The sequence below is a fragment of the Columba livia genome, chromosome 1 (genome assembly GCF_036013475.1).
Source record: "Columba livia isolate bColLiv1 breed racing homer chromosome 1, bColLiv1.pat.W.v2, whole genome shotgun sequence".
Lineage (NCBI taxonomy): Eukaryota > Metazoa > Chordata > Aves > Columbiformes > Columbidae > Columba > Columba livia.
Window position 1 is genome coordinate 88,908,377 of NC_088602.1, and position 288,358 is coordinate 89,196,734.

A 288,358-nucleotide genomic window follows, 5' to 3' on the forward strand; every position below is an offset into this window, starting at 1 on the left:
ACCCACTCCTGCTCCAAATTGCCATAATTTGAATTTTCATATTAATTTTCTAATGCACATAGAGCAGGAGAAGAGAGCAGCAAAATGACCCTGCCAGTGATCTCTGCTGTCCATCCATCTGAAATATTGTCCCCAGTGCTCCCCCAGTGCTAACTGGCTGCCGAGAGCCCTGGGGGAGGAATGGGCTTAATGGTGTAATCAGGCAGCTCCTGAGGTGGCCAGAACTGCTGCATCTCCCAGGAGTGTGAATTCTCTGCCTCCCTCACTTTCTGCAGTCACATGGAAAGGCTTTTTTTTTTTTTTTTTTCCTTTTCCCTTTTCCCTTGAAGGTTATTTCAACATGACAAATGCCCTCCTGAATCAGATTAATGGTCCATCTTGTCTGCCCAGCATCTGAAATCTGACAGTGCCAGCAGGAGATGCCATCTCAGGTGAGCCCGGCTACCAGCGGCAGTCCTTCCTCCTCACTCTCCCCATGTTCCCAGTCACTGTATTTGGGCTGTTAGAGGGTACCCAGTCCCTTTGATATTTATTTATGGACCTGTTGTTGATGAATTCTTCTAGCCCTGTTTTGGACCTGATGATCCTGTCTGCCCCTCTGTGCTCCTGAGGCAGCAAGTGCAAGCTGGCCGCCTGCAGTGTAATGATGCACTCGCTGTTCCCTGCCTGGGGCTGGTGGCCCGTGAGGTTCAGCAGGTGCCCTCAAACTCTGGCTGTGGACGAGGTGGTGGGTGATAGCTCTGCATCCAACATCATCACTTGGTAAACCTCGGGTCACACCTCCTTCCCCATCCTCTTCCAGGCCTCTCCAAGTGCTGCTTTCTTTGCTTTTTCCAAACAGTTGATGAGCTCTTTATATTCTATATGATGGGGAAGGTTGTTGGCTTGTTCGTGCTAGGAACAGATTATGTAGCTAATGTGTGGGATGTGTAAATGCATTTTTAGGAGGTTAAAAACAGGATCTTGAAATGCTGGTATCTTAAGTTTTGCAAATTATCACATGTATTTTTTTTTGTCTGTCTCCTTACTGAGTTATCCGCAAGTTGCCACATGTGACTATTTCTGGTTTAGTTCTGTATTAATGTTAAGCAAAGGTGCTTTAGTCTGAAACTCTTCCTCTAATGATCTGGGCAGCAGAATGTGGATGTTTTAGACAGATTCTAGATAGCTGTGTTTCGATCTGCTTGAGTGAAACAAGAACCTCTCCCCATCTCTCTTTCTCTCCCTGCCTACACAGCACACTGTTGGGTGTATGGTTTGCTCCCGGCTCATTTGAGGACAGGTACCAGCAGACAAAATCATTTTGTAGTACAAAACAAAATTGTTGTGGATCATCAGCTGTCTGGGATGTCTTGGGAACTGCAAGTCAGTCTCAGTGGTTTCTTCTCCACTTCTGTTTCTCTCTACAAAGCTACAATCGGGGTTCCTGGGAAAGGAGGAAAACCTCTTCTGCCACTTTCAGCAGCATGCTGATAGTCAGCTTGAGCCCTCAGTTTTTGTTTTGGTTGCCTATTCCTCCTGCCTTAACATTTTCTATCTTTACATCACCTCTGCAAGCACTGGTACTTCTCTTTCTGCGTTTCTGAAATGCAGCTTCTATTTAGTTACGACTGAGCTATTTCTGATGGAGCCAGGGCCTGTGATGCCCCGTGCCTGCAGACAGCTAGCGCAGAGACTCTGCCTGCCTGGCAAAGTTTCGGATCTGATCTCCTCTGCAGCAGCCAGCCCTGAACAGGGGTTGCCACTGGTGTCCGTCTTCCCTGGCTGACCCCAGGAGCATTGTCTCCTTGCCCACGGAGCGAGCATGGGACGGCTGGCCCCACAGCTCACACCCTGAACCTTGTGTGCTGCCGTGTCTCCTGCAGTGTGACAAGCAGCATCCATACACCAGCTGTCTAATGAACACTTTTTGTAGGCACAGAGGTGAAGGTGGTGCCTTACGGTCAGAATGGGAAAGAGGAAAATGCTGCAGCTTTGCACCAATAAATGTTTATTGTCAAATGAAGCTCTCTGAGGCAGTTGTCAAGAGCTTTACAAAATGTCCTCTCTGTCCAGGTATTTCGAGCAAGAGGCTTAAGCTGCTGCCTGTAGGAATTCCTGTTTTTTCTACCCTGGAAAAGGACTCCTGTCAGTAAGCTTACCTACTGGTGTTCCTTTTTGGCCAATTGGTGAATACATAATACATTTATCATTGTTTTACACAGTGTCTGTTTTTGCTAGCTACTTCACACTAATTTGGTACTCTTGCTCCCAGTTTTGAAACGGAGTCCTCGTTGTAGACCTAGTGACCCCTTCAGTTAGCATCCTTAACCACTCCACTTCATCCTGCCTCATTTTAAATCTCTGTCACATAGCTGCGGTTAACACAGACTGGGTCCCGAAGACCCATGATGGTCAACGGAGAGGCCACTTAGAAGCAGACGCCTACACTGCAAAAAGATAGAAGGAAGCAAGAGGAACCTGGAGTCCAGACAAAGACAATTTTCTCCAATTCAGGCCAAGGTTATAGCTCCTTGACTAGGATTTTTAGCATTTGTACTGCCACAAGAGGTGTTTGCAACAACTACAGCCCCCCCATCCTACCATGCTAGTTGTCTTCTGTCTCATTTCAGTCAACAGTGATCTAGTTTAGCATGTAATTCATTTACCAAATGTGTAAATTTTGGGTTGAGATGAGTCATTTGCTTGACTCCACTGACAATCTCCCCACTGCCTGTAATACACAGTGTAAAGCACTAAAGCATTGGCAGACTGCATAGCCTGGACTCACATGGCAGGGAGAGCAGTAAGGAGACCTGAAGAAGCTTCTGCTTTTTGGTGGTGTGTCTGGTGAGTTCAAAGGTTGGCCCTCTACACTTGTTAGATGGGGAAAGTAGTTATTACAAGCAAACTCAGGTAAAAGGGTAAAAAAATCTGTAAATGTTTGTCAGACAAAAGCAGATGTATATTCCTGCTGAGCTGACTTAGGTTCAACTACTTTTAGCATGTCCCAGATTCAAGATGGGAATAGCTGAAAAATCACTTGGCATTTTGAGTGTGGTGCTGACACTTCTTAACAAGTGGGAAGGAGGAGTGGAAAGGGAGAGGAGAGGAAGATGGGAAAGACTGACAGTGTCTCACACCCGAGAAATAATCACTGTGTTGACTCCAGAGGTTTGGTTAGGAGCTGTCATGTGGCGGTTTGAAACAACACCCCCTGAGAACCTCCATTTCATTTCCCCTGTTGGTGTGTTAGTTTCTTGGAGGGGTTTTAGTGTATATAGGACAGATCCCTTTCAGAGGACACAAGTCTGGTAGGTCTGTTTCAAATAGGCACCTGTGCCTGATGGGGATGTAAAAGCCCAAATCACAGAGAGCCAGGGAAGGTGTAATCCAAGTAACCATAGTTGCTGCATGCTTGCAAACTGAGTGTTACTCGGGAGTGACACAGTGGAGTAGGCAAGTCTTAGAGGAGGATGTAGGAAGGCAAGAACAAACCATCTCTGAGGAAAGGGAGTGGAGAAACAAAACAGAGAAAAACATGGGGAGTCTTTTCGTATTGAAGTTACATTTACTGCAATGGCAAAAGCATCAGCAATGAGGCACATTTCCCAACCCCCTCATTCCCTCACCTGGTGTGTTTGTGGTTCCCAGGAGGACTGAGGGCCTGGAGAGCTGCATTATTTCAGCAGCTTCTCCTACTTGCACCGCTCAAAGGACTCAAGCCTGGAAGACTGTCTCACAGACCCTAAGCACCACCTTACCCTGGCAGTCTTGCCCACCCAAAATGGGTAGTGACTGACTGGCAGGACTTGCGTGGTGAGATGTCCCTGGGCAGTAGCTCCACTTCTGATCCCAGGGATAATTTCCCAGAAGCTCCACATGTTCCCAGGGCCATGGTCACACTGGGGGAGAGGAGTCCAAGCATGGTGGCCAGCCAGGAGGAAATCCTGTCATCCTCATCCTTTAGGAGAAAACCAGATGAGGACAACAGACGTCAGGTGTCTTCCCAGTATGGACTCAGGACTACGTTCTCACCCTCAGCCCACAGCCCATGGTCACACTGTCCAAACATAAACAGGGAGGTGGATGGAGAAGCCGTCTTCATGGTGCCACTCAAACAGTACCAGCAAAGACAGAAATAGAGGCACTAAACCTTAAAAGGGAGATCATGTGTGTACAAGCTGATGTGGGCAGTGACACATTAACAGAAGATAGATAGAAGGACAGGACAGTACATTCTAGAAGTGGTGGCAAGTGAGGGAGGCAGGGCTTGCTAGGGTCGTTCAGCTTCTGAAAGTGCCAGACTGTACGTGCAGTCGAATTGTTTAGCCCTGGAGGCTGGATTATAGATACTTTGAAATAAACACCTTGAACTTGGGTCGTAACAGGGATGTGAGACGCCTCAGGACCAAGTGCTTTGATCAGCAGATCCACACTTATTGCACGGCATTAATTGTTAAGGTAGGCTGAGCCAGATGTCACACCAGCTTTTTCCCCATCAAAGGCAGCAGCAGCGTGATGTTTCCTACACATCTCAGCACTCATTTCCTGCAGAACAGCTTTTATATTTCATGGTTCCCCTGCTCTCTTTTTCCAGTTGCTTGAGCAGCTCTGTCTAATTCAGTCCCGCAAGAACTTGCATTTCTTTTGCAATAACAAGACCTGTGCCCTTCTCACTTTCATGAAGTCCTGAGCCAAACGCCCCCAAGCTGGAAGCGACACAAAATGGAAAGCGTGACATGTTTACATAGGCAATAACTTGCCTGCTCTTAAACTAATTAAGACCATTTCTCACAGGTAAGAAAAGGCTAACAGTGCTTATTGAGGTCTAATAATTTATTGTTGAAGAAGCACCGATTTTGGACAGGAGTTTCATTCAGCTAAATGCCATCAAAACAGATTAAAAAAAGAAACTTCCAAGGAGTTTACAGCTTACGCAGGCTGCAGCCAGGTGGGAGGAAAATAATCAGAGCTGACTTACAAACAAATCCACGGTTTTGTGTTAATGGAGCCAGAGTTTGTTCTTGAGTTGCGTAACATTCTGCAGTGCTATAAAACTGAAGGAAACATTATGCAGTAGCAAAATGTTGAGGACTTTAGTGTGTACATTAGCAAAGTAGTTTAGTCAAAAGCATATGGAGCCATTTAAGATGCCATTCAGCTAACACTGTCTTGCCTACACTGTGCATATATTTAGTGTTTATTGTAATTATAGGTTCACAGAGCTGCATCTACAAGTGTGTGTTCTTAATGTAGTTAGTTGACTGTGTGACAGAGGCCTATTTTTATCATTGCCTTCGACTTACAACATTTCCTGAGTTGTGTATTTAAATTTGAACTTTTAAATATAAAAGTCTGTTTTAAGGAGAATCTTGTGTATTTTATAAAGCTACAGAGCTGTGGACCTCGAAGAGCTCCTTATTGTTTCAAAATAGAAATAATAGTAACATTTTCCGTCTTCCTTCCCAGCCAGCAAGATACATTGTTTGATTAGATGTTAGCTGTGTTTATGTTTTTGCATACTGTCAAGCTAAGAGATTTTACTGGGGAAAAAGAGAATCTTCATGCTCACTTCTGAGTCTCAACCTCCGACTCTTGATGTCTTGCCTACATACAGGCATTGCATTTGGAAAACGTATGTGTTTTAGGCATGCTAACTTGGTAAGAATTCTGATACAAAATTGCTTGCTTTCGCAAGCTTGCTATGGAAGTGTTTGGGTTATTTTTGTTGTGTTTTTTTTTTTAGGGGCAATTTTATAATCACAAAAGGGCACGATGTTTTGCTCTGTGTCAGTCTCAGGAGCATTAGGGATTTCATCCGGGCTGATGATGGACTGGACTAATCTCACAAGGATCTCGCCTTGTGCTTTGACCACAGCATCACAAGCAGGCTGTGGTCCACGTGACTGCAGCCACAGGCTTGGAAGCGAGATGTGAGTGTATCTTCAAGGTCCTGAAATCGGGAGGCAGATAAGAATGCATTATGTATTCAAGGCTGAGGATCTTGCACTGCTAAGCACATGTTTTGAATGCATAGTACTGCTAATGCTGCAGAACATCCCTTCTTTCAGCTACACTTGTTAGAGTTCTCACATATGGCTACCAAAGCCACATGCCAGGGCTCATGATTTTAGGCAAATCAACAGAAACCTGATGTACATAAAAGCTGTGCTGTTTGGTTGTTGTTGTTATTGTTGTTGTTTTTAACCTGTTTGGTTCCCAAGCCTCAGATGAAGTCTTACAGTCAGGGTAATGATTGGAAAGCCCCCGAGAGCAAACTAGTAAGAAAAACTGAGGATATGGGTGTTTATTCCATGTTGTCAGGGCTTCACGGCTCTGTCTCTGCTTCCTCTTAAAGTAGGACAATCAGTCTTCCCCAGAAAGTAGGTTTGTATGTCTTCTCCTTCCAGAAACTGTGCAAGGTTAAATCTTCTGCTCATAAAATACACATGAGGCTTTTGACCCTTCTTTGTTTTAAATTAGGCTGGCTTTTAACAAGGAGCTCCACAACTTCCAGCCCATAGCTGCGTTCCTCCATTCCACTTGGTTTATTGCCAAAATGGGCGATACTCAGTCATCGTGCACTCAGAAGCCAGGTGCCCGGCTACCATCCTCTGTCAGCTTTTCTTCTTTATGAACCTGTCAAACTGTTTTTATTCATACCTAATATAATCTTTCCACAATAAGGAGCTTGCATGGCTGGAGACAGGCAGGAGGCTGCTGCTGATACCCGGGAACTGTGATAAACTGCTGGGCAGCTTTTGGGGTTGCAGCAGCCGTGGGAGCGTCGCTCTTGAAGTTTCAGGAACTTTGTTCATCCTCTGTGCTTTACGTGCATGTCACGGTGTGCATTTATTGCCTTTCTTTCAGGAATGCGCCTGTGTGGAGGGAGTCGTAAAAACTGATCACTTTGTTGGTGTGTAAAACCGGGTGACTGATTAACAGTTCATCCACAAGTAGCAAGAGCAGCATCGGTGTCTCACTGGACAAATAACCCCGCACCAGGAATCTTGACTGTCTGGGAATTGCTGTTCAAAGCAATTGCATTTTTCTATAATGGGGATTGCATAGGATTATGGTATTATAAATGGGATTTGCTCTAAAGGCCAGTGGTCCCCTGTATCTTATGGATTACTGCAGCTTCTCCTAAAAGGAATTTCGATAATGCTCCTTTAATGAGACTGCGCTAAATTGAATTACATCCTGCCTTCCCTCAAAGTGGGATCTTTTTCTGCGATATTGCAACTGTGCACAGACAAGAGTCTTATGTATTCCTTTCTGGGGGTCTGTGTGACCTGTATAACAAGACCTACTCAGACATACATGACCCTAAGCCTAAATATCCATCACCCAATATTCTGGCCCGAACAGTCAATTTTTAAAACCAGAGCTGGTTAATCCTCTGGGGACATTCTGCAAGTGCTTTATAAAATGCTGGTACTCCAGGGCCTTCAAATAACACCAAATGTTTCCAGGGCTCTGAGCCCTGGAGTCCCTTGCTATTGCAGGGTTGGGAGAACAAAGGGAAAGAACACCTGGATAGTGACAGGTAATGGGAAGCTCAGCAGTTTTTCCTGCTCCTGGTTCAGAATAGCAAGTGACTCTTCATCGCCCTGCACCCTTACATGTGGCTTGTGAAACTACCTGCCCTGTCTGTACCCTCACTGGATGAAGGTACCTCCCGTGGCCCAGGCCAGCAGGTGAACTGGCCGAACAGGTGAGGTTTTGTAGGTCATGGATGGGGAAGGATGAGTCAGTGCAGCAGGGTTAGAAACTGCAGTCTTGTCTTAGTTGAGGTCTGGAGCGACTCCTCCCCTCACCAGAGCTGTGCAGCCCCACAGCAGCCACGCTTGGTCTCGCTGTGGAGACAAAAGCTGCAGGTGACGCTGGAGAGCAGGCTGCCGTGGCTTGCAGACAAACCGGGTTAAGAAGAGGCTTTCCCCGGATAGATCTTGCTGTCTTTCTTCCACTCCTAGCTCTCTTTCCTCAGTCCTGCTTTATCTAACCTGTTTGCTGTATAGAAACAGTAATTAGATTGCTTTTTTATGCAACACGCACCTCCAGTTTTACTCCATAACCCAATTTACAGCTCCATCAGCTGACCTCCAAGCTCCATCTGAGGGGTCCTTGCTGTGAGCTGGGCAGAGAGGCCACCTTGAAGATCACCGGGTCTACTCACCCACTGTGGTCTCGCCTCTCTGAGCAAGTGACCCCCGTGTGTGGGTTACTGTGCTCTCCCTGTGCTGCAGCCATGACCCCAGAGGGCCAGATCTGAATCACAGAACACCAGGATGAACGGGACCCACAAGGATCATCTGGTCCAAGCTTTCTTGGCAAAAGCACAGTCTAGACAAGATGGCCCAGCACCCTGTCCAGCTGAATCTTAAAAGTGTCCAACGTTGGGGAATCCACCACTTCCCTGGGGAGACTGTTCTCATTGAGAAAAAATTGCTCTCTCGTGTCCAATCAGAAACTCCTCAGGAGTAACTTATACCCATTACCCCTCATCTTTCCCTGCAATTCCTTGTAAAAAGGGAGTCTCCATCTTCTTTACAGCCACCTTTAAGTACTGGGCCATGGTGATATGGCCTCCCCTAAGCCTTTTTTCCCCATGGCTAGGAAGCTCTCAGCTGGCAATGACCAGACAGTGCTGGGCTGGGGTTTATGTACCACAGCTCACCAAAGGCGTCACCCGCTTCCTGCAGATTTGGGGGAAAAAATTGCTGGCGGTGCTGTTTCACCCTTCCTGGGCTCCTGCTGTTGTGCCGCAGCACCGGGCTGGATGGTTTTGCAGCGTGGGAGGCCAGTCATGCACAGCGCTCTCCTCTGCACGGGGGCAGCCGGTGGGCGCAAAAGCACACCACTGGAACAGGGCTCCTCCAGGAATGTGTTTATTTACACTGAAACACTGTCATACAAACTGAAAGAAGAAAAAAAATAGGAGACGACGTCTCAGAGGGGCAGATGTGCCAAAGTCGGTGCCCCGCGCTCCCGCCCTGTCTCGCTGCTTCTGACTGCACGTGCCATGATCCTCGCAGGAAAACCCCTTCCCGACCCTCTCTCAGTGTGAACATCCTTGTTTTCCACGTAAGTGGCTTTCAGAAATCTCTGTTCTCTGCTTCCAAAGAAAACTCTTGCCCAAGTGGTTTTTTCTTAATTTATTTATGTAACACAGTGTAGAAAGCTATCAATTCATAAGCAATGGTTCTGTACAATCATCCTGCAGAGGATCCCTGTTAATTTTCGACCAGCAGGCACTTTTCCCCCCAAGAAGTGCTCACAATTAACAGGGATTCTTTTAATATTTTTTTTAAGATCAAAAAGATACATGGAAAAGAAAATAAAGTTTACCTTTCAATGCCTAAAGTGTGCACATAAAACAGGCACAAAGAAACGAATGTGTATTCCCATGATTTCTACGTCACTAATACAGCAGGAGCAACAATCTGTACAATAAAATGCAGCTGCAGAGGAAAAGAATTTCAGTAACTCATCTGGAATACTTTTTAAAAAATGTTGTTTTACTTTAAAATGCATAGTGATCAGAAAAAAATGCTCAGCAAAGAGAAGCAGCTAAACCCCACAGACACGGAAAGCATCCCCCATCAATTCTTAAAGCATATTTCAATTAGGACTTAATTTCTGTCACAAATCACAAGAATAATATACAACTGGCTAAGGAGCTACATGATAAATAATTGGGAAAGAGAATCTACCCATGCACTAGTTAAATACAGCTAACCTCTTTACAATACACAAAAAACATTCATTAATAATGTAGTGTAAAGACTGAAATGTAAAGAGAAAGAGAGAGAAAATACATTACTGATTTTATTAATTCAAGTTCAGGCATCTACTTGTGTTACAGCACAGCTGTCAAAAGGCGAGAATGAGTAAATAATAAAACAGAGTGTTTTTCTTTCTTTCCGCATTGCTCTATAGCTGAACACCGATGGGCAGTGAAGCAATCATTCTGCTGTCCAACTCATGAGGCTGCTGTGGTGTCCTAGTTCTGCATCTGTTCGAAGAACTTGTAGGTGGGGTTTTCATAGCCATTCTGCTGCATCTTGGAAAGGTGGCGCTCCTCTGGTGTCACTGCAGCGTCCACCTGTCAGGAGAAGAATCAACCAGGGTCAGAGTCCGGCTTAATTCACAGCACGCCCCACATTTCCCCACTTTAGGGCCACCCAACATACCGTGTACCCTCTCCTGTGCATTCAGGCAGAAAGCGTCCTCTGAAACACACACAAGACCGAGTTTGTTTGAAAGCTTCTTCCCTGGCTCCCCCCCCCCTTTTTTAATGAAGAGGAAGAAGTAAGTTAGGTCCCAATCTCAGTCCAAATCTCATAAGAAAGTCTAAAAGAAAGGTGGCTGGGAAGTGGTAGGGACACTTCTCCACTAAACAGTGTTAAACCTCGTACCTGGAGGCCCTAATACTGCCTGAAGAGGCAACTGTCTCTGAAAACTCTTCTCTCCATTTACACAGGACTGCGGTGGCATCATAAACAAAATAAACAGGCAGAACTGCACCCAGCAATGAATGAGAAGCCAGCAAACAGCTTTAAAGAGCACCTTCCAAGAGACGGCCCTCACAGCTCCAACAGTCATGGTTCACTTTTTGGACAGAGTAATACGCAGAAGAAGATAAAGCAACAGGAACAATTCTCCAAGTCTTATAAAAGAAACCCTGGGGTATATTTTGCACCCCATTATTAGGTTTTTCCTCCTAGGATGTATATTGGTATCTGTACTTGGAATCAACTGAGTCTGAAAAGAAAAGAAAAAGCTCACTAAAAAGCTGACGGAAGTGGCTCGAGGCTGCCTCCTGCCTATACTGTGCTCTCAGGTCTGTTGCAGATACTGTGGTCCCAAGACCAAGAAAAATTAATTGGAAAAAATAAAATGAGGGTAGCAAGGAAATGTCAGAGTAGCCAGCTCCAAGGTGAGAAAAAAAATCCTGTTGCATTCACAGAAATGGAATTGGCTCCAAGGTCGAGTTTCATTCAATGTAGTGACAAAAAACCTGACGTGTCTGCAGTGGTTTAAGTATTTCTACTTAACAAAAATTGACCTTTCTTGATTACCTGGAAGACAGGCATAAAGACAGCTCAGTCAAGACTTCTCTACTGAATACCTGCAGCTCCACAAATTATTTTCTTCCTTCACTGAACAATTACAGAAATAAAAGACCCCATCAAATTAAGAGCGGGTGAGAGCAGTCTCTTAATGTTAATGAGGTATTTTACCTCTGCTGTACGAGCTCAATAGCTGTTGTGTATTCAAAACGTACTGTATCTTGGCTATCTTACTAGCTACCTATGAAAACAGAACTAACAAAGCCTGCTTGTCAGCTATTTCATTTGCTGTCTGTTCTCTCTAGAGTCTGATAGCTCTTAAGAAAGGAGGTAAAAAGTTAATTTCACATCATCAAAAATTTAAAATCAGGAAGGTGCCTAAAATTCTACATTAAAGTACTAGTTATGAACATTTTCCTATGGATTCTGATAAGTAGTGACCTTTAGGAAAAACATCCATTTATTTTTAGCATAAAAATAACCAATAATGGAAAAGTGTATTCTCTCAAGAAGCCTTCTACAGCAAGCTAACTTACTCTAACACTTTAATAAAAAAAAACAAACGAGAAGTAGTTATGTCATATACTCATTTCAAATCTACTCTACAATACTGGTAATAACTCAGCCTAGCAATGCCAGACTAGGACCGTTGGTAAGTTGTTACCTGCTACCCTGTAGAAAGACTAAAGGTATGTTCTTCCACACGAGGGACAAACGCAGGCCGCTCAGCTGATTTTGGCAGCTGTTCGTTTATTTTGGTAGGTTTTACCATAGGACCACCAAAAAATGGGTCCTCTCTGTCCATCTTCTGTCTTGATGTTCTTTTACTTGTTACTTAAGAGAAGAAAGAGTTCTGTGTGTGGGACATGCACTGGACTGCTCAGATGAACTGCTAACCCCAAATGGGACCCATTTTCGTATTTGCGCGTTCTACAACTCCCTGTCCATGTTCCTGTTCTCAAACTGCATTTTCAATCAATCCTGTATCTTACATCAAATGTCTTTTTCTTATGCAATAATTGCACATTTTTGTGAAACACCCAAGGGGCACATACTGCTTTTGCTCACAAGCTGTTGTGAGACTCTCCATAGCTGGGAGCCCTGAGCACTCCAGCGAGCCCTTGACTCCTGCCAGCAGTGTACAGGATGCCATGCAGAAGGGGTCACTGGGCTCAGCTGACACCGTGCTCCCCGCATTTCTGATTCTGCAACATAACTTGTCCTTTTTTTGCTGTCAAAATACTGACATTCAAAGGCTGGTTTTCTTTTCTTTTTTTTTGTGTGTGTGTGTGTGTGTTTGGTTTTGTTTAAGTTGGGTTTGTATGGAGTAATTCTCTTACGCAACAAACCCAAAATACATCTATTTCTTCACCTCCTGTGACATGCTTTCAGGCAGTGAGACCCTGTTTAGAGATGGCGCTCTTGCTTTAAGCTGCTCTTTCTCGATTTCGCTTATTTTAGAAACTAGGAGGGGAAAAAAAACCCCAGTGTTTTGCTTCCCCTGCCCTCCTTGCTCTCCGGAACTGACAAAAGAAACGTTTCCTTTTCTGCTGCAGGATGCCAGCTTCCCCTGGCCAGCCCACGTGAGCAGAGAGCGCTCAGCTTGGCTGTCAACAATCATTTTCATCCCTCAAGATCAGGACAACTCCTGGGAATTTCATAACCTGTCCCCCCTCTTCAACCTCTGCCCCCAAATCCTCACAACGTTTCTGTACAACAATGTACTGAGCAGTCAGCATACAACTGTGCACTCACATTTTAAAGACTCATCCATGCCTGCTGCTCCAGTCCCACGTGGGCGCTGCAGTGAGGGCAGTGGTGGGGCTGGGTGAGAGGCAGTGGGAGCTGACACAAGTCCCAGCACCCATCTCTGCCAGCATCTCCAGGAGCTGGGCTGGTGCTTGCTGCTGTGCCTGTCCTGTCCTTTCTCCAGGGGCTGCCGACTTCTCTCTCCACAAGGACACACCTTCTATACCCATATGCAGTGAATCATAGAATGTCCTGACTTGGAAGGGACCCACAAGCATCATCGAGTCCAGCTCCTGTCCCTGCACAGGACAACCCCACAGTTCACACCATGTGTCTGAGGGCTTGTCCAGTCTCTTCTTGAACACTGTCGGGCTTGGGGCCGTGACACCTCCCTGGGGAGCCTGTTCCAGTGCTCCACCACCCTCTGGGGGAAGAACCTTTTCCTAATGTCCAACCTAAACCTCCTCTGGCACATCTTCCTGCCATTCCCTCAGGTTCTGTCACTGGAGAGAAGAGATCAACACCTGGCCCTCCTCCCCTTGTGAGGAAGCTGTAGCTGCCATGAAGTCTCCCCTCAGTCTCTTCTTCTCCAGGCTGAACAAACCAAGTGACTTTAGCTGCTCCTCATACAGCTTCCCCTCCAAACCCTGGACCAGCTTTGTAGCCCTCTTCTGGATACTCTCCAGTAACTTTATATCCTTTTTACCCTGTGTTGCCCAGAACTGCACACAGTGCTCCAGGTGAGGCCGCACCAGTGCAGAGCAGAGCGGGACAATCACCTCCCTGGCCCGGCTGGCAATGCTGTGCTGGATGCACCCAGGACACGGGTGGCCCTCAGCTTCTGTCAGTTCCTTGTCAATTCTGTCAATTCCTCACTTGCTGTCAATGTATGTCATCAGTATAACAACAGTAGGGCCTAATAAACGCATTCCATATAGATTTTGTACAAACATGTAAAAGGCCTAATCCCTGCCCTTAGGGACATGCAAATTTAACAGCATTAACTATCTGCGTTGTGACAATGCCACCACCTGCCAGCTGCTGCTGCTAAAGTTGTTGCAAACATGGCTGCGAATGGAAGAGAAGAACAAAGTAGGGAAATGGCAGGTGTTCCCGTAACATTTTCAGCAGTTACAGAAAAATAGGAATACAAAGCAAGCGCAGAGGACAAGCCACCCTTCCTTTCGTCCTTGAAGGGGCTGCTGTGGCATCAAGTCAGCCCTGGTTCTTGTGCACAGTAACAACACACTACAGGTGCTTCTACAAATGAAGAAGTGAAATCCTCGAAGTTTACAACTAAACCACTCACAGCTCTAAAAAAACTTCTTTGAGCATGAAATTAAAGCACAGTATAAAGCTCTGGGGATGAGGGTTCAGGGGTCTCTGTGTACCATACACGCCTGAGAGCATCTTCCTTTCTAGGAGGCTCCCCCCACTAGGCTGGGATGCAAAGGAGGCGTATGGCAGAACCTGTGCTGTACGCCTTCATATTTAAGCTCCAAACAACATGGTATTGAACTCTGTCACCCGTTTTAGCTTAAGCCTCCCACTCAGCACTTCTTATTGAGGATTAGAAGATGTGATAAGCACACAGCATAACCTGCTTCCAGGAAAGAAATAGGGTAAGACAACAACATTAAAAGAAAATTAAAGAAAAGTGCAAGGCAGAAGGGCCTAGAGAATTTACAAGAAACTAGAGAAACTTGGAAAAAAATCAGGCAGGAGAAAGATTATGAAAAAATATGACGAAGGACAGTAAAATCAGACTGAATTTTTTATGCCCCTGGACAATATTCCATATGAAAAAGCCCCACTTTGATAAAATTAGTTTATAGTGGAAGTCCAATAGCCCCTGAAATATGGCGTTTATAGATGAAAGGGATTTATTGAGGCTTCTACTTGCAGTCTGAGTAGTTTTTCTGTTTTTTTTTTTTTTTTTTTAAATTTCCCCTTCAGCTTTTAAAATGACTAGTGCTGGTACACTAGCACCTCTCTTTCCTGTAGCTCTCTGCTGTGGGGTAATCCATCTCACTGCCACCTTATGTGCACTATCACTCATCCAAAAGGTCTTCTACTCATTTTTACCCATTTCAGCTCTGCCAAACTGTTCCTCTCATTCCTTACAACCCCTTCCCTGGGCATTGCTCTGTCAAATGACATGCCTTGAACCTGATTATCTCCTTGTCAGTAAATCCCTAAAGCCCTTTACCATTTTAAGAAGCTTTTTGCACCCGTTATGGAGGTGGCCGAGGTTGAACACAGCATGTAAGGCGTGGGTACTCTGGCGCTACTGGGAAGCAGCCTAGACACTTTTCTACGGTGTGATGTCTCTTGAGAGAACAGCTCGGTCAGGCAGATAACCTCTTTTGAGGCTGTTTGTCCATCTGCCCCCTGCTGCTCCAGCCTATGGACCTTTCACACAGAAAATCCTAATACGGAGTCAGGAAGATGGTAATGCTGCAGAAAAATTCATGTGCTGCCTCTACATCTATGGGGCAGATCAAAAGCAGCCCTCAAAGATGGGCTGAACACAACGTTGTTGTTTACACGATGGTAAATGGATGCTGCCTAATATACATCTGCAGACTGGACTTTGACAGATGGACTTTGGAGCATAGTACAGCAATTTTAATGGTTTCTCTGCTACTGCTGTGAACCCCCTGTTGTCACCTCTCCCCACATGTTCCTGCTGAAACAAATGAGCTTCAAGGAGCGGATCCTGAAAGAGGAGGGGTTAAGACAGTCAGTTGCAGTCTGGAGCACAGGAGAGGTGAGAACTCCTGTTTTACCACCTGTTTTCATGGAGGAAGCAACCTCCTGCAGGCAGCTGGGGTGGCTGCATTAGCCAAAAACACCTTCAAAATACATAATTTTCATCCGTGCTGTCACTTACTTAACTGTGGCAGTCCTTCTCCTGGAAAGGCTGAACCACTTTGAAATGTTTATATTCTCAGACTTGGAAGAAAATTATTATGACACTTCTTCTAAACAGGACAAGTATAGCTCCTCAGAGCTTCAAAAAAAGGCTAATAGGATTTTTAATAATGTCTTCTGTTAAAGAAATACTGAAATGAGAAAGAGTACTAGAGTCAGAGTTGACTTTTTGGAAGATAATAATACAGGTGGAACAGGACCTATTTTGTAATCTTGCACTCATTACCACAGAGTTAAATTTTCACAGTAACTTCAGACATGCAATAAAAAGGTTGCAAAATCTGTTAAAATACACTTGCCCAACCTAGAGCTGATGGATGGTTATTTTCACATCAAGCGATTTTGCTCTTCTCTGCTTTTTGTGCACAGCACATTAAAGGTACGCTGTTGCTAAATAAATTAATCCTCTTTAGACTGGAACAGCTTAACTTTGAAGACATTTTAATATTAAACATCAATTGCATATGGATCTCTGGGTGGATTTTTTTTCCCCCCAAAATAAGTGCTACAAAATTTTCACCCATCTAGGACAAAAATAGATGTGATGCCTTTCTTGCAGGCGAGAAGCTCAGACAGCAAGGCTATGCAGCCTGCCAAGACCACAGAGCAAGTCTCACAGAATAAGGAATCCTGCCTGCCAATGCCAGACACAATGCAGCACCGTCTACACTGTGGTACTATAAATCGACTAATATTCTTGGTAGAGCCACATTTATGCTTCTATCTGTAAAAATGTTTATTCCCTAAGTGATGCTGTCATTTTGACATGAATTACTTGTTGAGCTTGTGGATGTTACTCCTAGTCCAATGTTTCCAAGTTCACTGTCACTGAAGGCAGCTCAGAGGAATCCAAGATTACCTTTGCCACACCATTCTATCAGACGAAGCCCACCTGAAATTTGAAGGTCAGACCACATCGAATGTCTGACTCAGGGCTCTGCCCTGGCAAGGCTTCTGGCCTATTCTGCTGTCGCTAAATTCAGCCAAAGGAGGCTCTCAGGTTGCATAACTGTTGGCAGCGGCTATTGACTAGGTGATTTAATAAAACTAAAGCCTATTTTAATTTTCTAAGAGATGGACTGGAAGCTTCCATATGGAACGTTAAAGTTGAGATTCTTGCTTGCTATTTTCTGCCTCTCAGTCAAAATTCTGCAGGACTTGCTCTCTGCTCAAATCTCACCCCAAATGTCTGGTGCTCTTCTGACCGTGTCTCTTTCGAGCGTTTCAAACCACGCAGACAATCACAGCACAGACAGAGGGACGGACAAGCTCAGGTCTAAGGACAAGGCTTATTAAATATTTTTAAGACCCTTCATTGTCCCAGACAGTGGAATACATGCATCAGGAAGCATGTATGTCTCCAGCAAGACCAAAGCAAGGCTCATTTGACTCAAGGTGAAAACAGCCTAATGTGGACTTGAACAAAACAGAGTTTCAATCAAAAATCTAAAATGCCAGTTTTGGAAGGCAAAATCATATACATGTTTCCAGTGCTGGCTAATCTAAGTACTGTCTGCAAACGAGACGCTCACATAGGAGACTAGATATCAATACACAAGTTGTCACGATCACGTTTTTCTACTTACAGAGATCCTTTCTTAAATCCAAGCAATACATGAAGTATTTTACGTTACTGTAAACTGACCACAAATTTATTTGGTAGATTGGGAAGAGACACAGGTTTTCATCTTGAAAATCCCATATGAGAGTATTATATATTATATTTGTTTCTCCAATCTATAAGTTTCAGATTAGCCATAAATCAAAAGCAAATGGCAAAAAAAAAACTTGTTTAGAGAACAAAAAGTAATGAAGTATCTGTGTAGAGAAAATCCTTGTGACCAGCACAATACACAGAAGACCTGCCTCAAATGTTTATTTCAAGCTAAAGAAAGAAATCCGTGTGTGTGCATTCCCAACAAAAGCAAACCCAGATTTTTCCTCTTGTGCAGTGTCTGCTCATTGGCTCCTGTTAAATTTCCTAGAAAATGAACTTTCACATTGTGAGGCGATTGATCTGGTATAGTTCCAGGAGATATTTTTGTGGTTGTACAACCAACTTAACATGGTTTATATTGTGTCTGGATTTACAAAATAAGGCAATTTGATTCCACTCTACCAGGTGCCACCACTCCAACTCTAAACATAGGGCTAGGCAAAAGCACGGTTTCTTCATTTGTAAATATGTTTACTGAGCAGCATGTTGACTGTGTTGCATGTGTGACACCAGTTGTGCTTGGCAGTCTCTTCTTACCTCCACAACCCCATGATGGATAGATGTGTACTGCTTCTTCTTCAGCATCACCAAAGTAATGACAATCACTGTTGCAATGACAACACCTCCCACCATTAGTCCAATGATGGCACCTTTATTTGAACCCACATCTTCAGCAAAGAACACCTGCAAAAGAAAAATAAAGGAAGGTGGCTAAAAAAGCTCACTATTTGGTTAATGTGTCCAGCTGCCACAGCAATATAAAGTCTATTGATGTATCAGTAATTAAACAGCATTGTATGCCATCCTAATTATTCAGAACTGGATTGCTGTAGCACAAAGCTCTCATAGTTGGAGAAGAGCAATTTGGGAAATCTGTATTGCCTGTGGTGTAGCAGTGCTGTGACTAAGGGGAAGACTCATCTCCACTTTTCTGCTTCACATGGGTCTTAGATAGTATCTGTTTTTTTTTTTCTTCCTTCAGTAAGTGAGTCAAGCTAATTGCAAAATGACTGATGAGCCTATAGAAGAGTAACCAGGGAGCATGCACGTTTCTTTATTTTTAGAATGCTAATCATGAAAATGTTCATAAATCTGTATGTGTGGCTTGTTTGGACTAAGATGCATTTATTCGATAAGGGAGTAGTGAAGACCTGTGGGACAAAAGTGAAACTTGCACGCAACCAGCTGGGAGAAACTTCTCCCACCAAAGAGACAAGAGTCCAACAAAAACAAGCATGATGATTTAAGTGACCACCAAGGGATGCTTCAAGATTTTGCAGGGAAAAGGGAGAATGAGCTATACCTGGATGATGACAATACTCATGTGAGACCTAGTGGAGGAAACACTTGTGTGAAAAACAGAGAAGATCCACTTAAATTATTTGTACTGATAAGGCAAAACAGTGGACAGCAAGATGCTTTACTATGCATTTAACAAGATGGGCTTTTACAACAGGAGCAGGTATGAAAAGTGGGTGATTGTTTTCACTGTCTTGTTTTGTATTCAAAGAGTATGCTGGATTATTTTACATCTATGCAAATTTCACAAACCTTTTGTCTGCTTGTCAATAGTGGGCCTTTATTATTATTATTTTTAACCAAAATGGGCAAAAAGGATTAGAGAATAAATTACATTCACCGAATTGTAAGTCTACCTCACTCTGAAAGACTAAATAGTTTGACAAGTATTTAACAAAAATGCAGAGGGAAGCAGGAAACCAGCTGAGAATTATAACGAGCTGTATAACATTTGCACTCTTCAGAAACACAGTCTTCCTCAGAGAGGTATTAAAGCATGCAGTATAAATATTTATGTTGTTCCTAGTCATAAGCAAGAAATGTATTTAAACAAAGTTAAGAATTCACTAGAAAGTACACACAATGGGCAGAGTTGGCATAAGCTGATGTGAAGTAATAATTTCTTCTGTCAATTTTACCTGCCCAGGAATGAAATTGTGTTACCATGCTATTTTGGAGCACTGTGAAATGACCCAGCTAATATACATATGCAACAGAGGAAAGCCTTAAGCACTCCGAGCCATGAAAATCAACTTAATGTACAGTAAAAATGTGAACACCCATAAAGGAGAAAATAACTGCAATTTCAGCTCTATTTCGAAGTTTGCATGTAAAATACAATGAGCAGCTGAATTCAAAGCAATATCCTAAGGAGACTGTTTCAGTAAATCCCTCCAGAGCACAGCAGAAGGAAAACACAGATGAAAGTACTTTCTGCTGACTGCTTTTGAGTTAAAGCGAAGGGAGAAGGGCATCAGCCCGGGACCTTCTCAGCAGCACCAGACCGCTTGCTCTGTCTCAACTGAAAGGATAACCTAGAGGACAGCTTCCTAATTTTTAAATAATGGTTGTACCTATCAGTAAGAAGTATGGCATAAAATGTTTTAAAAAGCTGGAAAAGTCCTATTTTAAGCCTCACACAGATTACGCAAGCGCAGGAATCGCAATGCGTTCCCTACCAGCCACCATGGTAAGGGCAGTTTCCAGCGGCAAACTTCTTGGGATGGCAGTAAAGCACTTAAACACGAAAGGCTGCTGCTGGCAAGTGCATGTGACACAGGATTAATAACTACTGTGTCTAAAACACATTCCTCCAAGTTCCTTCCCTTTGGTAAACTCCCATGATTTCACTCCATCAGGATGTTTAACCCACCTGAGCTAAGCGTGTCAGAATTTCCCAAATTAGTGCTAATGCATTTTGGATTAGCTCGTCAGACCGGGAATTCTCAGTTCTTGGCATCAAAGAGATGGCAGAATTATCTTTTCACACAGTGATTGCCTAGTTCAAATGCAAATTTGAGTCCTATGTTAATTTTAATTTTCAGCACTACTTAGCTTTAAGAATATATTAAGAGAAAAAGCTTTCAAGTTTAATATCAGGATATTGAAAGTCACAGAACTGCAATCTCATCATGTAATATATCTTTACAAAAGAGGAAGCAGAAAAGGTTTATAGCCAACACTGCTCTATAGGTTCTTCATTACTTATTAAGGGACTGAAAAAAGCTTCTGGAAGATGCTTGTTCTTACTTACATTGCTTTTGGTTGTTATTTTTGTGTTCATAAGCTGCGTAGTTCAAATGGGGAACAATATTTTGCTCCTACCTGCACTTCACCTGTTAATAATTTACTAGATCTAAAGGAACAAAACACACGAATACAGCCAAGTACAAATTAAAATTAAGGCCAGTGCACAATCTCCTCTTATCCCAAGCAGGCAATCTTATGAAAGGTTATGCTCCATGGGGTTCAGCCTCCTTCACGCACCACCACCATCTGTTTTGACAGAAAAGGAATCTATTCCTGAAACAGTGTCATTCTCTTTCTTGCTGCACCACGCTGCGTGTCTCCAGCACACTTTTTAAATTTATTTTAAGAAAACTTACTTAGCATTTTCCATCCTCTCTATCCCTTCTCTTTAGTTATGTGAACATAACAGATGGACTGTGGGACAAGTATTGTCCATATGACCACATCCAGTCCCATGGCAGTGCAAGGGCAGGAACTGTGAGAATTTCCTCTCACGTGAGACTTTCCACCCTGTCTGCTGAAATTAGCCCAGGTTTGAAAAATCATCACCTGTTCACACGAATACTTTTTGTTCACACTTTCAGCATTCACATCATCCAGGGAAAACATGGCCACGATTGACCTACTAGCTCAAGAATGTATCAGTAACTCGAAATACACGTGCGGAAAGCACAGTTTGTTCACTCACCAGCTTTTGATGATGAACTTCATATCCTGAGTCATGCCGGAACTCTGCATCCATCTTCACTTCAGATATCTCTTCTGTTTTAACATTGGTCAACCCAGAACCTGCAGCGCACCGCAATGAAAATTCATTAAAGTCATTGACTCAATAATGCTCCGTCTACCTCCACCAAAACAAGAGCAGAAGGCAACAGCGTCATTCACGCAGAGGAGGTGTGATGCAACGTGAAAAGGAACTGGGAGGACAGTGAGGTAGGTCTGATATTTCAGTCCCACTGAGGTGACACAGAATGAGCTGGTAAAATTTCTCCTCTGTTACACATTTCTTAATCCACTGCAGCTATGCTGGTACAAGCATCAAAGGCTTTCAGCATGAACCACCACAAGAACTAAGCTGCGAGGGACCAACAGCTGTCTCCTGCATTGGCTCACAAGATGCAGACAGATCTTCTCTGAGAGCCTCTTTAGCAACGTCAAGAAAATTTGGTGTTTAGGCCAAAATCTTCCTGCTCCCTAAGATTAGGCTTCTGTGAGGAAAAAACACACATCCATGGTGTGAGGTGGGGAACCCCAGATGTATTTTCTTGCTTCCTTTGAGTCTCTACCTTTTGCACAAACATTTACAAGTAAGAATTATTAAAATGTTTGTGAAGCTTACATGGCTTTTATTTGTTTTCATATTTCAGACTGCTCAGAATTAATTTGAGTTTTGACTTCTGTCTGAGAAACGATAACTGTCCCTCTTGATAAGAAACATAGAGTAAAGCAAGTAGGCAAAGCTTGCAGTGATTTTAATTGTAGATAGTTTGCTGTCCTTTTGTCCCCTTATGTGTGCAAAAGGGAGATGCTGCACTTGTCTGATGGCAAAGGCAGACAGGATTTCATCCTGGAAAACACCCTCAGGAGAACGAGCCAGGCTTAGAACAGCTGAGCAGTGCATCCTATATATAAATGTTTTTGTCCTGAAAAGCTGGCTCTGGCTTATAGAGTACATATGGGTATTCATGTAGCTGGTTATTTTCCTTTTCTGTATCAACTGACTGACACTCATATTTGTTGGAGGTACAAACACTGTAGCAGCATGATGTTTATGAAAAGTTATTTCCTCACCCTGTCTAACGTGATCAGAACAAATTGGTTCATATTCCTTATCTATTATTTACTTTAGCATTTTATCATTTCAACCCCTCTCTCCAAACCTTCATTCTGATTTTTAGTATTTTGGGCTGACCTTAAGCTCTGATGCAGAGGAAGAAACTCTTGAAAATTCTCAACACTACTGACTGTTCTTGTGCTCCACTGTCTCTGGACTCTCAATAAATTCTCGAAGACTTCCGTGTGCCAATGAGCTCCACAGTCTAAAGCAGCACTCAATGCAAGAATTATTGCCCTTTTATTGCCTTTGAATGTGAAATTTCTTTTTTCATTAAATGTGGATTTATTTTTGTACTATGAGTCAGCAAGAACAGACCTTCCCAAGAACTTCTCTGGACTGTACAGACAATCCCATTCTAAGGTTCTGATCTTTCTTTTCACAGTAAAACACGCAAAGGAGAGAACAAGAATCTTTGTGCAGTGAAGTATTTATGTTTATTTTCTTGAACAGTTTGATTGCTCCATGAATTCTACCTTAGTGTCTTTTTTTAAAGGAATAAGGCACCTAAAGATCTCAAATTTATTAAGCATCTGATTTTTGATGCTATGTTACACTAATTACACAAGTATATTATGACATTTATACATGAGAGACCATTTCCAAAATCAAGAACTGTAACACACTTAAGGAACTGCAGTTTAAAAAAATCCCCATGATGTTCTGTCAACGAAATGCAAGAGGAAATGGAGATGAAGGAAATAAAACCCACATGGTACCTGCAAAGAGGTTTGCCTTCCTATCTTTGAAGCAGTTATGGTTAGTTTTCCACGCTAAAATAATAATCTGATTTACTTTCCTCTGTGTATCATCTCAAAACACCCCCTAGACCCGCAACAACGGGAAGCAAAGAAAACGAGAAGGTGCATCAGGCGGCACAGAGCCTTGCCTCTTCAGCCCCTTGCCTTCTTGTTTTTAGGATTAAAAAGGAGGGGGAAAAACCAACAGTGAAATAGCCAGGGAAAATTAATTAACTAGCCAGGGGAAAGGACTTGGTTTTCCCAGGACTTGGTTCATGCCCACAGCTGTAGTGGCTGAAGAGGTGGCCGGCTCCCAGCTGCTCACCACAGCCACGCTTGCTGCCCCTCAGACACGCTGGCAAAAGCATCACGTGGAAAGTCCCCCAGGACAAGGGCCTGGGGAATCGCACGGCTCTGCTGTTACAGCTGAAAAATTCACTGGAACTATAAATATTGAGTATCCATATCAATACATGTATGAGATACATCTGTGAAGAATCAGCTTGTCTTTTATTGAGGGAAGCCCTGCCTCCCAAACCTCCTAGAGGTCACTGGTAGAGTTAGGAAGCGCATAGGAAACTAATTCGTCTTGGAGTGTATTTGCATTTCCAAAAAGCCTTTGAGAAGGTCCCTGACCAAAGCTCTGGCAGAAGCTAAGATGGTAAGGATTAAGTGGGAAAGTCCTACATGACTTTCCATAACTGATTAAAAAGACAGGAAATAAAGTGTAAATACACAGCCATTTTTCACAACGGAGGAAGGTTACCAGCAGGGTCCCAACAGGATCTGTGCCGTGCTGCTTGTAAAGTGAGCTGGGTCAGGGAGTGAATAGTGACATGACAAAGATTATTGACAAAAAATAAAAGAAAAAAAGAGGATAGTCAAAGTAAAACCGGCTGCAAAGAACTGCAGAGGGATATTACAGATTCTGAGTGCATAATAAAAGGGAAATGGTATTAAATGTTGATATAATGTAAACTGGTGCTTGCAGGGATATGCAGCCCTAACTATACATACACAACAGGGTCTAAATTAGGTCTGTTCCACCCAGGACAGACAGAGACCTTGCAGTCACTGCAGATAACTCTCTGTGGGCAGGTGGCTCAGTAGCAGTCAAAAAGGCAAAGAGAAAGCTGGAAGTAATTACGAAGGAACAGAGAAAACAGAAAACATTGTTACACCACTGTACAAATGTTGTATCCTCATTTTAAATCTGGCTATGCACTCTGGTCACCCCACCTCAAACGAAGGCAGAAAAACTAGAAAAGACACAAAGCAGGGTGAGATAGATGATCACTGGTACGGAATGGCTTCTGTATGAGAAGGACTAGACAATTCGGCAGTCTTCAGACTGGAAGAGACAACCAAGGGGAATGCTACAGAGGTCTATATAAGTGACAAGGAGAAAGTCTACATGAAACAGTTATTCATTATTTGTCCTAAGAAAGTATAGGACATCAACATGGCTATGACACAGCAGATTAAAAGCTAACGAAAGTGTATATATAATTTGGTACAATGCAAAACTGGGCTGTGGAACTCATTGGAACAAATCATGAGGATGTTCAAAATACGAATGAACAAACGCGAAGAAGCAAGGTTCATCCAGGGTTACTAAACACAACGGTGAAAATACAGTTTCTCGTCCTGGAAGTCTATCGAATGCTGGCTGCCAAACGCTCAGTGGATGTGCCGGAGCACAAGGCAGAGGTGCAGTCTGTAGGCATCCTCTATGCATCACTGCTAGGGGCAGGATAATAATGGGCTTGGGTACTTGTGCTCTGGGGCTCTGATCACTTTCAGAGCGAAAGCAAGCTAGACAGTTTAGACCGTGGGTCTTCGTTAGCTTCTGTTAAGCAGAGCCAAATGCCCCAGCCTGGAGTTACAGCAGAATTTCAGGGGGAGAACAGGTCAGGAGCCTTAACATCAGCAAGCAACAGAGGGTGATGAATTCACAGTAGTCACAGCTGCTGGAAAAACGCAGGCTCAGGCTTCCCTAAAGCCACATTTCCTTGAGGGTTGTCTTCCCCACTCTTACTCCCAAACAGGAAAGCTGGAGCCATATTTCCAGCACTCAGCAGGTTAAACAATCTTCAGTCTTGCGATCAGGGAGAATTTTTTTTTTGTAGGCCATGCAACCAAGGTCTGGTGGACTACGTGGCCTTATCAATCCCCAAAAATGCCACGGGATCTGAATACCAAGTGGGACCCGATATTAGGAAGCTAATGGTGTTAGACTTAGTAACACTTGTCTTTGGCAGCTAGCACGGGAAAAAGGTTAGAAACAGAAAAATCTTCCTTTGCACTAAAAAACCTGATAGAAATTTTTTTCTTCCCCGTATTTCCCTTGGAAGTGAGGAAAAAAGACTCCTAAAGTACAACTAGGGTAAACGTGGTCTTCTGCAAATAATTAATCATATAGTAAGAGAAGCACGACTCTGCACTGGAATCCATTAAATACCTGGTATGAGACAAAAACAGACACGGGGTTATATATGCCCTTCCACCACGTTACATTATAGAACTTAGACTTTCTATTTAACAGATTTCTTTTCATTTCCAGTTCATTCGCTTTTCTATCCTGGTGACTACATACATAGTCCTACATGCTATAATCAAAGATTTATTTTTCAAAGGTAAGAACTGTAGAAGGAAAAACTAACTGAAGAAGAAAAAAGGGTCTTTTAAAACATTTTCAAAACTTTCTTCAGAGGTGTGTGAATCAGGTAAGATGCAAACAGCAAAGGATGCCTAATATCACTCTGCTCTTGCATTTAAGGCAAACATTCAAAGAAAAGTTATCTGTATGATGTGATCTTTAACTCTGACACAAAATGATGTTTTATTCACTACCAAGTCTAAAATACACATATGTAAAAGAAGAAAAAATGAGAGAAACAGCCTCACTGCAAATTCACAAATAATGATAATTATAAGTGCTTTTTCTTCCGAATTACATATTCTCTTTAGGGAGCTGCATTCCTAGTTACTTCAATTTAAAAACGCTACAATTCAACTGGTAAAGATCTTAATTTGCAACTCCTTAGAAAAACTGAAAAAACTATTCAGGCATTAAAAACATGGGCTTAAAAGCATTTAGTAAAATCCAACAAAATGAGCTATCTACGATGGGCTTTTAATTGTATTGTTACTAAAAAGTAATGTTAACTTTTATAAATACACATGCACACGTGTGCACACACACAGCAAAAAGAGCAGCTTATGCAAACCTTATTCTTCCTTGGCCTTTTAAAGGGAGGGGGGAATCATATGGAGTTAAAAGCTACTCAAATGAAATACAAACCAAGTAGCTGTTTTGGGAACACTTGATCTTCACACAGATGAGCTTTTGTGTTTGTATAAATATATATTTAGGCTTCAAGAAGGATAAGAAAAAGGATACAATGAATTCCACCAAGGATGCTGTTTGGTGAACATCATCTACTACCCTGCCTGTAATTGCTTCTTCTACTGGTTAAATATCAATCTAGCAAGATTTTGTGACTTTGTTCTGCAAGGGTTTGAAAGAGCATCAGATGTGCCTGTGGCCTTCCAGTTAGAGTTAAAAATGAAACCTCCAGGTGAAGTGCAGTTGAAACTGCCAGATATGGGTGGTCTCTACATAGAAAACCCCCAAACAGCATATTTAAGCAACAGATATACTCACTGCAATTCCAGAAAACATGTAACTGCATGTCCATGAACTGTATTTGAGTAACAGCAAGAACAAGAGAAAATTTGTTGAATCAAGGCCTGCTACAAGTGTAGTAAACAGCTTTACCTGGGTAAAGCTTCATCTAAAATGAAAAGGGTGGATTGAAAGAAAATGCAGTGTTTGAATAATTACTCAGGTAGGTGGCTGCATGTCCTCACTAGAAGTTCAACTATTACTTGCATATGACTCTATGATTTTGTGCAGGTCATTTAATTTTGAAATTAAAGAATACCGAAGCTTGCATTCTAATTTATAAAGACAAAATTAACATTATATACTCAGGTTTGTAAGGACAACTCAAATATCTTTGAGGAGTAAGTACTTTTAAGACTGTATGGATCTAAAAGTTTCTGGTCTCTCTTACTGAAATGGTGGTTCACTTTTACTTCATGGATGACTATAGGGCTCCCAAATTGGAGAAAGCAGAAGATAAGTGCAAAAAATAAAGTTATATTTTTTTTAAAAAAATAATCCAATTGGAACTTAGTACGAAATAATTATTTCTCAGAATATCAGAGATTATTTTATGTGTGTAAAAATGAAAAACCAAGTAAAATTCAGTAATCTTTCTGGCATGTCAATGCAGATGCCGTGCATATGCACATATAATTGCATACACAGTCAGTAACTATCTGATTTATAAAACAATCTAAAGGAAAAAATTCTATTAGCGACTTTTATTTGGTAGCTGCAGACAGTTGGTTTAAGACAACTGTACTGAACCAACATCACTAAGACAGGAAAGAAAAACCTGGCAATTTCTGGCAAGAAAATCATCAATAATTCACTAAGTTGCTCTCTGCCCTCACCTCATACAGACTGCAGCATATGTGCTAATGATTCTGCAGAAGAGCCATTAAGCTTACAGAGCCTCTGCAACTGTGCATGAAAAAAATCCCTCAGCCTTCTATATAATATAATAAAGATGGACAAGTCATGATTTATCAGCAGAAGGGCCAGAGACACTGAAGCAGCTTTATGTGCAATGTCTCCTCAAAATTATTGACTGTCTTTGCAAAAACAATCAACTGATAAAAAGCTGGGAGAATGCAAAAACCCAAACCAAACCACAGACTATACTACATGGAAAAAAACAACTCAGTTGATACAATAAAATCCTTGCATTGTGAATTATGGGCATGCCAAGTGATACAATTACAGCTGTTAGTGGTGTAATTACAGCTGCAACTGTGCAACAGATGAGAATACAGTCTACCCTGAACAGAGAGGTTGTTATTTCCTTTATCACCTTGAATTTCAGAAAATCTGCTGATATTATACTAAGCAACACCCATTCTGATGGCAGGTTTTCTCATCTTCAATCAATTACCATAGATCAGACCTGATGAATTAACATGAATAAAAAGGAGGTCGCTTTTGCCTATCTAAAGATGTTTTTATATGTATCTTTGTGTGCGTGTATATGTCTATCTCTATATACGCAAGCACACACACACAAAAGAGAAAAAAGTTATTCATGAACACATACCCAAAATTCAGCTGCAAGAAATTAAACGTTCATAACGAAAAGGTGACCTCTAGGGCATAGGGGAGAAGGAAACATTACTGAAAAAGCTGTTACAGGGAGGCTATCAAGGAAAGAGTTGTTCTATTTGAAGTTCTTCCTGTGGAAGTTCTCAGGCTGGACTGAAACCTTCTAATGTTTCCCTCTCCAAAGCAATTTATAAATACCAAGAAACATGCCATAAATCTCTTATCATTTCATGCTGTATTAAAAATAGCTTAGTACATCCAGATATTTTTATTCCCCTTGATCTTTTACCATCTCTGTTTACTTCCTTTTCAGGAAAGAGATGTCAAGAAAGCAACTTAGGCACAATTCTTATTCTTGTTCCCCCATTTGTGAATTACAAAGAGGAAGGACGTTGTGTTGAAGCACTTGGCTCCTTTTCAAACACCAGTGTGGATCACACAGATGTTCCATCTATACTAGAAAATGAGGATCCCGCTGACACCACTCTCCTCCTGGGGACACATGTAAATCAGATTCAAATTCAAGCTTCAACCACTGCTAGTCAAGGTGGAGTGCTACGGAGGCAGGGGTTTGGAAAACTGACTTAAATTTTAGTAAATGGTTTAAACTTGGACTTTCCTCAAAAGCCTTCCTGCCCTATGGATTGGACAACTCTTCAAATTTCCTGACTCGACTCATAGACTTTATTTATTAATAAGAGAGAACAATGTGGTGAAGTAATGAGATTCTAGTTATGATAAATACTACAAACAACTAAGTACTTGCTCTTCTTTTCTGTACTGTGACCAAATGACCTCTCTTGCCGGAGAGGGACAAAGATCATCTGCATGATCTGCTTTTATGAAAAACGTAGTGATCGTTGCAAGAATATTGTGGGGGTGAAAAGTTTTAAAAGAAAATGGAAAAGAGGAAAAAGGACATGTGTTTCTATGCTTGTCTTAGTCCTTTCAGAACTGATTTTCTTCAGGGATTTTCAACACTGACACAATGTCCACTTGTTCTTATCCCTCAGCTTGGACAGCCAGACTGGACACCTGTGTTTTCACCCTGCAGCAGCGACCACCTTGTTTGCTCGAGCAAAACAAGCAGAGGCACTAACTGAAAAGTCAGGGCTGTGAGAATGGCAAACCTTTCTTGAAACCAGCAGGACTCTAGGCAACTAAAACAAAACAAAAAGTTACAAGCAGCTGCATGTGCTAACCTGCCTGCAGGTCCCTTGTTAATACTTTTTCATTCTAGAATAATATCCTTGTTTTTCAGATTGTTTTTTGACGTAAAAAATAGCTTCAAACTGTAAAATCTGACTATCCCAAAAGGACAGGGACTACCAAAAAAGTGTCTCTTTTCCTCTTTTAACCTCTAACATATAAATTTTGTTTACAATTAACAAGTCAAAGAGTTTTAGAGCACATATTTTTTAACTGACAGAATCTCTATTATTTCACAGGTTAACTAAGAATCCATTTGCTCTACTCTACTCCTAGTTTATGAAGCTACTCAGACTGGTATCAGTTTTCTGTTAAATTAAAATTTTACCACAGACAAATTGTATTCAAAGGATGATGAAAAATCAGGTGGTCATTTATTGCCAGATTTTTTTATCAGTAATGGTAAATCTGCAGAAGTCTGGACATGCTAACTGAAGACTTAAGAACCTTACGGTCTACCAGGAATGCTGAAGAGAACACGTTGTTCTTTGTGTTATGATACATTTAGTGCTACTGTAAAGGGGCAAAATCTCTATTTCATGTGCACATGTAAGACACTTTATGCTGTGAAATTCAGAATGAAGGGATGGCAGTGAGAGATCTCAGTCTCTCTGGTGAAACGACCATCCCTCTACCTGGAGGAACATGACGTGTGTCCCTGCTGGGCTGCAGGGGTTCCCTCTCTGTGCCAAAAGCAGAGCAGGGGCCTTCTCAGCACATGAACTCTGCACTAAAGGTGGCAAAGGCTACACAGGCCCCTTCTTACTAGTCTTCTTACCTCTTCTTAGTAGTCTGTTGTACATTCACAAACATCCCTCATGACCTGTGCTAGCCATACTTTCAGTACTATTTATATCATCCCAACCACCAAAGTGCTCTGATACCCTGAACTGAAATAATTTCACTCTGAAACTGGAGCGCAGCAGTGTGAGAAAATCCTATTTTGGGAAGGGACACCAGCAATTTCTGCCACTGTGTGTGCGCCTATGTGTGCGTGTGTGAACTGAAGGAAGGAATAATCTTTAGTAATAAACATGAACCTCATACCAGATTTTTCACAATGAGATTAAAAGAGTTAACAATCACTAACTTAATATTACAAGAAAATTCCTAGATTGAACTGACATTACAAAATTTGGATTCAACACATTTATGTTTCATTTGTGATGCTATTTCTATTCTAGTGCTCTTGGGCAAGAAATCTAATCCAGAAGGCAGAGACAATCCAGTACTGGAGGAATGTTACTTGATCCCATGATTTTTGGCATGGTTATAGAGATAGCTCTGCACCTGTTTCAAGGCTCTCTTCACAGAGTGAATTAAGATTCTAAACACAAGTCAAGATCTCAGACTCCCCAAACAGTGCTGGGAGTAAATCACCTGGCCAGCCTTGACCTGTATCCCAATTGCTCTAGCATAGGAGTTCATTTTACTTCCCAGTGTACAATTTTCTGTAGTCAGTAAACACCGCTGAGTTACCTCAAAGATATAAACGCAAACTAGGAGAGTGCTGACCATAACACTTTCTAATGGAAGTTTGGAGGAAAAGATGAAAGGAAAAAGAGGACAAACTTATCAGTTTGATCCGATCTGAAGGAAAAAAACGAAATGACGATGTGACACTGCAATAATTCTAACCCTAAAATATACCCATCTAATCTCACTATGTGTGGAAGAGTAATCTCTTCTGAAATAAAAGGCTGTCTGCTCTCAATGGAGTCAGCCGTATCTAGATAATCCTAAATAAAAATGAGGGGGAAAAAGAAACAACCTAAAAAGCAAAAAAAGTTAGTATGAAACCCAATCTTCTACTTTTGAATATTGGATTTGCCACATTTCAATTTTCTGAACATTTCTAGCATAACTCAAACTAGTCATCTGATATTCCTTTGAAATGAACAGGAAGACACAAGTACCTAGAGGGCAAATAATCACCTCTGTTTATCCTAGAATGGAATGAATAGCCGTATAGAGGCGTCCTCAGTGAATCCAAGAGGGAGAATATACGTATCAATTTTTAGATGTCTGGAGTTAGCCAAGATAAATATCACAGCAAAAAATCCTAATGTTCCTTGCAATTCTAAAATCACATGCATGAATTCTTTATTAGCCTCAACTTACAAGAAACTGTACACTCTACATAAAAGTATCAACATTTTTATCACATATTCTCAAATGAAGAGTACCCTCTGCCCTGAAGGGTACTGCCCCTGCACCTGCCGAAGCATCATTGCCTGAAGACAACCTGGGTCTGTGGGTCCCACTCCCTCCCCCAGTGCCCATCCCCAGCGCCCGTGACAGACAGCACTCACACAGGCTGACGGGGCTGGTGTGGGAACGCTTCCCTGGTTCGTGGCAGAGCGTTACATTTTAAGAGAGAATTAGACCAAAGCAAAGGTGACCATTTCAGCTCAAGGAGACCACATGCACACTGGGAAAACACAGGTTAGGTAAAAGCCATGCACGTTATATACCTGGTCGTGTGGTGAGTCCTCTGTCTGCAGCTGGGCGGGCGTCAACGGGCTCAACTGGGCATATGCAGAAAAGAAACAAAAAAAAAGCACACAAAAAATAAACAAAAGCCCCCAAAACGATAAAGTCAACTGCTCTTCCATTGGGACAGTGCAGGAGAGACATACTGCATAAACAAAGTTAACAAAGCAACAGCTAGAAAAGATCTGCCTTCAGGTAATCCTGGAAATAAAGGGAAGGGACAGGCACAACTTCAAAAGGAAAGCTTCACTGCTGGTGTGTCAATTTAAATCATATTCTGGTTACTGCTTAAAGTGAGAAGCCATCAAGATCACAGAACTTCTGTCTATAGGGTGAAATGATACTCATTACATGCAACCAGTTGCCTCATCAGAATTGGCAGCAAGAACAGATATGATGAGTAAGTTCTTGCAGCCAGTCTTGATCAATGCTGACTGACAAACCCACTGAATCCTGATGCCTTTTTCCTTTCAATAGGGATTCTTTACAGCATCAGCTATAAGGTTTGAAAAAAGTAAAGCACATTTTGAAAATACAATCAATATTTCATTCCGATATGCTGTGATTTGTAGACAGCAAATTTGTCTTCCAATATTTGAAAGGGAAGCAAAGGAGATACACCACTTTCTACCCAATTGTGTGTCATACACAATTTTATAGCTCTTGTATTACTGTACTAAGGCTTTATCAGCTGAAACCTAAGGTTGATGGAGCTCACTGCCATTAGCAGAAGACAGGATGTGCAAAACTTTTAATGCTGTTTGAGTCACTACCTACTGCCTCAGTTAAGTCCAAACTGAACATATTGAAGAAGTTCACTAAAACATTCAGATTTTTTTTTTCCCCTCCCTTTTTTTTTTTTCTGTTTCTCTCTTGCTGCAATACTGTTACCTTCCTTATCTACCCAAGCGCCACTGTCAGACATTAAAATCAGAAATAAAGTTTTACATCGTAGCTTGGAATTCAGAATTTTTTAAATAAGGTATTCTCATACATTTGGATTTCACCATTCAAGTATGAACCTTCTAATCCGCAGTACGGGAGCAACGATAACATAGGAAACCTCACAAGAGTACAGTTTACAATCATGAACTGCTCGCTGTATTTGGCATCAGGAAATCACACCAGCCTGATGATATCGCTGACTTAAGCTAGGGGCTGCCCATCTGCTTGAGAAGTCTGTCACTTGCTGAGTGGCTACGGGTTTGACAAGCAACCTGTGGTGCTTGTAAGTGAGAGCCTGTGTGACAGCCATGCCCTCTGATCACGGGAAATGACTGCAATAGCCCCTGCCTCTGTAAAAAAGCAGTAAGTCAGCTTTGGAGTAGCTGCAGACTAAAAATGCATCTGCACGTCTGAGTTGCTTGTGTTTCCAGAATGACAAAATTTTCACAGAGCTCGCTGGTCTGGTGCTGCAGAGACAGGCCATCAAACCCCCTGCCTTCACAGCAGTGCAGCTTGGCACCACCAGACCATGTAATTGCTTTCCTTACATAGTGCTATACAAAAACCAATTTCCATCCTTAACTAAAAACTACAGTTTTGAGTATTTTCCTATTTAAGCCTTCTGTAAGGTTTTGAAATACTGTCTGCACCAACCCACAGGTAGGTCAGCAGTAACTCTCAGTGGAAAGGACTGAAGGAAGAAACAACCAAGGACACATACTACCCAAACTGCCCCTGCAGAACCCTCCTCCATTGCCCTGTCCCCCACTTCCTCCCTAGAAAGCTGAGGGGTTTTATTTCCCTCCCACTCAGCACTCTGGAACCCTACATGCCCATAGCTATGGTGAACTGAGAGAGAACAGATTGTTGGTAGCAATAAAAATGAGAGTAGGTGAAGGGAAAAAAGGATGGAGGAAGTTTCTGTTGTACAGCTGCATGGAATAGACCTCTGGTAACGCAGTATCTGTGGCACTAGGTGAAGGTACTAGTGATGAATAATTCTTCTTGTCATCTATAGTTTTGGAAGCACTTTACAGGGGAAAAGGCAAACATTACTGGCACATTTCATAGCAGACACAAACATGAAACAACCTGCTCAAGGTCACACACCAGCTGCAGGCAGCAAAAACGGGAGGCCAAAGCTCGAAGCCAAGGGTCTTCCAAAGCAGATCGTGATTCCAGGCAACTGAGGGCAGCGTGCCTCGGGCAGCACAACATGAAGAAAGGCTGTTTTCTGACAGCCCTTAACTGCCAGCTTTTGAATTTCAGCTGCATTTTAAAACCTGCTTGCTCTTGCCCTGGTATTGACGTACACACAAACAGCAGTTACCTCTGGAAAATCTTGTCCATGTGCTTCCTCATTGCCTGCCCCACTGGACCACACCGCCTCACAATTGATATAGAGGGAGAAGTTTAAATCTATTATAGTATTTATCAATACTCAAAATTCTAATAGCTACTGTGTATCATTATAAAAAAATGCATTCCGTTTGATGCTCCAGAATAATATTTCTCTTGGACATGCTTCCACGTGCACAGAAGTCCACAGAATTAAGACTGAAAATTTATTTTCCAAATAGCCTAAAAATAAACTAATAAACTAAATTGGTAGGTAACCGCTTACGCTGACTACCCAGGCTGCATACAGGGTACACCTTCTGTCTAACCCACCTTCTATCTAATGCTAATACATCTCAGAAGAGCAAGAGAGAACGTGGTTGCTTCTCTTTTCAAAAATAAAAGGTGGATCAAGAAACCCAAAAGCTGGTACAAACCAGCAGGCGAGGAGAGCTACGTTTCACCTAAGAAGAACAGTGTTGAAAAGAGTAACTGGCCAAGTCATAAAGGTAACATGGTACTTTCACAAAAAATCTCACTTTTAATTAAATACTTTGTCACTAAGCCTAACTGTAACTGCATGGCAAAATACAAAGGGTAAAACGCTAAACCCAGTCAGTCATTGGCAAAATGCCCAGGGACCTTGGCAGTGTCAGAGCTTCAAGCTGTTGGGGTTCTACCCCCACCTCTGAAGGTGTGTTTTTTCATTGTTAAAATCCAATTTCCTGACAGTTTGGTGGTGCCTTTTGCAGTGTCCTCAGGAGAGCATTTTTCATTAACCTAATTTGTATCGCAATATGCTAGACACATGTTCAGCCATTCAAGTCGTGTAGTGTATTACCTGCTGCTTTAGATTCATTTCTTTGGACCTTTACTGGGAAACTACCTCAGGGAAACAACAAGGAAGGAAATAATTTCAGAAAATACTGAGCTTTCAAGGTCTTTTTATTTGTAGACTATTTTTCACTCGCTCATCAGAAAAAGCAATTTTAGTAAAATAAACTGTTTGCATAAAACCAATCGTTTTACCTAAACATGCAGTTTAGATGGGGAAAAATTCAAATGGAGTTATGAAACCTTGAGATTATATGGCAATGTACCAATCCAATACATGATGAATATTTCTGGGAGAAACCTGGGATTAGATCATGGCTATGGAAGAAAACAGGCATGGGAACTAATGACAAATTTGAGGTGTTTTTTGTAGTATTTTAACTTCATCACTTATATGCAAAACACTGGATACTTTGAAACTAAGATTTAATGGCTGCATTTCCTTCCAATTTTTCCACAGTCACATATTGGTTCATTAAACAGCTCATTAAAAACAAGTCCTGTCGCTGTGACTGTGCTGGAGGGAATGGGATCCCAGGTCCTAACCAGCCAGCTCCGGGACCTGTTTATAGTTGCCTCTCAGACGCCAATGGTCCCATTAGAAATTTGTTTTGACAGAAATGCAAATTTGCAATGAGGTAAATGATTTACCTGGTGTGCCTGCTCAGGACTGAAGAAAACTATTGCTCATGTAGTGCAACAGCTCTTTGCAGTGAAGAAGCCAAGACTCTCCTTCTACCTGGAAACCCACCTGCATATGTCAAGCTGTTATTAATAGCACTCCAGTTTTGTGTCCAGCAGTTTTAGAAAAGTTGACTTCAGCTTTCAAGCTAGATTAGTATCAACAACTGAGCTCATAACTCGCTTGCTATCTGAAAGTTCTCTAGTGGCCTGTGTTAAATCTGCTGGACTAGCCACTCAGCAGACTTCCCACATACCAGGCTATTCACATGGAACATGCTGTGATTTTCTTGATGGCGCTGAGTACCCGCAGCCCTCACCCAAGTAAATGGAAGCTGAGATGCTCAGTTCTCTGATTTTTCCTGGCATGATCAGCATCTCCCAACAGCAAGAGATGCTGACTGTCACTAATGCTGCAATGGCTAGTCACTCTACAGTATCTGAGGTTTCTCTAGCATATGATTTTTGAACTTAGACCTTTTTTGATCAATGGTTATCTGTTAAGAAATAGCAATGACTTGCTCAGTAATGCATAAAATACAAAACCCTTTCTGCAAAATTTATTGTGTGAAAAACAGACTATGCAAAAAGACCTTCAATAGAGAGGTAGAGGAAAAAAAACAAAAGGAGAAGATTGTGTCAATTGTTATTTCCTTCTTGATACTTCCAAAGCATATTATAACAAGACAGACACATGCTTTTGGAAGCAATTTAGACAAAGTCTGAGATTAGACCATGGCCATGGAAGAACACAGGCATGGGAAGTGAGGACAAACGGCACAGTTAGTCCCGGGTTTCTGGAAAAAAAGATGTGGGAGACAAACACAAAGGAAAAAGACGAGGCTTTGAAATCCCCCTTTGATACTACAGGCAAAGGTACAGAGAGTATCTAAAGAGAGAAAGAAGGTGTTGTAGGCATGATCACCTTAACAATATTATGGTTTGAATAGCTGACAGAGAAATATGAAACAAGAAGGATTTGAAGAGGTTTAAATCATTAAATAATTTCTGTTTCTAACTGTGCCAACTTAACACTAACAATGGTTGGCTTAGGAGAATTGTTTGCCACAGTAACTTCAGACAAATACAAGCCTGATATTAAAAAAAAAAAACCCTAACCAATTTAAGGCATGAAAGTTAAAAGATGGTCCCACAGTAAACATTAAAAAGTGCTGCAACAAACTATGTAGTGCATTAAAATACACAGTATTCATAATTAAACAGTATGTTATTCAAGCAGGAGAGTTTTTGTTTCTTATTTGCTGTCATGTATTTTAAAAGGAGAACCACCCTCAATATACTTGCCTATGGGAATTCAGTGTCACATTGAAGGATATACTCTTCATTATTAAATTCTGGACTTAGCCAAGTTTCTGAAGGAAAAAAAGGCTTGTGTGATTAAACTGTGTGTCTGGGTGCACCTGTCTACCTAATAACTTTGTGACTGAGATCAGTACGTTTTGAAAACTGGGAAGTCAGACTTCAAAAGTAATTAATTCCCCCTGCCAAGTTTAATGAAAGCAGGCAGTGGGTATAGAAACTGATGCCCTGTGTGTCTCAGCTATGGGGAAAACTGCAGTGAGAACTGTATTGGAAAATTCCTGCAGGACAGACACCACCATCCAGACAGTGGCGCACTTGTGGCAGACACCTTGACGCAGATGCTACAGCGAGCTCAGCCTGGCCCTGCTCAGCCACCCGCACCACCGGCCAGCACCTGACGCAATCCAACCAGCTGCTCTCGGCTGCTCAGCACGTCACTTGGCTGTGAGTGCCCTCCAGACACACCTGGAGTCCTTGTCACCACCTCCTGTCTTCTGATTCTTGATGCTGGACAGTCAACTGAGTTTGCTCCAGCTCTCTCTGCTCTTTTTCTTGGTCCCTACCTCTACTGCTGACACTAGTCTGATTTTAGCCCTGCTCCTGACCAGCCTTCTCTGCTTCCCCTCAAACCTGGTATTCTTCTGCCTTACAGGTTTGTTGACCTTTGCTCAGATCCTAGCCACGTCCTTTTTTCACTTGATCTTAGGCTTCTGTCTCCTGGGGATGACCCACTTTGATCACAAAACTGGTTCTGACTCCCCTGATTTCACCTGGCACCAACGGCAGACCTGGCAAATTGATGTTCACACCTGATGTTCACACCCAAGCACCCAGCTGCCCACAGTCATTCACACATCACGCTGTAGTGAGTAAGACTGTGTCAGGTGGGTCCCCAAAACCCATTCTGAGAGCAGGTATAGCCTAAGACAGCGGTTTCAAAAGACTTCTGGAGAACGTTAAAGTCTGTGCAGTTCAGCTACACGTCACAAATCCGCCTGAAAAAATGAACTTCAGTAGCTCCAGCCCCTATGAATCTACGTCTGCTTTGCGGTAACAAACTTCCACTGTTGTGATTAACTTAGCACTGAGTTGAACTGATAAAGGAAAACAAACACAACACGAGAAACTGGAATGACATGATCTAAGTCCCTCGGGTTTCCGATTAATTGGCTCCAGCACCTAAGTAAACTACCAATGCCAGATTATACATAAATTATTAAAGTATTATACAGTCACTTCAATAAATTAGTCCATGAGCAACATAAAATACTCCTCAGGAAAAAGGTTTTCACTAGACAGCTGCATTGTTGAGTATCCAGGAACACATCTGCAGTATATTCCAGAAAAAAACAGTGCGGGGGGGAAATATAATCAACTCTCATGCTAGGACTGTGCTGGATATATAATTATGTTCATGTCAGCAACGAAAAAGCTCTTCCTTCACTAAAACGCTAATTTCATCATGGCACAAAATCTAACAACTTCTCTATCTCCCTTAGCTTGTCATCGTGTATTTTATATGACTGTCACTCATAATTTCCTGAAATTTATTTTAGTTTGCTTTTAAAGGAAAGTAAGCTCAACACTGAAATTCATTGTGTGTCTAAATTCTGAATTTTAGTCAGGACATTCTGTTCCATCAAAGACACACAGCTGATACGGTATATCAGTTCTAAACTTAGATCTGAAAACCTCTATCCTGCTTACGTCAGAAAGACGTCAATTTTCAGGGAACAACATGAAGAGAGATCCAAAGCTCAACTCAGAATATTCTGTGGCTTCTCCCACTATTGTACATACCTTCATTTTCAGTATTGGCTGGAACAGAATCAACACCGAAGGGATGCCACGGCTGAAGGTCATCTAGACTGAACTCTCCATCCACTGGAAGAAGTTCAACTGTGGTCTTAGTTTCCGTCAGTGAAGGCATGAGAGCATCATTTCCGTAGCTGATTCTGGGTTCGCTGATCATGTTGGCCAAGACATCATCAGAATAGTTTTGCTCTTTCTGAAGTAATTCATCTGCAAGGAAATTTCAACATAGAAATTATCTGAAGGAGCCCGCATTTCTGAGGAGCTAATTCTAATGCTATGAAACTAATAATTTACTGTTATGAGATTCTCTTTTCTTATGATAAAGAAAACATAAAGGCTTGGAATAGTCAAAACTGATACGCACTGCTGCTAAGTAAGGCGTTTTTTTGAAACATCAACCAGAATTTTTCAATAGCATTTCCTACCCACATTTCCACCACTTAAGAGATCACAGGTCTGTGCTTTACAAGTTCCTGGACTCTTCCCCACCAGTTTTCTAAGAAGTACAAATCAATTCCCTTCATCTCAGGATATTTCCGTGAGTCAAGAGGCCCACGGGAAGGAATGTCTTTTTTATTTCCCCTTCCTCTTAAACGCTCACTATCAAAGCTCATCATGGCTCTTAAATCCTACATCACCACAACAGTTACTGTATTAAATTGGGCTTACTGTAACACACTGAATCTGAACAAACATTAATTCTTTTAACACACATAACTTTTGCAAAATACTGCAGTAGTTCTTTGCCAAAAATCTTAAGTAGTAATAGGTGTCTACAGGCAAATTATTTTAAAAGCCACCACAACGGAAAGCTGTGCAGTATTATCTAGGTTGGGCTTTTTTTTGGACTTAAGCCCATCAAAGCACTTCCAGCTCCATCAGGTGTATAGGACAGACTGTCCAACTCAGTGTTAAAAGTAAGCTCAGAGGTAGTGTGTGCTTCATTATTAAAATTTAAATTCCCTTTTCAGTAGTTCATCTACTCTTCATCTTCCCCTCCACTGCCTTTTCTTTTGTAGGAGCAACACAATACTTCCAAGTACTCTGAGAGAACTCAGTGCACAAAGCACATTAAAGCAAGCAATTGCAATGAAGAAGATAACTGCTAATAATATATGGATGTAATTAGTAGGCAGATATTGCAGAGCTAAATAGTCCAGAATCAAAGATCATAAAGGTTACGCAAGTCCTCGCATTCACATGACTGCTGATGATACAAAAGCTTTTACTAAGACTGGTTTCTCCTTTAACTTTGTTAAGGAACCCTGATGGTCACCGCTTCACAGCCACATCTGAAGCCTGCAGCAATTCAGGGACAGAAATCACCACTCTACTTGACAGGCCCTTTATGTCACTCCATAGGGACTCACTTATTTCCCAGTATCACCAGTGCAAAAATGCATCTATGTATCTATACACACCAGAGCTTTATAGCCTTCAGTAAAATCTTTCAAATGTTTTTCCCTCCCAGTCTTGCAGTGTGCTCTACTATCACATCAGTGCACTGCACCCATGCAGCAGCTCTTCAGAAAGGATCCCCAGTGAGTCAGGAGCATTAGAGCTGGCACCCCTTCAGTGCCTTTGTCAGCGATGACGTTGTAGGGCTCTGCTCCACAATACGTCTCTTTAAAGAGCACCTCTTAGTGATGCAGTTCTCTCCCAGCCCATTACTACACTAAATTCGGTACACTGAAACTAAACAAAAAGTCGTAATTCCAGTCCTGGGGCAAATATGGGTCCTGAATCTTGTAAAATGATGTTTTAAAACAAATCTTTCTGTTTAAACAGCAATTGCTTTAGTAGACAGTAAGCCTACTGTGTATACAAAATTTAATTCTGTGATTTGTTCATTAGAATGACATACTAGACAGCACAGAAAGCCTATATAACACTGAATTGTTTTTCCCTTCATGTTCATTTTATTGAAAACAATATTATTTTATAAGATACATAATAAATCTTCAGCATAGAAGGCAATACATTTTTTATCTCCTCACTGCACTTACACAAATCCTTTATCAAATTAAAACGTCTTCTTGTATTAGTGGAGGGACAGGTGAGGCACCTCAATATTCTGAGCAGACATCATATCATGTGACAATGTTAACTTTCATTAGCTAGGGACAGAAACTTGACAAAAAAGGAGCTGGATGTTAGTGGCCTCAGTGAGAAGTCTGGTGTTCAAGAGCCTTGCAGGAAGCCACAGGGAGTACCAGCTGAGCATGTTATAATACCAAGTCATCATGGATCACAGGAAAGTGAGCATTACAGTACTGCTAAGCATCTTTTACAATGAGGGTGGTGAAACACGGGCCCAGGTTGCCCAGTGAGGTGGTAGATGCCCCATCCCTGGAGACATTCCAGGCCAGGCTGGACGGGGCTCTGAGCAACCTGATCTAGTTGAAGGTGTCCCTGCTCAGTGCAGGGGGTTGGACTGGATGAGCTTTGAACGTCCCTTCCAACCCAAACAATTCTATGATCTTACTGCCTGCAAGCCTTTTGTACCCAGGAATCAGAAGAGTTTTGGGGTGCAGCTCCCCTTGTTTCCACTGTCCTCCCCATCCCTGTGGGGCAGCTGCAGAGAGCTGCAGCCCGTGCAGCAGTGACAGGGAGTGGTGTTGGGGCGCTGTGTCTCAGTCACCCCTTGTCTCTCAGCAGTGCCAACTCTCCACAACTCCTGTCTGTTCCCCACTCCTGATGTGGTCTGTGCTACCTGCAGACAGCTCCTGCCCTTGAAAAGGGACAAACACTGCACAGAGAGGAAGGAGCAGAGGGAGAAGGACGTGGCTCCAGCAGCAGGGGAAAGGCACTGGGGCTGGCACCGCGCTCGTGGGGAGGCCATGGTGCAGGCATCGCTGGGCCCACCAGGCTGACAGCAAGGGGCACCCGACTGCCGTCACGATACCGCGCTGGTATCCCAGTCCCCAGCGGCTGGGAGGGATGTGCACACAAAGCCTCTCTCTCAGCACTACCCAACCAGGAGCACGTTGTCACCAGTGCTCGCAGGCTCCATTGTTTCCCATTCAGCTGCAGCGCACAGTACGGACATTAACTGACACCCACAATAGCTCAAGTGAGGCGGAGAGATATTACAACCAGCAGATTATGATCACATCCATTTTACAAATGGGAAAACAATGGCCAAAATGAATCAAGCCCATCTGACATGATGAATCAGACACTGAATGACAGGGAGAAATTGGAAGTGCCTGGCTTACAAACTGTGCTGGAGTCCATCAGAGTGAGGCAGCTGTGTCTGCAATGAGTAAATGATTTGCAAACAATTGTTTCAATCTCTGAACTGTCAAAAAAGTTTGCCCTAGGATTCCCAGTTACTGACGCTAGCTGGCAAAGTTCAAGATCAATTTTTCAGTGCTGATTTTGTTCAAAGTATCGATGGCTAGTTGAATCATCAGTTACGCTAATGGAAAGCCATACAGCCTCTCTGTTACACATCAATACAGTAGTCTGTCTTTTCTCCACAGTTGCCAACTCAATTCCCCCACTCTGCAAAAGACAATTCCCTAAATAAACAGGGAGTACAGACACAGCTGGAGGCTAGGATGTGCATTCAAAACTGTTTCAGAGGTTTTCTTTGTGTGGTGAATATCTTCATTTTTAGGTGCTGAAAATAGAGAGATTCTAGGCTGCTCTTCAAAATTTCATCTCCAGTCAAACTAGCAGGCCAAAAACTCCATGACAGTGTTCCTATAATAAACTTTTTGTTGCTCGGCTCATTATCTCCTTGTAGCATTCTGCTAAGTCCTGCCATAGAGAAGAATAAGGACGATGTTGAAACTTTTTTCCCTCTGAGACTACGTGCTCAAAGGCAACAATGACCTTGAAAAAACCCACACTCAGCTGGGACTGCAGACCTCCCAGCAGCTCTGGATTTGGTGTGAGGGCACAGAACCCACTGTTTCTCCTTCAAGCAGCCAAACCCCTTCTCTTTCTCAAGATGAGTGACAGGCTCACTTCTGGTACTTCAGTAAAATGATTCTCAGACTTATCATCATCTCTAAGGAAGTTACACTCATTCTTGTGCTCACTGTAGGCATTTCCCCATGGGTCATTACTAGTCAACAACAGCATCTAGAAAAATCGAAGTGAAATAAGCTTGGGAAACTAAACAGAAGGGTAATACCACAACAATCTCCTTTCAAGACTATTCTCCTATCCTGCAAAGAGACACACGGAGTCAAAAGCAAAGAAGGAGCAGAGGAAAAGAAATAAAATCTATTACAAAATCTTCTGGTGGACACTGGATTGTTAGAAGCCATTTGTCCACAATGCCCCAGACCACACTTCAACTTGAAAGGCTCTGTGAAGAGCACTGTACTAGCATAGACACGCTGACAAATCCCAGCAGAGGTGATGGTGTCTTGAGTGGCAAAAACTATGCTATTTTGTAACTTCATCTCCTTTTTACTAGCATACAACATTGTTTCCAGTGGTGGACTCTAGGGCATACTTACCCTAGCCCTTAACCGCAATAGCTATAAAGACAAGAGTTTCACATGGAACAGCTACACTTGCTGTCCTGGAATGAAGGCAATCCATTAGTGACCTTTGAAAACATCGATTTTAGTTAGTTCATGGTCCACTATTTCAAATTTCCCGAAGTAATTATAAATTTGATTGTTGTCTTTTCAAGGAGTCTGTCTACCTGATGAAAAGCTCTGCAGTCACTATGTGCGAGAGTTTTGGATTTACTTGGAAAGAAGCTTTAAAACTGGCGATTGTAATTTTGGAAGTTCTATAAAGCAATTTAAGGTCTTAAACTAGATCAAAAACAAAGTGCACCAAAACCACCTCTTTTAAATACTAATTAAGACACCATCAAATTAAATGTCATAGCTCTGACCCAACACAACACTTTCTTTGTAAAATGACATCTATGTGGTAGAATATATATTGACTCAACAAATGCAGGTTTGGGAGGCAGCTCAAAAAAATGCAGTCTTATTGCCTCATACTCATCATCTTATCAGTCACTATTCAGTCTGAACTGAATGTTTTTTTTTTCCCCCAAAAGTTATGGTTTCTTTTGAGCACGTGCTTTCACAACGACAAAATTAAAAAGCGTCAGCAATCTCCCTATTCTTCTTAATGGTAGAAATTACAGAGTGCTTGAGTCATAGCGGTTGCTTCATCTGCACGTGCCCGCTAATTATCTCATAGCAGTTTTAAGGCAGTTTAGATCATACAAATGCTGTACGTCATAATTAGGATTCAATAAGAACATCTACACAATCATTTATTACAGGCCACTTGGTAAGAGGTAACGTTCAGCTGCAGCTTTCAGTTGTACGCCTACTTTATGGGCTAATTCTGTGTGTCACAGTTCATAATCTTCAACACAAGCATGTGCCCAAAGGAGTTGCGCTGGTGTAATGCAGTCAGGTTTTAACTAAATTAGCATGTCTGCATCTTGTCAGCTGTATGAATCAAAACTCCCTCAAACCGGTAAACATGAAAACAAGACCTCCTTTAAGACTTTGCCTTGGTGCATACTTCAGAAACGAACAAAAACCTCCCAAAACCAAAACATTATTTACCTGTGTATCTGCACTCACATTAGATCTCTTACACAAACTGACAGCATACTTGTAATCCACAGTTTCATCAGTAGCACTTCCACAAACTTCATGCAAATGAACAGATGTATTTCACATTGAAAACGCACATACATTTCCCCTTACAAGTTATTTCTACTGAGACAGGCTGTAAATAAGGGTTGATGTAAGGAACTCCTAAATACAAAGTATTAGCAGCACAAGTTTAGAGAGGCAATACTTATTGTTCGAAGGATTTCCTGCGATGAATGCAAATTGTACTGTCAGAAAGGCAGTTAAGTCACTGGTATATTCTGTGGCTTTCATATACGTAACTTATTGCATCAAGCAGGAGTTCCTCACCTGAGGTGAAAGGAGCAAATATACCAGAAAACATCATGGGTATGTCCACCAGCCTCTGCCCAAACCAGTGGAAATTTAAAGCACGTGCTTAAATGTAATCACACTGAAGTCTGTGCCTAAAGAGTTAAAGAGTCTGTGCATAAAGAGTCAAGCCCCACTGATTTTCAAGCATATTGTTATTCTAAGATGTATTATAAGATTATAATGTTACATGGTGGTGCCCAATGATAGGATGAGGGGCAACATGCACAGACTGAAGCACAGGAGGTACCATCTGAATATGAGGAGAAACTTCTTTACTTTGAGGGTGCCAGAGCCTGGCCCAGGCTGCCCAGAGAGGCTGTGGAGTCTCCTTCTCTGGAGACATTCAAAACCCTCCTGGACACATTCCTGTGTGGTCTGCTCTGGGTGAACCTGCTTTAGCAGGTGGGTTGGACTGGATGATCTTGTCCTGGTTTTGTTAAAAACAAATTTCTCTTTTAGTGAATTTGCCTGTCAGCTAAAGCCTTCTTATTAGCTGCATTTTCCTGGAAAACCAGATACACGTTTTGGTAAACATAGCAATGGAATGCAAGGTTATTGATAAGAATGGATGTACATCTCGTGAGAGGGGCAACGAGAAACAGGTGACCAAGGAACTGATCAACTGAGTATAACATCCCATTCACATCATACTTCATATGAAAGTGGGAGATCACGAGGATCTCGTCCCTTTTCGTTATGGCCAACATTAGGAGAGGACCTTGTTAGTCGTCCCTGCAAACTGAGGCCTAGTGACAGACTGAATCCAGCTCCAGCTGGCTAGAGAGTCCAGTCCAGGACTTTGGGTGCCAGCCCTACATCTGCTGGAGCAGTTGCTAGAACTTTCAAGATTGGTTTTGTATATTTTGTATTATTTTCTCTATTCTTAATGGTAGCATTAGTAAAACATTTTTAATTTTTCCAACTCTTCTCTCTGTCCTTCTTTCCCTCCTGATCACCTGTCCTGAGTGGGAAGAGGGGAGAGAGAGAGGGGCTGAAGGGGGAAGGAAGGGGAGAGAGGGTTTACAATACATCTGCCACGGTTTTATTGCCACCCCGCAATCAAACTCTCGACAAATCTCCAGAGGTCCCTTCTGACCCTAACCATTCTGTGATTCTGTGATATTACTAGGTGTCATAATTAGAACGTTATCAAACTGCAAAACACAATTATGTGGTATTCAGTGTTGAACTAATCCATTTGTACAGTACAAGTCAAATTTAATGCAGAGAACAGCTCTGATAAGAACTTTTTTGGCAGTGACCTGCCCACTGGCAGGTGTGAGAGTGGCTTTGTTGCCTGCATGCTTTGAAGATGATGATGAAAGAGCAATATGCTGGGTCATTACACTGAAATTCTGGAAATGAGCCCAACCTGCAATGCTCAGATCCATACTGACAGACAAATGTGACCATGGCATCAGATTTAAGTTACTTCTCTTCTGGTTAGCATGTGAAATTACACCACAGGTCTTCTTATATGGAAACCTTCACAGTGCAATATGTCTCTCTCTCAGGGTTAAACTGAGGCCGAAAGAGCAAGAACCATAGAAAACAGTATTTTATAGTTCTTATTTTCTGTCTTTTAGAGACATCAGAATTAGAGCAAGAGTAAAGAGCAGCAGTAGTTTTCCAGATTTCAGAAATTTCTTAGGTGTATAAAAATCTTTTTCATTAAGGTAAAAGGACATTTCCATTTACACATTCTCAGAAAATGAATATTTAAAGTATCATGGAACAGCTGACCTAAGACATTTTTCCTAGAAGTCAGTAATATACTAACCGTTCCATAGTCTTAGACAACACCCTGTTGCCTAAGAACCAAACTTTAGAAGAAGTACACATTTGAACTTAAGAACAACTGCAATATTTAGAACTATACTAAAAAGAACGTGCTTCTAATATATTTTTTTAAAGTAACAACTTTATCACTTTCATTTCTTTCCCATTTCTTGCTGCTTCTTCTCTTTCAGCACATATGGATTTCGATGTTTCCCAAATCACACCTTAGAAACAACCCAAGCGAGTCTCCTCCTGTAAGCAGGTACATGTAATAATGTTGCAGTTAGATTTCCCTTGCAGACTAATTGACTTAAATGATAAAAAAAAACCCCAAATATGTGTAACTTAGAATGCAATTGTTCTTCTTTTGGATGTAGACCAAATTATACCAAGCTTTCTGGTAGTGAACAGTGTTCAAAAGCATGAGAAAGCTTGGAAGATCCAATTCAGGGAAACATTGATTTCCATGTAAGGAAATTTCAACATGACCAAGGCGGCTTTTTTGTAAAGGATGAATTTCAATGCAAATTCAGTTTTGTACACGGCTGCGAAATTGCAGAGAGCTTTGAGCAAAGGTCTGTGAGAATTTCCATACCACTTCATCAAGAAAGAACCAGAACAATTCTCTCCCATTTTTACAGTCTGTTGTGAAACTCGCGGTCTTGAAATTTTGTCTAATTTTGTAAGAAGGCTACTATGACACTCCACCTTCAGTGAAACAATATGATAATTACTACAGACCCTTAGCTACCTGACAGCTACATGAAGTAGTTATTAACTCCAATTAAATATCAATATAAGGCTACAGATGTGTGCACATTTATAACTTTTTAATATTTAACAGCCAGTCAACTGAATAATGGCTGAATTTCCCCTTCAGTTCAAAGCAGAGAATATTTAAGGAAGTTTGTGGGATAAAGTAAGTCCAAAACAGAAGCTTGTGTTTATCTTTGAAAAAGAGTTATTAAATAGAAATCAGAGACACTGCTCTTCCCTTTCACAACTTCAAGCCTTTTTATCCATTTCTGTGGTCTCCTGCCCTTCTCTCACCCTCTCCTCATTCAATTTGGTTAAATTAAGAATATTGTCTCAGCAAAATAGTTCACCATTCCCAGCCTCAAAAGCTCTGGAAAATGCAGAAAAAGCCCACATACATATAATGGTATCCTTTCAGGTAAAAATTCTGAATGAAACAGTTTTTCCTTACTAACATGGAGAGTTCCTCTCCATGTAAGATGATGGCAACCTAACATCAAGGTAGACAAGGAAACATTAAAAAATGCTTGGTGAAAAAATGAATTGAAACTCTATACCATAATCAAGAATATACACTCTATGTCATTATCCTGATCCACATAAGGCATGGTGACAAATTCCCGAGGTTTAAATTTAACTCCACATTTAATTCCAAATTAACATATCATTAAGTACTTCAGATAGACTGGAGAGTCTAAATTACAACAAATAAACAGCCCTCCCCCCCCAACGTCACTGACATTTCTGCCAGATGAATCAGCATTCATTATGCTCCTCCAGTCTTGGGTGAAGCAGAAAAAGCCAAGTACATTTCCATCCTAAATAAGTAGGTTATAGGACTCAGAAGTGAAACTGCCCTGCAAAAATAACATTTACATGAAAAATGGCTACGGAATTTTACTGTCTTATTTCCCCCAAATAATTATTTATTTGTTTATAAATTATTTCTTGCTCTTATTTACTAGTAAAAACAATTTCCTGACCTTATAATACACAGTGAAACCCAAAACTGCACTAGAACCTAAAACTCTATCAGTTTGTAACACCTGAAAAGTCAGTAATTTTATATAAACACTTCTAAAAGTCAAAGTTATGAATCTCACAACAATTTTTGATGTGTACTGAACTCTGAGGCAGCCTGTAAATCATTAAATAATCCATAAAAACATAAAAATCTGAAAATGAATTTATTGCACCTGATTGCCTTGGGCAAAAGAGAACATTTTTGATTTGACTTAAAATAGTTTAAATCAGAATTTACCCACACTGAACTGTGCAGCACTCTTCCAGATAAAATATATTTTGCCTGTTCATTAACTGCATTTTTAGCACTTGATAGGTCAAATGTATCCTGGGTTGTCTGAGCATTCTAAAGAGACCCATTTATTGAATTTGAAAATATATCTATTAAATGGTATATGACCTATTCTGATGTCTCTTATGCCATTTTTCATACGCATGATGTAATAGCAGGAAGCAGAGCAGTGAAAGGACTGGAACCCCACCCAGGCAGCACTACTCAGGAAAATGAATTTTTCAATTAAATTGGGCATACGAGAGCCAGGCAGCAGGAGAAAGCTGCACTGATGAAAGATTGCTTCATTTGTAAGGCCACGTGTGTGCGAACTCGCTGTTGGGAGATTGCTGCAACACTTCCATCAATACAGCTGTCCTGTAACATCACATACCCTCACTATTTCTCTTCCCTTTTCATTCCAATAGCAAGAGCTTGTCTAGCAAGAATATATCAGGTATTCTTGGCCATAATAAGCACCTACGAATTTTCACTCTGCACACCTGAAGAGAAAGTTATGTCTGAATAAAGCAAAACTGAGTACATCATTGACATTAGTGGCATATTCAGCCCTCCTCCTCAGGATATCTGCCCATAGCGATGCATTTCACACTTGGTGTTATAATTTTTCTGGACAACAAATACCAGAGACCATTCTGAGATTAGCAACTGACACACTAGCTCTCTAATTTATAACATATGAAGCTATAATAAATAGCTTGTGCAAACAGTCTGTAACTGATTCTCACTGGACACCTGTAAGTTGCTGGCATGAAAAAATTAAGATGATTAATTACCTTCTTTCACAATCTACCAGTTCCTATTAGGAATATGAACTTAGAGTGAATTACACAGAATGACACAACTGTATTTCCAAAGCAAGTGATGGGGAAAAGAAAAACCATCATTCAACAGCAACTACTGAGTGAAAGCTGTTGTTGGGAGTACTTGTAGTCCCACAACTTTGGGCTGCTTCAGTAGTCACAGACACCGACATCATTAACTTGATTTAAGAGGACAGGAATAAGACATTTATGAATTAAATTACACATATATTCGGTGCATCAAGAAATTTTTCAATAACTAAGCATAATGACATTTCTGTGAGCGGCCAATGTTTTGCCAAGCTGGCGCCTCCCCATCTGAATGGAAGCACTCAGAGTCCATCTCATCTGAGCCAACCTGCTCTCAGATTGTATTTGTGAACCGGACAACTGCAAGATTTTTTCAGAATTTAGTTATCCATCCAATAAAAGAATGACATCTTAAATGTGACACATGATGAACTTATTATTTCCTTAAAGTAAAATGGTAGAAGCAATTATCAGGAAATACAAAAGAGAAAAGCCAAAAGAAACCATTCTGCTTCATTACACAGTAGAATCAGACTTTAAAAAAATTTTAGTACCACCACGGGCTTTATCTGTATAATCTCAAAAACTAGTGCTCCAGCTTTTATTTTTTTCACTTATGGCGAAGACACAACAGAGCAAGAAATCAAATAGATCATCAAATAGATGTTTATGAACCAAACTGTAACTGAGGTAATTCTGAGCTATGATGCTTTCTGAAATCAAGCATATCCAATATACTGATTTAAAATAATACATGTACTCCTATATGTCCAACATTTTCAAACAACTGTAGCCCCTCTACCAGCACAAACAATGCTCTCCAAGAAAGAATTTCTCAGCCTGTTGTCTCCTCAACACCAGAAAATGACACGTGAAATGGCTGGAGAGTTAGAAGAAAATGCTCATCAGATCCGCACATCTCCATGTACCAAATCAAACGAGAAAAAATAGGAGTGCATACAACCAACCATTGGACAGTTATTTAAAACTTAGTGCATTTTTTCTCAATTCTAGGATGAAAAAAGGTCACCTGTAGACTGCTCTGGAGAGGTATTTAAAAAAACAAACATGTGAAATAGACACGGTACCAGCCTCAACCTGCTGCCACTGTGAGTCCAGAGCGGTCTCTTGGTAATAAATTTCCTGTGGGACTCGTGGTGAGGATGATAACTTGTTATTTAAAGAGAAGTGTCCATGAAAAAATACTTCAGAATAGAGGAACACAAAAGACAAGAGAATAGAGACTTCAAGAAGAATGTACCAATGCAGGGCAGAGGGCTCCAGCCATCAGCTCCTTAGAAAAAATGAAGGCAACAACTTTAAACCTCTGCTGCTAAAGGATTAATTGTTTTGAATGAAAGATTGAAATACCCACTGAAATAGCAGATAACCAGAAAAATTTAAAATTACTTTGTTTAAAATCTACAAGTCCATAATTATTATGAGAAGTTCCTGGTTTTCATTCTAACACTTGGATCACGAGACCAGATTTCCTTAGAGGTGCAAGTGAAACAGAACAGCGTTTTTCAAACCACTGGAAAAATATGCTCTTAATGAACATCATAAGAGCTTTTTATTCTGATGAAGTGTCTGAAAAGCAAATGGAAAACAAGATGTCCCATGTTTTCCCTGATGAAGAACCCATCCCAATCAGAAGTCAGGTGAAGCCATTTATCCTTTTGACATTATCTGTAAGATCTGGAAGAAGTTGATTCTTTTACTGACTAAAGTCATGTTCACAATATTTATGAGATTAAAAGAGGGCCTGTGCACACAAAAATCGGGATTCATGTATTTTCTGAAGAATATTAGTGCCCAAGACAAGATACAATAGAACATTTAGCTACAAAAGATGGGGAGGATACAGTATGCTACTAATGAAAGCATTTGAGAACATCAATGTCAGTGAAGTACATTTATATCTATTTTAATCATCTGCTATTCTCTGCCCAATTTTCTATGACAGTTAAATAATCTGGACAGAAGATAAGAGATGCTTAGAAGAGGAAAATGTTCGATCTATTTCCAGGATGTTTTTCCTTCTATCCTAAGCTGCAGTAAAGGACATATTTTACTAGCAGACAGAGCTGAGCCTCCAACCTGGAGAAGTACCTGAGGCCCTTCAGCTCTTCCAAGCTCCTGAATGGCGTGCAGAATTTACAAAGCATCAGCAACACAGAACTGTCATTTCAGCTGGCAATCACCTTTGCCTACTAAAATGGAACACACAAAGGGAGGACAGTTAGTTCAACAAGGAATGAAAATTCCTGCTCTTAGAGAAGAACCACCCTATGCACCAGTTCATCCTGGGGACTGACCAGCTGGAATGCAGCTTAGCAGAAAAGAACCTGGGGGTCCTGATGGACACCAAGTTGAACATGAGTGATGTGCTCATGCTGCAAAGAAAGCAAATGGTGACCTGGGCTGCAAGAGACAAAGCATTGCCAGCAGGTTAAGGGAGATGATCCTTGTTCTCCACTCAGCACTGCTGAGGCCACACTACAAGAAAGACATGGACACACTGGAGAGTCCAATAAAAGGCCACAGAGATGAAGAAGGGGCTGGAGCATCTCTCTCACAAAGAAAGGCTGGGAAAGCTGGGACTGTTCAGCCTGGAGAAGGCTTGGGGAGGATCTCATCAATGTGTATAAAAATACCTGAAGGGAGGATGCAAACAGGATGGAGCCAGGCTCTTGTCAGTGGTGACCACTGGCAGGACCAGAGGAAAGGGGCACAAACTGAAACACAGCAGGTTCCGTCTGAACCTCAGGAAACACTTTTTTACCGTGAGGGTGACCAACCACTGGCACAGGTTGCCCAGGGAGGCTGTGGAGTCTCCATCCTTGGAGATATTCAAAAGCCATCTGGAGATCATCGTGGACAACCTGCTCTGGGTGGCCATGCTTGAGCTGGGGGTCCTGCACCAGATGACCTCCAGATGCCTCTTCTAACCTCAGTCACTCTGTGATTCTGTGACACTGCTTGATTCCCCACATAAAAAAACTACATCACCTTGCTACAACAAATAGCTCAATGGTATCTTATTGAGCTATTTATGGCATTTAAATAACTATAAAAATATTTTATAGAGGTAATGAAGTGACAAAACTGATGGCTTAATAAAGACCATAAGCTTGTGATGATTAAAAATAAATCATCTAAAAAAAAAAAAAAACAGAAGGGTGTGTGTATTTATATACGTAAAAAAAAAAAAAAAGCTAAGTGTGCTTTAAAAAATTATGTCCTTAGGTGGAAGAGGTCTTAATTGCTCACAGGCAGTTCAGCTCGGTCATATGTCAGTTTTTAAGCATAAAAAGACCCTCTCTAAACGCTGCCGTGCAAAGCTTAACACAGAATTCATTTGCTTTTGTGGAAGAACTCTGCTATTTTTAACCACTGACCCAGCAATACAGTTTTTGCTAGAGTTCTAACAAATCATTTATTCAACTGAATGCTATAGGGCTTCAAGGGAGAAGATTAAATGTAAATAACCACTTCAAGAAAATTCAAATTTTTCTTTGGAAAACTAAGGTTGCTGGATACGCACAAATTGCCAAGTCTATTATGGGGAGAAAGCACATCGTGCTGGAAGTCACTCCCGGGTACCTGTGCAGATACATATTCTCTGAAGGCAGCTTTCGACTGCATGTTCCAGTTGCATTATCCTTACAGGCAAAAAGGGCAGAGCAGCCAGGGAAGACCAGGAAGCCTGCACGGTACAGCACAGAAACACCAGTCTCTTGGAAACTAGAAGGAAGGTTTTACAGTACCTTAGGGTAAGACCTGCACATAATTGCACTACTTTCAGAAAATCTGTTTAAATCTGTTACAGAGAAATTTCTATATGGTGTAGATATACCAGTTGAATCTGAATGAAAGAATTGCTGCCATGGAAAAATGTGCTGGATTTAAAGGGATTCAACACTCACAGTTTGGCAAAGATGACTCTCCTCTGTGGCCAAAACGGAAGATGCTCCCTCTCAAGTACAAGCCAAGTGCCTTGGGCTATTTAGAAACAACAATTCCATTGATCTCCAGAATGGCAGAAAGTACAAAATTTAACAGGAATTGTCCAACCTTCCTCAACTACATATTTTTATAACTACTGGAACTGCCACCTCCCTGACCAATAAGCACTTTCAAGAATTTTCTAGTGCGATGTACTGAAATTGAGCTATAAGGTAATTACTGTTCTTACTTGGTATGAATGATACCTTACAACATCCTTTTAACAAGCTATTGACACATTCAATGTATGTCAACCTCCCTCCGTTATTCTGATACCTCAATATGGCAACTCAGCTTCAAATAAAGGCGCAGAGATCCTACACATTGCTTCATGATTTTATATATTTTTTGAAAGCAGAGTTCCTCCCATCAGCTAAATCTTAAGACAGAAAGTACAAGGTCCCGCTACAGTCTGAAAGACATTACTAATTACATATTCAAAACATAACAGTTTAAGGGAGAGGACAAAGAAAATCACAAACGGCACCACACAGGACAGACACAGAATTTGCTTTTGCAAAGCCCCCAGGGGTGTGTTTTGGTTTTGCAATATAAATGCCCAAACCACAATGGCTGTCATTTTGGACTGTCAGTCAGTGCCAAGCAGCTGATGCCCCCACAACTTCTTAAGAAGGATAGCACAGAATGAATGGAGAACAGCATATCCTAATTCAACTCATGTCAAGAAATGCAGCAAGGCTGTGGACTGACTGCAGGTCAAATTACCAGCTAGAAACAATAAATCAACAATTAGTTTTATAAATGCTGAAAGACCAGAGCCAGCTGAAGTACCACTAACTTTGCCCTCCACAGATACAGACTGACAGGTATAGGGTTAAATGGTTAAATGGTTAAAACTAATGGTTAAAACTCTGTAGCTCATCCTATATTTACAGCTTTTTCTAAAAATACTTAAAAAAAAAAATCAGAGGAAGTTATGAACCAAATGTCAAGAAGCAAAACTCGCTCAAATTTTGTCATGCTAAGCTGAAGCACACAAACATTTGACATAGCACATGACCCACAGCACAGAGTATGCATCTGAACACAAGCAGCGACCTGGGGTCTGCTTGTGTTTGTCCTGTCTTCCAGCTATATAATGTGAATGTGGCATCCAGAACATGCTGCAGAAGAATGGGGCAGGCACAGTGAACAGAATAACAAAATAATAGCAGCTTGATTTTTATTTGTCAAGGGACAGATGAAATCATATGCTTTTACTTATTGCTCATCACGGAATGTTTCAGAGCTTAGTTACCATACTACCGCAGTAGGCAGTGCTGAATATTTCATCAGTGGTGGGCTAGAAAACATGGAGTTGAGGACATCAGTTCGGAAATACAGCAGCAAAGACAGAATTAAAAATTCAGCTCACCGCCTGCCATTTAACTGATGCACAAAGCTCTGACGTAGCTTCTGATCCAGAAGCTGTGCCTGCTGTGTCACTCCCAGCAATAAATTGCCTCTTACATACATGGATAAGCAGTCTAATCAAATAAGGCTTTAATGCAGGACGTGCTCAAAGGAACTGCTGATTTCTCTTACAGTCTGCCATTGCTCTCTCTGAGCTTTTTGTACATGAACAGTATATGAGATTTATCAGAGGAAAAAGGTGAGTACAAACACCAAGGGTAACCAAATAATCTGCTCACCTACAGTGCGCAAATAAATATATCTTTTCAGGTTTCTGTGCCACTCTCCTATTCATGGGGCATACTCCTTTCCACAAGAAACAGCACTTAACACCAACAACTACATCAGATGCTGAGAGTGACCTGGTTTGTAGCACATTTGCATCACTGCCCCCTGAGAAATCATTTGCAGCTGGAATGCCAAATGGTCTCCTACACAAGTGACCTGCTTATGCTTTCCAAGCTTTGACCTTAACAATCATGGTCAGACAGACCTTCTGCAACTCTTACACTGATCCTTTTTGCCTGGCCACACTGTGAACAACAGCCAGCCAGCAGTATTCTTCCTTACACATCTGGAATCTGCTGCTGCAATATGTGCCTGTTGCCTTAATGGGGTGTTTGCACATTACACCGTGGTCAAATGCTCAGCAAAAAAACCCTCCCTTTGTGTAAGTGCTGCGTTCTACCCTTTGGAGTGCTGTGGGTCTTCCCCTTTATCTATATACTCAAGTCAAGGCATCTTCTCTAAGTCAACAAACATCAACCAGTGATGAACACCTGCAGATAAGGACTATAACTCTCTTAAATTTTACCCTAACCTCTTGTCACTGTCTCTGCCAGAGGTCTGAATACAACCAGGAGTTTCAAAAGGCTGCTTTTAGTGTAGAAGCTGGATTTCATATTTTGGATTCCGTACCTTAAAACTATGGCTGTAAACTTGCCTCTTGAGATAGGAACTTCAAACATATCCTGTATTTTAAAGGAACTTCATATGTCCAAACTGCTGGATTGTGATTCATCTGACCACCAAGCATTAATTGAAAAAAAATCTTCAGATTGTTGAAGAAAGCATTCTCTATGCAGCTGCTATGCCCCTTGATTCCGTTTCATAAAATTCCAGTTAATTGCTCAGCAAAAAGACTTCAAAATTAACAGACAGAAATTAGAAGTGGGCACTTTATCTTCAGGCACATATCATTTTCAATGACAGAATACTACCTATTTCTCATGGATGAACCTTTGGTAGTGGACTGTCAGGAAGGCATAAGGGAAATTTATATGTATTTATTGTTTAGTTTCTAAAAATATAATTAAAACCCAAGACCTGAGATTCAAATCTGTCAACAGCTATAACAGTAATGGAGAAACTGTACAAAAGAGGGCCTAATATTTCTAGCAACAAGAAAATCTACTTAAAAACCAACACATTATTAGATATTAGATTAATTAAATCCACAGTAGAAATTCACAGGAAACTAGATCTCATTCATGTTGCTGCTCGCAGAACTACTTGCTCAATTCAGAGGAAAACTACCTTTGGCAGAGCTGTGTCTTCTAAAGCAAAGATTATTCATCCCTCAAGGTGAAAACTGTTCAAGAAGAACTCTGCAGTAAAGCGTGGAACTAGAAAATGAAGGCATAATGAACAAAAAATCTGACCTAAAACATTAGCCATCTAACTTGCATCCCAGCCTAAGAGAAGAACTATTTTCAACTATGCTTCCTTACATGTCATTTATTATTCAGGCACTGTGCGTGTGAGATGTTCTTATCTAGGTTATTTTTCAACTTTTCCACTGACTCAGACTTTCTAAGTCAATGGTTCTAACAAAAGGCATTTAATGAAACATTTATCTTTTTAATGAGAGTTGTAATGTTTCTTGGGGATGTTACAAAGTGCAACTTTGTTAGTATGTTACTTCTCCACTAATTCGGCAGCTGTAATAGATTTCCTTTTCCATGAGTTTAGGAAGAGTACAGAGACTAAGAAACTGAATAATTTCAGAACAGAATCTGAAACAGACTGATCAGTGCTCCAAGTTAGAAGGATATTGTCTCCTTTAACAGATGGGAATGACCTCAACAAACTTTCATTAAAACTGATATGCAAGCCCAAGTATACAGCCAAGGTTATGAACAAGGAGAATGTTGATACTGAAAGAGAACAGACTTTCTTGTCATTACTGAAAACTATTTTATCTAGTACAGCCCAGGTCTGATAGTGCTTTCTTCAATTTTTGCTGCCTGGTAACTCCCAGTATGAGAATTATTTTTCATCGCTTTAAACTTTGCAATGCTTTGAAGAATTTTTAGTATAACCAAACCCACAAAAAAATCAAGGTATGGAAATGTACTTGAGAGACTGATATACTTCTTTTGAGATATTTTAGCTTCTCTCATCTTATTATGAAATAATATCCTACTAATTTTAGGCTCTTTTTCCCCCTAAAAATTAGTATTACATTTGAGATTAGGAGTCAGATTTTTGTAAACCACTTAGCAGTTAATAGACTTCTGGTCCCATGCCACTTCAAAGCCTCTGAAATTCCCATTCCACTTCCATATTTAGGAGGGAGAAGAAAATTTAGAAGAATGTCCTCACCAACAAGCACTACCATTACCAATAACAGAAGAAATAGAAACTTCAAGCAAAAAACCCAAGGGAATGATAGTGCTGCAGAAAGAAAACAAGCTGAGCATCTTGAAGACCTAACAATATTGGCATCTCTTTTGCTACAGAAATGATATGCTTTCAAATGATCAATAAGGTGTTGATTTTTCTTCCCTGAACAGCTCTCTACAACTACATACTGAGATTGCTGATTATGCCTTGTAACTGTGGAGCACAGAAGCACAAGGTGAAGGATAATGACTAATTCAGCTATCTCTTTGTTTCCTCCCAAACTCTTCCCCAACTTCCTGATCTCACCCCCATCCCCTTCAAGCTACCTCACAAGCAGAAGCACTTCTTCTCCCTAATGTGTGCTTTGGACAAATGAATCCCCCACTCCTCTCTGTCCACTCCCTCCCTGTGTCCTAATGCATCCTAATTCTCACCGCAACAGCATGCCTCCCTCTCCTGTGTTTTGAAGACATCAATAATTTACGTAGTCAGCCGAAGCTGGTTATTTGTGAAACTAACCCATTAACTGCCATTTGGCAGAGTATTACATCTTGAGAAAAAAAAAGTTGTTCCAAAGACAATGACCATCCCATCTCCAGCATTTGCATTCATCCATGCATTACTTTTCTTAAAGAAGCACATTAGCATCATGATGTCCAGAGCTGTGGCTATATCTGAAATTAATACAGGCTAAGAGAACTTTCCTAACTGCAGTTGCATCACACAGCAGAGTTCTAATGCTGTGATGGAGATGTCTCTGTTGCAGCAGTGCCACAGCCAAAAGCAAAACGCAAATGAGAGGAAAGACCATTCTCTCTCACAGCTCTCCGCTGGGACAGCACTTGAGGAAGATGCAGACATGGGACTGTTGCTACCTGACTGGTCCACAGCCCAGCCTGCGCACTGGAATAATGGGAGCAGAGGAAACACACATTCGACCAACTAATCAAGAACTCAATGACCAGTAAGATACTGCCAAGGTGCACTTAGCAACTTCCAGTTGATGCTTTTCTCAGATGTTTGCATCTGCAACTAACTTTTTAGCCGGGGGATTTCCAAAATGTCTACATTAGATGACATAAACACTTAGCATATAAATTAAATATCCAAACTTGGGAAGGATTTGCTAAACACCATTGTCAATAGCTGCTTCCATATAGCTTGGAGGCTTCAAATGCAAATTAACATATTTCAGGGAAAACATTAAGAATAATATGATGCTGCTGCATGAATTATATAAGATTTGTCTTCCAAATAATCATTATAATTTAATTTATAATGTAAGAACATCAGTAAGTTTACTCTCCTATTTTTCAGCTGGGATAGTATATCAATAGGACAAGTAAGATGCTGTATTTTTGCTTTTGGTGGTAACTCTTCACAGAAATATCTCCCTTTTTTCTACACTAATAGTTTACATACCGACTTCATCCTGGATCTCCTCTGCCACAGCAGGTACATTGTAGAGGAAGGAGAGAGACTGGTTCATGCGTTCATATATCACACGTAGATGTGTCATAACCTACGGAAATAAAAGTATTTTAAGGTGGGAAAGACTACTGCTAATTATTACAAATTTTCTACATTATAGAGAGCAAGACCGTTTTCGCTTGTGCTAGGGATAAAATTTCAGTATGCTCTAGGGACTGAAACTGTAAAATCCATTGCAAAATTCACCTCTCTCCTACAGCTGCCACAAAAATGGTGTTCTAGTTGCTCTTTCGTAGTAACTACCTGAAATCCCATGGGAATGCAGTAATTTAAAGCAGAGTTTACATGTGCTGTGAGGCAGAGCATGTACACAAGCAGCCATTGTGGCAGAAATCCACAGCCTCATTTATCCTTCAATAACACTTACATTTGCCCACACCCGTAAGTTTCCACATAACACACAAGCCAAGTGAGGCACAATGACTGTTGCATCAAAACGTGTCAGCTTTTTTTTTTCCTGTTAACCTAATATTACAAAACAAAGCAGCTCTTTCTGAAATTAAAAAAAAAGCTCCAATTTCCTAGGTAAAAACATTTAAAAACATTTGCAAACATTTTCAGCTGAAAACAGAAATATTTCCACCTAGAAGCATTAGTGTACTATCTCATGTGATTACAAGTCTGTTGCCTCAGGTTCCCGCACACTGCTATGGGTTCAGTCACGACATCCCATGATATAGACTCCCCCAGGGTGCCCTCCACAGGTGTCACCTCTCTTCAGTAGAAACAGAAACTGAGGTGCCATCTTAGAAGACTGACAGGGCAATTAGGCCTAAAGAGGAAAACGGCTTGTGGAGAGCAATTTCGTGGAAGAAGAGTAAAATTTCTTCAAACTGAAATACAGTATTTATGCTTTGGAATAAAATATTTCATTTTCCATTTTCCACTGAAAAAAATTCCCCATCAGATCCTCCAACCTACATTCCCCCAAGCTCCTGGCAATTCAAGAAGCAAAGATACTGTAGAAATACCCATTCCTATGATGATACCATAAGCAATTCACTGCACTTCTCCTACCTAAACGTCAGTGTTCATTTTTCATCTGTGCTGCCACACAAGCTGTAGCCTGCAAAACTTCACTGCTTTTTGTTACTAAATAATCCAGTGTTTTAAAAACTAAACCTCATGTTTTTCAAGACAGCATGACCTCAATGTACAAGTATGGCTGGAATAGATGTTTGAGAAGTCTAATATGCAAATTGTGCCATTCAGAGAGATATATGGTTTTGATTTGGCTTTTCGTTATGCCAGTCAGTTCAAAAACTGTGGATGGAACACAGTGCTTCCCATTGCATCCTGCAGGTGGATCAGTGGCTGATTCTGCAGATTATGGCATGTTTTTTTACAGCTTATCCATTATGCCTGCAATTTTAATTGCCTTTTTGTAAGCCTTTTTTCAGTCTTTTTTTTTTCTTTTATTTTTCACCCTCCATGATTCACAAAGACAACATAAAAGCTCTTCCAAAACATACGCGTTGAGGACTGCAGTAACATTCAGCAGTTAAAATGCCACGAACTACAGTGCCTATTTTGAAAGAACATGTTAAACTCAAGTGCCTCGCAGTAATCACATTTATAGGCACTACAAGTACCTTTGCAAGGATGACAGGAAGGTTGGTTGCAGTCAGGTGGCTAAACCATTCTGGTTCTGCCATTTCAGCTGAGGGAAGCATCATCACGTGTGGTCTCTAAATCTATTACTGACATTTTCCCAAACATATTATTTACCAAAGCACTAATAAAGGCTCTGGGCATTAATGCACTGGAGGGCTCCTCAGGAAATGCTCATGACTGACTCACTGTCTGGACAGACAGAAAACCTGCTTTTCAGTTTTTCTCAGAATACAAATTATACCCACCCTACTCCTGCATAACTTTGCCCTAATCTTCTGCCAAAAAGCAGATCATTTTTTATTGCATGTAGCTGCCCACAGAAGGGAGTCAGGTATTTTTGAAAAAACAGGTGCACAGAAGTTTCACAATGGTTATGAACAAACATGACCCCATTAATCCTCAGTGGAGATTACCTGAGATCTGATTTGGGCAGCTTTCTTTGGGTCTACCATGCGGACATGTTCAAAGTGTTTGAGAGTATGCTGTCTGTCCTTCTGCTCAGCACGCACATACTTCTTCAGCATGTTGAATACGTGACGAGGCTACAGGGAAAAAATAGAGGAAAAAATCAGTTTAGTTTACAATAACATGGTTTAGTTCCTTGCACTGGAGATGTAACCCAAACCAAAAGCACTTGGCCAGTTGGTGTCTGCAGCTACCTTTTGAAGGCAGGTCTGACTACTATAAAGAACATCCACCCACTCAAGCCATTCAGCACGATGCACCACTGAATAGTAGTTGTAGGGAGTAGGAATGGTCCCTGGAGAGGGTGTTCAGATTTCCCCCCTGACCACAAGGGTAAGTTGAGCTACTGCATTTCCTTGTCTAAGTGCTGTACTATTGCCCCAACAAGATGGCAAGTGCCACCTCAGCATGCCAGTTAATAGACACCTAACTTAAATTTGCCTTGGCCTTTGCTTCCATTCTCCCCATCGCTTCACTCCGCCTCTCACCTAACTCAGGAAGTCCCCATGCTCCCAGCTTTGCAGTCTTCACCACCAGGCAAATCCCTCCCAGAAGATCTCCTGGAACCCGGACTCCATAAGAAGCATTTCAAAGATTCCCCATATATGCTCTATTATGCTGAATACTCAACCAGTATCAACATCCATCAACTTCAGTTAAACTTTAGCAACAGGAAAGATTACAACCGGGAAGTTTTATCCCCAGTAAACTGAATGCACACATTCAGATTCAAATCAGAAGGTAACTTGCCCAACAGCTGCACAGAAGATCATGCAAAAGCACTACTTAATCTAAGCCAAGGAATAATCAGCAGACTTGAATGCAAAACTTAATAAAAGGGCAACCCACTTGGTTCTTCTGAAGGTACTCAGCTTTGGTGACAGATCTTGTAAAAATCTTAGTGTATATATATACTGCAAGTGATTTTAACTAGTAAAAACTACTAAATAGATGCCTTAAGGCATAAAACTGAATACGAACAAAGGAAAGGTCCATAGCTGAAGCAAACAAGAAAACATACACAGACAAATGGTAGAGAGTGAAGGCCAAGAAATTGGTATTTTTATGTACTTTTCAACTCCATATAATAATACAGTGCCAAAACAGGGAAGTGTTCTCTAGCCTTCAGCTAAGACATTAACTTTTAACTCTGTGTCTACAATGGATTCTGGAAATCCACTCCAACTCTTCATGTGCTGTTGTGCTTGTGCATCCCACCTGAAGCTGCTGAGCAGTGATAACCATGAAGTTACGGTAGGTGAGAAGAAAGGGCAAGGTGACCTTACTGTGCAGTAAAGAATGAGCAGAAGTGGTAAACAGCTGGTCTGCGCCCTGGCCAAGATACAGAGGACAGGGTGGGCAAGTGACAAAATAAGCATCAGAGGCTTCATGCACAGATTTCTGAAGCAGGAAGAATCGTGGGTGAAACTGAAGCTTTAAGACGACTTAGATCCATGGACAAATATAGAGCCTAAACTAATTTAACATTTATGCAAGAGATTAATAACTAAGCTACATAGCTCAAAGATTTAAGAATCTCTTCATATCAAGAGAAGTAACAGATTTAAAAATGTCCAAAGACAGTAAAACAAAGGTTATTTGAAGAAGATTTGTCAGATAGAAATAGATGTGAAGCCATTCCCTACCAAAGGATTAAACTTAGTGGCAAGTCCTGGATCAAACTGCAAGGAACTGTGGCCAAGTGTTGCAAAGTAAGTAATCCTCACAACATTATGGTAATGGCAAAACAAACTGAAATGTCAACTGTAAAGCTTTGTAGGAACAAATGCTAGAAGACCAGAAAGCTTAACAACAAGAAAATTTTGGAGACAGAAAATGTTGTTATCTTTCCTTGCCCCCAAGACACATCAAGATAGCAACTTTGGGCAGACTGGAGAGAGAAAATCTCTCTTCAAGAGATTTTCCAATTTAAGTGTCATGTCTAACACCAGAAGGACATATATTTTGTTTTCCTCCAGTATGTTTGTAGTCACTGCAGTATGTCAATGAAACTTTTACATCAAGAGTCACAAGCAGATTTGTTAATAGGATAACAACCTTAAAAATACCTGTCAAATACCACTAACAGCAGCAGTCACTTTGTTCAGCCTGGAGGAGACTGAGGGGAGACCTCATGGCGGCTACAGCTTCCTCACAAGTGGAGGAGGAGGGGCAGGCGCTGATCTCTTCTCTCTGGTGACCAGTGACAAAACGCGAGGGGATGGTGGGAAGATGTGCCAGGGGAGGTTTAGGTTGGACATGAGGAAAAGGTTCTTCCCCCAGAGGGTGGTGGAGCACTGGAACAGGCTCCCCAGGGAGGTGTCACAGCCCCAAGCCTGACAGTGTTCAAGAAGAGACTGGACAACGCCCTCAGACACACGGTGTGAACTGTGGGGTTGTCCTGTGCAGGGACAGGAGTTGTACTCGATGATCCTTGAGGGTCCCTTCCAACTCAGGACATTCTACATTTGAGCATTTATTCATTTGAGCACTTGGGTAAACTGGTTCACCTTTTGTGCCTTTTACAACACCGTGAAATGCCCCAAACTTATCACTATAAAGCAAAAATGGATACACATGCCTCTGCCTTGTCTGGCCAAGAAATCTTCCTGTGACAGCAGCAGAAAAGCATAATTCAAATACAGGGCAATGCAGAAAAAACATTAAGCGCAAGGTGTTTCCTTACAGGGGCTGTGACATTGCTTTTTCTCAAGAAAAACAAACAAACAAACAAACAAACCCACTAGAAACTCGCTGTTTGTCCCAAAGTCCCAGTCTCAATGGGTCAGGTCAGACCTCCAACCTTCTCAACAGCTTTGCAGCGCTACTGCCTCACAGCTTCAGGGCCGTGGCTGAAGGCCTAAACTACTGGAGCTGTTGACATGCAATGACAGCAGCTCTCCACTGTGCTTTGTGTACCCGACTGGGGTGGTTACCATAAATAAGGACCAAGTTTTATAGCTAAATGCAACTTTAACAGTAAAAACAACGAAAGAAAACAAAGAATGAACATTTTTTCCTCAATGCCTAGAGCTGTAGACCTGCTGCTTGCAAAGTTTAATAAATTTCTGTATCAGCAAAATTAACTCTCACCCTCAAGTCCCACCTCTCTAATGCATTACACACACATTATCCTTTAAATGCCATTATGCAGTGAAATGGTTCTGCTTAAAAATCCCACCCATACAAGCACTTTTTGCAGAGGTACTTCCAGCAGGATTCCCCTCAAATCTAGCACAATGAGCAGTGATATGAACTCTTGTGATGGTGGAGCAGAGGGATCAAAACAAATGGTCAAGCAGTAAGGAGAAGGAAAACTTCACAGGCTGAGGAGATACAACCAGACCCTGTGTCTGAATCTAGTATATCTACAGCCATCTATTACCTGGACCCTAGGCAGGAACCCTCATATTACATTATAAATGAAAGTGGTGCTATTGTCAGATAAATTAAGGTTCTGAGGCCTGAGCTCTGGCACTGTCTACAGCAGAAAAACAAAGGGCTGACACATCCCACAGCCAGCTTGGTGAGTCTCTCTCTTTACAAGTAATGTACCAAACACCAAACTTCATTAAAAATTTGGGGTTTGGTGCTTGAAATTCTGCTGCGTGTCTTGCCAGGGAAAACTCAATGTATTCATATGTATAGTCAACTAATAAAAAAAAAAAATCTTGCGGAATAACTAACTTTTATCAGCCACCAGGGGCTACCTAAGCTTCATGAAATAATTCCACTATTTGCAGTGTCTGTACTTGTTTTGTTGGCTTGTTTTTTTTGACCTTCCCCTGAAAGCCACCAGGATACTCTCAACATGGCTTTTGTTATTTCCATGTTTTTAGTCACCCTGGCCGATGCTGCTGTCAATTATCATTTATCCCATGACGAGAATGGCCAGTGGCTTCCTAAGGAACAGGATCCAGCACCAAACTCAGAACGCGTATTATTTCACGAGTCCTCAGTCTCACAGCGCACGTTCACTGTTTAGTCAAATGCAGGAAAAAAGACAGAATGCATCTACTAACGTTCACGGTGGGCAAAGCGGGGTGAAGCACTGTTGGTTATTGGTAATTTAAAATCCTGTTTATGCTGAAAAATGTTGTCAGAATATTGTTTTACAGATAGATTTTGTGAGCATATTGGGATTTGCCTGCATTCATGCAGACAGATTCACAGACTATGTATGTGGTCTATGTAGACTATCTAGGCCAGGGGTGTGAAACTCATTTTCACCAGGGGCCATATTAGCCTTGCGGTTGCCTTCAAAGGTCCCAATGTAATTTCAGGACTGTATAAACGCAGGAGTTTATACACCCCTAAAATTACATTTGGTCCTCTGAAGGCAACTGTGAGGCTGATGTGGCCCCCAGTGAAAATGAGTTTGACACCCCTAATCTAGGCCTTCTACCCAAACTGTAGGGAATACGCTTACTCTCTTATTTGGAAGATAGTTCTGTGAATATAAATATGCAACAGGGCAGAGTTAAGAACCTGTACTGCAATGCCCTGGTTTGAAAGCTTAACTTGGTAGTCCTGACAGCTGGTTAATAGTTTTCCAGCTGTACAAGACATAAGCCCCAATGAAGCAGAAACTGCTGATGGCTCCTTGGCTACCTGGTGGTGAGTTCCAGCTCCACTGACTCTGGAATCAAGTGCCTTTATTTCAGGTGGCATCAGTGTCAAGATAAAGTTACTCCCATACAGGAATCATATATGTGATTGAAAATGCCCCAAAGATTTCTAATAAATGAAGTACACAAACATAAATACATATATATGTATATATATGCAGGCAGATGCACCCCCTATGAACTCTACATTGATCCTAACCTACTATTTCAGATTTTAAGGGAGTGATGAAACAGTGCAATTTCATTGCGCTTGGAAAATGGAAACATCAAATGTAGTTTGGACTGCTACAAATATAACTTAGACTCTCCCCATGGAAATCCAAAATACTTAGTACAGAGAAACAACCCAAAAATCATATCAAAGCACTTCTGTGTATTTAAAATACAACTTCCTGGCTCTGTGCCATGGAACTTCCAGGGGAAATTCTGAGCTGGCCTGTCATTTTGATCAAAATTCTCTCTAAATCAGAGAGGAAAGTTTCACAATGCTGTATTGTGCTATTTAATCTTGCCTTTAGAGAAAAATCAATCACCAGTCCTTTCTGGTTACTGCTCTTGAAATGTACAACAATCGCTTCTTTTCACTCACTTATTAGGAATGCCTAGTATACCACATTGGGTATGTATTTTACCTGCTACTAACTTGCAGGTCATGTTTGACACAGGCATAGTAGTTTGTTTCATGAGCATTCAAGACAGGCTGGCTAGGATGAATGCATGACTCTTCACTCATGAGTGATACAGAACTAACTCCCTGTCTAGATACCTGTCCTGGTTTTGTTAAAAACAAGTTTCTCTTTTAGTGAATTTGCCTGTCAGCTAAAGCCTTCTTATTAGCTGCATTTTCCTGAAAAGCTAGATACATGTTTTGGTAGACACAGCAATGGAGTGTGAGGTCACTGATAAGGATGGATGTACATCTCGTGAGAGGGGTGACAAGAAACAGGTGACCAAAAACTGACCAACTGAGTATTCCATCCCATTCATGTGATACTTCATATAAAAGTGAGAGACCATGAGGATCTCGTCCCTTTTTTTTCCCTTTTCCTTACGGTCGACATTAGGAGAGGACCTTGCGAATCGTCCCTGTGAACTGAGGCCTAGTGACAGACTGAATCCAGTTCCAGTTGGCTGCAGAGTCCAGTCCAGGACTTCAGGTGCTGGCCCTCCATCTGCCGGAGCAGTTGCCAGGACTTTCAAGACTGGTTTTGTGTATTTTGTATTATTTTCTCTATTTTTATTAGTAGCATTAGTAAAACATTTTTAATTTTTCCAACCCTCTTATCTCTGCCCTTCTTTCCCTCTCAATCACGTGTCCTTAGTGGGAAGGGTGGAGAGGGAGGGGCTGATAGGGGAAGCGGGGGGAGAAGGGGTTAACAATATATCTGCCACGGTTTTATTGCCACCCCACAATCAAACCTCAATAATACCTTTCATATGGAGTTAAAGATGCCTTCTCATAATTTCTGCTACTTTATAAGAAAACCCCACACATCACTATAATGGTACTCAAAAATACCCTTTGCTTACCCTCTCAAGGACCTTTCTTGGGGTAGAATAAAATGAAAATGAAAACAGTATTTGATTCCGTCTCATCATTTTCTTTTCAGGATCTGAACTTACTCAACTTTGACAAATTAAAACAAGTTTTGTTTCTGCTTATTTTTTTAAAACTTTACATTTTAGATATAATGAAACTGCCATGGTTTTGCAGAACTTAATACCCATCTGGAATTGCCTCTTCTGTTTTTAGTTTGCTTTTACAAAAAATCTACAGCAAGCCTAGGTGTACGACTATACCATATGCTTAAGCCTCCAGACTGGAGAAGAAAACAAGACAGTCTGGTTTTATTCACATTAAAGACTCAGAAGCTGCAGAACAACAGAGTTAGGTGACCACACTTCTCGAGGTCTGACCTGGTTTGAAAGCAGAGCTGAAATCCATGCCGCCTATTTCACAAAATCCTACCAAATCAAGTGTATGTGTGAAATTCCACGGCTGTAAATTTATGCGGTTAGAGGAGTAGAGCTAGAGGGTGGAGTACCAGAGCTGGACGGCTCTTTCCTCCTGCGCAGGGGGATTTTTATCACCAGATCAGCAGTGACGCTTTGGCCTGCCACCAACTGCATTTTTCCACAGAAACCTCCTTGGACTCAGGAAAGGCTTCGAGCTTCCTGAATGCAGAGGCACTGAGTAAGGGCCCCTCCGGAGATAACCCTCCTTCATGCCCAAATAGCCAAACTCGACCAGTTTCAACCCGCAGTGTGCTCCCTCCATTTGAACAGATACTGTTTCCGTAGCACAAAAAGTACCAGAGCAAGTGCTGAGGACAACAAGAAAAAAAACATGGCAAAAATGTCAGAGGGATGCTAGAGTTGATGCTCTATTTAGAAATAATTTACATTTCAGTAACATTGTGCTAAATTAGAAGCATTGAAAACTGATGTTAATCATTATATGCCTACTTTGTACAAAACGAAAGGCAGTTAATTACCTTTCAAAGTTTTCCTGTACATTTGCTTGCTCTGAAACCCTTTATTTCACCACTAGGACTTGGATTTCTTTCCTGTTTTTCATTGCACCCCCGCCATTGGCTTCCCACAGAGAATGTGCATCTCTTACCAATGAAGATTAAACAGGGAGACATAAATCCAGCAAAATTTGATATGCACGTGAAAGATAGAATATAAACAAATTATGGAATCAACCTGCTCAGGGAGAATGATGGATTTGAACTCCTCTATTTAGCTTGCAAAATGAAGGGGAAAATTTCCAACTGTTTTAAAAACTAGAGGCATATTGGTTCCAGCTGCCGCTAATCCTTCTTTCTGTAGTAAGGCCATCAAGCAGGATGAAACAATACAGTACATTTTGACATTGGATACTGAACAGCTGCACCCCATTTTCCAAGGCAACAAAGTATAGCAGCACAGCTAAGCGGTATCAGGAATCTGGGATGAGGATCAAATTTTAAGTTTCTGGGCAGCCTGCATGACATCGCTTCTGAGAACAGAACAGCAGTATTAATGTTTAGTTTTGCTCAGATTTGTTTTCTAGCAGACCTTGAAGCTATGCAATTTCATCTCTGTACACTCCCTGGCCCCCTTGCTGCCCAGAGCGGCACAATGAAACACTCCTCTGACACGGGCATTTGGCAATCATCTGATAACACCTGAAAAAAATCTGCTGTTAAAGTTTTTTGTCTTGTACAGAAGCTATTCATAAAAGATTCCCAGAATTTTGTAGTTTTAGGTAGGTGGCACTGAAAACCATCAATTTTCTAGCCATGTATATAAGAATGTAATGACTATGCTACTGGCCCAGACCAAAGGTTCCCCATATCCCATATCTTGCTATCCTACAAGGAAAGCCTCCTCCAAAAGAGCAAGTAAATGATGGTGGTACTTCTCACATAACCTTCCAGCTTCCCCCTGTTCAAGGACTTTCCAAGCTAGAGGAAGTTTCTCTCCAGCTTCCATGAGGAGGCTACCCCTTGAACACAGCACCACAAAATCTGTACACATACAGGAAACAGGACTTCCAAGTGGATTAGGATTTTGTCACCCACAGAGAACCTTGTACCACATCCACGATCAGTTTGACGTGTGCCAGACTCACTGTGTTCCTCTGATAAATGACCTGCAGGCACAGACTGGTCATGGACTTCCAGACATCCAAAAGCAAAACGAAATCCTGCTGCTTCAAGTGCTTTGCCAAAAGACTAAATAATCTTGGGAAATGTTCAAGTACAAGGCAATATGTCCAAGTGATTAAACCGCACATGGAAAATAATTTTATGCAAACACACACACATATCCATATACATTATATATACAAACCAGATTTACAGTAACCTGTCTGGGTGCAGAAGACATGAGAAGACATGCACTTCAAGAAAAATCCTAAATATTTTTTTCAATTTAAACCTGAATTCTGTCCTCATAACTTAAGAGAAAGCTGAGGAATTCAACAACTCCTTTCCTCAGTCTTCACTTGCAAGTTCTCTTCCCACACTTCTCAAGTGGAAAATTAACTGTAAGACAGGGACTGGGGAGCAAAGTCCCACTGTAAGTGAGGATCTGGTTCATGACAATCTAAGGAATCCAAACATACATAAGTCTATGGGACCTGATGTGATGCATCCCAGAGCCCTGAGGGAATTGGCTGATGTAGTTGCCAAGACACTCTTCATGATATTTGAGAAGTCATGGCAGTCAGGTGAAGACCCTGGTGACTGGAAAAAAGGGAAACAATGTACCCAATTTAAAAAGGGCAGAAAGGAAGCCTTTGGGAACTACCAGCCTGTCAGCCTCACCTCTGTGCCTGGGAAGATCATGGAACAGATCCTTCTAGAAGCTGTGCTAAAGCACATGGAAGACAGGGAGGTGATTCGAGACAGTCAGAACAGCTTCACCAAGGGCAAGTCCTGCCTGACCAACCTATTTGCCTTATGGGATGGAGTTAACTACATCAGTGGACAAGGGAAGGGCTATGGATGTCATTTATCTGGCCTTATGTAATGCCTTTGACAGGGTCCCCCACAAAATCCTTCTCTCTCAATTGGAGAGACTTGGATTTGATGGGTGGACTGTTTGGTGGGTGAGGAACTGGATTGTGTCACATCCAGAGGGTAGTGGTCAATGGCTCAATGTCTGGATGTACACTGGTGAAAAATGGTGTCCTCCAGGGGTCCGTACTGGAACCAGTACCATTGAATATCTTCATCAATAACACAGACAGTATGGTTGAGTGCACCCTCAGCAAGTTCATCGATGATACCAAGCTGAATGGTGCAGTTGACACACCTAAGGGACAGGATGCCATCCAGAGAGACCTGGACAACCTTGAGAAGTGGGCCCATGCAAACCTCATGAGGTGGAAGGTCCTACAGCTGCGTCAGGGCAACCTCCAGCATCAATAGAGGCTGGGGGATGAAGGGATTGAGAGCAGCCTTGCCAAGAAGAACTTGGGGGTACTGGTAGATGAAAGATTGGACATGAGCTGGCAATGTGCACTTGCAGCCCAGAAGGCCAATTGTATCTTGGGGTGCATCAAAAGGAACATGGCCAGCAGATTGAGGGAGGTGATTCTGCCCCTCTGCTGTGCTCCGGTGAGACTCCACCTGGAGTCCTGCATCCAGCTCTGGAGCCCTCAGCACAGGAGAGACATGGACCTCTTGGAAAAGGTCCAAAGGAGGCCACCACAACAATCGGAGGGCTGGAACACCTCTGCTGTGAGGACAGGCTGAAAGAGTTGGGGTTGTTCTGCTCCAGAGAGATCTTATTGCAGTCTTTCAGTACTTAAAAGGGGCCTATAAGAAAAACGGGGACAGACTTTTTAGCGGGGTCTGTTACAACAGAATAAATGGTAACGGTTTTAAACTAAAGAGGGGAGATTCAGGCTAGACATGAGGAAGAAATTTTTTACAATGAGGGTGTTAAAACACGGGCACAGGTTGCTCACAGAGCTGGTAGACGCCCCATCCCTGGAGACATCCCAGGCCAGGCTGGACAGGACTCTGAGCAACCTGATCTAGTTCAAGATGTTCCTGCTCATTGCAGGGGGGTTGGACTAGGTGACCTTTGAAGGTCCCTTCCAACTCAAACTATCTCTGATTCTAATCTGAAACAGGTGGTGGAAGGGGGTTCTTAAAAATATTTTTGGAGAAGTCCAGAAAAACCTCTCTTTTGTAAGATTACTTAACAAATCACCAGTAAGCTTATGACTTACTCTCACAAAGACAACCTGATTGCATCAAGTGTACTTTTACTTTATGAGGGAACCACCAGAGAAGAACGTATCTAGGGTATCAGAGTTGAATTCTCCATTAATCCCATTTTCTCTTTGGCTAGGCAGCCAAAGTTTGGGTTCACAGTGTATCCAGATTTCTGGCTCCATATCCTGCAAAGCAGTTAGCGGACTGGATTAATTTATTAGGCCGTGCAGCTACCATCAATCACTCCCTCAGGTTTCACCCTCTGCCCCGCAATAAAACCAGATAAATCCTCTTGCTGAATTCAAGGTCAGTTTTTCTTTTCACGTGCTTTGGCAAACATCTGGCCCGTAGTTCAGAGACATATGCCTGAACTGCCAGTAACTACAGAGCACACAAACAAAAGATGCTGAAGCAAGGGCAGTACCATCAACAAGAATGGCAAAGGAATTGTTTAAAGATCTTATCCTTCAAACAATTCACCCTCATTAGTTTTGAGATGAGTCGCTGTTTGGTAGCACCTTCAGCTGATGTCACCTCCATGCCTGCTGCCTGCTCCTTTCAGAATGCTTAGCTTTTGTTGGGATACAATAAAGGATGCACCTCGGACTTTTAACAGTACCTTTAACATCTATTTCTACTGGAGTCCTGCATCAAACGGTGTTCTTTGACACAGTCTTTCAGGCCTGATATTCTCCCAGTAAGACAGCAGACGTATTATTAGTTTAGATGTTCTGGGAGCTGACTACAAGCAACCCAAACATATAATGCAGGTTTTTTTTGTCCCACAGTTGTGTTAACATTTTTACTCCTTAAGTGTTCTGCAGCTGAACTTTTAAAAAATTTTTTTAGTGAAGAAGTCATCTGCGGTCCACAAACATGAAAGGTCAAGTTCTCTTGTGCTAAGAATAAAGTTGCACATTTTGACAGCTCTTAAGACCATTCTGCTCTCATGTGTGGTCCCCATCCTCACGTTCCACACCATCAGATACCTGCAGAACCAAGCTGTCAGCCTGATCCACACACAACTTGAAAACAAACCATTTTTCTGGAGTACTTTTCAGACAGGATTACATTTCCATGAGGCTCAACTTCACAGCAACAGCTGATTGGCTGAAGTCAAACATGAAACACCTGCAGTCAGCGTGTGCACTCACCTCATCTCACCCCCAGTTCTGAGCTGCAGACTCCATTTTCCCAAAGAAAGCTGCATCCCAGCCTGTAATTCACTCATCTGCCTCCTAAGGAGACACTCGAGTCCAAGCCCTTCACTACCCTCAGGACAGTCAGAGGTTACAATATGCATCCTCACACTTAGACCAAACAACATGTTCTACCAATTTAATACAGATTAACTTCATTTTCCACCAATTACTATGTTGCAAAACACAGATTAACTCTTAATACAACTACCCTGAAGTTTCCCCAGGACACTTGTACCTAAGTAAAAGACTTCTCTTTTACTTGCCACACAGTAAAAACAAGAGTTTTCCACCGTGGGGTGGAGAAAAAAGTTTGATAATGATAAAGAACTAAGATGATGATCACTTTTCCATGCTCAATAAATATGCAGGCTGCTCTGCAGAAGGAAATTCACTTAAAAGATGTAATTTTGCCAGGTTGCCTGTACTGATTTAACTCCCTGTGAGGCCAATTCAGGATCTAATGGCTACATCTTACACTGCTGACCCCAAAGTGTTTTAGTAACACACAGTTTTTTCCATCTAGTAAGTGTGCAAGGGACAGAGGTATATACAACATTGGACTGTTTTCCCACAGTGTTTGTGCAGATTCTCTTTTTCTGGAAGTCACAGACCAGTTATTTTGGTACTGAATACAGACATCACAGATACGCAGTCATTAAAAAGTCTATTCAATCCACATTCTGAACTTAGTTTTTACACCCACCGATAGCCACCACATCCAACACAGACAACTTCAAATTGCTAGCGTGCTATCTTCAAGCCATCCAACAACCATCACAAGATCCTTCACCAAACATTTTGACAGAAAATCACAACCACCATCATCCTTAAGCTCCATCTTGACATGATGAAGTATCCTACTGTCTATCACTTGGAGGGATGCTTCATCATCCTTCTGCAGGATCTGTGAAAGGCTACAATTTCTGACAACCAAATCACTTTCACGTTTTTCGCTTAAGTATCATTACGTATGTATCTATCCATAGGTATGTAGAGGGCATCTGTGCTTGTGCCTACATTTATGTACATACAAAGTCTAAACTTTTAACTTTCAAACTATTTGAGAGCTTTTGCCCCAGGACAACTTCAGTGATTTTGACACAGCTGGTAGAGCTTGTGGTATTGTGCTTACCCTGGGCGGGACAGTCTGCAGGGCCGTGATATAGTTCTCCAGAGCGATGCGGCGACGGTCATTCAGCATGGCTTCCACCCGTGCCATATGAGTCTCCACCAGCTGCTGCCTTTCATTTGCGGCTTCTTGTTCCAGTGATTCCACTTTCTCCTGGAAATGCTGAAAAAAACATCCATCACAACAGGAACACAAAGACATCAGCAGAGACCAGTGGGACATGAACATCTCTGTCTGCAAATCACCAAAATCTTTCCTCAAGTCAGTCTAACTTGGCTGCCAGGAAATCTGCACTGAATGCTCCTTTTACTGATTTCAGTGGGAACTCCTGATGCCCTGAATTCCTGAACACCTGGTCATATTTTATTAATCTAATCAAATATTCCTGACACATTCAGCACAACCACCAGCGAATCCTTCATTTGCCCCAAAACAGTGGTTCAGCACTAGAGAATCGTGCCTAGAGTGGGGTGGAATTTGGAAAGCGTATGTCCCCTGCCACCACGAGTCATTGACATGACTTCGCAAGTAAGTCTACATGCGTGAAAAAAATTCCAACCTGAACAGAGTCAGCATAATTTCTTATACACGGGCCACCAGGAAGAAAAATTGAGCCTAAACTTATTCCAATAAAGGAAAAGATTGACTGGGTAAAGTGCACAGAGAGCGGAGCTGTGGGATCTCATGTGCAAAGCAATCTGGTTCTGAATGTTACCTTTTTATAGTTTTGCATTGAAATCATTCTAGCAGTATTAAATAATACCTGACATAGCCACAGTGGGATTCAAGGAGTGTCTGGCTTGTCAGAATTTTTGAATTATAGTATAATTCTGGATAAAATAATTTTTGGCTGAGGGTTTCTTTCAGATAAAACTGATGGTGATTCCTTCCTTAAATCATGTTTTCCATCTCTGCTTTGAGCTTAGGTCCTGCAGCTTGTATTGGTTTATCACAGCCTAGATTTTACAAGGGACCCATGGGAACAGAGTTTTCAATTCTCGCTGAAGGAAAATCTACATTCAAGAAAAATTCTACTCCTCCAAGTAGTCAAGAGCAACATCCTGCACTGTTGTTCCAAGGACCAGCCGCAAAGTACAGAGACACCCAGCAGCCACTAGCAGCTGGGAACAAAAACAGAAACAGCAGAGACTAACATTAAATCCTCATGGAAGTACGTTTTAAAATTATATCACACCCAGCACCCCTTGTATTTTAACTGTGGCCTCAGATTTCAGATGGCAAGGTTATGGTTGTGTTTTCCTCTACCTGGATAACAGCTTTCTTGTCGGCCTTTGGCAAGTTCTTTGCTTGACGCTCTGCCTCTTCCCACTCTCTCATGACCTAAGGAAATAAAAGGAGCGTGACTTTCTTATTTTCCTCTCTTGTCTAGAGCTTAGCAACAGCCAAGCACTGCAGCTCTGACAGTCACCTTTTCATATTCCTCTCCTTCTTTTATCTCAATTTAAAAAGCAGTTACAACATTTAACAAAGGTGGGATCCTGTTATTAAATTAAACAAAGATGGTACTTCAGTGTCTGAACATCATGCCAAGCTCTCACAACTCCGCTGTGAAGCAATACAGCCGTGAACCAGCCCAAGCAAGGGACGTGGAGGTCTCTAGGGGTGAGCATACCAACCCCTTTTCATCTCAGACACAAAGGAAACCACTTCCATCTACTGTATGTCCTTGGTCAAAATGAGTGAATTTCAACACATTCTAACTGATGCTTTTTTTGGCACCACAAAGATTTTCAGATTTATTCAGACTATGTTGCTGGCCTTTGAGCTCGAGGGATCAAGAATTACAATGCAATTTTTGCGAGTCTCTCCAGAAACAGGTGTCCAACACTTCAAGAATTGAATATATTTATAACTCAAGTAAAAGACTGACAGAAAAATGATGTAGAAGAACTTTTGGTACCATTCATTTCAGCAATGTGAGAGGCCACCTCCTCCTGTAACACAAGGCAGTATTTCAATACTCAAGGAATGAGTTATTCTTAACTTGCTGTCTATGACATCTGAAACCTTCTTGTGGTCTTACTCAGAGACTTACTTCACGCCTAGACAGCAATCTCCTCAAGTAACACATTTTATGCAGGAACAATTGCTCTCACTGAATGCGATGCACACAAATAAGTGAGTTATTTGTAGGATTAGCACAATGTCAGAAGTTGACAGAAGAAACACCTAGAAGCAATTACTCAAAATGTGCAATTCTGTTCCTTTCTTTCTGACCACAAACCACACTGTCATACCATTTAAGAGAAATAGTAAAAGATAAGGTTTCCAAAAGGGATTTCAGAAAAGCTCCCAGTCCACATACATGACCGAAATTTTACCAAGACCAATGCCAAAGGCAGGACAAATTAAACCTGCTGTGTCTCATGTCTGGAAGTGAAGCTTCTACCACTCAGCTCCTGTCTCAGGCTCCTGAGCTTTCCCATGTGCTGGATGTTGCTTATCAGGGTCCTGATGGACAGACTGGAGAGCATCGCTGGTGCCTCAGGCTATCTGGTTGAGCCTGTGACTTTGAAAAAAACACTGAGCAACAAAACCTGGGCTCAAAGGCCACATGCACAAGTCCTGGTCCTTGAAATAGAATCCCTTCTCAGTCCTATGTAGGGCTGTAGACCTAACGATTAACCAGCATGGAGACACCTGCACTCAAGACTGACCCAATGTATGGGGTTTTCTTTTCAAATTTTCATCTTCCTTTTAACCCAAAGCCTGGGACTGTATTTCAAGACAGCAATAAATCAGTCACAGTAATAACAGACCAACTCAGTGAAATTATTTTACTGTAAGAGTTTCTGGTCTCAATAACAGCCCAGGAGAGTGGAGACATATATTTTGGGAAACTAAGGCAATGCTAAAAACTTTAGAGTGGAAAATTGTTGTGGTTTTGTTTGTTTGTTTGTTTGTTTGTTTTGGTCAGCTTCATGTCTTCAGCAGGGTCACGGTTAGACAGCAGTTGTAAGCACAAAGACCTGAAGTTAAGTACTTAGAAATCACAGCCTTAATTTCACTCCACTTTTTTACTGGGAACTGTGAGCTGAAACTTCAGTCTCAAGAACTGCACTACAACCTACACAAACTGGCAGCCTAAAAGTACCTCTTCAATTTACATTATCTTCTCATCAGACAAATATGCATTGATGTGCAAATTGCAGCCAAGCTCTAGGGAGGCAGGAAACCAAAGTTCACAAGGAGACAAGACAATTCATTTGCAAGGGGCTGCAATAAGCAGCTGACAACAGAGAACACGATGCACAGTGCACTGAAGTCACAGGTCACCCCACCACCAGTTACTTTCCCAGTACTTGGGCACAGAAGACGTTATTGCTTCTCTGGCAAAGCAGGACTAGAGGACATGAACCGACACCACAACTCAAGAGTACTGTGATGTGTTCTGGAAAAAACTTATTAATGCTCAGAGTGCTGCTGTGTATTGAGTGCACATTAGGTATTCACCTCTTAATTGTACGCTTAGGCCATATGATTGTGGTGGCTGAGAAAACTTAATTCGTGTATACAGGCAGCACCTTTCTAGAGACCTGAAATGTCACTGGTGCTGGGATGTGAACATTCCAGAAGACCCAGAAATTACTGCATTAATTCAGGTCATAAACTACAATGATGTGCTCAAGCTTGAGCACTGGCCTAGGTTAGCAACTTTATTATTTTCTTCTCCCTCCTCTCCTTTTATGTTTCCAAATCACATCTCTGACATCTGCTTAATACTCTTTCATTCTGAATGAGCAGTTGATGGGCTTTCAGAACAACAGTTTTCTTGCCATCTTTATCCCCCAAACTAACCCTCTGCTAATCCATATGATGAAAACAAGTATTGTGGATAATGTGATAAGGAGACCTTTGGCTAGACCAGGTCTCTGCCTGCTTTATTTCTCTAAACCTTTTAAGGCGTGGAAGGCAGGACGATAAACTGACAGCCTACAGAGCTAGTTGGGAGGGATGTAAATTATGGGCTTCAGAGTTCAGTTCTGGTGCAACAAGAATGAATGGTTTGTGAAAAACACAGAATGACACGGCTGTTCGCAGAAACAATATTCAATGTAAAGACCGCAGTAGTTGGGCTTTGAATGCCAATTTTTGCAACTGAGAAGAGTTCAGTGGTTGAAAGCATCTCTGTGTGCATGCTAACTAACTGAAGGTACAGCTGCCATACAGCTATGGGCAGCCACGCTGCCAGAGAAAACTCCTGCTCTCACCGAAGGTTATCGCTTTAGGGAATTACGAGTGACTAAGAAATATGCCGTAGCACACTGCAGGAAACCAAAGACAGGAAGGGAAAAAATCTGTACCCCAGGTACAGATCTGTAGAAAAAGGCTGAACTTAGCCTTATAAACCTACTCTCCTTCACCTTCACTTATAAACCAAACCTTCACTTAAAAACCTACCCGCCAAAAGCATAGACCTGTCGAAGCCAGACAGATTTATGACTCTTCAAGGCTGGGTGGCTTTGTGCAGGGAAAAGGACAACTCCTAGCTGAGATTTAAGAAGCAAGCCATTTCCAAGTCAAACTTCTGAAGAACTCAGGACTTAGTGCCTGGCAGTCTCCTTTTGAAACTGGGCTGTAGGGGACAGCAAGTGGGAAAAAGGAAGTACAAAAAGCATCATTCATTAGTAAGAGAGATGCTAAACGCAAAAATCTCATTATATGGACAATGGCAGAATGTACTCCAATTTTTTTACACTGGGGCACAGAAGTGTATCTGCAAGAGCAGAATTTATGACAGACATTTTAGTAACAGCATTCAGACCAGCCGAGGTGCTTGCCTGAAGGTTTTCTTAGCTAGAAGGTCAACCTGGGCCAGTGGAAGGTGTCCTTGCCCATGGCAGGGGGGTTGGACTAGATGATCTATAAGGTCCCTTCTGTGATTCTGTGGTGCCACTGGCACTAAGAACCAGCTGAAGATCTCTTCAGGATGTTTGAACTAGTGGCATGCAATGACCTGAAAGAATCTTCAACATAACACCAGTCCTGTTCAGGATGGTTGAGGACTGCAGTATTTTCAGATGCTTGTTTTGGAAATGAACTTTCAAGAAGCAAGACTATTCCTGGAGACAAGGTATCATTAAGTTTCTATCATAAGCACTGTACACACTGTGATTCCTAAAATGTTGTAAACAGCCAGAGGGGTTAGAGTAAATTATAGACACAAGGATGTCACAAGGTGTTTGCGGAAAGAAATGTATAAATATACTGCTCCCTTGAGTAAGGTTCAATATCTGGTTCTACCTGGCTACTTAGCAACTGTTTAAGCAACGGAGCTGTACAAATTGGGAAGAGAGAGAGAGGAAAAGACAAATTGTCCCAAAGCAGAAACAAGAACTACAACATCCTGCAATCAGTTGGCACAATCTGCCCCTGTTATACGTCAGAGAACAGGAAGCATTTAAAGGTTACATACCCATGCATTGCTGAATGGCTGTCCTGTTCGCGTGGGAATATAGCTTTGTTGTTATTTGGAGCAGCATTAATAATTCTTGAGAAAAGCTAATGTAATTCTCTTTACAGTACTGCCTAGGAATGCTTATAAGCCTCATTGCTCCAGGTGCTGCGCAAGATGTAATGGCAGAAAAATGTTCATGGTCTATAGTCTAAAGGGATCGACACTTAAGAGCAGAGGGATTAAAACAGTCTGAACCAGAGGTGCATCAGGCCATCGTACGAAAGGAGCAAAGAGAGAGAATCTTTTTGGAGCTGTGAATAATGAACTGACACATCCACCGACAGAAGCTGGGTCTCTGCCTTTGTGAATATCTTTATGCAAGAGAAAAAGAAACACGAGTTGTCAGAATTTCACGGTGAACAAAGGGAAATCTCAGTAAGAGGATATAGAGAAAATCTGCATGAGCCCTTATGATGTTTTTATTAAAATATTTCATTTCAATTTAATTTTTTCATTATAAACTTCCCTGCTCCTTAGATGATTATGTTTTATGTGAACTAGAATGCATGAGTATTTTTATTAGTTGATTGGCTGCTGCAACGTGTGCATCAAATCCAGTACCGCTTTACAACTACCTGCTTTATTAAAGAAATATCTGTTTTTAGTGAACAAGCTGATATATTTCTGATCATGACATTTATCAAGATTAAAGAATGATTTGATCACTTGATCATTTCCTCTCTATTTTAATAGAAGAAAAATGGGCATTTCTGTTCCTATATAAGCCCCAATTTCTGAGCTCTGAAAGAACTGGACTTTGAGCTATTGTTTGGGTAAATAAAAATGAATATGTTTGGTGCTGCTGGAGGACCTAGCTAGTGACTCTTATTCGCTAATTTTTTAATAATAAAATATTGTCAGCAAAATTTTACTAAATTAATTTTTATAGCATAGATTTTTTTAGCATAGTTTAGCACAGTTTTAAGCAATGAATAGCTTCAAATTAATTTTAGTTAAATATATATTAAGAATCTACCTGATTTTAAAGAAAATGTAAAAATAAATTTGTAAAAATAGATTTATTAAAAAAATGCCAGGAAAGCAGACCAGTGGTACGGGACACAGACACATCACAGTTTACATGAGGAACAAAACACAGAATGGTACACAGCTTTTCTACATCTCCGTAAGATCTTATACTTTTTAAACATTCGAAATATTAATTGGGAGGGGCTAGCTCAATGCTGTACAAGACATTATTTACAGAAAGGAAAATGATTTTTTAAAAACTTCAGTAAGTTATCTCTCTTCTTGAAAGCTCTGCAGGGCTTTTGTGTGCTTCAAGACATACATACTTTAAGCTGTGATTTCATAAGCAGCTTAAGCAAACTAAAGAACAAAGATCCTTTCTTGTTGATGTACTATTGTGTTGCTGTTTCCCAGGTCTGACTTAGCTTGAACTGGCCAGGGTCGGTCATCTTACCTTTTATTTTTGTTTTTGAAGAGTGACCTGGCAGGGAGATGAGGGAGCTGACCTGCCTGACCCCGCAGCCGCAGGCTCATTAGCGCTGACAGAAAGGATGGCTGGGAACATGCTAACGAGGGCAGAGCACACGCAGCACCAGCGTGATGTTCAGTCAAACCCTTGAACTGTGTTTGTGAGGCTGCCCCAAATGCGCACAGTAAAATGTGCTGTGCATTTGCCCAGAAGTTTTCTGATGCCATGGTTCAGTGCTTTTCCCAGTTAATTTTGCTGGCACTTTCTGAGTGCCTGTTCATTCAATTACCTCTTTTCCACAAACCATCAGCTTTGTAGAAAATGGAAAATACACAGTCCACCCAAATACCGCCCTTAATTACTCGGCTTAACCTTGGCACGGCACATGGGATTCCGGAGACAAACCCGAAACCACGGTGAGGATCTGGGGACTGTTCCAGGAAAACCTGCCTTTCACACCAATGCCATTCGCTTTCAGGACACCCACCCTGGCGGTGTTTGTTAACTGGGGCTGTTTCACACAAGGGGAGGCAATAAGGAGGTGAGGTCTGTGTTACCCATTGACCTGACCCTCCGCCTGCCCGGCTGGAGCAGGGCCTCTCCCTTTTTTTATTCCCAACCCGTCATCTCCAGCCTGAGTGCTGCAGCCACACACAAGTTTCACCAGGTAGAGGAGCGGGAGCGGGACAAGTGGCTCCCTGGGTGGGAGCAGAGCACATGGGTGTACGGCCAGCCCCTGCCCACTTCCCCAAGCTCCCCCAGGGCTCCATGCTGGTCTCTGCTGGGTGCTGTTCGTACCCACACTCACACCTTGGCCACAGGTCACTTTAATGCAGTTTTTAATCATCCAGAGGAAAGGAAATGATAACACTTTAAAAAGCATTAAAATGGGACTATTTTCTCTCTTTAAGGAGACGGCTTGTTTGTGCTACAACACTCCCCAAGCAGAGGCAGACCGACACATCTTCCTATTCCCACTGGACACAAGAGGGGAATTTTTCATTATGAGAACACTCAGCCATTGGAACAGCCTCCCCAGGGAAGTGGTGGATTCCCCAACACTGGGCATTTTTAAGATTCAGCTGGACAGGGTGCTGGGCCATCTTGTCTAGACTGTGCTTTTGCCAAGAAAGCTTGGACCAGATGATCCTTCTCGGCCCTTCCAACCTGGTATTCTATGCTTCTATGACTCTATCTATTGTCATATTCACAGCACATGGTTTGCACCCATCGGTGACTGCTCCAGGTAAGATGCCCTGCCCTGTTTATGAGAAAAGTGTGAGGCATAGCTACAGTGCCAGTTGACGGAGACTTATTCCAAGAACTGAATTTCAGGCTTACTCAAACATTTTAGCACAGAGTTAAAGGTTATTGTGTCAGTAATACACAGAAACGCTGAAAATACAACAGGGGAACAAAGTTATGAAGAAAAATTATAGTGAAATAGTTACACAGATTTATGCAGTGCATGTGAATTATACTACATTCATTTTCGAGGTTGTTCCATCCTAAAAAAACATGCACCACAGGCTTTCCTTTAAACCTCTTACATTTTTTCATTGTTATTAGTGCAGAACTGTGCCAATTTTTTATTGGCATCACTATTATAAACTATTTCTGAGAGACTAGATAGCTCATCTCTTAGTGTTCAACAGAATTAAAAACAGTGTACAGTTTCAGGCTACAGAAATCTTTCCAGCTAAAGGAAAGAAAAGGATTGATTCAGTTGGATTTTGGTTCAGTTCAAAGGCACTGATTTTTCCTCTTTTCTTTGGCTACAGACACATTTCACGTTACCTTGAGGCTCAAGACAATGCAAGCTCATGTTACCCAAGGGCATGGCCATGTATGCTTACACACAGATAACAAAGCTCATCACAAGCAACTTCCCTCAGCTGCTACAATGAAAGGATGACTAATACAGTGGTCAAGTTCTACACTTAGAAATAAGAATAATCTCACAAACTAAACATTCTTCCACAAAGATGAGAGCAATTTTTAACACACTTTTTTTTTTCCTGTTTAACAGCATAAGTAACTGTAGCAATTTATGTCTGCAGCTGCAACCTCACCATAAATGTATATCCCAGCCAGCTGAACTATTAGGCAGAGTCAGAAAGGCGGTAAATGATATATTTACAACACGGCAAATAAGCAGGGCAGCTGGCTAAAGCCTTGGGAAATAAGATGAGGGCGGGGATCCTGAGCATTTTATGACTTGACAGACAAAACTCCTGCATTTAGGAATAAAGAAATCTGCCCTTACCTGAGACATCCTTTCACGATGTTTAGCTTCAAGTCTCTCCTTGGCTTTCTGGAAACGGGCATGTTCATTCTCATCTCCAGGCGTCTCCAAGTACTTGTCAACAGCGTCAGGAGTGCTAGCGGCAGTGGTAGGGACTGAGATGAAATTTTGAGGGAGTGGAGAGAGAAGGAAGGGAGAAGAAAAGCAGAATGTCTACTTTAGTACAGGTAAAATTTAGTTGGATCAAGCAAGAAACATCTGGTCTAATTTCCATCAGAACAAACCCATTCATTTAACCTCAGATGAGGATATAAAAATGTTGGTTAGATACACATATTACGTACAGCAAATATATATAAATATACAGGAATTTCTCCCCCTTGCCTCATTTTATAAACCAGGAGAAACTCTTCAGAGTGAACAAAGCAATGTTATTCAAAAAGGTTTGAAACTGCCACCAAAGGAAAAATTCCAAGGAGAAAAAATAGCAAGCTTGGCAATGAATAAAGTACATAAACCAGCAGAAAGCCCTTTGCCAAGTCACATGCTTTGTGTATTAGTTTATTTTTAAAAGGTAAACCATAACACACACAAGTGCCAACGCAAGTATCTTCTAAAGCACCTACGGACCCCACAGAAGCCTAGCGAAATACCTCAAATCCTTCCCTCAGCAACAGTTTGGTCTCACAGATATTTACTTTATTTGAAATTACTTTGATTAAGAGAACCCCTCATGGATGCAGGAAACAATCAGCAAGCATGCACTAAATGCCAGTCACTCCTTTTGGATAAGCACACCAGTAGCACAAAGATCTGCGTGTGGGTTAATTCAAGCAAACTGAGAAAGAGTTCCTTGGCTGTGCAGTAACATCCAACAACCCCTGCAATAAGTACAGTAACATTTCTGTGCTAGACACATAACATCACTTCAAAAAGCTCTCCAGTGGTGACCAACTACTTCATTTCAACTATATTGTCCCTAAATATTTTAGTATAGAACTGTTTTAATTTCCCTGGTCCCATTTAGTCCAACAATTGCAAAGCTGGTTTAAGAATTCTAACAAACAAACAAAGACCATATAGGTAGTTTGTGCAGGATTTCTTTTAAAATTTGTTTGACTATATGCACCATAGTTCACTTACAGGGGTACTACATTTTAGTCAATAGACTAATACAGGTAGTGAGAAAGCCAGAACCCCCCAGACCCCAAGCATTTCTCAATGTCTTCAACAGAAGCAAACTTTAATCTTACGATCAGGCTGAGTAATAGGAACCATTATTTATTTATCACTACTTTCTCCTAAAAAAGTTGAAATATAAACATATCTATATTAAATTATTAAATAAATTCCAAACAGAAGTAAAACATGTTAGTCCCAATGAAATGCATCCTCAAATTTTAATAAAATATTAAAGCAAAATCCAAAATTTCCTTGTATTTCACCTTACATATACAACCCCAAAAGCAAAACAAACCAAAAAACCCAAAATTAACATAAAGCCTTTGGCTTTGGCTGCATTTGAGATACCTCTACATTTCCTCTGCAATAGGAATGAATTATTTTGGCTGCTGTTTGTATAAATTGCACAAGAGATTTTCTAAGTTACTCCCTGGACCAAAGGAAAGGCATTGCTTGGCTCAAAACAACAACAACAACAACAAAATCTACAAGCCATCAAAAAAAAAATCCAACTGAGAAGTAATATGCAGTGCAAATTATCTCTCCTCCCAACATGTCACCATTCTTCTCTTTGTGTCATAAATATTTAATTACAAGTTTACAAAATCTAACGTTTTAAACTTTGTTACTAAATTATTGTATATATATATATAAAAGACACGAACAAATAAGCTTCCCAACTAGCCACAAAAATTACAAAAATAGAATGCAACTCCAAATATTTTCAGTGGGTACTCCTACAGCTTCAGACAATTTAGTCTCTCATACTGTTACAGAAGCATAAAGATTTTCTTTCATTTTAAACTCTTGAAGATAACAACCCGTCTTCAACGATACTGTGGTCTGTGCTGGGGGTGTAGTGCTGCCTGCCCGAAAGGCTACAGCCAGTGTAAACAAATTCCAGAAACAAATCACCCAAAGCTCAGACTGAGTGAAAACATTTCTGTAATGCTTAGAATTATTTGTGAATATCCTTGCTTTTTAATCTCTCAAGCACCAAATTAATTTAATCTTTACCTTTCTAGAAGCTGCAGTTAAGTACAGTACATTTTAGTTCCATTATAAAATAATATTTTATTTCAAAGCAGGAAGAAATTTCAGACTGTCAGACTGGGCAAAGTCCATTCTTTCCAGGCTCCTGTTTCCTGACAAGGGGCTCAAACACCCCCAGGCAAGAGCAGTAAATACTCCTTTCCAATGTTTAACCAACCTTGCTGGATTTTCCTTCCAGGACTCAAATTGCCTTCTCCCCCTCCCCCCAAAAAAAACTTGCGTGAGATTTAACATTCACAACATGGTGTGGCAATGAGTTCCATGGTTTCTCCTCTCTCTACACCCTCCATCACTGCCTCTGGAGGACACAGCAGGATTTAGCACGGGAAGATCAAATGGGGGAGAGCTCCAAGGTATTTGCCATCCTTCTCCATTTTTTAATAGCTTTGTTTTTTTTTTTAAACTGAACTTAAGTCTGTACAAATGTGAGTGGAAAGAAGTGATGATTAAAGTAACTGTCCAATAAATTATGCAAATTTAACCTTTAACTTATTTAACAGGAAAAAAGGTCACCAGCATTCGCACTGAGATCAGTTAAGCCACCTGTACATTCAAGGTCTGACTTGCAAAAGCTCCCGTCTCACACACGTGGCCTTTATGGTCCAGGTTTTTGGACAATGAACTTTACAGTGGGATGCCCGAGACAGCCAGGCTGTCCCAGAGGCAGCGGAAAGGATGCGGACAGTGTATGGATACCCGACTGCAAGCCGCACTCTCAAGCTGGTGCTATGGAGCAGGGGTGTCAAGCTCATTTTCACTGGGGGACATATCAGCCTCGCAGTTGCCTTCAAAGGGCTGAATGTAATTTTAGGACTGTATAAATGTAGGAGTAGTTACTGCTATAGAGGGTAATGCTAACAAAGAGCAATAATGCACGGGAGGAGAAAGTTGCTACCCCAACCTTGCACAAAAGGCAAAGGGCTGGTGTAACACCACGCGGGGCTCTCTGCTGTGCACTCTCAAAAAGAAAGAGGGCTTGGGAATGGGCATATGGGCTGAAAGGAGCTTGGGGGACCCGTCTTGTAGTAAAAAGCTCAATCAGTTACACTTACCTACCAGGGAGTGGACTGCTAATTAGATTTAGAAAATCTCTACAGATAAAAGATTTCTGGTGACAGCCCAATCAGAAAGAAGCAACTGAGGTCTGATGGTTGGAAGTCAAAGCTAGGCAGAAATAAGGCTGGAAATCCAGACCAGAAACAAGTCACACTTTCAGGAGTAAGTGCAATTAACTATTTGAACAACTTATGCAAAGATACACAGATTTGCCCAAAAACCCGCAACCTTGATTCAGGTGCTGGTGGCCAAAGAGGCCAACCAACGTAACAGCACCAGCTACGTCCCACTCTGCAAACACTTTTTGAACTCTTAAAAAAAACGGGATAGGTTTCATTAAAGAGAAGTTCGGTGTGTATGTTTAGGAAAATACTCAAAGGTGCGTTGAAATGGTCATATATGTTTTTGTTTGCTGTTACAACTGAGATTCAGCAGCGTCTTTTTTTTTGAGTGGTTAGCTATGCGCATAATTTGAGATCACAAGTGTTTCTCTGACATAAAATAACCAGTCTGCTTAAAATTAAGTAGCTCTACAAGATTTCACTCCCTGTATGTATAAAGCCTGCAAATGATTTTGTGACAACTTCTCCATTGAGTATTAAAAAAAATTAATAAATTTATCAACAGTATGTTAAAAAAACCCTTGTGATTCCAACATAGCAGTAACCAGCAGCTGCCCCCCACAAGAAAAAGAGATGGTTACAAAAATACTAAGCCTCCCCCTTCTTCTGCATAAAGCAGAAACATTTTAAAATCTCTTCACGGCCACTGGCACAAAGCCTATCCTTTGCACACCAATACCTTCGGGAACTTTGTTTCTAGGATGTATCGTATGTTTTCTCATAGTAAATTCAGAACAGCTGGTCAGACATTAGTTACATGTAAGGATTCCTTAAAAATCTTCAGTCTGATCTCATTTTTTGACCACATCTGCTCTTACAAGGTAACTCATTCTACTACTGCAGGAATACTGATCAAAAAGTGTGTGTTGACAGGTGTGGAAGAAATGTAGCATCAGATGACATTTTCTTCACACTTGCACACTCATTTTATCTGTCAATTCCCACATATATTTTTTAAATTTTTATTAGACTTTAAAATGCCCAAAATCCTTTAAAATTCTAAAATCCTTTAAAATCCTAACCTTCCTGGAGACACATTTTGCGGGCCATATGCCCCCAGATCCTGCTTTATTATTTCACATAAAAATAAATAATCCATATCAGCCTCTTTAGTGGAAGAAAGATCAGTCACTCACCAGCGTCATATAAAGTGAAAGGATTAGTAGATGCCCCTTTTCTGAATGACATCGGCTGTTGCATACAAGATGGGAAAAGATTTGAAATGAGAGCATTACCCAGCTACAATGTAGCGTCCAGTGGATGTATTCATTGCCTATGAATTCCACACATGCAACTGTCTCATTAACGAAGGATTAAGATCAAAGCTTTCAGTTGCTGACTAAAATCACAACTAATTCTAGCACTTCTGACAATCACAAGTGCATGTGGAGTATCTTTAGTGAGAAGGGTTTCTATTATTGCTACTGCTACCTTGTGAAACGAGCTGTTTTTACAAGGTGGTATCCCCATTCTTTTGTGAATAAGCTACTCTGCTTACAGCAGGGTGGCCAAACCAATGAACAGAATCTAAACGACAGGGAAGGAAAATAACAATTACCTTTTTATTACAAAACAGATACATTACGGACTGAATGAGACAAGACAAATGAGGGATGGGAAATGCTGTAGCAAATTACCGTTATTTTAAACATAGGGAAAAAGGTGTACAAGGATGAGCTTTTACATAAGAAATTGTTAAATTTAACATGATTGAATTATTTGGAGGAAAGCATGTGCCAAATTGGTATACTTTCTAGTAGAGAGCAATACTGGGGCACAGAGCAGTGAAGTGTATTTACATATTATATATAAATTACAATCTACTGCATTATAGAGACAACTATTCTCATTCTTAGCACTGTAAGCTGAAGGATCAGCAAAGTGTCATTCCTTTTACCTTTTAATTACGTTATCTTCACACATGCTTTCACCAAGAGCACTTTCTGAACCCTGTCTAAAACCAAAAGACAAAGGGGAGGGCAGAGTTCCTCCCACAGTCAATAACACAAGGGAGACCTGGTGAGAATGAAAACCAGACTTATGCCCAGTTTTACCATTTTACCTGTAAGCGGTGGGTTGCTGCTGCTGGTTTCTCTTTAGGGTTTTGGGGGCAAACAGACAGCACTGCTGTGCTTCCAGGGCTGGCAGGAGCTCTGGGAGGCAGATCTTTCACCCAGTGGCTCATCAGCACATCTCCCAGCCTGGAAGCCAAGTGCAGAGCACTGACCTGCTCTGACCACCTGCAGAGCCTGAGGCTCCCATCCTTCTGGCCACTCAACTCCAGCTGCTCAGTCTTCTAGTTTTTGCAAAGATGCTCAATACTGCAAACTCCCATTAAGTTATTCACTGATAATAAGGCTCATCCATTCCAAATACATATTTATGACTCAGCTGGGTTTTATTTATCCTGCACGCTTGCTTGATCTTCATGTTTTGACAATTATCTTTAAGACACCCAAAAGTGTTTGAAAGTAAAGCTTTCTTCATAAAAACTGAGGGATTCTGACTGCAACAGTTGGGACTCAGAAAGCAAAAAACATGGACTAACAGACTATAGAAAAAGAAATATATTCTTCTGCCAGAAAAAAAATACATGCACATTGGTACTGAATTAAGAAAAAAAGCCCCCTCTAACAGTGGTGGTTGCACGCTCAGGGATCATATCTGAAGTAGTAAAAAGAACGATCATGTCTGAGACTTGACTTGTCAACCTTCAATTTCAAGCTGCTTCTTAGCTTCCAAAATTTTGTTAAATCAGTGTTCCTAAAGTGGATTAGAAAGGACATTGCTTAAAAATGTCCACTAGTTTAACTGAAAGAGATTCCATGCACAGGTGACATGAAGAGAGTTAACATATGAAAGAGAATCCAGTGTTCTAGAGCAATGCTCTTCCCTTTCTTAGTAGCTGGGTTATCTCAGTGTTTTGTTACCCCTCAAGGCTAAACTACTTTGTCATAAAAAATTGCCTATAGTTCCTTGAGTATTTCGTAACTTGCATTAGTACTCAAAGAACAACTACAGGTCAATGTAGCAACCTTGGCCTGAAAAGACGATTGTCTGGAGATAGAGAAATCACATATTTAAAAGTTACACTCCTTCTTGAACTTTACTTTGCAAAGACTGATCCGATCTTCATTTGATGTGTTATAGTTTAAATAGTTGGTATGGCATCAAAACAACAGGCAGCTTGAAAGACAGTTTAGTGAAATCCCTCACTGAGACTGCTTGGCAAGAAAAAACATACCATACTCGTATTATTCCTCATCTATTGCTGTAATTAAAGTTGATACTTGACAGTTAAACTAGGTTTAAGTTAAATTTTCTCATATAAGAATCCCTTGAACTTCCAAGATACATTTCCTACCTATGCAAAGGTAGAACTTGGCAATCATGCTTTCACTGCAACTCCATGAATGCTTCTTCCTTTTCACCAGCCCTGACAAATGCAATTTTGCCTTGCGCATACCCATCCAACACTCATCTCAGCCATTAATTGCTTGGATCACCCCCTCTGAGTTCTTAGTTTCATTTAATGCTTGAGAGGAGGTCTCCAAAGCAAACTTACTTTAAGCATCTTTGCAATACTCTGCTTCAAGGTCATTATCTTTTGATTCATCACCATGAATTTAAATATTTATGAGGGAAAAAACCCCTACTAAATTCTTCACCTGCTACATCAAATGAGACTGCTGTGAACAAATACAAGCCAGAAGTATTCTCCTGAATATGACTGCTGCCAAGGTTGTAAACAAGTCATCAGGTTCCACAGAGTAAAAAGACCTGTGGTTAGACTCATGAAAACAAATTACAGCAAAACCAGTGTCTACAATAACAGATTACATTAAAAAAATTCCTAGTGCTTGAAATTAGCAGTAGTTTAACTCTTGTACATGAAAACATTTGCATAATTTCCCTTTTGAATCCTAAACTTTACCCAATTGGTTTTTAAAAAAGGCCCACTCCAACATTGGCTCCATGTGTTGTTCAAGAGTGCAATATAGTGCAAAGTTACGTAGATAAAGAAACCAGGAAAAATAGATTAGTCACTTGCATCTAACTAAAGTGACAGTCAAAATCAACAATTCAAATAGGTTATATTAGAACGCACCCCATTACAGCTTCTAGGCACTGAATGGTAAGTGTCAAACATTCACAATGACTGACAAATTGCAAAAATAGGTTTTTCTTAAGATTTCACCTACACTATTTGAAATTTGCCTCATCTCCACCAAGACACATGACTCATGCCAGAGAAAATAAAACCAGCAGATACAGGCAATTCACGCCAGAGAGGGTGGGAGAGGGACACATTTAAGTGAAGCCTTGAGAGGTAATGTCCCCTTTACTGCTAATTTGGGAAGCAGTTTGACAATTGATTATAAAGAGCCCTAGTCACGAAGCAACAGGTTGTCCTAGAGTGATTTGCTTAGTGAATTTGTAATAACTTCGGGGTTCTATTCATTCAAATAGAAGACTTCATACTTACGTGAAATGCTTCCTTGCAGTATCATTACTTATAAAGACAGACTTTTAGGATTTGCAATGTTATCACTAGACATCTGTATTTTAAATTCTATCTCTCTCCTGTAGTGCCATGACTAATTAGGGCTGTAGCTAGTTGCTGCAATAAAGAGTTTCCAGTGCTCCAGATGTGGCCCTGATTTCTGTCTTTGAGCCTTCTAACTGACCTCAAGCTCAAGCAGTCTCTGTAGTTGTACACATAAAATGAGCAACCACCCACTAAATAAGACAGAGGATTAAAATGTGGGTATACTTTACCATTCTGCTTCCAGGAATCCACAGCAGTTCTTTAATGCCTTAGACACGCTCTGGAAGTTGGCATGCCGAGTGTAGCTGCCAAAACACTTTACTTACTGCTACCTGGGGAGATGTCAAGACCCCAAACAAGTAACAAATGGATAAAGGAAATTCCGACAATAGGAGTTATCACCTTGTAAGTCTTTGCTGTTAGAAGGTACAGATTGTTATTTGCAGTACCTCTGAAGAGAAATTAAACTGGACACAGCAAAACACTAGAGGTCTTGAATTTTCCCTTCACTTAAAAGCATGAAATGGAAACACACTAAGATTGATTTAGTCAATTATCAGGGACAGACTGATACTAATCTGTAGGCAAGCTGAAGCTAGTTTACATTGAAAGCAGGAAGAGTGGATCTCCCATATTAGTCTTGGTCTTGTGCAAATGTTTTGATCTATATTTAGGAGGGTTTGACATTCCAGGTACATTATGAAATTGTAGCTTTTAGTGTATTTATTTTCATATCTTCCATTTGAAATGGAAATAAAGTATCTGCCACTTAAAAATCACCAACAGATTTATCAAGTTTGTAAGTTTACAACATTTAGCCTAGAGAATAAATACTACGCTACCTAAATTCACCTAAAATTTGTGATCAGGACTTAAAAAGATCGAAAATGAAGCAATGCATGTTGACATTTAAACTTATTACGAGGTCTCAGGGTTTACAGTAAGAAGGAGGCAACTGACAACACTGAACCCTGTTGGTTCCCTCTGTTGTTAGCCATAGGAATTCAGTACAATGATAAAATCCCCATTTTACAAAAGGTCATTTTAATGGTATGCCAAAGTGTTGAAAATCTGACTGTGCCACCAGAGACCAGCTGACTCCAGCTTCAGGCAGCACAAATTCCACTCCCCTCTGAATGCACCACGCTGCGGCTGCAGGAGCTGCTGGGAGAGCCCTCTCCTGTACAACAGCTGACAAATCAAAGACATTTAAGAGAACTGATTTTCTCAGCTTTGAAGCTCCTTCTGTCCCCAAGTTAAGACTTGAACATTAACTTAATTTCAAAATAATTCTTATTAAAAATATGTATTTCCTGTAGCTTAAAGGATGTTTAACAACTAACAATTAAGAGGCAAGTGAAAATAAATTGTGTAATAGATTACTTTTTAGTATGACAATAAGACAGAAATCATTCCTTTAATAACAGCAATTTATCGTCTTCAGCTTATTCTCATCAATACACATCCATCCTGAGGTCATTAAACCTGAATTAACCGCCTGATAGATCCTAATGACATCAAAGGAGCCATTATGGCCAGTCACACAGTAGGAGTCTGAGCCTTTATATTGAATAGAAATCGTAGACAGTATTGAACATCCTTATTAAAAATCAATAGAGAGCAGGCTAAAGGAACTGGTAACAAGATCCTTAAAGCCACCTACTTCTAGGGCAATTATACATCAATTCCCATGTAGCTGGGTGATGAATGAAAAAATTTGACAGCAGTAGCTCCTACTCAACAGACAAATCATTTCTGTCAGACGTCGGAGCACTGGTCGAATTCATTGATAATGGAGAGATTCTAACTCTTTGCATGACAGGACAGACTCACCTTTTCACATCAAGATGAAGAGACTTCAGCAAGGAAGCAGAACAAAACATGATATATTTTTTTCTCTGTAGACAATGTGTTCAGGATATTAGTACTCCGTATTTGTACTTTCAGTATTCACAGTATATAAGTATTTTTGACAACAGAACATCCTCAGTATTTGTTTCAGTTGAATTTTGATGCATTATGAGAAAAAATAAACTCATATCCCACTATCTCATCTTTTGCCCACTATTCAAGAGAAACCCAACCACTATCCAATATTTAGTATTACTCTCTTTAAATTCTAACTTAGTTTTTCTTGCAAACTGCAGTTAGACCAAGAAAAGTCTTGCTTTCAATGTCCATCTTGTCCCCTCTCTAAGAGAGACTCACAAGGGAGCAACAATAATACAAATATTGGAGAGAAAAGGAATAAGAACAAAGTAAATAAATAAGCGGGGCGGGGAAGTGTGGGGAGTGGGGCACAAAAGTCAAATAGAACTAAGAACTATTAAGGGTGATGGGGGAGGGGGGAAAAGACAGGACAGAACAAAGGTGGCCCAGATACAGCAGATGAGCCCAGAGGAACATAAAGGAATCTATACAGGTCTATACACCAGAGTATAGAACACACTGAAATAACATGAAAATACAGGAACAAAAAGATAACTAAAGTAGCTTGGAAAGAGTACCCTATCGGCTCAATTGCTGTTTGAGAAAGTACTGAAGAAACCCAGAAAAAAAGCCCTCTGGGAGATCTATTCTAACAGAAAAGACCAGCTCTATTTTTCATTACTGCCAGTCGTGCAAACGCATCTCAAGTACTCAACCTAACTCCATTTTCCTTAAAAAGAAAATGACTTGGATCAAAAACTGTGAATCCCAAAGTAAACCAAGATATCTATGGGAAGAACACAAATGGTAATGCTCTTGGCATTGTTTTATTGAACTGAACCTAAAAGAAACCCCCAAACAACTTCCATGAGACAGAGAGGAATCTCCGGGGCTTATCTGAATATCCTAATGAATATATTATATAGCAATTTTAGAAGTTGTTTCTCTCTCCATTTTTGATTTTACATGCTGCATAAGAAATCCCAGTCTTTGAAGATGGTTTATCCTCCTAAACAGCATGAGCACAAATGGTACAACTTCTGCTGCCAAGAGACAAGTTTGAAGAAGGAAGACAATCTAATTGGACTAGATGATCTTTCGAGGTCCCTTCCAATCCCTAACACTCTGTGATTCTGTAATTTCTAAGTTTCGCTAAACCCATAATATTCTTTTTAAGATCATAACTGAGGCCATCTCTTGTAGCAGAAGATTTCCTGCAAAAAGATCACTAGCTGTTGGGAAATGGATCTGAGCAGTCTCACCTCACTTTTGTCACAGAGTAAACCCTGCTGCTTACTCTTACAAGCAGTTGGTGCTATGATTTCACCGACAAACTGTATATGGAAGGCAACAGCACTGCATTATCAGTTTGAGTCTCATCCCTCCAAGTTTTACTGTGTAAGAATAAGTCTCATGAAGTCTGTTTTGTGATGTGACAGCTCTTCAGCAACACCCTTCCCTCTGTGTAATAATTCTGCAGCACTATGAAAGGCAGAAATGAAACTCTCAGACTGCAGTGCTGGGTAACTGCAGCTCTGCATGCAAGATACACAGTGTGAGGAGATCTCTGAGTCTGCACAGAGTGCCACTGGAGAATTTGGACAAAAAAATGCATCCAAATGGATAAGCTTGAAGGGCGGGAACCAAAACAAACCTGAAAAAAACGTACATTCAACAAAACAAATCTTGCAAGAATCAGAATCTCCTACAAGTCCTTATTCATGCTGTTGCCCAGCCTTCACAAAATATTCTAGATTTCTTAATAATGCTGACAAAGGCAGTAATAATTCTTAATTCTTACCAGGTATGTGAAAAGGCTGACTTTTTCCAACAAGAACCAGCACATGCAGCTTTTAGAAACTCTTCTACTGACCATAAAGGTAAAATGCTCAGCACAAAGGGCCAACAGCTATTTTTCATTTAATCCTGCCTTGTTGGATGTGAAATGTAAGGATGAAGACACACTCCCCCATTTTAAAAAATATTTGTAATTTCTGGGGAAAGGAATGGGTACTGTCAGAAGAGGGGTAAGATCAGTGGTAGGTGACTTTCATTCGCCTCTTACAGATCAAGCGAATGCCTGAAGTATCCAGAGCCGTGTGCAAGCAAATCATGTTCAGACCTGTCATTTTTCCCTTGCTAACTGGGACTACTTCCAGATGCAAAGTAGCAAAAGATTCAGTTTCTCAGCTATTTCCATTATTAGTTTTGACAGCCGTCATCTTGTCTGGGATCAAGTCACCACTTCAGCATTATACTTACCCATATGCAACTGAAAATGGTAACTGCCCTTCACAAATTCCCTATTAGTCAAGGCAGTAAAGAATAAACACAGCCTCATCTCAGCTATCTGAAACTAAATGTACAACAGCTCGAGTGGTTTTTTAAGAATTATTGTTCAACATCTCTCCCACTGCCGCTTTCCTCTTCGCTTCTGATCTGCATGAGCCAGCTACCGTCAGCATCAATATCAGCTTCAATATCTACTGCTCCTCAATATCACACCCCCTCCATTTTTCACTGTATAATTATTTCTTCTTTAAAATACTCTTTTTTTTCCTCCACTACTGTCCTAATTTAACTCGTTACTGGCCTGCTCCTCCGTGCCCGGTAAGCAGGCAGTGCAATGGGATACCTACTCACTCTTTACTGTGCCAGATACAAACAGGAGGCAATACTCTCCCCCAAGAGTATGTGCTGGCGAAGCAGTTGGGAGGGGAGCATACCAGAGGCTCCCAAAACAAAACCCAGCTGATAAATCCAGGGTCTGATTCATCAGCTTTAGTATTCTGTGATGGAGAAACCCATCCTTCTCAAACCAAAAAAATCACAGTGAAAACACTCTTTCTTCAGGCAAAGTGATAATTAAAATATGAGGTGTGTTAAACAAAGTAAGTGGGAGGTGATTCACATCCATTCATATCGCAGCCCTCAGGGAAACCTAAAAAAATCAAATGTCATTTCTCCCCTTTCCGTCGCAAAAACAAACTAAAAGAAACTAAAAACAAACAAGCAAAATGAAAAATGAAAAACATGGAAATAAACATTCTGTTATAATTACTTTGATTAAGAAAGGTCACACAAGAAATAACACATGAAATTACGCAGAAATAATACATGAAAAAGTAAATGAAAATAAAACAGTGAGCTATTCTCAAACTTACCTGAAGCTCTCCTAGAGTTTGTGCTTTGTTCCTACACATGCACTGTACACACACACACCCCCCCAGAGCCACGCGGAATGTCAGTATGCGTTAGACAGGAGATTAGGAAGAGAAAGTGAGTGCGAAGGCCTTGTCTAAGGCAGCGTTAGGCTGTGAGCCACCTCCCTGCAGAGCCCCGTCTACAGCACCCAGAAGATGCCCACTGCTACACCAGGTTAGCGAGGAGAGAGACTAGAGAGGGCCTAGCAGTGAGCGGACAGCCCGCGGCCGGGGGGTTAGTGTGAGCCCCGTCCCATCGGGGTGCAGAGGGGACTTACTGAGGCTGCCACAGACCGCCATGCAGTACTCCTCCGAGTCAAAGTTGTTCCGGTTCCCGCCGCAGCCGCCGTAAAAGAAGGGCGCGCACTTTCCTTCGGCCACGTCAAAGTACCAGCGGGAGATCATGGCGCGGCAGGGACCCGTCTCGGCTTGCTCAGAGCACACCTCTAGTCACGGGAGACCCAGAGGAACCACATTTAGCATGGAAATTGTCTTGTCTCGGTTTCTTAATTAGGTGCCTCTCGACGTCCACGTGCGCCAGTGAGGAGGGAGTTGCACCAAGAGGGTGTTTCGGGGAACGGGAAACCCTTACTTGGAAAACCACCCCGGAGACAACCAAGGTACATTTTGAACTGACTTGAATCTTTGATTTGTGCCACTAAATCTCCTTAGCCTGCCTATTGGTTTATGTTTTTAGCTATTCTACCCACACGCACTGAGAGGTGCTGCCCTGAAACAAGCTCCAGCATGGTGGTAATGGTGCAAGTGTGAAGTTTCATCTGTTTCCAGGCTGGGGGGGTACAACCACCCCCCAGTTCCTGCCCATGGGGCTTTGCTGAAGGTCCCTGGCAGGTTCCCACTCGGCACCTCTCTGGAATGGGAACATCTGAAAGCAGAAGGTTCCACTTTCTTTTTTTTTTAGCTGTACATCCTCCCCAAATCCTCCTCACCCCCACCTAACCCCCCACACCAACTGAGAAGCTTCCCTACGTTATAAAAAAGGAAAAAAGAAAAACAAAACAAAACAAAACAAAAATATTTATGAGTTATAGAGGAAAACAAATTATCTTCAGACACCTCTTTATGTACATTCACTGCTGAAGAAACTCCCTCTTGCAATCCACCCAGCACAGGGTTTATAATTCATAGTTCGAGGGTTCACATATATCAAATTACTGCCATAGCTTTATCCCATCCATGGGAGGAAATCTCATCCCCAGTGAACATATATAGGAAAAAATTAAAACGGTTTGTGTTCATTGTGAGCTGCCACAGTCTCTACCTACATCCTGCAACACATCAAAACCTGAGGGAAGAACCAAACCACACAAATTAAAGGAAGACAAAGCAACTTATGCCCACAGTTTGGAATTCAGCCAATTACACATGTAAATATATAGCCCTTTACCAATAATGTTCCAAACAGACAAAACCAGTTTTATCTTTCAATGTGCTGCATAAGTAATTTCAAATCTACATCACGTTTAAACACCAATACACTCCTCATTTGCTTTCATCCCACACACTGCATTGGCAGATAAACCTGTAAGTTCAACTAGAGGCTTCTAAATTCTCTGCATATATTTGAATTTTGTGGAAGGCACATCCCTAAGGGTTGCCAGGTATGAAGAACTATCAGTGCATTAGCACTGAAAATCCCCCTCACGCTCATTACCTCTTGGATGCCGGCTACAAAGAACCTTGCCTTTCAGAATCTGTCCTAATCCATCACTTCATTCTCCCTGGGAGCACTGATACTTATAAACAGATTTTATATTTAATTGTAATTGATAGTCAGTGTCTATCTACATTTCCTTATATATTTAACAGAGGTATAATTTCATACGTATTTAACATAATCATACACAGTACCTGTAAATAATGTCAAGAGTCAATTTTAGGGAACATTCATTTGGTCTAAGAGAAACAGATCCACCTATGCAATCATCAAAGATGTGCTACAACTGTCACAGTTCTGTCCCAAGCAATTAGGAGAAAGGAATAGCAGGGGGTAAAGGAATATTAGGGGCTTTTTCTTTAAGGAAAAAAAAAAAGTGTATTTAATTGTAAAACACATTAATTACAATTAATTGTTTACTACACATGATTAATTATAGACCAGATTTAGTATACAGGTGCTTCTCCTGACTTATTTTAAAAACAAATCCAGCCCTGCCATCCAATTATACAGTCAAATCTTCACACAAAGCTAACTTTGCACAGCCTTGGAAGAGCTGCCACATGTCAATTAAAAATGAATAGTGACTCTTGACATTAAAGAGACAGGTATAATCAAGAGAATTTTTGCTGACATGAAATGTCATTTAAAAAAACCACAAAGGTCTCAACTCAGTCTTTCTTAGTTAATGTTGATGAGGTGCTGACATCTACCCCATAAAATAAGCACCTTCTACGTTTCCCTCAAAATATCAGTTTTGCTATGAAGTCTGATTTATTTCATTTTGCACTGTTAAGGGCTATCAGGATGGGAACAATTCACAGATTTAATCAGAATTTTCCTACAGCTACCTCTCTCTGGCAGAAACAGCAGCAGAGTTTTTTGGCAGGTACAAATAATGTGCAAAAATGATGGCAATTTTCCATCAAATATCTGATGCCAGTGATAACAAGGAATTGGCTCTTTGGAAACTAAAGTCATTTATGCACATGAACATGCACTTGAACAATCATTCAAGAAATCACAGGGCAGCACATCAGAAAGAGCGAGCCTGAAGCACCACAGCCCAGCATTGTGGCCAGCAGTCTGACGCCCACCCGACCTGTCATTGCCCACCAGGCTGGTGGTGACACTACAGGGCAGTGGGAGGACATCCTGCACACCAGCCTACACAGCTGTACTGCTTTGGTGAGACCTAAATGGTAATTATTTCATCGCAGAGAGAAATAGCTTACTGTGCAAACAGTTTATGACCTAAATGTAGATGAACAAGGAGGGGAGCAAATGCTCTGGGTTACTGTTTTACAGCTGCATTGTTTGGAGGAGGCATGTTGCTCCTCCAGTCTTGGAAACTTCTTGCTGTTGTCACCCCTTTCCCAGTGATGCCTCCCCACCATCGCCTGTTCTCTGTGGAGGACTCAGAGTAGCATTCCTTCACCCCTGGTTCGGTGCAAAGATACATTTTTAAACCAGCTTTGATGCCCAGGAAATGGTCCTGTTGCTCCTACTGCTGCACCAGTTGCTCCTCTCATGCCTCTCCATAGCCCCCTCACCACAACTAAGAAGATGGGGAAATGAAGTACAAAGACAGGAAATTCAACACATCATCTTGCTCTATTAATCCAAACATTCTTTCCCCTTCCACCACTACTAATGCCTATGATGGATGAGCTACGGTATTTTCACAGATATTAGCAGCAGGCAGGCAACATATACTGCTAAATGATTCGTCAAAAAATTAAAAGCTGTCTTTCCTTCATATATCAATCTTATTGCTAAAACCGATTAGGAGTTACTTTTTGACACTGTATAATTCAATTTCACTTGACACAAATAATTTGTATGAAGTACAGTATTATCAGTGAGCTTTGCTTTGTTTAAGGACCACGCTCACTCTTCCTCCTTCAAAGATGCATTTTTGCCTTGCGCTCCATAGCACTGCATAAAATTGAAGAGGACAAGCCTTTGCCACAATCCAGGTCTGTAAGCGGTCTAAATTCTAACTCTCTTTTCAGACACTTCCACTTTTCATACCATCCTTCTTTAACAGAAAAATTTATCTCAACTTCTTTGTGCCTTAAACCAAAGATGACAGTTGCCAGTACTTCCCCTTGCCAAAACCTTAGAGCTGGCAAATTATTTTTGAGATAATCAGGACAGTATAATTCAACTTTCCTTATTCTAAACTTCTTATAGTTATTCCAAGCCTCTTAATGCAAGAAAAGTTGTTTCTAACCAAGCAGGTAGATCATGCCCTGAAAAACACTACTGTGGCAAAGCTTTTTGATTTGCTTTGAAATCAATAGTTAAAGTGCTATAGTGAAAACAAATTAGTTACACTAAACATCAGCATTGACTGTGTTATTTTTCCTTTGAAAAGCACAGGCTTCAGCATTCTAGGAAATACACAGTTTTCAAGTATGTGGACATTGATTCATAGTGGCTTTACACAAAGTACTTCCATAAACACTCATTTACCAACATGCTGTTAGTAGAACTAATTAGAATTTATGTGCAAACATTTTAGACACTCTTGAAGATCACTTTTTACTGAAGGAAATATAAAATACGTACTGAATGCCATTCTAAAATTTTTCATCACCATAGTAATTGTTTTCTTCTGTTCCTTGGAAGAAAACTGATTTTAAATCAAAGTGAAATTATAATTGCTTTATGTCAAACTCTCAACTCCATGCTTTTTTTTCCCCCACATGGGACTACCACTCTGTGAACATCAACTTTTTCGACTGAGAAATTGGAAATAAAATTTTAACTTCTAATAAGGGAAAAAAAAATTAAAGCTATATTTACATACTTCTACCACTGAAGGTTACTCAGTATTTTCTTCAGGATTTAATTTATTTATGTGATCCTCAGAACTAAGCTCATTTAAATGCTGGCTCAGTCAGTTCCAAATTTCAAACCGGAAATGAAATTTGAGTAGAATTTCAGAAAAAAATACAAACAGCAGGAGTTAGACAATCATCTCCAAGCTACCTTGGTCCTATCTAGGACCTCTGAAAAACTTCTTTACCTTAACAGTACATCAGAGAGACACAACCATGTTGTCTTACAAATATAACAAGTTCTTTAATTTAGCCATGTTAATGGAAAAAATAATGTATTTCTGACTCTGTGCTACCAGCCATTCAAGTCTGAAGTGGATATTGTCAAGTATATATAAACAAGTACTGGCGTTACAAGCCAAGTCACTAGCACGGGTACGTATTTGCTTTGTCTGTGCTGCCATCAGTTCAAACTGCATTGTAACCACATCAGACCCAAACAAGAAATGCATTTAGCTGCTTAAGTATATGGAATCACAATCTTACATTTTACCACTTCCATTTCACTGAATAACAGAGCAATCCATTTAATACAAGAGAGGCCAGAGGAGTGAACCTCTCAAATACGTATCATGGGGCATATGCTCCTCTTTATTATGCGCTAGTATTATAGTATTACAGCTGAAGTAATTTTGGTTTCTGTGTCTTCAGGAACTGAGAAATATAGTTTGAGGATATTAATACACCTGTATTTGTACTAGTCTACATATTTTATCTAGCCGAGAAAAATCAGGCAAGTTAAAGAATAACTGTACTCTTAGTCATGCTGTTCCTGTTACAGAAAGGCACAAAACTGTTCTACTCAGTGAATTAATCAAAAGGGAATATTTAAAGATAATTTTGTTTAAGCAAAACTTCCTCATTCTGAATATATGGTTACAAGAGGTGGCCAAATTTTACTTTGAGTATTCAAAGACAAAAGCTAATTTCAAAAGACATTTTTGGAATTAGGAGGAGACAGCTGTGAAGCTGGCACATACTCTACTCTAGGAATAAAGTTGCTGCACAAGCTACACAATCACTAAAGTACTTTCTACAGAGGAAGTTAAAAGAAAAAAGCAAAATTAGGAGTTCTATATGCAATACTGAATAACAGCTCTTCTAAAATTGTTAAACCCCTTAAAATTGTAATTTCCATTCTGCACAATTAAGCTTGAATTTCTCTCAATGTTTCTTCTGGAGGGAGATATTTGGCATATTAAAAAAAGGTAATTGTATACTTGGCTGGAATACAAAGCTTTACAATTCTGAAGTGGGACAAATACGCAAAAATACATTTTCTACTTACTTGTGCCTAACACATTTTGAACAAAGATGCCATATAGTTACTACCAATGACTAGAACACATAAAAAAATCCAGCTTGATTTTAAATGTAGGTCAATAAAATGTCATGAATTCATGTGTAGTTTTAAAAAGGTATAGTTGCCACATAATATCATGATTATGCTAATGTGGGAAGACAGCAAATTTGAGAATTAGCCCCAAAGTGCATTCCAGTCTTTTTACACAGAAAAACAAAATATTCAATTAATTATTGCTTAAATATAGTAAAATCACATTTTCTCCAGCAAAACACATTCTTGGGGGATTGCCTGTGGCAGGATATACTCCAAATAAAACCTCTCTTCATTCTCCAACCTTACGTGAAACCACACTGTGTGAAGTATTTCAGTACATTTGCCCTTAACTCCAAATGGTAATAATACACTGCTTTTCTTTTAACAAGATTACAATATCATAAAAAAAGATTTCTTCTAATTGCAATGTATCTTGAAATATTATATTATGGTGGAATAGCTGTGCTTAAATCATGTCTAATTAAAAGCTGTCAGTTATTTTAACGCAAATCCATTAGGTTAATTTTACCAGCTTTTGTTCACATATTAGAGTAGATTATCATTCTTAATGAATATCTAACAAAAAATAAGAGTTATCATAATGTGTACTATTCATATAGCTACCTATCCCTGTTTTCTTAATGGGGAATACAACTACTCATTACCACTTTCCAGCTAAAGCATACTGTGTAGTCTTGAAGCAAAAGAAGAACAAGGAACTACTACTTCAAAAGAAAGATAATAAACTTGCAAGGAGGAAAGTGGGGCAAAGGTACCAAGGGTGAAAAAAGCCCAATCAATCTAGCATACACTACTAATATTATCCCCAAATTTATAGCTGACAGGTCTAGCAATCAGGGTAAACCTCCCTTGCCTTAGAATAGATAGTAGCTGTCACTGAATGGACTTAAAGTCTTTTAGACATAAAAATCTTCAGCAGGAAAACCTAACATGCAGGATCAATAAAAAGAGCTACCATACAAACATCAGGCTACCTTTTTCTTGTTAGGAAACCAGCATATGGTCTCTCGTTTGCAATTCCAGATTGTAAACATAGTTAAAATGTCACCTCAAGCAGCACCGTGTAAATTCTTTCCTAACTGTTTAAGGAAACCCGGCTGAATTAGAGAATGCAAAACCAATTGCTAAAGGGCAACATTATATGCTAGATAAGGCAGGTCAGGCTTATGCTGCAAAGCCCCCTGCATCTGCTGATAGGTATGTGAGGAAGCTGCCAAGTGTTTTCTTCCAGGCTGCTGCACTGACCCCGCTGCTCTCCTTTAAATGAGATGTGATTGACTGCTATGTTGATGGGAAGCACTAAGCTGAAGTTCCTTTTTCTTTATTGTACGCCAAGAAAGGCTGATTTTCCTTGTCACCTACTGTGCTGAAGGACAGCAGAAATGAAACCACAAAGAATTGCACGTGATGGGGGAGCAGCGCTCCTGCTGCTTTCACTCGGGCACTGAAGAACCACCTGGAGCCCGGAGGCCTCGGCAGCAGCTGTGATGCTGTGGGGACAGCAGCAGAAATCTAAACCGCTCCCTTGCTCAAATCCCAGCCAGCTGAGAGTCACCTCCCATGCTCCATACAGATACAGAAGTCAAGAGGCACAGTTTTCTTGCAGGGCTTCATAAACAAGTCATACTTTCTTCAGTACAAATTCATAGAATCATTTCAGTTGGAAGAGACCCTCAGGATCAGCAAGACCAACAATAACCCAACTCTAGCAATAAACCAAATCCCTAAGAACCTCATCTAAATACCTTTTAAACACCTCCAGGGATGGTGACTCCACCACTTCCCTGGGCAGCCTGTTTCAATGCTTCGCAACCCTTTCCGTGAAGAATTTTTTCCTAATATCCAATCTGAACCTTCCCTGGTGCAACTTGAGGCCATCTCCTCTTGTCCTGTCACTTGCTACTTGGGAGAGGAGATCAACACCCTCCATGCTACAACCTCCTTTCAGGTAGCTGTAGACAGGGATAACGTCTCCCCTCAGCCTCCTTTTCTCCAGGATGAAAAGCCCCAGCTCCCTCAGCCGCTCCTCATTAGACTTGTGCTCCAGACCCCTCACCAGCTTCATCACCCTCCTCTGCATTCTCTCTAGAACTTCAACGCCTTCCGTAAGATGAGGAGCCCCAATAATAACATCTCCTAGCGATTAAAAGTGAAAAACATGGACCTGACATTAATTTTACTCTTTGGATCCCTGCAACCTCAGACCTGCAATTGGCTGGATTTAACATCTGAAGCCCAGCAAGACTATGTTGGCAAGTTTGAACTGGGTCTGCTGCCCTACTCCATATGAACTGAGAGTCAACATCGTCTCTCACAAAAGCTAGGAAAGGGAATACTTTCCATAGCACAAATACTGTGCTATGGAAAGTTTATTCACATTTTTTAACAAACACTAAAGCTCATAAAAATAAGGTTGCTGCAGAAAACGAAGAGACTGTCCTCCTGCCACTGACCTCTCCCATTCTCTAGGCAAGACTAAGTTCCTTTTTCACTGAAAATAAGTTTGAAGTGTTTCTACTATTGCTCTTTTAATCACGATTCATTAAAATATGCATACAAATAAAATTGATACACTGACTCTACAGTAGCGCGAGTATCTTTAAAGTATAACATTACATTTATGCTTTTAAATTATTTATGGTTGATGGCAATCATTCTATTGATTTGGGGAAGAAAGGGCTCAGTACCAGCCCACGACTGGCTCCTAATGTATGGTTTAAGAACATTTAGTCTTCGTTGATTTCACATACAAAAAGGAACTCCTCTCAAATTGGACAAACCCACTCTCTGTGCTCTTTAATGCTAATGACATATTATTAGTTACAGCTTCATAAAGCATACATAAAACTGGCAGTAAATTATCTGTGAAGATACATTTTATGAACTGCACCGACTAATGCTTGGGAAAAGTAGCCTGAACAGAGCTCACATCCACATGAATGAAGCTCGAACACTTAAACCCATCTGGAGAGGCTGTCAAGGTGCCACCATAGTATGGACCACTTCTTAGTATGTACATTGCCTACAAGGCACCTCTAACTTTTTTATTTGCACCGACAGCAACAAACTTTTCCGTTTGTAACAGCAAGACAACAGCAGATGCTCAGCACAGAAGCTCATATGCCAGATCTTCCATCTGTACCAGGACGATGCAGATCCTGAAGCAAGCTTTCGCTTAAGTGAAGAAAGCGAAGTAGAATCATAGAATCATTTTGGTTGGAAAAGACCCTTTAAGGTCCTCAAGTCCAACCGCTAACCTAACTCTATCAAGTCCACTTTAAAACTATGTCCCTAAGAACCTCATCTATGCATCTTTTAAACAACTTCAGGGACAGTGACTCCACCACTTCCCTGGGCAGCCTGTTCCAATGCCTGACAACCCTTTCTGTGAAAATTTGTTTCCTAATCTCCAATCTGAACCCTTCATCATGCAACTTGAGAACATTTCCTCTTGTTCTATTGCTTTTTACCTTGGAGAAAAGACCAACACCCTCCATGCTACAACCTCCTTTCAGATAGTTGTAGAGAATGATTTGGTCTCCCCCCTCAGCCTCCCTTTCTACAAACAACCCCAGTTCTCTGAGCGTCTCCTCATACGACTTGTGCTCCAAGGCTCTAAGCGATTTGGGCACTGCTACATGTAGAAATAAGCCAGCTCTGTTAGACACCAGTTACACACCCAGGGGCAGTCTCAGCATCCTCTGTGCCCCAAGAGCAGCGGAGGTCAGAAAGCGCAAAGGGCTATGGTAGAACTGCACCGAAAACTTATATCAGGAATGGATTATCCTCACCTCATTGCAGCAACACATATTTTACTCATAGTCATCCAAAGTGGAAAAGTTTAGACTTGGGAAAAACAGGACAATAGCATTTCATTCCAAGTATATATTTTTCTAAAGGATTTTTAAAAGGTGGCTTCAACAGTTTGCCTCATCTCTTTTGTATTTTACGTTCATATTATTACACACTATTTTCCTGAAGGCTAAACATCTTCACCTCTTTGAAATGCCAACCTTTGTAAAGAAACATGTTCTACCTAATTTGTCCTCATTTCCACTCGTCTAAAATCCCATTAAAGTCAAGTGTTCTTTTTTTTCCCCCTCTCGATATTCACATACCAGTGAGAACAAGGCGTTTTATCCCCAGGTGGTGCAAGCTCACATATGGAAATATATTTAATTGGTTTAAAGATTTAAACACAATCTTCTCCTGCTCCCTCCTCTCCGAAATGGCTCTCCAATAACTGAGCAAAACATTCAACACAGTTCTGTGAGACAGAAATGCACAAGACTGCATTGCCAGCCTTAGAAAGAAACATTTGCAAGTGATCCTAGCAAAGCATTTGCGCTTTTGATTACTGAGCTTATTTGCACGTAGACCTAACTGAAAAACCTAAATGAAATAACTCTGCTTTTTCCAAAGCCGTCCTTGGGACATTCAGTGAATCGTCGGCGGGAACTCCCTGCTCCAGACCCGCTCCTGCCAATGGCAGCACCATGTTCAGAAAAGGACACTGTCACACACACAATGGGGGACTCCACCAGCACTTCAGTCCCAAGCATCCCCAGAAGCTGGGGTGGGAGAGCAAGGGGAAGGAAAGGAGCCAGGCCAGACGTTTTCTGCCTCATTTCACAACTGCCCCAATTGCTGCCATTTTGCCTCTGCTTCTGGCAAGTTCCAACTTCTTTCTTTTCAACTGTAGCCTTTAATTTTCTGCCATCGTCTTCAGCACTTATTAGTAAAGATGTAAGCACTGTAGGAAAATCAACATCTACCTTACAGAGATTTACATTATATGGAATTGTACATCTTAAAATAGAAATATAAAGCAAATTAATTCAAACATGTATTATAGAAAAAATGGGGCATTCAAAAATTTTATGTTGCTATGTTGTCCATGGACTAGGGTAAAATTCAAACTCTACAATGCAGTTATGTGAGTAACTACAAAGTATCATGAAAAACAAAATTTAGAAATGAAGAATTCTTTCTCACTCCACATTGCTGTCTCCTCCCCATCCCTCCACCCCACAACTTGTTGGTTAGGTTCACTTTTCTGCATAGTTATTTCTAAATTCACCTAATTTAACTGATTTACTAGATCATGGAGAAATACTGGAAACAGGTATCTAACAAGAATCACATAAAATAACGAATCACTGCTGTTAATGTAAGAGACCAAAGCAGCTAGTGCTACCTCCTGCTTTGAACCGACACTCCCTATCCTTGTGCAACAAATGCACATGATAACCCCCTAGCCCCCCACCTTTTCTGTGTTATTTGCTACATAGGGCACTCAAATTTTATTTAAAGTTCCTTTAAAATTTAACTAATCTCTCTGCTTTCACCCACATCATACAGAACGACCACACTTCATAGACAGAAATCTACAAAGAACATCTGTAATGGGAAAGGGAATTGGGAGGGGATTCAACCCACAAATTACAGAAGCCAAAGCATAACAATGTTGCAACTGAAGATATTTTGCTGTTTGGAACATTTTTTGTTGTAAAGGGCGAACACAAAGCAGCAAGACCTGTTTTCCAGCCCTAAGCTGAATGCCCATGAATTTACCTCTGACAACCTCTTCCACAGACTCTGTAGTGGTGGTAGTAGTGGTAGCAATACTGGTAGTTCTTTCAGTTGCCTCCTCATACTCTTCCTCTGTCTCTTCTTCAATTTCATCACCATCATCATCGTCGTCATCAGCATCTTCATCTTCCACAACGGTTAGCTCCTCGTCTTCCTCTGGTTGTTCTTCTACTACCTTATCCTCACTAAATAAAGAAAATGATAATGATGCATCAGCAACAAAGTTATTTCAAGATAACAAGAGAGAATGTTTTATTCAGAAAATCTCCAAGGACAAGTTACCTGTTTCTCCATCTCTCACCAGCTTTACATTAAAAAAAAAAAATAATCAGAGACTCTGGAACATCTCAATGAGTGAGAAATCAGAAATGCTAAAAAAAGTGAAAAAAGTAAACATTAGCAATGCAGTGAGAAAAGCAGCAAGATGCCAGACGGGCTCCTGCTTTTGTACAGTGATAGAAAAAGAATCCCGATCAGCAATACTGTATTTTGACAGCTGAGTAACACTCCAAACATGCTTGCTCCATGCTGCCATCAACAAATCAATCTTTATTTTGAAAGTAGCTGCAATTAGTTCAAAATGCACTCAGTTGATACGCACATGGAAGTAAGAGAGTTCTTTGGGACTTTCTCACCCAGGAGACACCATACCCAGAGGCTTACTCTTGACTACCTTGCATGCCATTCACCGAGGACTACCAAGTGTTGAACTGGCCTGGAATTGTCTACACTGACTGCTCAGATTTTTGTTCTGTTGGTTAAGTAGTACTGTGTGAATGGAAAAGCCACTTCTACAGGAATTGCGCACACATCTCTCTGTTCTCACGTCGGACAGGACAGAGACAATCGACATGTGACGCTTCAACTCCTGCTTAGCTGTTGATAGTTTTTGTCTTTGAGGTTTTACATCCTTCTGGTGCCTGAAAGCAGAGAGCGGCCATGACACTGCCTTTCAGGATCTAAGGCCCAGAGAAGGAGAGGACCCAGCTTTGGTCTTCTGTGTGACAGCAGCACTGATGGAGAAGTGAAAAGCCACATGGTTTTGCCAATGAGGCTGCTGTCTTGGCCAATGTGCGCAGCTGTTCAGCGTGGAAAGCTCTGCTCAGATGCTCTGCACCACCAACACAGCTGATCCGTAAGGCCTCCCTAAAAGACCTGCAGTACCAATGCATATTCAGGTGCTAACACAAGCAGTCCTGTGCTCTCACAAAACCCCAAACTATTGGGCTAAATATCATTATCCACTATAGTGCTTTAAGTTCATATACCTGCCTAAAATCCTCAGGATTTAATCAATCTTAGATGATAGAAGGGAATACAGCAGTTGATTATCAAATGCATTTGGTGGCTTAATATGCCAAGAATTTTCTAAGATCATTCTTGATTCTGGATGGTACACAGGCCAATAGGCCAAAACATGCACACTCAGGTACTGCTACTGTTGCTTTTGAAAGGCTTTCTAACTGAGTGCCCAGCTGTCACAAGGTCTCAGGTTTGCTAATCTGATCACCTACCTGAAATTCACTACTAATGAGTAACTGATCCTTAAATATTTAAACATGCAATGACTATTTGTTGCCTTCATACACAAGTGGTTTTGCACCTTTCTCATGGGACTGCATATGCCTCAACAGCCTTTTACATGAAGTTAGCAACTTCTCTCCTTCACCTCATTTCAGAGGCCAAGCTGTAATATTTCACTTACAGTAGATTGCCTACTACGATTTTGAAAGTGAACTCACAGAAAAAAGGAGGATAGTACGATTTTTCTTAATAGGGTATTAAGAAGAAGTTAAAAAACTTACTGATAAAAATCTTGTATGCCACAAGCCTGACTCTACTAGGAGAAAGTTAAGTCTCTATACAAACAAGAGCAAATCTCCTGTTGTTTCCTCACTACAATATTTGGCCTCCAGAAACACAAGAGAGGCTTTAAGTAACAATGAAGCTTTCAAGCCCAAGTAGGTTATACAAATGGATGAGGTAACAGCTAACCTTCAGAGGAGTCTGAAAAAGGGATGACCTGGTTCCATATACATGGGAGAAAGACTGAAAAAGGGGCACAAAGCCATTGGGCTCTTCTCTTCTTAATTTCAAAGAACTGGCTCATAAATTCCACCATCTCCACTGTGTGGTTTTCCCCTGCCACTCTGTTTTCAGCATGTCTGAAATGTTCTGCTTCATTTTTAGTAACTCCTTTCTGAACAACAGATTACCTCAGTTTTTAGTTTTCTCACCAAGTAGAATCATAGAATCATTTTGGTTGGAAAAGACCTTTAAGATCATTGAGTCTAACTGCTAACCCAGCACTGCCAAGTCCTCGTCTAAAACATGTCCCTAAGAACTTCATCTACACATATTGTAAATAACTCCAGGGACGGCGATTCAACCACTTCCCTGGGAAGCCTGTTCACCTTTTAATGAGCATGAAATAAATGGTATATGTATACCATCAACATTCAACTGCAAGATGGAGGTTGATTTATAAGACCAGCATCTGTTTATGATCTACAGGTTAAGGGGCTTCTAGTCTTGGCTAGCTATAGACCTTTAAACTAGGCATGTTGAGTACAAAACATGCAGATTTTGATCAAGAGCATCAGACACCATGTGCCTTTCAACATTAAAGAAAGCTGCTCTCTGTCCTTCTCTTACCTAAGCTACAAACACAGCATGGTTTTAAAAACTGCAATTATTTTTCCTCTTCCTTTCACATGAATGATCACTCTCAGATACTGGCAAGCTCATAAAGTTAAAAAAGGACAACGAAAACAACCTAATGAAACAATCAAACAAAAGTCAATTAGTGACACGGAAAGCCACTTCAAAAATAACTTCTATGTGTGCATCCAATATTAATCTGTTTTTACCTACACAAAACCAATCAACTCAGCTATGTCGGTCCACAGCATTTTATTGGGAAATTTTGAGCATCAAGGCCAAGCTTTTTGGTTTTTCTATATTTTTTGAAACTATTTTTTTTTATTATTTTTAAGGGGTGTGATGGTAGAGGGGGCAGGATGAAAGAAAACAATTCTCTGTGTGTATTGGTTGGCTGTGCCCACCGTTCTGGTGAGCCCCAGTTTCTTCTCCACTAACTTACCAGAATTACACGCTTAATTGTAGCCCCCACCTGGCACCCCCTTTATGAGTTGCTACTTGCTGAAGAACTAGACATCTGAGAAGGCAAAAAAAAGCCAAAAGTAATGGAAAAATACAACAGTTTACAGGATCAGGCTCCTGAAAACATGATAAACAGCTTGCACAAAAAGGTACTGGAATATTCCTTATATTACAGGGTGTTTCAAAAAGATGGACCCCATTTCAAAGCAGTACAGCTTTGAAATGGGGTCCATTTTTTGAAACACCCTGTGTTTTGATCACTCCTAGAAAAATCACATTTCTGCTGCCAACATATTCTGCAAGATTCAGCCACAAGGGCAGTATTTCACAGGATCATATTTTATTGCAAGTTAAAAAAAAAAAAAGAACAGTGAAAATTAAGTGGTTTTGCTTTAGATTTAGATATCTAAAGAAGCAAGAGCCTTGCTATACACTTACAGAATTAAGATGCCTGAAATTCAGTTTTAGAAGACCATTTCCCTATTTAACAGGTTTTAAAAACTGTCAATGTACAGAAGTGTGAAGCTATAGACAGGTTCTACTAAATAAGCACTCCAGGCTTTCTCTAAAAGTAATTATTTTCCCAGCTGCCTACTTGATTTTATTTTTATTTATACAAATACGAGGTAGTCTCTTCCCCTATGAGAACTATCTTCCAAAGAGGAGGGGATGGGAAGATGAAGTGCTTCATGCTCTCTTAACAAGTTTCTTCTTGAATGAAGCCAAATACCAGAAACCAACTGGACTGGCGCTATTCTGGTGGCTGAATCACATGCAGCTGTAACACAGGGCCCCACAGACCAAGCGGCATGATACACAAGGGGTGGGGACGGTGCCCTGGCAAGCCTCAACAGCAACAACAAGTGTGTGACGTTAGATACCCAGGCTACCCACCAAGTCCCTCACAGTCACCACGTTCAGCAGTGCAAGCAGATGACCCCACCTTCTCAAAAAACCGTGGTCATGACAGACATGAGGAAATCAACACTGCCAAGTGGTCACTTAGCAACGCTCCTCAGGAGCCCAGGGCCAAGGGGAAGGAGCAGGTCCCCCAGTATTTGTCGGTCACTGGGGAACTTTGAGCCCCATGCTTGAAGATGCAGGTTTAGTACAAACATCTTGATGTGCTTCTGCTGTAAACAAAGACAGTGGGTGGACTTCACATATTATTGGTTATTAGCAAAAGTACCATATCTTGTAGGAAACATGAAAAAATATGCTTGCTTTTGTTTCCTTGGGTTTAGCCACTGTTATCATCCTAGCTCTTCTTCAAAGAGTATGCATGGGAAAGGGATGATAGAGAACAATGAAGTATAATTTCTTTATCTTCTCCAACATTTGGAATAAAGTATCAGCTCTTCAAAAGGGTGCAAAATCCTCCCTGTGGTACAGCCTGCAAAGCTCTGTCACTCCCTGTCATCCTACATGCTCTGGTACCATTTCATATTTCTCAGTTAGCACCACCACAGTGCTGCTTCCCAGACAGCGTGTCTAACTTCTGCACACCTTTCACAGTAATCAGTTTAAATCCCCTGTCTCTAAACAAAGTATTACTACCAAATGAATGTGAATACTGGTATTTTTCTCAGAAGTCCTAGAGTTTTATTTAATATATGTTGCAGGTGTGCTTCTCTGTATTGCTATTACATTTTATGTTCTTCAGTAAACAAGTATGACTCAGTCTTGTTTCCCCTGAACCCATGATACCTTGACAGTTTTTTCTGTATATTCCCTCGATACTGTCCCAGCCAGGGTTTTATTAGCACCACAGACTACAGTGTCTTGTCTGCAAGAAATCCCTGACATTCTGCCTTAGCTTAGTGGTGCCACTGACAGGATTTTTCAAAGGCTACTCAAAAAAACTACTTGATACACTGACAAATTCTGAGATTTGTAAAATCATATTATCATCATCTGAGTTTAGCAGTTCGGCAGTAGGCAACGGAGGTAAATTGTTAGGCTTGAACACAGCCATGAAAATATTTGCGAACTTCTCCCTACAACATCAGTGTATCTCCCATCAGCGAAGACATTCAGCAAGCCGGGCTGGCACTTTCTTTTCATGGTGGATGTGGAGATCATCAGGGCTTTGAACCTTCTGCTTCAACCTCCTCATATAAAGTTATTAAAATCCATTCCCCCTATCCTGGAAATGAGGCCTCCCTCAAGTATCCCGCTAGCATCCCGGGTCATTAATACAAATCACATATGCTCCTATGTGTGGTGAAACAGGTTATTTGAAATTTGGTGGTTTCAGCTCTTATTTCTGATGTCTCAGACACACTGGGGTTCAAGGCAGCCTAAGTAGTAATTGGTTCCATTGACCCAAACAGAAACATACTGACTACTTCAATGGGTGGTTTTAAAAATGGTTTTAAAACACATACCACTGCACAACTCCTGCTAGTATGCACTTAAGCACAGCAATGTTTGAACCATGGATCTGTAATGTATATCTAATAACTTCCTTTTCTCAGTCCGTCACTGCAGTAAGAGCTGGCACCAATGCAATATTTATTCACTTCACTCAGAAGTGTGCATCATCCTGTCACTTTGTGAAGTTAAAACTGAAGGAAAGGTAAAGGAAAGTGAAGGTCAACGAACTGTGCCACTTTTTGCTGTTCAAGAAACAAGAAAACATTAGTAAATGGAAGAAGTTTCCTTTCTGTATTCCAACAATCTGCAACAGAGGCAGAACACAGACAATGAAGACAGTGAGTTTTCTTTCTAACAATGTTTCAGAACTCATAGGGCTGCAGCATAAGCTGTGTTTTAAGAAAAGCTTTCTGGCTACAACTGTGAGCTTCAGACAAAAATGTGACAAAGCTTTCAGTTTAGGGTAACAAATAAGTATGGACTAATTACTGGTTTCGTCAAGGGGCTTATGTTTGCAAGAAATGCTCCTCCATACAGATGCACTGAAATCATGATTTTGCCAGGTAACTTCAACAAAAACATATACTTCATCAGTGGGTGAAAAAGAAGGAAAAGGTGTTCAAGGCAGATGTTTTTATACCTGGTAAGATTAGCGCTCACTACACTTCACAACTGTATTTTACTGCAAACAGATTGCATCTGGACTGTGGGTTTTAGCAGCCACCAAGCATGAGCAAATAGCTGGGGAAAAGCCAGTTCCAGGAGAGGAACAGAAACAGCAGCAGTAACAAGCCACCATCTGCCTAGAGAGCAGGGCCATGTACGTTAGTTCTGGACAGCTGTGGGAATTAACAGAAGAGAAGTAATTGCTGCACGTAACTTCCAGCCTGTGCTCTTTCAGCCTAACAGGACAAGCTGATGGTAACTTACGCAAGCACAGCCTCTACTGCTGCAGGTGCCATCATCTCAGATTCCAGCATCTTGTGCTTCAGGTTCCCAAAAGCATGAAAAACCCCACTCCTCTAGACCTCTTCTAAATGAACTTCAGGAAACATGTGACAGGACTGGACTGTCAAGCATCCAGCCTGGGTCTAGCTTTGTTTCCATATTAATGCTGAGCACAGATACATATTTATCCCTGTGTTTAGGAAAGCTCTAGAGCACAAAGGTTTTTAACTGTTGGAGAGGAAACAAAGAGATGCAACTGTGAACTTCTACATGCCTTAGAGTTAATGCCTTAACAGAAAGCACAAAACAGAAACACAAAGCAAATTACAAGAGTAGGACACATGCATGGAATCCAAAGAAGAAGATGAGTGTGCTTGAGATGGCCTAATTACCAGGCTTTTGGTTAAAAGCAAATCAGAAAGTTAATAGCCAAGGAACTAAATTCTCCCTCAACAAAACTGCACATCAGAGGCCTGGGTATTTTCCAACTCACGTTATTCCAAAACTTTCAGGCTAGAAAATGTTCTTCTGACCACACGATGAGATTTCTTGCCAACTGTGTTTGATCCCACCATTGCACTCCTCCGAATGGCGCAATTAATTAAAGACACGAGACAAGAGAGCAACTACTTAAAGCTAAAATCTGAGCCAACAGTGCACTTTGGCACACGAACATCCACCTCACTGTACCTTCTGTTATTTAACTTTGGCTTTGGTACGCTAGTCAACTTCAAGACTAAGTTGAGTACACCTACCATGTGAAATAGAACATTCAGGTAGCAAATTTAAACAAAAACCACTGAAGTAATTTTGTATGTGGTAGAAGAGAGGAAAGGATGTCAAAACCAAGTGTGAAATGAAATTTCAGCATTGAAAATCTAAGAGTAGGAAATTATACCAGAAAGGTCTGTTTTACTGAAATATGGGGAGGTGGGAATGGACAGCAGGGCAAGAATTAAACTGCACTGCAGCTGTGAGATTAGGCACAGAGCCAGGAAAGAATAGGGTTATGCCAGACCTCTAGTCTATGCAACTGTTCTTTTAAATGGCTTATTGGCATCACAGTCTGGAAAACTGCAGTGATTTACAGAATTGAAAGTCTGACCTACAAGGTAATGTTTCTGGTCTGTCCGTTAAGTGACCACAAAAGCACAAACTGCTTAAAAACTGCTCTGCTTATTTTCATTAAGGTTGGATTATTCTAGGTTAGTAAACCAGGTTTCTCACAAGAAGAAGAAACAATGTGATGTTCAGACATATATAAACACCTATTAAGAGACAGAAAACTATTAAGAACCTAGCAGAGCAAGTTGGGATGAGCAATTCATACTGCCTAGTGTTTATAAGACATGCATATTGTCACTTCTAATTACCTTCCTTCTTGTTTTCTTTTTCTTAAGAGATTGCAATTATCTTAATTCTCACATTTCCTAACAGGAAAAAAAACCTGACACCAGCTATTTCAAGAATTGTCACATAGGTTGCTTCTGAGTTCTTAGACCTTCTCAAACAACTCAAGTGTGTGCTTCAGACCTTCTCCTTCTACTGTATTTTTTTAACCTTTAAACAAAAACAATTCCAAAATGTGCCTGGTTTCATTAACTTTGATAGAAAACAAGAGACGTTCCAATAACATTCTTTTAATCTAATTTTTAAACAGAAGATCTATAAAAACCAAATACACGTTCCTTGTCCTACTGCCTCTGACAGATACATTTATCTTTTTCCCTGTAAGTAAAAATGAAGGTACTTCATACTATTAGAAATTTCTCTCCACACCTGACCTGCTTAAAAAGAAGGCATACGAGCTAGCATGCAACATTTGATGTTGTGCACTCTCAGATGGTACCTGTTGACCAATATGCAGAATACTTTTTCAAAACTGACCTAGTTTGCTCTCTGAAACAAAGCCTTTGCTGGTGTTACTGTTCTGACAGTTTTCTATGGAAGAAGGAGGATTCAGGAAGAAAAATGTCATTTTTAGAGGACAGAGTAATTATATATTTAACCCATATTCTTTCTCACTTTATTTTTGGTAAAGAGAAACTTAAAAACAAGAAAAGTAAACATCAGCAAACAGAGAAAATCAAGCCCTGAGCTTGAGGACAATGAATAAATATCATGTTCAAAATCCAGATGTCAGAAAGGCAGTAAGACTGAATATGATGGAAGAGGGCAGTCTTGGAATCAGCAGAAAAATCTGGATCTGGTACAAACGTTAGTTTCCACAAAACATCTGCCATACTCAGAATGGACTATTCAGTGCCTCTTTGTCCAACCTGCTGTCCTACAGCTTATCTGAGGCATGCTGTGTGAACTCTGTAGGAAACCAACTACTTGCTCTGTTTGTGGAATTCATCATCTTTGTACCCTCACACAACAACAACATGGTAAAACTGGAAGAATAGCTTTGGTTTACAATTAGTAAAGCAAGCAAGAAAATACCAGAAGCATGTAACAACTCTGGATGTTCAATTTAAGACACTGACTAACATTTTTCGGTGACTGTGCTATTTGAAACTTTTTAAATACAGCTGCCACCAGCGGCAGCTGCAAGAGGCCAGGACTTCTGCAGAGCAGACCACCCCCACTCAACGCAGCCAGAAGAAAAACCAGCACCTTTTGTACCAAGCTTTTCATGGTGGCCACAGCATGCCAAGCCCGGCAGAAGACTTTGATGAGGGACACAAGCACAGATCCAGTTCTCCAGGCCAACATTTTACTGTTTTTACCTTCACTCAGTTCACAATTTGTGTGTTATGTTTTCCTCACCAGTGATCAAAACATAGACCCCATGTGAAGAAATAGTTTGTCATCATGTAGCCAAAGCAAAAAGATTTGCATTCAAGATCAGAGGTGGGATTCTTAAATTTCTACAAATCACCCCAATGCTGAGCTCTTGTTTCTAGCATGGACCAGAAAAACTACTATTCCACGTTATCACTGAAGGGTAAAATAGAGCAGGCACTGCTGGATAACTTTATGGAGGGATATCCAGCTACGCATGCACCAGCACACAGTCATGCTAGTGTGACAGTGCGTGTTGAAAAACCCAGCTGTACATTTCTCACTTCCCATTTTTCTCATGCATTATAAGTAGTACAGCACTTGAAACGGGGTGCTACATATCAGAGTCACAAGAACTGCTCAGAACACCTCACAGACAGATCAGAAGGGTTTCTTGAGCTGGTTACTACATGAACACATATAGGGAACATTTCTCTCCCACGTTTCAGTCATCACAAGTGACAACTCAAAATTTTTACTTATAAAATTTTCGTCAGTTGCTTAAGGAAAACACGGCAGCTCATGGTTCGGTTTTGTGAGGCCAAAAAAAATGTAACCCTTCTCTGCAAGTCAGCTTTCTACTAAATGTGAAAGTTTGATGCCATTAGCCTCCTGATACAAGCCCAACATTCACTTAAGCCACAGAGGTAGCCTGCACAGCTAGCAAACTGCTTTCATCAGGGGTCATGAAAGCCTGGCTATCTTCTACTCATCACTTCCTCAATTAGATTAATTCTCTCCACCCATAGCCTCATCCATCACTTCAGTTAATGTTTTATACTCAAATGGTGATTGGATTTGCCAGCTCAGCATTGCGGTAATTACCTCTCAACGCAACGCGCTGTTTCATCAATTCCACTCCAACTTTATTTGTCCTAAGAAGAAATCCAACTCTTACCAGCCTTTCTAGTCATTAATGCTCTGGTGTTTCTATGCTTTCTGAATTTTAACACCCTCCATGTTAAAAAGTTAAAAAATGGTTATTAAAAATATATCATGAGTTCCCTGAATATTAAACAACAGCCAACATGAGAGACAAACCCAATTAATGTAGGAATGTGAGACACAGAATATGCTAATAGCATATAAAATATGCAAATAAGACAAAATACTTCTAGAGTTATTCAACACAGGCAGTTAACATTATGCCTACAAAGTTGGTGATGCCTTAGTTTAATTTATAAAGAAACCAAGTAGGTTTTATGATTAAAATACTTATAAAAACACATAAGTTCTTAGATAAGCTGTAACAATAATATTGGTTTAGAACAGCTATTTAGAACAGGTAGGAAAGATATTCTTCTATTTCAGTTTCTAAGAGATGTAATACAAAAATCAAGAAGATACGAACTGCTGACGAATTAGCTGAAATACAATATTGCAATTATCAGAACACCTTCCACACTATCTCCCCAAATGAATTCAGTTTCTCTAAAATACCAATTTAGTGACAGACAATTCACATAATGCAAAATTCACCTACTTCAATAATAGGCATTAACCTATGCTGATGGCAAACTGCAGAGGAAGAGAAAAAAGGCAAGAAAAAACAAGCAAGTCTGTAATTCCTAGTGTTCATTTTAGGGCACTGACTCCCAATTAGGAATAATTTGTATTAGGACAGCTGACAAGAATATCACCTCCAGCTGCACCCCTGCCTGCTCCTGTGTCACAGACGACTGAACTCCTGCAACAGGCATCCCCCTGCTGGCACAAGGGTCAGTTTTCCTTAATTTCAGGGGTATGAACATCTTACAGCTCAGTCTGCACAGTATGGGAAAATGGAAATCTCTCTGTCCATCCAAACATGGATCATTTGCTGCTTCTAATTCAGAATCTGCAGTACAGACCCTTCGGCCAGCTTCACATCTGGTTCAGTTTCACAAGTTCAAGAGCTTGGTGATGAGGGGGTAGATTTTCTTTTGGTTTTAATGTTTTCCTTTTTTTTAAAAAATCATTTAGGACATTTCCACTGGAGCATTTCTGACTGAAATTTTAGAAATTGACTTTCCAATTTATTGAGAAAAGCTTATATCAATGAGAATTCGTTGTTTGTGTTAACACAAGTGACAAGATGGCTTGAAAACAGATACATACTCAACAGAGACAAAATGTTATTTTATTTTTCCTCCAGTAAGCACATTTCCAATGAAGAATTTAGCCTTGGTACTTTCCTTTTTCTTGATCAATAACACTTTTTTAGCTTTAGAATAGCAAAAACTTCAAAAAGACTCCAGATACCCCATTTCTATGTTCTTCAGACATCTTCTGAGCTAAGAGCTGGACTTCCAATTAAACCTCAGATTTTTGACTCAGTGCTGCAAGACAATATTAACGGTAAAAAAACAATGGGAGAGAGGAGGAGGTGCTAAGAATGGTCAACCAACACAATGTCACTACATACTAGATATGAGTATGAGGAAACAGGTAGAAATTGAAGGATTTAAGAAGCAGTAAGAATCTTGGAATGATCTGCTCTGGCATTGACTTCTGCACCAACAATGCTCCATATCCAGACACTGGTCAGGGCCTGACTCTTCCTCGGCTGTGCAGCATTTCCCATCACATGGGGCCTCTGATGCCCAGGGCACCCCCACCTTCATTGTCCTAGTTTAACCCGTATTTTTCTCCACATCCATCCTTGTTTGTTTCTTCCAGTTGTAGTTCAAATGCCAAAGAGACTAAAGTACCCATCAGAGCAACAGCTAAGGTAGATTAGCTCAATTTGGTTACTTTATTATAATTTCCCTGGTCAGTTAATACGCAATGGCGAGAAATACGTCCGAGTCAAACAATCCCCTGAAGGCTCTTCTTTCATGCCATAATTTCCAAATACATTTTCTGGGAGTGGATGAAGAGATACACGGGGGAAAATAAGGGTGAGAAGAACATGGGGAGATGTAATGGGGAGAAACAGGGCATAGCCCTTGCCAGTGAACACTGTGAGCATAGAGAACACTAAAGAAGAGCCACACCAGTTGTTGTATTTACCTGCTTTCACCTGCATTCACAATTAAAACATCAACAGCTTCCCAACTCTTGCCTGCACTCTATCTCCCGCTGCTCTGGCACACAGAGACCCAAAGAAAGGTAATTGAAGAGTATCTAGTCAAAGCTACACTTGCAAAAGGAAAGTGTATTTCCCAAGCACAGAAATAACTAAACACCATTAAATATTCCTTGTGGCCAGGAAGGCCAATGGCATCCTGGGGTGTATTACAAGGGGGGTGGTTAGTAGATCGAGAGAGGTTCTCCTTCCCCTCTACTCCGCCCTGGTGAGACCACACCTGGAATATTGTGTCCAGTTCTGGGCCCCTCAGTTCCAGAAGGACAGGGAACTGCTGGAGAGGGTCCAGCGTAGGGCAACAAAGATGATTAAGGGAGTGGAGCACCTCCCTTATGAAGAAAGGCTGAGGGAGCTGGGTCTCTTTAGCCTGGAGGAGACTGAGGGGTGACCTTACTGATGTTTATAAATATATAAAGGGTGAGTGCCACGAGGATGGAGCCAGGCTCTTCTCGGTGATATGTGATAGGACAAGGGGTAATGGGTACAAACTGGAACACAAGAGGTTCCACTTAAATTTGAGAAGAAACTTCTTCTCCGTGAGGGCGCCAGAGCACTGGAACAGGCTGCCCAGGGAGGTTGCGGAGTCTCCTTCTCTGGAGACATTCAAAACCCACCTGGACATGTTCCTGTGCGACCTCACCTAGGCGTTCCTGCTCCAGCAGGGGGATTGGACTAGATGATCTTTTGAGGTCCCTTCCAATCCCAAACATACTGTGATACTGTGAAATATTTTTATGCTGATGCTTGTATACTAATAAATTTACTTGTCTATGTGTCACCATTTAGACTTCGGCATTTTTCATAAATACGTGGCAGAGGCAGACACCCTAGTTGCCTGTCTGCTGCCTTTGTGTCAAGGCAGTAGTGTGACACACCACCAGGACTCGGTGTGTTGTTATATAGGACACTATATGACCGTGGCTAATTTAAACACTCCTTGTGATTTAATGACAGCACTTTGGGGAATGCTGATTGTAACTAATTCGATGTTGAGGTTAACTCACAGACATTTCTGAAGGGAAGACAGTAGGTAAAATACGTGTTGACATCTTTGTACCACTTAAGTCATAGATAAAGACATAAAATGAGCTAGAAAGCGAAAGAAATGAAATGTACATTTCCTCCATGTCAGGTGAGGATCTCTAACAAATTACTCAGCAAAGTAACTGTTAGACCCCTGTGACTCCTCTTCCCCAAATCCTAGAACAAGACTAATAGTTAAAAGCATAAAGACTCACACTTCAGCATAACAGGCACATATACAATTCTGGTTTTACTATCAGAAAAAACTGAAAAGTTTTAAAGGCCTTTCAGGATTTCTTGGATTAGAGTTGGAGAAGGCAATTAAGAAAAAAGTCAGGTTTTCCACATAACAATCAAAAAGGATACAGCAATTTAACTACTTTGTTTGCAGCATCTGGGAGATAAGCACTCATCCTTACGCTCAGCCCGGTACAGGTTTGCAAAACCAAAGAACATGATTACTATGCTGTATAGCACAAATTTATTTTAGTTTTACTTCTACTTCACAGATACAGAATTATCAGCCCAAAGTCGATCGCACCCCTTTGGATTTTTCATTGTAGTAAAAAACCTACTGTATTAACCATCCTAATGGCAAGTATGAACAAACCACAAAATTTAACTTCGCAGAAGTTTACGAAGAACTGTAAACCAAATCCTTATAAAATACACTAATTCCTACAATGTAACATCTGCAACACTACCCATTCGTTACATCAGCCTGTATATATGTTTTGTACACCAAAAAGACAAAACTAATTTGGCCTAACCTGCTGAGAAATCGAATCTCCTATTTTCAAACTTGAAAATAGATTCAGATTGTATAGAAAAAACAAGACTTGGCTGAAGTTAAAGCACCATCTTCTGCTCCTGAGCCACGGGACTTAAGGAAAAGCTTTCTATATAACCCTCGACAACTAAACTCATCATGCCTCAGTTTCCCTGCTGTAAAAGAAGGAAAATGACAGCAGCCTGGAAGGTCTCATGCAGTGACAGGAAGATAAGGAGGCGAGTGTGAAACAGATGCAGAGAGAGAAAACCTAGATGTTTCCAGCTTAATCATCAGTCTTAAAGATGTTCAACCTTGGACATCAAGGACACCAAAGCTTCCAGCAAGTGCCCAGGCACAGGCAGGAGGGCCTTGAGGCTGTGCCGAGTCTCAAGGGCAGCCAGAGCCTGCAGGTCACTTGACTGAGTCCTAGCTATGCAGCTACACTGAAAGCCAGCACCTGTACTTGGCTGTCCCTCAGGCAGTCTTGAAGGTAAATTTTAATTAAAGGTGCGGATAGCAGTAAGGAACACCACTGCTGAAAAATGCTCGTGACCTCTTAGTAAGAGTTATACGCTACTTGAGAATGAGCATGACATGATGTAATTTCAAAAGCATGGGTAGATCCTGACTCTTGGCCTTATGAACAACAAGTGGGTACAACACACCTGTCACAAAAACACACTGTCCCTCCTTTCCCCAAATGTCGCCAACAAGCCACCTCCTTTCATGCCCAGACCCAGGCGGTGGTCAGACATGGGGTAGGAAGAACCAACATCTGTGACAGCACCACAGCCCAAGCTCCCTCCATGTGCCTTCTTCTCCTGTGAGTAAGGAAACACCCACGACAAAACAAAAAAGAGAACACAGTCTTCCAGAGACAACTGTTGGGAGTAAAAATATACAACGGTCTGAAAAAGGATGTTCACAAAATTAATGACTGCAATGTGGTTTCCTCTAAGTATCCAGAATCATAAATGCAAATATATTAAAAATTAGTTCTGAATAGTATGACATATAAAGTCATTTTAAAACGTAGGTATATCACCTACATTTGCTGGATTCTGCTTTGTCATGACAGGAGTTTTGAGAAAGGAGGACACGGTCATTTGCTTCTCATGTTGGCACCTGTACCTCAAACACGGTGCCTTCACTTTTACTCGTGCATTTTAAAGCAGCCACAGCCCTTTCAAAGGCCCATAGGCCAAGGCACACAGCAGTCACCATGCCACTCCCTGCTGACAGGGAACTGGGAGTGGGTCGTGCCCGACGTTTTTCCCTGATGTTTTACAAAGATGAGAGCGTGAAGCAGCCAGCCTGGGTGTTTCGCTCCCCAGGAGAGGTACCAAACATAGGCAGGGAGAGACACACCTGCAGCTACTCAGCAGAAGGCCCCACAGCGAGACGTGAGAAACAAGGAATATGAAATCCTGCAGCTGGGGTCATTTACAGCAGACTGGTGTCTGCCTAGGTTTAACGAGTGGGTTATGTTCCAGGTGGACCACTTAGCGACTCTAAATACTGAAGATACTGAGATATGCATGGCCAAAGCATCTAAAAGGCCTTATTTGTACAACAGAACCAAACCCAGATCTTAATGAAACAAAGACATAGAAGAGCGATTACGGAAGCACTCATGTGCTACTGGTAACTAATTTTATTCAGAAATCTTGACTTCTGGGTAGAAATGTACAAAAAAAGTCAACCCAGTAACCACTGCAAGAGGAATGCTGTGGAATTCCTGCCGCAAACCCACAGCAGAGAACAGCACAAAATCCTTCTTCTAAGGAACTGGCTCCTGTCTTCTCAGTTTCATGCCTTTGCACAAAGTATTTGTAGCAGCAGCCACAAAAATGACTAGTGAGGCAAACACAAAAATTCCCCAGAATGAGTTCCCCACCTCGAAAAACACAGCACGCATCTCACCGTCTGGAGTGCGGCCTGAGCATGCGTGCAAAACCACCAACTGGAAGATACCAACAACGTGCACTCCGTTGATGTGCCCCAAGTCACAGCTGTCACGATTCCTGAGTGAGGAAAATACTTGGATGAATACTTTGCCCACCAGATCTCCTAGCAGCTACCCCCACTTCCCGCCCAGAGAGGGGCTCCACAAAGAACCCAGACCTCCTCTGACAGAGCGCTTTGCTTCAGAGCTGCCAAGCAGCGAGGTCGGCATCAGCCGGTGCGAGAGCTGCCAGCCCCTTCCCTTCAGGCAGCGTCACACCACAGATGTACCGACATACTAAAGGATTTTAAACTCTTTGGAAGGCTTCAAAACAAAGCAAACATTGTCAGTGTGAGATCACCCAGGTAAGCTGAAGGGCTGCAGCACACATATATTTGTATACACACAAACATATGCTCATATATGTATGAATATACACATACACACACACAATTTGAACTACCACGTACTGCTGCATGAGAAATGAGGTGGGGTTTGTTTTGTTTTTTATAGGACTCAATTTCAAGAGTATTTCTTGCTCCAGCATGCACAGTTTAAATAGAGTTGGGAAGCTGAAAAGGCAGCAAGAAATATGAGTGAGTCAGTGCAAAAGAACTACAAATTGCTTGGCTCTTCAGCTGCAGCTGAAGTACAAGTGCCCCATAAAAGGATCATTTGCATTTCCTTGTGCATGCACTTCTGTGGGTGGGGAGGAAAAAACTAACAGTATTTGCCTGGAACTTCTGAATGGATTCAAATGCAATTACAGCTCCTGCTCCTGAAGGATACAAAATTTATAAAGTTATTCTTGAACTCATCTCTTCAGATATTGTACTGCTTTATGAGGAAAAAAACAGGCTAGAATAGTAAATTGAATGTTCAGTGGCAAACATGAAAATGACAAAGAAAAGGGATATCTGTTTTAGAAACAGAACTACTCTATATAAACCCGTGGGCTCTTTTATTTAAAATATTTTAGGAATCTTTTATCAGATACCTGAGAAGTTTTATATCTACATATTTTATATGTAGGGATATATAATAAATTTAAGACATATACATAAGTCAGGTAATATGTGCATAAGACAGATCTATGTATCTATCTTGTGTGTGTAAATCTGCGTCAATTAGAACAAGGTCTGTACTCACGCCTTATTTTAAGAGAACATATTCCAATCAAACTCTTAAAAAGATATAGAGAAGTGACACAGCAACAGTCCAAAGGGTGGCTAACAAATCCCACTGAAAGGGTTACAAATTTTACTTCCAACAGCTGTCAAAGTGTCACAAGCCTGAAAATGGCTTGAAGGTGTCAAGGTGAAAGATGCACTGTTGCTTGACACAGGTTTCTTGCATCAAGCAGCTCTGACCATTCAGTGCTATTTATAAAAGAAAACTGGAAATCACAAGGGTGAAATATTTTAATTAAGTTTATTCCATTATTCACAAAGAACTTTTCCCTGCAACACTTCATAATGCTTTGTCAAGGAAGATTTAGATGCCCACCATGACATGGCTTCTAATTTTTCATTGTCTTCATGTCATCTCTTTGCACCAAATTTCAGCAATTCAATTTCTGTCCTTCATCTCTACACTGTTCCTGAACTTGTTTCCATCTGGATTATTAAAACCCCCAAACTTTACACAATTCAGAACTATTAACTTTCCATATTATTCACATCATTCAGTTCCCAGTTTTTTTCAGAGTTCTCCTCTAAACGACCAGTAATCTGCTCCAAGTTTTTGGATTTGTATATTATTTGTAAAAGATGCAACATCATCACCTAAGAAGCAGAAGCACGGCATTAGCACAGCATGAAGTGATGGAAATCTAGGGAACACAGACAGAATTAAAATGTAGATTTTAGTTTTATGAAGCCATCTTAGAGATATTTGAATTCAGTTGCAAGGACATAATTGTACTCTGTTCTCACAACTGCTGCTTAACACGCTCAGGAGAGTGACATGAAAAGGCTCTGACAGCACCAGACCACTCAGTTACAACACAGTCATAACCCATATTTGGCTCAAAATCAGCCTACATGCACAATGGATGTTAAAGGGTAAAGACAAACATGGTATCTTCCCATCCACTGCTGTCTCGCAAAGGAAACCTCCATACTCCAACCTAACAGTAGCATATTAATAAATCTAGATAGGCTAGATATTAAGGCAGTTTTTATTTTAGATCACATTTAGAAAGTAATTGTCAGCAGAAGAAACATTCTTAAGGTAATAATGGCAACACAGCTAATGCCTATTATGAATGAAGACATTTCAACACCTCCAGTGGTCATGTTGGCTGAGTATCTGCTGCAGTACCCCAGACTGCACATGGAGCATCTCAGAGTACAGTATGTATCATCTAGTTGTCGGAAAGTATGGATTTAGCATTTTTGCTATAAATATGGCACTACTTATTGAAAAAAAGATGACTGCACTAAAAGCACAATAACTGTATTAACAATAAGCTATTCTGTAGAAAGTTAAATGAGTAGAACACTGATGTTTTCAACCATTGTAGCTACAAGTTCTCTTATAAGGAGCAGTGACTCTTCCACATTGAGGTCTTTTAGACAGATTTCTGGCATCTTACAGGAGATGATAATAAGAAGCTGAAGGGTAGAAAGTCACTCTTACCTTCCATCTGCATAGTCTGCATCTGCACCTCCCCACCAGACATCTGAATCATCATCTTCAGCATCAGCTGAATCGAGATTGTCGCTTTCCTCTGCTAAGGGGCAGCAAACAAACTCCACGCCACGGAACTTGTCAATTCCACAGGGCAGCAGCATGCCATAGTCATGCAGATTCATACTCTTCTCACTGCAGGACTACAGGAAATAGAAAACAGCAACAATGTCATGGCGGAAGCTAAAAAAAAAATGTCACAGACCTCAAGAAAACAAGAGGGACTGCATACTGCCTTAGGAGGTTGAAGACGGTGAACTGCATGATCTCTGAATTTTGAAGCACAATTTAGAGTGGTCACATGTACATTCACTTACCTGCCCTGTAGGTACCTCCCTGCCCGTGTCTACATGACCACTGTGACAACAAGCTCTCCCCTCCCATGCCCTTTAGTCTCTGCCAGTATGGCAAGACTTGTCACTTCCAATACACTTGACAACTCCATAACCTCTTGCCTAAAATCCTCACAGGCTCTGCCTCCTAGACAGAAAGCCCAACGGCAGAACGATAATTTGATGTATTAATCCCAATCCTGATGTATTAATGCTATTAAAGGAGTTCACTGCAAGACAGATTAACGTTTTGAAGATCCGATATACTGGAAACACACTGTACCTGGTCTGACACCTCTGCCACTACAGTGCCTTCTGGCCTTGTGTGGAAAACAGTCAGTCATGCATAATTATACCTTAAAGATACAGCAATGTAGTTCAGAAATACAAAGTGATGTAGGAGAGGTGAAAAAAGGAAAAGAGTTCCATGAGGCACAGTGATGATATTCTTCTAGGCTATGGCATTCCAAGTTTGCAAGTACTTAGAATGGACTAGAATTTGCTTGTGTGAAGGCTGGTGCCTTAAATGAGGGGCAACAGTGTGATTCAAGCAAGAACTGAAAATCTGCAAAGCTGCTAAGCACATTTCAATTTTAATCTCCAGAAGGTGGGATAACACACAAACTAAGAGGTTCCAAACAAAATAGCAGCCAGAAATCTTCCTGAAGCTCATCTCAGTTTTTATTCCTACAATTCAAAATTCATTACTAATTATAACGTCAGGGTTTTTTCCGTTTTCCATAAAGCACTGGTAAATTGTAAAAACTCTGTGCTTGACTGCAAAATATCTTTGGCTACTCCTATGTCTTACCAGCTCTCTTACCCTTTTACGCTGAATTTCACATACCGTGTTCTTGAGGCCTGTGTGATCTTTGTGAAGCACCTGACACACAAACACCTTTATTAAGGACGATGATACTAAAGGCAAGACCTCAGCATTAGTGATCAACCTTTAGTTCCAGACCAGCACCAACACATCACGTTGGGGGAGGCTGAAAACATGGTGGATGTGTGAGTTGACGTGGGGAAAAAACACTGCTTATGAAACAGGGTCAATGTTCAAAGGTCAACGTTAAGTATCCAACAGAGGACTCTGATGTGATCAGCAGAGTGACTCCCATTTCCCATTTTGGCAGAACAAAAAGCCATTCACTCAAACATACGTAAGTACTGCTTTTTGTTTTCCATGTCACTGCTATGTTTAAACTCATCCTCAGAAGAGTGATACAGCTCCAGCAAAGGAAGGCAGGAAATTTTAAGACAGATGAATATACCTCTTTAGCAACCGTATGCCAGTGCAGGTGAGTTTCACACACATCCATCCTTTCCTGGTGAAGGAACTTGCACTTGTCTGGTACCAGAAGGGCATCGCTCACAAATTCACCCACTGAAAGAAAAAAAACAAAAAACCCCCGAGAAATGTTAGTTTTGCTTTCAGTACCTCATCCTTATAGACCTTTAGCTAGGCATAGGGCAGATTTTGTGAATAAGTGGCAGGGGCTGTTTGCAGAGAATGAAACAGTTTCCAAATGGTCCTTCCTTTAGCCTCTTCTTCAAACTTTCCATTTGAAAGTAGCTCCTGTCTTTGATCTTGGAGACATATTAGATTATGAAGACTTTTGTGTAATACGCTAACTTCCATTTACCCCATGTGAGACTTGCAGGACCCATCTAACATGAGTGTGGTGGAGGGACAACTACATTTTACACGTAAGCAGCAGTAGGGAGAGGGTTTGAAGCGTTTAGAAATTCTTAGTACAATTCCAGGCTTTTTCTACTGAATTAAAGCACAAACACCAACATAGTCCACTTCGTTATTTTTCTTGATGCAGCCTCTTTATTGCAACAGTGTTTCATCATCCAGATGAATTCAGGTTAGCCCAGAAGGCTGATGAGCAAATGGAGCTCATCAGCCAGGGAACAAGATGATTCATGGATCACCTGAGTCCCTCGTCAGACTGAAGTGGAAAAAAATGGCCCTTTACCAAGGAGATAAGTGACCAGAGCGATTGCGCTGTCTACAGCAGTAAGACAAAAATTCACACGCTACTGAAATAAACAATGCTCACAGCTTCAGTACTTAAAAATAAGAAGAAATTCAGCTGTTAAGTAACATGATTTATTAGATTAAAATCACTGGAATTGTGTAGAATTCTGGCATTGCAATTAAACAACCCCAAGACCTGTCAATGATATATTTTAAAGGAAAAATTAGAGAGTACTTTTGAGGAGCTGATCTACTGATCAGTACAGCAGATGATTCCACTGGCATAAATCAGCTCCCTGAAGCACATTTGTCTGTAACCTCCAAAAATCTACAGCCTCTGCCTACTAATGAATGAACTAAGGTGGCCCAATGGCTGCATGTATCTAATAACAGGTTAATTAATCAAAATGAGATGACTACAAGTTTACCGTGCAGTAGAGGGTTGTCTCAGGGAGCTGATGAGGTGGCTCTTGAGGCTTACAACTTAAAAGTCATTTTTAAAAATAATCAACACACAATGCATTGGGGGAAATCAGAGTTCAGCAAATAGATGGATATATCTTTGCTAATCACCAAGATGTGTACGTCACGTGAATTTCCTTGCCACATTTCAGTGCTTTTGATCTGACACTTTTAAAACACAGTTTACTAGGAAAAAAGAGATTTTGTTATCTTTTTCCTTCAGTGACATACTCTAATGCCTGAAAATTATTAACAGAAATGCCTTCTAGAGGCATCCAAAAATAAACTTGCAAAAGTAATGATTTAAAACACTTTCTGGTAACCCAAAATATAAAATCTGCAGCTTGTGTTAATGAAGTCTCTGCTCCCAGTGGTATCATGCCCTAATCTTATAGTGAAATGTGAATAAATTTGTACCTTGTTTTTAGCCACACTTCGTCTTTGTAGGGGATCATCCTGCCACATATCCAAAGCCACTCAGAACCCAAGTAATTTCTAACGCTTCAATTTAGCCAAGTACCTGAGCACTAAGAAAGCACGTGGGTGTTTTGCTGAAGTCTAACGGAGTATGTGGACTTTGCTCTCCTAGGACATACAACTTCATACAGAACTACAGTTTTACTTTTCTGGCTGTTCAAGCATACAAAACATTCAGAGCAGCCTTTATGGCATTTCTATAAAACCAAAGAAAAAACAAATCAACAACAAAAAATCCCCAACCAAAACCTGGAGTGCATGTTACTCTGGCAAACCAGATCTGACAGATATGGATATAATTGAAAGTAGAGTAACAGATCTAACTTTTATACACAAAACATGTATCTGCTTTATAAAATCAGATTCTTTGAAAATAAGGTAGCATCCTTCTGGTAACCCAAATTCTCATTTCAAATGAGGCTCCACCTTGCAACCAATTGCTGAATTTCACAGAAATGCACAATCCATTGGAACGAGCTACCCCCTGGTTTTCAGAAGGAAATAAGTAGCTGGGGAGAAGAGTTGTCATTTAACGTAACACTCCTTCATGATGCGGGATTATAATAAATTAATTAGGGTTGTGAAAATCTGGACAATAACAATCATTTGCAGCTTTGCATGTGATTACTATTGCCTTCAATTTTTTTTAAATTTCAAATAAACTTCAATTCTGCCCATTATTTAGACATACACAGAACTTCTGTGCTGGAAACTTTTTCCATTTGTTTCATTATAACTATTACTGAAGTTCAAGTACAAAGCTTTGAATTTTTGTTCTATTTTTGTTCCTGCTGTTTTAAATAATTAATGTTCAAGTGGCAGTTTGGTGAACTAAACCAAGTTCACTTGACAACTGCAATGTTTATTTTGCCTGCGCTAGTCTAATGGAAACACAAATCCATCAGAATGGCCCAGCAAGCCACAACTAAACCACGACCACGCCACAGACAGACGGGCTTGCAAAATCTGCACCAACTCCGTAACACAAATGGCTGGTGTTATAGCCAGCACCCGTGCTACCTTTGTCAGGCTTACATTTATGGCTTTTTCCTGTATTATTTTTTCTGCATCTCTTGTATTTCAATTACAGCTGTACATCTGTGCTCTGCTGAGGTACTCTAATACTAAACTATAATGGCACAATTTGTCTATTGGTGAGCTCATAAATCACTAAGCTCCCTCAAGCAATCCAAAACACAAGTGTAGCAGCTACTTGTTTCGCAGTAGCTGCTTACTGACTCTTGCAGGGAAGGGCTGGACAAAACCAGATCACTCTGGCTTGTGGGTTTCTGACCCATCTGGAGAAAACAGCCTGGAGGGGGAATTCTGGGCAGAGATGATGTTACCATGTTAAAAAACAAAGAGCCTGTGCCTACAATCACTTTAGCTAAAGGCTGCAAATCTCACCCTTGTAAGAAAAAAGTTGCTTCTTACTAACTCAAATCTATGTCTTTTAACTGTCGCATGTCACTGGAACATGGACTGTGCCAATGTAGTAAATCACATTTTAAAAATTTCAGGTTTTTTCTTATGTCAGTGATCCCGTTTCTGATGCCTAATTCTCTATAGTGTTTGTAGCGGACTTCATATTGCCCCATGCTGGTGTATCACAATGTGTTAGTGGTTCACATTTTTCAAAGACAGTTTTGCCAAAGGTTATGACGCCACATTTTACTATTAAATTATTTTACTTCAGTCAAGCACATCCTATTTTCTGAAAAGTACTTTTGGAACAACAACAGATTTTGTGCTGTAAGGTCAGAAGTTCTGGATCAGAAATTTCATTTTTCAACCCAGCAAAGACTAAGAAAGAGCATTAAGAATCAACCTCTAAGAAAAGAATTAAGATTGTAGTGTAGTGAAGGTAACTGATCACACACATTTAAATCTTCTCTAGGAAGAAAAGGGCCCAGCAAGTGGGCATGCTTGTAAGAAGATGACTACTCTATCTGCTTAATGGGAGGTATATCGGGGCAAAGTAATTCAGAATTGAAATACTATACCTTGTGTGAGACACGGTCCTGAGCAGCAGATTTTCCATCCACTGCCTAAACCAGATGGGATGTGAGGATTCATCCAACATCGCACAGAAAGAGAGCAAAGATGATGAAGGTAATAAAACAAAAACCGTGACAAAACCAAACACCTGCTAGCAGATTGCTGCAGATGGTTAGGATCCCAACCAAAGAATAAGCATGTTCAAATTACGTTCAGAGGATTACTTTCAAACAAAGCCTGTGCTAAATTTTGCATGAGGAGGCAGCACACATGCTGAGGCTCTGGGACTCAAGACTTCATTTTCCGTGTCACTGATGAGAACAAAAGCCTTGCTAAAATGAATTTACAAGCTCAGGTGCTTGCACCATACGTATTTACGAACATTCAGAGAAACATGTCGTTTCTCTGTCACTTCACAGAGATTATCCCAAGCCACAACACACTCAGTATGGTGCAGCGAGGAACAGATCAACTCTGCGCTGCTCTCCATCCTGCTGTCACGGGGCTTTGCTCTGCCCTGCACCGCCTCTGCCTACCCAGGCACCTTTATTTATTACATATTGCATTCCACATACATTGTTACATTTATTTAAGTAGCCATATAACTTTAGGTGCTTTTATTAAGGGTGAAGTTTATGTAAGTCTTGATGTGTGATGCTTTCTCTTATTTATAAAGTCAGTAATTAAAGGTTAGCTGCGATCTTCATCACAGTGCAAGCCAAACACAGTGGGCTCAAATACAAAGAAACCACACTTCATTGAAAATGCTTTTTCTTTTCTTCAGAAGTCCAGAAAAGCAAAGATGCAAAGCACCTAGATACTTCAAAAAACACATTCCTTTTTTCCATACAATGATTCAGTAAGAACAATTACCTAGCGACATACACAAGTAGCCATCGTGTACTTCACTGTTTTAGACTCAGTATCTACAGATGAAGGGGGAGAGGTGGTGTCTGTCAAAACCTGGTTTGAAGGAGGGTTGGATGCCATGCTGAGGCCCAGTCCAGCTTTACTCTGAACTCAGGTGCCAGACATGTTAAGCTGGACTGTTAAAGATCCTCAGTTGAGTTTAAAAGATTTTAACAGCCTACAGTAAACAAGGGATTTGTAGATTTCTCCAATTCCAAATCTAATTTGAAATGGAAGTTAAAAAGAAGCACTGTTTAGAAAGCATGTTAAAACCCACATAAAAGATAATTTTTATCTAGACTGTTACCTATTAAGGACTACCAATATTACTACCAGTACCCAGTCAGGTATTAAATACTGTACCTACTGTATTAAATACTACCTTACTGTACTTACTGTACCCTCCTCCACCGGTAACCTGTAAGCACTGAGAGCAGCGCGGAAGAACGCTGAAGCCCCCGGGCAGTGGCTTGTGGCGAGCAGGCTGTGGAGGAGGTGGCAGGCAGCGAGCCTGGCACTGCAACACAACCCCGGTGGCCTTAAAAGCTCAAAATCACCTCCCTCGACCCCATCCTGAATGCCAAAATTAGAGGCCTTTCCCTAAAACCCATCATCAGCTGACAGAAAGACAAGGTGGTGCTGATAAAACATGCTGCCTGGTGTCCCAGCAGCTTGGACCATCTGTAGTTTTCTGATGAGTAACAGGCTTACTACCTGCGCATAAAACTGTCCCCACCATTTTATCTGTAACCTAGAGCATGAATTTCAGTAGGAGCCCCAGGGCACGGCAGACGGACAGCAATGCAGACCCGAATTTGAGGGGCAGGAGAAGTGACAAGCACAACCTGCGCAGCCACCTCTGCGGTGTTATGTGGGAACAGCTGCAGCTCTTCAGCCTTCCAGGGTCTCGGCCAAAACCAACACTCACTCCATCAACACACCTCTGTATTGCCCCTTTCGTCCTCATAAAGTTCCAAGGAGTTATTTCCCGTAACGATAGCTTAAGTTTTTTATTACTTTTTGAGCAAACCCATCCACTGTGTTTTAAGCATCAAAAAGTAAGGCCAGTGGTTCTCCAACAGGTATTTTCACAGCATCAAACACGTCTATTGCTTTAGTATATTTTCTGCTTCAAAGAAGTCCTTGAATGCTTCTGTATTCCTGCTTTCAATCAAACTTGAAAAGGTAAAGAAAGTACACCCACTAAAAAGTGGTTTATTGTTCTGTTATTTAGCATTTGTAACAGCAAATACACCCTGATGCAACAACTCTCAAGTAAACCACCTTCACTATTCACAACATTTATCCATTTGTTTTGCTAAAAAAGGCAACAATTTGGGATGAACAAAGCTCTTCTATTAGAATAAAAACTAACTGATAATTCCAGCTGTACTACATCTTAGTGCCTTGATGCTCTTAAAACAATTTTGAGAAATCACAACAATTAAGGTATTTTTCAGAAACACTGTGGTGGCACACAACATATGACCATACATACAAGATCCAAGTAAAAGAAAACCCAGTGTAAGGAATTCACTGACATCTAAATATCCATGCATGCACCCTAACAAGGAGCTCCAGTCTTGATACATCATGTGTTCCGCTGTGATTTTTGGGAAGTCCAAATAAGACACCCAAAATTCGGGAGTCAAAGGGCTAAAATCCTTTAGGTACAATCCATCAAAATCCACTTCTCTGGATAAAAATAATGAACCACATACTAAGAAATATACCTGTAAGTATTTCATGGTGTTTATTATGTCTTCATTTCATAAGGTACCATACATAGAAAAGTTTATTCTCAAACCTTCTTTGTCCTACCCCTTTGATTACACACATTGTCCTGGTTCCATAGAATCAAAGAATATCCTGAGTTGGAAGGGACCCACAAGGATCATCAAGTCCAACTCCTGTCCCTGCACAGGACAACCCCACAGTTCACACCGTGTGTCTGAGGGCATTGTCCAGTCTCTTCTTGAACACTGTCAGGCTTGGGGCTGTGACACCTCCCTGGGGAGCCTGTTCCAGTGCTCCACCACCCTCTGGGGAAGAACCTTTTCCTCATGTCCAACCTAAACCTCCCCTGGCACATCTTCCCACCATTCCCTCGGGTTGGGACAGAGCTAATTTTCCTCACAATAGCTAGTATGGGGCTACATTTTGTATTTGTGCTGGAAACAGTGTTGATAACACAGAGATGTTGTAGTTACCACTGAGCAGCGCTCACACAGAGCCAAGGTCTGTTCTGCTTCTCACAGCACCCACCAGTGAGTGGGCTGAGGGTGTACAAGAAGTCTGGAGAGGACACAGCTGGGACAGCTGACCCCAACTGACCAAAGGGATATTCCACACCATATGATGTCATGCTCAGCATGTAAACTGGAGGAAGAAGGCAGGAGGGGATTGTTGGGAGTTACAGCATCTGTCTTCCCAAATAACCATTACACGTAACAGAGCCCTGCTGTCCTGCCTGCCCAGGGGAAACAGTGAATAAATTATTTGTTCTCCTGTGTTTGCACATGTGGCTTTTGCTTTACTTATTAAACTGTCTTGATATCAACCCACGAGTTTTCTCACTCTAACTCTTCTGATTCTCTCCCTCATCCCACCAGGAGGGAGTGACCAAGTTGCTGTTGGGGGCTTAGTTGCCAGCTAGGGTTAAACCACAACAGACATAAATGGAATTTCTGCTCACTTCGCTGCTTTTTTGCCTGATTGCATTTTCTGATAAAATTGTCTTACTTTCCAGATAGAACACAAGTGTCATTCAGATTTGAAGCGCTATGCCAATGACGGATACATCTGTTTACACACAAGAAGATTCATATACACATCATCACGCTCAGGCATCTTTATAGATGAAGCTTATAAACATTCCTTAAAAGTCCGCAGCACCTCAACGGTTCATTGAAGCATTACGTTCATTTACTATTCTCCTTTTTTCCACTTGTCTCCTCCATCTTCAAGGAAAAGTCTTGCTGGGAGCTCAATAAGATGCCTTTTCTGTCCTTCTCTTTCTCGTTAATGCAATGTAATAGAAGTGTGCTAAAGCCCACTATAACCCCAGCATGATGGGTTATGTCACCTGTTGGGATCCCACCTCCTGCCCCAACATCCTAAAAGGCCCACAAAGAGAAAAAACTCCCTCCCAGAACTTGTTATCAGCATGACCAGCAGCACAGGTTTCCCCCAAGAGGCTATCTGAAGGGTTTCCCCTTCGGTTTGCTTTCTCTAGGCATCAGCTGCTCACACTACCAAACTTTCTCACCCTGCACCACAAATCAAAATGCTGCTTCTCAAGCATGATTTACGTAGAAACAGGCCCAAAAGTGGGCTGCAAAGTTCAGCTTGGGAAGTTAAGAAATTTCAGGATTGAGTTGCTCTCCCTTCCAGTTCCTCAGTGCATTGGTTACACCTGCAAAGCTCCTGCCACAAATGAGCACACCCGTTGCAGACACAGCCCCCTCTCACCACATTATGTAATCCTACCTATTTTCTCGGAGATAGTGAGTTAGGAAACAGCAGGAGTAATGAAGTCTAGAGATGTAACTCTGGATAGCTTGACTCCATCCTGCCTCAGTCATAGAGCTCCTATGTGATGCTGCCCAAGCAAAAATCTCTGCTCTTCCTCCCACACCATGCTTAATTGCTTATTGCTTCCCTCTCCTCTCTTTTCTGCAGCACCAACAGACTTTTCAGATCTACTTTTTACTTTTCACTCCATTATCAGAGTAGTCCTGTTTGATAAATCTGCAGCAGGACATGGTGAGCTGCTCTGGAGGGCTGGTGAATGCATTGGAGACTGCAGCCTCGCTGCCTACAGTGGAAAAAAGATAATCAAGTGAAGGATGTCACTCGTGGGTACGTGCTGCAGAGTCATTTGGTGGTGGTGGTTTTTTTCCATAGTTTTTGGAGCAGGGGATGTGTGGTTTCTGGGGGATTCCAGGTCCCATCCTAAACTGACAGCAATATGTCTAGTCAGAACAGATCTGCAGCGCTATAAAAAGAGCAAGCAATGAAAAAGCTGGAAGCTGCTAGAAACCTAGGCAAGTTAGAAAATACTGTTCAATACTGCATACAGTGTACCTGAGGGAACTACCGGGTTCATCAAACAGGAGGACAGAATAACCCAAGAATTTACCGGAAATTGTTTGATCTACAGAAAACAGTTGGTAAAATTTACAGAAAGGAAAAAGCCTGAAAGAAACAGTAGAAGAAAACTCTGAAGAACAGAAATGAGATGTGAAAGGCTTCATGAGACCATTTTGTGAAGATTTAGTAAGCTTTTTGTGAAGATTCTCAAAGTAGAATCCTGGGACTCTGAAAATTACTTGAAGTGTCCTGAGCCACAACCAAGTTCGCAGAAAAATCGGGAGGGAAAGAGGACAGTGGTACTTTCAAAAATAACAGCACTTTTACTCCACTCAGGCTGTCTACATGGTACTGTCTGCAAAATGCAGTTATAGGCCTGCTATTACATGCCTGTTGCCATTCTGCATGAAAAGCATCCTGTCCCCGTGTAGCTTTTTTACTACAGCAAGCTGCAGTAAAAGAAACATAGAGATGACGTTCTCTGAGCACTGACCACCTCAGTCTGGAAAGGAAGTGCAAGGGAAAAGAGATTAGAGTATCTTGACCTTCTGTGCCCACAAAAGCTGCCATGGAAAACAAAACCATAAAACCTAAAATGTTTTCTTTACAAATGTCTCTTCTCCTCCGCAACAGCTTAATTATTTTTCTTCCATGCTCAAGTTTACACATTCCTGTCAAGTACTTAGAGTGAAATACAATGTGTGAGGTGTAGGGGTACAAGGAATGAGAAACACAAGGAAAGAAAACAAAAAAGTTTCCTGAATCCAACCTCATATGCTGAGGACCTCCTATTACCAGAATGGAACAGCAGAAAATACTCTGAGTATCAAGTACTACTTCTTTTACTCATATAAGATTCCCCTGCTTCCGTTCCCCATTTTGAGAGGGTGCTGTATACAGAGCAATTCTCCATCACCCAGTGGTTAAACCCATTGTGCATGAAGGCCTTTCGTTCTCCACATCCACTTCTTTTTGCAGTGTTTATTTCATAAAAGCCATCACTGAGCATGTCCCAGGACCTCAAAGTCATGAGCTGCTGAGTAAACCAGGTAAAACATGAAGTATACCACCACGGACACCAAAGGTATTTGAGGAACTGGCTGAAACAAAAGTTTTCTTCTTAAAATGACACTTTTTCAAAAATCCCCTTACCAGAAGTCAAAAAACCCCTACTATCTGGACTCATTAACCCCCAAGAGGAGGAAACAGAAACACTATTCTGGCCTCACCATGCACAGGGATGCTGCACATATTCTTAGTAAACAACCACCTATCACCTCAAGAAAAGACCTATTTCATTCAGGATAGAAAAAGGTCATTGGTACACAGTCACAATAGTCTTTATATCAGAATCATCAGGCCAGTGTTGAGATATTGCAAATAAAAAAAAGCTATGCTAAGAAAAAGCCTCAAGTGGGGAGAATAATTTGCTGAAATACATTCTTTTTATAATTTTCAGGCTCTTCTTTATATAAAGTATATTTTGATTTTTTTCATGTACATCTCAAAATATTAATTGCCTCCTGCCTTGTAGTCTTCTGACTTTTCAGATATTTGCTTTATTCCTTGTACTCTTGTACTTAGATCCTCTCCCAGTTACGCATCTCTTCATGACTGATGAGCTCCTTTACAGTTCTGCTCACACGACTGCCAGGTGGGATGTTCAATAGCAGGGCAGGGCACCAGTCAAGCACCAAACACTGAAAAAGCCTGTCGAGGGAGAAGTTGCCTGTGGGAAGTCAGCGCAGGTCACTCGCAGATCCTTGTCAAGTGCCCTTGGTTCCCACAGCAGGTAACAGAAACCATCAGAGAAACCAGACTGGACATCACTCAGTGATCCTTCCCGTCAACTGGTCCTCCCATCCTGTGCCACTGGAGGGGGAATCACCTGCCCTTCCCATGTTCTAAATTCAGAAGGAGAGCTGGCAACGTGTGCCAGGGCGTGCATTTGGCAATCACAACATGGAAATAAGAACGGTAGGGAAAAACTGAGGAGGTGTGATCTCCTCATTTTATTACACAAATTCAACACATCCCCTTCCCCAGCAAAGTACTTCTTAAAACAGGGGAGTATTTTAGTTTCAAGTGTGAGTGTTGGACCTCTTCAAGCCTGGAGTTTTCTCACCAGCAAACACCAGTCAGCACTAGTTAGACAACAAATAAAGAGAAATCCTCCTTATTCAGTTTTAAGTGTTTTCAATCTGTATAGTTTATCTAAAGTAAAAAAATTCATTAACTGTTCCCAAGCCTATTTAAAGCAACGTTCACTCTTTCCTGTACTAAGATTTTAACAAAGTTGTATTTCCAAAAATGTCCAGAAAACAAAGGCTAGCATGTTTTTAAAAATAAAAACATTTCTAAGAACCTTTTTGGAAATTTTTAACAAAATTGCATACCATCACTTGATAAAGATGACTGATACTGCAGGAGCCATTTTAATGTTCTTCTTTATATTTAAATATAAATACCAAATATAACTTAATGATATTTCTCAAAAGTGGATACATCTTTGTGAATATTATTTTTCCCCCAGATGCCTTCAGGTTTTTACAAGCTATAATATGTCTGAACTTCAAAACAGATTACGCTTCATAAATGCTTCCAAATGCAGGAATTTTAACGCTCCAGCTATTAACAACACATTCTGCTGTTGCTGTGAGATGCACAACAAGCTGCACGTCGGTTGTTACTGTTCCTGCCCCCCCACCCACTGCAGGCAGCAGACATGTTCTGCAGCAAGATCTCAAGTGCCAATCTCCAAGCAAGAGGTTTAAAATTTCGTGCCTTCCTTCTGGCTGAAGTGACACTTAATGCACTTCACTATTCAAGTTCTATTTGGAAAACGGACTCTGAAGTGGAAACAGCATACAATAAGATGTAATTGGATTAATTAATTCATGAATACCCTATGTATTCGTACTAGTGACTTCCTAAAGACATCAATCAAATGTTAAGATGGCACAAAGACAGGATGCTTCAAAACAATTCAGCACACCTGGGACCAGTAATCCCACCATGCTATACATTGTTATATGATGAGATTATTTCTCATGGGTCATTCTTATTACAGAAATTGGGGTAAGGCATCTGGCATTAGGCATAAGGCTAGAGAAAGCCCCACTAGTCCATTGATGTCTAGAGGGAGTAATGATAATACGCCTATAGATCGGTTGCGAGAATGAAAATGGTACAGACACCTTTAAGGCTTGGCCATCAAAAGCCATTTCAAACGCCAGGATTCAAATGAGTAATGTACCACATTTTAAACAATGAAACGTTTAGTTCAGGAAGATTTTGGGGTTTTTCCTCTCCTAAACAACTTCACACTGCATTTTTCTTTATAAAAAAATGAATTCTTTTTACTTCAGCAGTAATTTAATTCATTTGTTGCTCTCTCTCTTCTGGCATTGAACAGAAATCACTATGAAATCAAGTGCGGGCAGTAATTGTTTCTGCAATACCATCCTGTGCAAAGGCTCTGATGAGTGAATAAATAACTCCATAAGCAGCAGCTGAAGATCAACTTTGCAGAAATACCTCGCTGATTACTAACAACCTAAGCAATCACTTGCCGTAACATCACTGAACCCTGAATATTCTATCTGCCAAGATCAAACTTCCACTCAAATTGTTACCGCCTGTGGGCAAAGGACTTCACTGTATTAACAGCAATGTGGGACAATAAGAAACTACTTCCATGCCCTGCGAAGTTAACAGGTAACCAGATTAACAATCATGTGACAAAACGTGATTTTGCTCTGCACAAAGCAGAGCCGTAACTCGTCTTGCAGGAAGGATGGCAGCACGGTCTGGCAGCTCAGCTACAAGGCAGCTGGGACGGGACAGCTTGGGAGAAAGAGAAGAGCTGACCCGGGCACGGTAACTCAAGGAAGCTAAAAGATACGCTGTCAGGTAGGCTAAATGCAACATCACATTCTGCATCCAGTGAGCATCACTTTTTAGAAATAAAACACTAATTATAAGCAACAGACAACTGATAAAAGCTGTCATTTCTTCAGGTAAGGACAGTTCTGAAAGGTTAGTAACCCATGTTTTGAAGTATCAGGGCAACACAGAACTCCCTGGAACTTCTGTACAGCTATCATACACTGGTTCTTCTAATAAAGTCTTCATGGTCAGAAGCTTCAAGTTGTTTGACTTATAAACCAGATTGCGATACAAGGTTCAAAGCAAAACCTGACTGATTTACCTATCTTTGAGACATCACAGAGTCTGGGGGAGGTTCCTGATGTCTGAAGAAAGGCAGAAGCTGCAATCACATTGCAAGAAAGATACTTCAAAAAGCAAATGTAATTTTTGGCTTCTAACATGAAACAGACTGACAACAGGATCCTGCTCACCAAGATACAACAGGATGTAAAAGTAATGACTGCTACTAAAGATGGGGCCAAGTTGCTCTAATTAAGTAAAAGGCAAAAGCTCTGTATTGTCACTCACCTCCCCATGAGAGCACTGAATGACCCACAAGTCAGTGTAGTTTTTATCTACAAAAGCCCTACTTTATAACAAAATCATTCCTCTCTAGTTCTCATTGCAAGAATTAAACTCAGTTATTATACAAAGAGCTGGTAGAAAATGGTCCTATTTTACCAAGTAATTAATTCCAACTTGCTTTATTTATTTTCTCTTCCTCATACATGAGTCATTGTGGACAGAAACCAAGTCAGGATTAACATGCAAGATCATGTTCTATTGAGAACTGAATCCTGTCCCCTTAAGGACTAACATAAACAGTATGTTACATGCAAATATTGAGGGCAATATGATAAAATAATATTTGCTATTTACATAGACTTTATGATCAGAAACACTGTCTACTGTCTAAGTCTAATCCACAGTATCAGAATGAGGATTTCTTATTCAAATAGCCTGTATCACATCACCAGATAAAAAAATTGAGAGAGTAAATGGATTTCAGAGCAAGATGAACGACAGTAAGGAAGACATTAAATTCAACAAGATGAGCAACAGTAAGGAAGACATTAAACTCAACAAGAACAGTAAATATATCATATTGTAGGCCTACAGCAAGGATGACAAATTAGATTGAATAAATCAAGACCAACCACTGGGATGGAACATTTTGTAATGCATCTGAAAGGTCTATAAAAGCTTATTTTTGAAAATTAGATTATTTGCAGATTTTTGCCCCCAGTCAAAAGCATCTAACTGAACCACTACTGAAAAAAATTTAAGGGCAAAGCATCTGTCCCAAGTGTGTAAAACAATACAAGTATGATATTAAATAAATCACAGTCAGTACATTATATATTATCCACATATTTGACAACATGTATATGAATATATAAGCTGCAACACATCTTACAAGCTTCAACACAGAGAGAACTAGGAGTAAGCTGATTGAAGTGTTTCACGGGCTGTGTTCTGGGGAACCTAAATTACATGAGGATGGAGTTACACATGACAGCAGGATGGAAACAACTTTAAAGGGCAGGTTAGCAATCAGTGAGCAACAAAAATTTTCAAAGCAGCAGATGAAAATCGATGTTACTCTGTGCAGCACCTCTAATGTCAGCAGTAAGGCAGTATTCCTGATAGCTCACTACCGGTTTTGGTAACTAAAAATGGAGAATACACACAGAAGAGTGCAGCAGCACAATGACCGCTGGTGGTGCTGCCCCTTCTCACCCTTAGTGCCTCTGCTCCAGTTGCCCAGGAAGCTGATCCCATCCCTCAGTGCTCCTCTCAAAGGCCACCGGATGGGACACCTTGTCAATAAACTCATAATGTACTCAAGGCAGGACTGACCAAACAGGACAGCAAGTGACTCCTTGCTTGCTTGCTTTTGAACTCGAAGCACGAAGAAGGAAAATTTCACCTAATTAGGACTTAATTATTCAGATAAGACTTTTGTACAGACTGTCATGGCAAAACCTCTTTTTCTTGGATAAATTGCTTGGACTCTGCTGTCTAGCCAAGGCTGCAGACCACGGCTGCCTCATATGGGGAAGAGGTTCAAGGTGGGCCCCATTCAGAGGTTCTGCTGAGGCAGGGAAGGTGCTCAAGAACTTCACGCAGCACGGCTGTTCTCGCTCAGAGATCAAAACCTACCATGTCAGCTAACAGGGTCAGCTGAGCTGACATCCCAATCCAACAGAACCAGCACTTGGCTGCAAGCAGTACTTCAAAAAAAAAAAAAAAAAACAAACCAGTTTTGCCAGATGAGAGGCAATGTCAATGAGTTCTTTAGTAGGTTTTCCCCAAAGGTGCTATTTTACCCCATTTCATCCCAGCTACAGTTGTCATACGATAAACAGAAATATTGAGAAAGTAATTGGAAATTCTACTTAAAAAAAAAGGTACTTCTAGGCATCAGTGTCCCAAGAAGGTATTGTCTCCTGATAACCAACTTCAAAGAGGGCTTGAATGCTTGGGCATGAGTTAGGTCACATCTCCTGGTGTAGCACACAGCCCAAACACAGCGAAGACACCGTTCACACTTTGTCCTCTGGACAGGCACTTGACAGCAGCAACATTTTTGAGCAATGAGCAACCTCAGACACACCTTGCAAGACATGTTGCTGGAAAACGGGAGGGTGACAAAGGGAAAGAGGTGGCACCTCAAAGCCTTTGGGAGGCTCAGAAAAACATCCCCCCCACTTCTTCAATGCTCTGACTGGCCTCAGCAGAGCACATGCTCTTTTAGAGTACATTTTCCTTAAGAGCTTTGCCTCTGAAAATGCACAAAAACCTGCTGTAAATGGATTCTGTTGTAACAGACCAGATAACAGTAATTGTACACAGCCAACTGCTCATACATAATAAGAATGGTATTAGAGTTTAACTTGAAATTACATCTTAAATTTTTATTAGAATTTAAAAGTTCCTCTTGAAACACCTTGACACAGGAGACATTTTGTAAATTATGAAGGCAGTTACATAACTGAAAATTGAAATAAAACTTCACAGCTGCCTATCATTTTAGAGAGTTTAGCAAAAAGGAAACGTATGAGACTTCAGTATTACTTCTTTATGATATATCAAATTACCTTGAGGGATCATTGTTAGTTAATAAAGAAGAGCAAATTAAGTACTATAAAGGTTCTGGGTAAGCTACAGAAAAGAAAAATATATATTAAGATTCAATCAAGTTTTAATCTAAAATCTTGTTTCCCACACTAATTGAGAACAAAGTGACATATGAAAATGTTTATGATTCACAGAATGAAGCAAAAGAGCACGTGGAAAGGAAGTTCACACTGTAACTAGTCTGAAGTTTGACTTTTTTTTTTCCTCCAAAATCTGAAACAGGAAAAGAAACATGAAAGATTTATCACTTCAGTGCTCTACAACAACAATATAACGATGACTGTGATTTACACATGGTATGTTTTCTATTTTCAAAGCCAACCTAATATTTAAGGGTATAAAACCCAAGATGACAAGCAAAAAACACCCTGGACAGCCAAATATTTCATGGGCTATCGAGCATGGGAGGTAGCATTTTCAAAAAGTAGTGAATGCTGTAAATGTTGTTTCTCTCAAAAGACGGTGTCTCCATGTTCTCCCCTTCCTCTGCCTGGCCTCCTGCCAGCACTCCACACCTGTGACCATGCCATCAGTAAGACCAAAGACAGGGGGGTTTTAAACACCCCTTACCAAATAGCAATTTTGGGATTATTTATTTAGTCAGCTTGGCCCACTTTTCACCAAAACTGTTCGCCAGCTGATCTTTGCTGAACTGAAGATGAGCTCAAGGGGAAGGCTGGAGGACAGGCAGCAGAAAGACGGGTCCAGATTCAATAACATCTGAATGTGTCTTTCAGCTCTGGTCCAGCAAAGCATTCATAGATGGTTATTGGTCTCTCTGTGGCAGTGTCAGCACCATCGGATGGAAACCCTTCCCAGAAGACTTCAATTTCTTCTCAGACTAAAGAAAAAATATGTAATTCAATCCAAGCTTAGCCAGTTTATGAAACGGACATAACACAAATTGGCTGGTACACAGGGAGCAAAATTTGAGATCAATTACAGAACTTACACGGGATTTCATGGTAAGAAGGAAATATTCCTGAAGGCTGTTACCCAAACAGAAAACTATGCACACAAAAAAGTCCATGGTATGCAAATGGTTTGCCTATCATGTACTCAGTACAGAATGAATAAAATAATCCCAGAAAACAGGTAAAAGGATACAGTTCCTGCTGTGGGCTCATGTGTATGCTATTCATCACTTCTCATTTGAACTATACAGGTAAAATGTGGGCTTTTCAGTCATAGGGCAGGATGCTCTTGTGTTAAGTAACATAAAAAGTAAGTAAGTAAGTAAGTAAGGCAGCTCTTTTCCCAAAGGGTTTGTAATCTCTGTTGGGTGGACTGGTTCCAAATAGCTGTAGTCACAGGGAGCTGAACGTAACTAATCAATAATCTTGTAACAGATTAAGAATAGTCATAAGGGGAAGACAATGACTTGACAAAATAACAGATACTCGGAATTTGTGTCCTAGGTTAAACTATAATTAAAAGGTATGAAACACATCATATATAAGACCAGCTCCATGGGTACCTGCTGAGAGAAAAACTGAAATAAAACCCAGTCTCCCTCAAAGCATGGAGGATCAGACTTCCTGAGGAGCAGACACTGCTTATGTATTCACTTGACTACCTTCTGGGAAAGGAAGCAGAAGCCGGTACTACTACAGAGCCAAAATTAATTTTGTTACCAAAATTAACTTTGATACCAAGTTGTTATGATTCAATTTTCTGTTGACCTACTTGCAATGATCTAATAGAAAAAAAATAGGGTAATTTAAATATTTTATACATCAAGAACTTACTGACAAAGCCACTGGGAGTCAAAGATCAAACATATTAATGCAGGAAGTAAATAACTTCCAATACTCATGATCCTCATTCATCATCCCTAGGTACAAGTTTTTGCTATCTTTCAGTATTTCAAACTGAACAATTAGGAAGCATCTTTAATGGCCAGGTTAAGTACATCAGTTTGAGAACAGAACAAAGATACAACTCTTATCTAGCAATTTGGCATTTTTCAGGTAAATACAAAAAAATTCCTGGGTCAAAAACAATAACAAAAATTTAAGAAGATGAAAGGTTATGACTATAATTTTTAAGAATACTCACATGTTCTACTAAAACTGAAGTACTTTGTATTAGCTTCAGGTTCACATATTTAACTGAAACAATATTGCCCTTTAAGTTCCCTTAGTGATTATTATGAAAAATTTCAACACAATTCTAAACATACTAAAAACCCTACTGTTATTTCTCAACCTGGAGGTCAGTAAGAAAGTTCCAAATGTCTGAATAACGTTTAAATCCACAGCAAAAGCAAAATGCAGAACTAATCATGCATTCACTAATACATATGAAACCACTCATGAGGAAAGACCATACTGTAACCAGTAAATCAGCAGCAATTCTTCAAGCTAATGAAGTATTAAAGGCATTAGCTTTATTTTTGTTAACAAGCAGGTTATGGGCATTATAAGTATTATGCCGGTATGATCTATGCACAAATAGATCAAGTCTAGGAAGTTTAAAACCAAACTGGCCATGCATAACCGCTCTGCAGAAGCAGATTTTTTGCTTCCATCACTCTGCAACTCCCCCACACTTGCATGTTTCTTCATTTTTAACCCTACAAAGGCACAAGTAGAAAAGAGTACAGTCCCTTTGAAATAAAATAAATGCAAATCTTCTCATGGAGAATAAAGAAAGAAATGCAAGCACAGGAGTAAAAAAACCACACAGACAATCCCATCAGGTACTTGCTTTGGGAAGCGAATGCCAGTGCATTCCTACCCATGGGTTCTGTAGCTGTTCTTCCTTTAGCCTCCTGTAACAACAGGGATGAGTAAACTACAGAAACCCATGACATCCCCTATGCTAACAAGCCAAACAAGACTGGCGGGGTGAGGGGAAGAAAAAGCTTGCTCAAAGGGGACAGAGTGACTACCCAGCAGCAGCCCCCTGGCTTCATGAGGCCAAGCTGGTGGCTCCTTGGACCACCCACCCCCATCCTGACCACTCACCCCCCACCTGACCTCTGTGCAGCTTTCCCAGCAGTCTTCTCACACACAGTCAAAATGGTTCCTTAAAAAAATACACTACTGTTTCACTGATTTTGGAACAGGGGTCAGATCAAGGGCTGCTAAAAGAAAAGAAAAAGCAAAACAAAACACCAAAACAAACAAACAACCAACAAAACAAAACAAACAAAACCAACCAAACAAACAAAACCACCACCACCACCAACAAAAGACACACAAAAAAAACAAACAAAACCAAAACCCACACACCCAAAAAACAACCAACAGCAAAACACCAACAAAACGTCAAAGGCAACCGCATGAGAAAGCTCTTGGGTTTCTGTTGCCACTGGTTCCATGATAAGCATACTGAAAGCAGCTTGCTTTTCCCATTTCAAAGAGAACCTCGTCTACATGCACTCATCAAAACCTGAATTTCTAGATGGTTAATGGATGCTTTGTTCTTATGACTCGCATATAACCATTCTCAATTTATATTTCCCACTGCAGAAGATTTCTGCAAGAAAATAAACCCCCACATTTGAAGACAAATTATCTGCTGTTACACAGTAGTTTTTAGCATCCTCCACAAGTATAAGCTTTCATGTGAAAGAGGAAGGAACCCAAAGGGAATTTCTGCTCGCATGATAAAGATGCCTGTGCTTGTGGGTAAGGGACCTGAAGTACTGAAACGTGTTTGACCTCCAAATGTCAGCATGTTCATCTAGCAAAGATTTTGGAAGTTTACACAGGTATGAAGTGCTATAACTCTTTCCGTAGGGACGGAGTCTGAGCGCAGCCATCAGTCTGGTGGGAAGATGCATGGTGCCATCCCAACACCGCTCTGTGGACACAGACCTTGAATCCCAGCTTGTCATGTCACTGAACACTCTTGGGTCCAAGCCTGGTCGACACGAGGCCGTACCTCTCCTTCATCCCTGGGCTGCTGGCAACAAGGTCTAAGGAATGAACTTGTTCTAGACCCGAGCTTCCAGCACAGGCCCATAATACTGCCATGCCTCCCCTTGCCAGTTATGGACAATTTATCCTTTGAGGGCAGACAAATGTTGAGGTGCTGTGCTGTCACATCCTAAGTGCTGGCTTTATCAGTCCTCACTGCCTGAAGGGCAGCGTGCCCTAAATGAGAAATACTGCACTGAAAATTAGCCAAGCTATTTCCCACACTTACTGAAAGTCATTTTGCAAACACTTTTCCAAGGTTACAGATGAGCCTTCTGACACAAATCTTCCCCAAAAGCCGGACTATCCACTAAGGTTGGTAACATAAGAGCAAATTTATGAACACATGTCTGAAGTCTCTTAATGAAGGACAAAACGCACAGAAAACCACTTAATTCATTAAACACAGGGATTTTTGCCTGCCTGAACTAAAAAGGTAAATATGGAGATTATTTCATACCACCACTGACAACAAAAAACAAATACATATCGTGTTGGCTATATTACACATGTATTTTTCTATTTTATTGCTATGGTTGACAAACTGAGAACTATTTTACCATGCTATTTAAAAATACCCAACATTTTTTATGAAAAGTAACTCTGATATCTTGGTGAAAGTGTTGCGACACAAAAAAATACCAAATCTAGAAACCACTTAAGAACTGAAATTCAAAGCAATAGAGCTTAAATGCAAGGCCAATTCTAAATTGCATGGGCACAATAATACTGTGAAAATAATGAAAAAAAAAATAACATGGACATAACGTACAACTCCAAGTGCACAATAACAGCTTTTGTCCAGAGGCTGCTGATCCCCTGGAAGCATTGCTAATTTATGTTTCATGCAATCAGAGGTGGTTCAGCTGTTCCCAGGCCCAAAGGGACTACAGAAGCAGGAAAAGACACATTCAACTGTGCCATTTCTTCTGCAAAGGCTGTGTCACACTGCAAGCGCTCACCATCGCTCTTTAAATTCTTCAATTTCTACTATATATAATGCTACTTATGAGGACGACCAGAATGGCACACAGTATTCACAGATACAGGTTAAGTCCACAACTGACAAAGTGGTACAGTTATGTCCTGTGTCTTGTTCCCCGGTTCCTTTCCCAATAATCCCTAACACCACTTTTTTTGGCACTAAATAAACTTTGTTTTCAGAGCTATTAATACCCTAGGTCTCAGCTCTGAGAAGTTAGAGACTACTCACAGCATCACCATATACACTAAGATAAGATTAATTCATTTTGTGCTTCTCCCATGTACTCTGCCTTCACTACATCTACTTTGGCCTACCATTTTACCTCCAGTCAATCAACGTCAAAGACCCATCTGAAATTCTTCATAGTTTGCCTTTATTAATTTTACCCTGAATAACTTAAGTGTCATCATCAAATGGGTCACCTCACAACTTACACTCTTTTTCCAAATCACAAATATTTTGAATGTCACAGGCATAAGAAATGATCCCTTGAGATTCTACTGGTGACCTTTCTCCACCTTGAGGATGGACCATTAATTCCTGCCTTTATCTTTCTTCTTATTTAGCTACGTAAGAGTTTTCTATTCCATGGTAGATTAATTTCTTTAATAGCTTCTGGTAATGGACCTTGTTAAATTTCTTTTGAAAAATTGAAGTAGACACACTATCCAATTGCCTACCTACTCCTTTAAAAAAACTGAAAGAGCCTCTTCCTCAATATCATACTCAGTGAGAAGTTCCATATTCCTAGGTCTTCAGCACTTAAAAAAGCATCATCACCACCCCCAAACAGGCTTACTGAAATGCATTTCTAGGATCTTCCCTAGCATCTTTCAGAAATACCCAGTGACTCCCACCACTGACTCTTCCTTTGCAGTTCACAACTGCATCAAATCTGTTGGCAACATTCAACCCTCTTCTGAGACCAGAATGTATTTAGGATGAGATCTTATCCACTGCCTTCAGTTAGATGATGCATACAATGGATGCATATAATGAACAAGCTATGAAACTCACACAGTGGTTTAATGCATTACTCACAGGTTGTGTGTGTGTGTGAACATACACAACTATCAAAGCCAAATATAGGTATATGCATCATAAAGAATCCTTGTATGCACGTGTACATACACATAAATACACATACATGATTTTTCAAATGCTTTACCATTTGGAGCCCGACTATGAACAGACACTTTTGGTTTTGAAACTTCTCCCCAGCCTTCCAGTTACAAACTAGGGATGACACTCCTCACCTCATCATCTCTGTGAAACTAAACCTGTGTCTCCCAAGTGCTCGGGTAAGGTTGGAGAAACTTCTGGGAGGAAAATTCTTTTTGTCTTCAGTCAGGATTGGAGTGGCAAGCAGCAACTAAGGCTGTGGGAGAGACTGAGCCAGGCGGCCAGAAGAACACACCAAAAACTTTGTTCAGGCATGAGGGGCCACCCCACAACTGCAGCCTCCCTGGTACCGCTTGCACAGCAAGGGTTGAACTATGATCAGAAGGCCACCTTGGCTTCCCCTGTTCCTAATTTTTGAGCTCTTTTTATCCTCACTAATACTCTTGCAGCACTACTTTTTGTGGTTAACTCATTTTATATACAGCACCGCAGAAAAAACAGGAACACGCTGCTTTTAATTCCTGACACACTCAGCCTGGACAGAGTTAGAAGACACAGAAAACTTAGTCCAGCTAGCATTGGTTACAGAATCACAGAATGTTAGGGGTTGGAAGGGACCTCAAAAGATCATCTAGTCCATCTGGTCATTAGATCATCTATCTGGTCATTAGAGCAGAAAACAGATTTATCTTTTCAAGCTCCTAAACATAGAAAAACAAAACAAAACTAAACACAGTATTTACTACAATTGGTAATGCTGTCTTTAATAGAAAGCTATGAAGAAGACTTTCACGTGTCACTGACTGCTTCCTGTGAGCTCCACAAGTGTATACAACACCTGGTTCTGGCTGCCTTTGTCCATTGTAAAGAGACAAATAAGCCCCTCATTTTCAACGTTTACCTATAAGGAATTATTTTACTGCTTGATGAGTAAGTAGATCTGCAGAGCTGTTACATTCAAGACCTCAAGAAGTTTTTGTGTTTTGACCTGTTCTTTTTCTTGTCAAAACCTCGCTGCAGCTACCAAACAGGTAAAACATGCATACACCCTATAAACGCACAGAAATACAGAAGTTCAGATTTATTTCTTCTGGGCTTATTATACACAAATGTTTTACATTTACTCTTAGTCATACATGAGGGTACGTTCTGGTCACCACCAGAATGCTAATTTTGCTTGATCTCTTCACTTCAAGGTTTCCACGCCTTCAACTAGGATTTGGCTAAACCAACAATTGAACTGATGTTTGGCTCGAGTGAGGAGGTGGAATCCTCCAGAAACAGATCTGTGACTGCCTGAGGAAGTTTTCGTGCTACTGGTGGGCGACCTCATTCAGCATTTCTCTGCCCACTCCCCACCTCTTCCTCCAGCTGATGGTATTTGGTTCCCTGAAACATGACAAAGGCCACTTTAATTCATACTTTTTTTTAACGTACAGTTTATACAGTCCCGCTCTGTGAAGAAAATACTTGGAAAGACAGTTATAAATCACAAGGTAACACGGCTGCTTAGAATTGTAATTAAAAGACAAGTTCATTACTTGTATGAGTGATCAGTAACCCAACTGATGCTTAACAGCCACTTTCTTCTCTATAATCGAAGCTGACCACAACATTCAGGCCAACAGAGTTCAGATATATACAGAAAACCATTTCTGTTCAATGAAGCATGTCAGGGCACGCTCTTAATTACACCACTGACAGAAGCACTTTTAAGAACACACTGGATGAACCGAGGCCCTAAAAGCTTGCTGGAATTGGCTCAGCTGCAAGGACACAGACAGGAGAGAGCTCTGACCGCTGGCACAGCGCCCAAGAGCTGCCCTGAGCAGCACGGCACGGCTCTGGGCCTGGGCTGGACCTGGCTGGGGAGCTCCGGCCAAGACTTTGCTGCAGTGGAAGGAAGCCAGTGCGTTGGGGCACCTCGTTATCCCTGCAGCGCTTGCAGTTTCACAAAAAAAACGGGCCTAGTCTGCGCAGGCAGGGCTTTCTCATCCGCCCGCCAGCACTACACCTGAAATACCACTAGTAGGTAGGAATATTGTCTTTGAGGGAGAAAAGGAGAAAGATGAAGTATTTCTCCCAAAGAACAGTTGTGCCTTTCAGTGCGCCTGGGATTTCTCTACCCATAGTCTCCTCACTAAGCAATTCAGATTGTCAGTCTTTATGGAGATCCTCTCCTTCCTGTCAGCTAGTGCTGTCAGAAAAACTAGACATGATGTAGTCGTGTAGGCTGAAACTAAGTGCATTTTTATATTTTAGGAAAAGAGTGTGGCATGAGGCTTGTCTGCATCACTCACGTGGCTGAGTGGAGACTGAGGCAAGCTGGAGGTGGATAGCTAAACTAGCAGGGACAGGAAAACTCTGAGATAATTATTTCATGTCATTCTGTTGATTAGGCACCACACGGAGAAGCTAGCAGAAAGCGCTTCCAAGGTATCTAGAAGAGAAGCTTTGCCGTTGCAGACAGAAATAGGCGCTCTAGACAGGGAGCTGAAGAGGAAAAAAAAAAATATTGCCACATAGCAGAAGTAAACAGGAGTTTAATAGGCTTGTGTGAAAACAAATCCCAGTTAGAATTGCAAGTAAACTACCAGATGAACCAAGAGAACTGACAATTACATGTATCTCTATTTAAATGATTCAATGCATGCATAACCTTGGTCTTTTCTTTGGTATAATTTGCTAGGCATGAGTATCAAAACTTGAGTATGCCTTTTCTTCTGACATCAACAAGTGGTTAACTTTATGAGCTGTTAAGAGTAATAAAGCATGACAAGTTAATAAATCTTTTACAAGATTTTTTTTGTTAAAACCAGAGACAGAAGCCAGCTTTTCACTACATAACCAAACAGCAAAATATACTTGTCATATAAACTAATCCACTTGTTTATGAACAAATGATTGCAAGTAATCCCATTTTGATTGACAGAGGCTACATACATAATGATATTCCACTACATCTGGATCCTTCAAACACTGTCTGAATACAGTGTTCAGCAGCATACATGATGGGATAACAAAACGGGAGTCATGTGTGAGTGAGCCAGCAAGTACTTTACACAGCTCAGCTAATCAGTGCCCTGGTGATTCCCCTTTACCCCGTCTCACAGTTGTTTGAGCGCCATATCCACAGACTGATCCATGAACATCTGTGTTGTTTAGCTTCGCCCTCTCCAGGGCTACTGTGCACAACGAGCAGCTAGGCTGGGGGATATTTCACCAACAGTAAATGATATGTATGGCTATACTTCTCTGAATAAACGACGTGTATGCAAGGTATTCAAAGAATCAAGACATTGGGACAAGGATGCCCACTCCCACCAGCAGACGTGAACACAGAGTGAACTACCTAATTTCAGAGCCCACGCTGCACAAATTTGTCAGCTTTTTTTTCCTCAGGAAAGGAAAGAGGAGAGAGCAAACCAGAACTGCTTATTGCCCAGGCTGCCCAAGACAGGCAGAAGTCCTGCCCTCCAGCTGCAGCCAGTGGCTGACCTCACTCCAACGTTAACACGGAAAGGTTATTTTTCAAGAACAGTTTCCATAAAACAAAGTGGAAATCATGCACTTCTTGGCACACCCCGATGAAACCCTGTGGCCTGTCCCCACATCAAGCTTAGTCACCATTTTGGAGGGCTTCTTCTTAAAGTACCCACTATTTGTGTGCTGCAGGTGCAAGTACAACAGCACACAGAACCTGCATTGCGCCAAGGAAGCGCTGTGGATCCACGCTCTTCTACAGCGCATCTCACAGCTCATCGTCTTTGCCCGAGCACCAAAACACATTCGTGGCTCCATGTCAAGCAATTCAATCCTTTAATACTTGTCTTACTTAAAAACTCTCCTCAAACCCCAGACTTTTTTTGCCCTTGAAGACGGCAGTTGGACACCATCATTCAAGAGACCTAAATATCCACTTCTATTCCTATGTCTGACATCAGGTGGCTAACAGAGCTTTGAGCCAGAATAAGCACACACTGGAAGAGGTCATTTTCTAAAAGCAGGAAGATAAAAATAAAGATAGTTTTAAGGCAAATGCCTTCAGTGTGTTCAGAAAGGTAACTAAAATTTACTCAATTTTTTTTTTCACAGTAAGTGTCCCCTCTTCAACTAACTGAAACTGTACATTAATCCCCTGTGGCCCTGCAGGCACGCAATGAATACATCAGTAAATCAGATTTATTGCATGAGAACATTTTCTCAAAGCTTGCAGTTGTAAGAACATTGCAAAGCCCTGCACACAGGAACAAAATTGTATCTTAAAATTAAATTAAACCAGTAGTGCTCTTCTTCTTTGAGTTCAACTAGAACATTTTTAGGGGGCATATTTATGTGCTCACTGCAAAGACACATGGCTGACGCAAATAAGGGGCTTTTATTTTGCCTTACTTACATTATCGCTTTCATGTTTTAGTTGCATCTACTTAGGAAAAGAAAGCATGAAGCTGTGTAATCTAATAAAGCTGATCAGCATTACTGAGGCATACGGCTACAAATAGCTGCAGTAACTACTATCATGCACAAGTCTCAAAGAGGAAAAACTAATGGAGCAGCCAAGCACTGTAGCGACATGGTCTCTACACGTCTCAGAAAGCCTCAGCTGAAGACTAAAATGAAATGGACCATGAAGATGCTCCGTCCTGAAAGCAGACACATTTCTGTCACTCAGTGCTTCTCACCTCTGCGGAAAACCAATGTCAAGATGGAAGAAACTACAAGCTGACTCAATATACTGAAAGTGACTCTCGCAGCAAAGTAAAATGTATAATACTCAGTCCTACAGTCAGCTGCCCACGGCCATTCTTTTGGCATCTTCATTCTTAGCAGAGTCAATGGATTTAATGGTGGGCTACATTGAGGGTCTACTTGCACTAAAATTACTGAGGAACGGGCACTGCCAGCGCCTGACTCCTGAAATTACCCACTAGCAGCTACCACCCCAAGGACAGTGGAAGCATACACAGAGCTGACAGGCAAGATCCAGCCTTAAAAAATATATCTTTTAGCACTGAAGAAGTAATAAGAGATAAAGGAAAAAAAGAAAAAAGTATTCTGAGACAGACATAGTACTGCTTACGGTGATAATAAATAAAACCAGTATCCCCATACTGAGCTGTCTGCACAGGCTACAAGATTAGTTACCAAAATATAGGAAAACCAATGTGATATCGCATAAGGTTATTTAAAAAGATAATTTTTCATCAAAGTCATGAGACATCAACAGACTGCATTCAACCATTTCCCTGCCTACAAGGCAGCAAGCGTATTCAAGGTATCTGACCACAACTTTTAGACTACAAAAAAATCAAAGTAATACATTAAAAGGGTAACTGTCCAACGGGAAAAGTAAATGAACAGTCTTTGTTAAAAACCCCAAGCCACACTTTTTAAATTTTTTCTTTCTAGACTTCCTCTCGTGTCAGAGGATCTGTTCATCTTATGACCAGCTTCACCACTATGAAGGCAGCGAGCCAGCAGGAGAGGACACCGTGGGTTGCTGGCAATAGATGAACACCAAGCTACTGGGCACCAAGCAGGCCCAGCTTCCCATGATGGGCTGTACCCCCAGCCTCACGTGTGGGACAGCAACCCACTCCTCCCACCTTCTCCCTTCATGCAAGAAAGTCCCAACATCAACCACACAGAACAAGTGGATGGCTGCTTAATGGAGAAATTATAGGTAACAGTCATGCTCACTGTTTTTCCTCCAGTCAAAGTAACTGTGTGGCCACTCTTCCCCCAGTAAACTCTTGGGAACATCAGTATCCAAGGCTTTTGCTTCTATCAGTTTTATTCTATTCAGGGTCAAAAGCTGAAGGGTGGCATAGGAGAAGGATGACAAACACATAAAAGTAGGCAGACACAACTGAATAAGCCTCAATTATAAAGAAATCAGACAAAAAAAATAGAATATGTTAAAATATAAAATAGCAGCTAAAGGCAAAGCATTAATGGGCACGAGGTGCTTAAGTGTCTTTAAAATTTTTGCCTCCAGCAAGCAAAGCCTACCTTGCCACCTAAGACAACAGGCATTCAACTCCTGATAATTTTTCATTCAAGACCACAGTTCTGGAAAGACACCTTAAAAGTTCAAGTCCAGTTCCTCACTCCTGCAGAGAACTGCACAGTCCTGTTCATAAATTTATGAGCTTCCATCTAAATTATTAGTCTTCTTATTCCTTTTGCCAGAAGACTGTTGGAGCTCCTTACTCTTGCAGAAACGTCCTTATAATTTCCAGGTTAAATTTATTCATGGCCAATTTATATTCATTTGCTCTTATGATTACATTGTCTTCTATCTTAAATCAGGTTGTGAGTTCTGCAGGGCACTGACCAAATCTACATAAGTACAGATAGTCCTGAGCATAATAGTTCCCTGATTATAATTCATAGCTTTGCTTACAATGTCAAGAAATTATAAAAATTAATTTTTATAGTTGCACTAGTCTGATCTTCTTCTGCCACGTCTCCAATTAGTGCAAGTGCATTCACATGGAATCTGATCAAATACATCATGATGAAGCTAAGTGAGACTGCAGTTCTGTCTCACCTCTAACAAGTTGCTTATCTGGCCCTACAAGTGTATCAACACTATGAGCTGATGTTTTTACCTTAAGCATGAAAAGCTAAAGTAAACACAGCAACAAATGGGTAGAAGAGCATGTGCCTTTTAGCATTCAAAATTTTGGTGGAAGCAACCAATTCAACTCACGTAGAAGCCTGGAAAACACACAAAAAAGCAGTAGGTTGCTTCCCGCTGTCAGGATTCATACTAGTAAAGGCAGGTCCTTCCTCCCACCATAAGTCTTGAAATTCGGGTTCTCCTTGAATGCTTTTACTTGAATAAACTAGTTATTCTTACCTGCGGTAGCACCAACAATTATATACTGCAGGTCCAGAAACACCTATTTCATATCCATACAAACATCAGATCTAGAAACTTTACTGAACAATAACATTTCCATGATACTTCTTAGTATAGATTTTGCATCTCTGCTATGATATTTTGGCACCTTTGACCACAGTGGTAAGCATGCTTGCGAGTTACTCTGCAGTCCTGCCTTTGTTAAGTTGTCACACTGACTGGATGGGCACCAGGCAGGGTGTGCCATGTGTTTTACCTATGGTACACAAATGAACAAAAATTCTAGAAAGATTGCATGTTTTCTGGATTTCTTTGTTATTTATTTCATGTCATAACTGGCCTGAGTTGCTTTCCATACAACATTTTAGCTGCCCTGGCTTAGTAGAAAAGCAAGTTCCAACTCTCTGAACTCCAGCATTTCAACATGAAACTAGGCAGCCAGTTAATCACAATTCAAATGGCAAGGGTAAAGCAATATATTTAAATAGCTCACAGAAAAACCTCAGGAAAATGTTGTGCCTAGAATGTTAATGAAAACAGCACATTAATAAGATACTGTTTTCTGAGTGCAGACAGACAGCTAACAGAGAAGAGTAAAAGAAAAAAACGAAGGACTGAATCTCCCTTTTAGATTGGTGAATCAATTTGAAGCACTAAGGACACAGGACAGAATAGCAAGCAACTGTTAAAGAAATAAAGTTGCAGAAATAAACAGGGGACTTTATAAGCTATCCTTTGCTTGCTTTCAATAAAAACCAATTCTCATTGTCTTTCACAGTAAAGAGACCAAGTACTAGATATCCAAAATACAATGGGGGAAAAAATATTTATTTAGGGAAAAGATGGATAGCTGATAAGCAAAAAAACTGTAAAGGGCACATACATGTATGTCTACATGGGAGAAAAAGAGGGGATAGAACAGATAATGACAGAAATCAGGGAAGTAAGCAAAAGCCTAGTTGCAGTCACTCATGAAAATAGTATTGGGAAGAGCAGAAGTATTTTCTTTCCAGTTAATGTAGTTCTAAAGGACTGAAAAAGAGGACAAACCCCACCTCACAGAATACAGAGATGTAAAATATACTTAGGTAGATTCTCTCTCTATTTAATGAAGAGACTGAAAAACCAAAGATCAGGAAGAAACAGACAGAAACTCAGTCACTCACCCAAACACCTGTAGGGAACCACAATATGGGGGTGGCCGTTGCATTGCTTCCATCCCCTCTTGCACCAGTTCTGGATCGTAACTGGCTGGTTGGCTTCGACAACATTGGTGATTTGTAATTCAGGGTAGACCTAGTGTTAAAAGTAAAAAAAGAGATGTCATCGCAAGTAGGCACTCTGGGTCATGCACTACTGTTACATGTTTGTAACGTAGATATCACAATACAATCCTCATTTTCCTATCTTTTCCCTCTGTATTACATTTACTTCACAGTATGAGTATGTGCACTTACCTGGAAAGCTGGTATGTTTGTTCATCAGTAAAAACATGTGGTTGCCCACTTAGAAAATGCTGGTGGTAACAGCTAGTTGTCAAAATGTAACTTGGCCAGTTCCATTTGCCTAAGCTAAAGATCGGCTAAACAGCTGTCTAAAATACCGTCTTTTCCATGTCTAAGCTACCACTCTCCTTGCAAAACTGCGCATATTTGGCCTAATCTCCATACATCTAGAATTAATAGCATGCTTTTACATTTATCTCTATCATTTTAACAAACACCATCATAATTCTTTCCCACTGCAGTCTGCACAGTATTAACAGCCTGTTGAATCAGGTATTCAGATTTAGGTTTACATCACCAATACAAACTGATTTCCAGCTTCCCTAAATTGCCGAGACCAAAATCCTGTCTGCTCTTAATACTGCAATGCACTTCACCTAAAACTGTGCCACCAGCAAACTGGATGACTGATTCATTGGCAAGCCACAGCCTGGATCAAGCTACATATCTGGCTTTTTATCCCAGTCAGTCCCTTTATCCAACACTTTACACAAGGGCATCTACGTGCACATTTCAACTCCTTGGGATCATGTTATCTCACACCCCACTGCAGTTCAGCATGTGGAGGGGTTTCAGGCATGCAAACCAGATTCCTCGTGGATAAAACCAGACAATAAGATGTGCTCCTGGCACACACCTAGTGGATGGTTACTCCACACCACCCGCCTAGAGCAAAGCAAAGACTGCAAAATGCTTCCAGCATGGATGCTCAGCCCCAGCTGCTTCACTCCGCACTCCCAGCTCTCATTGCACCACACCAGTTGCTAGCACAGCCTACAGCACTCGCTTTGGATTTTTCAAATCGGCTATCTATCAGCCCTAACATGAAATTCAGAAAGGACTAGTCTTCCTTAGCCTTTCCTCAAGCAATCCTTACCAATTTCTGAGTATGTCATATCTGAGGATTTAGATGGACTGAAAACTACAAGCTACTCATACCTACCAGTGGAAAAGGGAAAGAGAAATAGGAACAAGCCTGAGGAAAAATAAGTAATTGAAGATGGTCCAAAAACACCCTGCAGAAAAGGAACATAATCCCAACTAAAGAGGGTTGGGTCAAGATTGGGTGAATTCTGAGAACCCACAACTGATGCCTGGAAAACCACTGTAAGATCCCTGAGGAAAAAGGATTTGTCTCAATCAGGTATCTCCCCCAAGCACAAAGCATCTCAGTGCACCAGTGCCTCCTGGCATTCCCCTGACCAAAGGTTTAAAATATAATTGTGGCAAAAATGAAGCAAGCAGGCTATTTAATGGCAGCTCAAGTAAAAGTTTCAAACCTTAAAAGACACTAATGAACAAGAGTATGGTCTTTTCAGATTTGAGACCAGTAGCCTCTGAATGACTGCAGCCTGGTCCACGGGCATGGTAGCAACAGGAAGTAACCAAAGCGTGATTGGAAAGACTTGGGAAGAACTTCTCACTTTCATTAAAAGACAAGAAACGGGGCTAGCAAATTGTAAATTTGAACTATATTAAAAGGCTAATGCACAAAACAAGGCTAGGTACAATATCAATGCCAAGAAAATGACTAGAGAAACACTACTTAAGCAACGCACTTTATACTAAAGAGATTGAACATCAACCTTGCCTTATATCACAAACCAGCATTCTTTATTCGGATACCTCGTGCTTTGCATAAGCACTATCACAGAAGCCATCTGATACATTTTTTTATCAGCTTGGACAGCACCCTCAGCTCACTGCAGTGGATGGTTAAAGCATGTGCAGAGGCTTCAGATGCAGCCTTCTGTGCTAACCCAGCAAATGAGACACAGCCCACTTAGGGGAAGTTCACAGAGGAGAATGGAAAACTTAAGGGTGAAAGTTTCCTGCACTCAGAAGCTTGTAGCTTTGCTTTGCTCTTTTTGTGAGCAGGTGGCCAGGGCTGATTACAAATGTACCACTACTTTTACACTACTCACAGAAAGCAGCTCCAGAGGAACTTGCTGCACCCCCACCAGTGCTTCAAATACTGAACTCTGAACTGAAACAGCAAGGTTGCAAATTCAAGGAAAACTCCCCTTTCCGCTCCAGTATCTTTACCTTTTCCCTTGGGTCCCCCCTAGTTTCACCAAAGAGGTCTGTACATGTTCATGCTCTCGACTTATCACAGCACTGCCAAAATAGATTAGGATGTCACCATGGCAGTCAATTTCACACCTCAACTGCTATGTAAATATTATATCAGAAGGCACGGCAGGCCTCCAGTGCTAATGGGCAAGGTGCAAGAGAACGATTTGATTTTCTTTGGACACTGCCTTTAGCATCATCATGCTACCGTCATCCAAGCTCCATCGGTTTGCAGACACTACATCCAAATAATTACAGCCCATGGTTACGTAATACCAGATGCTGTCACGAAACACGCGCTTGGTGTATCACAGGGTCACCGACACATTCTCATCAGTCACATTTTAAACATTCCTCAGGGTTAAGCATCACTTGTCACGTACAGAGGAAGTAAATGTCTTAAATAAAGACAACTACAAAATTACACAATTGCTGGATTGCAATGTTAAAAAGGAACTTAAGACAGAAGCCTCAAACCAATTTATGCACCCACCGGAATGCGTACACAGCTTTAAAATGATAGAAAATAGGATTCTGATCCTTGAGAACAAAGACAAACTTAGTTGCTTTCCTGAGGTGAATTTCTAATTAGCAAGACTAAACTACTACTGTAATTCCTTATCGGAACAATAAGATGAGAGGGGAGGGAATGGATATGAATATATTATTTTCATTTTCATTATTGCCAAAAACGATATTTTTAACTTCTGGTTAGTACAGTGGACCCAATTCTAAACAGTTAACAGTATTTGCCAGAAATACACAAGGAGAAAGAAATACAAAGAAGTCTCTTCTTCTGTTTCTACATCAGCTACTAAACTCCTAATTTCCTTTGACAGCTCACACAAAGCTCCGTCCACCCTTCACAAGAGAAAACAGGCTTTGAATTTCATTATCAATAGGCTTACGCCAGCAACATGTATGCTCTGAGGAAAGTTCCCCTCACTAGACTTACATAAGGTATTTGCTCTGAACTGAAGTGGGACCTACTTAGTGGCACAGAAAAATGAGCCCCGTATTTATTTATAGTGTCCCTAATGAGCCACTGATCCTCCTAGAGAGTCAGAGCAAGCAGCTCTAGAAAGTTACGGGAGATCCAAACTTCCAGTATTATCATAACTTGCTGCAGAGTAATTCTTTTAGTACACTTTAAAAGCAGCAGTGGAAGAAACAGAGGTCAACAAACTCTAAAAATTTTGACCGGCAATCAGAAGTTACTGCTAGATCTTAATTTACTCCCATTTTCATTACCAAGTTTCCTTACATTCAGACTTCAGAAACAAACAAACAAAAATCTAAAAAGCCTCTGCACTCAGGCTACTCAGAAATCAATGTAATCTTGTTGACATTTGTGTCTACTGCTACCAAGTCCAATAACACAAGGATTTAGGACTAAAATGTACACGTGCTTAATGAAAGAAAGGGCATTTTGATCTGTCTACATACAAAACTGTTGATGATGCAATGGTGACAGTGTTACGACAACCTCAAATATGTGTAACCCAACAGGAGATTTGGGATTATTTTGAAACAAATCTGGGAAAAACAGAAAGATATGAAGTTAGGAGGCAGAGAAAACAATTAAAGCAACCACTCGGATGGGCCACCACCACCACCACAGCCATCGCTCCTGCCTGTGAGGAGGAAGGAGACCAGCTGAGAGGCCTTTCGGCATGGCCAGGCCCAGGCCCCTTGCACAGGACGGGGAGGCCATTTGAGGAAGGGCAGCTGGGGCAGGGAGTGACAGCCAGGGACCGGTGCCAGCTGCTGCGAGCACACTGCGGGCAGGAGGCAGGCATGGACCCTCCTGGAACACCAGGCCCAGCGGTTCAGGAGGACGTGGATACACTGGAAGGAGTTCAAAGAGTCACCAAAGAGCAACGAGATCGCCACATATCCCGCATGGAGGAAGTGCTCAACTCCATTTAGCAGGGCCAAGCCTGGCTGCGGTTTACAATCCCCTTCAGAAATTTAAAATTTGTTGAATGTCTTAACCTATCACATAAACAGCTAAGAAGAGGGAGTTGCTGAGTGTTGAGAGACTGAACAACTGTGACCCTGAGGGTGTTTCTCCAAGTAGCCTACCCGCTACTAGAGGTTTCTCTGTTAAAACAGGCAACACCTACCTAACAAGAACAGTCCTCAGCTACTGCAATAATACTTGGAAACACATCCCATGAACCATGCTAGCTGTCTTTGATGATCACCCTGATCCATACAGAATCACAGCGTGGCTGAGGTGAGAAGGGATACCTGGGGTTATCTGGCCCCACTCCCCTGCTCAAGCAGGGCCACCCAGAGCCAGGTGCCAGGACTATGTCCAGATGGTTTTTGAATATCTCAAGGATGGAGACTCCACAGCCTCTATGGGTAACCCCTGCCAGCACTCAAATACCAGTATTAAATGCAACTGAAATCTCTGAGAGATATACTTTTTTTTTAATCAATCCCTGATAGATTATTATATAGATAGGCTTCTCCACCCAGCCATACACGCTCAGCAGAAGCAAACGAACTCTGTACATCCTGGTGCAATCTTGAACTAATACTTCACCATAATCATATGAGACACAGTCATCACCGACACGAAAAAAAACATTTCTATTAAAAAGCATAGTATTTAACCTCTTGATATTATTCATTATGCCCCTCATCATCTAGAGTAATTCTGACTGTTCAGAATATTGCTTCTTTTATCATGTTTTCAAATAAATTTTGGAAAGGTTTACAAGGTTAGCTGGAGACTAGGTGGTTAGTGGAGCTATTTCATTTTACTTCTGCATTTTTTATTTTACAATTAAAATACCAACAGCAATAGAAATAAGAATATATAAATCTTGAAATACTACCATAATGTATATGATTGGAATTAGAGGCACAGATTTATTCGTACTTCTGCTTGAAATGAAGGATCTTTTCCTGTATGTTCCAAAAGCAGAATCATCATAGGGAAGAAAATAAGATTCAGTTTCAGAGTAACAAATCGTCTGAGTTACTAATGGAGTATTCTCCGTCCTTGGAAACCATTCAATGGAACACACACATGCACACACTTGCACATACACACGTAGACACATATCTCTTGGAAAATGCAGGGTGGTGTTACATTTAAACATGTATTTAAAAAAAACAAAGGAGAAAAAAAACAACAGTATCTTAGACTAAAAAACTATAAAGCATAATCTGGAATTGGTGTAGATCTTCACCAGCAATTTGTAATGGCAGAGAACCTGGGCAAGAAGCAAAAGCAAAATTGTTTAAAATTAAGGTGCAAAAATTAACTTATAATCAATTGTTTTTTTTTTTTATTTGAACATCTTGGTATTTTTCTACAAAGTGCATCCCACATCAGATGAATTCTGACTGTTCCAAATACCAGATGTCTATCAATTTAACTGCCACCAAATGCTGCATCAGTCTGGAGTGGACACATTTTCTTATTATCATTTCCTTCTATTCTTTTTAGTTAATCCTTCAGTTGTTTGCTGTACCTACTCATGATGTCTTGGTTTATTAGAACAATTAGAACACACATTTGGTTTCCAGATCTTCCTTTTACCTTAAGCTTCAGCACCTGGCACAGCAGGACTTTGATGCTAGCTTGAATTCAGATGCAAGCCTCAACTCTCTACTCTCACAACGAGAAAAGGCTGCACAGTCTCTCCGAAAGCACCTTGTCCAGTCTCCCTGCAATGTGCCACTGAAGAACCGGTGCTATTGTGTCCCAGATCCGACAGGTATTTATGACCTGGCATTCTTCTTGAAATCTGTCTCAGGCAGTCAGTGACAGTATGTGCATTAAAAACTGAATGCGAGACTGGCCATAGAAACATTAGAAAGAAATATTCATACAGATAACAAAAATGAAAAAAATTACTGCTGTAAACAGTCAGAACAAAAATTGGGGTGGATTTAGCAGTTGCATCTTTAGCAACTTGAATCATTTGAATGGTTTGATTTACTTAAAGAAAGGGAACGATAACTCAAACTAGGATACAGTTTGATTACTTATTAATGTTTATAAATATATAAAGGGTGAGTGCTATGAGGATGGAGCCAGGCTCTTCTCGGTGGCAAACAATGATAGGACAAGGGGTAATGGGATCAAGCTGGAACACAAGAGGTTCCACTTGAATTGGAGAAAAAACTTCTTCTCAGTGAGGGTGCCAGAGCACTGGAACAGGCTGCCCAGGGGGGTTGTGGAGTCTCCTTCTCTGGAGACATTCAAAACCCACCTGGACATGTTCCTGTGCGACCTCACCTAGGCGTTCCTACTCCAGCAGGGGGATTGGACTAGATGATCTTCTGAGGTCCCTTCCAATCCCAAACATACTGTGTTACTGTGATTACATCCAGACTCTCTGTGTTCGCTCTCCTCCCCCACAATTCCCTGAAAAAAGGCAACCAAACAAGTTTGTCTGTGGACAAGTTCCCTTCCAACTGGACCATGAGACTTTGTACTTTAAATGTTCTATTTTTACAATATTTGTGTTACTTTAACATTGGGAGCCATTCACAGAAACTTTCAGACAACATGTTTTTTAAAATTGTAAACAAAAATAATGGATGTGACACAGGTAACTATTTACCTCTGTGATATAAATGGACAAAGACTTTTTTTATCACTTCAGTGAAGTACTCTGCAAAGTGCAAGCACGAAAGCATACACACATTTAATAACCAGTGTCTAGGAAGACTGTGGTCTTAAAACTGCTTGTGGAAAATATCCTTTAACAGCAAGTGTATCTGAAGGATAGCTAAACAATGCTTCAACTACGAAAAAAAAACCCCAAACCTCCAGTTCCAGATTAACAAATTATAGATGGGTCAAAACTATTTTTATTCCTTTTTAGAGTATCGCTTTAAATAAACATATTTAATCCTTTTGAGGATTTTCCTGCCAGAGAGCAGAAAGCAACCTACATGTTAAAACCACAGAAAAACAAAACACCAGCTGCTTCCCAGTATTTTGCGTAGATATGTTATGAAGAACAGTAACAAGCAGACACACTGCGCTCGTTTTTCACGAGTTGGGTACATCCCCTCAGAAGAATTATACAATAACTATTTCTGCGTGTCCATGCACAATATCTCTGCAAACTTTCTGATCTGACTTCAGAAGCAGCAACACTGCAGAGTCTCAGCTGTTCCAGATCAGCTGCAGCAGTAGTGGCATCACATGAGCAGCAATGACACAAGCACTGCCAGCCCTGAATTAAATACCCTGTCCTCCATCCTGCAATCTGTATCTGCAAAACAAGCAGCTCTACACAGATGCAGTTATTATACGTCTCATGTCAAAATATTCTAGTTTATACTGTTTTTTACAACTACTTCTCTATATGACTATAGAGGATCTTAGAATAATGTAATTTTATATATTCATTAATATTCTAAACTCAGAATTTGGACTTGAGAAGCATGAATTTTTGAGAGTCTGGTTTTTGTTGTTGTTGGTATTTAGTTTCTGCTCCAAATTCATGCAACTTAAAGGTTAAAAATGATGTCAAACTAAAAACCTCCATGAAAAAAAGACTATGAGCCTCAAACTCTTGTGGAAAGACTGTCCCTTGACTGTCTTATTTACAAATAAAGGAAAAAGACATCAAATTGCAGGCACTTAAAACACGCAACTATGGATGCTTATTACCTCTACACTCCCACTCACCTCAACCAGCTGTCCTAATTCTTTGCCTGTTTCTTCAGCAACTGCTGTCCCAAACTAAGGTTTTTAACCCTTGCTTTGTGTGCCTCTGCTCTAGCTGTAACTCCTGATTAGATGTGTAGGCTTACCAGGTGAAACAATGCTCACCGTAACCATAGAGCACAGCAAGCCTCTGGTGCGTCAGCTCTGCAGTCTTCTCGCATGGTTAGAGGCATGGGCACAACCCCTCTACCAAACCAACAGGCAAAGCAGAGAAGAGAAGCTGCGCAAGCTTTAGAAAGATTTTAACACACCAACACAAAAACCATGCAATGTGTGGTTAAGTAGAGTACTCCAGAGAGACCCCGAGGTCCAGAAAGCAGCTGTTCTGTTTCACAAGAGGTGAACTGTATATTGCCACATTGGCTCATCTCCCAACCATCACATCCTAGTCTCTTCTACTTTTTCTCAGAGTTATTATGCAGGAATAGTGCTGTGTCCCTTCTGGCTAACCTATCCTCAGCGAAAATCAAAGAGGATTATGACGGGAAAGTCAAACCCAGCACCAGCTACATTGGAGCAGTTTCCAAATTCGCTGACATGAGCCAACCTGACAAAAAGCAAGGTGACCAAGAAGGAACAGCTCTGCCCACAAAGTCCCAAGTATCTGCTTCTGCAACTTAATCAGCATAACACCTCAAATGTTCACAGTAATTGCCAGCTGCCACTTGGGAAGAGAGAACTCTTTTAACCTTGCAGTTTAAAAGAAAAGTAATCAATCCTTAAAAGCAAAACCACACCCTATTACTTACAGTAAATAAATAATCCCAGGCTGAGTGTCTTTCAAACCAGCCAGTGAATTATTTCTTTTAATTCAACCCTGAGGACAAGTTTCCAAAGACATAATACTTCTTATCTTCAGCCACATCACCTAGCAGCCATCTTTGACATCCTTCAGTTCTTAATGGCTGCAGCCTCGCTCGCTATCTGGGTCAACACTTATGTAGGAGTTTCACATGTTGCTCTTAAAACTGTTTTTCAGGACTCTGAGAAATCATCCGCCGCCCTTCCAGTAACTCAGCTGCTTCACTAATACACACAGAGCTGCTGTTCAAGAGTTTCCTGCCATGAAACTCACCCTCTATTCCCACTCCTCACACCCCAACTCTTGCTCCTTCAGTCACTCATTCTGGCATCCTCTTGGTTCCCGCTTCTAAACTGTCTGCCCAACCTGTGACTCTTAAGTCCCATGCTAAGAGGCAAATCCTCTTTCCTCTTCTCCTAAGCATCTTTCAAACCTCTTTATTTTTTCCTGCGAGCATGCAAAGCCAGCATACATTTCAACACTCAAACAGTTTCCTTCATTACTGACCCTAGCCTATGGAAAAAAAAAAAACAAAAAAACCAACAACAACAACAAAAAACAGGGGGGTGTGTGTGTGTGAGTAGATCATTAATCTTCTAGGTATTATCCACAGATGAGGGGAGAAAATGGGGGCAGAGATGGAGAAGAGATCAAGACGTTGCTGCAGTTTCACTCCTGGTCACAAGAACACGCACTTGCTGCTTTTCACTTTGCTGAGGGTATGTACAAAACCCTGCTACAGTATTCCAAGTGCTTTTGGTATTGAGAGTGGTAGAAACACGAGCTGGTTTTAGTACAGTGGCTAGTTGGGCTGATTTGCCCACAAGAAGCTTCATATATACACAATCTCCTCTCTCGAACCCCCCCAACGTGCTGTTTATCTGGAATTTCACGGAAGACTGCTGCTTATCTTGTAATTGAAGCAATCAGAAAAAGTGCCAGATGTGAGGCAGCCTGTTCAACTACAATTCACACACAGGGCTCCAGCCATTAGCAGAGACTTAACCGAGCCATCACGCACTGGCTTTCTCTGAGTGCTTTCCTCTCAACACCAGAAAAGCAGAAGCCTGTGTAAGCAGAAATAAGGGTGCACAGTCAACCACATTCTCCTCGCTGCCTTTCAAGTCCATGACTTTATGACACAAATATGTTTGCATGCAATAAGAAAACCAAACCAAAAATCTGAGCCCTGCTAGGCAAACTCTGTTTACCACACTAGGTCCCTAAAGTCTCTCTCATCTAATTACAGAGGATTTCCAGCTGCTCATACTGTAAAACCTCAGAATAAACAGGGTTGGACTTACGGTCTCTTCTAAGCTACCTCCCTGTCCATCTTAAGCACCGACTGGTTTAAATTCAACACGCACTTTCTCTCTAGGCAGAAATTTCTATTCACAGACACAGCGAAGTCCACTTTTTCGTGCCACCATAAACCCTTTCACAGTTTTACTCTGCTCAAGTACAAACACAGAAGATGAAACTACATCTGCTTCTTACTCTACAGCATTGCTAAAAGTAATTAAGCAATGACTGGTTTTACTGAGGAGGGTGAATTCTTGGCTTTTTGTTTTTGTTGAATGTTTCTTTTAATTAAATTTCTGTGGGAATCAGGTTAAGTATTAGATGCTATACTACCTAATCAAGTTAACAGGTTATTTTTAACTCAAAGTAACATACCATGTGCAAAGGATGAGGACTGTTGTCCTCCCAAGAGGGAAAAAACAGGCAGCCAGAATTAGTTAAAAAACCAAAACTAAACAAACCTCCCCCTTCAGGCACAATACAAGATTTCATCCATCCCACTCCCTCTTTAAGGGTTGCCTGAAATGATCTGTCACCGTATCAAGGAAAGTGGGACAGAACAAGCAGCCAGAGAGCCCGGTTCTGGTCTTCTGGATCCTCCTGCAGGCTGCCGTCCCTTTGACAGCACACGTCAGCTGGAGGAAGGCGAGACACAGCGCTCTCTGGGCAGCAGCTCCCTCCTTGATCACATCAATACATGAAGTGTCAGCGATCTGTATAAGACAACTAACATGCAAGAAGAGTGTTTAATTAAACTGTGTTGGCTACAGCACCAGCATCCAAGGGACAACAATGAAGGCTCAGCCACCTGACTTGCATCTTCAGAAACAGTCCTTGGTAGGCCTACTCTTTTAAAAATGTGAACATTGGAAGAAAAAAAAGGAATTAAAAAAACCCAAACAGACAAGTACAAAGCCTGATCCTCCTTTTTGTTGTATTATCACTATGAAGATGCAACACTGTATTTCATCTGAAGCACGATACATTTCAAAAAGGGCCCACAGGGAAAGAACCAGATCTTGTACAGCAATTTCTGCCCAAAGATGGGGTACGATTCTGAAGGCATGAAATTAAAAAATTTAATAGCTTTGTGAAAATCACTACATGTGGAAAGTTACAATTTCCTTTTCCACAGGTTTTGAAAGAAATCGTCGATGTATGTGGGCTATAATACACATTTTAAATTATCAAATTACCTACATGAACTAGTCTCACAAGCTTCACCTAAAGAAACCTCCTTTCTGTCAAACGGGAACATATGTGACTATAACTAAGTCGTTAGTTATGTTTGTTAACTAAATCACAGTACAAAACGTACCTAAGTAGTAGCATACAATCCATGAAAATATACTTGAAAAAAATGTAACTGTTCTCTATTCAACTACTTCCAAGTTCCACTGCTTACAAAATGACCTACTTTATGTCAAAATTGTCCTCAGGGCCATGCAAGAACTGTCGCAAAGTAACAGGCCAGGGAACTCATTTTTAATAATCTAATTAATTTATGCATTCTTGAGTTTACTGCGGAACTAGCCAAAGGGTAATTTATTAATCTAAAACCCTGGATTCAGTTGCATGAATGCCCCAAGAGACAAATGCGGCTGTGATTTCTCTTTTCATGAAATCAACTTCAGGCTCTAGTATCAAGAACATGAAGTGGTAATATAACGTTATATTCTGAAATAGTGGTTGTACTCCACCATCTAGAATACAAGAAATCCATGCATGATCTAGCCCTGCAGTGAAAGGAATTCAGAAAAAGCTTGGGAAATGTGTAAATCAGAAACAGACTACCTGATGTTCTAAAGTATTTGACTCTGAAAAAAAAAACCTAAGTTGAACATGAGGAATGAAGCTATAGTGAGCACATCTTCAGAGAAGATTCAGAACCGTTAACATTCCTTGTTTGTGAACAGCACAGGAACGTGCATTCATTGTTTCATATTTCCATGTCTTTGGTCCTTTGAAGCACGATATCTACAGTATTTACTTCACTGGCTCTAAGATGACACTGTATTTTTTTTTCTTTTAAATTGAGCAGCAATGGTTTTTAATAATTCTTGTTCTTCTGCATGAGATACACATTATATAGATTATAGGTTTGAAACACAAACACAGAATATTTAGTATCAGTATAAAACAGTGCAAGTTGCCTTCCTAAAGAAATCATATCTTCATTCACAAATATTTATGAAAGTTAAGTCTTTCTCATAACATTTGGTCCAGAGTAATCAGAACTGCCATGCCATGGTCTTGCACAGATACAGTTCCTCTGCCTGCAAACTGCTCTCTTAGGACAGTAACCTGGATAATACATCACTGAAGATAAAAATAAGGCATTTCTTACTTCCCTTACCAATATTAACTATATGTCAGATAAAATGAAGTTCACCGTCAAAGCTCACCTATAGAAACTGTCACTAAGAATTTTCTGAAGCCCTATGTATTCAAGGGAACTGTAACTTGGAGCTGATACCAAGACAGAAGTTGATTCAGTCTTTTTCATTTCACATGTGTCTGTGTTTCAAATAGGGGACTCTATAAAACAACAATGCTCCAAAACACCAGCAATAAATTCCACTACAAAAGCTGAATAAACCAAACAAATGTACTTCAGCCTCATTAGACCCACACGGACTTATTCAGGATTTTGTCTTGAACTTGTATTATGCTTTAACCTGAAATAATTTTCAAATGCAGAATAACTCTTATGATACAAATGTTTGTACAAGGATATGCTTATATGCTTCCTGCACTCCTAAAAAAAATAATAAATAAATAAAGGCACTGAGAAACAAACTATTGGAAACATTTCTAAAACATGGACGCCACACTTTAGGAGACCAGAAAACTTCCATAACACTTTCACTTGCTTCATGTATTCAGCTTTGAAGTAAGGATATTTTCAAAGAACAGGGCTTTTTCAGCCTCATTCCTCCTTTCCCCCCGTGCCTTTAATTATTGTTGTCTTTTGTGAACTCCCACACAACCAGCTCCTTTTGGGCCAGGGAACACAGAAAATCAAGCTGGTGGAAAATGGGCAGGGGGAGTGCCAGGCAATGGAGTCCTCAGCAGGCCACACAATGAAGTGCATCTGTCGAGGAAGCAGCTCATGCATACCTGGTGAAAATTCTGCTTTATCCGGAACAGGACCTACTGCTTGTGCCTTTCATAATACTTACAAAGCATTACTGAAAGGCAATGTCCAATAGGATATTAAGAAATCTTCACTGACCATTAAAAGTATTATGGCTCCCCAGGTCACTTAGAACTCACTTTTACTCATAGATTGCACTTATTGTTTCTCTAATTGTGTGCTTCATAACATCGCAGATCCCCGGGGTGACAAAAGAAAAAAAGGGTATGGAGAGGTCTCTAACAATTGTACCCTGCAGATGTCTTTGCAAAAAAAGCTTGAAAATTTGTCCAAGAAAGATAAGAAAGATGTAAAAATTCTCACTTATTTTATTAAACTGGTTTGTACTATCATTTCCAGTTGCTAAATTGGACTTAAAACCCAACTAATCCAAATTTTCTGCTAAATACTGTAGCTGCTAAAGAAATAAACCATCATCCTGACCCTGTGAATGATGTCCATGTGGGTATTCAACAGGAGGAGCTCACAGCCACCTCCCCTTTCGAGAACAAGGGCTCTCAGCCAAGGATCCCTCAGGTGAAGCTCTGCCCTGGAGTCCCTGGGTGCCTGCCAGTTCGAAAGCAAAGCAAGAAATGAAGCAGGCATCATCATCATCTGCGCTTTGCCACAAAGCCAAGCCCTAACATCCTTTTCCTACAACAGACTTCCAAGTCTGCTGGACTGCACACACACAGGCACCACACCTGCTCAGTTAGCCCTGGGTCTGAAACAGAAGCACACACGCAGCATCTCTCAGAGCAATTCAGCTTCTTAGCACTCGGTTTGCACTCTTTTGTAGTAACATCGTAATGCCTTATTAATGTATTTTCAGACTGAAAACCCACGTAGCAGAAAATCTTCCTCTGTTGCTGTGTCACGGCATCAGAAGCACTTGGCTTGGTTTATTTTCCGGCAGCGAGAACACAGGAGGTGCTGCTCACAGCCCCTCAGACCCACGCTCCCCCATGGCCCATTCACAGCAAGTCCTACTACTCACAGGCTCCAAGTTGTTCACACAGCACAGGAGAGGTTAAGAGCCAAAGCTTCTGAGTCAAATTTTCACTTGCAGCTAGTAAACATTGCTGCAGAGCTGGCTACTGAACCTTGCAGACATGAGGAGCAGAAAGGTTCTGACAGAAGCTGCTCATAAATTGGTGTACAAGCACCAAATACGGATGTGCGGGAAGCTCCCAGTCATTGGGCTGTCTATAGGCTTCTGTAAGTTTAACAGAAGCAGCTCAAAAGCATGCAAACCAAAGAACAAACTGTCTTAGTGCTCCAGCCCCCACAAAAGAAGCAGCTAAACATTTTCTTGCCAGCCTTCTTCCTCCTGCAGTCTGTTCCCACACAGATGGCAAAACAGTTTTTGAGGCCTTGTACTGCATGCTCCACTGGTCAATGGGAACCCTGACACCAACTTCTCTAGCAGAAAGACTGAATCCACCAACTCAAAGAAAGCCAGAAAAATGAAAAGCCTTTTTTTTTTTCCCTTCTCTTACAAAAGAACAATTTCAAAAGGATTAGGATGGTTGCCAAATGGAGAAACCAGAAGCACTTCAAATTTCTCCCAATGACTCAACTGACCACAGTGATGCTAATCTCTAGAGAACAACACTGTTGTGGCATAACATCAAGTCAAACCATATCCAACAAAATTTCGACACCAATATTTAATGCCTTATTCAAGCAAAAATGGGATGTGCACTTCCAAGCGCTGAAAGGCATGCTGAGCAAAGGAAGCAGTAGAATAAATTGTAAAGGTCCATGTCGATTATGAATCTTCTGAGATGTGTCCATTCTGAATTTTAAAGGACAGTATGAAGGACTGTAACCCTGCATGTGCTCTGCAATCCAGAACACTGCACAGCTGGAACATGCCCATGCCCCTTTGCACCACACACCACACTGGCAGGTCTCCAAACCTGCTTGCATAACACCCCAGACGTGAGCAAAGAGCACCCAGCTCAACTACATACTGTCACAGGGTCGAAAGGGTAAATAACCACCACGCATTCTTGTCCACACACTGTATGAATGGGGCTTTCAACATGAAATGAAAAAATAATGTCTACTTAATATGAGTAAGAGCGTTAACATCTTGCCGATGCTGTAACACAACTACTTGCCAAGCTCTGACTCCTACTACCCTGGGTGAAATGCTGTTCCTTGAAATCTGAACCACACTAGCTCAGTAATGTGGTCCCAAAACACAGTAACAAAACCAGTTTCTACCATCTCCAAATACATGGGGGTGAATAGGTAAATACTTCTATTGTTTCGAAGAGCTTTGCACATTCTCCACAGACATTTCTGAACTTCACACACCTCAAACCTGTAGTATATTTTGCTCTTGAAGAGGAAAACAATGAGGTTTGCAGCAGGACTTCATTTCTGTTGAAGCTTGAACCCTGTTCTCACTGAGGCACGATCTCCAAAGAAATACAAAGACGTGACCAGAAAAAATGCTCCACTGCGTTTAGAAGACTGAGGCTTCAGACTGCCAATTCAGCCATTCCTGACTGCTGGCACTCTCAAGTTGGTTTCCTGTCCTGCTGACTGTTATTTTTAAGATAGGCTGGGCTAATGGTATGGTAATGTTAAAATCAGGAAAGAAAGTGTGACCCTGTTTGAATACTCTTTAAAAAAACCCAACTGCAAAAGCAGATGTGTAGCATCGGTCCTTTTCCTGCCCGAGTGTTCATTTATTCCCATGCTGGACATCAGTGCCTTTTAGCACAGATGAAGAGCAAGATCATCTAACAGAGCCCCGCCAGGCAGATACACAAACGCCTTTCACAGACAAAACAGTACAGGAAAAGCAAGAGGAAAAGCAAGCTTTAGTATGATGCAGATTAACGTTTTCGATTCTGAAGCTAGGAAAACAGAAGCTATGAGCACCCAGAAGATGACACCACACGTTGAGTACACCAACTGATAAAAGGTGTTGATAGAGCCTATCATCATTTCTACTTGTTCACTGTGTAACAATTCCCCAATTAGCCAGTTGCTGGAGGCAAATAATTAACATGTAATTATTATGGCTGCATGCAACTAAACAAGCTCAAAGCACCTCAAGAACAAGACATTCTGTGTAGGGAAGCCCCGTGGAGGTGTCAAGGGAAAAATAAAATGGTCTTCAAGTACCATTGTACAGGCTCTAACAAACTCAACCTTTGGCATCAAACTGACTTGCCCTTCATTATAAAAAACATTTACTACAACAGTATTTAACAGACTGGCATCATGAATAGCAGCTAAGCAGAAAAACTTATTTTCTGTATTAATTGCTACAGAAACAGGTACATTTGCAGTCATTATAGTAATTGCAACTCAGGCAGCAGTAATACAATCAAATAAGACTGCAAACAATACGTTTAATTTAAAACCATCTTTGGCATTCTTCCTCCACCAGGAACTAAGTTGACTAAATTGGACCAAAGTAAAAATAAATAAATCAAGTTGGACCATTTCAATCAAGTATTTTTGATGGAAAGGATTTTTGAACTGATGAAGAAAGAAGAAAAAAAATACAACCCTAACAGTCCATACTGTTTTGGCTCATCCTAGGAGAGAGATTACTTCTCACCTTGCAGAAACACACCTTCGTTTCTGTTGAAATGAAAAAAGCAGATCAAAGCTTTAAATGCTCTTATCTTCAGGATTATGTTATGATGCAATCTACTTTATTACTGCACTCTGTGGCTTAGCAGTTCCTGTTGTTTAGCAGGATAACTGTTTCAGAGATAAGCTCTAATTTCTTTAGTACTCATGAAAGTGAGACTTTCAACTAGACTGAAGTTCCTTCTCCAAAGACTAATCTAAGCATGGAAGTCTGCGTAAGGATTTGCACAGACTTCAAATAACTCCGTACCAAACTCCTAGCGCAGCGTGAGCAGTTTTGCACAGAACCTGTTGGTGCAGCCCTGGGACAACTGCCAGGCTGACCCTGCGAGAGCCCAGCAGTTCTCCCACAAGAAAGTCTACGTCACAGCTACACCATGTGATAAATTAACACATCCCATTAATTTGCAAATATTGACTCCACTTCTGCATTACGCTTAAGAAAGGATTTTAGTTTGCCAAACAGCAGCAACAAAGAATGCTGATCTTAGAAAAGAGCATGTGAGACCGATGTTTCTTAGTGCAGCCCCTCCTCCTTCACCTCCAGCTGCAAAACCCGGCAGAAGCAAAAGCAACAGCAAAACCAGCAGCAGCTGGGGCTCTACATTTGTGATGGAGGATCCATTTCCTTTTTCTAAATATACTTATGGCAGGCTTGTGGAAGAAGAGTTTAGGAAATGACCCAAGAAAACTAGATTTCAGATCAGATAACCACTACAAGGATACTGTATTACATCAAATTTCTCAGTCTTTCATTCATCTGTCAGTTCTCCTCCATCCTTCCTGCTGTCATCATCCTGTCTAAAAATACCAGTCTTGTTCGCATTTCTTTATTTTGATCTGCCTTATTTTCTCTCATTTTCTGCACAGATTCTGGTATTTTGGATCTATTCACTCTTCACTTATGTTCCAGCTGCTGCCCAAAATGAAATCATGGAGCCACATTTGCATCTGTGATTAACATGTGGCCTGCTCTTCATCATAGGCTTGGTTTGACATCTGTCTTCTAGACCCCATAACATCCACTTTTTCCACCATTTAAATTCTTTGTGTTGTCTATCACCAGAAAAAAACTTGCTGGGGAAATTAATGTATTAATTAACTGGCTATGTTCTTCTGAAAACACATAGGACCAAGAGACAGAAAGATATAGTGCCTTCAGAAGTATCTAAAAAGCTTCTCCTTCACAGGCTGTACAAACACCATAGCAAAGCCAGCCACTGGTTAGTTGCCACAGGAAAGGGTACTCCTGCCCTCCTTCCACCTCTCCTGTGTTATCACTCCAGATCATCTCATCTGACCCTCACTGAACTGGGTCAGAGAGAGAAACTCATCCTTTTTTATGTTTGTTTGCAGGGGTTAGCTTTGTGCCAGTTCAGTCCCCTAAATTTGCTCATCGCAAGATCAGACATATGCTAAAATCTGGCAGTGCAGAAATGAGGAGGAGGAGGAGAACAAAACTTGACTCTTTCTGCAACAGCATGTACCACTTAAGCGCAACACTTCTGCTAAACCGCTCCATGGCAGCACTCCTGTTATTTTGGTAAGAAACTAAAATTAGCTCACACAATCTGACCATCTCACAGGACAGACTGTTTCTTCTTGCTACAGATCTTAAGCTACAACAGCTCGAGATGCCAAAATTAAAAGTATGTAAAAGTGAGGACATTCAGAACTTTGAACCTGGATGAATATGGGAGACTTCTCGGTCTGCTGTGTCACTCCAAGTGACAAATGTCTCTTGTGTGAAACACCTGGGGCAGAGGAATTAAATGGTGATAGGAAAGCATCACACCAGTGCTCAGCAGTGTCTCTGATCTGTACTGGCACCAAAATCTTAAAAGTCATCTTCCAGGCTTCAGCAAGTAACTGCATATTAGCATATTCACCAACATGTTCTCCACAATAGCTCAAAGCAAGAGCTTCTATGACAATCTCCTCTAACATACTGAAACACATACACATATTAACTTCAATGGTATTACAAGTTTAGCTTTAGTAAGATCAGTCTTATCACAGACCCTTAGGTTCCTTGTTTAGCAGCATAAATATAATTCCTGTTTCTTGGATGAGGCATTCTATCTTTTTTTCCCCTTAGATGGAGCATAAGGACTTGCCAAGCTGTGTGGGAACTTGGACAAGCAACGTTAGCTCCAACACTACACAGATGTTTAAAGGAATACTCATCAAAACCAAATTTACCTTTTTTTTTTTTTTAAGTCTGTAGTTGGTTCAGAGAAGGAAAAGCAAAATATATTAAAGGGTCTTGATAGTGCCTCAACAAACAATGGTTTCCCATACGCAACTCAGAAGTTGAATTTACAAGAAGCTGTTTATTGTCCACAACTCTAGCAGAGCTATCTTGCCAGGCTAAGTGGAAGAGGCGAGTTATCAATGAAGGAAATCAGGTGTTTTATAAAAAAGGCTTAATTTTCACTGTTTTTCAAGAAGACATATGACTTAGGATAATAACCAATTAAATTAAGTTGCATTGGTTGATATTCTAACAGAAAGACTATGTGGTTTCTTCAAGTAGCTGGTATAGGACATCTTGCATATCGTTACATTTCCATAGGGTCAGCACATTTCTGACTTAGAGTGATATTTACAGAAAGAGAAACTATGCTGGCCAGAATAAGAACTGGTATCTGATCCTATTTCCTCATATCCAGAATAACAGCATTCATGTTTCAATACACCCAGACAGAAGAAAAAACTCAAACACGGTATTGTCATTCCTGTACAATTATTTTTTTCTTATTGATATATGCAACAGCCATTGGCAACCACAAAAAACAAAGCTGAAGTTTTAACAGATATTATGATGCATCTTCTGAACAGCACAAAGTATCTTTCTAGTAGAGACTCCTGTCTTAGCTAAAAAGGACACTCTCCCTTTCCCTAGCAAGTATTAACTCTAATGTCTCATAACAATTTGCAATAGTCTTAGGGACCTTAAATTCAATGCTGTTTTCAGTCTCAATGTTAAACCAGATACCTCAAGAGGTCTGAAAAAAAATAAAATCTAAATATGTAAAATCCTCACCTTTCCAACTTTTTCATTAACAATTTGCAATAACACCCCTTGAGTGAAATTCTCACTCCACTCAAGTAAGGAAAAAAAAAAAAAAGGTAAAATTCTGGTTAAATTATTAAAAAACCCCATACTATATGTATATAAAGGAAAAAGGTGGATAAAGCCAGTAATAATTGGCCAGATATTCAGAAACCTCGTCATGATTATAAATTATAACTAATCCACAACCATCTAGAACAATATTCTGTAAGGAGCACACATCTATAAAGCAGATTATCAGAGGGATTTTTTTTATTAGCCAGAGGTATACAGTGTTTGGAAGATTAAAGCAGGCACTCAGTACAGTATAATTTTAATTGGATAAAGACTAACTGGATGATAATGCCGCTGTATGAATTAGAAAGCAGTGGTAATAAACTGCTTGGGAAAAACACTGAATGTCTCAGAAATCAACAAATATTTCCCCCATCCCACCTTGAGGCATTACCCTGCTATGAATTCAAGCAAGCATCACCTTGCCAACAGCTTCAAAGCTATGGAGTGACAGAAACTTTCTCGTTTTGTTTTTTTCTTTTAAATTTTTGCCTGCAGAACCGACAACTGAAAATATGTGCATAATAATCTTTTACTTGCATAGACAGACTTCTGAACATGAACCTATTCTGTACTACCGATCTAAACAGATCAGCCCCCTGTTTGCTACTAATAAGCTTTGTACGCACTGTTATAGTGAGATAAACACAGCTGCAGTCAATGTTTCTGATTTCCATACATTTCAAAGTTGACAGACAAGAGTGGCGAGGGGAAAACTAGAGAAGAGGGAGAGAGTAAAGGAGGAGGGGAAGGAGGAAGGGAAGGAGGAAGGGAAGGAGGAAGGGAAGGAGGAAGGGAAGGAGGAAGGGAAGGAGGAAGGGAAGGAGGAAGGGAAGGAGGAAGGGAAGGAGGAAGGGAAGGAGGAAGGGAAGGAGGAAGGGAAGGAGGAAGGGAAGGAAGTAACGCTACCACCATGTGAAAACAGGCTGCCTAGGGAAGTGGTGAAGTCACTATCCCTGGAAGTGTTTAAAAGATGCGTGATGAGGTTCTTAGGGACACGATTTAGTGCTAGAGTCAGGTTATGGTTGGACTTGATGATCTTGAGGGTCTCTTCCAATCAAAATGGTTCTACGAAAAAGCAACAAGATATAGCACAGGAAAGTCACAGAGCCATCCACAAGGGATGCAGATGACCCAAAAACTAGGGCATGCCACCAAGCGTACTGGTAATTCACATACACACCCAGTCATGCACAGAGAGGTAATGAAGACCGAAAAGACTTGAAGCCCCTGAACACTCAAAAACCACCCAAACACCCAAATCCTGCTGGTAGTCTCTCAGCAGCACCAGTCCCAAGAAGGAGTCACACTTGCATCCATCCATCTGCAGAGGTACCTCACAGATGCCAGGGCTGTGGTTTCAGTGCCTTTAACAGGATACAAGCCTGATATTGCCAGGGCACGATTCCTGACTTATTCCACCCCTGGGCCATCTAACTGCTAACACCATGAGCCAGCGCTAACACAGGAGCCAGATCAAGGAACTGACCTACTGCTGAAAACATCCCTCCTCAAGAATAAAAACTGCATCAGAGTGGAAACTGCCAGGAGTTAAAGAGGACCTAGGATGACTTCAGCAAAAGTGGGACAGATCCTTGCCAGACAGAAGTGTCCACGCAAGAATGGTCTGAAAACTTAGAAGAAAATGAAGTGGATTAGCATGGGCATTTCCTCCTCAAAAGGGCTGAAATGTAACAACTGTATAAAAGATTTTTCTTCACTTAGGGTAATCATCACACTTTACACCTAGTATCTGTTAGGCTTATAACATTATTTATTAAAGGAACAGCTGCTACCAGTCCATCTCAGAGTTACATAGTGCAAGATGTTTGGGAGATCTGTCTGTAAAGAAAACAGCAGACAGCTTACTACAATAACTTTGTATGTTAGAAGGAAAAAAGAAGGGTGAAATGCAGCAGTAAAGGTCTGCTGTGCTGTCCCCCCCCAGGACATGTTCCATACAGCATCACAGGCATAGGAAAAGTAACATCTCTACAGACCACATCCAACACCACACAGGCCTCTTAGAAGTTTCCTGGGCTTCGGTAAGGTCCCCAGGCTCGCAGGGAGACTTGTGCAAGCGTGGTGAGACAGTCCTTCTGTAACTTTAAGGTGCAAACCACGATCACAGAACACAGCACGCTGATGATAATGTAAAACATCATCTTCTTGTCTTTTATGTTTCTAATCTAGCAGATGTCTTTTGACATCTTGATCACATGCTAAATGGTTGTCTGCTAGTTCAACTATGAAACAAAAAAGGCAATAAGACTACCCTGCATACAGCCATTGCATTTATATATTATAGAGGACAGAAGGAACATTTGTATTCCTGGCACAAATGCTGTGCTGGTGGAACCTGCCGATTAAGTTGAGTCATTTATCTACTCCATTATATCTGTGAAATCCAAAATTAATCTAGGGGAAAATGCAGCATCGCAGCTTCATTAAACACTGCAGTACACATTTACCTAAATATATATTTATGCAGACAATCCTCTTCCATTTTCATCCTTTTTCCTCCCTCGGCCTCAAAGCAGAAGCAGCCTCCTTCCACAAGAAAAGCTTTGGAAAATTTATCATAAATGCAACAACATATTGAGATCATGAAGGTTATAATGTTATTTATTTTTGAGACATGCAAAAAATATCTGTATAGGGAAAAACTGAGAAGTGACCTTTTTATTATCAACAAAAGAAAGGCAGGCATTATATTGCAACATAGGCTCCAAGTTTCGTGGCAGACTACAGTCTGGCTAAAAAGCTCAGTCTTCTTTCTCAAGGTTATATGGTGAGTATACTCAAGTTTAACTGCAGGACAAATATAACATCAGTAGTAGACCCTGCATTTCCAAAATCTAAGCCTTCATTAAAGCAAATGAAATCTAAGGACTAGTAGACATAGTGAACTAATGCCACTTTTGCTGAGGACCAAAACTTAAGTAAAACAGAAGACCTCAATAATCAATGTGAAGAGTGCTAAGGTACTGTTCACTCAAGCTTTTAAGCATGACTGTGCACATCTCAGAATATAACAACACACATTTGCCTTGAAAATGTCATTTGCTTTTAAGGACAATCTGTGCTGCCAAAAAATCTGTATGTTTTCCATAATGTTCCATTAAATGGATCATTTTCCTCAGAGGAAAATGTATGGCTTTTTAAGCTGCTGAATTTAGAGTAGCACAGGTTTAAATTTCATTTTCTTCTTCAATGCAGTGGTTATTTGGTTTGAGAAACTAGAAGGAGCACATTATGCAGCCTAGATAAAAGCAACAATTCATATTAGGATGAAAATGACAAGGTAACATGGAGAGAAACCATTATAAAAGCAGCAAGACCATTTTCATTGCATCTTAAATTCTCTGCTCAGGAATAAAAAAGGCCAAACTATTTTTTTTTTCTTTTTAAAATCTTGAGCATCCCTGCCAGTTCCACAAACCCTTTAACAAATCTCTAGAAGCTCTCAACAAGGACAAAGACTAGAGAGGGAAGGAAGTGCTGCCATCAGTCCTGCCTGGTGATGAAAGATTATCTGAGATAAAGGCAGTAGGGAGTTAAGCAAGTAAATAAAATGAAGATGGGGCAGTCGTCTGATGGCCCTTTTGGCTCATGTACAAAACAAGGGACTTGAGGACTACTATGAAACTAGAGATTGTGGGGTGAATTAATGTCAAAGCCTTATTATGGTCATGTTCCAGCTTGCACTGGATCTGCTTAAGTGGCTTTGGGTTTCACCAGCAATTTACCTAAACACGTGGCATAAACACAGAAGATCTGTGCAAATGACAAGATCCTTTTTGGACGTATTATGATTAGAGATTAGAAATTACAATGCTATTCTGTCAACAGTTATAATGAATTATCTGTTATATGAATTTACCCTACTATTTTCTGCTCCATGTAACACAAAGATACAGTTAAGGGCATAGTAGTGGGCATTTATAATTCTTTTTTTTTATTTTATTTTATTTCTGGGGAGGCACTTCTGTGAGAATACACATTCAGTGTAAGACGCTCACAGATCTCAATGATGTTTAGAAAGAACGTGATCACATATTCTCTTTACAAGAGAAACCAAGCAGTCACGATGTGGTATCAGAGATGCCACGTTCAACGCTTGCCAAAGTCAACATATACTCTACATCTGAAAGTTATTCTAAGCACTTAGCAAAAGGTCCCACAGTGAGCCAGCTGCTGATTACAAGGCGCAGCTAAATCTCCAGGCTCCCAGGTTTACACTCCATCCACTCAACCATGCACGTGATTATCCAGGCCCAAATTAGTTTTATTCTAGTTTTGGTTTGGTCTTGGGGGAAAAAAAAAAAAAAAAAAAAAAAAAAAAAAATCAAACAAACAACAAAAACTACAAACACAAACAATTTTCAGAACCATTCCTTTCCATTCTGTTCAACTCCTTGCATACTTAAAATGTAAATGAGCACCTCCAAAATTTAACTAACTGGAGAAAAAAAACATGCATTAGACAAAATGAGTTTTTTATCAGCTCTAACTGTTATTTTTGCAATTCATTTTGGTCACCAAGTTCAGCACAGACAGCAAAATAATTTCAGTCCTTCAAGGAACTTGTATAATGTATCCTAATTACTAGACATAAAATTCAGCACACAGTAGCTGTTCAAAATTGCTAATATCATAAAACATACAGCAATATATTCCACCTGAACACTCATTCTGTTTGAACAGGGAACTGAGCACACCTAAATTAACTTCCTACTCTGCATATTCATCTGGCTCTGAAAGCACGCACTTTGGCAAAGGGCAGGCTCCAGATCAGTGTTACAGGAACTCTTCAGCAGGAGGAGCTGAGTGGCCTCCAGCAAAGCACAGCCGGCTCCCAAACACACTTTGCTGCAACAGCACCATGCCACCCCTGCGATGGAACACGTGTGGGTGGGGGTACCCGGTTTCTTCCACAAAACAAGAAAAAGCAAAACCCAGGAGCAACGGTCCCCACCTGTTTGAAGACATTAGCTAAACACCCATCAGGGACTGATAGGAAGAAACTTTCCCCAGAGGGCTGGTTACCCAGTAATTGTGTATGGCAGGGTTTTCCCAACATCTTTGCAAAACAGCTGGTACTGCAGTGTCAGCAGCAGGACAAGACTGACCGATGGCTTGATCTGAAGCGTCAGCTACTACACTTACAACACATTAAAGATTTTGGCACATATACAGGTGTAACCACCCCACTTACATTAATGCAACATTGCTTTAGAACCTGCAGCACTCACATGTGACAGCTGTTCACAGATAGGGCCTACACTGCTTTACTTTTGAATAACAGGTACAATTAATGTACCAGCATGCTAACTAGTTTGAGATTAAAAGATACCACTAGTAAATTGTACTTCTCTAACCAGCATCTCATTCCACCCAAGAAAGGCTGATTTTGCTATATTTTAAAAATGAGATGCCACCAGCTCAGGCTGAACAAGGGAGAACATGCGGATTCGAATGCAGAGGAGATGGATGTGCTCTGCTTCCAGAACCACTTCTTGTGACTTCAGTAGCAGAGTTTAACTGAACTCAAGGAAGGTAGAAGGTAGCACCCAAGTATCTCCCATTTCCTTTCAAATAAGTAATGCACACTCTGAGCTTTGTCATCTTCAAACTGTGTGATGTGTTGTCCAAATATAAAACCAGACAGTTCCTGTGCTGCACTGAACTCCCACTCAAAAGAAGCAAAGCAACAAGTGACATACATCTTTAAAACACGTAGGTGGTTCTGCTTATTCCTTTCCTCCCTTTCTGCCCCTGCGACGCTCCTCTACTGCCACTTCCTGCATCAAGACTTCAAAATCCACCTACGCTGGCAGTGGACGAGGAGAGGCAGTGATGACAATCTCAAGGAAAAGACACAAGGCCCCCAGGAAATGAAAGCCCTTCTGTACTTCATGCACCTTCCAGCCCAGTGCTCTGCCCACCACCCAGGCATCTGGGCTGGCAATGTCAGGAAGAGCTCTTCGCAGACAGCTTGTAAGGAGGCAGAGGAACACATGTGACTTGTAAGTTCTGCTGGAAGAGGCGATTTCTTTTTTTCTTTTTGTTATCTTCCATGGATAGAAACAAAGCCAGAGACTACATAGAGCATCATTCTGGATTAACCAGAGTTTCCTGGTAAAAGTTATTAATTTGTATTATTTTACATCCAAGGAGCCATAGAGCAAGATCTCCACTGCACTTGCTCATTGAAGTTCTGCCCTGTTGGTTCCTTTCAATATGCCCCTGGTGTAGGAGGAACTGGGCACACACTCTGACTCTACAGGACCTACCACAGTAGAGTATCATCTTTTGCACTACAGCCATAATCACAATGCCTCTTGCAGAGCCACGCAAGGCATCTGCAGCAAAAACCAGGATGGACGGATTTCTCATGGGAGATGAAGGGGGGGAAAAAATAATAATTAAAAAAAAAATAATAATAATAATTACTTTCTCGTGCCCAGCGTCATTCCAAGGCACTGCTCAGAGCTGGGGAAAAACCCAGCACCTCAGCAGCATGGTACTAGCAGCTGCTGCTACAGCAAGACCAAGGAACCAAGGAAGCTGTCGTGTTGCTGGGGAGCATGAACAACACAGACTCAGGCAGAGTACCCGTCTGCTTGATCAGCACAGCAAATATGCTCAGACTATGCCTATACTGGGAAAAAATGCACCCCAAGATGTAGCAGCCCTCCTTTTGGGGGAAAAAAGCAGCATGAACAGGAGAAAAGGAAGGATGGAAGGAAGGACAGAAGGAAAAGAAAGAAAAGGTCTCCTCAAATCAGATGGGCTTCATCCTTCTAGGGAGAGCAAGAGGACTATAGCCCATAAGTTGGCAGGGCTGATCAGGAGGGCTTTAAACTAGGTTTGAAGGGGGAAGGGATTGAAACTGGGCTCTCCAAAGATCAGCCTAAGGATGGAAAGCCCGAATTAAGAGGGAAATCAGCAGCCCACTTGAAGTGCATGTACACTAATGCACGCAGTATGGGCAACAAACAAGAGGAGCTGGAAGCCATCGTGCAGCAGGAAAGCTATGACATAGTTGCCATCACAGAAACATGGTGGGATGACTCATACGACTGGAGTGCTGCTATGTGTGGCTACAAGCTCTTCAGAAAAGATAGGCAGGGTAGGAGAGGTGGAGGGGTGGCTTTATACGTTAGAGAGTCACTCGACTCTGTTAAACTTGAGGTCAGCAGTGACAAGGCTGAGTGCCTGTGGACCAGAATCAGGGGGAAGTCCAACAAGGCTGACATCCTCGTGGGTGTCTGTTACAGACCACCCAACCAGGACGATGAAGGAGATGAATTATTCTACAAGCAGCTGGCAGATGTCTCAAAATCGACGGCCCTTGTTCTTGTGGGTGACTTTAACCTGCCGGATATCTGCTGGGAGCTCAATACTGCACAGAAGAGGCAGTCTAGGAAGTTTCTAGAGTGTATAGAGGACAATTTCCTTCATCAGCTGGTAAATGAGCCCACCAGGGGCAAGACCCCGCTAGACCTACTGTTTACAAACAGAGAAGGGCTGGTGGGAGATGTAGTGGTTGGAGGCTGCCTGGGGCATAGCGACCATGAAATAATAGAATTTTCAATACTCAGAGATGCAGGGAGAACCATTAACAAAACCTCTACGCTGGACTTCCGGAGGGCAGATTTTTGCCTATTCAGAAGTCTAGTTCAGAGCATACCCTGGGAAACAATGCTTAAAAACAAGGGGGCCCAGGAGGGTTGGACATGCTTCAAGCAGGTGGTTTTGAGTGCACAGGAACAGGCTATACCAGTGTGCCGAAAGGCTAGCCGGCGGGGAAGACAACCGGCTTGGCTAAACAGGGAGATCCTGAATGAAATCAGAAATAAAAAGAGACTTTACCGACTGTGGAAAAAAGGGTTGGCTACTTATGAAGAATTTATGGAAATAGCTAGATCATGCAGAAAAAAAATCAGGGAAACAAAAGTGCAATTTGAAGTTAATTTGGCCAATTCTGTCAGGGATAATATAAAGTCCTTCTTCAAATATGTTAATAACAAAAGGAGGGACGAGGGACAAGGAAAACCTCCATTCTCTGTTGGACTCTGAAGGAAATATAGTTAACAAAGATGAGGAGAAAGCTGAGGTACTTAATACCTACTTTGCCTCAGTTTTTACCAGTAAGACAGGTGGCCCTCAGGACAACTCATCTCTGGAGATGGTTGGCAGAGATAGGAAGCCAAATAGGCCCCTTGTATTCCAGGAGGAAATAGTTGGTGATTTACTGAGCCATCTGGATCCTCACTAGTCTATGGGACCAGATGGGATCCATCCTAGGGTGATGAGGGAGCTAGCAGAAGAACTTGCCAAGCCGCTCTCCATCATCTTCCAACAGTCCTGGCTCACTGGGGAGGTCCCATATGACTGGAAATTGGCCAATGTTACCCCAGTCCACAAAAAGGGCTGCAGAGCTGACCCTGGCAACTACAGGCCTGTCAGCCTGGCCTCGGTGCCTGGCAGGGTTATGGAGCAGATCATCCTGAATGGAATCACACAGCACCTTCAGGATGGACAAGGGATCAGACCCAGCCAGCATGGGTTTAGGAGGGGCAGGTCCTGTCTGACCAACCTGATCTCCTTTTATGATCAGGTGACTCACCTGGTGGATGAGGGGAAAGCCGTGGATGTGGTCTATCTGGACTTCAGCAAGGCCTTTGACACTGTCTCCCATAATATACTCTTGCAAAAGCTGGTAGCCCATGGCTTGGACAAGTGTACTCTACGCTGGGTTAAGAACTAGCTGGAGGGCCGGGCCCAGAGAGTGCTGGTGAATGGGGCTGCATCCAGCTGGCGGCCAGTCACTAGTGGTGTTCCCCAGGGGTCAGTGTTGGGTCCAGTCCTGTTTAACATCTTTATTGACGATTTAGATGAGGGGATTGAGACCATCATCAGCAAATTTGCTGATGACACCAAGTTGGGAGGGAGTGTCGACCTGCAGGAAGGCAGGAGGGCTCTGCAGAGGGATCTGGATAGACTGGAAAAATGGGCTGATTCCAATGGGATGAAGTTCAATAAGGCCAAATGCCGGGTGCTGCACTTTGGTCACAACAACCCCCCGCAGCGCTACAGGCTGGGCGCAGAGTGGCTGGAGAGCAGTCAGACAGAAAGGGACCTGGGGGTACTAATTGACAGGAAGCTCAACATGAGCCAACAGTGTGCCCAGGTGGCCAAGAAGGCCAACGGTATCCTGTCCTGTATCAAAAACAGCGTGGTCAGCAGAACAAGGGAAGTGATCCTTCCCCTGTACTCTGCATTGGTGAGGCCACACCTGGAGTATTGTGTTCAGTTCTGGGCCCCTCAGTTCAGGAAAGACATTGAAGTGCTGGAGCGAATCCAGAGAAGAGCAACACGACTGGTAAAGGGACTTGAACATAAGACCTATGGGGAGAGGCTGAGGGAGCTGGGGTTGTTTAGTCTAGAGAAGAGGAGGCTTAGAGGTGACCTCATCACTCTCTATAACTACCTGAAGGGAAGTTATAGCCAGGTGGGGATTGGTCTCTTCTCCCAGGCAGTTAGCAATAGGACAAGGGGGCATGGGCTTAAACTCTACCAGGGGAAATTTAGGCTGGATATTAGAAAGAAATTCTTTACAGAGAGAGTGGTCAGGCATTGGAATGGCCTGCCCAGGGAGGTAGTGGACTCGCCGTCCCTAGAGGTTTTTAAACTGAGATTGGACATGGCACTTAGTGCCATAATCTAGTAAATGGACTAGAGTTGGACCAAGGGTTGGACTCGATGATCTCTGAGGTCTTTTCCAACCCAGTCGATTCTGTGATTCTGTGATTTGGCAAAAGTAATCAAAAAGGAGATTTGTACCTGCATGCTATTCCAATGCAAGAGGTACCACATCTCAGCCTTAATGCCTATTGTTTCGTGTTAATGGGCAAATGCAAATTCACCCTGTTCCCTGGATCTCATAGCAACCACTGTCTCACAGCCAATGTAAATAGCAGAAGGCAAGAGGAAAACCACCTCACTTGTTCCCCCCAGGATACTAAAGCATATTTGGAGCATCATGCAACAAGGGGTTCCCCACAGCTAAGAAGCCATTTTGAGTTGCATTTACTGGTCTACAAGTTCCTTTATTTAACAGAAGAGGATGCTTTTTATCTGACTCTTCTGTTTCTCTTGTCAGGACATGGGAAAGTTAAACAGAAGCAAAGTGGTAGTGCCCTTTCCTGGCCAAAGCCAAAGCCCACCATGCTACAGGCCCATGCATAAGGAAGGCTGTGGGGAAGAGTTGTACTCAACCAGGAGCTTCTTTCCATCCTACCAGGCTGTATCAACTTCCATGTCACACCTTTTTTTTGTTTGTTTGTTTTTAACTTGCTGTCAGCAGATCTGACCATCCTAATATTTGCTATCTATTTCCGAATTTATTACCAGTATGAAAAAATAGGGGCTCACATGATTCCTCCCCACTGCCAAACAAGCTGCTGACAGAGAGCCACAGTGCTGCCACGTGCTCTATCACCCCAGACCAGCTTGTCCTTTCTCCACCGGTGTCCTACAGCCAGTTGTACTGGTGTGTGGGGGGGGAAAGGATGGGGCATGACAGCCAGGAGACCGGCAGTTTCCCACAAACAGGTAAGCCTGCTGGTGAGCACAGCAATGAAAAGGTTTTTAGCCAGACCCCCAGAGCAGAGCTGCTCACTTGAAGTTAACGAGAGCACGCTGCTTAATCCCAAACCCATAGTGACATAGATTTACTAAAGCCAGTAAAATGCCCATCCCATTTTTAGGGAGCAAACCCACGAGCACCTTGCCAGTGCAGAACCCCCTACACTACACTTGTAACTGTAGCTGAAGAGACACTCTAAAACTGTGACAAGATCACCTAATATGAAGCTAATGACCTGTCAACGCACACAAATCAAGGCTATCGCAACACTGGAGTTTAAATACTTATCCTTAAAAACCCAAGTCACAGGTTGTCTTCTCTCTGTTTCTCCAGTCAGGAGAAAGTTTCAGACATAAAGAAAAAAAAATCAGGCTAAACCAGGAACTACGGAGGTCATCTAGACCTTCCTCTGCTCCAGCCAGGGCCCACATCTAAGCCAGACCAAGTTGCTGGGGCCATTGCCCAGTTAAGTTCTCTCAGTCTGCAAGGATGGAGGCTCCGCACCCTGTGGAGCCTGTGCCACCACATGGCCTCTCTCATGGCAAAGAACTTACCTTATGTGCAGCCACAGCTTTCCACTTTACTCTCTTTGTCATCTAACAGTATACAGCTACTATACCCTGACTGCTTCTGCTTTCCTCTTCACTTTTTTTTTTTAAGAAGGCTTTTTTTTTGGTAAGATGTCACCTAAAATTCCAAAGTCACCTGGCATTCAGCTGATATTTGCAGCTCTGAGTCTTTGTTCTGGAATCCTTCCCTACCTACAGCATTTGTAACCAAACTGCCAACCTGAGCTATTCATGCCTTAGAACAAGTGAAGCTTTCTACTCTTACTTCCCAGAAATTCAAGTATTTATTTCTATAAATTTAGAAAGACTTATCGTGTTGTGGACTTTTATTCATGATTGTTTGAGTCCGTCTCCTTATTCCTTCCTCCAATAATATAATCATGCATAAATCAACTTCATTTACATAACTCAAAGGAGATGAGGGAAACCAGAAGAAACCCCTAAAACCTTACTAGGAGGCCAGGTTTTATGCTTTTGGTAAACAAAAATATTATTAATTTCACAAAGTAACACTTCTAGTTAGAAGACAAAGCTACTGGTGAAGAATCAATAGCCATTAGAAGTTCATCCTTAAAATTAATATTCTAGAACATAAAGACCAAATTCAGGGAAAAAAATGAACAAAACACTGCAAGAAACAGAAGGAACAATCCATGGGTGAAAGGACAGGAATGAAGATGCTAATAGAGCAGAGCTCTGAAGAGTAAATTATCTTGCTTTCTAAGGAGGCATTTTCACAGGAATTGGTTTGACATTTAGGAAGTAAGACAACTACTGCTATGGCAATAAGCAATAGCCTCTGCTTTAAAAAAAAGGCAGAGATGGTATAGAAAGATATAAGGACTAAAGCTACTCAGGCCGTACCCTTTTGTTTCATGGCATGAAATACCCATTTTCTTTTCAAATTGTCACACACTGGCACGAGGTTATCATGCTATCACAGCATGGAGACAAAACGAAATTAAATCCCCAATCTGTTCTTAGGTCATAAGTGACTGGATTATTTCTGCTCTCAAATATGAAATCAGTCATTGTGACTTCATCTGTAGGGCAAGCTTTTTCCATTAAGAAACTCTGAATGGTTCAGTGTGCAGCAGAGACCAATAACTCCAGACTGACCCAGTGTATCTCAGTATCATTTTAGGATGACAGAAGACCTGTTACAGCTGACTCTTTTAAGATCAGCCCAGAAAGAACAAGGGCATTTAAATTAATGTCACCTCAGCTTCATTAAAAATACTTCATAAGCAATAAGTTCATCATGCATTTATGATACAAAATTATCCCCCAAGGGCAGAGCAGAGGGACAAAATTGTCCAACATCTTCAGTGACCCTGAGCAACCAGGTTTTGAAGCTGTTTTAACAGGCTCTGCAGAGAACCGATTTAAAAAGGAGAAAAGGGCAACAGAGCAGAAGACAAAAAAGAAAAAACAAAAGAAAACAAAAACCAAAAACAAACAAACAAACCAAAAAACAACAACAACAAAAACACCAAAAAAAAGGGAGGTCCATACAGACTCAGAGTTCTCCAGCATGCACCTGCACTTTGGTGCTTCAGAAGAGCCACCACAGTTGTTCCTAAGGACGGAACTTACCTCCTGGCAGTACTGGAGAATCCCTTCCTTCGTCCCAATGCAGGTCTTGGTGCCAGAGGGGTCTGATTCCCATTTTCCGTTCTGAACGTTCATGTGCATGTTGAGTTTCCCACAGAACATGGCAATTTGAGGCTCTGCCAGCAACCCAGCATTTCCATCAGCAGGCACCTAAAAGAAAAAAGGAAAAAAAAATATTAATCTCACATCTGACAATTCAGTCCATCCAAAGCAGGAACAGCTAAAGTAAAACTGAACCAAATTCTGTGCTCACCCACCCATGGTGGCAAAGGCTGAAACTGATTCAGGAAGATTTGAAAAACATGTGGTCTTCATAGATATCCAGGCATGTGATAGTATAATACAGAGTGTAAAGCTCTAGGCAAACTGTTTTGTGGCCCAGAATTGTTTCTTATCAACTTGGGCTAAACACAAAACAACAAGCACACTTAGGGTGCAATTACAGAAATTCAATTTTCCGAACAGACTTGGTATAGTAAGGGGGAGTAGTTCACTAACAATTAACAAATAAATAACAAGTTTTCCTCAAGAGTTTCCTAGAGAAAAAAAAACAAAAAAACAAAAAAACAAAAAACACACAAAAACAAAAACCACCACCAACCAACCAAACCAAAACCTACCCACGATGTATCTTTTCTCAAGACCCTCTCCAGTTCATTTAGATGCCAAGCACACAGGCTGTATTTCATCATGCCTTATAAAGACGGCAGGTTAAAAGCAGCAGTTTCCACCTAAACTTTGTTTTGACTGAACCTTAAAATGCAGTGGCTGGGGTGGTATCCCAGTGGGACTGCTAAAGGTCTATCTCACAGCAAAGTACTACGGAACAACCCTGTACCCGACCAAGCATGAAGATGTTCAGGCTTAGCAGAGGCTGCCCGCAGGGCTCCTCCTCGCCTCCTGCAGGCAGGCTGCCCAGGACACCCCACACACCTTGGAACACCCCAGTGCTGCTGGGATACGGAGACAAACATCAGAGCTACCCTCCGATTCCCGTTGAAAGCAATTCTGAAACATCTCTGAGCTTCCTACCTGCATTGATAAACCAACTCAACCTTCCTTTCACACAAACCTCAACACAAAAAAATGCCTTAATGGAAAGGGTTGTCAGGCACTGGAACAGGCTGCCCAGGGAAGGGGTTGAGTCATCATCCCCGAAGGCGTTCAAAAGAAAGTGTGTAGATGAGGTTCTTAGGGACATGGTTTAGAGGTGGACTTGGCAGTGTTAGGTTTCCAGTTGGAGTCAATCATCTTAAAGGTCTTTTCCAACCAAAATGATTCTATGGGTTTCAATCCCTCCTGTGGGACCACATCACCAAGGTAAATCAAGACCTCTCTCTTTGAACTCTCTGCCCCCTGAGGGAGCAAACATCCAAAGGTGGAAGCTGAAGATACTCGCTTCAGTTTTGCTACCTGAGCAACAAAAGGCAAACATAAGTCTCTTTGGGTCAGGTTCCTCGAGAGAAGTCAATGGTTCCCCATTGCCCCTCATACTTCAAAGGCGAGCCCGTTCCATTCAAGGTACAGGAGAGCATGCAATTATGTCTAATACCTATTTTTAATCTTTTAGCTAGAAGGCTTCTCAAGGGGAAAAATTAAAAACATTTTAAAAATTCATGAAAAACTAAACAAACAGAATGACCGTGTTACAAGAGGTATGCAAACCCCGTATCTTAATTCTTCCACTTTTTGTTTAAACACAAAAAAACTTGATGCATTTTATATGCCTACAGTAACTAAAAAAAATTACACCAAAAATGACTACAGGAGTCAACATCCAACTACCCTAACACATTAGCACAGCACTTTAAGTTAAAACACAGAAATTAAAACAAGTTTTTAGTTTGTTTGTTTTTAAGAAAAGGAAAGAACACTTACTTTCCTGCCTTCTTTAAGATGTTAACATGTTATCACAATTTAACTTAAATAAAGCAGGAACACTTCTACTGGCAGAGATCCCCCTCTACTATCTCAATTTCTCTTGTGGAACTAATAAGTTCTGTACGATTTAACAGTTAACCATCACTCTCCTTTCACTGGCTAATTAGAGATGGGATGACACCTGGTCCACCTTGCCTTGATCAGTAGAACTATCACATGCTTACTCCTTCTAATATCTTCAGAAACTCTGGTGAGCACCTCAAACATCACCGATCCGTACCAAAAACTTGCAAAGAATCCTCCAAATTAATGATATTTTTTCTTTATTGATGCAACACAACCCTACCAAAATTTCAATAAAAACAGAAGCAACTCATTCCTCAGGTGACGTGTGAATGTGAACTCTATTCACAGTCAGCTCTTCCAACTGGGATCTCTATTGAATTAACAAAACGCACAGCAGTCATATTGTGGCAGATTTTAATTTTTTTCACTCAAAAATGGAAGTTGGTGATTTACAGAGACCTGGACTTGTCGCTTTGTAATACAGAGCTTCTTAGGGTTTTTTGCCTTGGCTAGGAAGACATCTGAAGTTGTGGAAAAAAAATGCGGCTGTTTGCTTGGAATGCTATCAATTTAACTCTAGCAACATGACAGCCTATGACTGTCTACTTAAAATCTCATTCCCTTCAAAAAAGACATAACATCTCCAGATTAATGAGACTACCAGAGCAAGCCATGATCACATTTAGCATTCTATACGTGGAGCTGACAGAACCATGCTAATGAACTGCTCAGCACAGCACTTCATCTTATTGATTAGGACAGCTAAATGTTTCTGATCATAAAGAAATACCGGAGCAATTAAAAGACACTGTAAACAGAACTAAAGAGTTTACATCATGATCACAAATAATTCAAATACTCAGTTTCCCAAGCTGAACTCCGTTAAGAGCGTCCTTAAAGCAAGAGTAGTAGGTTAATGGATTTGTCTGTTACATCACCAGCTAAGATGCAACACTGAGCTTTCAAATTAGCTTTTTGTAAACAGCTGGGGTGGAAATAACACCTTTTAAAATATGTTAGGATTTTTGCTTTTCTTTTAAAGACTCATTAAATCATTTAATATCTGAAGGTAAACACTTGCTGCCACTGTGTAGCCCTGGTGTTTAAACTAAAAGCCTCCCACCTCTAATAACAAGAAGCAATTTTATACATTGCATTTTCAGCAAGGTACCCGTGAAAGTTACAGGAACACTGCAAAGTTTTAACAGGACAACAGACTCATTGTTGAGACAGGCTTTGTGCCATCTCCCTGCTCTTTCAATAGATAATATACATCTCTAATTCAAGATTTCTTATGATCTTCAGAAATGAAACATCAGATAGCAGAAGTTGGTCTGCTATGGCACTTTCTTCTGATTGAAAACTGGCAGCTTCCTGCTTGTCAAGAAATTTGTCTTGCTGCAAAATCCACAGAAACAGCTGTCATGGATAGAGGCTTTTCTGCAAAGATGATGGTCAAAACACAGCAATCAAGCCCCGGAGCATTCTTTGATGCAAGGGCAAAGGAGGAAGGCGTTACTAGATCTGACCTTGGCCTTACCTATCCTAGATTTAGAGCTTCTGCTGAGCCTTTCGACAACACCTGAGCAAGACACTCCTATGTATGTATATAAAAGTATATGACTAAAAGACTTCCCTTTACTCCATTGTGCAAGCATATGCTTCACAGCATTGTTACTTCTATTTTCCCAAGAGTGAACACATCAAACACAGCGACTGACAGTGATTCTAACACGAAAAAAAGGAAAACATAAATTTTTCAGATTGTTGGCAAAAACCTGCAGCTACTGTGTTCTGCTAAATACTGCACTCTTCTACATACTGTTGTCCTCTGCAGTCATTCAGATTACAGCAAAATTCACAGAAAAAGCTCAAATCCAGAAAGCTAAAACTCCATTTTTGGTGCAAAATAACTAATTATGCTAAATAACAGATAAATAATTAAGACAAATATTTCTGATGGTACGTTGTCTGGTTTCTTTCCAACTCCCTTCCCCACTCAACACAAGAGCATTCCCAAAGTGCCTGCCAAAAAGGTGCCTGGAAGAGATCAGTCCTCATAGCCTTGATTTTTTTGGGATCTATTTTAATCCAGGACACATTCCTAAATTAGTAACAGTAAGTTAAGCAATTAATTCAAGAAAACATTCTTGTCATTTAGTTTTGTAAGGCTGATTGATAAGAGAGGAGAAAAATTGAGATACATGAACCCCCTCAAGCTGCTTTGGTCTGGACTGGCACTGGCAGGGGTCTCCAGCACTTACTGCCTGCACCTCCTCAAACCTCACTTTTATAAACACCTCAGTAGCTCCTTATGTTTTTAAAACTTCATTATGATAAATAATCCGGAGCTGCTAAGGCCTGCACGCCAACTGCCAGCCTTGTACAGTAATTTTGCTCACGTGTTTAGCATGGCATCTATTGGTAGGAAAAAGCCCGAGAACCAGTGAAGAAGGGAGAATCTAACAAAATTCCTGCATACCATTTCACCTCTCAACACAAACATTCAGAAGTGTTCGCCTCCAACACACTCCCCTGCGTGTCTTATGGGTTTACACAGATCTTCCAGCCTCTGCCATGGACTTTTGCCCCTCCCAGCATTTACAGCGCAGAGTACTAAACATTAAACACCTTTCCAGCTGATGTACTTGGTGTACAGCTGGGCTATGCTGCCATTTGAAGACCAAGCTTCACCCAGCACAACTATAATTTCACTGGGACCATGCTAGAAAAGCCTTCCAGGCAATGAAAAGGGTGGTGGAAAGTGCTGCTGAGTCTTTCCTGAGATCTCCAGGTGAGAGACTAAACACATCACTTGCGTATTGCATATCACACCAACAGAAAGAAACAACTCTCTCTTCAGACCCTCTCCCTCCCCATCAAGTTTGCCTTGAAGACCTCAAGCATCATGGCACTTTGGGAAGAAATGCAGACTGGTTTTCTCCCCAGGGACTGCACTGTGATGATGCTTCACTATCACAGCAGAGCCAAAAATAAAAGACTAAACTTAGCTAAGATAACTGATTCCACGAGTGTCTCTAGTCTGTGCAAGTTACTGATAATGTAAAACCTAATGAACTATTACTGATTTTAAGAGATATCTGACAGCAGTTCCAATACAAAGCAGACTGAACAGCACTATTTCGAGGCCCAGGGGGAAAGTAGGACTTCTTTTAAAACACATACACTTAAGAGATTAACACAACTCAAAAAAAGGCAGGAGAGTGAAACGAGAGCAAAACTAGATGAGGTGAGAAGTAATTTGTCCCATACATGCTGTCATGACATTTAAACCACACGAATTAATGAACCACTTGTCACATCAAAGGTATATCCAGCTAAAATACGAGCGAAGAATTTTGTTTCATTCAAGTTTTCTTCACAGCCAATGGTTTAATTAATTTACATTCATTCCCAAAATTATCTGCATTAGTGTAATTAAATAATCTAGAATCCAAATCTACAAAGATAAGCAGCTTCTATACAGTAATGCTGAATAACATAAAGCTGCAGTCCAGTTTGCTACAATAATGCCTGAAGTGGCAAATCTCTCCTTGACTAATCCTTAAAGCTCTCGGGCAGATTAGTTTCCCAAAGAATAACTCACAGAACACAAACTACATTAACAGCATTATTTGTTGTATTAGTATTCTGCAAAAGTAAAAACTCCAAGCACATTAATGAAACTGTAATCACATATTATTGAGCCCACTTTGCACATGACCTTGAAGAAGTAGCATGTGCTTTTCTTCCTGCCTCTTGGAGAATCATTAAATAAGTAAGACCAATTAGCACGCCATCAAGCTAACTTTCACAGTACTTCCAGTTTCCAAAGACCAAATAAAGCACTACCATATTTGCAAATGGCAGCTACGATTCTGAAAAAAAATACCTCAGTCATACACTATTTAGAGTTCTGTATAAATACATAAGACTAATGTCACAAGATGTTCAAGCACCAACCTGACATTTTTCTATCTAGAAAACAAAATATTCAGTTGTTACATATTTTTTTTTAATTATTAACTTGCAAAAGTGTAGTAAGAATACAAGTCCTGAAAGAAAGGATAGGATGTGCAAGGCTGTGGTAATGCTCAATGCTGATGGCAGGTTCTCCCTTATAGAATTTCAGCAATCCAGAGATCCATCTGCCAGGCCCAAGACACTTCATTTCACATTGTATCTTCCCATGTGCTCCCCTGCCACGTTTCCCTCTTATAACCTGCTGTTGATGTGCTTAAAATATTATTTGACAGTAAATACGTTTAATATACCTTTCACGCATAGGTTTCAGTAGTTTGCCTACTATGAAGGAGAAAGCACAGCAAGGACTCATACGTTAGTTGGAGATATTAAAAAAAAAAAAAATAGAAAATCCAGCCAACACTAAAGATTCAGATTAGAAGACAACTCCATAAGAGCAATCCCATCAGGCAGATAATGGCCTACTGGTTGTAACTGCTTTGCATAAGGAAAGAAGAGGTACATAATCCAGTTGTTTCCCCATCAGCTTGTGTCAAAGAAATATTTACAAACCTAGTCAAAGCAGGACAAAACAAGACAAGTCCTGGCAAAACCACCTGAATGTCTTTGAAAACTGGCATTCCATGTTATTCTTCTATTGTTTCGAGAGGTAAAACAGTCATTCCAAGCATTTATTTGATGTCAAAATGTCGATACAATAAAGAAAGAAAAAAGTTACACAAGCATTAAAAGACTAAGACATAGGGAATCTGTTTCCTTCCCATGTTCGGATGCAGTGAAGAGACGCCTCTGCTTTCCCCTCTTCCAGCCCTGGTAATTTATCACATGTATTTGAGGAGAGGTGCAAAGGGTCTTCAGAGCATCCGTGCTCCCCATGTCCACACACCATGCTGGATCCATTTACGTGGTTTTGAAGACACTCAAGAAGGATTTTCATAACAGAAGACCAAAAGAAGCTTATCTAATTAAAAAAAGAATACTTCACCTTAACGAAAAAAAGTGTTTGGAGTTTTTTAGCTCATTATCATTTAATCTTAACATCAAAGGACTTTTTGCTATCAAACACCATTATTTAAGACAGCAAGCGCAGCCCTCTCCTCATCCACTCTCTCTGTCATTGCTTTCTGCAGTTACAAAAGTAATTAGTGTATTTGCTAATAGTTCTTTATAATCCCTATTTCAACAACAAGGGTTGCCTTTGTTCACATAGGCTGCAAGGTTTTACCTTCAAAAGGTTTTTCATCACAGGACAAAAGTAACTCAACGCCACTCCAGATAGCTCAGCTATTAACTTGTAATTAAAGAGTACAACTTAAGGTCTGATGCTTATTTTCATATTATGTGTGCTATTATTAAACACCGAAGCACCAAAAAACATTCCTCAGAGGTCCCTAAGGTGGCTTCTATGATTTAGGTTGTTTTATTCTGCAAACACCAAGCTGAAGCCACTTTTATTTGCCTTCAAAGTGCATTTTATTTGTATTAATTGCTTCATTTGCAATTAGTTTCAAGGAGAGGACATTCAATAACAGCCTCCATATCTACAACTTCCTCAAGAGAAACAAATGCTCTCTTTATTTTAGGAGATTATTAAAGTAATCCCTCCCTGCTTTCCATTTTTCGTGCTAACACCAGTTCCTGCCATTCAACTAAGAAGTCAGTGACAACAGTTTAAAGGTTTAACAACTTCTGCTGACAAGCAAAAGAGGTTTCAAATATTTTGAAGAATTAAACATAGCCAAGTAACATGCCACCCTTCCCAACCATGCCTGTGTTTCCTCCAAACTTCTATACCTCATTCAGGTTGAAATTTGAGGTTTCTTGTTAACTAACAGCATCAATTTGCATGCAATCAGTTTGCTTCCTCTAGGACTATTAACAAAATCAAATAAATTCTATTTTTGAAGTGGGGCTGCTCACAGATCATTTCTCCAAAAAAAGAACAGAGGCAAAAATAACACAAGTGTAAAAAGGACTTTCTGCTTGGCCTTACACATTTAGCGAGTATAACACGAGATAACCTTCTTATTCTCTGTGGAAAGATCGAGTTTCTTCCACTGCTCTATCTCTGGTCTGCTGAACCCTACAAGTGAAGACCACTGCTCAATTCCAGAAGTCTATGGTTCAAATTGGGCAAATGCCATGCTAATATAGGCTTGTGTCACCAGACAAATCCATGGCTTCTTGCCCGTTGGTTGACCGTCAACTTTACAGCAGACTGTAACAGAATACAGACTGCCAGACTTCCTATTTAAGCCATAAAATACTAGTTCTTCTCCTAGTTTTATTAGGTATCTATGCACACCACAAACTCCTTAAAGACTATTTATATTGACAAACTGGCTCATGTAGATAAGCAATGAAAAAAACTCTTCCTTTATTATAAATGCAATCAGGGAAAAAAAGTAAAGCACCCAAATTAAAAGGGATGAAATACCAAATTACTGTCTCCCCACAACTTTAAGATGGCTGTCTGTCAAAACCAAGGAAAATTCTCCATCTCCCAACTTCTTAGAGACAAACAGTGTCACAAGAGTAAAATCAACATGAGTAATTTAGAAACAGTGGTTTATAATATAGTGTTAATATAGAAACAACAGCAGTAGTTATCGTTGTCAACAGCCTACAGAAATAGGTCAAAAAACATCTCACGGATTGCTCAGTAAACTGCTCCGTACAGCTGCTCTCTCCTGAAAAAAAAAAAGTATATGGCAAACAGTAACAAAAAGGGCTGCACCTCTAAACCCTGGAAAGACCCACATCTCCTTTACAAAAAGCCATTCGCTATGGAGAAGCTCAAGTACTCAGGTAAACTAGGGAGCACCTGATATTTGGCTGAGTAAGAACCTCTGCTGAAAAGCTTCTGGAAGATCAGAGATGTTTATTTCGCCCTGGCTATAACCTATTTAACCCAAATGTATCAAAAACAAACCAAAAATTCGCCAGGATTAAGCGCTGATTTTACACAGCTGTCTCACAGAGCAACCGGGAGGTAAGCGCTCCCCTCCTCAAAGGGCCTAGCGACCCAGCAACCAAGTGCTTAGCAGAGATATTTGCAAGACTTCACCAGGAATTTCGCTATCGTATCTGTAATGAAGAACAGATCTGCACACACACACGCGAATGCTCGCCCAAGACAGGAGGGATTTCCCCAATGAGGGCCCCTGGAAACAAGCAAAGGAGGGCCAGCCAAAGCCTGGCTCACGTGCAGAGCCTGTCCAGCTTTGCAACACCAAAATGCTCCTGCAAGTGAAACTCAAAACTAAAGTTTAGCTACAAAAATCAACATCTCTGAACATGGTCATAAATGTGAGGAAAGTATGAGTGGAAAGGGGGGGGGGGGGGTGGGCAGTATTCCTAGCAAGTCAGGTAAGGTAGATTTTTGTGTCCGCTACGTGAACGTAATAAAAAGACATTTGCCTACAACTAAGTGCAGGGTCAAGAGTTTCTCACCCACTGCCAACACTAGAGAGCCCCCTACCAGCAACACGGCGGCCTCCAAAAATGCCCTAAAACCCACACTCCCTCAACCTTCAAATTGAGTACCTTAATTTAAGAAGGATGTGAAGGTCCTTGAATGTATCTGGAGGAGGGCAACAAGGCTGATTAAAGGACTGGAAGGCATGACCCATGAGAAGCAGTTGAGGATTGTGGGTTTGTCTAGTTTGGAGAAGAGGCTGAGTGGTGACCTCATTGCTCTGTACACCTTCCTGAGGAGGGAACCTGGAGAGGCAGGAACTGAGCTCTTCTCCTTGGTATCCAGCGACAGGACACCTGGGAATGGTTCAAAGCCATGCCGGGGTACATTTAGATTGGACATTAGGAAGCATTTCTTTACCAAGAGGGTGGTCAAACACTGGAACAGCTTCCTAGAGAGGTTATCAATCTGCCATGCCTATCAGCGTTGAAGAAACATTTGGATAATGTCCTCAATAACATGCATTGACTTTTGGTGAGCCCAGAATTGGTCAGGCAGTTGGACTAGGTGATCATTGCAGGCCCCTTCCAACCAAAATATTGTACTCTACTCTAATGCCTGCCTAACTTTGGTCACAACCAGACCACAAGCAGTTTGATGGGCTCAATGACATGTATCACCAAAGGTGGGGGGACAGTGAGGGAAATTGGTACAACACTGACAGACCCAAGCAGCTCTCTTTTGGAGTTCCTTAAGAGCCCATAGTCAAATTTACGGATTTTGCAGTTAGCCATCATTAACAGTAACATTAACTGGAAATGTTCATTCCTACCAGATGACACCAGCCTGAACACACTTGCGCATGGTTTAGTCACATTTTAATATAAAAACTGCTGCTTGGGCAGGAAGAAAAATGATGACAAGTGGGTTGAGCAAAATTATCCATGACTGGAATTACTTTCAGGGAGTATTAAAGCTAGTGCAGCACCAACTATCACTTAACGAGGGCTGGGGGGGAAGGCAGGGGAAATCAAGTTTTCACAAGCTGAATAAAAAGTGCATTAAGAAGGTGGAAATAGAAAAAAAGCCAGTCTTGCTGCCAGGCTGTTCATTAGATTTTGAAACAGTCTTTGGTCATTTACATAGCTATATAACGTGTTGACTAATAGCAGCACGGTAAACAAGAAACAACAAGAAAATTCCTATCAGCATTAAATATCCTCTGTCTCATTTGGCAAAAAAGAATAAAAAGGATGCAAGCGAGCAGGTGTGCAAGTTTGATGAAAGAAGTGTTTAATGATACTGATAAATATGACAAGTGCTATAATTTGCTTTGGTATACCTACATGTGCAGAAATGCTATGATACTGCATTTAAACCTCACCACCTGGAAGCCTTTCATTACCCCAAAACAAACACAAGACACTGTTTTACAGCATCAAATTAAAGTTTTGCATTGAAACACACTCACTGTAATCCGTGTAATTCCAGAATACTATTTTCTATTCCAATGTTCAGAACCACCATTGCTTATTTTATCTTAAATAAATACATGAAGTTTAAGAAAGAGTATATTCCACAGCAACACAGTCTACAAAACTGTTTCAAGCTCAGTAGTAACCTTTTGGTTCCTATTACACCCCTGAAAATCACTCTTGGTAAAACTGAAACTACAAGGTAAAGTAAACAAAATAGCCCTAAATAAGATCTAGTTTTCATTTATATTAAAGCACTTTTTCCTTGCAAAAAAAGGTGCTTCAAGTTGTTGTAAGATATATTTTAAACCTATTTCAATACATGTGTATCTGGGAAGGATGTGAAAAGGAAAATTACTATATGCAGAGCCCAACTCCATACAATGAAACAAACTTGAATTATATTTGTCAAATCAAAACTTGAGGAACAATCCTAGTTCAAATTTGATAAACAGGTTAACATTTGAACAATGTCAGTTTCTGAAATGAACTATATTACTCAAACGTCAGTGCTCTGTAATTTATTGATTTTATTTTTAAACAGAATAGCAGTTTTCAAGAATTCATTTGAAGTAGCTGCTGACTTCAAGACAGCTTCACATCTCATTTGTCGGTTTCCAGCACCTCATTCTCTTAAACATCTCATGGAAGAAGAATATAATCACTCCTTTTTAATGTTATTTTTTCAACTTTTCCTACTTAAACTGGGCTGCAAAAGGATAGTTTGTAAGAGGATGCTGTTCCATTTGAGGGATGCTTACATCTTACCTCCATTGCATAACATTTATTCATACTCAACCTCTCACAGAATTAGATCTTTCATTTAGAAGCACTTTGAAGAATGAAGAAAGGAAGGAAACAAGTCATTTAAATTACTGCTTCAGTACTGTTTTCATTCTTTTTAGATCCTACATGGGATGCTTTTACTGGCAAATCAGCAGACATTGTTTATAGTACAGTCCCAAAACACATGAAAATATGACTAACACCGCTGTTTAAATGTTTGTATTTGTAACTTTCTAAATAAATAAATAACAACAACAAATTTTTAAGAACAGTATGAATATCACAACACCCACGTCGCACTTCCAAGCATGACTCTTACATGACTGATTTATTACACAGTACTAACATCCCCTGTTTTTGACAATACAGCAATTAGACAAAGTGAGCTAAAGTATACAAGGCACCTGAGCTTTCTTGAAACAAACTTCCCTAAAAATAGATACCAGATTTGGAAAATCCCACAGACTTACAGGTTTTCCTATCATAGAAAGACAACACTAAACTACTAAGCTAATTACTCTAAGCCTACAGTGTTATTACTGCAGTGGAAGAAATGCACAGTGCACTTTGCAAGCTGCTCCAAGAAGGAACAGAAGCTGCAACCCATCTGCTCACCACGGCCACAAGAGCTGAAATTTTGCTTCTGAAACAGGACCTCCATCCTGCATCAACTCAATTTCAAAGCAAGCGCTGAAGCTCTGACACTTTATTCTCCTTATTTATTTTGCATTCGTTATCTGTTATTTGCATTTGTTAGTTCGTTATCTGCGCTCAACACAGAGATGCAACCTACGCTGCTAAAGCGACTGCTCCATGGACCACCTTGCTTATGTTACGCCTCAAATGATGCAGAATGGCATCCTCCTCAGCTGCCATTTGGCTGAACCACAAACATCCGAACAGAGCCATGTGAGAAGTCTGATGTAACTCACTAGTTTTAAAATGAAGTGTTTCAGCTATTTTGCACTGTTATAGCATTCCATACATCAAAGATCTTCATTTCATGCAGAACTATTCTCTGTGCCTCTCAGTCTTCTCTGAAAGTTGTCCGACTGGTTGGATTACTAAAATTATTTTATTAATAAAAATAACAATTTCACAATTTCATTCCACTAACAATGTGAAGATGAATTAACAAAATATTTCTGGCATTCACTGACTTTAACCATTAGCATTTGGCAAGGTGAGGACTCATTGACTGCTACAAGGAAGAGCACGTCCATAAGATCCTTCCTGAGACATTAGTTGTGCTACCCAAGATGCCAACACATCTCTAATTACACAAACCTTTATTTAGCTCACAAAAACACCAATATGAGCAAACTCGAAGGAATTACTCTGTCAACCCCAGGATTAAACAGCACAGCAAATTACCCGGATGTACAGAAGCCTGATACTAGTTGCCACAAACCAGAGTCTAATAGATGGCAGACAGATTTCGATTCATTCTGAGTTCAGTTGAAGGTCAAATCCTTCCTCCCTAAAAAAATATATTAAATTCTACCTCTCTATAGCATCAATACTGTGATGGGAATGGAATTATTATGGCATTACTAGACATCCCATGCTGAAACAGATCCTGCCCTGGATCTGAAAGTGCCTTTTGAGCAGCTACTCTGTGTTCAGTACAGGTTTTCATTGTAAATATTTAAAGTGTCATGATTTTTTTTTATAATAATCACGTAGCACTTTAGAAAGAAAGCCTGGCCTCATGTGAGTTTAGTTATGCAAAACTTTGAAACACAACAAAAATTGTGCCTGACAGCTCTTGCTCTTCCATGAGAAGACTGTTATTATGGTGCCTGCACAAATGTCTCGCATTCAGACAAGGCTGGAGAAGGTAACTGATTGAAGAGGTGAAATAGATGCCAAAATTCAGAATGAGAGTTTGGGTGGTTTTGTTGTTGTTTTGGGGTTTTTTTTGTTTTGGTGGTTTTTATGTTTTGTTTGGGTTTGGTTTTTTTAACTATACTAAGGACTCCCAGAGTCCTCTGCTAATTCCACAGTCACTAACAGCAGCTGCTCTCAATCTTGCCAAGAGTGAGAAGAGGAGATGCTCACATGCATTTGATGTTAAGGCTCCTGAGAAGTATCACATTCAAAAGGAGCATCCTTAAAAAGACTGTTTCAAATTCATACTAATTGAATTTAACAGACTTTTATGAAAGAGGTTAAGATGAACTTTGAGGCACTTTCAGATCCTCAAATGATGCACATAAATGAGATTATTCATCGTAAACCATTGTTATCAGAGATGAGAGAAATGATCCAAATAAGAGGACATAATAAAGATGAAGTGCTGTTTCCTTAGCAATAAGTAGACTGAAATCACCACAGATCATTAAATATAAGAAAACCAAAGCATTAGCCCTCTCCTAAGAGAAAAAAGTCTCCATTTTTTTTAATCATGTTGAAACCACATACTTCAAGACAAAAAATGCTCCTTTTTCAATAGCCCCACAATATTACTGCTATTTTGAATCGATATATCCTTCAAACAGCGGCTTGTGGGGGCTTTCTGTCTTTTAAATGACTAATCTGGAAGATTGATACAACATCTTGCTTTTTAAAACTAATCACCTATAGCATCCTGATAACTATCATCACAAAGAAACTATGCTTTCCCACCTCCCACTTGTTTTATTGAGATGTAGTAAGAACAAGTTATACCATGAAAGATTTCACACACTCTCCAACCACAGAGAAGAAGAAAAAATATTTGGTTACTGAGCCTGGAGCTCTACTACAAAAAGTCCCACTGCGCACTAATGATGCCTGGTAAGAGGAGTACGGGAAACCTTATTTCTGTTCACTAATAGAGAAACAAGCACGATGGCTGTCAACTTTTATTTAAGACTAGCTAGGTCTCAATGTGCATTGAGAGCAGAAATAACATTTATTTTCTTTCACTTGATGCTGTGCCTAAGGACTCTAAGCAGGGACGCTTATCCCTCACCAGGAATATGACCAGAGTCCTAGATGCAGCAGCACAAGCTCTACACAAGCTATCCATGATCCAAACACTATGGAGCTGCAACATAACAGATCATTTCTCCTCCAGTTCTCCTCACAGATTTATTTGCAGATATTAAAAATTGGTTCTGACCTACATTGACAAAACAGTTGCCCCAAGCTGCAACACAGTCCCTTCTCTGGATGTTTTTCCCCCTTCTGAAGAATGTGCTCTCTGAAAGTTGTGCACATTCATTTTCACACTCTCAATCTCAAGGCAAGAAACCTTTAAATCTGACATGTCTTATACAACTACACTTCACTTGTTACACTGAGAGGGTGAAAGAAACTGTACCACTAAAAATACAGCAGAAAATACAGCTAACATTGGGTATTACCTTAAAACTCCGCTCTAATTCCATGTACAGGCTATGAAATTCTAGAGCAGTCTACAGCTGCCTTCCTGTTCCCTACCTTAGGAAAACTCATTTCTCATTCTCCTTCCCACTGCCAGGCCTGTTCAGCTCTGGAAGCAGCAGCTCTGAATAACAGCCACAATAACACTTCGGCAGAATTCCTTGCACGTGCCAAGGAGAAAGTGAGAAAACAGTAAAATGATGACCTGAAAGCACATCACAGAGCTGAAATGTCCAAGTAGGGTAGCATCCAGTTTAATGTCAGCCTTGGGACCATCTCAAGCACTACACTCATACAGAAACTGACCAAGAATTGCTTAGCACTTTCAACCCAAGCTAGCTGAAAAGGTTGGAGGCTTGCATTGCAGCTTAGGGTTCTTCTTCCAGGTGGTAACCACCACCCATCCAGCAAGAGACAAGCTTGACAGCGAGCTATCAGCAAGTAGCTTTCCTCCAGCTCTCACCTTCCTGCCCACAAGCTCAGGAAGGCAGGCATAGTTTCCCAACATTTGCTGAGATGCCAGGAAGGTTCAGCTTAAAACAGCACAGAAGCTGGACAGTGTTTGGGTCCAGAAGCCTTGGCAACACTCATGAGAGGACACAGCAGCTGCCTTACTTGCATTCAACGCAGGCTCAGCCAAGCTGAGAGTTCATCATCATGTTTAGTCTGCAGTGGTGAGACACCTTGCACAACACAGAACCCGAAACTGAGGATTTATTAATAAGGCAAGGCTTTGTATTACATTCCCAGTATGTACCTGGTTAAGAATGGGCCTTTATTGATGGTATAGTTCTATATCAGCAAATCACCCACAACCACATCACTTCGAAAACAGAATAATTTTTAAGAGCCCCTCATCTCATTCCAACCAACAGTACAGCTTTCCATTTTGCTGGCATGGCCACATTTTCTTTCATCCTCAATCTCTGGGGTCAGTCAGTGTATGTTCTGTGGGTTTTCCCTCTGCTAATGCAATAGGGAATATTATCAATTCACACCAGCATTGTTTTCTATTCGCACTATTACAACCATGAGGAGAGCTAAAGTTGCTTCAGGGTAACCAAGATTATCATCAGAAGAACACATACTTAGTTTCAGATACTTTTATTTTCTTTTGTTACATAAAGGCAGAAAATAAGCATCAAATCTACATTAATAAAATAAGGTTAAGAAACAGTATGATAACAGCCAAGGACCGCTAACACTTTAGACAAGCTATAAGAATGATGACTTGACGCACGTCCTTTTCTCCAGACACGCTCCCTGGGGACCTCGCAGCCTCCAGCGCGGAGCCCTCGGTCCCACGTACTGACCTCTGCACAGACCCACTGCCCGTGGGAATGCTCAGTGCCTACAAAGCCACACTTACTTCCCTGAAAACATAGATAGATTTTAGATAAAACATCCTATTTTTTCAAACATGAAAAGCATACGAAGTCAAGCAATTCTTCACATGATACAGATAGTACTCAAGAGTTTTAATCCACATCAACATAACAAAATGTTTTTGGAAAGCAAACTCAGTTGTGTCTAATCACAATAAAAAAACATTTACTGCATTTCAGAAGTAAAGTACAGCAATGAGCTCACCCCAGGCTCCAAAGAGCATGAAGTGCTGGTAAATTATCACATACGGATTTCCCCACACACACCATCTCTTGACATCTCTTGGTAAACAACTGTTCACCTTATTGGTTTTCAAATGCAAACCACTGTGAGAATTTTAGTTCTTCTACAACAGTTTCTCAGCTTTTAATAGGAAAAACAGTTATTGTTTTCACCAGGCATGACCTTACATATTCACAGTGAACTGGATTCCATACCCATGACTTTCACCATCTTGGTAAATCTTTAGAATATGTTTGCCTGACAAATTTAGAATCCATAACATACCTTTCTTCCCACACTGTATAGCAGAATGAATTAAATGCAAGCTTGTTTAAAATGTCAAACCATCAGTTCTTAGCCTTTTCAAACAAGTAAGGGATTTTATACCATTATTTCTGATGTTTGCAAGGTTTCAGGTTGGCTGTGCCACCAGACCTTTTCAGCCTGTTTTCACAGGACTTGTAAAATTCACACAGATGCTACGTTCTGTCTCTAGCTCAGACAACTTTCTTGTTTCTAAGATAAAAGCTGTCCAGATATGCATCTACCCACTTCTGATTCAAAAAAACTTCTTAAAATCTGTCAAAACCAATTAGCCTGAATAAACAGACACCATAAATCCATTTCAAACATCACACAATGGACACGTATGATTATACATACAGCAACATTTGAAGCACTAAAAAAAAAACCTGTTTGATCTTCTGCATTAGGGCTTGTGAGAAGTAAATGAAGTACAGGACCAGCAACATTAAGATGTTTTCAGAGACTGCTATAAGGGAGGGACAAAACCACCACTACGCTTCTTTTCCAGGTTCAGGACCATTCAGGCCACTGGTTTCTGCACTGAGCGAAACGCAAGAAGCTTTAATAAGAGATGTCCAAACAAGCTCCTGAACCACTGAAAATCCACCACTGCTATTGAAGAGTGAATTAAAGACCTGCAAGAGTTTAGATCATACTTCCTGTGTTTGTGTATTACCAAAGTATGCTGAAAATCTGGGTGAGAGCTGTAAGGTGGACAGATTTATAAATGTTCCTACAGGAACATTCCTCAAAAGGATGTCTTTTGCACTCCTGCAAAAAACACTGTGTTTTACTAGAAAAAATAAGTAGTCCAGACTGCATAGTGTCAGGGTCATGGCAGAAGCCAGCAGGACACAGTCCTGCTCAGTGCACCCTCCCTCCCAGGACGGGCATCCCTTGGGGATGCAGCTATGCACACAGTGTTAATGCTCAAACATCATGTCGCAGCACAGTAAGTACCTTACTCTGCTTTCTACATTAAGGCGACAAGCTTGTTACAAAACAATCAGTCCCTTTGCCCCACCCAATATTGGCATTTCACTCAAAATATGCTGAGGAAGGCAGAAACTTTAACCAGCAGGGTTGGGGAAAAAAACAAAACAAAACAACACACCACACCAAACAAATTATAAAACTCTTTTTGTAAATCTAGATTTGCGGATATGGAACTATTTCTACTCTACTATCTGTATATTAAACAGTTTGTGAAGTCCGCCAGGAAAAAAATAAGAAGTTATGACGCAATTTACTATGGCTAAAATTCGATGTGAAGTACAGTCGACAGTTATCAGCAAACTATTTTAAGAGCAAACACCCCAAATAAATTTTGTTTACAAAATCACTTCTTCAGATCACCATTCAAGCACTCCTTCTCTCATTCTTTATTCTACTGGAACCAGTACATGGCTATGAAGCCTGCATTGCCCCAGATGCCATTCAGTCTTCCGTGAATCCCAGCACAATACAATTAAAACCAAGCTTTTATTCTTGGAAGGGATCACTTGTTTACAGCATTATCATATTAAAAAAAAAAATGCATGTGTGCAAAGAAAATGTAGGAAGTTCTTCCTCACTCTTTGCAAAGGACAGTTTACAATGGATAGAAAGTGGAGCCTTTGAACTTCAACAGGAGGTTTCTCTTCTTGCCATTAGAAAAATCACCTCAGCTGCAACAAAAGTACTCCCTACAACAAAAGGTCCTTTTGGAAGAAACGAATTCAGACTCTTGAGAGAGAAAAAAGTGATAAGGAAAAGGGGGAAATGACTGAGGGGACAGGAAAAATCCCTCAGTTTTTTCCCCTTTTAGCCCACCTTCAAGCCTTACCCAGGCAGTTCTGTTGACTACGGAAAGGCTGAAATATAAGATTAAACCATCACGGAAAGCATTTGCTACTAGGCAATATGACATCCTGAATTCAGTTTTAGAAACCATTTATTATGGACAAATATACTGAGGCAGAGCAAACACAAAGACAGTATCAATTTAATTGTCTATCAAGCGTCAAGGAATACAAAAATAAATGCAAAACCCTAGAATGAAGTAGCTGTCAAGAGCCATTTTTTTTTCTCCCAAATCAACCTTCACAATCAAGAGATGAGAACGAAACAGCACATTTTTGTCAATGCTGACATGGTTCTGCATCAATTCAACTATCAAACCTGACTTTAATACAATTAGCCAAAAAAATTTCCCTCCCAAACTGAGCACTTAAACTTACTGAGGACATGAAACTAAACCTACTTTGAACTTGCCAGCAATTATATCCGTGCTTTAAAGTTTTAAGAGAAAGCACAAAACACATACAAAAGGTCTACTAGATAGCCACAGGAAAAAAATATATACTTAAAATATACGTTTGTTTTCTTGGATCCGTAGTCTCCCTCCACAGCCATCTTAGCTGATCTATGAAAGTTTGTTACTTTTATTAATAATAAACTTGGAAAATCAAAGGCAATATTACTCATTTAAAAAAAAAGAAAGTAAACAGAGAAGACACATAACAAAAGGAAGAAAAAAAAACACAACCTTTGATTTTTCCTGCACAAACAAGACTGCTACAATGTACAAACTGGTACAGCAATGACTGTTCCATCTCATACACCAGCTAAGTCCAGTGGGACACACAGACCTCCAGCCATTTTGCCAACAATGCAAGTTAAAGGGTAAAAGGTGCTACCATTTTCTCACAAACAAACCAAACAGTAACCTCAGGAGAGGCGTCCCACACAAACCCACAGGTGATGCATGAAATGAGCCCTGCCTGACCAGATCACCACACAGGTGAGGAACATCCCTCGCTTCCCCACAGTAGAACAAGCTCCCCATGAAACCAGCTGCCACTGAAGCTACCAAAACCACTTATAAACCAAAATGCTCATCTCAAGACAGACCAACTCCAAGCAGATTTTCTGTTGACTTCTTGTTTTGAAGAACAATGTTGACTATTAGACAATCCCAGGGACCACTAGCTTCTTCAGGTCAGGGCGGTAATGAACTGAGCCACCAACCCAACCAAGAAGCCCGCTCTTCTTTCACCCGCAGGGCCAGGGGCTGAGACAACCGATTCTGAGCTACCTAACTGCGTACACTTGCATACAGATCACACGGATCTTTTTTTACAGAAATGTTATCCCATTTTCTGATTCTCCACTCGGTTTATCACAATCAAATTAGAAAAGGCAGAAAATAAACTTGTCTGCGGTCAGGCAGGCATCAGACCGCTCAGCGTAAGATACAGGATGCAACCGTAACAATATCACGCAGAGCAACATCTGATCTGGTCGCACCGAGGCCAAATCGATTAAGAGGCATCCACCAACACCTGAGCTGGCACTACACAAGACGGAGCAGCCACAGCGCAGGAATACGCTGCAAGAGCCTCTACAAAACCCGTCTGTCAGCAAAAGTGGTGTAGAGCGGTGGCCTAATTAACACCAACTTGCAGAGAGGACAATACAGGGAAGAAAAAAAACCCAAACAAACAGGTATGCCGTACGCAGAGAAAACATAATTAGGCATCTGAAAACCAAAGCCAAACCTGAGGCAACAAAGCAAGCAAACCTCTGTGTCCCCAGGTAACCACAGCCCATCCTGCCTGTCCCCCCCACCACACAAACTGCAGCCTGCACAGGCAGCGCCCCGGCATCCAACTGGGGCTTTCCCAGACACCCCACAACTGAACCAAGAGGAGCCTGGGTCCATCTCCAAGCAGCCGCTGCATTGAAGTTTCCGGGGCTGAGATTTCCATTTGAACCAGAAATTTTTTTTGGGCAGTGGTCCTGTCTGTTATCACCCGAGGTTTCAACATGTTTCAGCAAACACACACAGTGTTCAAAAACCTGGAATGTTTTACACAGTGTTGATGAGTATGCAGACTCTACTCTTACATTGCTACGGAAAAGGGAACATGTGAGAAATTAATTAAATCCACCAAATTAATCTAAAGACAGGCTTCAGGACAGTGATACGCCTAACTGGTTGTGGCATCATCCCTTAACACACTGGTATAAATGATAAACGCTTATAAGAGATGATCCTCATACAGCAAGTAAAGAGGCACTAAAGCCACCCAGTCTCTCACGTGTACTTAAGGCTCGCTTCTCACCTGGACGTTTTCCTGGTCTTTCTTCCTCGAACACAGGGGAACATATAATGGTGACATTGTCAGCCATTTCTGTGGGGACTCTTAGCAGGCATACACAGAAATTCACAGTACAGTAAACAAGAAACCTCTTTGTCTTCTTGTCCAGATGCAACACTGACTACCGCCCTAAAAGTGACAACTGGAAACAACTACTTTTTGCTTTTTTTATAGCTACAGCATTGAAAGTAAAGTCAGAGACAGAAAAAAAGCTGGATTTTGGCTGCTTTTTTTGTTACTCTTGACTATAAACATGGTTCTAAGTTTATTTTTATTCCAGCTCAACAGAAATCATGAGGAAACAGCAGCAAGAATAGATGTTCTTCCAACAAGTTGATGCATAAACACCAGGCAGCCATATAAAACACCATCCACCTCTAGGAAGATGATAATTTTGAGTGCCTGGTAGTCAGAAAACCTCAAACTGTTCTTAATACTTCTTGTTTACACACATTTTAACTTCAGCTATGGAAGAAGAATAAAATTACTAGTTGTGCCTACCGTATCGGTGTTGCTAGTTAAAACCTCAAGACTTAAACCACCTTCAGTTCTTACTTCTTACAGAATAACTGCATCCCACAGGACCCCAAAATTCCCAAGCTTAAGCACTGCATATAACCTTACACGCAATGGTGCTGTTTATTTTCAGGGCAGTTTCCTCCCATTTCAGGATGAACTTGGCACAGCAGAAGTGCAGAAAAGAAGTACGACTTCCAGCCTGGCAGGACCCTCCCTTTCCCCCAAAGCTGACATGCTTATTTATCTCGCACCCCCAAAACTAGTCGCTTGTGACCACTGCTATCCCTGATGGCGTGGACGTGAATGCTTCTCGAGCAGCAGAAGGCTCTGAAGCAGCGTGTGCAGGTCAGAGGGGCTGGGGCTGCCTCAGCCCCACACACCCTGCTCTGACACCAGGCCTGTGCCATCAGAGTATGTGACTGATGCCATTTGCCTCACTTGACATCATAAAATATGGAGCAATACCCTCAATAAATCAAAAGGGTTGAAGTTGCGAGCAAACAGCCTCGTGTGATGCATCCAAAACTAAAATGAAATATAAATAGGAAGCGTTTTCATCTCAGAGTGCTGAGATTCCAGTGTATTTAGATTTAGGAGTCCACCTATCTAGTCAAACATTTCCTCTAGGTCATCAAATTTCACATCTGGTTTTTCTGTATCCTGGATCACAAACAACCTCAGTCTAAGTTTCACTAGACTACACAAAACCTAATTTGGGCAGACGGACAGTGGCACAAACTTACATATAAACTGATAGTGACTACTGCATGAAGCCCCTGCCTAAGCCTCTTCATACCTGCAATAATACATCAGTGCCTACCAATATCGAACCTTAATAACTTCACACTACTCATAACAGCAACTACATGAACTTGGGTTTGCAAAATTTCTGCTCCCATGAAATTACAGAGACAAAAGATCACCTCTAGAGAACCAACTCCAGACCAAAGCCAGCAGCCCAGCTTTTAGAATTGAAGAGTTAAGACATTTCCCTCCAAGACAGACGGAACATTTGACTTTTCATCGTCTTCATTCAAGAGCAGCAACTCAACATTTGCTTTTTGTCAGCCACCTCCACACGTTTCCCCTCCACTGCCAACCTAGCACACCGCAACTCGAAATGTCTGAAAACCGTGAGCAAAAGTAATGCTTTGATGAGAATATTACTACATTCATTAAGTTTTATTACACTTCTGAAAACATTGCTTTCTTTCTGCAAAAGAAAACCCTTCCACTCAGATGTGAGCTGCTACATCCAGCTGTTCCTCTTCATTTTCTTCCAGCTCCAGTCTTTTCTCGTTTCCAAGGTCCTGACACACAGCAGAGCCCAGCCTAGCAGCATCTCTGTCAGACCAATTTATTTGCAATTACAGGTAAGACAGAAGAACTCTTCCAGCAATAATAATGATCGAGGAAGACATGCTGGATACCGGTGCTACAGTGCATAACAGACAAGTGCATGCTGTACACATTCCCAGTCTCTGTAACTGCATTCAGCTTCAACATATGCAATGCATACATAGTCAACACAGTATATTCTTCAATTATACTTGGTCATTTATTCCGTCTGCAAGACTAGATTTACAACTGACACTTGTTTAACTTCACTGGTTTAAGTGTCTACCATTGCTACACCTGATACATAATTAGCAGAGAAATATTCTGCACCGAGAGAACAGATTGCACATAATGCACATCTATACCTTATTCACAACAGACTAAAAAGTGAAACTCTCTAGGTGATTAAGAAAAAATTAGCATACTCACCAGCGAAACATCAAACTGGGACTATCACCTAAGTGACAATAACTGACCATGGTTTACTCATCTTACATTGTGTAGCTTGATCATTTTTGCACTCCCAAGCCTCATGTTGGGAAATACCTATAGCAGTCACTGAAGCAACTGATGCTGCAATTCTGTACAAATCTGTCCTTTCAAGACCTTTGACTGTCAAATTATGTAACACTACTAAACACTTTCATAAAGGGGCACAAGAAAGGTGCTTATTAAAAGTTTTTGAAATTACAAGAACTATGATAGCTATGTTCCTCCTTAGTTTTATGTATTAAGCAAATCTAAAAAAATAAAATACTAAATAACAGCTAGAAACTATTAACAGACAGTATATTGTTAGTTTAAGAAAAACACAAGAATAGATAAGTAGCACTTTAATCAGTTAGCTAAAAGTTCTGAAAAATATGATGGTAGAGCATTATCATCAATTTTTCTGCAAGCCACCTGAGATCTAACCATAAAATAATTTAATTATACATGAGCAATTTTAATAAAAGATGATTAAAAACTACCTCAACTTAAACAAAATATCTGAGCTGTGTTGCTAAACCTTACCGTGTTGTTCGTAAGAAGTGAAACATGAAAACGGAAATATAATTCATGTGCTCAGTGAAGGAGCCATAAGAGCACAGTACTGGATAGTAATGTAACAGTATCACAACTTTCAGCAAAGGAGTATGAAAATACAGATACACTCTTGAAAACCTTTACAGACCTATCAGAGAAAAAGTCAGGGTAGGTTTTATTTATTTTTCCAGTTGGGTAACATTTTGTTTGTTGGGTTTCCCACTGAGAGTTGGAGCATTTAACCCTACACATGTACAGCCATGCTCCTTATGCTTTTCCATAATGCCATGGAGCTGATATTACGTTTACATGTGCAAACACAATCAATCAGAGCAAGAAGAGTCACATCTCACTATTATCTGAGCTGCTACACTCCACATTTGATTACTCTAGAGGTAAATTTCAGGATCCTATTAGCAGGATTAATTTAAGGAATGTCTTCATAGGATAAGAGGCAATGTACTATTTATTTGGGAGGAATGGGAAGGGGCAGGTAACGTAACCCCAGGCTTATATTTTCTACTTGAGCAAGCAAATAAAATTTTGAGATGCTAATAAGCCCTGTCCATCTGACTCTTTCCTCAGATAGGCACTCTACAGCTAGCCATAATTAGCATTAGTTATCTTTAGTATGCACACACGTCAACACGCAAGCACAAATATGCAACCCCAACAGCCTGCAGTGTCATTTCAGACTGTCTGGATTTCACCTACAATAAGTTTATACTTCTACCCTATGGTCATTACCTGAAACAAGAGTCTTATTTTCCTATCTATGAAACTATTAATGTCTTCACCAAATACAGGCAACACAGGAGATGACTCAGAAAAAAAACACCAGCAGCAACTACCCCAAAAGGAGGCAGGAAACTATTTCTTGCCCTTGCACTGTTCATTTAAATGACAAACACAACAACAAACCCCTTGAGGTTGGGAAGAGATGCCTGGGGAGCCTGGGTCCCAGCCACATGCCTGCTCAGCACATTTCCACAGTGCTGATGACAGCGGATGTGACTGTGCCCTTGGAGGAATGTGCTTGTAGATTACACCAAGGAGTCACTAAGCGCTTTGTAAGAGATGTGGATTGCTTTAATCAGTCTTTCCCAAATGGCTGCATACCATTTTTTGCCCCTATAGAAGGAGGAGAGGTGTAAAAAAACCTATCAACTTCAAGCTGAACTTTTCTCTTTGCAAACACTATTTAAGATCATATCCCACATCCCCTTTGTTTGGAGCATTAACAGAAGGACAGTGGTGTGTAAGCTCAGCTTCTGGCCATGGACACAGTGGCCCCAGTGCCTTTATTAGACAGGTGACACTGGGAGACAGGAGAAGCAGCAACTCCTTGCATTGCACCAGCCAGTCACAAGGACATTTCCAAAGCAGCTAGATACTCACATTTTTCTTTTCAGCATGCACTGTTACATTTCTGATTATGGTTCAGTGACTACGCTACCTTAAACAAATTGAGTGTCCGTACAAGCTGTCACAGCTGGAAGATGTTGTCCTTCCTGTCACCTCTGCAGCTACAACTACGTTAGACATGGAGAAGACCTGCAGAGCAGAACAGCTGTGTTTCCACCAGTCCTTGGCATGTTTCACTTCCAACCATACCTAGATCAGTTACATGGCATGGGTGCCTACACATTTCAGGCATACCCCCCTGAAGAACATCTTCCAGTTGGGTTCCACCATGGAAGAAGCCAGCCCCTGTGCCCCAAGGCCACCCCACAGCAGTGTTGAGCTCAGTTGAGCCAGCCCATCTGCACCTTCTCCTGGCACGTTCTTGTGATTTGAACATAAATGCTAATATAGGCACAGCACAAAGTCACCAGCTTTAATCAAAAGGGAAGACCAACATCTGACTCACTGGGTTTCTTGAAACCAAAGCGCTGCATCAAAACACTCCCTCCATACCTCAACACAAACCTATTCCATCCTCTGTGCTCAGTGCGACAACATTTTCCTCTTCGAGGCTTAACATGCCTGTTCAATGGGACTTATCAGCTGATAGCAGCAGGTGCCACACCGCCAGATGAGGCTCAGCACGATTGCTTCCACCTCATAAGAGGCTGTAAAAATAGGTTGAGGAAATGCCCATCCTAGTCCAAAACAGTCAGGCTTATGGCAGCTGGTCTCTTAGCTTACTTCTGCAAAGTTATCAGGAACAGTCCACAGACCTATGAGGCCTGCTGGCAAACTGACAACCACTGCCATTCATTCAGAAATGGTATCTCTTGGAAAAAGAAGCCCTCAAAGCCATAACAACTGTTCACAACTATCAGGAGTGCCTTCCCTCCTAAAAGAATGGGGAAATCTGACAAAAAGATGCAGCTAGTAGGGGAACGGCAGTAACTTGCCAGAGCCTACTCTTTGGTCTGGCATCACTTCCCCAGGAGAAGGGAATTGGTAGACATTCACTCACCCCCACTTCAGAAGAACATCATACTAAGAAGAAAGCTTAATCCAGAAAAAATTGTTTCCTTCTGACATCTCAGAAAAATTATCTGTGTGGGAACTGTATGTGCTCACACGTGGAGAAAGGAAAACAACTATCCGAGTCAAGTACACCCACATGCTACCGCAAACCAAAAATTAAAGCAGGATGGCAGGAACACCACCCCTTCAGAGGGCTCAAGAGAGCCGCTCCTGGAGACAGTCACAGCATGTACCAGAAACTCACAAAGGGTGCTGAGGGGGGCAACAAAGCTGGTGGGGGCCTGGAGCACAAGTCTGATGAGGAGCAGCTGAGGGAACTGGGATGTTCAGCCTGGAGAAAAGGAGGCTGAGGGGAGACCTTATCACTGTCTACAAGTACCTGAAAGGAGGTTGTAGCATGGAGGGTGTTGGTCTCCTCTCCCAAGTAGCAAGTGACAGGACAAGAAGAAGTGGCCTCAAGTCGCACCAGGGAAGGTTTAGATTGGATATTAGGAAAAAATTATTCACAGAAAGGGTTGTGAAGCATTGAAACAGGCTGCCCAGGGAAGTGGTGGAGTCACCATCCCTGAAGGTGTTTAAAAGGCATTTAGACAAGGTTCTTAGGGACAACAGTTTAGTGCTAGCATTATGTTATGGTTGGACTCTGTGATCCTCAGGGTCTCTTCCAACCCAAATGATTCTATGATGCTATTCCATGGCCCACACCCCAGCTCTGAGGCTGAGGAACAAAGGGAGGCAGAAGCCAAGCAGCAGAAGTGACAGGTGTAGCAGTGACGGAGCAGGGGACATGCCAAGCAGAACCAACATAAGTTAGTAAGACTTTCCAGCACCAAAGCCAATGCAGACATGTACTGAGCATCACCTTTCATAACCATGACTATTACAAGCAAAGCATGTAATTTTAACGCATCTTTCCCATCTCCTCCCATGATTAAGAGCTAGGAAGAGAAAGAAATCCACCCAGAGACATGGGTGTGTCCACTAACCAAGCATTAATAAAATATTTGTTCTATGTGTACCTTCAGGTACAACTGGGCTGCATATTTCAACCAGTTTCAGGCAACCAAACCCATTCTCTAACTCAAAATTAGTTCTGCAGGTAACTCAAGGTACTAAATGTCTCAGTGGGGGGAAGGTGTTATGGATTTATGTACATGGATCTAACAACTCACCTAAGGGAAGAAAAAAAACAAACAATCAAAACAAAACAACCATACACCACCACCATTACATAAAAGCATACCTTTTTATTAAAAAGAAATAAACCTATGTGTATGATATAACAACTGCAGTATCTACACCCACATCCACAAGGTTAAAGCAGCCTATTTCCTCACACAAGTCCTAACATCCCTTGCATGAACATGGAAAACAGCTAAAAACTAAAAATTTACTGTAAATTGAGGGGACAGTAGAGCCTCAGTGAGATGACGCCCTTTTATTCCAAATGACAAGCTCTCCTTGATTAGTATTGCATTCTTAACTATGAAAAAATGAAATTTCGTTTTTGCAACACTCCTGTGGTGTGCTGTAAGGCAGCAATTTCTCAAAAAATCCCAGCTGCCTGTTGCAAGTGCCAATGATCCAGCAATTATGATACACATTTCTGAACACCTAATCAAAACAATGCAAGTGGTAGAACTGCATTATTTACTCTGTTCTGCAAGCAGAAATTAATAACCAGAGTGCTGCTTTTGAAAACAACACCATTATACCCTTTCAATTTTTTTTTTAAAACGTATATTGAAACTCATGCAATTTACTTGTCAACTGTTGGTTTACAAGCCACTTGCCTGTTTTTGTTACAGGGTAATCTGCCTAAGACTGAAAACAAAAAGACCAACAACATTTACTATTCTGGGCACCAGAAACACTTTTTAGTACAATACACACGATTCAACAAGATGGGAGAATCAGTCTGAGAAGTTTCAAGAGTATTTTTGAGGTATGTCAGAGAGGGAGCTACCAAGTGCTGGGTAAAGCAAAACAAAACACACACGAAACAAAAAACACCACATCCAAAAAGAACCCCATGAAATAAAAATTCATGGCTTGGCTGGTTGGTTTGTGATTTTTTTGCCATTGTTTTGGTTTGGGGTTTTTTGTTTTTAATTAAGAAACTTTTAAAGTATCATTTCAGGTCTGAGAGGAAAAGATAGAGGGGGAAGGCAAGTTTCTAAGCAGACTGAAACAAACCACTAGCACAAATTTGTACAAATACATTTTAAAAAACATACAACATTTCAGTTTAACTGTAGGTGGTAAGTCTCTATTTCACTTCTACTCTCTTTGTATCTTCTTCTCAGCTTTGCTGACTACAGAAATAAACACTCTCTGAAAGACAGAAAGGTGTAGCCAGAATACCTAACTTGCAATTAGTGACACCCACCCCTTCCCCACCTCCAATTTAAACAACTTATCCAAAATAACATTTCTAGAAACAAACATTATTTTAAAGGAAGTTCTTCAGAAAGCTGTGCCTCCCCCGGTTTCCTAAAAGAAAAGGTAAAAATCATACATAGCAAAGCATCTCTCACTGACTTAATGAGCCACATCCCAACAGGCCCGGCAGGCTATGCACAACCTGCCTGCTGTTTGTGTCCCAGATAAGTTTTGTTTCCTTTCAAAGCACAAGCAGAATGACAAGGGGGACACAGCACACACAATTCAATGCCTTTGATGTTCCCAACATTGTACCAATTTAGATGCCCCCAATGATTTGACTGCATAGGACTGAAAACCCAGAGACACTTCCCAAAGGAATTTTTATGACATGTAATTGAAGTCATGGGAATGGTTGGCTGAAAACACTCCTCCTTTCTTTTCTGAACATTCTGAGTGAAACAAACAAAGAAACAAACAAAAACATCAATCCTGGATTTCTATGTCACCTGGTTGAGCAAGAAGACTTGGTATCCTACCACATATACTGTTAGTTCAAACAAAGCAGTAGAAGGTTGAATCTTCAAGGTATGTGTTACCTAAAATTTATAGGCATTTTAATTAGGAAGTACTAAACCACCAAAGATTAATTAGTAATTCTAAGGCTTTCTCCCTAGTCTTCCACTTGATTCTTGGGAGAGATTCATTAATTTTCCAAAAAACACTCAATAAGTTGTTTATTGCCTCTTCCCAGAAACTCAGGAAAACCATTTAGTCTGTTTTTCACAACATAAACCACAGAGAAGCATAAAAGGTGATCTTTTTTTTTTTTCTTCCCTTGCAGATCACCTGCAGGCAGACCAGCAATTTGGCTGCTGACATGATTAAAAGCAGTCTTTGAATTAGGAAGCCAGAGACACCATATGCTTCTCAAAGACAGACAGCTAGAGTGAGAATTATGGGATGGGGGCGGCTGTTTCTTTGGGGTGTTTTTTCCTTTTCTTTTGTTGATTTTTTTTTTTTTTTTTTGAGGTTAATCTTATACTGCATTGTTTCCCCTGAAACAAGAACTGAAACTGTTAGAGCAAGACAAAAACAGCTGAGTATCAAAAAAGCCCTGGCAGAGGCAGCCCTGACCCAAAGACAAACCTAGAATTACAAAAGAGTTTATTGACTGCACAGTAAATAAGAACAGGAATTTTCATTTCTGTGGAAAACATCCAAAAGCTCCTCAGGCCGCGTAGGGATGGTTCCTGACAACATCAACCGGGTGGCTGGAGAACTGTGTAGGAGCAGCATCAGCACCATACTGTTTGGCAAGGGCAGGGAGAACACAAGAGGTCTCCCCACCCAACCTTTTGTAAATAGCAACGTAAGGGCAAGAATTCAAAGCAAGTCTTAAGACTTCCAACGAACATATTACAACAACAACAAAAAATTATACTCTGATAGAGAGGTGAGATAAGCAAAGAGACCCATAATTTCTTAAGATTCCTTATACCTCCCTGGACAAGCTCAGACCTTGCAAGAAGCCTAATTCCAAGGAGAGATGCTGGCAGCAGGGGCAAGGGTACCATACTGAAATCTACCTTGGAGAATTCTGATGTAGCCAGTTCCTCAAATCTAAAATGTTTTCCTTGCCCAAATGAAAGAAACATAAACCAAGTCTGTGCTCCAGCTTAAATGCAGCATTCCCCAAAGGCTCACATGGCCTTTTACACCAGCCTCAGCTGCTACAGATACACGGGGAGCTATCGCTTCGCTCCTAAGATACATTATTTAGTTGTTATCCTCCCAAGGATTTTTCTTTTGCAGGCTCAAACATTTAAAAAACGAGAACACTTGAAAATGTATAAGGACTCCTTATCTGTTAAGGTCATTTACAACTTGAGCCAACTCCTTAAAAACTGTTTCTTTCTTTCGTTAAAATTTCTGTTTCAGAAAGCCAGGGAGCTGGACTGAATGCATGGAGCAAAGACAACTGTAAGCAGATACAATCCAAACTCCTTCGGCACTACCCAGCAGCATGGGAAACACACCCAAACAGCCCAGCCTGCCAGCTCCAGCGTGTTTTGTTTCAGCACCACTGATAAAAAAAAATAAGACTTTTCAAGGGCTCAGAAAACTTAGCACTCTTTTTTTTTTTTTTAATCACAATTTAACACTAAGAACAGACACTTTCCAACTGTTTCCTTGAATAGTTCTGCCAATATTAAAGCATTTTTGTATCTGTGAAATCTCAAACCATACTAAGCAGTTTGTCACAGAAAATGCTAACTCACAACAGATTAAAAAATAAAAATAATCAAATTTAAGGCTTAATTATGTTTTGATAATACCAAAACTCATATCCTAAAATCAGCAAGCAAATAGCTTATGCTGCATTTGCAAAGAGTGTTATAGTCTACAAAACACTGTATGACCAGACACCAATGTATTCCCCTCAGGGTGTGTGTTTAAAGGCCGTGGAAGTTCCCTGTGGGTACAGAATTTAAATCCGATTATTTGAACAGAGAACATCTGATCTGACCTCCTCCTGCACACCACAGGCTATTACAGTTCTCCTGTTTACCATGCTGGAGCCCCACATCTCATATTTACCTCTTTACAAAAATAGTTGCACAGTCTTCACATCTGGAGGGGAAAAAGAAGATTACTTCCTTTCTCAGCTTGCCCCAAGGCTGTACTGTCACGAACACGTCCCTGCTTTCCTACCTGAATGCCTTCTAGACAGTGATACTTAGCACACCTTCCCATGGCCAGTATTTTCTTTTTGTGAAGGCAACTAAGGCACTGTTTAAATCACATCTCGTCCTTCTGCTTATTAAATAGTACAAAACAGCCACTGTAACTCAGAAGGGTTTTTTTAAGTGACAGCTTAATTAAAGCTTTCTTCCTCTTAGCAGTTAAGAGATACAATTTCCTTATAACTGCAAACACTTAGGCACGCATTTATATTCAAGCGTGCGCAGCCTCACTGAAATGAAGGGGGATGGTTCACATGAGCTGGACAACATACATCAGCCTCAGTTTTCAGGGCCTGGTCTTGCTCTTCTGTATTTTTTGCCCATTGCCCACAAAAGTTTTGTTTGGTTTAAAAAGGAACTTAGTAGTTTTTGATTTGTACTGTAGCTCTACATTAATCTAAAGCTGTTTGACAAATCCTAAACCTCATTCAAATACATTTTCAGAAATAGTTTAGACTGCGATTTCTAAGTAAAATGCTTTGATTTCATTTTAATGTGCTGTTTGTATCAGAGATTACATTTTCTCTCCAAGCTCAGCTGTTCACAGGGTTTTCTTGCAAATATGTTCAGAAAGGCATCAGCTCCTCTGCCCAAAGGAAAGACCCCCCATAATCAGAGCAGAGACTTAACGAAGCAGGTCAGTGCCAGTGCTTGCTATCAGCATTGATAATTACCAGAACCCTCCCTGACCACACAGCAGGAACTGCCCATCATGGGCATCTACCCACCTCATCTTGGCCGTCCACCAAAATAACACAGTTTGCGGCCCAAGTAAGCAAGTGCTGATTTTTATCAGAGATGGTACCTCAGCCTGGATTCAAACAGGCCAGACAGGCCAGCAAAGACGAAACACTTCACCTCAACAACTCAGAGATGGCACCACGATTATAACAACATGCTGAACATGGAAAAGGAGAAACTGGCTTTTCAGGCATTAAAGCTAGCAAAAAAAATTTTAGAATTCCCCACAGCTTGTATTACCACTATGAGAAAGAGACAACACCAAAGTAGAAACTAATTTAAAACCAAGTGCCAGTGTCCAGGTCCCCTTGGGAACATTTAGAAGTCCTCAAAACTCTCTCAAACACTCACATGTACTGTCGGTCTCTTATTTGGTCTTTGACTTTTCAGGCTTTCCAATCCCCCTCTTACTCTCTTGCATTAAATTTAAATAATAAACGCTAAGTTTGAGAGGGTTTTGGCTTGCTATTTTTTTTAAATGATGTAAAGATGACTTTCTCATGGTAAATCACATTCTTCTGGACACTGGGATTACAGGCAAGTTCCCACCACCAAGTTGCTTGCAATCAAGTTCTAGGAGCAAAGCAACTCTGAAAGAAGGAAAAGTTGGAGTTCTAGAACTCTTGTTTTAAAAAGTTTGCTCCTAAGCAACTTCAGATCAATATTACCCTTCCAAGATTTAATGGCACTGAAGACAGAACTGGCGAAAGGAAACCAATGAAATTAGGATGCTGAAAGACATGTCATCACAAGCAATTTTATTGCACTTCTTAGTTAAGAGAACTGGGCAGAGAACAGACAAGGCACACATAGCAGAGCTGTGGAATATCAAAAAAGCTTCAAAACAACCCTACAGCTTAACGAATGCTACAGGTCTAGATGCTTACTAATGCTATGCATGTACAAAACCCTCCGATTTTACATACTGTAAATGCTCAACAATTAAACTACAACCAATCGACATGTAGTACATTTAAATTTACATCACCTATAAAGAAAAAGGAATACCCCCAAAACAATGAACGTCATTTTAAAGCCACAGCCTTTTTGTTTCATTTACAGTTTTCTTATCTTCCTTGGTTTACCTTCCCCTAGATAATGCTGTATTTTTCACTGTTTACTTAAACAAATATACAGGTGTTATATGGGATGTGTATTAAAGAGCAAAGAAAGCCCTGGAAGCCATGACTCAGCTTATGAGAAGGTTCGAAAATTAACTACAATAGAATCACTCCTTTAACAATAATACATCAAAAATCTATTTCCCCATATTTTGAGGTGAGACATAGGGAACAAATGTACTTTTTCAAGATACCTTTCAAATTATGAGAAAGCGGAATGAAATAAAACTACTGTATCAGCTCAGTACACCATATTTCAGATCTAAAACTCCAATTACAGATACATTTACATAACTAAGGAAGAACTCAAGTTAGCTGTTTGTCTTGGAATGGCATTATGGTATCTGACAAGGCAGGTGAGAAAGAGGGGGAAAAAAATAAAAAAATCAGCCCTTTTGCAGAGCTCATAATTTAGAGAAAAATCAATTTTACAGGGTCAGATCTTCAGAATGAACAATTTCTACTTTAAAAATGTGCTGAGAAGGTAAGAGGTAGTTTGCTGCAGGAACAAATATGATGTGATAACTTGACAAAGAGATTGGAAGTAACTCCAAAATCCTGCCCCATTGCTATTTTTCCAATGAGTGTCCATTAAATATTGTTCCTAAATTTTGAAGATGGGTGAGGAGTCAGTTTTCACCCTCACAGTGAAAAAATAAACTAATGGCATATTTCAAATCTATTAGCACCAAATAACTGTATTACCCAAATCTGAGCTGTGTACACATAAACTCCTGTTTCAGTTTCAAAAAAAACCCTCGAAGTCCTGAACTAATACAGTTCCCAAACAATATGGGGTTTTTTTCTCACCCTCACCCCCATCTTAAACTCCTATCAGATACATGCTCTGTTTTACTAATTGCAACTCCAAATAGAAATTACATACATCTTACAGACTGCCATACTGGATCACATTAGTAGCCTGCTGTGAAAAGGAGTAATTTTAAATGCTTTTACTAACAGGTGCAGCCAGTTCTGCCCCATTCCTGTCATATGTTATCTGCTGTGGTTGAATAGATAAGCTCTGCTCTAGGGGAAAACAGACCAGTAAAGGCTGATCAGGGAATTCCTACCTGGATTAGCTCAAAATGGGTCAGTGGGAACTGAATGGAGTTATCCATCCCTAAATGCAGCTCCTCGGGGATTTTTGCCTTTTGCAGTGACCAGACGCCAACTTTTTACAACCAGAAACCAAGGCGTCAGGTGTGAAAAGACTGTTCACACCCTGTGCTGCAGGTCACCAGAGCAAGGCAAAGAGACTAGCACCTTAATTAAACACTACTAAGGTAAACTTTAGCAAACGTGGTTTCAGAGGTTGGTGCTCTTTCCCAAAGCAGCTGCCTGCTCTTTTAGCTGGGCCAGTTCAACTGCTTGTGGCCATTTTCTGACTCAGGTCTCTGAAGCATCTGCCAGGAGATGACACCAAAAATGGCACAGCTCCTTCCTTTCATAAGGCACAGGATCACAAAACCAACCTAGAGAAGTGTCAAAGAGAGCTGAAAAGCTCACTTTACAGAGTGTGTCCACCGGCAGAAGCAGCAAGAGCAGCTCTGGGCAGCCAGCTCCTGAGCTAGGTGGGTTGCTGCCAAACGGCAGCATTCAGCTACTGCCTGAGAAGAGCAGCCAGATTACAAAACCACTAAGCACGCCGGCTCCTCTGTTGAAAGCTTGGCTGTCCCACAGTCCATGGAATGCCATCAGTTGACCAGAAGGTTTGCTCCTTTTGGAAAGCCTTGTAAATCACTGCAATCTTCACTTATCCTTTAATATTAAGTCCTCAAGAGAAGATCAAGTTTTCCTGAACTTGCTGGAAGCCCAGCAAGTCAAAGGTCCTGCTTCTCAGCTGAAGAAGTCATAGTGCTTACAATGCTGTTACACTGGAAGCTAAAGTAAAGAAACCAGCAACACCCATAATCTATGACACTTCCATTTCTATTAGTCACTGCAGGGCAAGAAGCCTGCAGCACACAATTGTAGAAGAGCAGTGTCCCTACCATCAGTAGCTGGTTTAAGCTTTTCCACCCTTCTAAAAAGCATAACTTATTTTAATATCTTTACATTCACACACCAACATGTGCTTGTCATCTAGGAAGTCCATTTTATGGGCCACCGCAAGACACTGGCATTAATTACATACTGCAAAGTGTATTGACCCTTACCCATTATTTCCATCATGTGAAATTTTGGTTTGTAATTAACTTGGATCACTTTCAAGTATTTGTTCTAATACAAAGTGCAGTATCAAAACAATCCTATATCCTCTATACAGCAAGGTGCTTGAGGCTTCATGTTTATTTTTTAAACAAACACTCATGTATATACACATGTACTAATTGGCTGTCATTCAAACTGATCCCCTAGAACAGAGGCCATTATCCCCATTTATTTTGTTTCTCATTTGTTATACAGCTAAATTCTCACAAAGAAAAGTAGCTATTTTTGGTAACAAGGTAACTCCAGAGCTTTTGTAATCTACAATAGAGCACAGCAGGATTTAATAGTCAGGTAGCTCTCTAAAGGTTTTTAATCAAAATTAATAAATGAAGATGACAAATACTCAGGTTTCAGAACCAATGTCACATTACAATCAAGGGCAGACAAGTGACTTATTTAGGGCTGAAGACTCAAAACCTCACACCAGCCGTGACTGGCTGATATTCTCAGGTGGTTTGGTATCGCCAAAAAGAGAGGAAAACACATTTTCAAAACCTCAACTGCAGGTATTTCTGAAGGCGAGTCAGGGAAGGAGGGCAGATTCCAGACCAAGCTGTGAGAACAAGGGCTCACGAGACCAACTTCATTCAGTTTTAAACAAAAACTAAAAACAGGTCAGAACAAAAGTTTTGACTTTGCTGAAGACAAGTCCTCTGTCTCCAAATTATTCCATGCTCAAGCTTGGTATCAACATTGCTCTTGGCAATCCTCAGCCTGGCAGCAGCTGTTGTAAACTCGCATCGCAAGAGCACGCTTGAACAGTTAACCAAGCTTACAGAAAGTCGTTCGGTATTTTTTCAATTTGCTTTACTTTTAATCTTCTTACACCACAGGATTCTTTTTTTCAAAATCCTCAGAATTTAAATCCAATAACACACAGCTCTAGACTTGTGTTAAAACCACACCAGACAGCTCACCTAACAACTTCAATGAATCTATTACCATATGTAAACCCAATTATACTTTTTATCAGTAGCAGTCAAGAACTCCACCTCTTCATTACCTGGATATAGGGAGGTAAGTGACTACTGGTTTAATATAGCCTATACACGTACACATGTGTATATACACTATATTCATGTGATTAATGCCACATATTAAATTGGAGATTTCAATATTTTGCATACATTATATTGACACATTAGGTGATTTTAATGCATTACGTGTATGCACACATGTTAATACATATGCATGGACATTTGACAGGAAATACTTTTTTAATTAAATCCAAATACATTTTTTTCAACTCCCGATTATTACGTACATTTTTTGAAGATGCGACATGTCAAAATGACACACAGAGTATTCAGGATTGAGGATGTAAATTAAGCCTAGAGACACTACCTTAAAAACAAACAAATAACAGCTTGGAGACCTGCTTCAAACCAGAGGGTGAACCAACCCAACTGTGGATGGAGCAGGCTGCCCAGCGAGGTTGCGCAGGCTCTGTCCTTGGAGCTGCATTTTCAAGACTCAATTGCAGAAAGCCCAGAGCTGGCCCTGCTTTGAGCAGGGGGGGGCAGACCAGAGACCTCCTGAGGGATCCTGTGATCCTATCTACTCATTTCTTGACCTCATCTCCACACCCAGCAACTTGTGTTAATTATTTTACTGAGTCACCAAAAAAAAGGAAAATTCTTGCCCAGAGAGCCACCTGCAAATTCATCAGGCAGTTACATGAAGTTATTATGCTTGAAGGTATTTTGCTGAGCTTTGTATTGGAAAAGAACTGCCAATTGAAATAAATCAACGTACCTGTTCTTCATAGAAAACAATTTGGTTTGTAAGTTTTATCCTCTACAGTCTAAACACATGCAAAGAGAAAGCCATAAAAAGCCATCAAAGATGATCTATACTTCTTGCAGGTTTGCATGCAACTCAACATTGCTCAATTAGAACTGATTAAGAAAAATCACTTGCGTCTGTCAAATAAACAGCTCATGGAAAAAGATCTCTAAATCTTGTCATCACCCTCATGTTTTCACATGCGTTTTGTGAAGAAGCACAATGGCTGATCAGTTTTTTCCCCCCCAGAAAATGCTTTTGAAGAGTCTCAAAATTGTATGATATTTGTTAATCAAACAACAGAAAAATTGGAAAGATGTTCTTTTTTCACTCCCCTAATTTGTTCACCTGACTGCAAAGGATGGTGTCAAGGGAACAGTACCCACAGCACCTGCCCTGTCCCACTTACCCGCCCCAACACAGCAGCATTTTAAATAGGAAATGCAAAAGGGACCCTTGAACAAATGTTGAACCTTTGCCAGGGAAATTTGGGAACAGAACTAATGGGAAAAGGAAATGAAAAGTCCCTAATGGAAGTGAAGGAGAAGCTTCCTTCCCCTTCTCACCTTGCAAAGAAACATGTATTTGGGGTCTTCCATTAAAAAAATAATAAAAACAAACAAAACACCTATAAAGCACTACATTACCAAGTTTAAAAAAAAAAAAGCTGTCAAGCAACATACTTTTTGTCAACTAACCTTCTAAGGGTCAGCACATGATGTCAACATCTTAACAACTTAATTTCAGTAAGGTGGTGCGAAGAGTCTCTTATGGAAGTAGAGCAGCAAGCAGAACAAGCACGGCTGAAGTCCTGATAACCTCAGTGTGCTAATTAGAAGAAATCTTAATTTATAAACCAAGATTGTTCACACAAATTCACAAGGACTGCTACTGTCTGTTGCATTTATCTTCTGAAATTAGTAAACTAATGGAACGAGATTAAAAGGAAAATAAGCTACTGAAAAATATAATGATTTTGCAGATTATGAGGGCTCTTGGCCAATGGATTTCCTAACCCCAGTAACTATGATTCACCTGAGTGGCAGAAGCAACATGCTAAGCAATTATGGCATCACCACAGCATCGCTATGGAACATTTCCTTTAAAGCTCCACAAATAAATATTCATCTACCTGTAATTTCAGAAAGGAATTCTCCATGTGTAATACAGAAAGAATTTGTTTTGTTCCTGCTTTTCCTCTTCCTTATACTGTTTGCTCTGAAAGCAAGTACAGGTTCTTTGCTGCATTCCAGAAAGCATTTGTTAAAATGGCAGGAAAAATGTTTCATTTCATAAGAGATCTAAAGAGAGCCTAATTCAAACATCAAAATTTCACACTTGAGCATATGAAGACAGTTCAAGTGCAGTAAACGCATGCATGCAAATCCTATTATGAAATACTTTAGTATTATAAAAGCAGTTACTTCTTCAAAACATCAACCTTAGAGTATCAAGACTGATAAATGCCTGATCACAAGAAGACCAGATGTTAAAACCTACCTTGCTATCAAACATCAAAAGAAAGGATAAATTCAAAATCTCAAATGTTCATATGGAATGACAGAACAAGATTGAAGGCTTCTGCAGAAACAACAGTGCCCATTTAAGCAAGCGTTTTGAGGCAAAGAACGTCTCTGAAAATTCTGGATATCGCTAAGGCAGACACCATTGCAGAGGTCTCTGAATACAGACACTCCCTCAAACAGTTCTGGTGCAAAATCCAAGCCCCCTTTCTTGGAAGCATCTGGACAGCAGCAATACCTACACAGCTATAGGTAAGGCCAGGGCTACAGGGATCTAACAGGAATGTCCATCCCTCTGTGGTCTATCGTGAAACATGGTCTCAATCATAAAACCTCATTTTTTCACTTCAGCTACGCACCCAAGGCAGAGATTTCCTTCCATTGCATTTAGATGACAAAACATTGCATTAAGCTGCTAAAACCCAAATGAGTTTTGTAACTGGAAGCTTTAAACCTCTGAGCACCTTTACAACTGCTCAGCTTGATATACCCCCTGAACGCTGGCAAGACCACTGCTGGAAGTGCAAACTGGTGGTCGGCAGCCTGAGCGGTGGGGATGGAGAGCCAGGATGCAGAGTTGTCTGCTCTCAACCATCATGTACCAGGGTCTCTCCTGTGAAGGGCACCTGAGCCGCAGCCCCTTGCCCAAGAGTGAGTGCCAAGCTCCACGCTCTCCTTAGACTAAACACTGTCACGCACCTCACCCCCACCCACCTCCCGAGCCCCCCTTGGCAGAAGGGTATGGTTGTTACCAGAGAAGGACAAAAGCTCAGAAGGCTGAGGTTTGACAACCAGAGACCAAGGGAGACCTGGAGGTAACTCCCCCCTCCCACACTTTTTTTTTTCTTTTCGGAGAAGCGGGTGGGCGGGCAGAACGACACCCACCCTTGCCGGCTCCTCCTTCGAGGCCCGGACTTGCGCTGCCCCGCCGGGGTGCCCCCGAATTCCCCCGACCCGGCAGGAGCCCCGGTGCGCTCACACCCCCATCCAGAGGCGGGGTACGAGGGACCCGTCCCACCCCGCGCCTCACCCAGCGGGGGGGCCAGCGGAAGGTGCCGCCAGGCCGGGGGCGGGCGGGCGGAGCCGCCCCGGGGAGGGGAGGGCAGGGGCGGCCGCGGAGGGGCGCGGGCTGCTGGCGGCCGCAGCGCGCACGGCGGCGCCTCGCTGCTGCACTGCAGAGCCGCCATCTTCTCGCACCTCCGCGCCGCTGGGCGCCGGCCCGCCCGCGGGGGCACGGCCACGGCCGCACGGCCGCCGCCCCCTCCCCACGCAGCTCCGCGGGCACCGCCTTCCCGCCCCCGCAGGGCTGCTGCGCCAGAGCGCGGGGAGCTCCGCACCGCCACCCCACACACCTGCGTGTGTTCGCGACGGCGGAGGCACGACACTGCCCTGCCCGCCCCCGGCTGCACGGTACCCGCAGCCCGGCGTCGCACCGTCAGCCGCCGCCCCGTGGGGGGATGCCGCTGGGCCCCCTCGCTCCCCTGCAGGGAAAGTTTCCCTTCCCCAGCCCCCGCCAGAGGAACCCCCGCGGCGGGGCCGGCACCCCCGCGGGACGCGCTCAGCTCTCCCCGGCCCGCCGGCTGGCGGCGCCGCCGCCCCTCCCCGCGGACCCCCGCCACCGCCCCCCGCCGCGCCAGACAGTTCCGCGGGCGGCGGCCGAAGTTAACGGGGAGATACCCCGGCGGCGACAGCCGGATCCGCGAAGGGAGCCTGCCGCGGCGGCAGGGACGGTCCCGGCTGCCCGCCACGGACACGCGTGGCGGGAGCGGGGGCGCCCGCCCCGGCTGCTCCCAACCCTCTTCCTCCTCGTCGCCCCACTCGCCGGGAGCGGCCCTATTGTTCGGCGGCGGGAGGGCGACTGCAGCCGGGCGAGGATCTCCCCGCTGTGCCCGGCTGCGTGACGGGCGCCGGCGACCCCCACCCGACCGCCCCGCCGCGGCCGACCCCACGCCACAGGGGCGGCCGCGGGCAGACAAAGCCTCGGGGAAGCGGACGAGGACGGCGGGGAAGCCCCCTCCCGGCCGCCCCCTGCCCCGCTTACCTCGAGAGCCCGGGCGGCGCCGGAGGCCAACAGCAGTAGGGCTAAGTGGGGCAGCATCGCGGGGGACGGGGAGGGAGGAAGGAAGGGAAAGAGGGAGGCCGGCCGGCGAGACGCGGCGGGGTCCGGCTGTAAATCCGCGGGGCTGCACCTCTGCCGGGGAGAGGGACTGAACTGCGGCGGCACCAGCCGAGCGCCGCGGCGGGGCCGGTCAGCTGATGGCCCGGCCCGCCCCCGAGCGGGCGGTGCGGCCCGGCCCGGCCTCCCCGCCCAGCGGAGACCCCTAGCGGCAGCGCCCGAGCGGTGCAGCCCCGGCGGGCGGCCTCAGCGCCGGCAGCCCGGGCGCGGCTCGCGTCCTGCTGTGCCTGGCCCGCCCGTTTTCCTCGCTGCCCACCGCACCGGTTCCCTCTGGGCCTGGCCACCGAGGAGTCAGGCCCGAGCTGTGAGGCGGCTCCACAGGCCCAGTCCTGGCCGCTCGGGGCCTCGGCTACCCCGGCCAGCCTTAAAGCGCGGAGGGGGTTGCGCTTGTGCGGGTGTTTCCCTGCTGCATCACCTGCCCCCTCAGCCGCCCGGGCACCCTGAGCAGCCGTTCCCAAAAGGCGCCCTGCCCGCCGCTGCAGGAGTCCCCCACGCCCTCGGGGGCCTCGGCGGGCCATTGCCTCTCAGCGGCGTGTGTACAGAAATGCAAGCCCCACCGCTGCAAGGCGTTCACAGGAAAGCACCCTGAACCCAAACACGTGTGATTTAGAGGCTGCTTAACAAATTCTTGCCTTTGCAGGTTGCACGCCAACCTGAGACCTGCGGTTTCTCTCCAGGTGGAAGGCGATGAGTAAGCACAGCCCCGTGGCCCAGGGGCCGTACCCGGCACACCGGTGCACACGGGCAAAGCCGCAGCCTCCAGCCTGGGGAGACAGCCCTGGCCCCCGCGGTCCGGCTCTGCCCGCTGCTGATGGCGAGACGAATGCGAAATCTGTGCGAGTGCTGTTGATAGCAAAGGCACAGAGGAGCATCGGCAGAGCTGAGGCTTGTGACAGTTGAACAAGGAAGAAATCAAATTAAAATGTCGGGTTTTGTCAAACAGCTTGTAATCAGGAGGCCAAAGCAAACTTACTTTCTTGTCTTCTCAGTAGCATTGTAATCATTGGTATAGTAAACCTGTAAGGAGAGCTAAACATGAGCATTAACAGAGTATCACGAAACAGCTGCTGTTGCAGCTGAAATGCAGCGTGACATAGCCTGACCCATTCTGACTTGGACCTGCAGACTCCATGGCAGCATCTCCGTACCCAGCAAGGCCCTCAAAATCGCAGTCAATAGACCCACCTTGTAACGGGGACCCACAGCCAGGCGCCGTCAGGGGCAGGTGGTGGACATCTCCTCACCATACAGCTGGCTAACAGACACCTGGGCTGTGTTGTCCTCCCTGCCACAGTCACCCTCATCTTCTTCCAAAGTCAGAACGGAATCCACTGATACACTTGGCCAAGGCACGTCAGGGGACACTTACCGGGTGGCAGCAACCAGGGCTGCTGCTGGGTCAGGCAGGCTGTAACACGCAGTGAGAGACCTCGGAGCGCTGCACCCCAACAACCAGACCCCAGAACACCATCCTTACGCAAACATGAATCTTCCTAAACAAATGAATGTATGTATGAATGTGTGAAGGCTTTGGGGAATCGCTTGAGTCACGCTTACTGAATTTGAGACAGGCAGATGCAGAATCTGACAGGCAGATAACAAATGAGGCCCCTCCCTCCCCCTCAAAATACAGGTGTGAAGTACATCCAACAAGTGCACTTAGTAGGTGCTGTTAAGAAACACACACCCGTGACACAACACAACCTGTAAATTAAAATGAGTTAAACAGCAACAATGGTAGGCTTAGCTGCAATAACTTAACACTGTCATCTGCTTGTCAGGGTAATGATCACATAGCTTTGAGGGGTTAGGGAAGGATTTGCTGTGCAAATGTTTCTAACCAGTTGGCTTCTAAACTCAGCAGCGATGGCTGCAAACAAGCAACTTCCTGCTAAAGCTGATGGAGGTCATTCAAAAACAATTCTTTCCAGGAACAATGGAGGCAATCAGAAGGAAGCTCTGCAAGTTCCCAGAAAAAATTTGGCTTCCAGATGGGGTGGATAGAAGACCAAAATAGATTTATGTATCCCTTTTATTATAAGTTGGCTTGGTAGTTCTTTGTAATCACTTCTTCCTAGTACTAAAATTTAACAGTATTTCAACAGCTGCTTCTCTGGATGAGCCAAGCAGGCTTCCTTCCTGATGGTGGGCAGGCAGGAGGCCCCTTTTACCTGTGGCTAAGACCCATGGCATTTCATTGCACACCTTGAGGAAGGGCAGGAAAGGCTGAAGTGAAAAGGTGGGGATAACTCAAAGGTACAGGAGGACCTGTCAGGTAGGTGTTTCCATTTGCAACCTGTCTATTAATCTAAACCAGTGACAATATTTGTTAAGATTTCATTGTTAGCCATACTGAAAAGTCATAACTAAAGACTCTTTTGAAAGCTGTTTGTAAGGTCTACAAAATTTGTAGATGACCTGCTGTCAGGAAAAAAAAAAAAAAAGAGTGATTCTGTCCTATTTTCCACTCTCTATCTTCTTTCAGGATCTGTATAGAAGGTCTGAAATTCTTTTTTCCTTGCTTTCTCTACCTGTTGTCTTGGTACTGAAATTCAGTCTTACCAAAGGAAGCTGTCATAGCTGGAACACAACAAAGCCCACTGCCACCCCACGACAGAGTGAATGATGGAAGGCATCTTCCTGAAGAAGGAGGTTGGATCACAAAATTATAGGGCTCACATTAGAATCTAATAAAATGCTTTAAGGAAATAATGCCAAACTATGTTCAGATGTGATTTTCCCTGTAACTGTGGAGCTTCCTTGTTCCATCTTAATGTGATAACTTTCAAAGTGACAACCAAGCATGCATGTCCAGTTTCATTTTTCAGCTGCTTTTGTGTTCTGCTTATGTATCTTTGTGTGCAAGTGATGTATATCATTATTTTACAGCCTTTTCATTTTAGTATATTACGTATATGGAAGCATTTTTCGGCCACACAATTTCTCATTGAACACTCATGAAGCAAGTAGACTTCATCCACAAATGCTGATGTTGTTCTACAACTGGCAATAAAACACCTCAGCCTTCTTCATAACCTGACAAATTTCAGTGGTAAATAAGTGAACAGATATTTCACTCCATCTATGTTACCAAAGCAGCATGTTGTCAAGTCAGACGTATATTTTGTCCTCAAAAAGAGTCTGTTCTTCTGGTGAAGAGGAGAGAGGGAAATTTTTTAATCCTCCAGCCCCCCTCCCAAAATAATAGCTAATTGAAGATGTTTGCTAGGAGGGAGGAAAAGCTGAACTGCAGCACTTAGAACAATCTTCAGTTAATTTCAAGCAATAAACTTTCCCTTGCTATTCCCATAAATATCACAGCAGAGAGCTGTGATGGGGTTAGTACATAGTTTCTGAAGGGGGCCAGGCAACCTGTGGCATGGACACAATTACTGTACTGCTGCAATTATGGCACTGCCAGATGTCTCCAAATATGTGCAAGAGGTTTTATAGAATACATGCAATGTTCACTGAATTTCTGATCAAGGAGGTTTATTTCATCCACATCAAGAAAATTATTGTTATTAGCCCAATTCTCAGCTGTATTTTGTTGTTCTTAACAATGATTCTTCAGGCAGATTCTTTCGGTACAATTCTACACCCAGTGCTTTCACAGAGCTGATTTCTCCATTTGTTCTCAGCTCTGAGGAGAGGTCTCCAAGTTGGCAAACTTAAGTTTTGGTCCCGACTTTGATGCTGACTCACTGTCTCCTTCTGGAGTCGCTTCGTTTCACTGTTCATCATTTTCTTTACCATGGATAATACTGTTTCCCTGCCTTTGTGATTCAGAACAAAGCACTAGGGTTGGTATTTCTGAATGAACCTCTGCAAGTTAAAGACTTGGATCCTACTGAGCGGGCATCTTCTGTGTTAGTCCCAGTTACGGAGTTTTTCTGTACTCTGAAAACTACTACAGTGTAAATTACCAGATTTGTTTCGGACAACTCCAGCATGAATTTGTGTTTTTGAATAGCACATAATTTATTTTAATGGAAAACCTTTACGTTTTATGCTATACCTTGAACCACTGCAGGTATAATTAATCTGTTCGCTGTCATGCAAGTGTCCTCTAAAGACATTTTTTTCCTTTGGAGTCAGCCTGCAGCCCTGAGAAAGGACCTCTCTAAATATTAATCCACAATAGGAAGAGAGATTGTACCTAATCAACCCTACACAAGTACGTGCTGTTAGCAACAACAATGGGTGTGGATATGATTTCAAATAGCAAACAGTTGATCCTTGTCTGAATTCTGCGAAGAACCTTTGGTTTGGGGCTTGTACAGATGCAGTACACAGTTAGGTAGCCAGTAGCCATAGCGACCTTCTCAAATGCAAATGTTTTGTTCTGCATAGCACAGGAGTATTAAGAGTTGATGATATCTACTGGAGCAGGTACACAATACAAACAGCAGAGCCAAGCGAATAATGAAATCACAGTCCAAAATCCCCAGAGTGCTCAGCCAAGGAAATGAAATGGAGATGCGAAAAACAGTAATTGCTCCAGTGATTAGGAGGTGAGCATACATGGACATCACTCTGTACCAAAAAAAATATGGTATTATTATGGCTTCCCTCTGTGTTGACAGAAGCTGTTGTTACTTGCTGATGGTGCCAGTAGAGAGGAGATCTTCAGAATGGCTGCTTCTTTGTGTGATTCTATTCTCCTGATTTGGATTGCCCAATTACTACATAATGCAAATATTCCTAGAAGAATCAGGTTTTAACATTTTTTCTATTTTTTTTTTTTCCTACTGCATGTACTGAAACCTCCTAGATATTTTTGGCCTCATGCCTCATGTGGTCAATTTATTAGTAAAGTATTATGTCGTTTTTTCTCACTGTCCTATATGCAAACATCTCAATACCAACATGCTTCTCCCAACAAATAAAAATGTCACCCTACAGTACAACAGGCCAATTTCTTTTCAGGCAAGTCATGGAGCACCTAATTCCACAGGAACTCCAGAGCAACTATGCAAATGACATTTAGCTTTTTGCACCCTTCTAACTGAAAGTTATAATCTGTTTTTTACATGTTGTGAAGGCCACCAAATGAAATGGTTACGGTCTTCTCAGCCTTTTTCTACTATGATTTGTCCTCCCAGATAAAACAACATTGCAGTTTGTGGTGTGAATATCCCAAATCATTAACATTTAACAAAAATAGAGGCAACTAACAGGATGCCTTTGATTTCTCTCAATCTCTGAATGCCCTAATATGTTTTTTCAGCACTATTCAAAAATCATAAAGTAATATTTTTTGCTATTAAATATCGACTTCTTTTTTTATCCCCTCCTTTTTTTTTTTCCACCATAAGCTTTGCCCATCTCTCCACAAACACGGCTCTTGAGCTTTGTCCACATCAGGCTCCCCTCCATGGGACCTGGCTTTTCTGTAGCTTTGCCCAGAGCTGCTCTCCTGTCTGACATGTGCCCAGCCCTCCCCAAAGACCAGAACTCCACAAACACCCCTCTCAGCTTTTTGGGTCTTGTTACCTCCTCTTCTATAGTATGGAGCACATTAATACACACCTTATTTCTTTTAAAGACTTGTACATGAGAGAAGGGTACTGCTGATAAATGAATGATCTATACTTTAAGGAAGTGAAGTTATTAAACAAAAATCTTGGTATTTTTGAATAAGCTTCCACTTTTTTTTTCAGGCCACGCAAGCTTTCTATGGATGTCTGAATGGATCCCAAGATAAAAAGAGGTTACTAACTGGGCAAGAGGAACAGTCTGTACAAAGTTAGACATGGTGCTTTGTTTCAACAGTATCTTGGAACTGAAATAAAAAATAGGAAATTTAGCACACAGTGTGTATGTATATACATAAAATATATAATAGATTCTGAGTTCATTTTACTGAAACCTTTTGTACAGAATAAGAAAATACATTGTTATTTTGATTCTTCCAGTATAGTGTCTCATATCTTAAAATACCTGCTTAATTATTAACACAGCAGGTTGAGATGCTCAAAGACCTGTCCTGCCACCTGTTGCTAGAAATACAATGCTTGACTCTATTTTGAAAGTCCCAGCTAGTTTGCAATAGTGAAATTAAAACTTACAAATTTAATAACTGTAGCAGACCCCACTTAGTACAGGACAGCTGTTTGTCAGGAAACTTTAACAAAAGCATCTCCATTCCTCAGTTTACTCATAGGAGGCTTAACTCACCACATGATTTAGCCTTTCCTCAACTGTCCCTGGAAAAAAAAAATAGTAGCTTTTCTGAAGGCTGTGAAAATCTGAAGCAGTCAACAGAGACTGTTCAGATGAAGCAAAGTCTGAGGGCTTTATGTTATAAAATGACAAATTTAGCTGGGACACAACTCCACCAATATTCAGCAGGCAACAAGGAAGTCTCTTGAGCCAAAAGCCCACACTTCAAATGTGGACAAAAAGCACCCAATCCAAGAAACTGTTACATGGGTGCGATGATTTCAGCAGCAGATGGCTGTTTGTGTCTCTTCACTCTCTACACAGCCCTTTGAAGGACTAAAAGCATTATGCACCCTTCCACCTGCATGTGATGTAGATAAGAATACAAAACCTAGTGTGTTCAGTCTCCAGACCTCTGCACTAATAACTAAGAAAAGCAAGTTAAAATATACTTTCATCTCATTAATGTGTATTTATGTCAGAGAATATGTAGTAGTCTTTAGAAACCGTGGATACAGAATATTAAACTGATTAAGACAAAGAAAGAGAGACAGAACAAGTACCTTCAGATATCTGAGGCTGCATCTGGAGTACCGTGATGTCTGGAGCACCTTTTTTATGAGGACAGACTGAGAGAGCTGGGTTTGTTCAGCCTGGAGAAGAGAAGGCTGAGAGGGAATCTCATCAATGTTTATAAATATCTCAAGAGTGGGTGTCAAGAGGATGGGACCAGACTCCTTTCTGTGGTGCCCAACAATAGGATGAGGGGCAATGGGCACAGACTGAAGCACAGGAGGTTCCATCTGAATACGAGGAGAAACTTCTTCACAGTGAGGGTGCCAGAGCACTGGAACAGGCTGCCCAGAGAGGTTGTGGAGCCTCCTTCTCTGGAGACATTCAAAACCCACCTGGACACATTCCTGTGTGATCTGCTCTGGGTGAACCTGCTTTAGCAGGCGGGTTGGACTGGATGATCTCCAGAGGTCCCTTCCAGCCCCAACCATTCTGTGATTCTGTGATTACCTGGAAGTCTGTGGCTCCGGCTGCTAAGACAGAAACGGGAGCTACAAACAATGGTGACGCTGCTGTGGCCCCAGATGCTCTCTCTGGAAGTGACTGGGGCTTTCACGCTGACAACTGCTGTCATCCTCCACAGTGCCGGTACATTTGCATTCCCAGTCCCACGCTGCAGCAGCATTTGTGATGGGAGGAGTGAGAGGCAGAGGTTAAAGTGTGCCTCTGTTACTCTCTTAGCTTGCTGTTTGTAAATTCATGTTAGGAGACTGTGAAAGAATGTCATGGATCAGCCTGTGAAGTCCCTGTATGTGCAAGATTGTTATTAAAGCGGAAAGAAAAATGTAATCTTCCTTTTTTTCTTTCACCAAAATCTGGTAGTTTTGTCCTCATGATCTGCAGTTCAAATCAAGCGGTAGACCCGAAAATAAAGGAAACATTCATTTTAAGTTAAAAGTACTGCTTCTTGTTGGCTTCCTATATTTTTACATGCTGCAGAGATTGCGAATGTCTACTATGCTTATCATCCAGAAGTAAATTTATTTCACAGAATAAAATGTAATAATGTGGAAGAGGAGCAAGCTTCAAAATATTACATCCTTTGCTGATTCCTGTCATGAAATCTGCATGCAGCTCTAATTTGCATTTGGTATCTTTCTCAGAAATTTGCACGCAACTGTGGAATGTGAGGCATTTTCTCCTCTATTAGCTGGTGCTCAAAATAATGCGTCAAGGCTAATATGCATGCATGAGGAAGTACTGATCAGATTGCTTGGTGAGACAGTTGATACTGTTCTGGGACAAGGACAGGTATCAACTCACGTGGCCTCCAAAATTGGCTATAGGTTAGCTATCGGGATTTTGGGATCATGGACTGCTATCACAAAGCATAATACATAGTGCAGATATGCAGATTGGGTGATCATCAAAATATAAATGAACTCTTCCGAGAGATTAATTTCTGTAGAGTCTCATAGTAAGACTGAAATCACTGATGGGAGGCCAGGAGCATAATAAAGCAGCTGCACAACAGCACAGGAACAGACATGCTCAGTTCATCTAGGAACTGCAACCATCTTTTATAAAATGCTCGCAGTATTAGAAGCAGGAAAGTTTGATCACAAGCACATAAATCAGTGACTGCAGGAGCCTTGTAATGGATGTTTTTGTGCTGAAGAAGGGGGTGGGGGTGGGGGATTGCAATGAAGAACTGCAGACTGTTCTGTATACAAGAATAATGCCATCCTTAGATCATCCATGTTTTGTAATCACCCTGAAATTTCTCTCAGCAAAAGGACTTTAAAATATTTGTTCAAGTTGATTTGGCATACGTCTGCCTTATTCCTTTACACACACACAAAAATGGACATATCTTTCCTCGACTTATAGCAGAGACACAAAAACATAATGAGAGTAGGAGAGTGGGTGAAATTTCCTTCCCCCATAGCAGGATTTGTGAAAAGCGCCCACTGGTACAGACAAAGCAGGCTTCATTGAGAAAGGTGATAAAACTAGACTTTGCATACTGGCAAGCTAAAGTAAGACTCCTCTCATCAGCTGTTACCACACAAATCCAGCATCACAACCTGCTCACACTGGGCATGGAGGCTGGTGCACACTGTGCCCTCCGCTTCGTCACCCGATGGGACCAGAGAGATGCAGGGCTGTCCCTTCCTTGCCTTTGGGGTGGGGCTGGGTCACAGGCACCCAGCACCCCTCCAGCCCACCCAGCACCCCTCCAGCTCACAAGGCCCGTTCATTCATGTGCCCATCGGCAGAGGTGCAAATGTCAGAATATTCAGCGTAACAGAGATGCTGGCATTATTCTTTGCATACTTTTAATGAGCTACTAGTGAAGCGTTGAAAGTGATGTGGCTGATTTTTATGAGAGCATGGAAATACGCAGAGTTGAAGAGGGTCAGTGTCATGTTAGACATTTGAAGAACCATCTGTTTTTTTTCAAAACATCAACACAGTGCACTAGAGAGGAGATATTCCAACATCTGCGTGTGGAAGCCTAGCTTTGTTCACAAAAGAAAGACCTCCCTGGGAACTAACTCCCAGTTCAGTTTATTGTGAGCTACTGCACTGCATAATCATAGGGGGAATCAGATCACGCTGGAAAAGCTAATATCCAGTTAAAGCTCACAGAGTCCTTCTTCTGAAAATGATTTGTTTGAAGTTGACTTAATTTCATTTAAAGGCCCTTTTGAAAATGTGTGAAATGACTCTGAAATCACTGAGGTTGTTTAAATACATCACTTGATGTATTTTACTTACACATACATTGCCCCAAATGAAGCCTCGATTGTTTTTTCAAATTAAAAAAACAAAACCATGTTTTTGAAAAGGTGGCAGGGGGTTGTACAGCACAGCTGAGGTGGCAAATATATCTGTCAATTGCTCTGAATTTTGAACATAATACATTCAGAAAACCTCATGGAAATTCAGTTTTAAGAGACAGAAGGAGAAATTCCTATGGCAGAGGAAATGAATTAAAAGTTATAGTGGAATTTGCAGCGTCTCAAAACATAATGGGCAAATGTTTCTATCATAATAGCTATACAGTATATATACTAAACCATGGCTATTAACCTAAATATATTGAAAATAATAAACAGATTAAAATTGTGATGTTCTGCCTCTAAAGTGCAAAAAAAAAAAAAAAAGCAGGAAATCAAGCCGATAAATCCAGAATTAGTGGGTCTAATTTCTAAGTAATTTCATGCTGTTTCTAGTGCCTTTTACACCAAATGTATGTAGTAGACCTCTTACTGTCACAATGTGAAAGTATCTATTTCTTTCCTGGCACCTAAACACTGTATCTATACCCAGAAATTATTTTTATACATAACTATTTTAAAAAATATATATCATATACACACATAAAAATAGATATTAAAAATATGGTACACTCACTATGGTGTATTTTTTAGGTACACATTTATTAAGGTAGTTATTGATGTAACTTTATGTCTAGGCAAGAAAAACAGCCCTGACTCCCATTAATCATGTGGGCTGGTGGAAGCAACACGTTAGTGTTGCAGCAGCATTGGTGACAATTCAAAACCGACCGAACCATCACTAGTCACTTATCTCATGAAAAATACTTAAGAAAGCAGGACCTTTACTGTTCTTCTTACATGCTTATGGGCTGATCCAGGTCTCAGCAAAAGCTCTTCTATTAACTAGGAGATATGAGACAGAATTTGAAGGGAACCATCCTACATTCTCCAGTCCACATCAAGGAATACTGAAAATATTCTGGTGCAATTCCACAGCCATTTAAACCAATGTGTGTGAGGGTGGCCTGTGCCTCTGCCTTCAGCCAGGCTTTTCTACCTTCTGTCTTACTTCAGCACCAGAACCCAGGTAGTGAGTCCACTCAGCACTGATTTGGCTGAAGTACACATTTTTTAGTAAGATTTGTTTGTGCAATTATCCCAATTGCCCAATTATTCCAACCTATGGGCTTCAATTATCACGGAAGCACAGCCTCATTCTTCAGGAAACATCCTGAATCTAGTGTGAAAGGGGCATTAAAAATCAGCATGCTGAAATTACCAAAATACATATGTCCATGTACGTGTCTATGGATGTAAATATATAGGAATACATAGGAATTACCATGATTAAGGATGCTTTTTTTCTATTCTGGCAGAACTGCATCATCTACTGTTTTAGTTAATGGTGTACTGCTCAAGCTCAAATGTAAATTACCTAAATTTCTTCAGCTATATGCATTCAAAAAAAGAAATAAAGGAAAGGAGTTATGTGTAGCAGCAAGGATGCAAACAGCTGGCATATTTCCAACACTTTTCAGGTAACTTTTGTGAGCTACATAACATGTAATAATAGCAGCTTGAATAAACCAGCAGTATCCCTAGGAAGTATTTGACTATTCTGTGATATGTCTCTGTCTGTGTAGACAAGGCCCTCATGTTAAGGAGAAAATGTGGACGGAAAATATGATGACATATTCAATTACATGTTTTGACTTCATTTCTCCAAGATTATACCTGGGCAGCATTTAGTCAAAATGATGCTCAAGTTGTGCTTTTCAAAACTGTTCAGAGTTGACATAGTTCTACTCCCAAGTAAAAATCAGTAGGAGTTTTACTGCTGACTTCCACAGAATATAAGGCAATGCTGAGCACCTCTGAAAATAGCATTCCATCTGTATATTTATTTAAATGAATAGGGACTGTTAGTAGAAATAGGAACTGAAAAGATCAGGCTTTTAATTTTAAAAGTTAAATATAGGTTACTACACCAGAAAACTAAACCACAAGAAATACCCAGACAAACTTTAACATTTTTTTTCTCTCATTTATGGCAGCAATGGATGTAAAATAGTTCCACTGCCCTAGGTGACACAGCCCCAGGATTTCTGAGGTCATTAGACACCATCGACTCTTTAGTAATGGCATTTCACGCTTCCATTGGGCAGATGAGGACTGTAATAGAATTGTCCATAAGTTACTCCTGGATAGTCAACACCCCTAGAAGAAATTATTGTATCAGCCCAGGCAGTGGAACCCACCCTTTCCTATATTCAGGTAGACTTCTGCTTCCCCTGTTCTCTTCTTTTTTTGCTAGATGTGGTTGCTTTCTTTAGAGGAATAGCCCTTCGTGACAAATATCTGTTGGCTCCGATCCAGCACATTTACTGCAGTCAATATTTAACATGTGAATGATCCTACTGGCTGCGGTACAGCTGCTTGTGTGCTTTAATTTAAGCAGCTATACAAAGACTTCGTTGGCTCAAGGCCTGACTACTGCAGGAAATAGCAAAGTTCATAATGAGATGTTGCAATACTCCTTTTTGGTATTTTAGGTCCTCTAAACTTTGGGCCCCTTAGATCTTTCTGACCTCACTGTGCTTTCAGAGAGCTTTCCTGGTTGAAAGGTCATCTTGGGTTCTTGCTCTGTTGTGTACCATTATGGACAAGAGATCTCGTGGACTAGAGGCTCAGCTGAAATATATTGGCAGGAGCCTTACTAGCTGCAAAGTTAGCTCTTGAAGTCTTGAAGGCTCCTTTCTGAACAGCAGTGCGGTGTGGGAAGGAGTACCTATGTGACACGGACCTCTGGAAGGAGTAAGAAGAAGGTGTGTCTAAGGGAGATGATTCTTCATCTCCCTCTTGTCTAAGGAGTGTGACTGGTTGGTGCAGCTCTGCAACCAAAGCTATTTTCTCTTGCTTTCAAATTCTGAGTAGACAAAGCAGTAAACCCTAAAACAAAGACTCCAAAGTCAGTGCAAGACGGCCCCAGGAAATCTTCTCAGTAATACCTAAATAACAAAAGCCAAGTACAGTCACAGTCTCCTGATTTCTGATTCTTAAGCTTAAAATATACCAAGCAATAGAAGAAATAACACTTTTTTCCATTTGTTTTCTTTCTTCTTTACTTTTTTTATTTCAGTCATAACTTTACATTTAAGTATTGCTTTGTGGGTTTTGTCTGTTTGTTTTCGGTCTGGGGGCTTGGTTTGGTTTTTGTTTGGTTGGTTTTGGTTTGGGGGGAGTTTGTTTGTTTTGTCAGTGAGAACTACCTGTTGAAGTTCATCTTTTGCAAATGAGAGAGAAGCTCAGAGACTAAGAATCTATCACAGAATCACAGAGTGTTAGGGATTGGAAGGAACCTCAAAAGCTCATCTAGTCCAATCCCCCTGCCGGAGCAGGAACACCCAGATGAGGTTACACAGGAAGGTGTCCAGGTGGGTTTTGAATGTCTCCAGAGCAGGAGACTCCACAACCTCCCTGGGCAGCCTGTTCCAGTGCTCTGTCACCCTCACTGAGAAGAAGTTTCTTCTCAAATTTAAGTGGAACCTTTTGTGTTCCAGTTTGTACCCATTACCCCTTGTCCTATCGTTGCTTGCCACCAAGAAGAGCCTGGCTCCATCCTCATGGCACTCACCCTTTATACATTTGTAAACATTAACGAGGTCCCCCCTCAGTCTCCTCTTGTCCAAACTAAAGAGACCCAGCTCCCTCAGCCTTTCCTCATAAGGGAGATGCTCCACTCCCTTAATCATCTTTGTTGCCCTGCGCTGGACCCTCTCCAGAAGTTCCCTGTCCTTCTGGAACTGAGGGGGCCTTTGGATCCCAATGATGAAAGAAAAAAGTCAAAGCTACTCAGTGACATTCAACATCTGGGAGGTCAAACTGTGTCTCTGTTCCACCCAAAGCAGGACGGTAATTGTTATTGCCCATTGCTTTTGCAGCCATTTTGTTACTTGTTGCAGGTCAACAATTATCTACTTAGAAAAGTCATATTTTCTCTGTTTATATTGGCAATGCAAATTCCTGTTCAATTTTAGTAATACATTTTCTGAATTTACTTGGAGTTGTTTTTTGCCCTGTCTTACCTCTGACTTCATGAGTATTCAAACATGCATTTAAACACAAGATTATTCAAAGTCATTAAAGTCTGGAATGTTTTAATTTTTCTTCTGGTCAGAGGTTTGAAATCTTTGGTGTACTTTGTTATATTACCCAATTCCTTTACTGATTTGCCAACCCAAGTGGCATATCCAGTGTGGAGTTTTTTGTTTCTTGGGTTGGTTGGTTTTGTTTTTTGTTTTACTCTTCTTCGACTAGGTCTTTTAAAGGAAATCAGGAAGTCAAAGAAAGAGGAAACAGTACTTAAGAGAAGATACGTGCATCTTCCCATGGCACTCAGAGCTTGATGATCCCACATTTTGAGCATATCGGGTTCTATTTGTGGTCTCAGAAAATCAGTGAAGCTCATTCCAAAATCAAGGTCTGCAGAATGGAATTAATTTCTTTATGGGCTTTTTTCACTTTGTCTTTTTTTTTTTTTTTTTTTTTAGGTGCTGTGAAGAACCAATACTGCTTTCAGGTTAGTCCTAATAATTGATATCTACCACCAAAGTGCGGGAAGCCTCATATCTAATGCTTCACTTGGAATATTTTTGCCCTGTGATCAGTCTAAAGTTGACTTAATTCAAGTTGAAACTATCCTAGTCAAAGCTGCTAGATCTAGAACACACAACCCCATTGAGAGAATGGAAAAGGAAGTGCAAGGGTAAAATATGAATATTGATGCAGATTTTAGTCACTCTGACTGTCCACTGAATATTTTCTCCAGTTCTAGAACTTGTCCCTCAAGTCAACATATCTTATAAGTTACCCCGGTGTTCCTTGGTGTTGTAGTTGAAGCCTGTGGCTCACAATCCTGCTTCAGCCTCAACAGCATTCTCCCATTTGAGTACCCCCGTGTTTAGGCAGGAGACACAGATCTGAGAGACTGCTCTCAATTTGTTAATGGAGATTCCCCAGACACTCATATGATTTTATTCCAAGTGCTAAGAATTGCCAAGAATTTCCTTGACCTGTTTTCATTACTATATAGCAACCAGTAATGCATTCACACACACAAATCATTCCTAAACCCTCCCCAGTGCCTGCACAGTTTGCAGTCTGCAGAAAGAATCACATCTTGTGTTTGTAACTTATCCTAAGGAAAACAGTATATGAGCACAGCAGAGTAGAAGAAAAAGGTGTCTTTCACTAAAGAATTGCTCATTTCCTCTCATCAGTGTCACTGGACTCGCTACAAGTGGACCCATTTACTGACCTCTGTTGACTAGGTAGCGGTGCCATATAAACCTCTTCATCACAAATCAAATTCTTTATCTATGCATGTAATTTCTAGCCATATCATGGGGTGTTTTTCAGGCTTGTGCTGGGTGTTCTTTGCTAATATCTCCTATAATGTGCAGTAGGTTACGAGCAGAGCTGGAAACTTCTATGTAGCTAGATCTACAGCACAATCTGTTATTGTCCAGGATGCGATTTAATAGAAGTTCTGCTTCTCTAGTCTCATGCACACATCTGCCAAAATGTTCAATTTAAGTAAATTGCGTTAGGAATGAAGTCATGCTGTCATACAATGTAATAATGGAAAGTGGCTGATTACATTTTGTACTATAAAGAGCTGGGTCTCATCATAGCAGGAGATTCATTGCCTTTTAAGAAAAAAAAAAAAAAGACTGTCTGAAGTAATGACATTTAAACATTATTTGTCAAGTAAGAAAATATTGGAACATATCTTTTTAGGCTCAAGTCCACATTAATCTCAATATTCAAAAAGAAAAGAGCTTATCAACCTGAGCAGACCCTCCCTTTCTCAGAACACCAAATTTGAAGACAATCTTGTCCATCAGTTTCCTTCCCCAAAAAAAGGTGTAAACATAGCAAACAAAAAAAGTCCCCTACCAAAAATGCCCAAGCACAGAGTTAAATTCAAAGAAAGTTAATGTCGGCATGAGGCAGCAAACATCAAAGGAAGATATGATAGATTCATACCAATAAACTAGTAGTGATGTAAGAGTTTTATGAGTCTTGGCAGTCCTGCTGGCCCAGACAGTTTTGAAGGCATAACAAACTGAAGATATTATCTCTTACTGTTACTGAGATATGATTTAGAGCAATCAGACATTTTTTTACTTTAGGACAGACTGAGTTCACACTGAAGCAGGTACGGTGTTGAGCTAAATAACAGAAGCGAACAGAAAGAACAAAAACAAGCTAAGAAGAATGAATATATTTCACAGCTAATGAATCTTTTAAAATCAGTGCTTTGAACAGTGCTCCTGCTTTCTAGATATTCCCACCTACAGCTAGTTGGGTCTAACTTTGTAAATCATATTTTACTGTGATGCTAAAAGCTGTGCATATAAAAATAAGTCAAAATGGACAAATGCAGTTGACAAACAAGGTTTTGACAATGAAAGTGAAAATGCCTATCTAAAGTGCTATGGAGTACCCATGTTTCATCACTTTTGGAATTTGTATTGGCATCCAAAGATTTGTGGAGACATTTCTGACTGCTTGTTGAGACACTGGAGAGCAAGTCCAATCATTTTTGTGAGGAGGAGTGCAGCCAAATAGGAAATGACTGAGTCAACCAAAGGAACGTCATCTCAGAGTTTTGATTCAGAAAAGCATTTAAGGAAGTGCACAACTCCAAGCACTTGAATAAACCCACCGAAAAGAACAGCATCTGCTCACAAGAAGGTACCTATCTCTGCGAAATTAAACCATGAGCTTTGCTGGGCTCAGTAAGACTGCATGTTGGAGGAGAGGCAGCTAAATCCCCCTTCCCAAGCTTGTAAAAGTTCAACTGTTTTAGAAAAAGTCCCCCAAAGCTCCCACAGTTAATATAACAGATTTAACATTTTAAAAGTTTTCATAAGGAACTCTCTCTATAAAAGCATTTTAGGTTGCATAACTTATCTAGCTATTGGATTTCTTTAGATCAGCAGCATGACTGAAATGATCCTGCAGAGTGTTTATAATCAATTGCAAAGCCCAGCTGAAAACCTGAACTTCCTACCCTGGCAAATCGAATCGTCCTTTATCCAGTCTGGTCACAAATCTTTGCCTATTTGGCAAGTCCTTATTTGAGGCAGAACCATCAGCATCGTAAAACTTTGTTGTCATTGAGTGTTGAAGTGGAAACTGCTCTTTTAGGGCATTCTAAAAATGAGCATATTTCATTGTTCCTATCAGTACATGACAAACTCTGCTATGGAATGTAAATGTTTTATAGGTTGTTCCACTACCGGAATGGCAAACTTAAAGAGTTGCTGACTTCCAAGTACATCAGAAGTCCAACATTCAGAGTGAAAATCTCTGGACTTCAGTCTTTCTTACTTTTTTTTTTCCTGTCTTTTTTTTTTTTTTAAGTTTACAAGGGACAGTTATATCAGAGGCATATGCATGGCAGGGATACATTTTACTTTGTCAGGTTCTGACATGCATTCTTTTTGAAGGTGATTATTGATTTTCTGCCTCTACAAGAAGAAGTTACTCAGAAAAAAATCCAATCTGAGAATATAAATCATGACTCAAGGAAAAAAAGAAAAACCCAGTCTTGCTCTTTTGGAAAATGTATATGTAAGAATGAGGAAGAAGTTTTTACAGAACAAAAGTGTTGCTCTGAAATAACACTACGCATTACTTAACTAGCTTGTAGAGACTTGGGCACTATCAGATGTGGCAAATCAAAGCTTCTTATGATATAATTTTCTTTAGGTGGATGCTAAGTGTTTGTACCTAATGTGCTCTCTCTGAAATCACACAAGTGATAATGATCTTTGCTGTGGACTCTGTCTCTGGAAGCGAAACAAAAGGGCTGACTAAGTATGGGGTGATAAAAATTACATTTTACTGTCTGTCACAAAGATTTAGAACCATGGCAGCCTTACGGTGTTTTGAGTTGTGTCTGTTCTTTGCTCTGGGTTTTGTGTTCCAATCTCGTCTCAGTGGCAGCTGTTCTTGAAAGTGAGCATGAAAAACTGAACAAGAAGTCAAGGTTTTGACCCTGTGGATTTGTATCTTTGGGGCAGTAGCATTTTTACATTAGTGGTAACATTTTTTTATACTGTATATTATATTGGTTTGTTTTTTCTTAACTCCTTCCAGAAATAGAACCAAAAACCAACAGAAAGAGAAAAGCACTTTAGGTTTTGTAGTTTGTTTTGTTTTGTTTGTTTGTTGTTTGTTTTGGTCTTGGTTTTGTTTTGTTTGCCAGTAGCCATCAAGGACTATGTGGTTCTACAATGTTATGACATATGATGAGATGTTTGCTTTCTCTTGGTGTATAATTTGGATCCTTAGTACCCAAGAAAGATAGAAAAGAAATATTAAAAGAGGCATGTAGAAGGTTGAAATCAGAAGGAAGCTAAGAAATCGACATGAGCATGGAATGCAGATGGGGGAAAGTTACATGAGGGAGGCAAATAAGTGGGAGGAAGAAATGAGTAAGAAATAAAAAAAATAGAAATAGCAGTCATAAAACCTGGAAGGGTGAAGACAAGGAAAAGGTAGGATGGAGAAACCCAGATGGTATGGAAAATGAAAAGCCCTCTTATTACTTAGGGCTTTCCTTTGAGGTCAGGATAGAACTCCGATAGGAAATGGATGAAATTTGTGCCTTTTCAGATTTCACTGAGAAGTTCCCATGCTATTTTGGCAATCTTTTAAAACACAAGATTTACTTTAAATATTTCTGTGCCCCTAACTCTCAAAGAAAATGTCAGCTGAGAGGGAAAAAAAAAATAAAGTCTCATCCTAAACTGCTGGTAGTCGGGAAATGTAAAAGTGACAGGGATGACTCATATCACGTACATCAGCACGCTGAAAACAGAAGATAGGAACAGCAAAATAGGAAGATGAGTGTCTTGTGGTCTATTTGAAGTATTTTAAATCTGTAGTTTATAAAACAGCAGGTGGGAATAGGTGTCTAGAAATAACTAGCCAATGGATAAAATGCTAAGGGATTTTTTTCCCCTCAAATCATACATTGCTTACTGCATAAAATACAGCTATTTTATAACAGAGGTCCACAAAAATGACCAATAAACATTTCCAAACCTCAAACCATTAAAAACATAAACCAGCTGCCCCCTCTCTCCTGGACATTGAATGTTTTTCTTCTCCAGATGAATACTGTACTTCTTGTCTACCACAGGGTAATATTTTTTCCTTGTACAAATGCCTACAGCAGTGGTATTTATACCACTTTTGTCCTGAGAAAGAATGGCAGATCTAGGTTTTGGGGCAGGTCCTAGAGAAACATGCATTGGCCAGTGAGAGAGTAGGCAGAGCTCTGGACGTGATGCTGAATCACAGAAAAATAGCATCTGAAACTACACTAAGGCCATCCACCTTGTCTGCTCTTACTACTTCAGATTAAAGAGAAAATACCACAATTTACTGATTTTTTTTTCTACTGCATATATGAGTCAGTGCAAAGGAGTAGTAACTCAACTGAAAAGGGTAACACCAACGTAAGACACAATTTTCCATCATGGTCCTATGCCACTTCCTTTGTGCTGTGGTACAGTTGAAGCCAGCGTGTTACAGCATTTACACTGTCAAGCACTATTCTGAACTAAGTGCTCCTTACAAGCAAGTAAAGCTAGCACATTCACTGTGCCTTGTATTCAACCCTACCTATTCTGTGAATGTCCAAATGAAAATAACTATAGAATAATTTACACTGGAAGGGATGTGTTGAGCACGCACTCAGTTGAATTGTCCATGTTGTAAATAAAGCCATTAACAGCCTTGGCCATGGTATTGATCCCTGAGGCAGGGCACTAGTAATCAGCTGCCAGATGGACTTGGTACTGCTGATCACCATCCTTTGAGCCCAGTGGCTCAGCCAAATTTCCACCCACTTATTGTCCACTTATCCAACACAGATCTCACCAATTTGGCAGCAAGAATACTGCAGGAAACACTATAAAAGATCTCACTAAAGTTAAGGTATACAACACCCACTGCTCTCTCTTTCATCACACAGCCAGTGATCTCATCATAGAGAGCAGCCAGGCTGGTCAGGTATGATAACAAAAAATTTCTTCTTCAAATAATCCTTGCTGCTTCTCTTCTTCTAGGGTGTAAACTAAACAGGAAAACATGCAAATCCCAGATGCAAATTTACCCACTAAATGTGCATGCAATGCATTGTTACAGGCATAGGTTCCTGTAACCAAAGTCTCAAATTCAAACCCAGGGTGCTATTACAGAGACATGAAACAATGCTGTCTTTGTTCAAAGAGAACTTACAGCCAAGGACCAAACCTTAACATAACTGACTTCTTATTTCCTTTTAACAGTGTAATACTATTTCTCTTGGGAACGATTGTGCAAAGCATTGCTTGCTAATAAAAGGTAGCTGTCTAAGAGTCAGCTTACAGTTTTGTTTAACTAAGAATTCATGAAGGTAATAACCTTAGAAAGAATTATCAAAAGCTACATTTCCAACATATATTGCTATCAAGGGGGTAGCATTATACATTTTTGCACACCTGTGCAGTAAATATTGTTAGGCCACAACAACTTATATTTGAGGGACTAAGACTTATGCTTCAGGTAGAGAGGCTTGCCCAAGCTTTCCAAAACACGGAATCTTCAACGATCTCACACCTACAAGCAGTATTTAGAGAAGAACGGATTGTTTGTCTATATGATAAATGTATTCTGCCCTCTAATGAACACAAATAATTACCATTACTAATCAGAATCGTCTCCAGCATACAGGTAGAGATACTTTTTGCAGAGGTTCTTGTTGGCTCCGTTGGCTTCTGGGCAACTCAGCACCTACACGAGTGCTGAGAATCCACTGCAAATCCATCACAGCTAGAAAATTAATTGTAAGAGAGCAATAAAAACAAAGAAACAAAAAAAGTTATTTCCATCTTTCTCATCTCAGAGACCACCCAAAACATAGCAAACCCTATAGAGAAAATGAGATAGATTTGTTTTAAACAACTTGTTCCTATAAATCATCTTGGACCTCAACAACAGAAGTGGACATGAAAATCTTTCAGACTTTCCATGGACACTAAATTACTGCACGTAAATTTTGTGCTCAATCTCAGCAGAAATGTTTCTTAGTCTGTTTTGTCCAGATCATTCTGTATTCACACAAGTTTGGCTAAGTCAAAGGTAAATAACTTTCAACTGTATCTGATTCTACCTTACAAGTTTCACACAGTTTTTGTTACTAGAGCTCAGGAGATTCTTAAAACACACAGAGTCATCTGCCAGGATGGACTGACAGCAATCTGAATCCATTCATAAATCCTGACTTATATAGGCACAAGCAAAAATAGGTCAAATTTCAGCATGGTCTTAAAACGGACACATTCAGTGCACTTGGTGCATCCCACCTCTCTGTCATGCAGCCTGGATAGAGGAGGCCTAGCACTGGCCTCCACAAGCTGTAACTGCCCACTGGTGGATATTCTAGTTTCAAACCTTTCTTGGTGGTGGGAGCAGATGTACCTGAGGAATGGTAGACAGGGCCTGGCAGGTGTCTGCCCAGCTCAGGCTCCTCCAACATGCAGGAGGAACATGGTTGTGATACAGCACATAACTTCCCAGCCTCCTCCTTTTAAACACAGCAACACTACTAGATAGCTTGTAGAGCTGAATGCAAAACTTTGCTAAATGGAGATAACCTCATTAGCCACCCCCCTGGACGGGGGTTCTGTGCTGGTTTGAGTGGGAACTGAGTTGGAGCCTTTTTAGTTTTCAAAAAGAGTGAGGGACAAGTGACTCTGCTACCATAAGGAAGCAGTGACAGATCAGGTCACCAGTTTTTCTTCTAAAGTTTTGGAAATTCAGTTTGCAAAACCATAGTCCAGAAGTACACATTGAGCAAGTTCAGTTCTTCTGTACAGAAAACTGAAGTAGCAAGACATACTGAATCAGGCCTTTTCCTGGGCTATACCTGAAATAAAGTGCTTATAAGCTTGTTGTAATAGGGGGCAATGTGAAAGATTATTCACTGTCGTCAAAGTCTCAAAACAAACACTGCAATAACAGTGCAGATGGTTAGATAAGGGTTTCTTGTGTAAGGTTGCCTTACGTAAAAGTGTCCTCCTCTGTCCTTCAACACGAACAGGAAATAGTTGTGTCCTTCAGCATGGCTTGAATACACTTTTGTAGTACTACCCTGCACTGGTGCTTTTAGATTTAAATCATATGCAAAGTTGAGTGCTCTACAAGGATTAAGACAATTTTCTTTTGAGTTTGTGGGTTCACTTCATTCCAGAACAGGAAGCCGTTTTATTTACTTGCTTAATACAGCATCAGCATGATGAGCAGGATAACTTTCAAGCTGCAAATGGAAAGGTTCGGAGATTAGAACTTTCCCTCAATGGATGTTATGGCTCATATACCAAACAGCCCTAAATGGAGACGCTGGAGATGTTTCAGACCTTAAAACCGTAAAACTGTGTGTTAACTCAGATGAGTCTCGTATTTTATTACTACAGATAAAACATACAATTTAATTAAACGTGCACCTATAAAACGTAAGGTTCAGTTAACTCTTGGCTTTATTTTAATACAGCCTACACAGGTAACTAATGGTAATGTTATGTAAAGAATGAATAGCTTTTCAAGTCATAAAACACCCTGGAGCTATGTTGTTTTCTCGATTTATAGCAGCTTCAATTTCGAGCTCTGTTTCTGCTCACATCATCACTTAACCCTTCATCTTCTAGGCTCTTCCTCGCTTGTCTATACAGTTAATCTTTAGACACTGTAATAGATCTGTTACCACAGCTGTTTTCTCTGTCATAAATGTAAGCAAATTTCAACCTGTTTGCAGCCAAGCCCAAGGCTGAATTTTAAACAGGGGGAGATACAATTTTTAAATTAATGCATATGCAGTGTTAGAATCAGAACATCAAGAGCAGCAGAGGCAACGAAAGTAAATTTGGGTATGTTTTTTACCTGGCTGCATATTTGAAAGTCAAAGGAACTGAGTCATAGGACGTTATTTTCTTATGTGTAACCAGATGCCTCAAGGATTCATCTTGTACTTTGTTACCTAGTGAAAATTTGGTTTTTGATCAACAAGCCCGTGTAGAGTGCTTTTCATCCTGATGCTGATATGACTTATAACTTCTGTTGTCAAAATAAAATTTAAAGTATTGGTGTTGTGCAAACATATATTTGTATCCACTTAGCAAGGTCAAGAGACCTGATCTTCAGCTGGGATAAACAGAAGAAAATGAAAATATGACAGTTGTTCTGAATTAAATCAACTGATGATCTATCCAAGATCTCTTTACAGCCAGTTACTGTACTGTTACCCATAGACCATATATTTAATGTACCTTTCCTGGAAAAACAACCAGCGCAGGCTTCCTTTCTCCAAGCATTGCTATTCTTTGCTAAGGCAGCCTTAGAATATCCCTTTTTCAGATGCTCGTTCTTCGGCCAGTTCTCCTCAGAAGCGTGATAGTTCAAAGAGCATGAGAGGGGATTTTTTGAGAAAACAACTGTTAGCCCAAATTCTCCCAAATTCAGTTTGGCATACCGAACACCATGTTTTCTGTAAAACAGGAACAAAATAAAAGCAACTCTACTCCTTGAGGCAGCAAGTAGCATGTTGGATGACAAGAGCAGTTTATGCTGTACATCCTTTTGTCTGATTTAGGCTGCTTCCTTACTATACTCAGGAGGCAGCATCCCTGAAGCACACCTTTCTTCCTTTGCTTCTCTTACCAGTGCTTCCTCCTTCATGCCCAGCTGGTTTGTAGAAACACTCAACACGCAGATGATCAGCTGAGAGCCACAAATGCCAGGAGCAACAGAGACAGGTAGCACAGTACAGAAACACCAGGCTTGGGGAGAGGAGAGCAAGGACAAGTTGGAGAACACTGGGACCTTCCTCTCCTTGATTTGGGGTGCTAATACTCCCCCTCTTGCAGCTTTCTTGCTGGGGATCAGGTCAGGCAACTCCACCTCACACATCATTATGGCATAACACCAGGGGCCTTAGTGCCCAGAGGAAAGCTCAGCACTGCGTCTTTGCCTTCCCTTCAGAGGAGTTTTTGCTGGCCAAACATGGGCATGGTACAAATAATCTCCTGCACAGCCTGGAGCTCACAGCCTGAGAGTTAGTGCTATCCTCACACCCCTGCCTTCTTAATTTGCTCTCTTTCAGGGAAGTTATTCTGACTTGTGGCAGGGCTGCCTAAAGCTATGTCTCTCCCTTTGTGTCATGCAGAGGTGAGCTGTAACAGAGACCTAGGCATTTGTGGAACTGGCCTTTCGTCCAGATTTATTAACTGTAATTACAATAACATCCATCCTTTGGCTTTTATACACTTGTTTCTTGCTGGTTTGAAACACTTTTTGCCAATGGAATAATTCTGATTGACTCAAAGAACAGCTTATCAAATAATATTTTCTCATCTTCAGGCCCTCAGATTTCTTGTTAATGACCATATTTCATAAGTTAATCAGAAGTAGACTTAATACATTTCACATGATAAAAAGATCTTACTGCATTAATGAAAACATTTTAATTGGCATTTAACAGATGGTAAAGGAAATGCATTCCAATGCTATATTGCCTGCATTACTTTTTCTATCCCATAGAAAGAACAATCATCAAATTATCTGCTTTGTGACAGCAATAAAAATCTGGATCTTCACAATATGGAAATTCATAATTCTTTAACTCTTACCCTAAAGGCACATAAAAATCTTTCCTCAATCAAAATAATTGGTAAATTTTGAAAGTCATATCTAGAACCACAAAGAAGTTTAAAAAACCCCAACTTTTGCGGTAAGTTGAAAAGTCTCATGAAAATTTCCGCTGAATTTTGATTACTGAACAAATGTAAAGACAAAACTTGCTTACTACCAGTCAGTGCTTTATTTAATTTCAAACACGTGAAAACAGCTTTTATTGATTTTTCTTCCCTCTGGTGTGCCTTCCAAACCAACCATCCACACACAAAGCACAGGGTTAGGGAAACAACTGTAGTATCGGATAAAACCAGTGTTTTCCTCACCTTCTGCTTCCCGTTCCTCACCAGGCCCTACCTATTTGCCACTTTCCTAGCAGCAGGTGATGGGGGAATAAAAACCATCAGAATGAAGGGCAGATAGATTTTTCCATCTGAACTGGAAACAACTTGTTAGTGTAATCCCAAAGGAGAAACAAAATCCATGTGAAAAGCAACCCTTTCTCCCTCAGTGTTTCACATGGATAAACAACATTTTCAGCCAGTTTGGTCCTAGCTTGTTTGCATGTGTATGCTTAGAAATAAACTCGGCATTTGGTCTCTTGCTGCCACCTGCTCTCCAGAGCATCAGGTTTAGGTTAGAGAGCTACTAAGGCACAATAACTGGGAACAGGTAGCACCTGCAATGATCATAACCATTTATTTAAGTGAAAAGGAACGTTTTATGGTGTATTTAAATGGAATGGCAGAATTTTTACTCCTAAATTTGGCTTAGGCTTTTGTTTGAATGTCGAGAATAATCTAAGTTATTCACTTTTACCACACTTTCATGGTTTAGTTTTTATAAGTGCAGTCTGAAATTTAAAGAGAGTCTTGTTTTCATGGGAGCAGAGAAGGTTAACACTGAAGCCTTCTTCAAATCATCATGCTTCTACTTCTAGAACAGGGGGAAACTTGCTGTCACCTGTGTGGTGCCCAGTGTCTGTGTCCATCCTTACTGATGGGCCACCATCAGTTTATTTTGCAAAGAACAAACTAAATCCTCTTTCCTTTTGAACAGAACTTAATCAGTAAGAGAGGGACTCTATTTTCTGAAAGCTCTAGCATGAGGATCGGAAAACTCAGCATGAAGATGCCTTCTTGGTGCTTTTATCCTGATCTCAACATCTCTGTGTTTACACTAGTGTTTTTTTTTTCTTTTTTTTTTTTTCATATTTTCTTCTACCGTATTTCTCTTACGTATGTAAAGGCAACTAGGATGCTGCTTGAAGGCAACAGTTTTCAACAAGATTTTCTCTGAGCCAAACATCTATAGAAGCTGTACCGAAGTTACACTGAAATAACTTCATAAACATTTGCATGAAGAGTCAGACCGTGAGTCTGGTATTGAAATATATTGGAAATGTCCAAGGATCTAAGACCCTTCTAGCAATACCTCCCTCTTCTGTTTAGTCCATATCAAAGATGTGCAAGAGCTAGATTTATTTTCAGCTGGACAACAAGAAAAACAAAAATTTGCATGCACATCTAATTCAGATAAAATTTCAGATCTTTGCTTTACAGGAATGAAAATCTTCTGCAGTAAATTTAATGTCATTTAAAAGATGCCACTGGATTCTGTTTGAATACCAAGACAGCTGTGGATGGTACCACTGACTCTATTACCTAGAAGCACAGGATTAGAACATTCAGAGGGAAATTTGAGGCACTGGAAGGAAAGGCAACACCACTATTTCCCTCTGGTCTGTGCATTTAGTTCCTCTGTTTTCCATTTCTATCCCTTCCCTCTGCCTGCAACAAGCAAACTATTTTGATTTGGCTGTAACACACAGCTCATTTGGGATAACAAAACCCATGTATTTCACCAGATTCGTTCTTTGCTGGAAAATATTCAGCACCTCCTGGACAGCAGTATGCCAAGAGGGGCCTCCTTGTCAGACAGACTCAGCATCATTTGCTTGGATACAGAAGTAAAAATACTAAATGCCCTGATTTAAAGCTACAGATCAGCTTGAGGAACAGGAAACAGCAGATGCAGCATATGCCTCAATTTGTGTTCCCAATACTGGTTAAAAAAATAATGAATGTGGCAGCCAGCCTGCCAGCCTGCAAAGGGGTTGACTTACTGGCTGGGGGGTTGAGTGCACCCACCACACTTATCCAGGCAGTCTGTCATCAAGGGAAAGAAGAAGCACAAATTTCTGTACCTAGGAAGAATGGCAATCCCCTTCCAGGGCAGGGGGAGCAAGGGCACATGTAGCAAGAGTCATCCTCTCTCACATGAGCCGTGCTTTTAAAGCAGGTTCATGATATTTTTCACTGCAGGACTCTGATTCAGACAGGAGTTTCCCGCAGGACATTGGCACAGGTTTTCTGGAAATAGTCTGTGCAGAGAAGGAGAACACTGCCTGCAAGGCTGTTGGGTAGCTCCATCTTCACTATTTTTGAGCATCCTGCTCTGTGGCCTCCTGCCCACATCATCTGTTTCCTGCTTGCCATCTGAGCCCAGTGCAGAACAGATGTGGCAGCTCTAGGCTTTTGCCTGACAGTCTGGGTCTCCTCAGCACTAGTATTGACAGAGGTGGCCACCCTGCTTGGATGGAGATATAGCATCTCAGCACTCTCAGTGGCAGTGTGGCTCAGCAATGCCAGGGCTGTGCTATCCTGGAGGAAGGTCCACGCTTACTATAGCACTAGCTTCTGGAGAAGTTTTCCTTGTCCTGCCTGATATTTTTTATGACAACCATCCTGGTGGGATATGAGGCTTTAAATGGTCCATGAGCTGGCATCTGGAGACCATAGCCTGAGCAAGGGCAGGAGTGGGCTGTTCTGAGGCCTCGGGTCTCTGCTTGGAGGCCAGAGTGTCTCAGCTTTGAAGGAATGTCTACTTTTTTTGTGGGTATCCTATCCAATTAGGACAGATGGTCACCAGCACAGGGGACATACCACAGCATGGTCCTGGGCACAACTAACCCCCTCACCCCCTACTGCTTGAAAGTGAGAAGGGAGAGCAAGAAAGATTTGCAGTGCATGGGTAGTGGGGTACAGTCAGGTCCTCATAGGGCCCCCACCATGGGGCTGCCAGGCTGGCAGGGAAATGCAAACCCAAGGGCAGTAGCTGAAGGCAGGGGGAGCCTGCCTGGAGATAACTGGTGGGGGATTTGGGGCAGGGGTGGTAGTCTGAGATTACTTTGCTGGAATACACCTGGTGTTTCCTGGAGGCTGTGTGACAGACACCTGGAGTGCTCAAACTGAAGCAGCCCCTAATAATTTAATAGAACAGTAAAGATGTTATCAAAACTATCTTTCTAAATTCATCATTGCCTGCTTTCTGCTCTCTGAGTACGTATCTAAGCATACATCACACTACCAGTAATCGTAAAGAGGTTGGTATCTGCCCATCAATATTAGCAACGCACCTGCGTGTAAAGGCACTTATCTCTTGTCTGTGAGACATCTCAGATGATTACATGCCTAGAATGCTTTGCTGAGTGTGTCTATGAAATAAACATCCTGGCTAAGATTTTCTAGGCAAAAGAAACTAGGCTTCCATTATTTTTCATGGAAAACGTATGGCATACCTAGTCTGAAAACCCAGACCCCTGTGGCTATGCTACAAGGCAGCAGTTTTGAACTTCAGTGGAGTCTTGACAGTAAATAGAATGTTACTTACAAGGCCTGAGCAGCAGCCACACTTTTGTAAAGGCAGGTTTCAATTCATTAAAACAAAATTTTAAGTAGGAAGGTAAATTTTGCAGCTGCTAACTAGCATAGAATTTTCCAAAAGTTTTTCTTAGGTTAAGAATTAAACAGTACACAAGAACAAAAGTAAACAGTCACATTTTCCTTGATTTCATATACCAGTGCATTTATAGAAATGACGGAGTCATTTGCCTCTCTTGTAGGTAGTATGAAATACATGAATTTACTCTTTTCACAGAATCATAGAATGGTTTGCATTGGAAAGGACATTTAAAGGTGTCACCGTTTCATTGCAGGGTGATAATGAACGTGGCAGATGCTTTGGTAACCCCCACCCCTTCCCCCGCTTCAGCCCTCTCCACTAAGGAAAGGCAATAGGAGGGCAAAGAGAGGCAAAGAGAGAGAGAGGACTTGCAAGTTGGAAAAAGTTGAAAATATTTTGCTAATGTTACTAATAGAGAAAATAATACAAAATATACAAAACCGATCTCGAATTCCCCTGCACAGCTCAGCACTGCTCTGGCAGCTGCAGGGCAGGCACTCAGAAGTCCTGGGTTGGACTCTGCAGCAAATCAGAACTGGATTCAGGGATGCAGGGTCTGTCACTAGGCCTCAGGTCGCAGGGATAGCAGACAGGGTCCTTCCCAGATGCCAGCCATAGTTGAAGAAAGTGAGACCCTCGTGATCTCCCATTTTATATGCTGTTATGACGTGGATAGGATGGAATAGTCAGTTGACCAGTTTTAGTCACCTGTTAAGTTCGCTCCTCCTTGCCCCTCTCACTTTCAGGACATGCATTCTTATCAGTGACCTTGCATTACATTGCTATGTCTACCAAAACACGTATCCAACTTCAGAAAAGTGTAGTTACTTAGAAGAACTTAGGTGGAAGGAAAATTCACTAACAGAGAAACTGGTCTTGTTTTTATCAAAACCAGGACAAAAGGTCACTTAGTCCAACCCCCAGCCTTGGGCAGGGACATCTTCCACGAGATCAGGTTTCTCAGAGCCCCATCCAACCTGACCTTGAACACCTTCAGGGATGGGGCATCCACAGCTCAGGGAAAACCTGTTCAAGTGTCTTGCTACCCTAACAGTAAGTAATTTCTTGCTTATATTTAATCTGAAATTATCTTCTTTTTGTTTGAAATCATTACTACTACAGGCACTGGTAAAAAGGTCTCTCAGTCTTTCTTGAAAAAACCAGGCTGTTTATTAGGATGTGGTAAACAAACCATCCTCAACACCCATTAAGACAAATACCCATGTATTTATAATACAAAAATAGGAATGTTATCACCAGTTGTAAGGAAAAAATTTGACAAAACAAGTACATATAGGAAAAAATAAGGATGGTGTACTGCTTTAAAACTCACTAGATCAAATGAATTATGAATATAACTTTATTAAGATCAACTGAGTCATATCATGGAGTGGTTAACTGAACAGAAATGATGAGGAAAAAATGAGGTCTTTTTTTTAATGAAAGAAAAAAAGCGGACTATCCTAAGTAAAGAAAGAACAGAATAAAGAAGTTAAGAGCGGGAAAAGCTTTTTGCTTCTTTTTTTATTGAATGAATAGGGGCACAGATTAATTCTGGGAACTGGTCTTGGTACAACATGCTTCCTTATGCTTCACAAACCCTGTGTCCATGGGAGCCCTGATGAGCTCTCATTAGGTAGCTTCTCCACTCCAGTGTATTCCAAAAGCAGAGCAAAGCAGAGGTGGTTGCCTGGAGTCTAGCTACACCAAAGCTACTCAGCTAGAAGGCACCCTCCTATTGTCAAAGGTTATAATCCATAATGAATCACTGCAGTAATGCGATCATGAGTTACTGATCATGAGTTACATCACAATAATTTTATGCCCAACACCTGAAAACTTAGGTCGTGAGAAATTTAAGTAAAGTGGAAGAGTCAGGAGCTGAACAGCTACTCAGACACGCTTTCCTTTCTTAAAGCGAAAACAAACAGCTTTGTGAACAATGGAAAGATGTAGCATGAAAAAGCTATCATATGACTCATCGTTGTATGGTGCTCATCACACGTGTGAATAATTTCCTAATAAGCAGTGAGAAATCAGAGCAAAATCAGTAAGAATCCAACAGCTGCACCAAGCATAACATTTCTGTACCTCGCACAGCATACAATTCAGCAGAACAAACAGATTCTGATGTATACAGCCCTTAAATCTATTGTGTCTCACCCTATCTGCTAGTGCAAGAGCATACAGGGGGCCTGAGGTATTTTTTTCCCCCTCAGTACACTGGTTACTCATGTAGATGGTAGGACACATGGCAGGTAGGAGGCTCCTCTGAGCTGTTTCATCCCTGTCCTGCACAGATAGAGTACAAACAAGTATACTCACGAGATTATAATAAGCTCTGTGCTGATGCAAATCTTGAGCAATAGGAAGATAAGGGCAAGCTGGAAAAATCATGTTGCACAGGTGGTAGCATTGTTCCAATAGACCTCCACTCTTCAGTTCCTAAACTATTAATATTAAACATTTAGAAGTGTGTAACAAATGAAATAGTTATTTGCAAAGTCTTTTTTTTTTTTTCCAGTTAAGCAATTTAATAAATCAATGAATTAGCAAATAGAAGGAAACAGAAAATTAATTGGAACATCATACTTGTGTTTACAGTAAAAGGTCACTTGCATTTAATGCTCATAGCTGGTTTATCAAAGGGCAATATCCTAAGATTCATTATTCATCAATATTAATGAACCTTTTGTCCTTTAATTTCTAGAAAGAATTTTGCCCCCAATGTAACTTGAGTACAATTTTGGAAGATGTTTTGAGAATGCCAAAGAGCTGAATCAGGAGACCATTGACAAGAAGGGAAGAGTATGTTACAGAGATGATACGTCTCCATGTAAATAAAACCACACAGTTAAATATCAATGCAAGTTATTTTACCTACTGCCATTAAATCAAGATAAAGTCAATTGTTACTTGCATCTTCTTAAACCCATACTCCAGCAGACACTCCAAAAAGGCACCTGACAAACACTGGCAGATCTGGATGCGTTAAGAGACTGTAGTAGTGGCTGCAAGCTTGGTAGAAGAGGTGATGTTGCTACCATCCTTTGTCATATAAAACACAAAACCTCCAGTTCTCTTAGGACCTGTTCTGCCTATCTACTTCAAGGGAGCGGTTTGACCACCAGGATAATGGCTATTGTCCATGGCAGAAGAAAGGAAAAGAAACCTTCCATGGGGATTTTCAAGACCTGCCTGGAAAAATCCCTGAGCAGCCTGGTCTGATCCCAGAGATTGTCCTACTTTAGGCAGGAGGTTGAACCAGAGATGTCCTGAAGGCCCTTCCCTCCCAAAAGATCCCATTAAAAAGGAAGCATAAGAACAAAGAGTCATAATCCGTATCTGTTTTGATGAAACTGTGAAAGATCTGAGAAAGCAAATAATACATTCAAAATAGTCATCTCACAGAGAATGAGGAAGACTCACATTCCAGTATGTGTACATTACCAAAGACTTCCTACACTCATCAATTAAAACTTGGAATGGAATACACAAAACCAGTTCCTGAGTGATGTTTTTAAAGATAAACCAGTCCTTGATCTATCCTTGCAAGGGGACAAAGAAAACTACTATTAAATGCAGGTACTGGACTTGGGATCCTAACTTGATGAAGACATGGAGCCACAAGTAAACTCCAGAGTCCTGAAGAGGCAGAATGTGAGATGCCTCTGTCCTCATCTTCTTAAAGGCTGTATTTAGACAGAATATAGACTACACAGATTTTGGATCCTTTCCGTGGTACCCCGTTTTTCTGCTGCATCATGTGAAAAGCCAGCACACACCACTGCTCCACTGAGGCCAAGTGCCTGGAAATTCCTTGTGGTAGTATCCAAGTTGTGAGGAAACTGCCATCTCAGTGTGTTCCTTCCTCTCACTTGCAAAAAACATTTTTCAATGTAAAACAGCATTCATTTATTCATTTCTAGTACGCATAGGTAAATGAGAACAGGAGCTTTATAATCCCAATTTTAGGTTGCATAGAATAGCTTTTAGGCAGCTAAATTACATTCTGAAGTGCTAAACATCGCAATGTTTTGCTTATACAGAGGCCTGTACAGTTTAATTGGATTCCCTGTGCTACAGTAGCCTAGCTCTGGAGTCAGAGGTGACTGCTGTTAGAACATCAGAAGGTAAAGCAGTTTTTCTATATAATATATAGTACCCTCGTGATCTTTTTGGTGGAATGAGATATAAAAAGATCTATTTAGCAGACTCATATCACATCTGACAGCTGAAGCTAGAGAAATTCAGGTAAAAAAACCCACATGAAGGGTATTTATACTCTGTCCAAGCAAATCTGTAAATCAACCTTAAATGTTTAGAAGAAATGTTCAGGCAAAAGGTAAGGGTTTGATATAAAAACATTTTGTAAAGTTATGGACTGAGCTCTGCAAGATGGCAAATTATTCCAGTAATGCCTTCCAGAGCATTAGTCATTTTGCTAGCAGCAGTGTTACCACCACGAGGCCCCTACCATTAAAACCTGCATGAAACAGAACTTCAACTAGAAACCAATAATCAGGCCTTTTCTTCACAGACTGATCTGCTTTTCAGAACCTAATCTGTGAAACAAATAGATCAAATCCCCTCCTGTTTGATCCTTTCTAAAACCTCTTTTCATCATAAGATGTCTGTTCACATTCACTCTATGAACATCTCTAAATAGATCTCCTAGCCAAGGAGTACAAATATCCCTCCTCTACTCTTCGTCTTCTATTTTATGGGGCTGTGCGCTGGCTTTTTAATTGAGATCCAGACTCCCTGCAGACTGTCACCTTGTTCCATAAACGTTTGCCTGAGCAACCTCTCATTATTCACAGCTTCGGGTAAGTCCATCTCCATTAGTGGCTTCTAAGCCACAAACAGGAACTTTAACAACTGTTATATGGATTCTGTTTCTCTAAAATAGTCTTGGCATGTTTTGGCACTTTTGTGTGCTAAGATTAAATTCTAGTTGTGGGACAGAATTCTGTCCTTGCCTGCCCTGTTGTAGAGAATTTTGATTGTGCCTTGATATTTTTGTAAAACAGTCACTATGTAAGTACCCAAGACATCAAACTTATCAGTCCTGTTTTGACTGGGGGTAAGACCATTGCTCTTTGAAAACTCTTCAATGCTAGGAAGAGACATTATGACAGTAAGAAAAATTCTTTAAAATTACCACAACATTTGGCCTCATAGAAATCATTCATTTGTACTTAACTCTGAAGAACTTAGCCTGTGTGTCTCTGTTTCCTAATGTAAAAACTGGAGATACTTGGTACAGACTTTCATATTGTTACTAAAGGCAGTCTGCAATGCTTCATTTATTTTTTTTATGTTCCTACTTTCTTCAAGAGTACTTCCTGCTGTCCCATTTCTTCTAAATATGAAGAATTGTAAGTCCAGCTCAGTGGCTATGCTTCGAGCTTCCTAGTTCATATAGCATAAGGTAAAATTTAGAAACTTCATGGATATGCTTTGTTTAAAACTGTTAATGTTATAGGTCCTAGACAACATGCAATTTTATTATAGAAAAACCACAGTAGAGATTTCTCAGGATGTAGACATATGCAAATATTTTCTTCAGTAGTGTAGTGACCTGAGGTGGTCCCAAGTCTTTTCATCTCCACTATCAGTTCCTGTTCATGCATCATGGTTTACCACCATCTCAGATATAGCTATGCAATACAAGATCGTGTTGTAATCCTGACAGACACAGCAATCTACTTCTTATAGAAAAAACCCATTGCTGATACTGGTCTCCAACAGGTTGCCATGGCATACCTGAAAGGGTAGTCAGCTTCAAGAAAGCACATAGGGCAAGGCAAGGTTTAAACCTCTTCAAAATGTTTTGCCTCCAGAGAAAACGGAGTTTTAAAAGGTGTGATTGAATCTGAATACCTCATATATGGTGTCTCTAATACGATGATTCAGCTGAAAACATTGAAAATAAGAAGGTAAAATTAGAGTTTAGAAATGTCCAGTTCAGTAATGGTGTTTACAGTAGATGCAAGCCACCTCCTTTATCACCATTTCTGTATACCAGTATAGCTGCTGATTTAGCAAAGTAATTAAAACATACGTAATTTTAAACATGTGAGGAATCCCATTGGGTTCAATAAGATTATTCATATGTTTAAGTACATTGCTGAATCAGTGCTGAAATGAAAATAGTTACATAATTACGGGATTATATGAACATAGAGTTGTAAATGGAATGTTTAAAAGAGAAAGGCTAATTTACCGGATGATAGGAACATTTAATTGCAGTTCAGAGATGGAAGGAAATCCACAACCACAAATGATGATACAAAACACAGCATGTCTTTTACAATCACTGTGGCATCTTTAACTTGGAAAACTCAACCTGAGAACCCAAGTAGGTGCATGAACAGTACAGTGCTGCAAACAGATTTTCACACACAGCCTTTGTGTATTGCATTCTGTACCTGCACAATTTTAGATATTTTTTTTTATTATTATTTTCAACAGTCTTGCATTTTTCCTCTAATCCTACACAAGTTTCACAGTAGTGTAACACTCAGGTCACAAACCCTAATTATTTTGCAAGCCATTCTATTATCTAAGCTATAGAGGAACAGAAATCTCTCTCTCAAAAAAATAAAAATACTATGTTGCCTTTGTTGTTGTTAATCATCACTGGTTGAGCCCAGCATTTATAACCATACCCACAGATTTTAGGATCTTATTATCCAGAGTAGGATCCAGAGCTAAGCACCAAGTCTACCAATGGTTGCAGTAGTGGGTCAGATGGATGCCCCCGACTGCCCACATACCCTTCTCTCACAGATTTCCACTTTTTTCCCCCTACAGGGAAGGACAAGCTGCTCATGAAGCCTCTAAGCTTCTGGTACTGCAGATGGAAACATGACAAAACCTTCACACAAACTGTTTCAGGCCTGCACAGCCTCCATGAAGTGAGGACAGATGAATCATCTGCCAATCCAATGTACGTTGCCCTGTTGGCAATTTAGAACTTTCAAAGGTGGTCTAAAGATCAGAGCAGAAAACCTTTGTGTGCCTGAGTCCTGTCCCCCTCTGGATTTCACATCCCTGAATTGTGACTACAGAGAGGTTTCTCCCTTTCTTCTGTTAATAATCCACAAGCAGCTTCTGAAGGGAGAGGTCTACAATTATTTATTGAAAGAATGGGCCTGGCCTATCTTCTGAGTCATCTAGCTGGCCACAAGCTGTTTGCAGTCATATCTAGTTAAGTCAGTGACGCTGCATCAATGTAAGCCTCGAATTTGACCTCAGCTGTGCTGTCATGTACACCCAGCTTCCCCAACAGAATAACTGGTGACTACAGAGGAGGTCAGCAATGTCTAATAATGTTAATGAAACTGGAAGCTGTAACTATATATAACAACTTTGCAAAGCTTTGTTAGCATGGCTATTTCCTTCCTCTTAAATTTCTTGCCACTGCCCAACACTGATGTTATTCTGTCAGATACAGCAATTTTCCAAGGAGCGGCAGTTCAAATGTGGACAGGCTACTGCTCTGCTTTGCAAATCAATACAACTTGGAATAAACCCTGATAATCCATGTCTGCGTGACAGGAGAATAGGCAAAGTCCACAAGAACAACTAGTGCATTAAGAGGAAGTAATTGAGACACTCCTTAGTTTGATTAGCAGGCAGAACAATTTTGGGGTGGTTTTATGAGAATGCCTGATGTATGATACTTACTTTTATTTGCTCTACAAATCCATTGAGTGCTTGCTGTAAAAGAACATGGGGCTATCAAAGCAGCCCCAACCACTAAACCGGTAACAACTTCACAATAAAGACTTTAAAACCATGTCAATGTGAAATACACCTGCAGGAAATCTTGATAGTGTTAAGCTATATCATGCCTCAAAATGGTTTCCCAAACGTATAAACCTGTGGAAATACTAACAAAAATCACCAAGATCAACTGAAGTTGAGACAACTGTTTTCTGTGGTGAAAGAGAAATACTCTAAGCTTGCTGACAGAGACAATATATTGTGCTTTACCTGTTAGAAGAGTGTAGTGCCAACTTTCCACTATTTAAAGAAAAGGTTTTGAAGAACTAAAGCCTGTTTTCAGAAGACAGAAACAAGTCACTAGGTTTCAGGGTACAAACCTGGCACTGAAAGTTGCACTGTCATAGTTCTTGTTACACTATTGTGACTCCAGTGCTTGGTACCCTCTGTTCATGAGATGGAGGATCACTTTTGTGTCTGGGACTTTCTGGAGTTACAGACCCATCACTGTGCTATAAGAGTAAACCCTGTGCTTGATACTCTTCACCTCACTGTGTCATGTAAGAATAGGTGATTGAGGGTGCATTTAACCTAGTCAATGTAATTCCAGTATCAGGAATGTTTGTGGGCACTTAAGTCTGCCGAAGAGTAAATCTGGGAATTCATATACAGGTGACTTTTTGCTGTTTTTCTCCTCCTGACTTACCTTCACTAAGCAGTGCAAACTGGTCAGGTTTGTTATTAATAAATTGCCTACTACGCTTGCAGAAAAATCAAAGCCAGACTGGGGCAGCAGGGGTTTTTCAGCCAGGGAAGACTGTGGCTGCAGGGGACACTCTGCCCAGGCCTCCTGCCAGAACCCCACAGCAGCTCCCCGAAACAGCTGGGGATTCCTCCAGGCACCACTCCACACACACCAGGATCTTTATCTGAACGTGACAAGACCCCTGCTTACATTTCAGGCTTGCACCTGCACCAAGAAGTCTTAAAGCAGCCTAACCTGCACAGAAAAAAAAGACATGGGGGAGTTCAAAGGAAGTGATTTTTGATTTTAAAAGAATTTCTAATCATTTGATACTCTCCCCAATGGAAACACAGCAGCAGCAGCCTCATTGTGACTACAGGAAGCAGTACACAAGCAGCTGGCAAATGAAATAAAATGGCATTGTCTGGTCAGTCAGGAAACAAGGGGAAAGTCTGGAGATCAATCACTGCTAAACTCTGCAGCTCAAGTTTAAAGCACTGAATAACAATACCCTGCAGCCTGAAGTCTACAAGCACTGAACAGAATTAAAAATGAAAAATAGTTCAGTTGAATTCATTCAAGCAAGCAATTTCTTTTTTTAAAAAAGATGTAATACTTATGTTTCATGAAAAAAAAATAAAAGAGGAAAAACACAATTTAATGAGCTTCACTTATGAAGCAAGTGTGATTTTCACATTGTGAAGCCAATCACACTATGCCTTCAGAGGTGGAGTCTGATGTCAAATATGCTCTTACGCTAGTGTCACTGTTCTGCCCTCCCAGAAACATTCATCCCAATGAGAACCTTAGCAGCTTGGCATTTCAAAGGTGAGTTGCAAAGGTTTTGTGATTTTTTTTTCTAACTATTTTCTAGAAGTTAATAACATATGCTAGGTCTTTACATGGTAAGAAAACACACCCATGTAATAATTATATTTTTTTCTAGTGCTACCTTTTTATAAAATTTGAAAATGATTGAAGTGGTGGTTTCAACAAAAATTGGCAAATTACAAACAAATCTCAAAGTTACATATGTTAAGCCAAGAATGTGTACAAACATCATAACCCTGTGATTCTTTGGTTTATTTCAGTAAAATCTGATTAAAAGCTTCTTAAATGTTTTAAAGTTGTGAAGCATTGAAACAGGCTGCCCAGGGAAGTGGTGGAGTCACCATCCCTGGAGGTGTTTAAAAGACGTGTAGATGAGGTTCTTAGGGACATGGTTTAGTGCCAGAGTTAGGTGATAGTTGGACTCCATGATCCTGAGGGTCTCTCTTCCAAACAAAATCATTCTATGATTCTATAATTGGCTAAAACAGTTGTGGAACAGCCCTAGTTCCTCTGTGTAGTGAGATATACTGGAAGTAATTTCTATGACAAAAGTGTTGGCTGAAGGAAAAACAGGAAATTCACCACTTGAAATTTTCTTGTTCTAACTTAGAGATATCCTTGGTACATAATCCCATCATCAAATATCAACAATCTGATTACGGAGCATCAAATGTTCAACATAAATTACATTTTTTCTACATAAGAGTTGGGTTTTCTGCTCTGGGATTAGGATAAATTGTTTGTATAAAAAAGAACAAATACACTTTGCAGAAAGTCTGGCATTTCCATTTTTAGTGATCTTCCCTCATCCTAATGAGAATGATCTTGCAGAACACCAACTGACTGCAAAAGCATTTAACCAATTATCAGTGAAACCCTTCTAACTTCGCAATTACCCTTGATTAGCAAATGGCACTTCAGCAAACATGGTCACCAACTTTGCTTGGAAATTTTGCTCTAGATTTCTTCATGAGAGAAATGAGCAATGCACCAGAAGCTCAAGGGTGGCAAGGAAAAGCACTGATTAGAAAAATGTTTGTTCTCATAGCCCTTTTAAAATTGTAGGCTGTAGGTAGGCTGGCTGTCTCCATTCTTATATATCTACTTTAAGAGAAGATTAAAATCTTCATGAAATAAGACCTGATGAGAAGTAAATAAAGCCCTTTATTATCTCTGGCTACATCCTGTCTCCTTAATCATACTTCCATTTTCAGTATACATCTGTCAAAGAGCAGCTGCTATCTCAGCAGATAAAAAAAGCAGGCTCCCAAAGCCAACAAAGAGGGGCTGATCATGCCAGTTCTCTGTATTTGTGGGCTGCAGTGAAGTTTTCATCCCCAGCTTCAAGTGATGGATTAACCGCATTTGCTGCAGGGCAGTGTCAGACCAGGCATCAACAGCCAGCAACATCCCGGAGTGACATCCCAGGGCAAGTGCAACCTGAGCATCTCCCAGGAAGAACAGATGATGCCTGTGACAAACCTCCCCTCAGCAAGGTGCATCTCAGCAGCCAGGAGCTCTCCCTCTGGCAAGTCACAGAATGCGTCTTTTCTTCTTTTTGACAAGCTATCAGCATTCTTCCAGCCTTGTTTTATGTTTGGCTGCATCACAGCATCTTTGGGAGTTCTAGTCAGGAAATAAATGGTGCATAAAATGCCATAAAATCTCTTATGAACACACTGATGGGCCATGCAGCAGGTCTATCTGAGCAGCAGGTGAGAGCCATGAAGGATCTTGGTATTCTAGCTGGAGACTGACCAAAGTTATTCCCCTCAGTCCACAGACCTCTGGGTGTCAGAGAAAGCTGAGGTTCTGCAGGGGCTTCTTCCAGCTGTCCCTGACTGCACTTCAGCGACACTGTTCACATCCAGGACTTGTCTTTCAGGACTAGTGACATAACTAATAGGTAAAATGATATAGTATATAACAAGAGATTAGACACTGCTACAATACACTTCTGTTCTAGATCAGCTCTTTGATGTGCTTTGGCCTGTCCTCCCCAGCCCCTCCTCCAAAGCCCAAACTGAAATTCCTTCTTTGAAGCTTTCATGGTTCTATCCTCATTTCTTTCTTCCATCAGGCCACATGCTGAAGCATCTTTGCTTGCCAGCAGGAAGAGACATTCCTTAGTTATCCATTTCACCTGGGATTTTCATTTAGGTAAATCTTCCAACAACTCTGAAGATCTCACTCTTGTAAGAGACAGCTCTGTCTCTCAAAACTTGAGTGAGGACTGCTACTCTGTTTTCTCCATCAAGTTCTCTTGCCAAATTATAGCACGGTTTGCAGTTCAGTTTTATAATGACTACTTTTTTCTTAGGCCTGGGAGAAATTACAGAATGAGAGAGATGTGAACAATGTTACCTTGGCTATGACAGTGACAGAAAAACCATGTAGGCTGAGCATTTATGTATCATAGAATGTTGTGGATTCCATACTGCTTTACAGTATGTTAAATCGAGTTTATCTAATCATTATTGCTACTTAGAAAACCTATGGATTTTGGAAGCCTTATGGCCCCCTACAGCTAGATTATCCATGCCATCATGCAAAGAACTAGAGTACTTTGTTGTGAAACGTCCAGCTTCAGCAAAGGCATGGAAAGCTTTGGAATCTAGGAATTTTTTGAACACCCAAGGTTTCACCCCACTTGGTCCTCCCATCAGTATAGACTAGGACAACATCAGAACCAGCCTAACTCTGTGCTCACATATTAATACAGGGATGTCCTATAAACGCATCACACAAATTGGAACATCCCACAGACTGGCCATAAAGAAAAAGTATTTTACTCAAGTGTTACAAAAGATCAATGAAGTAACATTCATAGAAGTTCAGGCAGGTTTCTCTTAAGGTACAGGACTACGAGTTTGGAGATTCTCTTTTTGATGGCTGATGAATACAGATTTCCAGGAACATTAAGTCACATATCCTCTTGGTTCTTGAACTTTATTCACTACAAGCTGTCAAGAATTGCCACCTCACAAGCACAGTGAGAAACTAAACTGATTTTTTCAGTCACAGAACAGAAGGTACACATGTGCAGCAAGTTAGTTCATGCAAGCTGAAAATGAGTATTATGAAATTTTCTTCCTTCAGAAGTACCCAGCAACTTTACTCAGCTTGTGTCAACCCTAATTCCATGCATATCAGATTTTTCTTTGTTGCAGCTTGTTAACAGTTAAGCCAAGAGAAACAAACACTGAGAAAGAATAACACTATTATGGGTATATTACATCTTTTAGCATATTTTTTAGGAGGCTGAGCATGCATATTTGAAGGAATAATTTTCAGACCATTAAATACAATGCCTTCCTGAAGAAAACATTCTTGCCTGATCACTTCCAGAAGTAGTTGGTATCTGAGGCTACAAGAGCAAATTGCCATGGATCAAGCTGAAGTAGGTCTTGAAACCAGTCCAGTTAGACTAGTGAAAACGCTATATATTCACCCTTACTCTGAATTAGTGTTTGTTTGTTTTGCTTTGTTTTTTCCTTAAACATAATGGGTTGAAAAGTCCTTGGCTCTTAGCAGGGAGATGTCAACAAATCAGAAATGCTAAATGTAAAACATTTAACTTATAAAGTAGGTTTTCTGTGCAACACATCACGTATACAGTGTTATATAAAGTAACATCAGCTTGTGTAAGACTGTTTGGCATTCTGAGTAGTTTTTTTACATTATGGTATTTGGGAAAAAATCCAATAGACTAATTTTAAAAAAATACGTAAGAAGGGTTAACACAGTAATTAAATACTTCTTTTAGGTGTTGTTTTATAGAATTCCTCTTCTATTCAGTTTTATGAGTACTACTGGAAAGCTGGATTATGATTTTGTTATTTGCCAGCCCTTCAGTGTTTCCTCTTTTCCCCAGGATCATTTTATTTGCAATGAGAATTCACAAGAGAAAGCTCTCAGTAAAACTGACATTTTCAAAACATGCTGGTTTGGATCCTACAAGGCCTTTACCGGGCATCTCGCTTTCCAGCTGAGCTCAGGAGGAAAGCTGCAGACATGGTCAGTGCAAAGATTAATGTTCCAAGAGACTTATTTTTAAAAGGAATAAGGCAAGATACTGGCACACATTTTGTATCTGTTTGGCTTAACAATTAAGATAAACTGAACAAAAGCTTATTGCACCATATGCTTCAAATGAAGAATTTAGTGTTAAGAAAACTTGATGTTTTTCAACAGAGAAAGCATATCCGTCTCTGTCACCGCCTTCTATGCATGCACATGCAGAATACAGATCTAATCAGTGGCTGAAGTCATGCTGTGTCAAAAAGACTAAAATATTACATTTCTTAGATTTCATGGATGTAGCAAAGGTTCATTTTTCTGGGGAGCTGTTTATAACATCTTACAATGAAGGTAAGAGATTACCTTCTCTGTGATCATGCAAATATTCCTTCAGGAGGATTAAATCCTCTGAATTATAACTTGGAAACACTGAGCTCTGCTGCGAGTTTGATGGCAAGCCTGGCTCTGAATACAGTGTTTTTGTATCTCAGTGGAATATCTGCATCAGTCACATTTGTACCTCCAGCTGCCTTTAGGGTTTCGCGGTTGGCTTTGTGCTTCCATTAAACTGAAGTTGTGGGTTTTTAGGTGTCTGACAGCCACTTGACAGCCAATTTGTAGTTGTTTATGCCTGTTTCACTAGAGCTGCTCCTCATGGTATTAGCCAAAGGGATGGCAGCAAATGTGTAGCACAACATTTCAAGTGGCCCATGAAAAGGAGGTGATGGGGAGCTTTACAGCTGTCACCAGCAATCCTGCATTTCTGCTTGGCAGGACTTGGACACACACAGAGGAATTCATTTGGATGTGGGGCAAAAAAAAAATAATAATAAAAAAAATCACTAAGACTGGCTTAGGATTCCCTGGAAGATCATAAAAAATAAATTAGTGTCCTGATTTATTCCTAAGATTCAGTCTGTTTTACCCCAATACTTCAGGTATTTCAACACTTACACATTATTGTTCTTACAGTCATCCAGCCACCCCCACTCCCCCATTTTACATTTACTACATTTTATCTTTCAGGGACGAATTAAAACCAGCAGTGCTGCCTCTTCTCCTGCCTGTAAAGTAAAACCCCAAACACAGTTATAACTGCTTTTATCTTCTGAGTTTTACCTATTGTATCCTTTTCATTCCCCAACAACACACTTTGTTACCAAATCTGGGGGGGATGCTATATTCAGTGCCTGTTATCATGAGACTTCATGCTTGTAAAATTTACTACAAAATCCATTTTAGTTCTTACCAAAGGAATACACTGTAGTACACAAGCTGGCTTTAATTTTAAGTTACATTTCTTGTCTATATGGTGTCAAGTAAACTTAAAATGGAATAGTAAAAACAGGTGTAGCGATTCCTCTGAGCTTGTAGAGAGGCTGTAAATTACCTAGGGTAGGAAGCAAGCATTGACCAATTAACTTTACAAAGTCAAACCAGCAATTATGGCAAGTTATTCTAACTTGAAATTATTCTTCAGTCCCTTTCCAAGCTTTACTTGGCTATTCAGTTTGACTTTCACAGAACACAAAGTGCATTATCTGTATTTTTGTGCCTTTTTATTATCACCCACTCAGTCCATGTAGGAGATGATGTAACACTGACCCAAAAGTGGGGAGGAGATAGTTCTGCATCTCAAGAGAAGAATGTCTCAAAACAGTATTAAATACACTTACATGCCTGTGGACCCCCCTGAACCCATTGATCTACAGGCCCTGTCAGCTGGAACTACACCCAAGTTGGAGGGACCAAGAGCATCTGCTGAGCCCTGGGTTTGGATGCTCTCCCCTCTTGCATCCCATGTTCATTATGTATGTTAGACCTCAGTGTAGATGACTGAGAAGACAGGGAGAGCAACTGCTCTGTGCTCCCTCACCTCCCCCTAGCCTTCCATTCAGTTTGGGGAGTAAGGCTTGAGGGTGAACTGCAGAGCACAGCTGTACCGCCGTATCAACATAGATTTAATCTGCCTCTAGTTAAAAATATGTTAGCCCATCAAAGTCACAGAATCTCCTCCTACTATCAACTCCCACAGAAAAAAGGCTGAGCAAAATAAAATAAGTCATAGTGGTAGACAGACAGAAGCAAATTTTTTGCATAGAATATGAATATCCCAAGTGGATTAAGATGAAATACAAGTACACTTAATGTAGCACTGTGGTACACATAATGAGAGAGAAGGCAAATCAACCATTAATTAGCCATCTTTTATCATTCCCAAAGACAGCATCTAACATCAGTGAAAGCCTGGAGTAACAGCTCAATTGTATATCAAAGCATCACATATGCCATGCTCAATTTCTGCCCCATTTACTGAATATTTTAACCCAGAATCCAGATGTTACAATAGCAAAACTCGTCACCTCCTTTCCAGCAACTGGAAACTTGGCAGCAAATAAAACAGTAGCATTCCTGAGTGAAGAGTTATACCAAGGTTAAGGGATACAACCACAATGATGCCAAAGCTTGATTTGGGAGCATTCAAAAGCAAATTTTTATCTTTAGAAATATATCTGTCATCCAAGATGGACTCAGATTGTCTAAATTAAACTCCTGCTTCTAACCTACTTCTAGAAGATCAAGCCTCTAAGATTATTTTGAGTGATTTATTATCTTGGATGTAATGTGTTATTTTCTCTAATGACTGTCCTACTAAAGGGTTGGGCTTTCCTTCAGGCACTTGCAATTCAAAGTTTTCTTCAATATTTAATAGTCCTTTCAGTTTAATCTTATATTTCCTCTTTTTCTAAAGCCCCATTTGCACTGGGTGGGTAAACTTCAAGTTCAGATTCAAAATTACACTGGTTTTGTCTGGGATAAACTTAGTTTTCTTCCTAGTAGCTGGTACAGTGTTTTGGATTTAGTATGAGAATAATGTTCTTAAGACATTGATGTTATTATTGTTGCCAAGCAGCACTTACACCAGGTCAAGGACTTTTCAGCTTCTCATACTGCCCTGCCTGTGTGGGAGGACTGGGGGTGCATAAGAAGTTGGGAGGGGACACAGCTGGGACAGCTGACCCCAATTGACTAAAGGGATATTCCATGCTATATGGCCTCATGCTCAGTATACAAACTAGGGGGAAAGTCAGCCCAGGCGCTGTTGCTCAGGAACTAGCTGGGTATCGGTCAGCAGGTGGTGAGCAATTGCATTGTGCATCACTTGTTTTTGTACATTCCTTCACTATTATTCTTATTTTCCCTTTCTGTCCTATTAAATTATCTTTATCTTAACCCAGAAGTTTTACCTTTCCCCCCCCCCCCCATTTTTTTCTCCACTGATTCTCTCCCCCCTCCATTGAAAGGGAGCAAGCAAACAGTTGTGTGTGGTGTTTAGCTGCCTGCTGGGTTAAACCACAACAAAAATCTTGATGGTTAGATGGGGAAAAAAATAGGGAAACCTTTCACAGTGCCAGGTCAACATCCAAGCATATACTTTCAGTAGATTATTAAGTCTCATTAAGGTCTGTTTCTCTGTATAAAAATAATGGCTCAGAACACTTCCTAGTTAAGTCCTTCAAACCAGCATACTGGCTGCTTCTCTTCTGCTTCTAAGACAACATGTCATGAAGTACATTTGATCAGTATATCATATGAGATATAGATTTAGAAAGTCTTCTTTGCATGCATTGTGAGAACTGAATCCATGTGACTTCTTTAACCAGTGTCTGGGAAAAGAGCCACCCACACACTCACACAAAAGAAGAAAAAAACCTGAAAAATAAACAAACCAACAAACCACCACAAACTTGTGATGCCATACACTTAAAGATGTACAGTTGGAAGTTTATTTTTAGAGAAGAACAGATTTTTCCTCCAGCCATACAGAAGAATCCTTAGTCTTTGTTCTAGGATAGAATTCAGTCTCTCAATACACATCTTTTTAAATCTAGCCATGATTATCAGCACTGTGTATAGGTAGTATTTAGAGGGTGTATTCCCATTTATTTAAGTACTCCAGTGGTTATTTGCATTGCAGTAGTTTCTTCGCCTCTTTCATCTAGTCACATAAAATTTTTGATCTACAGTTGTTAGAAGTGAGATCTCTGTACCTGTGTATTTTATGCCTATGTACAAGATACATCCTACAGCAAGTAAAGGGCTGGACTGGGCCTCGTGTGTTTAAAGCTGGTTAATGATTTGTGCACCATAGCCCATTTCAAGGTGATTTCAAATTAGAAAGAAATATCTTTGGACTAATCCAGACTTTTGCTGCCAATTTAGTACCCAAACAAGTCATTATAAAGGGCTGAAACAGTGAAATGACAAACACAGGCACACAGAAATAAAAGGCCACCATTAACCAGAAAACATTCTGAAAGGTTGTCCAGAAAACAGCAGAGGCTGCCTTCTCCTCCTTCACCCGCAGGACTGTGACCCTGAACTTTCAGGGTGCTGTCAGCACTTTGACAGGAACAAGATGGATGCTCTTGGCTGCTCATGCGTTTTCTGGAATAGCCACCAATACAGAAAGCTCAATAAGTATGATTTTCACATCTCTGGAAGATTTACCTTCTAGTAATACAAGCTACAACCCAGACTCATGTACTCCAGTAGTCATTTAGAAGAACTCACTGGACAAACAGCTGTTTGTCAAGAATGGGAGGAAAGGAACGGTCTTAAGATATACTGTAGTAAGCGCAGTTTGGTAGTTCAGAGGTGTTTTAGCAGTAAGAGGTTTGGCTAGTTATAAAACAAATTATACTGAGAACATTTGGCATCTCTAACAAAATACTTTGTATTTCTCCTAATCAATCTTATAATTAGGCTGCAATCTTACATGAAATAAAGTGCAAAACACTAATCAGTAAGCATTAATAAAACTGGTTATGCTGAATGCCAGCTGACACAAAGATATGTCCTATTTGCCTTCCAGACAATGCCTCAAAATAGACCGACAGTTATTGTATTTCCCCCCCTTTTTTTTTTTTCATTATTCATGGAGGTAAACCTTACCATAGAAGAGAAGTTTGTGCCCTAATGAGCAGGTGAATAAAATTATTGCCTATGACTTTTCTACTTGAATTAACACACTGTTGCCTCTGGTTGAACGATTAAACCCAAGGAGTGTTTTTTCCTCTTAATCCCATACATACCAGAAACAACAAAACAGCAGTTATCATGCACTAACTGGCTTCCTGAAACATGACAGATCTGCAGCCCTTAGACCAACTTCTGGCTCATCAGAAGAATAATAAGTGGAAGATGAAAGGCTTCCATCATTGCCACCATTAATAAACATAATATTAAAAGTACACATGTATTGGAGAACCATTCATGTTTCATCCTTGAAATCCAAACAACAATTCTATTTACCACAGAGAGATTAGGCGTTTGAGAAACGTGAAGTGCCAGGAAATTAATCCAGAGTTTATTTTAAGAGATTCATTGTTACCTGCAGACATAGACTAAGCAAATGTTTCCTTCAGCAATAAAGTCAATAGCAGCTTTTCCAGCTGCTGTAATGACTGCCTTTTTTGACATCTCAGTTGATAGTTGTCTGCTCCATATTAGCTTGTTGAACCAACACCCACACAATAACAGAGAAAACAGAGTTTTAATTTTAATCGCCACACTCTGAACAGATGAGCAGTTTCCTCACATATCCGTGGTATAATTAAGAAGTTACATCAAACAAAATGTGGTTATCAGACAGGGAACTGAATTACCCAGCACTTCAGAGATCCATAAGGCAGAAAGTGGTGATGGCTGTGGACTCAACCCTGTTCACATCCACATTGCCTGTCTGCAATGGGGCACAGCACTCGAGCTCTCTGGAGGTCAGAGTTTGGCCACACGGTATATATTTCATTGTGAAAATTGGGCTATGAGTGTATTAAGGATGTTCAGGGGCAATACTAGGCAGTTGAAGAACTAAGGAAGGAGGGAGAAGAAGAATTCTCGCAGCATACATCTTCCTGCCCTATGTTTTTTGAGATAGTACTGGATTTATCCCATAGTTATCCCTCGCTGTGATTTTTGTTTGCTCTCTTTGTCACTAGCATTATTTACATCAGAAATACAAAAGCATGAAAAAAAACATCGCATGAAAAGGTACTGACAGCAAGTTGTGGTTTAACCTGAGCTAGCAATATAACCACGATAGCTACTTGCTCACTCGCCCCAACACCCCTGAATAAGGGAGAGAATCAAAAAGAAAGAAAGAAACTCATAGATTGAGATAAACAGAGTTTGATAAAATAACAAAGTAACACTAACATACTACTTCTAATATATATAAAATGGAAATAGAATATAAAATAAAAATGTACTGAATGCAATTCCTCATGAACTCCGTCTGCACTAAACAGCAGCACCCTGGTCCCGAATAGCTGATCCTGGGGAGAGAAGAAAGAAAAAAGCAGAAAGGCCCAGAGGCCTCTGTAAAACAGCAGGATGGCAGAAGGCCGAACTAAAGGAAGTCTCAAACAGAACTCCCAGAACAGGTCTTCATCCTGGCTCCAACACTGCTGTGTAAGCTTGCTGGAGAATCCCAACTCTCCTTAAATATGAAGAATGATGCTAATGGGATGGAATACTCTTATTGATCAGTCTGGATGTCAGTCAATCTCTGCCCCATCTATGCCCCCCTTCCTCACTGCCTCACACCTGTAGGCAGAGCCCTCAGAATGTCCTTGGCTCCCAGACTACAGTAACTAAAACCATGAACTCTGTCCCATGGCATTATCTTCTTCTTCTCAAACTAAACCCAAACAACAAACATGCTAGCTAGGAAAAAGAAGTGTTTCTAACTGCGTGAAGAAAATCAACTCATTTTCAGTCAAACCAGCACACAGGAAAAAAAAACAAACAACCTTTATGTTCTCCACACCTTTAACTTTTTCTTACCCTTGCATGCTGGAAAGAGAGGAGACTTTGTATTAGGTTCTGTGTCTTACAGGCTGAGGATTGTTCTGGTGAGAAATTCACATCCCACCTGTAAGGATTTTTCTGTTTGAATTACTGGGGTGTTGTGATGGAGAATCATTTATTCTCCTCCTTCCCTCCATTCTCCCTGCAGGATTTTTACCCACTCATACAGAGAGGTACCTGCTTGCTCACATGCACATATACAAATATGTGCTCACACACAAAGCAGGTCTTGTTCCTGTGGCACTAAAGCAGGAAGATTCTGTTACGTATCAGAAAAGAAAACCTGGCAGGCAATTATAGGTCTAAACCTAAATGAATGACTTATTATGCTAGTGTGTAAATAACAAATCTTAATGGATAACACAGCCAGGAAGTATATGGCTGAGGAACTCCAGATACAAAAGCGTGGATCGGCAGGATACCCCTAGTGCCATTGCTCCAGCGAAGGGACAGACTTTAAAAGGAATTTGTTGCTTTTTTGAAACAGGACTGGGAACTCAATAATTTCATTAGTCTGAAAATCTTGTCATTAAAATGATGCCAGAGAACCCCCACAACTTATAGATATGTCCCCCCTGACTTCAGCGGATTTCAATGCTGTCACAACAGTAGAGCTCAACAGATGTTACCCAGAGTTACAGGGTGTGCTAAGAATGACTCCTGAAGTTGCCATAATTCCTTGTGGCTTAAAACTTATTTTTTATCACATAAAGAAAGCCTTTTCTCTGCATTGAAATAGCCAAAAGAGATTTACATTGCTTTTCTTGTCTTTCACTTGAAATTTCAAGAGCTGCAGATCTCTCATCAAGGCATATTACCCAACAGCATGCAGGGAGAAACCAGGGGAGCACTCCTCTCTGCTGCGGCATTCTAGGTATAATTCCATAACAAAACCATAAACACCCAGCATCATCTGGGTGCCCCCAGCCTAACCTACCTGCTACTTCAGAAGATGTATGGATCCACCAGCTCCAGGTCACCTCTGCTAGCCTCATACTGCTCTTCCAAGGAGCGTGAAGAAACTAAAATAATACGAAGACTAGTATTTAAGCAGCTGAATCCTGCCCCAGATGTTTAGATTACATGTTTTATCTAGGATCCATCTGCAGGCAATGAAGAGAATGAGATGTCTTCAGCAGGTGATTGGTCTAATTTAACAGCTATCTAACATCCCTTTTGTAATGGGTAGCTCCTTTAGGAGCTCAGTCTCAGCTAACCTAAATAAGGCATTTTTAAAAAGAGATATGCCAATACTTGCTATTGCTATGAAGGTCAGTAGATTTCACATTTCTCTACCTTGAAAGAGAGTAACAAGAAAAAAAGAACAAAAACGCCTAAGCAAAAAAGCCCAGACCCTCAAAAAAGCAGGATATACTTATTTTTCAGATAATCTTTTTTCCTCATTCTAGCAAAGTATTTAAGTCAGAGAGCAATGACAGCATAGGTTGTCAGGTATCTGGTACACATAATCACTTCTATGGTCTGGTTTCCCTTCTCATCAATATAGTTTAGGCAACTTGACAGACATAGCTTTTATTTGTTTTCTTGTTTACTTTAATGACATCAGAGTGACAAGTTGCCTGCATGAAAGGTATTTCACTGACCTTTAAAAAAAAAAAAAAAGCAAGGTGGCAAATTGACAGTGGCCTGAACAAAAGACCGGAACAAATTATTCTGCCACCAAGTATCAAATTAGATTTTTGTGATCATACATCCCTGCGTATATAAACCTCAAATTTTGTGGAGATTTTCAAACAAAGAAAAGAAACAAAAATCCCTCTTTGCTCCGGTGCATATATACACCAGAGAAAAGGTCTGCTACAGATCCGAAATCTATGGCAATGTTTGAAATCAGCACCAACACATGTAGCTTGGAGGTGTACTAGAAACTCAGACCTACCCATGACTGTCCTCTGGTGCTGGGGCCAGCAGCCACAGAGCACCCTGAGCCCATGGAGCAACCTGAGCCCCGGCTTCACGGTGTAGCCTGGCTGGTGCCAGGCTGTTGATGAGCTTTCTGGCCCAGCCTAACTCCTGTGGTCATATCCAGAAACTGCTCACTGGGACTGGTGTGAATCTCAGTGCCCCTCTGGCCACCACATTGAAGGAAAGGCTGCAGGGGTGAAGAGGACCCAGACTGCTGGCATTGACACCTGGTGCTGGCGGGGCTGTTCCCCACAAGAGCTGGGCATCTGCAGCAGCAGCGAGGGAGCTGTTGCAGGAGCATCTGGAAACAGAGCAGTGAGATTTTCCTGAGAGAGATGAGGATCCAGTTGTGCAAATTGTAGAGAGTTGTATGCTGGGGAAACAGGGTGCTCACACCCTGAGCCTCAGCTGGTGCTACCCAAGATCTGCGTCAGTATTCAGACTTTCAGTGTTGGCTACAACTGAAGATGAGGCAGCAAAAAAGACCTCAGACACTGCATGTGCTCCAAGATGACAAATGAGATAAAGTAAATGAAGTTTTGAATGAAATCGGTGACTGGGTTAAAGAAAGACCCACACGTTACTCTTCAGTATTTTCTAGAAATGCCAGTATCTCAAGAACACCTTGAATTGTTTTAAGCTTTTCCATTAGGCTGCTTCTCCTATTTAACATTAATAATCCGAGGGTTGTTCAACTCTTGCTATATGTGAGCATGAAGATCCTAACCTAAACCTGCAAAAGATTTTCGTATGTGTGAGCCGTACTGACTGTTCTTTTCCTCATTGAGACTGGGATTTGGGGGCAAATGCTGACTAACAAAGTGCTGGTTTTAGCACAGATGATGTTTTATTTAACTAGAAAATGACTAAGAAAGAGTGTTATTTTACAGTGCTTTATCCCAGAATTCACAGAAACCATCTTCTTCTAAAACATCAATCGATTCTCCACTGTCCCATGAAAAGGATGCCGCCTTCTGCTATAAATGTGAAATCTTGTTCAGAAAATAGGCCCAGTTATTTATTTTAGCAAGATAATACAAAGCAAAGGCTCACCAGAAGAGCTCTTGGTACATTGGGCTGCTTATTTAAAACAAGGCTTACAGTATAAAGCGATAATATAAAAATACCTATGTTTGGAGTACAACTTCAGGGAGGACAGAGAACAGCAGGATCACTTCTAATAGTGTTCCCTCTTTATATGTGCCTTTGAAAATGTAGTAAAGATGTCCTGTATCCTCTTTCTCGAGCAGCTAAGGGAACTATTTCGGGTCATAGCTTCTCAGATTTTCAACATCCATTATTAAATGAGTTGAGACACGGATATTTACAATGATTTACAAAAAACCTTGGTGTTGAAATTATATCATTTCCTATACAGCATTGTGAATATAAATGGACACTTTGATCACTAACTGACACAATGGACTGTCTCCCTCAGAGTAATTTGGATATTAGACTTATGTGTGCTTGCCTGCCATCATGTCTATACTAAGTTATGCTACTTAATATGATTATCTTCCCAAATGGAATTTGCTGAATCAGAGAAGACAGGAGAAAATGAGGAAATAATGTTTTCCTTACTGCTGAGTACTACAAATACTGTATGTCATTTCAGCTATGGGACTCTGAGTTTTGTCTTGTTTGAATTTATGGCACAGAAGTCACATAAATGCTGTCTTTTCTTCAGATGACAGTTGAAGCGATAGGGTATAAGAAGCTCAAACTTAGATTAAGTTTACGAGAAATTATTTTTCACAGAGCACATCAGCTCTACCAGAGGCATCGTACAGAGATTGAAGACTGTCAGGGTCAAGGTTGCTGAGTTGTTACAATGAGGTCCTTGTCTTCTGGACCTACAGAGACAAATCTGAGACCTGGGTTTTGTCTCTGGTTTAGCATGAACTAGGATCTTGTTGTCTGTCTTCCTTTCTGTAGGGAGAACAAGAGACATGGCTGTCCCTGTTTCCCCAAAGAAGCAACCTTCTCTTCACAAAAGTACTTACAAATTATAGTGCAGAGGTCAGCTTGGTGCAATTTCAGTGAGTCCAGACATGAATCTTCTGTAATGTAAAGAAAAATAAAAGACTTTTAGGTTTGATAATCTGGAAAACAAACAAACAAGCAAAATGGGGAACTTTAGCCACTTCCACTGGCATGACTGGTATTAATTAATGTTGCCAACACAAAAAGTTGATCTCAAAATCATTAAAAAGTTACATTAGGAGCTTCAGTGTAAGCAATGTCCTGTTCAGCTGAGCTTTTAGTGGTTTAATCTCCATCCAGCACATAGTAAACATACAAATAAGACATTAAATGATGTTTGGGTTAGTGAGGATCTAAAAGATGTGGAAGAAGTTGGATTCTTCCCTAGTGTTACCTGGAAGGAGGCCTTTAGCGTGGAAAGAATGGGGCAGATCTGTACTGGGAAGGCATTTAGCTGCAGGGACATCAGCTGAGCTGTGCGTGGTTGTGCAGGTCTGACTCTGGTTCCTGCAGTCAGGAAAGACGAAGCTCAATTTTTCCTTTTGAATGAAACCAGTTCTGAGAAAATCCATCAAACTAGCAAGAACGTAAACTTGTTGAATCCCAGGGAAGAAAGTTTTATGCAAATATAAATAATGTTTTACTTAGAATTAAGCTTCTGGAGTTATTCACTCCCCAATTAAACTGTGTGAAGAATTAGGCAAATAAAATTGAATAGACTATGAGAGAGAACTTTCCTGCCATAGTGTTTTATCTGGGGGCTGCTTGTGGCAGTAGCATTTCAAGTAGTTGCAAACTTTTAAAAATTTGCGTTTATCTATTCATTCTTTCAGTCTCAACAATCTTCAGTTGAAGGCAAACGGGAGGTCAGGGATACACAGATGCATAGTAATCAAAAGCTTTCTGAGTTTATCCTTTCTTCTGGGAAAACCAGACAGCAAGCCTTTATTTTTACTAAGGCAAATGCAATTCCTGCAGTTTTGTTTGTACAGTTTTATTGGAGATTCTTTTGAAAATCATAATAGGAGGGAGAAGAAAAGATGGCCTTTCACCAAAAGCTAGAAGGACCTGAAAAAAAAACTATTACTTATGACTGCATAAAAATAACACACTGTTCAACAAACATCTGCAGTCTGGCCTCCAACCGCTCTGAGCCTAATTTGGATGGAGAGAAACAGAAAAGTAGTGGCCCTTGAAAACTTCACATTGCACTGCAAAAATCTGGTCTAATGTTAACATGGACCTTCAGCTGCCATTGCTACAGTCAGATGGCTTAGAAGTGTTGATTTTCTTGTACTGATGATAAAATGTTATGAGAGTATTTGTCCAGCGAGTGCTTAGTAGCTTCCTTTTTTCAAAGATAAGTACATTATCTCATCTGTTTAAGAACATTTTCTTTCAAAGAAACCGTACGACATTGGACTGCTGTATGACTGCCTGCCAAGTCTCCTTTGTCTCTTCAATAATTACAGATCCAAAGAATGACACAAATGTAGGAAACTGTACTCTGAAAAGCTGTGCAAACTGCAAACCATTTTTCTCAACAAGGAGAACAACAAAGTCAGAGCAAGGTTTTTGGCCAAGTCAAACAATGAAAACATTTTTTCTGTATGTATATTCATTCCTAATTTAGCTGGTTACACTGGTTCTGCCTGCCTTCCACAAATTTCAGATTTCTTGTCAAGAACATTCATCTTGGAAATGAAGTCCCATCGGAGTTATGCCAACCTGCACAGCCAAGTGACTGTGTGGCATGGCTGGTGGTGTATGTAATTCCACCTCCTCAGTGTTACCTCCCTCACAGAATGACAGAATCACAGAATGGTTGGAGTTGGAGGGGATCATCTGGAGATCATCTAGTCCAACCCACCTCCTAAAGCAGGTTCACCCAGAGCAGATGGCACAGGAATGTGTCCAGGTGGGTTTTGAATGTCTCCAGAGTAGGAGACTCCACAACCTCTCTGGGCAGCTTCCAGTGCTCTGGCACCCTCAAAGTAAAGAAGTTTCTCCTCATATTTAGATGGAACCTCCTGTGTTTCAGTCTGTGCCCGTTGGCCCTCATGCTATCATTGGGCATCACTGAAATGAGTCTGGTCCCATCCTCTTGACATCCATCCTTGAGATATTTATAAACACCCCTCTCAGCCTTCTCTTCTCCAGGCTGAACAGACCCAGCTTTCTCGGTCTCTCTTCATAGGAAAGGTGCTCTAGGCCTCATAATCATCTTCATAGCCCTCTGGTTTGTAGTCCCTCTGGTTCGTAGCCCTTTGATCTCTCTTCTCCACCTAACTGCTGAGATCTGCTCCTGGAGCAACCTCAGTCTTACTACCACTTTGGCCGTGCTGCTGACATGAGTGCGATGCCTGTTCAGTGGGCTGATTGAGAGGATCTGCATGAGTTGAGGCATGTCCTGGTCCTCCCTACAAGACTCCACGTACGGTGTGGTAAAACCCGAAGAATTGTTTTGAAAAGTAGAATCGACCCATTTTGATACACAAAAATACTTGAGAACAAACCATCCACATGAATAGGTCTCTTACATTTAGAAGCTCATCATCAGGTGATGCACCAGTCTGGTCCCTTAGCTGATCACCTTCCTTGAGGGAAGATTAATTTTCAGCATCTGTCAGAACCCTCATATTCTTCCCCGCTTCTCTTCTCTGGACCATCAGTGAATGAGTTCCTGCAGGTTCAATGGGAGACTGAACCTGAATCTAGGGGCTTCTTTTTTCCCCATTCCTGCCCATTTCCTCAGAATCTTTAGGTGATTTAAATCAACACAGGCATTTAACAAAACATTTTACAGTGCTAATACACAGTTACAGAGCAATCCCCAGCTCATTAGGATGCATGTCCCACAAAATACAGTTTTACAATTATTTGCCCTGACATCATTTATGCAGAATTCTTTATTTCTGAAGGAAGATTAGGGATAATAAGAAAATTAAAATAATGATGTAGAACTAAAGTAAGGAGGAAAATGTTTGCCCCAGTAGGACTCTTAAGGTCAAGCGTAACCAGGATACCCCTGGTTACCCTCCAAGTGATTCTCCCAAAAGGCCCACAGAGCTGTACCATCTTTTGTTAGATCACCTGTGTTCATCCTTTTCATAGTCCTGAACAGTAATTTATTCCTGGATTGGCTGAAATATTAAGTCACTGGTGTTGCCACTGTGATGCTTAGGCAGAACAGACCACAAACGTGGAAGGACAACTGTTTTTGTGTACAGTTAAGTGTGTCAGAAGTGTTGAGAAGGAGAGAAGGGCATTTTGAGGAGGCACATGACTATACTGATCTCAAGTGAAGCAGGAGACAACTCACCACGGCAGGGACCTACCTGGCCCAGGGAACTGACCCGTGAAACAGCCTTGCTGTGTGATGGATTTCTTTATGCTATGAGCTCAGCCCAGTTTTGCACAGGGGGGAGTCTCAGAGTTGTGTTGTGTTTTTCCAACACAAGTCTTTTGTTCTACTCTCTACACGGCCAGCCTAGTCTTTTTAGACCCAGCCTCTCCTGGCCTTTGGGCATATCCATCATAGAGGGGAGTACCTTGAGGCAAGATTTGGCTTCCAGGGTTCTTGTAAAGTGTTGGTCAGTTTTTGCTGGAGAACATTATTTCCTCTGTAAAAATTCTCCACCATCTATAAGCCAGGGCAAGAAAATTGACAATTATTTTTTTTGTCAAAAGCAATTTTAAAAAATTGTGAGAATCATTCTGTCTTCATCCATACCCACAGGCAGATTTCTACTGAAGGTTACCCACTATTGTGGTTAAAGAGACAGGTCTTTTCTACTTTGTAAAGGTCTCTATATGATCTGTCTTTCATGAATACACACACACACACAAACCTTCACAACCCTGTTTCCCTGCTTGTTACATGTAGCACAGATGATGTGAGTGGCAATCTCCTAAAAGGTCTTTGTTTAGCGGACAGAAGCACACTACTCCATTAATCTATTCAAGTTCTTTAACGGCCTCACCAGAACCATACCTCAACCACTTGCTGACTTCAAGTGGTCCTATTTTACAGTGTCCCTCTGAGACAGAGAAAAGTCACCCCTACCTCACAGACAGGGAACTGAAGCATGGCAAAGATTAGACGTCAAAAATAACAGCTGCAGCAGAGCTATGAGCAAAAGCAAAGTACATCCTGGGTGAGTGTCCTATTCATTCAACTATCCTGTTAATAGTTACATATTTGGAAAGGAAAATGAGGGTAAAATAATGAGGGAAGGAGACATTAATAGAAGAAAGAAACTGCAGGAAAGCAAGATTTATCATCAACTAATTTTACTGTGTAATCAGGCAACTGCTCTCCATTTTAACTGCTTAAGAGTGTCCCCTGTCGCATAACTAAAATGGCATTTGGGGCAAGTTTTCATATTTCATTTAGTGCTGCTGTGAGTGTGGGATGCATGGGAATGGGAAGGGCTACCGGATGAGGGAGCAATATCTCCCCAGGGAAAACAGGATAGAGAAAAACAAGACAGTGAGAAGAAAACCTCTGGTTAGTGGTTTGAGAATGCGTCCTGTAAATACGTTAAGCGTTGATCACTGGTCAGTTGCTTCTAAACACTGCAAGCGTA

General features: G+C 41.1%; 1 protein-coding gene across 4 annotated transcripts; it reads right to left on the reverse strand.

The window, feature by feature from the left end:
* Positions 1 to 9,125: 9,125 nt before the first annotated feature.
* On the reverse strand, positions 9,126 to 231,805 carry APP (amyloid beta precursor protein). Of its 4 annotated transcripts, XM_065065694.1 has the most exons (17): positions 231,567 to 231,805; positions 190,638 to 190,805; positions 157,706 to 157,835; positions 127,917 to 128,029; positions 126,260 to 126,453; positions 107,561 to 107,763; positions 96,381 to 96,548; positions 83,030 to 83,163; positions 75,113 to 75,187; positions 73,850 to 74,008; positions 61,119 to 61,247; positions 59,023 to 59,122; positions 38,915 to 39,136; positions 31,975 to 32,028; positions 21,194 to 21,294; positions 17,995 to 18,141; positions 9,126 to 10,090 (listed from the first exon to the last, which is right to left on the reverse strand). In XM_065065694.1, exons 1-17 carry the CDS (start codon positions 231,621 to 231,623, stop codon positions 9,989 to 9,991), a joined length of 2,256 nt encoding a protein of 751 aa, XP_064921766.1. In that variant the 5' UTR covers positions 231,624 to 231,805; the 3' UTR covers positions 9,126 to 9,988. The 4 variants fall into 4 exon arrangements, with proteins under 4 accessions (XP_064921766.1, XP_064921753.1, XP_064921744.1 ...); XM_065065681.1 differs by lacking the exon at positions 96,381 to 96,548 and having other exon boundaries at positions 231,567 to 231,793; XM_065065672.1 differs by lacking the exon at positions 31,975 to 32,028 and having other exon boundaries at positions 231,567 to 231,781.
* Positions 231,806 to 288,358: the final 56,553 nt, after the last annotated feature.

Excerpts from the sequence above, each read along its gene's own strand:
- APP (XM_065065694.1), bottom strand. The coding sequence starts at position 231,623 with ATGCTGCCCCACTTAGCCCTACTGCTGTTGGCCTCCGGCGCCGCCCGG. Across the intron at positions 128,030-157,705 it reads GGTTCCCTACAGGTGTTTGG|TGGGTGAATTTGTGAGCGAT; the intron begins GTGAGTGACTGA and ends TTTTTCTTTCAG. Across the intron at positions 96,549-107,560 it reads TGTGGAAGAGGTTGTCAGAG|AGGTGTGCTCTGAGCAAGCC; the intron begins GTAAATTCATGG and ends TCCCGTGACTAG.